At 42.5% G+C, this 287,156-nt stretch overlaps 15 protein-coding genes, 1 long non-coding RNA gene and 19 other non-coding genes across 49 annotated transcripts in view; 18 read left to right on the top strand and 17 right to left on the bottom strand.

The window, feature by feature from the left end:
• The window catches only part of LOC128430611 (semaphorin-4F-like), a 3,715-nt gene extending 3,226 nt beyond the window's left edge, over positions 1–489 (bottom strand). Inside the window, exons 1-3 of the mRNA XM_053416716.1 lie at positions 477–489; positions 337–387; positions 64–194 (exon numbers count right to left, since the gene is read on the bottom strand). Coding sequence (XP_053272691.1) covers positions 64–194; positions 337–387; positions 477–489 — 195 coding nt within the window. The remainder of the gene's footprint in view (positions 1–63; positions 195–336; positions 388–476) is intronic.
• Positions 490–4,507: 4,018 nt separating this feature from the next.
• On the bottom strand, positions 4,508–8,061 carry LOC128430540 (uncharacterized). Its single transcript, XM_053416641.1, has 2 exons — positions 4,848–8,061; positions 4,508–4,558 (listed from the first exon to the last, which is right to left on the bottom strand). Exon 1 carries the CDS (start codon positions 7,961–7,963, stop codon positions 5,243–5,245), a length of 2,721 nt encoding a protein of 906 aa, XP_053272616.1. The 5' UTR covers positions 7,964–8,061; the 3' UTR covers positions 4,508–4,558; positions 4,848–5,242.
• A 4,307-nt stretch (positions 8,062–12,368) lies between these two features.
• On the bottom strand, positions 12,369–12,988 carry LOC128430539 (uncharacterized). The gene is made up of 2 exons (XR_008334034.1): positions 12,709–12,988; positions 12,369–12,419 (listed from the first exon to the last, which is right to left on the bottom strand). It is a non-coding gene; the product is annotated as an uncharacterized LOC128430539 (long non-coding RNA).
• Positions 12,989–13,178: 190 nt separating this feature from the next.
• Positions 13,179–15,435, top strand: LOC128430538 (carbohydrate sulfotransferase 12-like). The gene is made up of 5 exons (XM_053416640.1): positions 13,179–13,522; positions 13,884–14,059; positions 14,151–14,294; positions 14,427–14,704; positions 14,798–15,435. The coding sequence occupies exons 1-5, from the start codon at positions 13,423–13,425 to the stop codon at positions 15,036–15,038; spliced, it is 939 nt and encodes a 312-aa protein (XP_053272615.1). The 5' UTR covers positions 13,179–13,422; the 3' UTR covers positions 15,039–15,435.
• A 3,869-nt stretch (positions 15,436–19,304) lies between these two features.
• LOC128430537 (carbohydrate sulfotransferase 12-like) lies at positions 19,305–21,534 on the top strand. Its single transcript, XM_053416639.1, has 5 exons — positions 19,305–19,626; positions 19,983–20,158; positions 20,250–20,393; positions 20,526–20,803; positions 20,897–21,534. Exons 1-5 carry the CDS (start codon positions 19,527–19,529, stop codon positions 21,135–21,137), a joined length of 939 nt encoding a protein of 312 aa, XP_053272614.1. The 5' UTR covers positions 19,305–19,526; the 3' UTR covers positions 21,138–21,534.
• Positions 21,535–25,444: 3,910 nt separating this feature from the next.
• Positions 25,445–27,674, top strand: LOC128430536 (carbohydrate sulfotransferase 12-like). Its single transcript, XM_053416638.1, has 5 exons — positions 25,445–25,766; positions 26,123–26,298; positions 26,390–26,533; positions 26,666–26,943; positions 27,037–27,674. Exons 1-5 carry the CDS (start codon positions 25,667–25,669, stop codon positions 27,275–27,277), a joined length of 939 nt encoding a protein of 312 aa, XP_053272613.1. The 5' UTR covers positions 25,445–25,666; the 3' UTR covers positions 27,278–27,674.
• Positions 27,675–31,613: 3,939 nt separating this feature from the next.
• LOC128430535 (carbohydrate sulfotransferase 12) lies at positions 31,614–33,801 on the top strand. Its single transcript, XM_053416637.1, has 5 exons — positions 31,614–31,906; positions 32,238–32,413; positions 32,505–32,648; positions 32,781–33,058; positions 33,152–33,801. The coding sequence occupies exons 1-5, from the start codon at positions 31,807–31,809 to the stop codon at positions 33,390–33,392; spliced, it is 939 nt and encodes a 312-aa protein (XP_053272612.1). The 5' UTR covers positions 31,614–31,806; the 3' UTR covers positions 33,393–33,801.
• A 1,169-nt stretch (positions 33,802–34,970) lies between these two features.
• On the bottom strand, positions 34,971–80,321 carry sema4f (sema domain, immunoglobulin domain (Ig), transmembrane domain (TM) and short cytoplasmic domain, (semaphorin) 4F). The gene is made up of 16 exons (XM_053416635.1): positions 79,862–80,321; positions 79,535–79,771; positions 43,528–43,673; positions 42,707–42,766; positions 39,696–39,794; positions 39,313–39,424; positions 39,072–39,191; positions 38,817–38,971; positions 38,559–38,740; positions 38,254–38,386; positions 37,946–38,153; positions 37,691–37,800; positions 37,452–37,603; positions 36,993–37,048; positions 36,663–36,853; positions 34,971–36,539 (listed from the first exon to the last, which is right to left on the bottom strand). Exons 2-16 carry the CDS (start codon positions 79,656–79,658, stop codon positions 35,817–35,819), a joined length of 2,571 nt encoding a protein of 856 aa, XP_053272610.1. The 5' UTR covers positions 79,659–79,771; positions 79,862–80,321; the 3' UTR covers positions 34,971–35,816.
• Positions 80,322–84,535: 4,214 nt separating this feature from the next.
• trnaa-cgc (transfer RNA alanine (anticodon CGC)) lies at positions 84,536–84,607 on the top strand. Its single transcript has one exon. It is a non-coding gene; the product is annotated as a tRNA-Ala (tRNA).
• Positions 84,608–85,179: 572 nt separating this feature from the next.
• trnaa-cgc (transfer RNA alanine (anticodon CGC)) lies at positions 85,180–85,251 on the top strand. Its single transcript has one exon. It is a non-coding gene; the product is annotated as a tRNA-Ala (tRNA).
• Positions 85,252–85,684: 433 nt separating this feature from the next.
• trnaa-cgc (transfer RNA alanine (anticodon CGC)) lies at positions 85,685–85,756 on the top strand. Its single transcript has one exon. It is a non-coding gene; the product is annotated as a tRNA-Ala (tRNA).
• A 4,712-nt stretch (positions 85,757–90,468) lies between these two features.
• trnaa-cgc (transfer RNA alanine (anticodon CGC)) lies at positions 90,469–90,540 on the top strand. The gene has a single exon. It is a non-coding gene; the product is annotated as a tRNA-Ala (tRNA).
• A 303-nt stretch (positions 90,541–90,843) lies between these two features.
• trnaa-cgc (transfer RNA alanine (anticodon CGC)) lies at positions 90,844–90,915 on the top strand. The gene has a single exon. It is a non-coding gene; the product is annotated as a tRNA-Ala (tRNA).
• Positions 90,916–91,743: 828 nt separating this feature from the next.
• trnaa-cgc (transfer RNA alanine (anticodon CGC)) lies at positions 91,744–91,815 on the top strand. Its single transcript has one exon. It is a non-coding gene; the product is annotated as a tRNA-Ala (tRNA).
• Positions 91,816–122,468: 30,653 nt separating this feature from the next.
• m1ap (meiosis 1 associated protein) lies at positions 122,469–154,965 on the top strand. Its single transcript, XM_053416715.1, has 11 exons — positions 122,469–122,732; positions 122,902–123,099; positions 126,312–126,483; positions 149,812–149,967; positions 150,174–150,333; positions 151,325–151,466; positions 152,393–152,456; positions 152,533–152,675; positions 152,884–152,999; positions 153,225–153,306; positions 154,729–154,965. Exons 1-11 carry the CDS (start codon positions 122,469–122,471, stop codon positions 154,963–154,965), a joined length of 1,734 nt encoding a protein of 577 aa, XP_053272690.1.
• trnaa-cgc (transfer RNA alanine (anticodon CGC)) lies at positions 123,938–124,009 on the top strand. The gene has a single exon. It is a non-coding gene; the product is annotated as a tRNA-Ala (tRNA).
• On the bottom strand, positions 128,634–128,705 carry trnaa-ugc (transfer RNA alanine (anticodon UGC)). Its single transcript has one exon. It is a non-coding gene; the product is annotated as a tRNA-Ala (tRNA).
• trnaa-ugc (transfer RNA alanine (anticodon UGC)) lies at positions 128,900–128,971 on the bottom strand. The gene has a single exon. It is a non-coding gene; the product is annotated as a tRNA-Ala (tRNA).
• Positions 129,324–129,395, bottom strand: trnaa-cgc (transfer RNA alanine (anticodon CGC)). Its single transcript has one exon. It is a non-coding gene; the product is annotated as a tRNA-Ala (tRNA).
• Positions 130,323–130,394, bottom strand: trnaa-cgc (transfer RNA alanine (anticodon CGC)). Its single transcript has one exon. It is a non-coding gene; the product is annotated as a tRNA-Ala (tRNA).
• trnaa-cgc (transfer RNA alanine (anticodon CGC)) lies at positions 130,747–130,818 on the bottom strand. Its single transcript has one exon. It is a non-coding gene; the product is annotated as a tRNA-Ala (tRNA).
• On the bottom strand, positions 131,719–131,790 carry trnaa-cgc (transfer RNA alanine (anticodon CGC)). Its single transcript has one exon. It is a non-coding gene; the product is annotated as a tRNA-Ala (tRNA).
• On the bottom strand, positions 133,210–133,281 carry trnaa-cgc (transfer RNA alanine (anticodon CGC)). Its single transcript has one exon. It is a non-coding gene; the product is annotated as a tRNA-Ala (tRNA).
• trnaa-cgc (transfer RNA alanine (anticodon CGC)) lies at positions 133,478–133,549 on the bottom strand. The gene has a single exon. It is a non-coding gene; the product is annotated as a tRNA-Ala (tRNA).
• trnaa-cgc (transfer RNA alanine (anticodon CGC)) lies at positions 135,822–135,893 on the bottom strand. The gene has a single exon. It is a non-coding gene; the product is annotated as a tRNA-Ala (tRNA).
• On the bottom strand, positions 137,633–137,704 carry trnaa-cgc (transfer RNA alanine (anticodon CGC)). Its single transcript has one exon. It is a non-coding gene; the product is annotated as a tRNA-Ala (tRNA).
• Positions 141,767–141,838, top strand: trnaa-cgc (transfer RNA alanine (anticodon CGC)). Its single transcript has one exon. It is a non-coding gene; the product is annotated as a tRNA-Ala (tRNA).
• trnaa-cgc (transfer RNA alanine (anticodon CGC)) lies at positions 142,525–142,596 on the top strand. The gene has a single exon. It is a non-coding gene; the product is annotated as a tRNA-Ala (tRNA).
• Positions 154,966–162,272: 7,307 nt separating the features above from the next.
• On the bottom strand, positions 162,273–174,650 carry dok1b (docking protein 1b). The gene is made up of 5 exons (XM_053416276.1): positions 174,251–174,650; positions 165,845–166,168; positions 164,996–165,095; positions 164,734–164,906; positions 162,273–164,446 (listed from the first exon to the last, which is right to left on the bottom strand). The coding sequence occupies exons 1-5, from the start codon at positions 174,305–174,307 to the stop codon at positions 163,127–163,129; spliced, it is 1,974 nt and encodes a 657-aa protein (XP_053272251.1). The 5' UTR covers positions 174,308–174,650; the 3' UTR covers positions 162,273–163,126.
• nagk (N-acetylglucosamine kinase) lies at positions 174,439–179,526 on the top strand. Its single transcript, XM_053416277.1, has 11 exons — positions 174,439–174,530; positions 176,656–176,807; positions 177,228–177,312; positions 177,409–177,507; positions 177,617–177,758; positions 178,018–178,128; positions 178,219–178,331; positions 178,460–178,547; positions 178,624–178,721; positions 178,833–178,911; positions 179,210–179,526. Exons 1-11 carry the CDS (start codon positions 174,471–174,473, stop codon positions 179,410–179,412), a joined length of 1,230 nt encoding a protein of 409 aa, XP_053272252.1. The 5' UTR covers positions 174,439–174,470; the 3' UTR covers positions 179,413–179,526.
• A 1,669-nt stretch (positions 179,527–181,195) lies between these two features.
• Positions 181,196–194,371, bottom strand: paip2b (poly(A) binding protein interacting protein 2B). 2 transcript variants are annotated; one of them, XM_053416754.1, is made up of 5 exons: positions 194,090–194,371; positions 191,649–191,899; positions 184,502–184,668; positions 183,321–183,500; positions 181,196–183,197 (listed from the first exon to the last, which is right to left on the bottom strand). In XM_053416754.1, the coding sequence occupies exons 2-5, from the start codon at positions 191,653–191,655 to the stop codon at positions 183,141–183,143; spliced, it is 411 nt and encodes a 136-aa protein (XP_053272729.1). In that variant the 5' UTR covers positions 191,656–191,899; positions 194,090–194,371; the 3' UTR covers positions 181,196–183,140. The 2 variants fall into 2 exon arrangements, with proteins under 2 accessions (XP_053272729.1, XP_053272730.1); XM_053416755.1 differs by lacking the exon at positions 191,649–191,899.
• A 5,248-nt stretch (positions 194,372–199,619) lies between these two features.
• hspa12b (heat shock protein 12B) lies at positions 199,620–214,958 on the top strand. Its single transcript, XM_053416752.1, has 14 exons — positions 199,620–200,135; positions 201,705–201,768; positions 202,105–202,187; positions 202,624–202,748; positions 202,841–203,027; positions 203,365–203,469; positions 203,728–203,844; positions 205,491–205,668; positions 209,258–209,344; positions 210,368–210,472; positions 210,553–210,811; positions 210,951–211,054; positions 211,642–211,832; positions 211,908–214,958. Exons 2-14 carry the CDS (start codon positions 201,723–201,725, stop codon positions 212,379–212,381), a joined length of 2,061 nt encoding a protein of 686 aa, XP_053272727.1. The 5' UTR covers positions 199,620–200,135; positions 201,705–201,722; the 3' UTR covers positions 212,382–214,958.
• Positions 214,472–219,500, bottom strand: cct7 (chaperonin containing TCP1, subunit 7 (eta)). The gene is made up of 12 exons (XM_053416753.1): positions 219,428–219,500; positions 217,945–218,028; positions 217,780–217,849; positions 217,583–217,689; positions 217,299–217,477; positions 217,007–217,178; positions 216,690–216,854; positions 216,408–216,596; positions 216,221–216,318; positions 215,983–216,115; positions 215,468–215,674; positions 214,472–215,342 (listed from the first exon to the last, which is right to left on the bottom strand). Exons 1-12 carry the CDS (start codon positions 219,476–219,478, stop codon positions 215,115–215,117), a joined length of 1,683 nt encoding a protein of 560 aa, XP_053272728.1. The 5' UTR covers positions 219,479–219,500; the 3' UTR covers positions 214,472–215,114.
• Positions 219,501–233,784: 14,284 nt separating this feature from the next.
• krcp (kelch repeat-containing protein) lies at positions 233,785–239,850 on the top strand. Its single transcript, XM_053415806.1, has 13 exons — positions 233,785–234,090; positions 234,350–234,511; positions 235,239–235,320; positions 235,738–235,797; positions 235,952–236,186; positions 236,365–236,463; positions 236,839–236,973; positions 237,056–237,243; positions 237,340–237,536; positions 237,628–237,722; positions 237,906–237,960; positions 238,207–238,304; positions 239,012–239,850. The coding sequence occupies exons 1-13, from the start codon at positions 234,029–234,031 to the stop codon at positions 239,236–239,238; spliced, it is 1,695 nt and encodes a 564-aa protein (XP_053271781.1). The 5' UTR covers positions 233,785–234,028; the 3' UTR covers positions 239,239–239,850.
• A 2,382-nt stretch (positions 239,851–242,232) lies between these two features.
• Positions 242,233–286,046, top strand: mark2b (MAP/microtubule affinity-regulating kinase 2b). 14 transcript variants are annotated; one of them, XM_053415804.1, is made up of 21 exons: positions 242,233–243,579; positions 257,939–258,109; positions 259,703–259,756; positions 262,295–262,343; positions 262,524–262,589; positions 262,994–263,064; positions 263,567–263,623; positions 265,440–265,676; positions 266,691–266,810; positions 268,229–268,328; positions 268,467–268,579; positions 269,008–269,082; positions 269,410–269,467; positions 269,836–269,987; positions 270,620–270,714; positions 273,683–273,823; positions 277,325–277,591; positions 280,377–280,403; positions 283,265–283,303; positions 283,987–284,096; positions 284,485–286,046. In XM_053415804.1, exons 1-21 carry the CDS (start codon positions 243,529–243,531, stop codon positions 284,832–284,834), a joined length of 2,403 nt encoding a protein of 800 aa, XP_053271779.1. In that variant the 5' UTR covers positions 242,233–243,528; the 3' UTR covers positions 284,835–286,046. The 14 variants fall into 14 exon arrangements, with proteins under 14 accessions (XP_053271779.1, XP_053271770.1, XP_053271774.1 ...); XM_053415795.1 differs by lacking the exon at positions 273,683–273,823 and having other exon boundaries at positions 268,226–268,328; XM_053415799.1 differs by lacking the exon at positions 273,683–273,823 and having other exon boundaries at positions 268,226–268,355; positions 269,008–269,046.
• The last annotated feature ends 1,110 nt before the right edge of the window (positions 286,047–287,156 follow it).

Here is a 287,156-nt window from a genome sequence, read left to right as displayed (position 1 = left end):
GACGTTGAAGGAGCTATTGTATAAGAGATTGATAGAAAGATATGGGGTAGTAAAGCTCAGTACCTGGCCAGGCCGGGGTGTGGGGACAGGATTCAAGCCCTCACCGGTCTTTGATGATGTCAGACAAGCTGAAAACACACACTGCCGACAGCTCCTCACGTTCCCTGGGGGGAAAAAGTAATACGAGTTAATTTCTCATGTCGTCAAATATAAAAAGGACCAGCATTTAGGGAAAAGCCTATTCCATTTGACTGAGGATTAAAGGAGAAAAATTATTTCTTCTTTCCAAGAGTGTCAAAAAAACATGTGCATGGTTCTGCTTGTTCCACATCTTACCACTGGGGGGGAAGAGTCCGTAGAAGTGCTGCTGGGGTTGCCTGGCATGTGCTGCATGGTGAAAACTCAAGATGTTGCAGAGCTGATCACTGGGTTTGTCCTCACACACCTTTAGCTAATGTAATGCTGCAGTTACACACCATCTAGATTCATCATACATTATGATCAAATCTGGGTAAATAAGAGAAATACATGGAAACATGATTATTAGACTTTTCTGTGTCCCTTCAGTTGAATTTAAGCATTTAACAGTTTGTATACCAGAGCACGACAAGGATATCCGGGAGAAGACAAACACATTTGAGGCATAACCAAATATACATAAGGCTTTTAAGCTAGACCTGCGACAGGTACTCACTCCTTTCTGCTATTCCTGTTTTTAGTTTTGTGTGCCTAGAACTTGTTTCCCTTTGCTGAGTTATCATAAGGGGCATTGTGTATCACTCCTGCTACTGATGAAAGGTCCATGTTTAGTGATATTTACCGAATTATATAGTGGTTATACTGTGGTCTATTAGTGGTTTTAGGTAGACGCAAGAGGCACTTGTTTATTCTGTTCTGTTGGTTATTTGTTGTCCCTAGAAGTTCAAATGCACTAGTCCAATAATATTTGAACCTCAGCATCTGGGGTTCCAAATTTGTAAAATGATACATTATATATATATTGTTGCTGTTATTTTTCAGTCAGTTGAAATAAATCCTGAAGAGAACAATTTTGGGTTGTTTTGTGCCTGTATAGGACTACTATAAAAAGCACCTTGCATTTTTAATGTTGGTGCTTGTACTTTTACTTTTGATACTTAAGTACATTTAAACACCAGATGCTTTTGATACTTAATTTAATATGAGCTACTTTAAGACTTTTACTCAATTCATTTTCTGACGGATGACTTTTACTTTTACCGGAGTCACTTTCTGGTACAAGATATCTGTACTTTTACTCAAGTATGACTTTCAAGTACTTTATACACTACTGCTTTTATGAGTCTAAATGTGTGAGTGTCCGGAAAATGTCCAGGTGAGCTCATGTGGGAATACAGAAGGAAAATGTCTAGAAAATTACGTTTCTAAGTTGCAGAGAAAATCTTAATTCAGCTGAAGGACGGTGCTCATACACATGGGTGTATTCAGGAGATATACAGAGTTGATGACTCAACTGCAGCCTGACTATTGAGTGGCCTACATGTAACCTGCATGTAAAACCTGCATTTCTTGACGTCAGGTTATTGTTCTACATCCTCATTTACCTGCGCTCTGTTGATTTCTCCTCCGTAACAAAACCCTAGTAACACAACACAGCATTGCTTTGATTATCTTATACCACTGTGTGTGTGTGGGTGTTGTGGTGGACTTTTCTTCTAGTGCTCTTCTTTTTTGTATTAAGATTTACTATTTTGGGACTTACAGTGTTTCTATGTGATTAGATTGTCAGTATTTATATTCATTTCTGATTTCAGTCAATTGTGAACCTATTTGTACTGCGCTAGCCTGTATGAACGCTTCAACAGACAATAAAGCTGGATTGATTCATTTATTTTACCTGCAAGTGCATTTTCTTTCTCTCACAGTATTTTATGACCCATTTCTGAGAAGATACTCTTCACTTTAGCTAGCGCTGGAAATGTATATCAAAGTGTGGTATTTCAGAACTCAAATGCAAACCAGTATTGGCTGTCTTTTGTTGTGATTATATCAAATGTCATTGGCTTGCGCTCTCATATCCGCTGCATTAACGCGAAACACATAGAGGATGAGGAATGCAACTGTGTTTTCTCTGCGTCCTCAATGGTCATTGTGTTCCCCATCATCTGGTATGAAGCCAGTCAGCAAATTCAGAGTAAACAAATCCTGCTACCAATACTAAATACAAAAACTCGCATCCAAATGTGTCACACAGCAGACTAAGAAGGAGTACATCCCCCCCCACTCAATTCACCAAAACATGTTCATGGAAAGGGGCGGGATGGTCCAACACACCAATTTGTCTAACCATAGCAGGAATGGCCAAGGTCACGTTCCAAATTGACCTTTGTAAGCATTTCTGCTGTCCACAACATCGCAATGACCATTATTACTTGAATCCCCTACCCTACACTGACTGGTCCTCCTCATTTGCCTACACAAGATATGATTTGAATCCCTCACCTACTACGTCAGCTAGAACGATGCAAAGCAAGATCTCTGTAACAGGAGGGATTAAACAACCACAACATAATGGTGGTGGCTCTTATGTATTACGGAATGTTGATTTCTCTGAAATGAATCTGACTCAACTCCAAACCCAAACAGGATCCACTGGAACATGCTATCAGATATTGGATCAAAACAAACTGTATTTGTCAATGTTCGCCTATGCCTCTGGGACAGATCCAATGGTTCCTTTGGTAGTAGAGCAAGTATTTCCCAATACAACCAAATCACAAGGTAACGACACAACCAAACCTAAAGCCTTAGCCCAAGTTACTCAGGGTAGCGGCATAAATGCGTATCACACTGAAGAATTGAAATATGAGGACACGTTGGGGGCAGAAACTGGATATGGATCCACGAATGCATGGACATCATTGGCTGCGAAAGGGGCTGGTTTTGGGGAGTGTATAGTCTGTGCTGGACCACGTTCCACACTTAAAATGGTGCAACACCTTTCGAACAAACCAACCTAAATGGAACAAATCAAAAACCATTGAATTCTTCAGACATGATATGCCTGCTTGATTTAATGTCCAAACAAAACCCTGCACCCAACTGTGTGATCTATGGTTCACAATGGCTCCCCTAAAATGACACTCCTCCATATTTTGACCCCGAACCCATGCTAACTACACCTGTATCCATCGTTCCTCAGAAAGCACTCCGGGAAGAAGTATGGGAACAATTCCCTCTGACAGGTTTCACACCTCGATTAATATTACAGGTAATGCTTTGGCCTCCACCCTTACCATGGCTAGAGCAGATGTATGGTGGCATTGTGGTGGAAGAAAGGTCGTCGGGTGGCTACCTCCCAATTGTTATGGTACATGTGCACTGGTCTCTTTCCTGTCTCCTGTAACGGTATTCAAGCCTCAGAAGGTGATATAGCAGCTCAAAGGTTGGGTCCGCGTCCAAACGCTCCATTGACCCCATGTCCAATTCCCCAGTCTACATAGATGCGATAGGAATTCCCCGTGGCGTTCCTGGTGAATATAAATTAGCAGAGAATATAGCAGCTGGGTTTGAGAGCATGCCTCTGTTAAGAGCAATCTTCCCGGTCAAACCCATCAAGAATGTCGATCGCATCAACTACATCCATTTCAATGTCCAGCGTTTGTCCAACCTCACACGTGAGGCTGCAGCTGCAATCCATGAACAACTGTCCGCCACATCCCTGATGGCCTTCCAGTATAGGGTGGCTCTTGATCTATTGCCAGCTGTAAAAGGTGGCGTTTGCTCTTTGTTCGGTGGAGAATGTTGCACTTGTATTCCCAACAACACAGCTCCTGATGGGACTTTGTCCAAAGCACTAAATGGTCTAAAAGCCCTATCTGTAGAATTAAAAGAGCACTCAGGAGTGCCATCATAAGATGATTACATGACAGGATATTTCGGCAAATGGTCCAAAATGGTAACAGCCCTTCTAATGTCTGTAGCTGTCTTCATCGCTCTTTTTGGCAGCTGTGGATTTTGTTGCATTCCCTGTGCCCGCGCTCTATGTGTTTGAGTTAATGAAACAGCTGTGGCAAAATGAAATGGTGAACAGGCGGCTATGATGCCTCTCCTCGATGACATGGATTCTGACCATGATGCTGGCAATTACCTGCAACTGTTCCCTCAGGACATGCACAAGGAATATAATCTGCCAGAGTATGACCAGACCATAGCACAGGAGGTAGAATATGACGACGTGGCTGAGGGATATGTCGATGTGTCCAGTGTCGTGTGATTTTTGTTGACTGATATTCCGTGTTTTCATTTCCTATTCTGATTATTTTGTGATGTATAGTCATACGTCAACAGAGGGATTGTTGTGATTATATCCAATGTCATTTGCTTGCATGTTCATGTCCGCTGCATTAACGCACAAACTTACAGGATGAGGAATGATTTTACTCTGCAAAGAGGTTCTGCAGGCCTTAGAGGAAGGCGGTGGACGAACGTTAATGTAGCTCCCAAGTAGTTCACACGAGGCCAGAGGTCTTTGTTAGAAAACGGGGTTTTATTTCCAGGTCGAACCAACCCGTGAGAACTGGGTTTAGAGAGAAAAATAAATGAAAATAAATACAAATTCACAATATGCAAATGTCCGTTTTTACAGCAGCACAACAGGTGTTACATTACACCAAAAAACACTTCACACACACCTCACATACAGCCCGCAGCTCAATATTAACTTGCACATTTACAAACTTAACTTACATAAACATATTCACAACTTTACATAGTATGCAAATCACTATCACGCACAACCATGCAATTGAAAGCAACACAATAAATCGTTCACATTCTTCTTAGATATAAATAAATGATAAACATACCTCGTCCACTGCTTACTACTTGAGGGAATCTTATCTTATTGCTTGTCCTTTATAGTTTTTTCTTCTTCTTCTTATGTGCTTTTACTTTTAACTTTAATTTATAGCTTATTGATTGTGCTGCTTCTTTCGCGCTGTTTGGCTAGGTACGTCGCTTAAAGGTGTGGTGTAGAAAACATATGACGGCGGCAATTAGTTCCGCCCCAGTGCCATTATAACCAGTAGGAACCAAAAACGGGAGGTTAACCAACTAAACAAACTGCCAATGTGCGGCAGTTACACTCCCACCAATCACCTGTGATTACTTAAACATCTTAAGGACATATACTGCATATAAAACATCAAATAAAGTAAATTTGGTCACTAATAAACAGAGTAGGCTTAAAACCCTGTGGTCTTCAGTCTGCTTCCAACAGTGTGACTGTTTTATGAATGGGTCTCTCGAGGTGAACCGGCTTGGAGGTGCGCCTTCCCATTACATCCAGAGTTGAGTCGCCGATGAGCAGCTTGAGCTTCCTTACTCTCTCATCCTTCCCGGGATAGACTTCGATAATCTTAGCTAACTTCCACTGGTTTCTCGGCGTCAGCTCATCCTTTAGTAGAACGATGTCATCAACCTTCGCGTTTCTGCAGTCTTTGACCCACTTCTGTCTGTGCTGGAGATTTAAGAGGTACTCCTTCTTCCATCGTGACCAGAAGTTGTTGGCTAGGAGTTGAACCCGACGCCATCTCTTGCGGATGTAAATATCTTCCTTAACGAACTTTCCAGGAGGAGGGGATATAATCGTAGACTTCATGGTCAGTATGTGGTTCGGTGTCAAAGGCTCTGGACTAGATGAATCATTCAGGTTATCAGTAGTCAGAGGTCGACTATTCACGATCGCCATGACTTCGTATAAGAATGTTCGTAGAGAGGAACAGTCAAGTTGTTTGGCTGACTGTTCTAGAATAGACGTCAAAACACTCCTGATGGTGCGGATTTGTCTTTCCCAGACACCACCCATGTGACTTGAAGCTGGGGTGTTCATGATGAACTCACATCCCAGTTCCTTGAGCTCCTCTTGATCCATCTCTCTCAATGCCTCATCAAACTCACGCCTTGCACCAGCGAAGTTTGTCCCTCTATCACATCTTATCTGCCGTACCATTCCCCGAATAGCGATGAAGGAGCGCAGAGCGTTAATGAAGGCATCGGTGGTCATGCTATCAAGCATCTCTATGTGTACTGCTCTAGAACACATGCAGGTAAGTAATAGCCCGTAACGCTTTAGCTCTTTCCTTCCTTCTTTGATGTGGAATGGTCCAAAGCAGTCCATCCCGCAGTAAGTGAACGGAGGAGTAGTGTCCATCCTATCTTCCGGGAGGTCTGCCATCTTTTGTTGTTCAGTGCCTCTTCTGAACTTCCTGCACTTAGTGCACTTGTAAATATGGGATGACACTGTCTTGCTGCATCCAAGGATCCATATGCCATTCGAGCGGAGCTCGTTCCTAGTCATTCCTCGGCCCTGATGGTGCACTCTCTCGTGATAGTGCTTGACCAACAATGCTGACACATGACTGTCCTTTGTAAGAACTGCTGGATGCTTCACATGTGGATGTAGGGCAGCATGAGTTAAGCGGCCTCCCACTCTGATGATTCCTTTGTTATCCAGGAATGGACTTAGCTTGTTCAACTTGGACTTGCGACCTATCTCCTTGTGATGCTGGAGGCACTGGACTTCTTGAGATAGGGTTGCATGTTGAACCATCTTGATTATGGTCATCTCTGCTTCTCTTCTTTCCTCTAGACTGCTGGCTTCACAGGACTTCGGCTTGAGACCTTTGACCTCCTTTGCACGGCGCTGGAGCCTGGCAATAGCTTTTACCACTCTTAACCAGTCTGAGAACTTGTGTAGGCGATCTAAAAGCGACCTCACCTCCTTTGCCTGAGTATCATGAACCTGGGCCTTCTTGAGCTCTGGGTCACTAATTGAGATATCTCCCACCTTTACATCTCCACTTGGTAGCTCTTTCTGCCACAGAAAGGCTGGGCCTGTGAACCAGTTAGAGGCTACAAGCTGTTCTGCCGTGAGACCTCTTGAGGCGTGATCTGCTGGGTTCTCCTCAGTAGTCACATACCTCCACTGCGCTGACTCTGTGCTTCGCTTGATGCGTTCTACACGGTTTGCTACGAACACATGAAATCTTCTGGCTTCATTACTGATGTATCCAAGTACAACCATAGAATCAGTCCAAAATACTTCTTGTAGGCATTCTACTTCAAGCTCTTTCTTGAGCAGGTCACTGATGCGGACAGCTACCACTGCTGCTGACAGCTCTAGTCTTGGTATGGTCGTGACCTTAGAAGGGGTGACTCTTGACTTTCCCATGACTAAGGTACAGTGGACTTCACCTGATGTACTGACCGCTCTGAGGTATGAGCACTCTCCGTAGCCTGACACACTGGCGTCCGAAAAATGGTGGAGCTCATAGTGCTGGACGTTGAAGCTTGGTGGAGTGTAGCATCTCTGGATCTTCACACCAGCCAGGTTTTTCAGGTCTTTGAGCCAATATTCCCACAAGGGTCGAAGGTCATCAGGCAAGGGGTCATCCCAACTGAGCTTGTCACGACACATCTGCTGCAGTATCTGCTTTCCAACCAGGATGAAGGGTGCCACGAACCCAAGCGGGTCATATACTGAGGCAACCGTGGACAAGACTCCTCTTCGGGTAAATGGATTTTCTTTGACAAGCACTCTGAACTGGAACTGGTCAGAAGACACGCACCACTGAACACCGAGTGCTCTATCCATGTGTTGCTCTCCGAGTGCCATGTCCAAGTCCTTGGCAACTTTAGCACATTCCTCTTTAGGGATTGTGGCTAGGACTTCCTTGCTGGTAGAGATGAACTTATGCAGCCGGAGTTTGCCTGTGCTACATAGTTCTCTTGCCTCTTTCACTAGTTGGATCGCTTGCCTTTCAGATGTTACACTTGCCAACCCATCATCAACATAGAAATTATTCTGGATGAAGCGGATGGTGTCTTCACTGAAGCGTCCACGTCCTTCAGCAGCGAGGTGTTTGAGTCCAAAGTTGGCGCAGCCAGGTGAGGAGGCTGCACCAAACAGGTGGACTTTCATCCGGTAGATGGAGGGTTCTGCTTCGAGATTTCCATTCTCCCACCATAGGAAACGTAGGTAATCTTGATCTTCTGCATTCACGTGGAACTGGTGAAACATGCGCTCAATATTGCACATGATTGCCACAGGACCTCGACGAAACCGACAGAGGACTCCGATCAAGGTGTTTGTCAACTCTGGGCCTGTCAGGAGATGATCATTCAGGCATGTCTCTTTAAATCTTGCAGAGCAGTCAAAGACGTGTGATGGAAATTCATCTTGAGATTTGAAATAATGAAATCAGACTGGAGTTGCCATTGAGTCTTTATAATAGTAATCTCTGCAGAGATACACAACAAGCACGGGTGCTCAGGATGGAACAACTGGCTGCGAAGGTGAAAAAGCCAGGACTTATACAAAGAGGTGTTTCACAAGACAGCATGAGAAAAAGAAGACATGCCAGAATTAATACAAAGAGGAGCTTCATAAAACTTAATATGAAAAAGATATGAAATCCTCCTCAGTGCTCATCTGCTGTGTCCGTCCGCTGTAGCAAACTCCCAGTTTGCCAAGGCCACAGTAGTGAGACACCTGGTCTGTTGAATTTTCCCTCACAGACGACTCGAATTTTCCCAGGCTTTTGCGGATGATACACCCCGTGGTGGGGAATGTACCATGCTGGGGCTTTGCTGATATCTTCTTGTGGGACCTTTTCTGCATCTCCACGGGTTATGGTCTCGTCCATGAAGGTCTTGTAGTCTTGGTAGTACTGCTTGTTTCTCTTCAGCTTCCTTTCTAGGCATCTGAGACGGTGGATAGCACATATCTTGTTATCTGGTAAGTTAGGTCTGTCTTTCTTGAATGGCAGTGGCATTTCGTAATGACCATCCTCCTTGAGCCTGATGCCTTTTTCCATCCTTGACAGGAATCTGAGGTCTTCTTGAGATATGTTGCCGTCCTCTGAAGCTTTTTCCACAAAGTCAGATTCCAGCACCTTGATGACAGCTGAAGGCGAGACAACTTCCTGGACTTGTGTTCTACAGACGTAGTGCACTTCGCTTGTGAGGTTTGAAAAGGATGGATTACCTGGTATCACTTGCTTAAAGATGACCTGGTGACTCACTCCAATCGCGTCTCCATAGTCGAGTGATAGGTTGCCGTAGCCAACTACACTCCAGCCCAAGTCAGTTCTCAGTGCAAATGGCTGATTTTCTTCCCCAGAAACCACTTGTCTTGGGACGAGTGCTTGAGTACAGTTGTAGCCAATTAGCAAGCCTACGTCGCAGCTTTGGTGCGGAGCTATCTCATCTGCGATGTGTTCGAGATGTGGCCATGCTTTCGCCGTCTCTGGTGTGGGAATATGATCTCTGTTTGCAGGTATGAATTCTCTTGTATAGGTCACTGGCAGGGGAATTATCTTGTCCGAATGCATTCCTCTTACTTGCAGACCAGTCAGTTTCCTACAGGACACAACAGTGTTTCTTGAAGCCATTGTTGAGAGTTTTAGCTGAACTGGTTCGTTCTTCGCATGCAGAGCCTTTGCAGTGTCGTCCAGGAGAAAGGTTGTGTCACTCTGTGTATCAAGAAGTGCATACACAAGAACTTCACGATCAGGCTCACTTGAGGCCGACACCCACACTGGGATGATGGTGGATGTATGAGTGCCTTTGACATGCTGGAGGACTCTATTGGATGTTGCTTCAAGTGAGGTTCTTGTTGCCCTATCCTGTGACCGTTCAATTTTGCGTCCATTTGACATGTCTCTTGCTGCATCAGGCATTGTTGACCTCCTTCCTTCCTTGGTGCGATTATCATGGAGGCAAGTCGGGTGTTTTTTCTCACACGTTTTGCAGATCATTCTGTTTTCGCAGTCCTTTGAGCGGTGGCCAGACTTCAGACAGCCAAAGCACAACTTATTTTCTTGCACAAACTTGACCCGGTCAGAGACGGTTTCATCTTTGAATTTATAACACTGGTGAAGACTGTGCCCTATCCTTTCACAGAACACACAGCTTGTGGCGGCAGCCTTTTCGTCTGAATTTGTCGCCAATACCTTTGCTCCAGGACCTCTGTTCCTTGGATCCTTGCTCTTCTCACATTCAACTGGTTTTAGAGCGTGGAGGGATGATATCGGGTTGCAAGCGATTTTTGCTTCACGTGTAACGAACATGACAAACTGACTGAAGCTTGGGTACCTGCGACTATGTTCTTCCTCTTCCATAACCTTCCTATTCCATCTTGAGCTCAGCCAGTCTGGAAGTTTAGCAAGCATTTTCTGATTTTCATTGCAGTCATTGAGTATCTCAAGACCCTCAATCTGAGACATGGCGGCTTCACAGCCACGGAGGAAGTCAGCAAGTTCTCGGAGTTCTGAGCTTCCTTTGGAGCTTATCTTGGGCCATGAATCAAGCTTGTCTCTGAAGGCTTTGGCTATGAGGAATGGATTGCCATATCTCTCTTCTAAGATGGTCCACGCTGCGCAATAGGCGGACTCTGTGCCTAGAAGGAAATTACTCTCTATGGCCCTTTTTGCAACTCCACCCACATACCTTCGCAAGTAATATATCTTCTCGTCACCTGGTATGTTTTTCCGGTCAATAAGTGTCTTAAATGAAACCTTCCAGTCGTTGAATCTGAGTGGATCGCCGTTGAACATTGATGGTTCAGGTATGGGAAGACGACTCGCGCTGATGGAGTCTGCAAACACTTTCACGAGGGCTGCAGTGGTATCTTCTTTGTTCAGAAGTGGCATAGCTTGTGGTTGAGGGTGATGCTTTGACAGGTTACGTTCCTGTTTGACCTCCTTCCTTTCCTCCTTCAAGGGGACATGTTGATGGAGCAGCGGTTCCACTTCTTCATCTGAGCCTTCTGCTCATATACTTGCAGTCGGGCCTTGGCAGCCTTTAGATTCTTTAATGTATCCATTCGCTCTATTTGCCTGCGCTTGGCCTCTAGAACCCTCTTCCTTTCTGATTCTTCGGCTTCAAGAACCCTCTTCCTCTCTGATTCTTCAGCTTCAAGTTTTTCAAGTTCTTCGATATGTCGTTCCTTTTCGAGCAGAACTTGAAATTCGGCTTCATTGGCAGCAGCTTCGGCAGCGGCGTATTGCCTGTGTGAAGAAGACTGACTTGAACGTCTGGATGTGATTTTTGAGCTGCTTCGAGAGCTTTGGGCAGAGAACTTGGAGGACTTGGTGTGTTGAGACTTAATGCTTATATTATCTGAGACTACAGACTTGCTCACAGATCCTGTTTCTTCAACACCTTGTTTATCATCCACTTGACATTCACCCCTTTCAGTTTTTAGATAACCTCTTGCAGTTTTGATTATCTTCTTTGTTACTGCTTCACAGGTGTCTACTCTGCGATGTGTGTCTTGGTCTGGAATTTTGATGTGTCTTAGCTCTTCATAAACATCATTTAGACTATTTGAGGCATTGCTGACCTTGGTAATGTGTTCATGCAGCAGGTTGTTTGAGCATTGACCACTCAGCGTACCTTTGGCGTCCTTAATGATAGTCTTCCACTTCTCGTAGCTCACGCTGAAACGGTGTGCAACCTTTCTTACTTGCTCATCGTGCAGTTCTTGGCCCTTCTCCGTCAATTTACGAACTCTTTGGCCTCTTTGTGGCTCTTGTGAGGTAGTGGGGTTATCAGCTTCAGTGCCTTCGGTCGTTTGTGGTTGTGCTTCTGTGCAGTGCTGCTTCATGTCATCATCACTGACACGTTCTTCGTCACTCTCAGGGGCTAGCTCAAACTCTGACATTTTACTTGGGTTACTTTAGTTTGGTTTAAATCCAAAATTATCTTTAGCTTAGTAATTAACTCAGTAGTAAAGTTGGGTTCAGGGTAGCTTACAATATTTTTTAGGTATTTGTTTACAGCTGTGTTTAACTTAAATCACTCAGAGTGAAAAATAAACACAAAGACATTGCCTCTTTCAAAAGGTAAGCTACAGACATATTAAACACTTGCTAAGTAACAGCAATACACTTTTAAATTCACAGTAATACAGTTGTCTCTTAATTTAGTGTCATTGGTTTAACAGAAATTTTACAGTGTAACCACCAATATACACAATCTCAATGTCAACACAATGTGAGTATCAATGCGCTTCAAATAATCAAATAAAAGGTAGGTAAACATCAACTTGTTATATGAAAATGAAAATAAAGTTTCAGTCTCTTGTGCACTTAAAGTCAATGGTTTAAATAAACTGTACTGAAAAATGCACAAATGATCTCAGTCTCTCAGTGCAAAACACTTAAGTCTTTTATTTGCAGCCATGTTCACGCCGTCCTGGTGGTAAAGGATACACACGCGGCATGGAGATGGCCGCTGCTGTCTGGTTGCGTCTTCCTCGGCTACTCATGCAGAGCAGTCGAGTTCTCACTGTAGCTCCCAAGTAGTTCACACGAGGCCAGAGGTCTTTGTTAGAAAACGGGGTTTTATTTCCAGGTCGAACCAACCCGTGAGAACTGGGTTTAGAGAGAAAAATAAATGAAAATAAATACAAATTCACAATATGCAAATGTCCGTTTTTACAGCAGCACAACAGGTGTTACATTACACCAAAAAACACTTCACACACACCTCACATACAGCCCGCAGCTCAATATTAACTTGCACATTTACAAACTTAACTTACATAAACATATTCACAACTTTACATAGTATGCAAATCACTATCACGCACAACCATGCAATTGAAAGCAACACAATAAATCGTTCACATTCTTCTTAGATATAAATAAATGATAAACATACCTCGTCCACTGCTTACTACTTGAGGGAATCTTATCTTATTGCTTGTCCTTTATAGTTTTTTCTTCTTCTTCTTATGTGCTTTTACTTTTAACTTTAATTTATAGCTTATTGATTGTGCTGCTTCTTTCGCGCTGTTTGGCTAGGTACGTCGCTTAAAGGTGTGGTGTAGGAAACATATGACGGCGGCAATTAGTTCCGCCCCAGTGCCATTATAACCAGTAGGAACCAAAAACGGGAGGTTAACCAACTAAACAAACTGCCAATGTGCGGCAGTTACAGTTAACATGTGGGAAGTGTTAACCTGTTCCTCCATGATTTAATCTTAACATAACAAGCCCATTAATGGGCATACAACAAAGACCAAAAGAGATTGGGGCTCGAGTCTGCATAGCAGCACTTCTCCCATTGGAGGACTCAAACCTTCCCTCCTCTCAGGCTGCACCCAGTTCTGTCTCTATAATGTGTTGAAATTTGTTAATCAGATAAAATATTACAGACGCCGTCTGTTTGATGCGACTCGTGACTCTCCGGTGCTGCTAGAGTGCCGGGGCTGTGCTAAGGGTGCCCATTGCTTTACTTTTCATACCTTTTCATTGTTTCTAAAAAAAAAGGCTTGATTGAACTAAACCGAGACCAGACCTTCAAATATTTAGGATAAACAAACACGCAACGACATTCAAAAGCGTAGACTGACCTACAATAAATCAAGCTGCAATGGCACTATGCAGAGGAATGCTGTGGACCCTTATATTTCTTGGATCGATTTTTCTCATCATGTCCGTTTACGGATGGGACAGGTTCCATCGAAAAAGAGGTAAAATGTATGTTTGTTAGTTTCTCACTGTTCCTGCTGCATCCTGCTCTTGGTTTAAAAATGCATTTTGTTCATTTTTTTCATTGTTTGCATTTAGCTCTCCACTGCCTATATTAGTACATGGGTATTAGTACATGGACTGGTAGATGGTGCACATGTGACCTCAGCTCTGATTACTTTTGGATTATCATGTCGTACATTTCTTTACCTGACTGAGGCTTTCAGCAAGAGAGATATTTGCCCTTTGGTTTTGTTTTGGTCGCACCTATTTTCTCTTTGAGTAAGAATTCAGTGCTAAAGCTATTTTTAGCACTACACACTTTGGATGACTGAATGTATCTTCTGCTTCTTCTTATCACAGCTGAAAGGATACATAACTTACAGGAAGGGAGAAAACAGCAGCTAAAAGAAATCTGTGAAAATGACAAAGAGGCCATTTCTAAGGGGAAACGCAGTCTTGAAGACTTGAGTGACAGTGAGCTGGAGAACCTCGTTGTGGATGACAAGCACGGCATCATCTACTGTTACATTCCAAAGGTGACACGGACATAAACACACAGCACAAAAGTTTGTTTAGGAACATACTTTATAGCTAAATGCCCCACTGGCTGTAAACTCTGTCTCACAGGTTGCATGTACCAACTGGAAGAGGGTGATGTATGTACTGAAACACGGGGAGCCATACCAGGACCCTAGTTCCATATATGATCAGTACGTTCATGGCCTTGGCAACTTACGTCTTTTAAGCAACCACACAAGAATAGAGAGGAAGGTGAGTCCATATGGTGACCTGAGAAGTATGGTTAAACTTACAAACCAAAAGTTTGTTTCGCTATGAGTTGATTCAGTTTCAACACAGTTAGTATGGCAGCGTGTTCATGTGTATTGTATTTGTTAACCACAGGCAAAGCTGAAGCACTACACCAAATTCCTGTTTGTACGGGACCCGTTCGTCCGTCTCATCTCCGCCTTCCGAGACAAATTCGAAGACTCGAAGAACGACTACTACTATAAACCCCTCAGCCAACACATCCAGCGTCTCTACGACCACACGCCTTATCCACCACGCATTACATTTTACAACTTTATTCAATATCTTCTGGACCCACAGACTGAGCAGAATCTGCCCTTTGATCCTCACTGGAGGCAGATGCACCGTCTTTGCCACCCCTGCCTCATACAGTAAGGACATTTTGAATGCTACAAAGATCCTGTCCTCTGCGTTGTTGATGTAAATTTACTTAAAGGTTGATACTGGTTGGTTTTATTTCTCAGGTATGATTTCATTGGCCATCAGGAGACTCTACAGGAGGATGCTGAACAGCTACTGAACACCTTAAAGCTGCAGAACGACATTAAGTTCCCTCCTTCCTATGTCAACATTACAACTCCTGAGTATTTGTCAGGCTGGTTCAGAAAAGTGCCTCTAGTGGAAAGGATGAAGCTGTACAAGCTCTATGAAACTGACTTTAAGCTGTTTGGCTACAGAAAGCCAGATGAATTGCTTGATGGTTGAGAGGAAGTCATGAGAACAGCCAAGAGCAGACAATCGTTTTTTGTATGAAGCGAAAACCAATGAAAGTAACTTAATAAAAGAAGCAAAACAAAAGACTGTTTAATTAAAGAAAAAGAGTTGCAGAGAAAATCTTTCCCAGCTGGAGAAGAACAGAGCTCTCATACCTGGAGTGTATCAGGAGGCCTGACCGCAAACATACAAAGAGAATACATCATAACATAAAGTCCTCTTTATAATATTCCTGTGAGTAACTGATGGTGAAATGTTCGCTCTGCTTGAAGTGAAAACCTCTTTTCTCAGAGTGTCATTCTGTTTCAGACAGGAATCTGAACTAGGCGCACAGAGTACCGTACAGTCTGTGTATCTTCTACTAAAAATAAAGTTGGTTGAAATTAAACACTGAGTGTGAGTGGAGTTAGATTTTCTCTGAACCATGGTTCTCCTTTCCTAACTCGTTTCCTAACTCCTCATGGCTTCTCCCTCAATGCTTTCCTTGACCTTGTGGCGTTTCCCATCAGGGTCAAGCAGCAGTGGTTGAGAAATTAGTTTATTTAGATTTTCCGAACGTTCTCCATGTAGGACAGTTCTCTCTTTGTTACAGCTCTCTGCCACCTCTTAAATACAGGACAAAATGTGTTTATGTAATGTGGGTCTAGACACAGCATTAAAGTCATGAAGTTATTCTGAGAAGTGATGGCCTATTTCGATGGCAAGATAAAAAAAAAAGAAGAATACGAAAGTGTATTGCATTCACTTGAAGAAAAATACTTAACATTATCAAGGCTAACATTTACATTCCTGTTTGAGAACGACACTGAGTCATTCAGTTCAACCTAAAGCACTATTTATGTTTATGTTTTATGTTTATGTCTTTGAGGATGTCACATCTTTGATGGTTAAAATTAATGTAGTCCTATATGCAGTATGGTCCACATTGCCGTGTTGCTAGGTAGAGAGAAGCACGCAGACGGAGACACACAGATGAAGGCATTATCAAAATTTAGGAACGTTGACGTTGAATACCGACTCTTCTGAGCAGAGTGGACAGACAAGTATGTGTCTGTTCCTCCTTCAATGAGCTCAACAAGACCGGTAAGTCTCATTTGCTCTGAGTCTGTTGCTGTTGTCAAAAGCGGCAATTTAAAACTCCATTATCAAACCAAACACAGACACTTTGAAGACTTGTACTGTTGTGATTATATCAAATGTAATTTGCTTGCGCGCTCATATCCGCTGCATTAACGCACACACATACAGGATGTGGAATGAACTTATGTGACCTTTAGTATTGCTCAATAGGGCAGAAGCCTGCGTTATGGACAACTAGACAATTGTCAAACTTCAATCATTGCATAAATGTGTTATGTCAGTTAATGGCAAAAATACAACCTGTACTCTACAAACAGGTTCTGCAGGCCTGAGAGGAAGGCGCACCTGCGAGCACTTCCACTGTTGCAACTTTGTGGTTTTCACTCCACTGGCCGGTGTTCAAACGTTCTTTTCAACACAGGAAACACGCTGCTGAACTTTCACTCCGGGGTTTACATGTAGGTAGTGTTGCCACATCTCAAAGGTTAACCTGTCCCACCACGTTTTAATCTAAACATAACAAGCCCATTAATGGGCATACAACAAAGACCCAAAAAGATTGGGGCTCGAGTCTGCATAGCAGCACTTCTCCCATTAGAGGACTCAAACCTTCCCTGCTCTCAGGCTGCACCCAGTTCTGTTTATATAATGAGTTGAAATTTGTTCCACGCACACCTGAATGCAATGTTCGCTTCATAAATTCAAGTCCACCTGGAAACATTCGTACTGGGATCTGCCTCCAAATCCGCCCTCCACACGCCCACTTTCAACCATGAATAGTCAATGCAAAGCATGGCACGAATATTAAATTTTGCTGCTGACCAATGGGTTTCCACCGTGAGTCCTGACGCAGTCACGTTATCAAGCGATGAGAAGAGGAAGCGAAACTTTCTGACACTGACTTGAGGTGTTTGTTAGTGGGGTGGAGAACAATTTTATGGGACAGCAGTGAAGTCACTAATAAAGAAAACACACTGATACGCTGTGAATAACACAATGTGTGAGATCAGAAATCGCTGAACCCGCGCTTCCTCCTCGTCCTTCCATTCGCGTGCACAAATCACACAGATCCCCGCACCTCTGTCACGGCAGTATTTATTTATTTAGAGCATCGGATCGATTCCATCACATCAGTGCATCTCACCTCCTCTGGGCGATTATTTGGGAAGTTTCTTCATTTCTTGTAAGCGATCTCCAGTGCGATCTGTGCGCTGGGTCACTCTCTCAAAACCTATTAATGACTCAGCTCTGTAACTCCGCTGTTAAATTGAATCTGAACTTAATTTGCTTTAAGTTTTTTTGTATATGTTTAAATTAAAAGGCACGTTTCACCCACATTTCCCCCTCCCGGTTGCACGCCCCACCTTTTCGGGCGCGCCACACAGTTTGACAATCACTGGGCTATATCGCGGAAATTTCACGAGCACTGAGCAGCGACATGGTGCAAGCATTCAATTTAGACAGAGTCTCTCCTCAGGAGAAGGAAAACATTCCGTAACGTTTTAGCTAGACCTCAGATAATATATGTAAAATGACCTATTAATGCCCTATTGGTTTTTGATGCATTTATTCTGAAATGGTTTCTATTATTTTGAAAAGGCACTTCCTGAAAAATATGGAAAATATCGCTACTGGCAGGTGTGCCTCGCTGTTGCATGAAAAGTATTCCCATTTGTTTTTTAATGCACCGGGCTGAGAAAGGCACAAGTTCTTATGGTGTGTTCATATATCACGGCATGTATGGAAAGGAAATGAAGGATTGTGAACCATCAGTGAAAAAGAATCTGACCATCATTCAGCCGGGCACGCTACAATATGAACGTGTTCCCCGTTTAAAGTTATTATTTGTCATTAAGTTGCGTTCAGTTCATCGTTCTCATAAAAATGAACGTGTTCAATGAAAGCGTTCTTTTGAACTCGTTCCTGCACAACACTGGGTACAGACCTGTGATTTCTTTGGTTTAGAGCAGGGGTGTCAAACTCATTTTAGTTATGGGGCCACATACTGCCCACTATGAGCTCAAGTGGGCCAGGCCACGCATGGCGGCGGCGGATACCAACACTAAACCAACGTAACGGTGGGGGTCAGACCTGTCTTGGAACACGGACCTGGAATCTGACGCAAGCATTGAAAGTGAAAGGTTAGAGCCGGCTGAGGTTGGATTCCAGACCCCCGGGGCTCCGTGCACACCACCGCGTACCCCCTGAACCACTTCGGGTACCCCGTACCCCAGTTTTGGAACCAATGGTCTATTGCAGGGGTCACCAACCTTTTGGAAACTGAGAGCTACTTCAAAGATACTGAGTAGTATGAAGGGATACTTGTTTGATACAAACTTCCTGAACAACAAAGATCACCTTTTAATAATAATAATATCATATGTGAAGAGATCACGTCAATGTTAATCATTAATTATTAACAATGATTTCCACAACAAAGATGGTAGGAAACAGATATATTAAAACATGCAACATTTATTTCTGTTAATCTGTTTCAACTTTGCTTAAATTCAACTTAATTGAAGTACTTTTGGTGACATTTATCACTACATTCCTCCATCAGTATGTACTTTTTCAAAAATAGAGAAAAAATGTATTAAATTATAATCACTTTGTTTCAACGATGATAAAGCTCAACCAAAAATAACACATGCTTGTGACTGGGTTGTAATGTTTCTAAGTGTCTTATTAATTTGTTGGGCTGATCTCGTGTGTGTCTCTAAGTGAGTGAGTGGGGGCGGAGCCCCGGGGCCTGTGTGTCTGTGTTTGCTGTCTGGAGACACACACACACATTTTCCACTCCTGTTATTTCATGCTGGCCTGATACGATGATGATTTACGAATAAATCGGCCCGTATGTTTGACACCCCTGGTTAAGAGGATTCAAATGTTTAAAACAAACAGAAAACACAGACAATAGAGAACTCCAATGAACAACAACACTGACCCACAAGGCCTCAGCCGAGTCAAGGCTTGAACTGAAGATTTTGCCAAGCAAATATCCCAGGAGGAGTGAGATTGGGAGTGGCTGCTCGTCATATCCTTATTTCAATGAAAAAGGGTGGCATTGGAATAAGGATATGACTACGCCTCTGCACCATCAAAGAAGAACCAAGTCTCGACTCCCCTTCCTTATTGACCAATCACATTATACCTACTGTTATAAAATATTATAGACGCCGTCTGTTTGATGCCACTCGTGACTCTCCAGTGCTGCTAGAGTGCCGGGGCTGTGCTATGGGTGGCAATTGCTTTAATGTAACTTTTCATACCTTTTCATTGCTTCTAATTTAAATACTTGATTGAACCAAACCAAGACCAGCTCTTCTCATAATCAGGATAAACGAACACGCAACAACATTCATTAGCGTAGACTGACATTCACTATATCCAGCTGCCATGGCACTATCCAGAGGAATGCTGCGGACCCTTATATTTCTTGGATCGATTTTTCTCATCATGTCCGTTTACGGATGGGACAGGTTCTATTTAAAAAGAGGTAAAATGTGGGTTTGTTAGTTTCTCACTGTTCCTGCTGCATCCTGCTCTTGGTTTAAAAATGCATTTTGTTCATTTTAATCATTGTTTGCATTTTGCTCTCCACTGCCTATGAAATGGGTATTAGTACATGGACTGGTAGATGGTGCACATGTGACCTCAGCTCTGATTACTTTTGGATTATCATGTATTACTTTTTTTCACCTGTCTGAGGCTTTCACCAAGAGAGATATTTGCCCTTTGGCTTTGTTTTGGTCGCACCTATTTTCTCTTTGAGCAAGAATTCAATGCTTAAGCTATTTTTAGCACTAAACACTTTGGATGACTGAATGTATCTTCTGCTTCTTCTTATCACAGCTGAAAGGATGCATAACTTACAGGAAGGGAGAAAACAGCAGCTAAAAGAAATCTGTGACAATGACAAAGAGGCCATTTCTAAGGGGAAACGCAATCTTGAAGACTTGAGTGACAGTGAGCTGGAGAACCTCGTTGTGGATGACAAGCACGGCATCATCTACTGTTACATTCCCAAGGTGACACGGACATGAACACACAGCACACAAGATTGTTTAGGAACATACTTTATAGCTAAATGCCCCACTGGCTGTACACTCTGTCTCTCAGGTTGCATGTACCAACTGGAAGAGGGTGATGTATGTACTGAAACACGGGGAGCCATATCAGGACCCTAGTTCCATATATGATCAGTACGTTCATGGCCTTGGCAACTTATGTCTTTTAAGCAGCTACCCAAGAATAGAGAGGAAGGTGAGTCCATATGGTGACCTCAGAAGTATGTTTAAACTTACAAACCAAATGTTTGTCTCGCTATGAGTTGATTCAGTTTCAACACAGTTAGTATGGCAGAGTGTTCATGTGTATTGTATTTGTTAACCACAGGCAAATCTGAAGCACTACACCAAATTCCTGTTTGTACGGGACCCGTTCGTCCGTCTCATCTCCGCCTTCCGAGACAAATTCGAAGACTCGAAGAACGACTACTACTATAACCCCCTCAGCCAACACATCCAGCGTCTCTACGACCACACGCCTTATCCACCACGCATTACATTTTACAACTTTATTCAATATCTTCTGGACCCACAGACTGAGCAGAATCTGCCCTTTGATCCTCACTGGAGGCAGATGCACCGTCTTTGCCACCCCTGCCTCATACAGTAAGGACATTTTGAATGCTACAAAGATCCTGTCCTCTGCGTTGTTGATGTAAATTTACTTAAAGGTTGATACTGGTTGGTTTTATTTCTCAGGTATGATTTCATTGGCCATCAGGAGACTCTACAGGAGGATGCTGAACAGCTACTGAACACCTTAAAGCTGCAGAACGACATTAAGTTCCCTCCTTCCTATGTCAACATTACAACTCCTGAGTATTTGTCAGGCTGGTTCAGAAAAGTGCCTCTAGTGGAAAGGATGAAGCTGTACAAGCTCTATGAAACTGACTTTAAGCTGTTTGGCTACAGAAAGCCAGATGAATTGCTTGATGGTTGAGAGGAAGTCATGAGAACAGCCAAGAGCAGACAATCGTTTTTTGTATGAAGCGAAAACCAATGAAAGTAACTTAATAAAAGAAGCAAAACAAAAGACTGTTTAATTAAAGAAAAAGAGTTGCAGAGAAAATCTTTCCCAGCTGGAGAAGAACAGAGCTCTCATACCTGGAGTGTATTAGGAGGCCTGACCGCAAACATACAAAGAGAATACATCATAACATAAAGTCCTCTTTATAATATTCCTGTGAGTAACTGATGGTGAAATGTTCGCTCTGCTTGAAGTGAAAACCTCTTTTCTCAGAGTGTCATTCTGTTTTAGATAGGAATCTGAACTAGGCGCACAGAGTACCGTACAGTCTGTGTATCTTCTACTAAAAATAAAGTTGGTTGAAATTAAACACTGAGTGTGAGTGGAGTTAGATTTTCTCTGAACCATGGTTCTCCTTTCCTAACTCGTTTCCTAACTCCTCATGGCTTCTCCCTCAATGCTTTCCTTGACCTTGTGGCGTTTCCCATCAGGGTCAAGCAGCAGTGGTTGAGAAATTAGTTTATTTAGATTTTCCGAACGTTCTCCATGTAGGACAGTTCTCTCTTTGTTACAGCTCTCTGCCACCTCTTAAATACAGGACAAAATGTGTTTATGTAATGTGGGTCTAGACACAGCATTAAAGTCATGAAGTTATTCTGAGAAGTGATGGCCTATTTCGATGGCAAGATAAAAAAAAAAGAAGAATACGAAAGTGTATTGCATTCACTTGAAGAAAAATACTTAACATTATCAAGGCTAACATTTACATTCCTGTTTGAGAACGACACTGAGTCATTCAGTTCAACCTAAAGCACTATTTATGTTTATGTTTTATGTTTATGTCTTTGAGGATGTCACATCTTTGATGGTTAAAATTAATGTAGTCCTATATGCAGTATGGTCCACATTGCCGTGTTGCTAGGTAGAGAGAAGCACGCAGACGGAGACACACAGATGAAGGCATTATCAAAATTTAGGAACGTTGACGTTGAATACCGACTCTTCTGAGCAGAGTGGACAGACAAGTATGTGTCTGTTCTTCGTTCAATGAGCTCAACAAGACCGGTAAGTCTCATTTGCTCTGAGTCTGTTGCTGTTGTCAAAAGCGGCAATTTAAAACTCCATTATCAAACCAAACACAGACACTTTGAAGACTTGTACTGTTGTGATTATATCAAATGTAATTTGCTTGCGCGCTCATATCCGCTGCATTAACACACACACATACAGGATGTGGAATGAACTTATGTGACCTTTAGTATTGCTCAATAGGGCAGAAGCCTGCGTTATGGACAACTAGACAATTGTCAAACTTCAATCATTTGCATAAATGTGTTATGTCAGTTAATGGCAAAAATACAACCTGTACTCTACAAACAGGTTCTGCAGGCCTGAGAGGAAGGCGCACCTGCGAGCACTTCCACTGTTGCAACTTTGTGGTTTTCACTCCACTGGCCGGTGTTCAAACGTTCTTTTCAACACAGGAAACACGCTGCTGAACTTTCACTCCGGGGTTTACATGTAGGTAGTGTTGCCACATCTCAAAGGTTAACCTGTCCCACCACGTTTTAATCTAAACATAACAAGCCCATTAATGGGCATACAACAAAGACCCAAAAAGATTGGGGCTCGAGTCTGCATAGCAGCACTTCTCCCATTAGAGGACTCAAACCTTCCCTGCTCTCAGGCTGCACCCAGTTCTGTTTATATAATGAGTTGAAATTTGTTCCACGCACACCTGAACGCAATGTTCGCTTCATAAATTCAAGTCCACCTGGAAACATTCGTACTGGGATCTGCCTCCAAATCCGCCCTCCACACGCCCACTTTCAACCATGAATAGTCAATGCAAAGCATGGCACGAATATTAAATTTTGCTGCTGACCAATGGGTTTCCACCGTGAGTCCTGACGCAGTCACGGCATCAAGCGATGAGAAGAGGAAGCGAAACTTTCTGACACTGACATGAGGTGTTTGTTAGTGGGGTGGAGAACAATTTTATGGGACAGCAGTGAAGTCACTAATAAAGAAAACACACTGATACGCTGTGAATAACACAATGTGTGAGATCAGAAATCGCTGAACCCGCGCTTCCTCCTCGTCCTTCCATTCGCGTGCACAGATCACACAGATCCACGCACCTCTGTCACGGCAGTATTTATTTATTTAGAGCATCGGATCGATTCCATCACATCAGTGCATCTCACCTCCTCTGGGCGATTATTTGGGAAGTTTCTTCATTTCTTGTAAGCGATCTCCAGTGCGATCTGTGCGCTGGGTCACTCTGTGCGCTCTGTGCGCCTGATGGCACAGTCATGACTGCAGTGATAAAACCTATTAATGACTCAGCTCTGTAACTCCGCTGTTAAATTGAATCTGAACTTAATTTGCTTTAAGTTGTTTTGTATATGTTTAAATTAAAAGGCACGTTTCACCCACATTTCCCCCTCCCGGTTGCACGCCCCACCTTTTCGGGCGCGCCACACAGTTTGACAATCACTGGGCTATATCGCGGAAATTTCACGAGCACTGAGCAACGACATGGTGCAAGCATTCAATTTAGACAGAGTCTCTCCTCAGGAGAAGGAAAACATTCCGTAACGTTTTAGCTAGACCTCAGATAATATATGTAAAATGACCTATTAATGCCCTATTGGTTTTTGATGCATTTATTCTGAAATGGTTTCTATTATTTTGAAAAGGCACTTCCTGAAAAATACGGAAAATATCGCTACTGGCAGGTGTGCCTCGCTGTTGCATGAAAAGTATTCCCATTTGTTTTTTAATGCACCGGGCTGAGAAAGGCACAAGTTCTTATGGTGTGTTCATATATCACGGCATGTATGGAAAGGAAATGAAGGATTGTGAACCATCAGTGAAAAAGAATCTGACCCTCATTCAGCCGGGCACGCTACAATATGAACGTGTTCACCGTTTAAAGTTATTATTTGTCATTAAGTTGCGTTCAGTTCATCGTTCTCATAAAAATGAACGTGTTCAATGAAAGCGTTCTTTTGAACTCGTTCCTGCACAACACTGGGTACAGACCTGTGATTTCTTTGGTTTAGAGCAGGGGTGTCAAACTCATTTTAGTTATGGGGCCACATACTGCCCACTATGAGCTCAAGTGGGCCAGGCCACGCATGGCGGCGGCGGATACCAACACTAAACCAACGTAACGGTGGGGGTCCGACCCGTCTTGGAACACGGACCTGGAATCTGACACAAGCATTGAAAGTGAAAGGTTAGAGCCGGCTGAGGTTGGATTCCAGACCCCCGGGGCTCCGTGCACACCACCGCGTACCCCCTGAACCACTTCGCGTACCCCGTACCCCAGTTTGGGAACCAATGGTCTATTGCAGGGGTCACCAACCTTTTGGAAACTGAGAGCTACTTCAAAGATACTGAGTAGTATGAAGGGATACTTGTTTGATACAAACTTCCTGAACAACAAAGATCACCTTTTAATAATAATAATATCATATGTGAAGAGATCACGTCAATGTTAATCATTAATTATTAACAATGATTTCCACAACAAAGATGGTAGGCAACAGATATATTAAAACATGCAACATTTATTTCTGTTAATCTGTTTCAACTTTGCTTAAATTCAACTTAATTGAAGTACTTTTGGTGACATTTATTACTACATTCCTCCATCAGTATGTACTTTTTCAAAAATAGAGAAAAAATGTATTAAATTATAATCACTTTGTTTCAACGATGATAAAGCTCAACCAAAAATAACACATGCTTGTGACTGGGTTGTAATGTTTCTAAGTGTCTTATTAATTTGTTGGGCTGATCTCGTGTGTGTCTCTAAGTGAGTGAGTGGGGGCGGAGCCCCGGGGCCTGTGTGTCTGTGTTTGCTGTCTGGAGACACACACACACATTTTCCGCTCCTGTTATTTCATGCTGGCCTGATACGATGATGATTTACGAATAAATCGGCCCGTATGTTTGACACCCCTGGTTTAGAGGATTCAAATGTTTAAAACAAACAGAAAACACAGACAATAGAGAACTCCAATGAACAACAACACTGACCCACAAGGCCTCAGCCGAGTCAAGGCTTGAACTGAAGATTTTGCCAAGCAAATATCCCAGGAGGAGTGAGATTGGGAGTGGCTGCTCGTCATATCCTTATTTCAATGAAAAAGGGTGGCATTGGAATAAGGATATGACTACGCCTCTGCACCATCAAAGAAGAACCAAGTCTCGACTCCCCTTCCTTATTGACCAATCACATTATACCTACTGTTATAAAATATTATAGACGCCGTCTGTTTGATGCCACTCGTGACTCTCCAGTGCTGCTAGAGTGCCGGGGCTGTGCTATGGGTGGCAATTGCTTTAATGTAACTTTTCATACCTTTTCATTGCTTCTAATTTAAATACTTGATTGAACCAAACCAAGACCAGCTCTTCTCATAATCAGGATAAACGAACACGCAACAACATTCATTAGCGTAGACTGACATTCACTATATCCAGCTGCCATGGCACTATCCAGAGGAATGCTGCGGACCCTTATATTTCTTGGATCGATTTTTCTCATCATGTCCGTTTACGGATGGGACAGGTTCTATTTAAAAAGAGGTAAAATGTGGGTTTGTTAGTTTCTCACTGTTCCTGCTGCATCCTGCTCTTGGTTTAAAAATGCATTTTGTTCATTTTAATCATTGTTTGCATTTTGCTCTCCACTGCCTATGAAATGGGTATTAGTACATGGACTGGTAGATGGTGCACATGTGACCTCAGCTCTGATTACTTTTGGATTATCATGTATTACTTTTTTTCACCTGTCTGAGGCTTTCACCAAGAGAGATATTTGCCCTTTGGCTTTGTTTTGGTCGCACCTATTTTCTCTTTGAGCAAGAATTCAATGCTTAAGCTATTTTTAGCACTAAACACTTTGGATGACTGAATGTATCTTCTGCTTCTTCTTATCACAGCTGAAAGGATGCATAACTTACAGGAAGGGAGAAAACAGCAGCTAAAAGAAATCTGTGACAATGACAAAGAGGCCATTTCTAAGGGGAAACGCAATCTTGAAGACTTGAGTGACAGTGAGCTGGAGAACCTCGTTGTGGATGACAAGCACGGCATCATCTACTGTTACATTCCCAAGGTGACACGGACATGAACACACAGCACACAAGATTGTTTAGGAACATACTTTATAGCTAAATGCCCCACTGGCTGTACACTCTGTCTCTCAGGTTGCATGTACCAACTGGAAGAGGGTGATGTATGTACTGAAACACGGGGAGCCATATCAGGACCCTAGTTCCATATATGATCAGTACGTTCATGGCCTTGGCAACTTACGTCTTTTAAGCAGCTACCCAAGAATAGAGAGGAAGGTGAGTCCATATGGTGACCTCAGAAGTATGTTTAAACTTACAAACCAAATGTTTGTCTCGCTATGAGTTGATTCAGTTTCAACACAGTTAGTATGGCAGAGTGTTCATGTGTATTGTATTTGTTAACCACAGGCAAATCTGAAGCACTACACCAAATTCCTGTTTGTACGGGACCCGTTCGTCCGTCTCATCTCCGCCTTCCGAGACAAATTCGAAGACTCGAAGAACGACTACTACTATAACCCCCTCAGCCAACACATCCAGCGTCTCTACGACCACACGCCTTATCCACCACGCATTACATTTTACAACTTTATTCAATATCTTCTGGACCCACAGACTGAGCAGAATCTGCCCTTTGATCCTCACTGGAGGCAGATGCACCGTCTTTGCCACCCCTGCCTCATACAGTAAGGACATTTTGAATGCTACAAAGATCCTGTCCTCTGCGTTGTTGATGTAAATTTACTTAAAGGTTGATACTGGTTGGTTTTATTTCTCAGGTATGATTTCATTGGCCATCAGGAGACTCTACAGGAGGATGCTGAACAGCTACTGAACACCTTAAAGCTGCAGAACGACATTAAGTTCCCTCCTTCCTATGTCAACATTACAACTCCTGAGTATTTGTCAGGCTGGTTCAGAAAAGTGCCTCTAGTGGAAAGGATGAAGCTGTACAAGCTCTATGAAACTGACTTTAAGCTGTTTGGCTACAGAAAGCCAGATGAATTGCTTGATGGTTGAGAGGAAGTCATGAGAACAGCCAAGAGCAGACAATCGTTTTTTGTATGAAGCGAAAACCAATGAAAGTAACTTAATAAAAGAAGCAAAACAAAAGACTGTTTAATTAAAGAAAAAGAGTTGCAGAGAAAATCTTTCCCAGCTGGAGAAGAACAGAGCTCTCATACCTGGAGTGTATTAGGAGGCCTGACCGCAAACATACAAAGAGAATACATCATAACATAAAGTCCTCTTTATAATATTCCTGTGAGTAACTGATGGTGAAATGTTCGCTCTGCTTGAAGTGAAAACCTCTTTTCTCAGAGTGTCATTCTGTTTTAGATAGGAATCTGAACTAGGCGCACAGAGTACCGTACAGTCTGTGTATCTTCTACTAAAAATAAAGTTGGTTGAAATTAAACACTGAGTGTGAGTGGAGTTAGATTTTCTCTGAACCATGGTTCTCCTTTCCTAACTCGTTTCCTAACTCCTCATGGCTTCTCCCTCAATGCTTTCCTTGACCTTGTGGCGTTTCCCATCAGGGTCAAGCAGCAGTGGTTGAGAAATTAGTTTATTTAGATTTTCCGAACGTTCTCCATGTAGGACAGTTCTCTCTTTGTTACAGCTCTCTGCCACCTCTTAAATACAGGACAAAATGTGTTTATGTAATGTGGGTCTAGACACAGCATTAAAGTCATGAAGTTATTCTGAGAAGTGATGGCCTATTTCGATGGCAAGATAAAAAAAAAAGAAGAATACGAAAGTGTATTGCATTCACTTGAAGAAAAATACTTAACATTATCAAGGCTAACATTTACATTCCTGTTTGAGAACGACACTGAGTCATTCAGTTCAACCTAAAGCACTATTTATGTTTATGTTTTATGTTTATGTCTTTGAGGATGTCACATCTTTGATGGTTAAAATTAATGTAGTCCTATATGCAGTATGGTCCACATTGCCGTGTTGCTAGGTAGAGAGAAGCACGCAGACGGAGACACACAGATGAAGGCATTATCAAAATTTAGGAACGTTGACGTTGAATACCGACTCTTCTGAGCAGAGTGGACAGACAAGTATGTGTCTGTTCTTCGTTCAATGAGCTCAACAAGACCGGTAAGTCTCATTTGCTCTGAGTCTGTTGCTGTTGTCAAAAGCGGCAATTTAAAACTCCATTATCAAACCAAACACAGACACTTTGAAGACTTGTACTGTTGTGATTATATCAAATGTAATTTGCTTGCGCGCTCATATCCGCTGCATTAACACACACACATACAGGATGTGGAATGAACTTATGTGACCTTTAGTATTGCTCAATAGGGCAGAAGCCTGCGTTATGGACAACTAGACAATTGTCAAACTTCAATCATTTGCATAAATGTGTTATGTCAGTTAATGGCAAAAATACAACCTGTACTCTACAAACAGGTTCTGCAGGCCTGAGAGGAAGGCGCACCTGCGAGCACTTCCACTGTTGCAACTTTGTGGTTTTCACTCCACTGGCCGGTGTTCAAACGTTCTTTTCAACACAGGAAACACGCTGCTGAACTTTCACTCCGGGGTTTACATGTAGGTAGTGTTGCCACATCTCAAAGGTTAACCTGTCCCACCACGTTTTAATCTAAACATAACAAGCCCATTAATGGGCATACAACAAAGACCCAAAAAGATTGGGGCTCGAGTCTGCATAGCAGCACTTCTCCCATTAGAGGACTCAAACCTTCCCTGCTCTCAGGCTGCACCCAGTTCTGTTTATATAATGAGTTGAAATTTGTTCCACGCACACCTGAACGCAATGTTCGCTTCATAAATTCAAGTCCACCTGGAAACATTCGTACTGGGATCTGCCTCCAAATCCGCCCTCCACACGCCCACTTTCAACCATGAATAGTCAATGCAAAGCATGGCACGAATATTAAATTTTGCTGCTGACCAATGGGTTTCCACCGTGAGTCCTGACGCAGTCACGGCATCAAGCGATGAGAAGAGGAAGCGAAACTTTCTGACACTGACATGAGGTGTTTGTTAGTGGGGTGGAGAACAATTTTATGGGACAGCAGTGAAGTCACTAATAAAGAAAACACACTGATACGCTGTGAATAACACAATGTGTGAGATCAGAAATCGCTGAACCCGCGCTTCCTCCTCGTCCTTCCATTCGCGTGCACAGATCACACAGATCCACGCACCTCTGTCACGGCAGTATTTATTTATTTAGAGCATCGGATCGATTCCATCACATCAGTGCATCTCACCTCCTCTGGGCGATTATTTGGGAAGTTTCTTCATTTCTTGTAAGCGATCTCCAGTGCGATCTGTGCGCTGGGTCACTCTGTGCGCTCTGTGCGCCTGATGGCACAGTCATGACTGCAGTGATAAAACCTATTAATGACTCAGCTCTGTAACTCCGCTGTTAAATTGAATCTGAACTTAATTTGCTTTAAGTTGTTTTGTATATGTTTAAATTAAAAGGCACGTTTCACCCACATTTCCCCCTCCCGGTTGCACGCCCCACCTTTTCGGGCGCGCCACACAGTTTGACAATCACTGGGCTATATCGCGGAAATTTCACGAGCACTGAGCAACGACATGGTGCAAGCATTCAATTTAGACAGAGTCTCTCCTCAGGAGAAGGAAAACATTCCGTAACGTTTTAGCTAGACCTCAGATAATATATGTAAAATGACCTATTAATGCCCTATTGGTTTTTGATGCATTTATTCTGAAATGGTTTCTATTATTTTGAAAAGGCACTTCCTGAAAAATACGGAAAATATCGCTACTGGCAGGTGTGCCTCGCTGTTGCATGAAAAGTATTCCCATTTGTTTTTTAATGCACCGGGCTGAGAAAGGCACAAGTTCTTATGGTGTGTTCATATATCACGGCATGTATGGAAAGGAAATGAAGGATTGTGAACCATCAGTGAAAAAGAATCTGACCCTCATTCAGCCGGGCACGCTACAATATGAACGTGTTCACCGTTTAAAGTTATTATTTGTCATTAAGTTGCGTTCAGTTCATCGTTCTCATAAAAATGAACGTGTTCAATGAAAGCGTTCTTTTGAACTCGTTCCTGCACAACACTGGGTACAGACCTGTGATTTCTTTGGTTTAGAGCAGGGGTGTCAAACTCATTTTAGTTATGGGGCCACATACTGCCCACTATGAGCTCAAGTGGGCCAGGCCACGCATGGCGGCGGCGGATACCAACACTAAACCAACGTAACGGTGGGGGTCCGACCCGTCTTGGAACACGGACCTGGAATCTGACACAAGCATTGAAAGTGAAAGGTTAGAGCCGGCTGAGGTTGGATTCCAGACCCCCGGGGCTCCGTGCACACCACCGCGTACCCCCTGAACCACTTCGCGTACCCCGTACCCCAGTTTGGGAACCAATGGTCTATTGCAGGGGTCACCAACCTTTTGGAAACTGAGAGCTACTTCAAAGATACTGAGTAGTATGAAGGGATACTTGTTTGATACAAACTTCCTGAACAACAAAGATCACCTTTTAATAATAATAATATCATATGTGAAGAGATCACGTCAATGTTAATCATTAATTATTAACAATGATTTCCACAACAAAGATGGTAGGCAACAGATATATTAAAACATGCAACATTTATTTCTGTTAATCTGTTTCAACTTTGCTTAAATTCAACTTAATTGAAGTACTTTTGGTGACATTTATTACTACATTCCTCCATCAGTATGTACTTTTTCAAAAATAGAGAAAAAATGTATTAAATTATAATCACTTTGTTTCAACGATGATAAAGCTCAACCAAAAATAACACATGCTTGTGACTGGGTTGTAATGTTTCTAAGTGTCTTATTAATTTGTTGGGCTGATCTCGTGTGTGTCTCTAAGTGAGTGAGTGGGGGCGGAGCCCCGGGGCCTGTGTGTCTGTGTTTGCTGTCTGGAGACACACACACACATTTTCCGCTCCTGTTATTTCATGCTGGCCTGATACGATGATGATTTACGAATAAATCGGCCCGTATGTTTGACACCCCTGGTTTAGAGGATTCAAATGTTTAAAACAAACAGAAAACACAGACAATAGAGAACTCCAATGAACAACAACACTGACCCACAAGGCCTCAGCCGAGTCAAGGCTTGAACTGAAGATTTTGCCAAGCAAATATCCCAGGAGGAGTGAGATTGGGAGTGGCTGCTCGTCATATCCTTATTTCAATGAAAAAGGGTGGCATTGGAATAAGGATATGACTACGCCTCTGCACCATCAAAGAAGAACCAAGTCTCGACTCCCCTTCCTTATTGACCAATCACATTATACCTACTGTTATAAAATATTATAGACGCCGTCTGTTTGATGCCACTCGTGACTCTCCAGTGCTGCTAGAGTGCCGGGGCTGTGCTATGGGTGGCAATTGCTTTGCTGTAACTTTTCATACCTTTTCATTGCTTCTAATTTAAATACTTGATTGAACCAAACCAAGACCAGCTCTTCTCATAATCAGGATAAACGAACACGCAACAACATTCATTAGCGTAGACTGACATTCACTATATCCAGCTGCCATGGCACTATGCAGAGGAATGCTGTGGACCCTTATATTTCTTGGATCGATTTTTCTCATCATGTCCGTTTACGGATGGGACAGGTTCTATTTAAAAAGAGGTAAAATGTGGGTTTGTCAGTTTCTCACTGTTCCTGCTGCATCCTGCTCTTGGTTTAAAAATGCATTTTGTTCATTTTAATCATTGTTTGCATTTTGCTCTCCACTGCCTATGAAATGGGTATTAGTACATGGACTGGTAGATGGTGCACATGTGACCTCAGCTCTGATTACTTTTGGATTATCATGTATTACATTTTTTCACCTGTCTGAGGCTTTCACCAAGAGAGATATTTGCCCTTTGGCTTTGTTTTGGCCGCACCTATTTTCTCTTTGAGTTAGCACTAAACACTTTGGATGACTGAATGTATCTTCTGCTTCTTCTTATCACAGCTGAAAGGATGCATAACTTACAGGAAGGGAGAAAACAGCTGCTAAAAGAAATCTGTGACAATGACAAACAGGCCATTTCTAAGGGGAAACGCAATCTTGAAGACTTGAGTGACAGTGAGCTGGAGAACCTCGTTGTGGATGACAAGCACGGCATCATCTACTGTTACATTCCCAAGGTGACACGGACATGAACACACAGCACACAAGATTGTTTAGGAACATACTTTATAGCTAAATGCCCCGCTGGCTGTACACTCTGTCTCTCAGGTTGCATGTACCAACTGGAAGAGGGTGATGTATGTACTGAAACACGGGGAGCCATATCAGGACCCTAGTTCCATATATGATCAGTACGTTCATGGCCTTGGCAACTTATGTCTTTTAAGCAGCTACCCAAGAATAGAGAGGAAGGTGAGTCCATATGGTGACCTCAGAAGTATGTTTAAACTTACAAACCAAATGTTTGTCTCGCTATGAGTTGATTCAGTTTCAACACAGTTAGTATGGCAGAGTGTTCATGTGTATTGTATTTGTTAACCACAGGCAAATCTGAAGCACTACACCAAATTCCTGTTTGTACGGGACCCGTTCGTCCGTCTCATCTCCGCCTTCCGAGACAAATTCGAAGACTCGAAGAACGACTACTACTATAACCCCCTCAGCCAACACATCCAGCGTCTCTACGACCACCCGCCTTATCCACCACGCATTACATTTTACAACTTTATTCAATATCTTCTGGACCCACAGACTGAGCAGAATCTGCCCTTTAATCCTCACTGGAGGCAGATGCACCGTCTTTGCCACCCCTGCCTCATACAGTAAGGACATTTTGAATGCTACAATGATCCTGTCCTCTGCGTTGTTGATGTAAATTTACCTAAAGGTTGATACTGGTTGGTTTTATTTCTCAGGTATGATTTCATTGGCCATCAGGAGACTCTACAGGATGATGCTGAACAGCTACTGAACACCTTAAAGCTGCAGAACGACATTAAGTTCCCTCCTTCCTATGTCAACATTACAACTCCTGAGTATTTGTCAGGCTGGTTCAGAAAAGTGCCTCTAGTGGAAAGGATGAAGCTGTACAAGCTCTATGAAACTGACTTTAAGCTGTTTGGCTACAGAAAGCCAGATGAATTGCTTGATGGTTGAGAGGAAGTCATGAGAACTTCACTCCTCTCTATGAAACCAATAAGCACAAAAACCACAGCAGTTACTGCTCAGCCAAGAGCAGACATTCCTTTTCTGTATGAAGCGACAACCATTCAATAAAAGTAACTTAATAAAAGAAGCAAAACAAAAGACTGTTTAATTAAAGAAAAAGAGTTGCAGAGAAAATCTTTCCCAGCTCGAGAAGAACAGAGCTCTCATACCTGGAGTGTATCAGGAGGTCTGACCGCAAACATACAAAGAGAATACATCATAACATAAAGTCGTCTTTATAATATTCCTGTCAGTAACTGATGGTGAAATGTTCGCTCTGCTTGAAGTGAAAACCTCTTTTCTCACAGTGTCATTCTGTTTTAGATAGGAATCTGAACAGGCGCACAGAGTACCGTACAGTCTGTGTATCTTCTACTGTAAATAAAGTTTGTTGAAAGAAAACACTGATATGTGAGTGGAGTCAGATTTTCTCTGAACCATGGTTCTCCTTTCCTAACTTCTTTCCTAACTTCCCCCTCAATGCTTTCCTTGACCTTGTGACATTTCCCCTCGGAGTCAAGGAGCAGTGGTTGGGAAAGGAGATTATTTTGAACTTTCAGAACGTTCTCCATGTAAGACAGTTCTCTCTTTGTTACAGCTCTCTGCCACCTCTTAAATACAGGACAAAATGTATTTATGTAATGTAGGTCTAGACACAACATTAATGTCATGAAGTGTGACGACCCCTTCCACCCTCACATGGACACTAGGTGTCCCTGTTCTCCCTTTTTCTGAGTTACAGGTGGAGTGGGTGTCAGCAACAATCAGAGCACATCTCGGCCAGGTGTGCTCTGCCCCTTAAAAGGCTGGCCAGATTGGTCGCGCTCTCTCTCTCTTGCGCTACCTACGGGACGAGGTTGGCTCTCCCAGATGCCAGTACCTTTGCTCTTTTTTGTTTTTGAAGATTTGGCTGTTGTTTGTGGTTTGTTCCGTTGAATAAATATTCTAAAAGAGCCACAGTTCACCCGTGTCGTCTCCCTCCTTGCCACAGTCTTGAGCCGGGCTGTGACAGAAGTGATGGCCTATTTCAATGGCAAGATAAAAAAAAATCAACAGAAGAATGAGGAACCGTATTGCATTCACTTGAAAAAACACTCAACATTATCAAGTCCAAATACCGTTCAAGAATGACATTCTTTTACATTTACATTCCTGTTTGAGAACGACACTGAGTCGTTCAGTTCAACCTTTGAGGATGTCGCATCTTTGATGGTTAAAAATAATGTAGGCCTATATGCAAATTCATGTTTGTCCAGAATAGGCATTGTATTTTTGCCAGTTGGTGTTTGATTTTGTATTATTACAAAAGCAACCTTTTGCAATAAAAATTTGTATGTCTCTAATTATCCGGACCCCAGAAGGGGAGGAGGGTTGATGTCTGGACTTTCTGGTGCTTGTGAACTGTATGTGCAATCATTAAAAACTACGCAACTGGTTCACATGAAACTTTGTGGCGGAGTGGGACACAACCAAAAGAAGAAGCCATTCAATTAGGGTGTAGATCCATATGGGAACAGTGATACCAGGTAAACAGCAACTTTTGTGTCTTTATTATAAAACAACAGGACAGAAAAACCCAACACATTTTTATGTTGAAATCCACAGACAAGGTGATTGTGGCTCAGTGTCCATTCTGCAGTTTATTTTCACATCCTTGTTGAAAATCGTTTGCCTTCTGAGTTACGGTACAGGTGAACAGTGACATTTCTGGGCAGCTGTAGACTTTCTTGTTGATGGGTGAACTTGAACCCATCATCCACTTGCCCTCTGTGGCAGTTTAGGCCGGAACAGCCCCGTCATGGTTCTTTAGTCTCTGACATCTATTTGTCTGAAGCCCAGTGTCTGGGCAGTCCACGGCTCAGCAGTCCTTTGGTGACTCTGGCCCCTCGAAAGATTTGAGTGGTGCGTCAGAGAAAGAAATAGAAATACAGAGACAGAGAGAGGTGCCCAAAGATGCAACGTGCACTCTTCTGCGGTGCCATTACGAGAAGAGGACGAGAGTGCGAATGATAACAGACGCTAAGGACAAAGACAATATGGCTTTTGGTCACACACGTGGCCTTTGATTCACTGTGACATCTGAAATGCCCAGTGTCACGCTCACTGTCCTGTCCACAGCTTATATTTACAGTTTTATTTATTTACATCTGATACATTTATTTAGCTGTGACAGTCCATCCCAACACTCGCAGCTCTCTCTATACGTCTCTCATATTCACATATTTTCCTCACGTCTCTGTAGTCTCTCTTCGAGCCACAGCTCCCTTTCAAAGGCATTTGGCAGTAGCCATTTTGCATCCCTCCCAGCAGTACCCAGTTTATTTGGAGGAAGCAAAAATGGTGCAATTATTAATATTTTTTGTTATCACTTTGTCATATTGAGCTTTCCTCACACTGAGCCAGTGGTGCTGGTGATTTAAACATGGGAAAGCTGGCAAGCTCCTCCTCTAGTCCTTTTATTCCTTCCCCTAACCCGTCCCCCAGCCCTTCATCCACCTCGTCCCCCTCCCCTGACTCCCTCTCTACCACCTTAGGCCTCACCCTCTCCCCTATCCTTGCGTCCAACATGTCTGCAGCTAGAATTTCGGAGGCAAGCTTAAGCCCACTGCTACTCGTGTTGCAGTTGGTGTACAAGGCGTTCCCGTGGCCATTGCTTGGGTTGCTGTGGATCAGGGTCCCGCTGTAGCTGTTACCATGGGGACCACCATTCCCCTGGTTGCTGAGGAGGGTGGTTGACGTGGTCGTGGTCGCGGTCCCGTTTCGCTTCTCCGTTAGCCGGAATCCCTCCGACAGCAAGCTGGCGCTGCTCGGGGACTGCGGAGTGGCAGAAGAGCCGAGTAAGTCCTGCCCCTTCCCAGACGACAGCGAATTATCTGGCAGCGGGTGGCCCTGGCGTCCAATGTTGCGTCGCCGGGTCAAGAAGTAGAGGACACACATACCGAACGCTACACCCGCACAGAAGAAAAGGATGTAGACAGCCAGGACGTGACGACCACCGGCTGTGGCTACTGTTCCTCCAGCTTTAGGGCCTTTTAGTGTGAGGTGATAGGCTGCTCTACGACAGGGGGTGTGGTCTCTGCTACCTGGTCTCACCTCCTGGAACCAAGATGAAAAGAGAGAGAGTGTGAATTGACCTGTATGTGGCGTGAAAATGTAAATATAAAGAAGCAACAATTGAAACAAATAAAGAACTTGCGGTTAACATCAGTGCAGTAGTACCTGGCATGTGCAGATGTATTTTCCCAGGCTCTCCTCTGTGACCGTCACCTCCAGGTCAGAGTGATGTTGCCGGGTGTGTCTGTGGAGAGGATGTTCCCAGCTGCAGGGCCTGGGAGTCAGCTGGACGCACGGCAACAGGAGGCGCAGGCCGATGGAAACTTGCAGCTCCCTGGTGGAAGGAGAGCAATGCCCTGGAGGAGAGAGAGCAGAGCCGCGAGACAGCAGAGAGGTGAATAACAGGAGACGGGGGTATATTATACTTGTTCTAAATTGATGCTTAACTTAATTTGCATTGTGTATGATCACCACATGAAAGTGGAATACACGTACCCTCCTTTAAATCACATTTCCTCAAGGCCTCCTCAACTGAATCACCTGGACCAGGCCTGGACACACACACAAAATGTAGTCAAACCTTTGCATCAAATGTTTCAGAAGGAACAGAAGTCTTTCCTTTTCCTTTGCATTTAAAAACACATCCACAAATAATAATAATAATCTATTAATGATGTATCAAGTGTGATATGATTGTCTCTTGTTTTCTGGTATCTACTCAACATCATCATTAGACGTTTTACTTCAGCACTGCTCACTAGCTATCTGTTTTTTTACAAAAAATTACTTTAGTGTTTCCACTATCAAACTAATGTAAAATAATGAACATGCTGATCAGAAATATAGCTACATTTTTACACTTAACTAAGCTTTTCTATATAAATACAGTTGCTGCCTGCCTGTGATTTTCATTCCTGGAAGTCTTCGGTTCTCTGTGTGGAGAGTAGTACTCACTTTGCTGCCGTGCTCCTGCAGGCTGCTTCCTTCTCGCTCCACACACAGCTCAGTCCTCTGGCTCTGGCACACAGCTCACAGTTGGGATACAGAGCGCAGCCTTCAGCCTGGACACGAGCCAGAGACAGAGGGCTGCCCACAAGAGCCTGGCCCTGGAAACACAAGATGAAAGCTGATATGTCCTGGCACTGCAGGTGACTATGTATGTGAAGGGTGTGTACGGATGCATGTAGTTTTACCTTGTGTAGTAATATATTGTTGACAGGTTCATTTGAGGCGAACAGAGGAATCTCCTGCAGAAGGGTGGTGTTCTGGCCCACTACCTCCACCTGGTGGAGCTCCCCACGGTCTGCAACATACACGATCACATGGTGAACTTTTACATCTCATCTTTTAACAAACTATTTGAACACTTTTCTGTGATTAATTCCCAATGTATTAAACATGTCTAGAAAGATGCTGTTAGCGACATGTAGGTCCTTATATCTCCTCACCTGTTCCGAGGTGCAGCACCACTCCTGTTGGCTCTGCTCCTATCTTGGTTACAGCCAGCTTGGTGTATCTTGTCCCCTTGCGGACCAGCAGGGGTGCTGCGCTGACGCTGTTCTCCATCAGAGGGTGGTCCCTCACGAATGTCAGCACCTTGTCTGGGAGTTTTAGGGATGAGTCCAATCCTTCGGCCTTTAATGCGTTATTTAAACACTAAAAAAGATGTGGAGGGGAGAAGATATACATTAAGGACGTTGAAGGAGGCATTGTATAAGAGATTGATAGAAAGATATAGGGTAGTAAAGCTCAGTACCTGGCCGGGCCGGGGTGTGGGGACAGGATTCCAGCCCTCACCGGTCTTCTTCAGCTCTTTAAAGGGGCCATCCATCACTTTGATGATGTCAGACAAGCTGAAAACACACACTGCCGACAGCTCCTCACGTTCCCTGGGGGGGAAAAAGGAATAAGAGTTCATATCTCATGTCATCAAATTAAAAAAGGACCAAAATTTAGGGAAGCCTATTCAATTTGTTACTGAGAGTTAAAGGATTTTTTTTTTTACTTCTTTCCAAGAGTCTCAAAAAACATGTGCACGGTTCTGCTGGTTCCTCATCTTACCACTGGGAGGTGAAGAGTCCGTAGAAGTGCGTGCTGCTGGGGTCGCCTGGTGTGTGCTGCATGGTGAAAACATCGGTCAGGATGTTGTAACGCTGATCACTGGGTTTGTCCTCACACACCAGCTGGGCCTTAAGGAAGGTGGTCCAACGTCGCTGCAGAGTCTTCATCCCTCCCACATCAGACTAACGGAGAAAGAGACGTCAGGTGGGAATATAATCAGAGCAAGTAACGGAAAGATAAATCAAAACCTTGGGTTACCTTGCAGACTCGTGCCACCCTGGGGACCTTGACCTTGGTGTAGAGGTCGTACTCTTTGGCTACCTCAGTGAAGAAGAAGTAGATTTTGTCGTCATCGCCGGTCGGGTTGCTGTGTGCAGACTCCTCTATGAAGGCTGAGCTCACAAACTCTGGGTCTGAAACACACAAACACACATTTGTCTTATTCCTGGGGGAAAGTATGATTACGAATATGCCAAAAGGGTATTTGTGTGAAAGTGTACACGCGTGTCTCACCACTAAGCCAGTTGATGGATTGTTCGGTTCGGATGCGCTCCTGCTCTGTGCCTGTTGCCCTGGAGATGTCAAACAGCGTTCCCAGGAAGTTACTGGTGGCTGCTGTGTATAGGTTACCACCTGGAGACACACAAACAGCAAGAAGCAAGTTTTAACTGGTGCATGTCGAAATGCAATAGTAGGGTAAAAATTAAAACCCTTGGCTGGCAACTGATAACAAACAAGCAGTCGTGGGACTTACCTGCCATAACAGCTGTGTAGTGCTGACTGGGCTCAAAGGGACACTTGCCCTTCCCCGTCTCCATCTTCACTTCTCCATCCTTATTTTTCTCCAGTGTGAAGGAGGGAAGCTCCTTTAGGACGACAGCGAAAGAGAGGGACAAATAAGAGTGTGCGAGTAGATTAACATGAAGAATTATTCACATTATCAATTTTCTAGATAAATTACAGTGAAAAACTAAATATTTCTGAAACTCATATAAAAAGCGATCGTGACTTTTAGTGGTCAAAGTACCTGCTGGAAAATATCACTTTCAGCAAAACATTTAAAAGCTTATATTAGTTGATTGCATGTGTATGTGCAAAAACACACACACACACACACACACATACACACAAACTAACCAGAAAGGCACACTGGGGGTCGAAGGCATAGGTGCCACACACGTAGACGCGTCCCTCTTCCAGAAACTCCAACAGGCGGATGTAGTTATGGCAGTCCACCTGCAGGGGGACACAAAGACCCAGAAATAAGCAAAAGCTTACATCCACATACAACTTTAGAAACTAGAATAAAAACTATGTATAACAACAACAAAAAAAGATTCTTCATTATAAGTGTTATAAAATGTTTCATGACCATATAAAGCTTCAAATCAGCCCCACTGAGATTATGGGGATAAGTCGAAGAAGACTCTGAGAATGGCTGGAGCAGCAATGATTCTGATCGGAAATTGGAGACCCCCACTACTGGTAGAGATACTTAAGACCTCAACTGGTGTCAGCAGATACCCCCCACTTACTAACACACACACACACACACACACACACACACACACACACACACACACACACACACACACACACACACACACACACACACACACACACACACACACACACACACACACACACACACACACACACACACACACACACACACACACATGAAATCTGAAACCTAAATCTACTCCTTTTCATGTATCAATAAAAAAAAAATCACACCTCTGTTCTCCTCACTCACTTTTTTTCAAGTTTTTCTTTACCAACAAATATCATGTCTGCAGCTGTTATGGAAACACAGCCTACCCAGTTGCCATGAAACAATGACACGGGCAACTTTTTCAGTGTGTGTGCGAGTCTCTGCTTGCCATCCTGGATGAGCTCCACGCCTGAGTCACCTCCTCCCCAGGGACCTGATTCTCTCTGCTGCCCAGATCATGTCACCCAAATCAGCACCCACCACTGCCACACACACACATACACACACACACACACACACACACGCACGCCAGCCCTCGCTTCGGTATCAGCTTCATGTGAGACGGCGGACACAGAGCCGGGGAGAAAAGGAAGAACGCTCAGGCTGCTAACAATGGGATCAGCTTGGGGATTAGCTATTTCACTGGCCCATATTAACCTCATTCTTGTTAATAAGTTTCATTCACAATCTGGCATAGGGTGGGTCCAATTGCTCTATTCTATTTGATTCTATTCAATTTTATTCTACTTTCAATTATAACTGGGTCTAATTAGTCTACAAGCTTCTGTGGCTTCATTGCTCACAGTAGAAAGTCAACGAATGCCACAACTGATGCTAAAGAAGAGCCTTATTTAACAGGTAATTAAATTGTGTGTGTGTGTGTGTCTGTGTGTGTAGACAGGACTTTTCCTTTATCTCCTAAGCTACTCCAGGGGTGGAGAATATTCAACCTCAGGGCTGTGTGCATCTCCTGAATAAAAAAAACATCCAGAGATCCAGGAATAAAAAAATAAAAAGACAAAATATTTTTTTTCTGTGATTAGGGAAAAAAATAAATTAGAAACCACATCATTCAGAGTGATCCCTCCTGGCTATCTGACTGTCATATATAGAACTGTCTACAGTTCTTTCAGCCAAAAGACCACCAGGATTTCTATGTTGTTGATTGTATGATCACCCTTCAAACACACAATGTGCCATCTTCTATTGACTCTGTTAAAACTAGTGACCAGTACATATGATAGAACAAATGGTTAATGTCACATGGATGAGCTTCTAGATAATTAATAAGATGTGGTGGTTGGTTAATTGACCTGTGCATGGTAGAATGTTGTGTTGCAGTGAAGCAACACAATTGTATAAACACACACACGCACACAATCCTTAGCTCTTTTCCCCATGGGGTCTAATGGTCGTGACAATGTCAATGTTGGAAAAGGTCTTACACATCTCTCTCGCTCAGCTTCACGCTAGTTTCCTGTTGAGTCTACAGTCGTCCTTCTCTACTCTTGTGCACATGGCTCCTCGTCCTTTTTCGCTGGCTGTCTCTTGTTCTTCCCCTTCCTGTTTCCTCCCCCCCCCCCCCCCTCTACTTCCTAATCCCTCCGACTCACACGTAATCTTGTAATCAGTGTCTCTGCAGAAAAACAGCCCCTCTCTTTCCTGCCTTTATCAATCTTTCACCCCCCCCCCCCCCTCCCCAGCCTTACACTGGACAGCAAAAATCTGCACTAATGATTGTATAATATAGGTCAAAACTCATTGCGCTGCGCTTTAGTTAAAGCACTGACCTTCCACTGGCTTTGTTTATCTCCACATTTGAACTCATTTTTCTGGACTCAAAGCACTTCTGAGAATTAAGAGTAATTCCAGACTGTAAAGTTGGAAGATGACGCTCTAGTTCAGCCTGGCACTGTTCATTAAACTGTTAAAACCAAAGAGTCAGTGCAACATTACTCAACAAATATTTTTTCCATTGCACAGTTGGTTTACTCTGCCTTGTTGTTGTCACAGCAAAATGAGTTGTACAGCTTCAGTGTACAGTATGCTCTATTTAATCAGTTTCCACAGACACTTACTGGACATCTGTGACTTCACATGCACCCTCTCTTACTCTCTCTCGCAAACACACCCCTGATGAGACCTTGGCACTAGTCCCAGAATTTCCTATCCGATGCCTAACAGCAAGGGGCTGCGACACACAGATGCTCACTGAAGCACAAAATATAGGTCCATGAAATCACACATTTCAAATATCTGAGGGTACTCGAACACAATAAATTGTGGAATATTATAAACAAGTGCAGAGAATCTATCTAGGTCCTTATTCAATCCATTTACGTAGGTAATCTTTCAGCAATTATACTAATAAAAATATACATAACAGTCGATGATCTAAAAATGGATCCAAAGTGGCAACACAATCATAAATATTGCAAGGACTCATTATCTTGGCAACCCGGGGTCAAACAATCGTGTCCTGCAGGGACTGAACATACAGTAAATAGTTGTTGTGCTTTCCAGGATTTTCCTGGAAGCTTCCACACAGCATAATTTCACTAGGATTAATTGAAGAGACGGCTACTGTAAATACTGTGAGTCACTGTAAAGTGTGTGTTGGCTGCAGCTTTGCTGTGACAAGTACAACTCTCACCTCCGTCTTTCCTTTTCCCACACAAGATCTCCTCTTCTCCTCCGGCACATCCCACGTAATCTGGATCAAAGAAAAGAAAAGAGAGAATTGGGTCAGCTGCGGTCGCTTCAGCTGACTTATTACAATACTTGCCCAGATACCTAACATAATAGTCAGAAGTCCTTTTTAATGGAACAAAACATTGTTAATTTGATTACACCATAATTTCCAGAGTGTTACATGTGAAATCGTCTCCTGTGAAAAAGGTCTTATAGATTCAGATAAATCAATTCCTGATCGTGACCTAGAGAGTCCGAAGCTCTACCGACACAAGACAAGTCCTTCATATTCGGCCCAGGACCCATTTTTTAATCACACAGCAGACCCCCTCCCAATGTGATGATTCAGGATGCATTGGGGTATGTTCAGACGTGTACTTAGCACAGACCACTCAGGACGGACCTCAATAGCAGGTCTGAATGGGATCATAGTGTGTCCATTTCAGCGTGTCACACTGGGCATTTACCGATACATAAACATTCCCATATCAAAGTGAATCGAAAGAGAAACCATAAATTAACAAACTCATAAGGAGCCAATCTAGACCAAAATCAATCAAAAGTCCAGCGATACTTTGAGCTTTTTCAACTCTGTTTGAATTAAAAGTGGCACCACCTGTTGCCTGAAGCTCCAGCTGTTCCAGAAATCTACTGTGTAGTCAAATATTTCAGTTAAGGGAACACATTTGACAGTATTATGAATTGCTGTAGTTAATTATGACGGAAGCTGGTCATTTCTATCTCCCCCCTCATACAAAACAAACACAAACATTGTCCTCATACTTTGCGTGGTGGTTGGTCCAGTTGATTGGTGTCCACAGACAATATGGCGTCCCGGGCCCCCAGAAACAACAGGCCCGATGAGCGGTCCAGTAGGAAGGTGCTGAAGTTGGCCACGCCCCCAAACGTCTTTGGATCCAGAATGATGTCTGTGGAGCACAACAAGGAAGGTGGAGGGTGTCAATCCCAGGATGCAACATGAGTTCTATAACACGCACTCGCAGAGAGCATGGGAAATAACAAGGATAATAATAGGATAAAAACGTTTACTGCATGTGAGAGCAAATGGTTGACAGGATAAGATAAATCAAACACCACATTCCCAGCAGGAGGTTTCAAGAGATAAAGTCATGAGAGTCGGAGGGATGACAGTAACCCTTGCTTCACCCTGCCCGCTCATACAATCACAGCTACAGATTAACTCCTTTAATCCCTCAATCAATCTCTTTAGCATTTTTTGGTCCAGTTGACTTTTTTCATTCTCTTCCTTTTCTTCACAATCAAACCCTCAACCAACACGGAGCGATTCTCCAGTTTTATCTCTGTTATTTTGAAATGTCCTCCCCCATTTTAAATACCACCCTACATATGAATTCAGAGTCAAGTTCAACGCTGAGTAGAAATACAATAAGATAAATTATGCACAATCGTGATTTATAATAAATGATTCATTACAAGACATCTCCGCTGTATTTGTCTCTGCGATTTTATAACCACACATGAACCAAATCCCAGAAGTGTCTGTGTTGTATTGTGTCTGCTCCCTCAGTCATTCTACCCCCCCCCCCCCCGTCTGTCTGCCGTCATCCACATCAGGACAAACATATGATGTTTGTTTATATATAGATGTGTGTGTGTGTGTGTGTGTGTGTGTGTGTGTGTGTGTGTGTGTGTGTGTGTGTGTTCATGTCCCAGCTGCTGTGTAGAAAGAACACAGCTGTGGACTCAACACAGGCTAAGTGTGTGTGTGTGTGTGTGTGTGTGTGTGTGTGTGTGTGTGTGTGTGTGTGTGAAGGATTTGGCATTTTCTACATATCTCACCTGTACTGACCTTCATGGATCAAAAAGGATATACGTTTTTGTTACATCCCTTTTACACAAAGAACAGAAATTTTCCAGAGACAGTGAAAGTGGAACCGGTAAGTTGCACTTCACCCATCAAACACACACTCAGACAGTCTAAGCCCCAACAATTTATGAATTCATAAGGGGGGGGTAGATTCAATTTAACTAATGTTAATGTTAATTTAACCAACGAGAGAGAAACAGTAAGGAACAATCAATTGTTCGAGCAGTCGGCAACAATTTTGCAGCTTATAACCCAAATGCTTCTTCGTCTAACAGTCGACAGCAGAAAGAAGCAGACGTTTTGTGTACAGCAACAAGATGAAAACACAATTAAACAGTATCTATCTTCTTGAATTACTATAAGTATGTGACACACTGCTCGAATAGCGTTAAAAAGAAAATCTTTGGAGGAAATGGAATTTGCAGACACGTGCCTCTGCTTTGGCAGCTGAAAGATTCAAAACAGTTTGATGTTCCTCTGTTCCTGTTACAGAGGAGGAAGGGACTCAAAGTAAAAAACAAGGATGATCTGATAGATGGCACAGACATGGCGCGGACATGGTTTTCCACTTAGAGCCTGTCAGTGCTGTTCTGTGAAATGTTTTTTTTTTTCTAAAGAGCCGCTGACATCTGCCTGTAACTGAATCACAGACAGTTTCTCTACCTCCCCCCCAGCCTCCACCCAGACTCCCCTCAACCAGTCAGTCGGCGTCTGTTTGCCGTAACATTTCTCATGAATGTCATTTCTCATTCAATAAGAAGCCATCTGCTCAGCTAAAAGCCTCCAGGCGGCCAGATAGCAAGGGGGCTCTGATTTGCTCGCAGAGGGTGTGCACTTCCTGAAAATCAGCCGAAAGTGGTGGTCGGACACACACACACACACACACACACACACACACACACACACACACACACACACACACACACACACACACACACACACACACACACACACACACACACACACACACACACACACACACACACACACACACACACACACACACACACACACACACACACACACACTTTTCTGTCTCCAAACACATCAAAGCTGCTGATATCATCTGTGAAGTGTCTTCATGTTGCCCCAGATTAGAAGTTATTGTCACTCATTTTCCTTGTTTTTACCTTCACAACCTCAAGCTAATGAAATAAACACTTTCCTCCCCAATCTGTCAATCAAGGCAGGTTTAAAAAAGGGGGTAGAGGAGAAGAAACGAGAGGCAATAAAACACATCAGAGACTTTTCCTTTCTCTCTTCTTCTTCTTTTCATACTTTTGTCACTTCCCTTTATCTGCTCTGTCATCCATCCGTCCTTTCATCACCCCCGCAGCCTCACATCCCTTCTTCCAACTGAATTTACAGCCTGTTTCCCTCTCGCTGGACCGACACACACACACGGCAAATCAAACGTAAGCGTTGCTGACACAGGCCAAAGGCAAGGTCGGCAGAGATGTCCTCATAGACTGCTCTCTGCCGCACTGTGTAGGACACGACAACACACACACACACGGACACACACGGACACCACCTGCTGTGCACCCTAATGTAGAGAGGTGGTTCCTAGAGCTACACCATCTGCCCTCCTCACAGTCGCACACACACCTTTGTAACCCCCCACACACACACAACCGAGCACCCTCCTGATTCGTGGCTCAGAAAAAAATCTAGCACGCAATGTTTTCTTAGATTTTCCATCTCCTTTTACCAATTTTCCTTTACAGAGTAGGACTTTATAAATAAATCTTAGTTGGCATGTGTCACTAGGGAGCAGGAGATGCTCTGCAGGTCGTGTCGTTGCCTCCTCACTGACAGCAGGAGCCCGCATCTCACTACGTATCAAATATCACCACCTGCTTGTGTGTCTCTACATGCCCGTTCAGTGTGTATGTGTGTATGTGGAAGTGTGGTGTCGACAGTATTAAAAGGAGACATGTTGCAACAAAGAAGAGCAGCAAGACTTTTATGTTTATAACTTTTAAAAATACACGCACTGTGCTTTAGAATTAGGCAGAGATGATGGTACCATAGCACAATTAGCTGGCAAGTACCATCCACTGTGTAGCTGCTGCCTGGATTAAGTACTTTTTGGTACTCTTGTGTATTTTGAACTAATTCTTTGTTGTAAATGAACCTACATCAATTGATTATTTGGCCACATGGGGGCAGCACAAGAAGTCGTAATCGGAACAATCATAAATTATTGCCTTATAAAATGGCAAATATATTAGAAACATTTACCTATTGACTCGTACCAGCCACTACAGAGACGAATTTCATTTGTTTATTCATCTGACAGGAACAGTCCTCATTAATATGACAAAGTACTGTTGATGAGCCAGAGTTAGCTGTACAAGTTCATTTTCATTTGTTGTCCCATAACAAACCCATAATTAACTCACTACACCTGATAAAAAAAAGCAAATTATCCATGATCAGAATACATTGTAACAACACAAAGCCGGAGATGTGCATGTGAACTAAATCACATAAGATAAAGTGGAATAATTACACATAATCATAAGTTGGTTTGCTTTAAACCACTTCTTGAGTTAGTATTTTTATCTAGTAATTTCTTGTCCATCTAATCAATGTTTACTCTCCTTTAGCTCTGCTTTGCTGTTATACTGACTCCTCTGGAAAATACAGTATTTGCCTTTTTAGCAGTTAAATGCTCCACTGGCTTCACCACAGTCGCAAACTTGAGTCTGTCTGCTCTGAGTCACATGCACCTGGTTCATCAGGGCTTTTTCCACTGAACGCCGCCTGTTGCGTCTAGAAACAAAGCTGACGAGAGTGGCGAGAATGCAGTAAAGTCGCCGACCACAAGAGTCGCTGCAGCGTCGCTCATCACTGTTCGTACAACTCATAATATTACACACAGCAATTAGATCAATTATTAATATAAAATGTTGATCAGAGCAGCTTTACATTGAAATGTTGAGTGTTTATGTGCGAAAGGAGAATAGGTTTAGAGAAAAATGCAGGATTTAAGGAAATACGGGATTACGCTTTCATAATGATTCAGATTATGTGTCTGGAAAACCTGGTGACCTCAGACATGTTGAAATAAAAATCACACCTCGGGTATATTTAAAAAAAATAATACCCAACTGGTAGTATAAATGAATAAGTAGTCCTAAAATACAAAATCCTCTCCCCTGCCATGAATCATTCATCCATTATACATTAAACATGACTGAGAGGCAGCCAGGGAGAGAGACCAGCAGAGGGTGTGTGTGTGTGTGTGTGTGTGTGGTATGTCCATTAAGGGTTTAATAAACTGGATTTTGCTCTGGGCGACCAACCCCCCTCTCTGGCTGCAGGGCATTGTGGGTTTGGACCAACCAGGAAGTGATAAATTATACACCTCACTCCTTCTTCTGTCAATCAAAACTGACGGGATGAGGAGAAAAGACGAGCCACACACATGCTCCTGCCCCCACAGGCTCCTAACACACACACACACACACACACACACACACACACACACACACACACACACACACACACACACACACACACACACACACACACACACACACACACACACACACACACACACACACACACACACACACACACACACACACACACACACACACACACACACACACACACACACACACACACACACACACACACACACACACACACACTTGCACCCCCACAGTGAGGCAGGACACAGCTGCATCATCTGTGCTCTTTGCAGAAACACACATTTATAGCCGTATCATTCACTCAATGCCATTTTCCAGCTGCTGTTTCCTCTAAATTGTTCGGCAGCAGTTATTGGCAGACGTACTCCACAGGTTAAAGGAATAAACCAGCTTTAAGCATATTGTCCCATCAGACAGCGTGGCCATTATCCAGCTCCTGCGCTTCACGCTGACACTTCAGCTTTCAACTTTTTCAAAATTGAAACGCTGTAAGTGTTTTGTTTTTTTAAATTAGAATAAAAATCCCCACAAATAATGGTGGGGCCTGATATTTTTTGGACACATTTGCAGTTGACGAGGATGAATTCCAGTCATGTGAGGACTGCAGGAGACAGCACGTGTAGGAAATAGTACAACGTACACTGTAAGATCAGAGTTTGAGTTGTCTTCTAGACAGTAGACAGAGCAGCGGCGGAACATAAAATTTAAATTAGCAACACATTTTACATGAAAGCACCAGAGTCACAGCTCGATTCTAAACAATAAGCTCACAAACAATCTGACAAACAAACCGTAAAGAACAACTAGGTCACTCCTAAGTCACAAGTGTATAGGTAAACACATCAGCGAGACCTTGTAGCAAGGTCCCTCTAACAGCCTATAGCTTTTCTTTTTAGTTCAATATATCAGAGCCACAGTCGAGCTCTGTCTGTGTAACAGTTTGTAAAGAGTCTTTTATGGCAGCTTTAATAAAATGCAAAACCAATCTAACCCCTGAATAGAGCCTCTGAATGAAAAACCAGAAAATATCAGAAGATAGTGTCAGTGTGGGACTGAGCCGATTTCACACAGTACTGAGAAACCACATGATTTTTTTTTAAAGGACCTTTACAGGCGAATTAAACATTTATGGTTGTGATTAAGAGCATTTAAGGTGGCTTTAAATTGATGTTGTTAAAGTGAAAACATTTAAGGACCTCACAGAGCATGTGCAGAGATGATGGGATCGGTTTTATTTTATGTACAAATCGAACGGCAGTGGCATCACAAACAACCGTACAATATGAAACCCAAATACGACGGACCCTTTGTGGGTTCCAGGTTGGTATTTAGTCCCTTTGACAGGTGCTTACACTTTCTATTTCATATTACTGCAATCATAAATATTGGTTATTCATTATTAAAGAGTTTTTGCGACCATAGCGATCTATAAGCATTAATAAATAATTATTTAAGACCCCATTTATACATATTTAAGATATTAAAAACACTGCTTGAAATAATAATTTGTGCCCAAATCAATATTTCATAAAAGTTTACTTTCTTCATTGAAAGTTTCCTAAAATTGAATCCCTCATTCAGAGTCTGTTATTATCCTTATATCAAACGTTTAACCACCGGACTTAAGTTGTCACCAACTTCTCTGACTTCCAGCTGGGTTTGGTCATGTTGGCTACTAGATTTTTTGCGCTGCACGTGCCTGTAATTGAGTAAAACATCTGTCCCGGGCTGGGAAACAAATATTTTCCATACAAATATATGTTACACCCCTACTGTTAGGGAATAAGCTCAAACATTCATGTGAAGGAACAAGCAGAAGAAGTCATTTCTGAGTGCAGTCGGGCTTTAAGCATAAATAAAGCCATTAGTTACAATTCATAAAGCCTGTATAAGGACATCTTGTCCGAGGGAGAAGCCGTCCTCAGAGGTGAAGACATCAAAACACCAAATGACCCCGACACACAGTGTTGGCCTCTCCTTTAAGGTTCTGCTTCACTGGGAGCACCAACTCACACAGAGAGTTAAAGTCCTGAGGGAAGAGGGGGATTATCAGGCATCAAGAACAAAGGTTGATAAAGAAGGAGAGGGTGAGACTGGAGGAGATGCAGGAGGAGGGAAATATACAAGCACAGAGTGAAAGGATAGAGGGGAGAAGGGAGGAGGAGGAGGTCCAAGGTTGCAGTGGCTGATTGCCCACTTCTACACTTAATGCTCTGCTACTCTTCATCTTCTACTGCCTCTTTATGATTCCGTGTCTCCTCTTGCTGGCGTGTTTATTTTTGGACGAATTTAGCCAATTAAATGATGATGACGAAATACAAATTCCTTTGTGTGAACCCACATAGCTATACCTTAAATTCTCTCGCTCCCCTCTCCCAGTTTCCAGACTCCCACTACCCCCCCTCTCTCTCTGGCTCTGGTTGATAAGCAGTAGCACTACTAATCAGGCTTGCCCTAAATTCGCCCATGCCCTGCAGGATTATCATGTGCAAGAGTGTGAGTGTGTGTGTGTTTAGAAGCCGGGTGCCTCCAGCATTCACCAGCCCTTACATAGGAGGTGTGTGTACATAGAGCCCAGTGTGTGTATTTGTGTGTGTGTGTGCGTGTGTGAGAGAAAGAGTTTCTGTATGAATGAGTCATTGAGTCAACACGACCTGTTATTTTTATCTTACAGTACTGTACTGCTGGAAACAATAAACCTAGTTGCATAATATCCTACACAATCATGTATTTTTAATATAAATGAATATCAGGTCTTTCGGGTGTTTCTTGTATGAAGGATCATGGATGTACAATGACTAAAGTCATATCATCGACTCTGTATAAAGAAGGTCGACACGTGTCCACTTCCTCCTACTATCCAGAAAAGATGCCAAATTATCCTGGATAAGAAAGCCGCCATCTTGCAAATTTGGAGCCAGAGTTCGGCCCGCTGATACACAGGCTCAACCAATCATGAGTTAGTCTCGGCTGTCAATCGTGACATTTAACATTTGGCTTTCATGGCATAAAACCAAAGATTGAAACCTAACTTACTGGAAACATGAAAACCTGAACATGCATCAGTGTGATTAGAACGAATCACAGAAATGAATAAAAATCATCTCTGAGGATAATAATTTGTGTAATTTGACTTTTTAATTTACATCACATTAGAAAAATCTACCTCTATAATTTAGTCCATGTCCCCTCCGCCTACATAATTAAGGACTTATACTGCAGCCAGCCTCCAGGTCGAGACGCTTTGGAATTACTTTTAAGGAGCTGTCAATTCGTCCATCTTTATATAAAGTCAATGAATCATACATGTTGAGTACATCCACACAGTGTTGATACTATCGATTCAATTAATATGTGGTTAAAGAAGTTTGATAAAAGACTGACTCTGTGTTTAGGTTCTGGCTGCTTCACTAAGACTAAACAGTGAGAGAATCTGAGTCTCGAAGCAGGAGCAGCCACAACATCTGTCACACTAGGACCTCTGTTCTGAACGTTTGTCTTTCTATTTTGTCTTGTTATCTCTCAAATTTAGTCAAAATATGGCCCAACAGCCCTAGAATGGACATGATTTACGAGCGGTCCAACCAAACTGAAATATTGTACAGGCAAAACTCTCTGATCCCTTTAATTATCCATCATATCTTACTTTTTACGCGTTGAACTTTTCTCACTGTTGTGGCCTTAAGCTTTTGCAAACACAAGATTTATTACTGTATATTTCCTGTATTCTGGTGCAAACAGTGTTGGTAATAAAGTAATGCTTGATTGGATGACCACAGATAAAACACCCCATATCGTCGGTGCAAGTGCAAGCTATCGCTGTCAGCTCCAGGGCTGCCCTGCTACAGCTGAGCCTGACATTTGACCTCCCTGTGGAGGGATAAAGAGAAAAGAGAATCTCCCCACAGGGATCTCTCACGCAGGAAGTGTTCAAAGTGCTGAGAGGGTAAGAGGGCGTGCTCGACTACAGACGTCAGAGCTTTTAATGAGCTCCATCAAACTCAGTTTTACAGTATTGGAGAGAGTTTTTATCTTGTATAATAACCAGATTGTGTTACGTTTTCACATGTGTAATATTGTTGCTACGGATGGGTATAGAGTTGACAGCAGGGGATGGAAAGAAACAGAGACAAATGCATAGAAACAGCATGAGAGAGGGGTAACTGGGAAAATCCACATGATGTGAGATTAACCCACTTGTGCTGACGCCACAGGAGCAAAAACAGAAATCCATACCCTCACACACATGCTTTTCACCTTATGTGATTCGCGGTTGTCTGCTCTGGGCCACAGCAAACTGTGGCACAGGATACAGGCTGGTTTACCACAGTTTCATATGAGCTCGTGAGCATGTATGGAGAGAAGGTATCCGCTGCACAGAAGACCACACAGAGACCCTACACATTTCTCATTAAAGCAGCACAAAACACACAGCTCTATACAGCTAACACACTCAGGGCTGTTCCCACATGCAACAGCTGGTCAGTGTCACATGCGTGTCACTGACGACTTCCTCTGTCACAAGCCAAAGGTCAGAGTTTGCATGCTGCTCCAGATCAATAGGAGCAACATGCATCACCATGCACACAGTCATGCTGTGGTTCTGTGTGTTCAATCCAACTATCTTATCTCTCTGAAATGCAAAAAACATATCAATCTGTTGGTTTTTAGCCAAAAGGCTCAGAGTCGATGTTTGAAACTGGTCACACAACAGGTATTATCATAAAACCCAATGAGATACAATCGGTGACCAGTCAGTCCTGTGACTGACTGGTAAAACGATGACAAAGAAGGTTACTGTATATGTGTGTGTGTGTGTGTGTGTGTGTGTGTGTGTGTGTGTGTGTGTGTCACAATGTCCCCTGATTGGCCTCCACTGTGGACACAATGGTTTAATAATTAACAAAAGCCAATTTCCTGTCCGTTGCTGACGATGACAGTGTTGAGGCAGCCACACAGATGTTTTACTTCCACTCCCTATCTCACATTTTCACTTCCTGTTGCACTCCTACACACACAGACACACACACATACACATAAGTCATCATAAGAAATGACAAAGGAGACAAAATACTAAAATGCAGGACAAAAAAAAAAATGAAGTCAATGTTTTAAATTTGGGGATTTGGCCCCGAGATTAAGTTTTAGCAGAAAGCTAGGAGCTTGTTCATTAAGGGAGCAGATATTATGAGAGCCTAATGGGGGCGACAGTGAAAATCAATAATAGATACATCAATTAGCTGCCTGCTGGACTAGATGGCAGAGATGAGAGGAGAAGGGAGGGGGAGGAGATCTAAACAACAATCCATCATTATCTCTCCTTTTCTGTCTTTTCTTCTGACGTTCAACCTCTTCCACCCCCTCACTCCACTTCTGTCCTATTCTTGATGTCATCCTTTGTGCTTTGAGGCAGGAAGCAGAGGTCAAAGGTCATGTCATTAATAGTAATTTGAGTGTGTCTCAGACAGCAGAAAAGAGGAAAGGAGTTGGGTTTGGAGGTCTCAAGGGCAATTGGGAAGAGCTCAACATCAGGACTGGTGATGGATGGCTAAAAGTTTTAGGATAAGTTAGTTGTTGATCTTAATAAACAGAGAGTGGGAAGGAAGGAAAACATGGAACAATTTAAAAGAAAAGGAAAAAAAAACATTGGTCCTGCACGTGTGTCATGAAAGAAACCAAAAAGGTCTACCTCCCATCTGGTTATAAAATGTCTTCCATTCACAAAGCCAGCTGGGGAGGCCACAGACACACACAAATACACAACCCTGTAATCACACAAACGCACAGCTACATGCTTTCATGAACGTCTGCCACCATTTGTTTCCATCCCTTTCACATCATCTAGAAACTCCGCCTTATTACCATCCAAGAACAGTTATCAACCACCAGGTAAAGTACATCAATACTGAGGTTGGACTCACATGATATGTTTCATTGTAGCCGCCATTAACACCCATTAGTGTTCATGATGTCAGGGCTGGGTCGCTTCTCAAAAACAGAACAGAGTAACCAGTGTATTGAACTGTGTTTGGCCACTGACGTAAATAACAGATCAAAGCTTTCAACATTTAACCACGAGAAGGGATGTGTGTTTGTGAGGAGGGTGTGTGTGTATCAAACGGATTGTTGGGACCATTATTCTGGCCTTCGGAAAACTCCAGAGGCAAGCTGCCTTGATTTCATACATTTGTCTCGAAAGTGTGTGTGCTGCTACTGGAATTGTCGCTCAGAGCTAGACAAGCTAATGGGTAGGTTGTGTGCATGTGTTTTTACGATGTCTGTGTGTGAATTTCCAGGGAGACGCACTTCAGACAAAATTTAGTGGTAAATTTAAACTATAAAGCCTCCATTACTGCCTTCTGATCAAGTGCATGAGTCAGTGTTCTAGTCTGAATGACATAATTGAGGCTGAACAACCCTCAAAGGTCTATTAACACTCTATAATATTTCTTCTTATTATCCAGCAGATCATCTAAATCTTTCTCATTCCCTCTCTCTCTTTTTAGTCTGGCCTTGCTCCAGGTAGAGCACTCGGTGCTCCTCATATAGACCCAGGAGCCTCTTCTGGCTCTTTGTGTCCCAGTGAGGCTCACCCCAAGTGGGGATAGAAGCTCTCAGCGCCTCCCTCCTCACCCTCCTCACCCTGGTTCTCCTGCTCCTCTTCAGTTTCATTCATTGTACAGAACAATGAACGCACTGTCAGCGAGACACAAGTGACTCTCACGTTACCAAAATAAAAGTCTCCTCCTGCACCACAGAGTTCGGGCTCAGCCTCACCGGTGCCCGTCGCAGCTAAAATCATACAAGCACACACTTCAACCCGAGGCAGGCAGTATATTTACATTAAAGGTTCCGCTCCAGCAGTTCTCACCAGACACTGACACAAACATGACACCCTCTTTGACCTGTGACCCCTCTCTCCACGCAGTCTGATTCTTTCACACACTTCCAGCGCCACATGAGCTGATAACACTTTGGAAGCAGGAGTGTGTGTGTGTGTCTGTGTGTGTGTCTGTGTGTGTGTGTGTGTGTGTGTGTGTGTGTGTGTGTGTGTGTGTGTGTGTGTGTGTGTGTGTGTGTGTGTGTGTGTGTGTGTGTGTGTGTGTGTGTGTGTGTGTGTGTGTGGTGTAGTTGAGGAGGGATGATTCTCTTGCAGCTGCAGAAACTGGTCTTACCTAACAACATGATGAAAACATGGAGAAATTCCCAAACATATCAGAAGGAAAAACAGAAAGAAAGGGAATGAGAGGAGGAGGGGGAGCGATACAGAGATGCTTCCTGAAATGAAAACAAAATTCCAAACCTTCCTCTTCACATTAGTCTCGGCTCGTCTTTTTCCACTTCTATCTTTTCCCCTGCCATCCCTCTTTCCCTCCATACTTGGCGGCTTTGTCAATGTCAGCTGGATCACAGTTGGTTTTGATGCACCTTCAAATTGCATTTGTTAGTAGCTCACTACCTCCCTCTGCACGTGCTTGTGTGTGCGTGTGCAGATTACTTTTGGAAGCTATTTAGCATAATGCCAAATTACAGAAGAGGAACCCCATGGGGTGGAGAGGGGTGGAGGGAACGAGAGGAAGAGAGGCACTGGGGAATCAGAGTAAATAAGCGTTAACGTGAAGAGGGAGAGAAAGAGCGGGAGAGGTAGGCATTCATTTTGGAGATGCAGGGAGTTGAGTCACTGTAGTGACGACAAAACTACAAAACCACTGGAAAAGTATTTTAACTGATCGGGTATTTCTTTTTTTGGTACCGATATGAAAGGCATACTGCAAAGTTTTTATGGGTTAGGGTTAGGATTGAGACCATTTAAACTATCATTACGTGCTTCCATTATTTTAGGTATCGTTTTAGATAAAATGCTGTCATTAATATATGTGGAGCATCAACGTTTAATACTTTAAAGTAAACATCATTAAAATGCTATCTACAGTTATTTAAAAGACAGTGTTACATTATTGGTGCATCTTCTATTGAAATGCTAATTAAAAAAAAAAAAGGTGGTTATACAAATTGGCCAAATAACAGTTTTTATAATAACTTACAAAATCTAGACAATATATGCTTTAACAACTTGCTGCCTGTGTTAATGGATGACTAGATTAGCTGTTTTGAATCATGACAGCCCATTAGACCTGATTCTAGCAGAGTGTGGACACCCGATGTGACATGTCAGACTGGTGTCCAGAGGCACAAACAGGAAGAACAAATAAATAAGTGTGCTGCTAGCCTGTATATGTTTAAGCTCACTGACCAGAGAGAGGAGAGAGAGATGAAAAGTGCAAGGAGGGCAGATTCAGCATCGTAGACAAGCCAAGGCCTTTTTCTCCCTCTTATTGGCAGAGCTGCAGTGGTTCAGTGTGTGTGTGTGTGTGTCTAAGGTGATATATGGCAGTAAAGGTTGACGGGTTAAGTGCTCTGCTCATGTGAAATGGGTGCCAAGGGTCCCTGTGTGTCTGCAGAGCTGATAGCTTTATCTATCCCCAGGCAACTCTCAGCACCAGGAGCCCAAACCGAAGGACCAGATGGAGCCGTGCGCACACCGTCCATCAGTGCTGCAGCCACCAGTCTAATATATCTGGACAAGTTGACTTTACACACTAAAATCCTTTCTTAGAAAATAAGGATGCTACAGGAAACCCATGTTTAGTAATGAAATGTAAATGCTCAGCTGTATCTTGTGTAGCCTGGATGAATAATGAGTTTGCATTCCCAAGTGTCAGCTTTCCAGGAAACAGTCACTGCTCGCAAGTCATCTGGACATCCTGTGCCCTTTAGGATTTTTGTCTATTTCAGTTTTTCACGAGACCAAAGCTTAAAAATCTTTGACCTGTGACACGTAAATCATCCTCTACAGCAAAAAATAAAATCACATATTAAAAACTCATCAGCAAAGAGACATTTGGAGATTTAAGATATCCGTGAGAGACAGAGAGAGAAAAGCTAAATAAAACATGCTTCCATGTCAAAGAAGAAAACAGACGTTGCATGAGAATCACTTGGTGTACGCCACGTGAAGTTATGAATCTCTGACCCCTCATCTTTGTCTGCCCTTGGGTTTGTCAACAATGACATATGAGCCACACCTCTTGCACACACACACACACGCACACAGACACACAATCATGCATGAACAAAACATTTGTTGAAGACATGAGGGTGTGTGTCTGCGTGTGTGATTATATGTCAAACAATAGATCAGCAGAGTCACAAGGGATGAACGCCCTCGAACTGCGTAAATCGCACACTGTCTGCTTCACTTATTCACTATCTGCTGCGTTCAAAGGAATCAGTGCTGCGATAGACCTGGAGCGTCAGTCTGTGATGTGGTTCAACAGCATCTGAACTCAGATCAGGTGCCTCCCTCACGTCTCTGAAAGCTTTGGACGTCACATTTAAGTCTAGACCTCCACACCGACTAATTGCATTGTACTTCTCTAGTCTAGTTATTGAAGACTCACACTGCTTTAGGCTACAAGCCACCTTCACCCATTCACACACAGCTTTCAGGGGTAATTTAGGGTTCAGACACTTTGGAGAGACTGCATCTACCTAAACAACTGCCTCAGTCGACAAAACAAATGTTTTAGCACTGCATCATAGATAAACTCCGTCCATAGCAACATACCTCAAAGTGCTTATCACATGACTATTCATGCACACTAGGCTTGTGGGTGCCCAAAAGACAAGGGTCGTGTGATAGCACCGCGAGGAATCAGGAAGTGAACGCGGGCATCGCCATCATCATTTCTGCTCATCCAGACAAAAACGCAACCACAAAAATGTCAAACGTCAGCAGCAGCGTTTTCTAAACGTCTGACTTTTGAGGGGCTTGAAAACCATCCTGTCCATTTTCACCTGGTGTAAATGTAGCAAAAGTTATTTGTTTAAGAATTAAAACATAGAAGTGTGGATGTACCCAGAGGACAGCCTTACCAACTGCAGAAACATTATTTCGTGGACAAAATAACTCAACTTGAAGTAACTGCAGACTGTAGATGTTTCCCGCAGACACATGTTTAGAGTGAGCACATCAGCATGATCCTTATCAGACCTCAGAAACAATATCAGTGTGAATGTGTGAGTGTTTCCGGTTTAAGAAGATGGCATGTGACAGCAATGATTACCCTTGACGGGCCTTTACCGTCTAAAGAAGGAGAAGTAATCTTAGACAGGTGGGAAAGACTTATTCTTACATAATACACACACACAAACTCTCACACACACACACACACACAAACACACGCACCACAAACACATAGATCAACACACATTTTAAATGAAGAGCTTGCGAGCCTTGAAGTAGTGAAAACTATAAACAAACACCAAGCACACAGGACACAGCCCATGTTAAATAAATGATCTGCATTATTTCCATGTGGCTGAAGCTCCTGTGCTGATTCACTGCACCGTCATTAAGCAAACGCACACGCACACGCACACACACCGCTAAGTTCCACTGACACGTTAAACATGAAGCATTTCCTTAGCGCAAATCCCTGATGTTAAAGGCAGTTGGAGCAGTTTGACGCAGAGGGGGACGGAGGGAGTTAGAAGGTTAGGCAGACAGTTTATGTGAAACCTTTAAAGTGATGCGGGATGAGGGGTGACTCAAAGTTAAGCTGACTTGCAGCCACCGCGAAGCTTCAGCAACCGTGACATTCACTGGAAATGTTGCCACACCTGCTTCTTACCCCCTCACATAACAGGAAACAAGCGGTGGGTTCAATTTACATGCAACTGTTTTTGTGCTGCGACTCTCACGCACATTTTTTGAGTCTCATGCATTGTGAATTCCACCAAACGCAGGTCATGTCATGTTTCCTGCTCTTGATACTTGTCGCTCGTATCGATTCGATGTAGCCCTGAAACTGCCTCCAGCCTCCTAATGTTCTGTTTTCATTGGTTTAGTGTGTCACTGTCACAAACCCACTCATTCCCATCGCAAAAAGGCACACACCTCAAAATAACTCACATGTTATAAAAACCATGATACTCCTAAGAAGAAAATGGCAAAAATCTTATTGGATAATCAAATCCAGCATTTACTATATCTTTAATTTACTATGCAAATCCTGTAAAAACTTCTCTGCTTGTGATAAGTTTAAGATAATATAGTGATGTCATATGTGGCTTAGGAAAATCTGGACTTGGAGATGACAGATTTATATTAGACTGTATAGACAAAGCCTGGAGAGATAGTTTTTTTTTCCTTGCAACTTAAATTGTAATCTTTTAAATCTAAAGTGACAAACATATGCATTTGTTATTTGCACCAAAGGCTTCATCAACAGTCGTGTACCGACAGTATATGGGTAAACGATGAACTGGAGACTGAAGATACAACATACATGTTCGGTAATCCCATTAATCAATAGATTGACATTATCTCTCTCACCCTCAAATAATTAATGCCTGACCAATAATCAATACTTTCCACTCCCGCATGTGCTGGTTGAAGAGCATGACGGCTCTTTCATTTATTGCCTGTGTGCACTGCACATGCTCAGTGAGAACTGTTTCCAAAAGTCACTTAGCTTTTTGTCTCCGACACCCTTTTAGGACATTCTGCTTTAGTCTGTTCTGCTATGAGAGATACTGATGTCACACACACACACACACACACACACACACACACACACACACACACACACACACACACACACACACACACACACACACACACACACACACACACACACACACACACACACACACACACACACACACACACACACACACACACACACACACACACACACACACACACACACACACTACGCAATATAAATCCTACATTCGCCTGCGGGGTCCAGATAATGTAGGTTTGACATTTAAAAAAATATCACTTGTAGAGAGGAAGCGAGAAAGGGACAAACGATCAGATGTACCGTTCTGACATGCACTTACACACGGATGTGTTTGATGGATGGTGGGTTTCACTTGTGAAGCTGGAATTAACCATAAGCACCTACCTTCCCCCATACTCACAAGCATTATACAATCCAATGGTTGCATGCTTATGTCTTCCTCTTGATTATAATATCACTGTAGACATCTCACCATTTTATTTTTTTCACAATTATTCTGCTGCACTCCAACTTGTGTGTAATGCACATTTAAAGAGCTTGAAAATGTTTCTCTTTGCTGTAAATAAGTGAACATGCGATTCAGAGATGTTGACTGTTGTGAGCGGATATGATGTTTACGTTTGTTTTGATTTTCTCACCAATGCACCCAACATTTTCAACAGCTGAATGAGTTTTTTCTGGATGTGCCTGGTTGTGGAAATTTGAGAGATGTGCTCAAAGGTAGGTACAATATGTAACTTAGGCCGCTGGTGGTATCGCTATCAAAACAAAGATAGAAAACTGCAGAGTAGCTAACTGGCTAACCGGATACCAACAGAATCCAAGAGGTCACTGTACCCAATGATCAAAAAACATAACCCTCTTAAAATCCACATTGTGAGGTATTTAAAGTTGAATGTTTGATATTTTGCAGCAAGTTTATACTACGCTAAAGTTCCTCTGTTGCTGTATGCATCTGAATCTAACCGGATAGCTGATACGTATATAACCAAAGGTTCATCCACACCAAAATGTGTATCGATCACATATCTTATAGAGTGTGTAGATAGTGTAGATGATGTAGATGATGCTGACTGTGCACAACAGCAGAGTTTATTTTAATGGACTTCAATTAATGTTAATCGAATCCTGACCTGTACAGATTGAGGAGAGCCTCAACACGGCAACACACAAACAGGAATACACACTTGACACAACAGAGTCATTAATCATGTCAGAGCGGCTGACCCCATCCATTTATCTACCACTCACCCTGACACACACACACACAGTGAGCAACACACACATACACACAAAATGACAAATTGCTGACATAGGTACAATATTCCCCCGTGTGGGAAGATGAGATTCTAACTTCATGAGTCCGGCTCCCTAACCCGTCTCCCTCTCCTCTTATTCTACCTCTCTCTAGGGGTCGCACATACACTTGTGTATTGTTGAGAATGTGTCTGTGTACACGCCTGTGTGAATCTTCATGGGCTGAGGTCTTAGGGGCATTTCCCACGATGCCCTGCAGCTCCAGCTCCGCTGTGACGTCACCGTCACTCTAGGCGACGAGGGGAAGTAAAGAGGCGGGGCTTTTCCTTCCTGACCCCATCTCCAATACAATGGAACCACACACACACACACACTTGGTAGTACAGGAAAACCTCTCAGATAGATTTATGCAAAATCTGGGTGTAGGGTAATATGTGTGTATGTGTGTGTGTGTGTGTGTGTGTGTGTGTGTGTGTGTGTCCTCTGTGCTTTATGAACTTCACTCTTTCATGTTGTGAGGGAAAAAAGAACTTACAAAGGTGGCTAGGTGTTAAGCTTTGGATCATTTCCATGTGCAACAGGAAGTAGAACTGAATCTAAGGTAGCAGTGTGGCTACAGAAACATGTCAGACAGCAGAAGTGTTTAGTTCTGCTTCAGGTTATTAACCACGATGATGCAATAAATTCCTCGGAAAGACAGACCGGGAGTTCCAGTTAACTGCCCCTCTCAGATTCTAAGAAATTGAGTAAGGTGGCTCGATTGTGCCCACGCCGAACACTGAAAACACAAAAGCTATTTATCCTGTTCTTGGAAGATGCTGACTGTTACAGTTTACAAGACTAAATGAGGTCCTCTTGTGATGAGGACAGCTCTCAAAGATCTGCTAGTGATGAGAAGAACAGAGAAAACAAATGAGCTGCTGATAATACAAATAAAATGAAAAGGCTGAGGGGTTGCATTGCAAAATCAGATTTTTAAACATACTAAATGGAAACATATAAATGGATTAGGTCAAAAACTGCATTGACACAGTAGTTTCCTGTACACACGGATATATATAACATTTTAACTGGGATGAAGAGTCTCATAAACTACACTTGCCTTCAGGCTGTTATGGAGTACCCATGTCTCCAGGCACTATTCGCTGGACCTGCTCTATACAACCTTAGTGATTACAGTGTGTGTGTGTGTGTGCCTGTGTGTGTGCAAGTGTTTGTGAGTGCGTGAGCATGACTAAAATTGGGTCAGCATGTTGGTGGGGGGTGGGGTGTCAATCATCACTGACAACCTGCCAGCTTCTCGCCATTTCAAGAAACCAGATAAGGAAGAGGGAGAAAGAAGTAGACAGACAGTTTAAGGTTGTGGTGATTCCTCTATGCCAAAGTGTAAACTGAAGGTCAGTTATTGTATGACTAAGACCTTTGTTTAAAAAGAAATATATAAAACTTGTGAACTCGTGCTCACACCTTTAAAGTCAGTCAGTCTATAAGATCAGTGATTAAGGGCATTTACAGATCTGAAAGTCCGAACAAAGATTCATGTCTTTGTTACTTTTTTTTTTTATTCTGGTCGGTTTTGGCTTCATATCGTAATTAAAGGAGCTAATTTAAGACTTTTGTATGACATGTACTTTCTGTCGTCATCTCCTATGTGAGCGTCTACTTATACTTGGTTATTTGGTTGGTAGAAGTCCTTCCGAATGGAGAAAATGAATGAACCGTCAAAACTACTTAGGTGTGAAAGCTTCCTTATAATCCACATATTAGATTGATGTTTTTGTTTATAGCTTTTCTTATTTCTAGTTGCATTCATGGTTGGAGGAAAGCAAGATGTTTAACACTGGATTTTGTTCTCATTTCTGTTCGGGAGAATAGTGTGATGGGTCCTAAAAAGGTGACCTATCGTTCTGTCTCTGCTATCTCCAAAGGAAAGTCCACCCTTGAATGTTGTGTCCATCATAAATATAAAGTCTTACTTTATAATGTACTGCACTACTTCAACCTGCTTTCCCTGCTGTCATTACGGTGCCAAAGATCATCCTGTTGGCTCTCTGACTGGTCGGATTTGTGTTAACGCTCTGCACAAGCGGCAGTGAGTCAGCACGGTGCGGCATCACAACGTGAGCTTGAAGATTCACGATCCCCTCGGTTGTCGTCTGCGGCAGAAGTACACAGCCCATAACTTCCGACGTCTGAAAGGAGCTCACTTAGCTGCAGCTGGCAGGAAAAAATAGAAGCAGGAGTTGGGACTTTATAAAGTATTGAAAGGATGAGACTCATTACATCCTCCCTTCGCCCGAGGAGACGCTGTGCTGGCCTGGAACAAAAGCTCCGGAGAGTCGCTGTGCCGTTACGTAATCGCCACTAAAGACCAGTCATTCATGTGTGAGGACAGTGTGTGTCGGGGTTGGGCAACAGAAGCACACAACAAGATGTGCACATACTTTAGAACACACACAGAGAGCAGTGTAGTGATATTGACATCGACAGCACCAGCTATACTGACGTCTAATTGATGTTGACCTTCCGAATAGAGTCAGAGGATATCTCTTGTGCGTTTAATTTCAGTCATGTCACAGCGAATAAAAATAAATTCCTCCCTCCTATCGCCTCTTTTGGTTCTGTCATATCCGATAAAGAAAGGTTGTTTCTTCAACTTAAACCTCCATCTCTCTTCTTTCCGCCCTCCCTCTCTGTGACTTTCCCCTCAGCCACCTCTCTCTTCTAACAGGGCCGGCTCCATCCACTGTGGGAGCCAGCAGGGGTGGTCGCTCTCATCTAATAAGCCCCTGTCACACAGATTAATGCCCGCTGATGACAAATCTCCCCCCCGGATCGGGTCGAACCAACTGTCGGCTTGATTAAACCCAAAGGGAGAGACAACGAGAGAGGGTGAAAGAAAAAAGAAAAACTCCTCTCTGTCAGGTTGTCATTGGCCAACGGGACATGACAGCTCTTTTGACTTCCTGCCCTTGTTTCTCATCTTGCTCCTCTTGTCCCATCCACTTTCATTTTCCTCAAGTTAAGACCAAACTGTTTTTTCGCCTGTCTAATTCCTGATCCCTCCATCCATGGACACAAGGGTCAGTCCACCTGCATTTTTTGGGTATACTTATATACACCATGCATCTAAGATAAAAGCCTCACCTGAGCATCAACAGTGAGGGCTCGTTTATGCTCAATGTTAGATATATGGAAAACAGAAATGACTGGGGGGGGGGGGGGGGGGGGGGCGTGTAATTAATAGTTCAGACAACCGAAAGACACGAGGAAGAGATGGCGGAATGTTTTTGAAAGATAGACTTTGTAAGCTGGAGAGAAACTACAGGCGTCTTAATGATGACAAACCTTTTCTTAAGAGGTACATCATCATGAGCTTCTCCACTGTCGCCATGTTCCTCATTTTCAGACGGTCTCAACTCTGCCCTCCCTTTTTGTACATAGAGGCAGAATCAATGAGCCTTAAGACGGCATCAACTATTTTAATCTTCTTTGCCCCCTGCCTCCATAATCACAAAAACACCTCAAATCCTCTTGTTTGCTACAGGGGCTCCAAGCATTCAAAATCCCTGTCCAGCACCCAGACAGCCATCTGGTGGCTCTGGATTGTATTTATGTTTGTGCAGAACACCTTCTTATATAACACACAATGGCATACCAACACACAACTTCTCGCACGTGCAAAATGATGATTGATGACAAACAAGATCAGTAGTATTCCAGCAGCATAGGCCAGCCTGTCTAAGTCTATTTATTTACACATGCAGACACACACACACACTCACATGCAAGTGTTTTCACCTGTTTGTGCACACATACCTGGTGGGAGGGGCTTAACAACAAAAGATGGTGAACAGAAGTGAAAAAGAGGCTTGATTTCCCAGAGAGAAAGTTTTATTCAGTATATGTCTTGTGCCTGCCAGCTTTGTGTGTGTGTGTGTGTGTGTGTGTGTGTGTGTGTGTGTGTGTGTGTGTGTGTGTGAATTTGGTCAGTCTATCCCAGTGCAAAGGAAGATTGATGACCCTTAGCTCATTCCTGGCAAATGCCAAGATCTCCCTATGTGTGTGTGTGTGTTTGTGTGTGTTTGACCTAACAAGGAAGGCTTTGTTCATATAATGGCTTGTAACTGAACCCTAACCAGCTGATCAGCTTCCGTATGTGTGCGTGGTTAACCGGAAAATAACCTTTGAACAATTATTTCTATGTTTTATTAACTATTAAAATTGTTACATTCGTTATTAAAAGCAGTGGAATACTTTTATAGCATAGAAATACTGGATTGAATGCTCTTGTAAGGATGTGTCCTAGAATCCACTTTCAGTTAAGCATGTATAAAAATAAATGGTTCATTGCCGACAGTTTCCTCTCTCGTCTACCAAGTTATTTTCATAACATTAGCAGTGGGTGTTGTTTGACATCATTATCAGTGGTTGATAGCTGTGAGGCCAATACAACAGCACTGAATGCTTCACAATGGTCAAGTTGGCCTGGTGACAAGCCATCAGCACACACACACACACACACACACACACACACACACACACACACACACACACACACACACACACACACACACACACACACACACACACACACACACACACACACACACACACACACACACACACACACACACACACACACACACACATACATACATACATACACATACACACATACACACATACACACATACACACACACACACACACACACACACACACACACACAGACAGACACACACCCATACAGACATGTACAGATAAGCAAAGGCCCAAAGACAAAAATACTGAGGAAAAACAGTGTGTGCAAACCATCACACTTTATGCATGAACACCAAACGTCGCACAATGGTCAGTTTGAAATCTGTAGTGTGGGATTCTGGCTCATTCATGTGTCCCTCAAAAAAGAAGCCCTTCACACCCTGATTGGATGCAAATACTCATCATACAGTGTGTATGGCTCTTGTGGAGGCATACACACACTTCAGCACACAACTGAAGCTTGCCTAAAATAACAGCTGGTAAAAAAAAAGGTTAGGAGTGAATAATTGACTGGTCCATTAACTCTCTCTCACAGTCCCCCCATTCCCTGTTTCTCTTAGTCCATAACGCATTCTGTATTCAGCTCAGTATCTGTTGCAACTAACATCGCTTTTTTAGAACCAGAGCCTTCGGTCAGGAAGTCACACAAATAAGCAATTAAAATGGAGAACTTGGTCTTTTTTTTAAATTTTTTATCAACTTGTCAAACGACCGTTTCCAATGAACCGGACCATCTTTTGCACCTCCAGCACAAAACCAGCATCTGCTTGAGATGGTAACGAAAACAATTGGAAGCATACTAAATTGTGGTTGGTGTTAGATTTTTAAACAGAGCTGACAACTGCTCTGTCTCTTGCTGCGAGTCTCTCAGGGCGTCTGTTTGAACTGCAGCAGTGATGACATGCAAACTCACTGCCTATTCATAATGCAAACCAGTCGGGCCGACTAAACCAAACAAACCTACAGTGGGATGTTCAACGTGACCTGGGGAGCGTGCATGTACACTAATGAAAGAGAAGCAGTCAAAAACAAGACCAGTCTGTCAACAACCCAAGGAACATGAAGCTGGAATTTAACTGTACAAGATTACATGACAGCTCCCAAAATAGAAGCCAAATCATCTTGATCGCCACCTGGTGGTCGGCTGCAGCAGAGTTCATAAATCCTGTCTCCTCCATGTAAGTGGAGCCACATCGTCCAGCTTTCTGGACGATGGGTAAGAACTGTCCCAAGCAAACTGATCTCATTTACTGTCCCTAAATCATTTCAAAGACGAGCTTTGGTTTGCTCTAAATACTGAACCTGAGAACGGTTAAATCTGTAAATCTCTGTGCACCGACTGAACTTCTAATTTCAGCGGGTGAATCTTTAACACAACCTTCAGCTGGCATGTTACCTTCACCTCTCTAGCTCGTACCACTATATTGTGTCCGCTGACATTTATAGAGGTTATTAATGGAGCTGAGCCTTCAATGCTAAAAGGCCGCACCCCCACTTTTCCCCTTCAGCTGACATCACTGCAACTAAAAAAAGACGTGTTTATAATATAAGAATACATACAAAAATGTGCATGGTTGGACACAGAGCGTTGTATATGAAACAACACACATAAGCCTGTATGCTATTAAGTACACGCAGGCCTAATGTAAACAGTATTAATGCACCCAAATGATGGGAAAACATGGTGGAACCACATGTGGGCATATTTTTGCCATGGTGCTGTTACTTGGCACTGAATATGAGGGAAAAAGGATGATACTGAGAAGAACCTTTTTTCCAGCAGCATCACACATTATCCTATAAAGACTTTCACCAGCTCAACAGAAAAGAAAATATCTGTCTCTTATTCTTTGTTGTGGGTTCAACTTGTTTACTCTTATAAGCATATAACGCACTTAACTGTAGAATATATATGTTCTTTTCCACAATATCCCTCAGTAAAGCTGCTTTTCAGATTTTTTTTTTTTATTTTAGCTTCCACGTTTGCGCTCCCTGTTTTAATATGGCATGAGCAAGACTTCTGCAGCGTGGAAAACTGGTTGTGCAAAAGCCTCGTTATACAATACAGGAGACAGTGCTGCTCATTACTTGGTGTTAAGAAGGGTGTTTGCACAAGTAGGTACAGAAGAGCTCCCTGTGTTCGTATAATAAGCCACTAATACAGTTAATCTTTCATCAACTCTGAACTGTTGAGGCACATAACACAATCAGAGACGTTACAAACCTAATAGTTTTACCTACTGTGTGTGTTTTCTGACATGTGTGTAGCTGGGTCAACTAACTGCTGTAGACTTCCTATTCTCTCTCAGACACACACACACTTCCGCTGCACATAAACGCCTCCACACACAGACACACACACAGCCAATAATTTCCACACAAAGCTGGATGTGTGCATGTGGGAGACTGGGTGTATTATGACTCAGACAATCATAATCAGTATATTAACACGCCATTAGTTTCATAAAGTAGCTAACAACCAAATGCACATTATCACCAATGTACAAACACACGCGCACACACGTCTCATCACAAAAGTAATTCCCATTAGGTTCCAAACTACAAGCTTATTAGCAGATGTCACTAAATTCCCTCTTAAGCACGCACACACATATATACACACACACATAGTTTGACCTAACCCATATGTTTGAGGGGGTTAAGTCTTCATCACCTCTTAGTGGCTTTAATGCCTTAAGGCCTTTCATTCAGTTCCCTGTTTGTGCTGGCTCTACACCATAACACAGGCCCATTAACAGATTGCTGTCCATTCAGCTCTCGATCAGTTCTATTGAGTGATGAAGACCTCCATTTACTAAATTTACACTGGTGAAGGCTTTTGTTAAAGCCTGGATAAAGCTCCACATTTAAATCAGTGCAGAAGAAAAGAGAAGAACTAGCTTTTAATACAGTAGTCCGACAGTTATGTAATACAAAAAGGTGATAAATAGTAAACTCCACATGTTATTTTCCTTTTCATCCAATAAAGATCATGTAAAATGGCTAGTAGTAGTAGTATTAAGTTGCATTAATTGATTATCACAACAGACCGTATGTCTGATTTGCATTTAAGGCACTACTTAATTTCACCCCAGATTGTGTACTTTAAAATACCAAACTAATTATCAATCAGTTTACCTCTTGATTTAAACCTGGGCTTTATGCTTGTTAGCACTGACATGACTGATCCACCAGAGTTAACATCATTTATCATTCTGATAATAATTGTCTTTTTCTTTCACAGTGAGGAAATGTGAAATAAGATAGGATCTTACATAACTGTGCAGTCACATGTCCAACATGCTGATATGTATTAGCCACATTTTCTCAGTGCCTTATAGGTATCAGGCAGCAGGATATTAATCTAATCTGCACTGCTGGGATTTCACTGTGTCCCATGTGGACAAGGGCGGCATTATATAAAAGCACTTAAGCTGATGAGATCGGCCAAGATGCAGACCGCTGTGATGTCATGGTGCCATCTGACTGCTCACTCTGTGGTATGATGTCATAGGCTATGGTTAATTATAACTTTTAATCACAAATGGATCTGTGGCCCACTGTTTCACATTGTGTCTGATTTCACAGATCGTAAAAGGTAAACTGTATTAAAACGTTTTTAGTCTGCAGATACATCGCCACTATGACCGGGGCGGTGAACTATATGCATCATTTATTTTGTGGACTTATCATACACAATGTTTTATGTAATTATCTATCTAGAGTGACTGTGTGAGCTTTGTTCTCCACTCTCTTCTATTCAAAACAAAGGTTCAGTTATTGTATTCCTACCGAGATGCCACCATCTACATCTATGAGGCTGCTGTGTAGGGTTTGTTGTTCTGACATGCTCTCTAGATCAGTGTGATAATGGCTTTTCCTGCCTCACACACACAGACACACACACACACATTTTAGGGGGCCTGTCTTCCATTGTAATGTTAAGCTAAAAGATGAAAGTATGGTGTCAGTCTGGCTCTAAAGACCATCTCTCTCGCTTTCTGTATTCCCCCTGGACACACACACACACACACACACACACACACACACACACACACATGCATAAAGTACAAATACAGGCTCAGCAGACACCTCAATTATGATAATGTGGATCAGCATTAATGTATCCTTACAGGGTGGCTGGCTTTCTGCAGTGTGTGTGTGTGTGTGTGTGTGTGTGTGTGTGTGTGTGTGTCTCAGAGAGCGGGGAGAGGAGGGGCAGCTACTGTATCTCATTTAACACAGGTTACTCCCTGCAGGAGAGCAAAATGCTATAGATGAAGTAAGACAAAGAGAGAGACAGGCTGAGAAAAGGAGACTGACACAAACAAATGAGGGTAAAGAAAGTGAGTAGTCGGGAGCTTGATTTCAAAAAGCACACAAGCCTCAGGGAGATGAACCTCGACTGTGTTTCCCCGTCTGTGTTTATCTGTGTGCAGACAGCTTCAACAGGCCAGATGGCTTGGAATTTGTGGAGAAGAAACTCAGATTATACAGTGCAAACAATGTGGAACATTCGAATGACATCAGAGTTCACGGAGGAAAAAACATTAAAACAGTGCACCAGGACCTCACCCGTTTGTGTTGGAGGTTTGACCAGGCGCGGCTCATTCACTTTAGATGGGGTGACTTCATGTGGTGCCGAACTACATAGTGGCTCTATTGCGCCGTATGGTGTGGGGGCGTATGGCAGAAGTTGACCAGAGCTCAACTTTTCACGCAGCAACGGAGACCTGGTGTGTGTTCATCTGGTTGTGAGTGTGATTTTATTTCCTATGCACTTGTTTAGAGCTGCATTGACAGCTAGGATGGCACGTTAGCTTGAAAGGCAGCTATGTTGTATTTCCCAAGCATGAAAACTGTGATCATTGTCGTTATGTGATAGAGTCAGCACCAAGCAACATGCACGGCCACCGTCAAGTGCTTGTGTGCAAGTCAACTGAATGGGCCCAATGACACTAACTAATCAACTATTCAGAAAAAGGTGCATTTTTTGAACCTACACACAACCTTGAATAGAAAGTGTAAGCTCCAAACTGTAGTGCGCACCAATCTCACCCACAGTAGTGTTGATGTCCTCTGTGTGTAGTAAGAGAAGAAGTTGAAGTCAACGGGACTCAGTTGAGGAAACAACTGCTGCTCTTACAAAGGTGTCTCCCCTCTCTCATCTCTCTGCTGCAGCTCTTTCATCGCAACCCTCCTGTTTCTTCCTCCTCCTTCTCCTCACGTCTTCCTTAAGCCTCCCTCCTTCCCTCCATCCTGCCTCCTTCTTCCCGCTCCTCCTACTCTCCCAGACTCCCTCCCTCCCTCCCTCCCTCCCTCCCTCCCTGTAATTACCGCCTCAGACTCCAATTAAAAGAAACCACAATAAAGAGAGCAGAGGAGAGAGACCAAGGGGCGGCAAGGGAAGGAGAGAGGGGACGGCAAGAGAGGGAGAGGGAGACACAGAGGGGGGATTTTAATGAGAGGTTTGCACACACACACACACACATACATACACAGATATACGCAGACACACACACACACCAAAATTAGTAGAATACTGTACAAGCAGGTAATGTTTTGATAACTCGAGCTTATTACATAAACTTTTAAAAAGACATTGTGTATAAAGTGTTTGGATGTGTGTGTTGGTTTCTACACCTGTGAGTGTGGGTATATTATATGTAATTGTCTAGATGTGCATAGTTGTGTGTGTGTGTGTGTGCTTGAGGGGGGTTCTGACAGTTTTTTCCTTTGTGTTAACACTAGTCTGTTTCCTGCCATTAAGGTTCCTAATGCTGCTCTGCTTTCCTCAACAGCACCAGCACACACACACACGCCAAGCCGGGAAAAAAAATGAGACAGAAGATCAATATGCCAAAAGAGGAAGATAAAATAAACAAAAGAGAAGAGCTGGAGATCAACAAGTCCTGGAGACATCAAAGAGAGAGACAGCATAAGTCAATATGTGCTTAAAAACTGACCAACAAACGCACAACCACACACAATACCAAAGAAACTATCTGCAGAGGAAGATTCAATCAATAAACACAAAGTAGAAACAGCAGGGAAGCCCTTACTGTCAAGCATCTTACTGAGTGTGTGTATGTGTGTGTGTGTGTGTGTGTGTGTCTGTGTGTGTGTGTCGGTGTGTGCGTGTGCGTGTGTAAGCACAAGGAAGAAATGGACCTCATGGTTATGTGCCAAACAAGACTGCCAAAAGACACAAACACACACTCAGACACACACACAAACACAAAAAGAGTGAGGGAGAAGGAGTGCAGAGAGGTGGCTTGATTTACTAGGCTGCCAAAGTGAGAATGGGCACAATACACTGAGAGGAAATAGATATCAGAGTCCAATACACAAACACACACACAGTCCCAGACACGCACAGTAGTCTCAGGCTGGCTCAAAAGTTTATCCTTTTTTAGTAGATCTATAAATCAGCTTAACTTTGCAGACAATGTGTGTGTGAGCGCTTCAAATGGGAGTTTCAGTTCTGACTTTATGGCCAGGTGTGTTACCATGTGGTGCACACACACAGACACACACACTCAGCTCCATTGAACTGTAAATGAACTAACTACCAGCGTGTTTCTATTTTCACGGGAAACCGGTTTGAACCGAAGAGCGTTGTGTTTGAGTTCCGGTTCCACCTGATGGTCCAGTTCTGATGAAAGTTGAAATTTTACACTGACTGAGTGAGTGTAATTACCTCTGTGTCCCATACATTTACAGTCTTACCACCTGACTATTACGTCTGTAAATATATAAAGGCTGGAGGAGAACTCATATAGTTAAATAAACAAAGCTAGTTGTATTAGATTGTGCCTACCTGGGCTTCAAAGGGCTCGTTTTACATATCCTTTATCCTTTAAGGCTGTGGTAATTTAATCAATAACTAAATAAATGTGGAATTTGTATTATTTAAAAACAACATTTGTATACTGAGCGTCTGGTTTTGTGTAGAGGTGCAGCATCCCAAACAGGAGCCTGGAGCTTTTTGGAAACTGCCTTGGAAAGCAACCTAGTGCAGTTTCCCACTTTCACAACCATCAGAGGATGCGATCCATTTTTTGGAAACTACATGTATGAGAGTTAAGATGGAGAAGAGACAAAAGGTTGATGTCAGCGCCATTGCAGAAAAACGTGTTAATAGTTGAGCATTCGATTTCACTTATAACATTATTTTATAAATAGCGTGATATAAAGTGCTGGTGGGCCACACACACACTGAACAGCTATTTGTGCAGCAGCGGTGGTTTCAGGGTTCTGCAGACTGAGTCCTGCAGACGGTCTATGCTCGCGCCAGCTCCATTACTGCAGGTCACTTTTGAAAGAAAGCAGCAGAAAGAAAGCAGTATTACCAATGGCCAAGCTAACAGCCCATGAGACGTGAATCGGCACTGCACTAGTGTTAATAAAGCAGAATTTAATTCTGCAATTTTTCCCCATACTAAGAGTTAATCAATTTAAATTTAAGTAAATCATAGAATATTTACTGTTTTTGAAAATGTTAAGTAGCATGAGCTTTGACCCAGTCCCTGTAGGTGAAATGCTTTGGGAGGGTTTAAATTAGAGCACAGAAATATTCGGACTGTAAGAAAGCAGTTAAGCTGAAACTTTGCGAGACGTTTCCTGTGCACTCAAACTCAGCAGTCTGCACACGGTGGCTTCTTCCAGCTTCCAACTGTCACTGAGGGTGAAAAAATGCCAACAGGCACAACTCTGGAACAAGCTGACTGCTCGCAGTGCAGCAAAGGTTGTGTGTGTGTGTGTGCTTTCATCACATAATGTCCACAGTCCACCTTTTAACACAACCTCTTGTGACACAAACAGCAAGAAAACAACACATGTCCATAGCTTTGGATGTAATTGTAGCTCCTGCAGGCAGAGACTCGACTGAAATGTGGAAACCAGTCACCAATCAGTGCGTTTCCTCCCCCACCCATACTGCTTCCTTCACCTTACTGCTGACACAGGTCATGTAACAAGAAAACACACACACACACATGCACAGACACACCCAAACTCAAATTATCAGCCTTAGATGTACACAAAGGCCCTCATGATCTCAATTGCTTCCATTATTGATTAAATCCATAATTCTTTTTGGTGTTAGGAATGTAGTAAAAACACAAATAGATGGAACATGCCTTCACATTCAAGTGTTTCCATTAATGAATGCACCCTATGACCTGAAAAATCACACACACACACATCTGACACTGACTGACAGCTACAATCGATTGATGACTTCTGTTGATTCCAGACTTCCAATCAGTCTCAGTAAACCTCCACATACTCTCGGAGGAGCGTCTCATTGTGACCCCAGTCTGGTGTGTGTCCTTGTCTTTGTGTGTGCATTAGGGCAGAAGATGCTCCCAGCCTTAGTGGATGCTGTCTGCACCTTTATGTGAACAGGGTGACCTTGTGCGGGACCTCTGACCTCGTCTTTAACCCGTCCCGCCCATCGCCTCCTGTCTGTCTCTGTGGGTTTGTCCTGAATTAGACGGATCAATGATGCTCTCTTTCTTATTTCATCAATGACTATTAGTTTCTGTCTCACTTTTCGAATCTTATCAGATGGGTTTTAAATGTTCTCTTGACCTTGTTTTGTTCCTTTTCATCTCATCCTCTCCTCTTCTGCTTTTCACCCCTATTTTCTTGGGTCACAGCATTAAATTCCAACCTCCTCTCCGTCCATTTTCCGTCACCTTCAGTTGGTGAACGATAAAATCAATCCTGATTAATGTGAGTAATGGTGGCCCCAGACACCAGTCAGCAGTATTGAACAGCGAGGCCTCTGAGGGAGGACTCCTCAATCTCATTCACCACATGAAGTAATACTTTAATTTCATAAAGCCGCTGGGACTGTCCAGGTTTGATTAAAACACAATTCAAAAAAAGCATCACTTTCTCTTGGAATCAAATAGAGCAAAAGTTGAAAAAAAGAAAATTCGACGGCTTAAGTGTATCCCGTGTGTTAAAAAGCTGAAAATGGTTCTCAGCACATTATAATTGGTTTCAACTTGCTTTAAATCAGATGGGATTTTCACGCAACAGAGGGCTACGGAGGAAGGAGGTGAGGGCCGAGAAGCGGGGGGTGCATGCCAATGAGTTTGTGATATGCTTGAGGTGTACAATGCAGTCTCTGGCTCTAAAACTCTCTGATGGTAATACACACAAATTGCCCTGTGTGCTAAACCCCCACCCCTGAATACTCAAACTGCCTCAACGTCATGACGCAGCACATTTCACCAGATTTTTATGAACGAGGGAGTGAGAACAAGACTGGAAGGAGGGAGGGAGGGAGGGAGGAATGAATGAAGACGGAGGAGAATTCTAGCAGCCCACCCACGCTATGAGTCTACCCCCGTCATTGACCTTCAAGTGTCTTGCATTATAAACCATCCAGCGCTGTCATTCTAGGCGGGAATAGATGAGGTGGAATAAGAAATGCCAAATTAGCGCAGAGAGAAAAAGCCACCAAGACACAAAGTCATGAAATCCTCCTGGGAACGCAACACAGGGCAACTGCTTGCGTTGACTGTGTGTGTGTGTGGGTGTGTGTGTGTGAGTGTGTGACCTTTGACGTCTGACTCGATTTGACCTTAACTGTGACAAGCTCCAGCCACAGGAGTGCCTGTGTGGGCCAACCATTCACAAACAACGTGGGACACTGCACGAACAACTATGTACGTACGCATTGCTAATGTAATGCTCAGAACCGTGGGCAATGACGGAACTTCACAGAGGGAGCATTATGAGTGGAAGCGTGTGAGATGCTGATGAACTCTGCTGACGAACGCCTGAAGGAGTGTGAGAATATTTTCTGTAGGTTGATGATGACGGCTGGGAATGTACTCCTCTTATTCTTCTTTTTTTTCAATTCTTCTCCCTCCTATCTGTTTTCAAAGTTCCGCCTTTTGTAGGAAAATATTTCACTCATTTTGACCTCAGTTGAAAATATCTCTTAAAACATGAAGCTGATTTCAGACATAAACTCGGGAGATTGTCTGGACAATTGAGTCTAACTTTCTCCAGAGTTAAAACAATGAGGTGGGAGATTCTCCTGATTCAGCAACACAGAAACTTCCTGCGCAGAAACTCCAGAGAAAGTCCGGAGCCTGGCCCCTCTGGAGAATGTCAGGAGATTATCTGGAGTTCAGTGCAAGTCTGAAGGCAATGTTTCTAAAATGAAAAGTGAGTCAGTCATGATAGCAACAAAGACAACAAAAAAGTGGTAGTTTGGAGAGAACACAAAGAGCTAAAGCAGATAAAGAAGCGGGTTAAAGGCAGAGATGTAAGACAGACAGAAGAAATGGAAAGAGATGCTAAATTTTGACTCAGAGACTACCAACCACAAATGTCATGATGGAAACTTTGTAACCAGATGTGGTATTTCTGTGTAGGTGAGAGAGATATGCTATAGATATGAGGGCGGCTTTTCAAATGACGCAGCTTACCATCATGCGCTCAAGCCCCAGCCCGCAAAGACCTGGGGGTTATCGGGCTAAACTAAAAGAAGCCCTGAAAGCATTTCTGATGCCTCTTCATTCCCATGGTACCACTCAATTCCAGCAGGCCCTCTCATCCACACTTAGGAGCTGGAGAGGGATGAGGGGCTGGAAGAGGAATAACAAAGAACAAGATAGAATAGGACGCAGGGAAGAGAGAGAAGAAAAAGGCTCTTCTCTTGTCTTTGCAGTACCACTTCATATTCCCTGGTGGGAGACAACAATGCAGCCTCAACCCAAACACATAATCTACTGAAGTCCACATGTGTTCTCACAGGCAAAGCTCTGTTAAGACAGTTGGTGGTTACACTCTTCCTGGTCTAATCCCCGGGTATTTCTCTGATATGGAAACACTGCAGCGATGAGAACATTTCGACTCAACCTCTCATCCAAACAAGATACCCATGATGGCATACATGATTCCAGCCATGAAACTGATCAGCAGGGATGAGCAACAAATTCATGACGAGCACAGAGCAGAGTCTCTGGCCCCACTCCCCATTCAAAAGTATGTAGGGACATAACTTTTTTCCAGGCTGCTTTGATCATCTTTGTTACACGGGACTCCCGCCCACACACACACACACACATTTGCCAAGTACAAATGTTTGCATGAAAACAGTATCTACAATAGAGGAATCAAACCTCCATCATTGAGAGCTTCTGGAGGGAGAGATGTTTGAATAGAGATTCTGCAAAGCTCCTGTTGACTGCAAACAAAGAAAAAGTATAGTTTTGGTTGCGCATGCAGGTGCTACAGCATGGAGAGACACTGGGTGGCCTCGGGCGAAACGTAGCGCTTATGAATCTGCATAGTTTCCAGCTAACCAAGCTAATCAAATTAGACCTAGCCCTTCTTTCCCTCACCATAAATGGACCCCGAGCCACACAGCCGGTGCACCACTGGGAGCCGGGCCCACCTCCCATGTGGGCCGACACCCTAATGAGTTTCATGTGAGGGGCATTAAAACAGCTGCTGGAGCGATCAGTGGAACTGACTGGAGCTGGCAGAGAGGCCGCGCTCTGATCCCGTCACACACACAGAAATACAAAACATGTCAAGTTTTGTTTTGTTTCATGAACACACAGGAATTCAAAATAGAAATTACAGCAACCGTGTATATTTTGAACATAAATATGATGCTTTCTTTAATTTTCTTAAATGTCTAAATATAATGGTGTACTTTATGAATTTGTTTTGATGCTTTAAGGTTCATATTATTGGTAGAAGCACAATTATGACACCCCGCAGGGTTGCTCGTGACTTATTCGAATTTAAAATCCCACACTCTGATGGTAACATCATTAGGCAGCGTGCAATTTCAGCCGAGCAGTTTTATGACTTCTCCCCAAACACTTAACCACAGAGCTGGAACAATTCCGCGACAGTCTAATTAGCCACTAGTTATTATGTGCACATCTTAACAGAACAACATTTTCACATGTGAGAGTGAGAAACAATAAACAAGAAATTTCTCTTAACTTCATATATTTCACGGAGCAAAATATGTTTTGTTGGAGAACTACATGTCTTACCTAAATTTAACATGTTTTTTAAAGTACAGGTGCAACCGTATCTGACTGAGCATGATCTGGCCTATTGGTAATGCAAGCTGTAAAGACAGGTTATCACCAAACTCAACGGGATTCACCCTCTGGTCACAATCGATGTCAGAGTTTCTGGGGTCGAGGGAGCAGAAGTGCCTTCCACACTCGGTGCTGAGAGCCACTCGGATGTGGCTGTACTTACAAACCAAGCTTGACACAAACAAACACACACACACACACACACACACAAATCACATTACCAGTTGCTCATAACAACTCCAGTGTTACACCTAGGAGATCGTCACACAGACGCATGCACACCCATGGACACACACACACACACACACACACCCTGCAGGAACTTTTAGGTGAACTGGTATTCAATGTTGTTTGTGATTTGAGTCATGCGTGTCTCTGGCTTAACAATGACGCCACGTGAAATTCAAAATATTGATGCATTTCTTCTTCTCCAATTGTTAAAGGAAAATTAATGAAACCGCTGCTAAGTGGGGCATCATATCTGGATGTGTGCGTCTCCGTCTCCGTCTCATTGCTGTTTGTTTGAACTCGCTCCAACTGTATTTATCATGGGGCCAGCGTGCCACAGGCCACAGTTGCGTAAGGACACTCAGAGACAGTGGATCCGACCCAACAAAACACTGCATTCATCCAGTAAAGCAACGGCAAACAGGGACCATCTCGAGTCAGTGCTGCGATGAAAGTCAGTCAGAGAAATGCGAAGGATTACAGCACAATAAGTTCTGCTGTACAGTGCAGCGGTGGAGCAAAGCCCGTTAATACAGTCAGGTGACTGGAGTGCAGGCTAATGGTCAATGGACAAAGTGACGCAACCTCTAAATCTTTCTGCCTCGCTGCATCTGGGTGTAAACACCATCACATGGTGGAGTAGAGGGGAAAAAACAGTAGGGCACAAAATGCTGAAATAGGGATGAAAAAAGAAAAGCGTGGAGGAAGAAATAGGGGTCAAATGATATTATAGATGGTTATTATCCAGCAAACAAAGCGATTCACAGACACACTCACACCGGCTGCAGTCCAATCTCCAAATGATCAACACATAGCTCTGTGTGAATATTGCCTCATAAGCTTCTTATTATTTTGTTGTGATGGATGTCTCCTCTCATTCTATGCTTTCCATTTGAACTGTCAGTCAGTTTGAAGAAAACAAGGCGGCTTGCAAGTCTGTGCTTCTGACCCTGGTGGCCACAAAGAGGGGGCTTGTTTCAGAGCCCAGCTCCTCTTCCATTCCCTCGGACTTATGCCCGTCCAAAAATATGTGTCTGGTCCCCTTCATCATTTTTCCACTTAACATTTTTGCGTATGGCTGATGCACAAAGCTGCTTTTCACTACGATTGAATTTTGTGATGTATTTAAAGTCCCTGTTCTATCTAAGCCCATGTGTCCACTCTGCTGAAGTGTCCTGGAGCAAGAGGCTGATTACAGAGCTGCTGATCCTGACCTCTGCCTTCCCCCAGATCAGAGCAAATGAAAAGATATATTTCCCCACACGCATCAATCCCTCCAGAGAGAAACGCATTTCACAGAACTGTCCCTTTAATTTTGAACACTGCTACGTGTCTGGATGAACCAGCAGCCCGGTGTTTGTGCCCGGGTCTGTGCACTTGTTGTTGGCGTTTAGGTAGAACAAGTCTGGCACCTGCTTGCTTCGCCAACACCACCATCTATCAAGCTGCAATAAAAGGCAGAGGGCAGCCCTGTGAACCTGCGCTCTGAGTGCGTAGACCTGCAGATTTGGGGTTTGTGCAAAATACATGCAAAAGCTTATTACGCATTATTTTGTGCACACTCTGACGGGTGTGCATGCGGTTAAATAATCTTAGACAACATGCAAAGTCCACTAAAGGTGCAGGTGTTACTCCACTAGGATTATAGATGATATTTGACACACTTGCAAAAAATTTAAAATTCAAATAACACACTCAGCCTCACCACTGTCATACACTATCTCTCTCACACACACACGCACACACACTCACGTATCGCTGCACTGAGTTTTTGTTTGCCCTCACCTTGCAGGTTGTAGTCGCCTTCCAGTCCGCTCAGGGTCGCAGCCCAGGAGGCTCCGGAGAGCAAGCACAGCACCGAGAGCATGATCAGCATCGCCCCGTCACTAGTCACCCTGATTCGGCCCATGTCCCGGTCCGGACGGGGAAGCTGGAGATGCCTTCCGATCTGATTCCAACACCAAAGTCCCAGTCTGGTGAGTCTCAGCTACTGTGCATCCTGATCCTTGGCTCCACGGGTTTCTCCAAGAAGATAGAAGCGAATAAGTTGCAGTGGCTGTTTCTAAATGCAGTAAATGCTTGTTGAATATCTTTAATCTGTTTCTCAGTTACTCTTTTTCCTGGAGCTGCAGCCTGCACAAAGCTCACACTGACGCGCATGCATCCGCTCCGCGCAGCTGAGGCTCGTATTATCCTCTACGGAAAGGCGACCTGCCGAACAGCAGGAGGTTCATTATTACAGCGAGATTCTCGGTGTATTCAGCACAAACTGTGAGTCAAAGTCTTGGAAGAGTGGAGTCCTCTGGTGCACGAATAAACGTCCCGGTGTCCTGGGTTAGAATAAGCCCGGCTCTCCACGCTCTGTGCCCCGGTGTCGCTGACTCTGTCCCGCTGGTATCAACGAACGTCCGCCCGCTTATACCACTTTAAAACCCTCAAGGAAAATATACAATAAAGCGAAATAAGTATTACAAAAAAAAAAATCACGTTTAAATCCGCGTAAAAACACAAACAGGGAGCGCGCGCTGCTGCACGGCCGCTCGGTGATACGGAGGTTGACGGATGTGGGAGCGCGAGCGCAGACCGAGTGAAAGACAAGCGTCTCGCGCGGCCCCGCCTTCCGGAAAACAAGCAGCGCGAGAGGAAAGGGGATGGCAACAGGTAAACGGATGACGTCACGAAGGGACAGGTGCATTTAAAGCACACGGTGATGTTTTCTATCTGGCGTGGTTCTTTACAATATCTTTGTATTTCATGTGTGGTAATGATCGGCAGTGTGGTCCTTTAGGTTTAAATGTGTGATTATATCCTGTAAAAGTTCCTATTGTGCTGTACAATGAGATAAACACATTAGGTGGTTAAATAAATGAATTAAAAAAACAATATTCATCTGCCATTGTATTCTGAGTAGGCCTGAGCATTAACTCTGAAATGTTTAACCTAATGTTCCCCAAGTGACTACATGATCATCATTTATTATATAGTGTTGCAGAAATGGTGAGATCGTTCACTGTGATAGATGGATGGCATGACTGCTTCTCAAACGGGGCATTTTCGGCTAAATTGGTGGATGAGATATGGAGCAGACAAAAAATTCAAAGTACACAAAATATACATTTTTGGCGTTTTCTGTCATTTTAGGTAGTTTTAATTAGTAATTTGATGCTACAAAAACAGTGAGATGTGTCATGATTTGACAGCTGAGACTGATTCATGATTGGTCGAGTGCATGTTTCAATAGGATCGCACTCCCACCACTCTATCCCCCAATCACTACAGCGCAGACTCTGGGTCCAAAAATGCATAATGGCGGTGTTAGTATTCAGGATATTTTAGCTTAATTTCTGGAGTTGTTGTCCATCTTTACATGCAATCTACAGATGAGACCAAATCAGTAACTACATTGTTCATCGATTTTATTGTTGAACTCACTATCATAGCCTTGTTTATTTCCCTTCCATTGACAATGCAGGAACATACAGTATCCATTGTATATCCGTGTCACATAATTAAACAATTTTCATTCAAAATAGCCTGCTTATAGTTTTACTTTTGATCCGTGTTCTCTCTTTCCCCCTTTTTACTCTGTGTTATGGCGCTCTTAATCCATCTGTAAGTCATCTCACATAGTGGTTTTGGGGGTTGGGGTAGGTGGTGTGTGGGGCTGATGGGTAGAAGGGGGGTGGGCTTCCAAAGTAAAGATGATTAAACAGTAGATGTGAGGTCAACGGTCTCCAGGCCTTAACCACACTAATAACTCACAGAGAGCTTGTTTTCTGCCATGTGCTGTTCATTTGTCCTGACAATTTCTTCTTCAGTGCCTCAAAAATATAAATAAACACAATCACATCTGCAAGTGAAGACGCACTGTTATCTAAAAAAGCCAGTTAGAAATTGCTCCATCCTGTTTTGCAACTTTGGTGGGGGTTTTCACAGCCGCACAGCAGCATCATAAAAGATGAAGGAAAAATGGACACCCTCTTCCCCACTTCCTCCCTCTCTTTCTCCCGGGAGCAGAGCGGCATGGCTGGCAGCGCTAACCGGCCAATTTCACGGGGCGGGGGTGCAGACATGTACCCCAACCCGTGGACAAAAAGGAGGGGTCACAGAGGAGCTGGGATTAAAGGATTTGGTAGATGAAGAGGGGGAAGGAGTAGGACGGGGGTCAGAGGTGAGGGAGCGATGATAAAGAAAAAGCCAAACAGAGCCAAGAAGTGAGTGGCGCCCTCTCTAATCGAGCCCGATTAAGCTCACACTGTGCGTGCCTCATCTTTACGAGGCCAATGACTTTTGAATGATGAAACATCACTCATATTCACAATAGACGTCTTCATTCGTTTGTGATGGCTGAGGCAGTTGGAGCTGCCGGTGCTTTGGCAAAACTCCACCCTGCCTTCACCCATGACTTCTGGGAGGCGAGCACATTCATCAGTGTCAGGGTGGAGGTTCAGATCCACATCTGGGTCAAGCATTGTTTAGACCAACTGAAGTCCATGTGGGATAAAACTAAAGAGTGTTGACATTAACTTCTGGACAGGTGAAGCAAATACAAAAAAGGAGGATTTTCTAATCCAGACAACAATGCAAAGAAGAATACGGGCACTGGGGGAAGTCTACCAAATCATTTTCCTTCCAGATATCTGTGAACAAGGGTTCGAGATGCACGGACACGTTCAAATTGATGGAAGCCTTCAAACCACTCCACACACAGACACACAAACACACACACACACAAAAAACACACCCACACACACACACACTGGATGAAATTGAAGCACAACATTTACATAAATTGGCTGTTCAGACTGGCATAGATTAACCACGAGCACCAACCAGCGAGGAGCATGGCCTGAAAGGGATTGCCATGGCTGCTTATCTGTCACCACACATTAATATTCAGACCCTGATGTAAGGAGGCTGCAATCCGTGACCCTGCACTCCTTCGGTTTATGTTTGGTTGCAGTGTGCGTGCCTGTTTATGCATCGTCACAACTCTGTGAGTGTACAGTTTATGTGCACACGCTTGCATGTACAGTATGTTTGTACACATTTTTGTGTGGCAGACAAACCAAAGTCTGGGTTAGGCCAAAAGGTTTTGCAAGTGAGTCCAATAGTTGGAGAACATTGAAGGTGAGGGGGATTTTAATAGGTCGAGGACGACGACAGAAAAGAAAACCAGACAGAGGAAAGAGCTGGGGAGAGACTGACAAGCCATCTACTCCAGCAAATGTAATTATATGGCTTGGAATCGAGTGGGTTGCTCCTTGATCAGCTCTAAGACACACACAAACACACACACACACACACACACACACACACAGGGATGAGACATTGACCTTGTTTTTGGACATCAGAGCAGACGCAGGAGGACTTTGTCCAGAAATATGAAAATATAATTTTTTCTGCAGTCTGTCTTTGTATTAAATTAAGCAAATCTGTGACTGATCAATTTGCTTGGGAGGCAATTAACGCTGTCATGCTTTTTAATTCAGTTCCAGTGTGTGTGTGTGTGTGTGTGTGTGTGTGTGTGTGTGTGTGTGTGTGTGTGTGTGTGTGTTTGTGTGTGTCAGAGAGGAGGGGGTCACAAATGGATGGGAGATTGGGAGCAGTGGGTCCACGCATAAAAACACTAATTTAGTTAACAGCTCTCATTTCCCTAATTACACCCAAGATGTAGTATACCCTCCATCTTTTGTGTCTCTGCCTCTCTCTGCCCCCATGTCCCTTATATTTTCCATCATGCCTTCCACCTCCCATGATGCATCTGCCCACATTTTCTGCTCCCTCTGACTGTCTGTCTAAATTTATCAATAAAGCTGTCAACCTGAAGGTCAGAATAAAAACATGTAGCAGAAAGATGAAACTTCATTCCGAAGGAGAATTTGTGAAGGAGCCTCTAGAACCGCATAAATTCTTCCCTATTGATATTCACGGTTTTGTTTTTGTCTGACCCACGAGGCAGACCAAACTGCAAGGCAGGTATAGATGATGGTGAATTGAATTAACAAAACTAAAAACTGCATCAAAACCTGCGGCCGCGGGGGAGAGTAAACAGGGACCGGGCGAAACGGCTCCGTGTTGTGCATTTCGGGAAGGATAAACACGTCACTTTCTGCGTACATCACACAGCATTGGACCACTCCCACTAATCACGCATTACGGTCCACGCCATCAATTGTAGAACACAGTGAAAATGTTATGTTAATCGAGTTAAAGTTGTAAAACGAGGCTTACCTCCTTTTGGCAGTAGGTGATGCTATCACTATCATTACATACAGACTAATAGATCTGTTCAGGTCAAAAACACTCTTGTTTTTCTTCAGATCGTATAAATCTTTAACCTTTGCAACAATCCAAGGGATTAAAGGTATGACCACTGACACTGTGACATTAAAGCAAGGGATTCTTTGCTTAATGAATCCTTTAAAGTGTTTTTTTATATAAACTCTGGGTGGGGTTAAATAGTAAGTCACAAACAAGTGTTATTCTTTTGGCTTAACCCTGAGCACAAAGGACAAATGCACAAAATGGTTAAAAAATGGCCCATAGAAGATGAGTCTTCATGATGCATGATTGGCTGGAAAGAAGATAGAAACAGATCACGATCACCACAAGCGTAAAAACAAATGCAGGATCCATATTTTCCTAAACTGATTATTGTCCTGCATAAATAGAGACACACTGGGTCAGAAACTTCAAACTAAAACAGGATATGATTAGCTCAATGTCCATAACTCATTTTAGAAAATACTTGATTTCTTAAAATCTAAACCAATTTATATAGGAGGGGATGTAGCTCAGTGGTAGAGCGCATGCTTCGCATGTACGAGGTCCTGGGTTCAATCCCCAGCATCTCCACAATTACTCTACAATGGCCATAGAATAATGAACTTTATGGATCTCTACTACTTATTTGCAATGGACTGGTGCCACAAACATATCATATACGATAATTTCATTTCTGTTACTCAACACTCATATGCATTAACAGAAAAACGATGTAGATATGTGGGCCAAACACTGCGGTTTGAACTGCTGCCACAATCTGATTAAATAGCCTTGATTCTTTCCCTTATTCAACACTAGTAGCTAAAACCTAACTTGCAGGCATTGAGAGTTCATACTTGACAGACAACGGTTGTTATGTCTTGTCTCCAAGATTTATACCACCTTCATCCCCTCCTGTGCTCTGATTGTAGTTGGGGGAAGATTTGATGTGTCAGCAAGCCACTGGAAACCTCCTCTCTCATCAACACAGTGTCTCAGTCCATAAACCTGCTGTTTTTCATTATCACAATAGGATGCATGATTATTTGCATTGTACTGCTGTAACATGATTGAAAGACCCTTAATAATTTTCTCAATTGCTTAGAAAGTGACCCCTTACATTGTAAAAGTGTCTTCTTTATAAATTCGTACAATCTATCAGAGGGGATGTAGCTCAGTGGTAGAGCGCATGCTTCGCATGTATGAGGTCCTGGGTTCAATCCCCAGCATCTCCAATTGTTTTGCACATCAGGGATCAGGTGGAACTTGATCCTTATGGGGCAACAAAAGATTATCAAGAGCACATTTGAGCACATTTCAGATTTGTCTACACATGTAGAAATCTTGCAAACTGATGTATCCTTGCATCTGATAGGCTGAGAATTACGTTGACTTTTCAAGAGTACCTTAGGTAAAAGCAGAGTTGCAGACTTGCACCACCTCCAAGCTGGACATATTCTGTAAGGGTCTCGACTACTTATTAACTTTGGACTGTTGCCAAAAACTTATCACTTCTGTTACTTAGCATTTACTGATTAAGCATTAAGATGCGGGTACAGGGGATGTAGCTCTTAATAATTTACTCAATTGCCTAGAAAGTGACCCTAACATTGTAAATGTGTTTTCTTTATAAATTCGTAGTAGCTACTGCACTCAAACTCAATCAGAGGGGATGTAGCTCAGTGGTAGAGCGCATGCTTCGCATGTATGAGGTCCTGGGTTCAATCCCCAGCATCTCCATTATTCTCAAAGGATCCAACAGAATTATTTGTCATGAGGGCAACATGCACAGTTAAATTACAGTTTATATAAATTACATTAGCAGCGTTGCCCTACCTGCTGGTGAATTCAAAATAACTGGATATAAATCATTCTTAATTCATCTTAATTTACAACGATATTGGCAAACCTCATTGTTTTTTCAGGCCCAACTGTCTGCCTGGAACTAATTTTTTCAAGGCTGTGGTTAAATTTTTACAAAATGCAAGAATTGTGTTACATTTTTGCTAATTTCCTGTGTCCATCTCGCTCTTCACATTTGTCTCTGCAAAACCTTGAGCGAGAGAGAGACAAGAGGGGAAGAAAAACAGGACATGAGAATCCGAAATCATATCTCTATTTATTTTCAAGGCTAATCTCTAAAACGCAGCGATCGCTAGAAACCCTTCAGGCTGGATTGCAGTTACTATATGTCAAATGCATGTCATATTGGATGTATCGTAATAAAGGCAACCAAAAATAAAACCTCATATCAGCCCTCTATCATCTTTAAATTCTTGGCTTAAAAATTCTCCCAGCATTCCAGAATAAGAGCGTAAATCCATCTTTTCCATTGTGACATGAACACAACATGACTTCCAAGGAACATATAAAGATGTTGTGCGGCAGCTGCGCCTTCGCTGAGGTGTTACAACACAATGCCTGGCAGGGGAAACAAAGTCACCTCGCATCATCGCATACAACACGTTGTGCCTGTTTTCAGTGTTTAGGTCTGATAATCACACAAACATTAACCCATGATACCACAGGCATTTGTTTTTCATGCAGCCATTGGAGAAAACAGTGTGTACCATCCACCCCTGCTCTGTGAATTAAATATGTTCAAAGGATGCTAAACAATCAATTATTTACATGTCACACACACCAGAAAACACAAACATGAATGCACACAGACTCTCACACACACACACACACACACACACACACAACATATCCTATTAAAAAGCCTAGTCTAATTAAAGGGATCATTTCAGCTATAATTAGCCTGCACGTCTGTGTCATAACCGTTCTTTAATATAATCGCTAGCTTCATCCCTCTCAGGATCACAAAGTACTTTAGTAAGACATGCTTACTCGTTGCTATTTGTCAAGGGCTGATCACTTCGATTGAGTACGGCTAAATCTAATCATATAATGCAGTAATTTCCGGCCAGATGTACCTGTACCTCATCGATGGGTTACTTCTGCAGTTGTAGGGAGAACATCCATCTTCTACAACTTGAAGTAGCTGCTGCAGGACGCAACAAAATGTGAAGCTTTTAAATGTTTTTTATTTGAAATATGCTTCATAAGATGGTGTCAAAGTCGTTTCATGTCAAAGACTCTCATAAACAGCCTGGCAGCAGTGCAGAGACCAATCAGAGTTGGCTAAAGTGGTCAATTAGACTTAAACTACTTAAGTTCAAATCTATGAAAACAATTGTATCATAGTCATTTACACTCAAGAGAACATTTGGAGATGAACCAGAGGCTCTGGGGGACGGATCGTCAGCAGATACACTCACGAACCTAAAGGATGAACACTCATCATGTTGTGACGGTGTTAAATCAAATGTTCCAGGATCAGTATCCTTATGGCAAAGAAAGGTAAACTGTTATTACCAAGTGTTGCTCTAACCTAATTCCTTATGCGCGACATCCTGGTAAACTGATTCCACAGCAGATGGTGCTATCAATTATTGAGCCTGTGAAGACAACCCTGCCCTCAATCAGATTAAGTAGATTATGCCATCATCAACTCCCTTATGATCCAGACTTCATAGATCAACATACATCATCAAGATGCATTCCCCCAACATGACCTCCATCCATCCATCCATCCTCTGGGTGAATTTGTGTCTGTTAAGGTATGTAATTTTCAAATCTCACCAAAATACTCTACACTCTGAGTGATATTCGACTACATACCACTATGGGAGTCCCTGCCAGCGTATTCAGCGCTCCACCCAACCCTATGTAAATGTCCCCTTAATCCTTTTAACCCACCCCAACAGTGTGGAGAAGCTAAGGGAGCAGGAGAGAGCCCAGGGCGAGAACGACATTGTACGCTTCCACCCTGCTGAGATCCAATTGAAGAAACAAGTGCTCGGTACAAAGTGAATCTCCTCGGCTCCCTGTGACATTAATACATGACTAGTCTTTAAAAGATGACTGTGATCCAGGGCGTATAAATCAAAGAAATATTATCCTGACTAAGGGGGCGCAGCGGAAGAGGAGGCTAATTTTAACAACAGTTTATATTTAAACTGAGATTTACTGCTCCCAGGGTGAGTCATCTAATCTACAGGTGCAGCAACCGACAAATTTAGTCAGTCTGATTTCACTGCTGTTTAATTGACTTCAAATGAATTAGACTAGTGCAGTGATTGTTCTAAACCTGGCTGTTTGGAATGGGCTGTTTGCTTGTCCTGTGTTGATGCTGCCGAGCAACTTCACAATTATTCCTTTTCAATTGTGAGTCTTCCTCAAACAGTTCTACAATATTCTTTTTTTATAAACAGTCTGGTGCAGAGTGAAGTGAGAAAAATATGTGTTTATCCTTTCTGGTATATCTGCAACAAAGTGTTTTTCTTCAAATTAAACTGAATTTGCTTTGCAAGATCTCAACTTTTCAAAAGAAAAGCTCTACAATTCATCTTGTTACAAAGCACTACAGCGGTAAAATGAACAGTGTGCTTTTGCTTTGAAGAGAACGGCTGAGGTGGAAGTGATTCTAAGAATGCTGGTGCCATGACAGAGATCAGAAACCACGAGACACATGAATTTCGATGTCAGTCCAATATGGTTCAAATTCAACTATTCAAATTATCAGAATGAGCTGGTGGGCCACATATGACCGATGGCTGGCAAGTTTTGGCACGCTGCCGACAGCTGCTGTAGTTTATCCGAGGAAGTTAGGGAAGACGTGTAAATCAGTCCTAGAATTGGTGAATAGATTTAAGCTAATTACATTCATTGTCTTTTTAGGATAGAGCACAGCTAAGGCCCAGTGTAACATACATACAGTATATGGGTCACCTGATCATGCTGTTTTGCTCCCAGCTTCAGTTAATCAACAGATCTCCAGCTTTCAATGTTTTTATCCACATGGTTCCACATACCTGCTTTTTAGTGTTAATAAAGCTTTTTGACAACAGCATTTACCTCATCATCCAACCACAGATAATTCAGATTGGTGTGTGTGTGTGTATGTTTTTTCGTGTGTGACAGATGTTAGTGTGGGTCAGTGGATGATAATATGCAACAATATGTTTACTTATAGATTTGCAGCATGTGAGGCGATTGGGGTCATTGTTTCTTAAGAGTCTGAACAGGACGAGGATAAGACAGCTGGTCTTGACAACATGTTTTGATTCTCATCCAGTGAGAAAAAGAGTCTTGATTGAAGAGAAGTGGAGTGATGCTCTGAACGTTATCAGCAGTTGCATGTTTTACAGTAGGCTAAATATAAATGTGCATTTCAGGGAGAAATGACATTGAAGTGACAATGACGGTGGCAGATTTTAGTGTTGATTTTTGACGCTTGTTCCCAGCGCTGGAGATAAACTGCTGTGGGTAGCTGATAGCACAGAGATTAAAACCCCTCACAGTATATGTCACCACAGCTTCTGACTCTGGCTGCAGTTGCCTCTGTTGGCTTTATCACTGCGCTGCAATGTGGGCCCGAGCAGATGTGGAACGTTCCCATTTCAGAGGCAGTGTTCAAGGTCTTTTCGTGTCAAAGCATTTCTTGTTTGAGGGGGAAGAAAAGCTTTGGCAGTACACGAGTCGGCTGTCGAAGTGAAGTCCAGCTCCAGGACTGTTAAACACAGATTTTCTCCCATTGACTAGGGTTTACATTCTCCACTTCATTTACACCCACAAATAACTCAAAAGCTACATGTCAGCTCTTCTTTTATTGCCAATTAAAAATGGTTGAAATGGTTGACAGGGTATGCGTTGATGTTCACACTTGAACAAATTTGTTTTTGTATCAAATGTGTCTGCCTCAAAAAGACAAAAAGACAATTTAAGCCTTGCAACTCATTTATACGAAAAACTAAGAAAATAAGTTCTCTCAAAACACTTGTAACACTGGATAAACACTGGTATCCACATGGTCTCAAACAAAAGGAGTGGGGGCTGAACACACTCAGCTCTTACATAACCGCCCCTTCTATACTTCTCCCCTGTGAACAGACAGGTGAATCTCTCCACCTCACAATGACCTCACAGAATAAGCACTGAAGCGTTCAAGCATGAGATTCTTTAATAGACAGACTATGTTAGATCACACTGGAATAATTACTTAAGCAGTCAGTGTTGAAAAGATAAGAGATAATGGTTATATGCAGGATGCAGATCATTTCATTCAGCCGATTCAGTGGTTTACAAATTATACACAATGAATCACTGAGGAAATAATTCACTGTGTTAATGTGTGGCTGTCTGCAGCTGTGTGAGTGGTGTCTAATACTGTAAATATATAAATCTACGGTTATTTTTTGAAAAAATATATATTTAAAAAAAAAATTTTTGACAATAAGACAGAATGCAGACAGGTCTTACATGTAAAAAAGCAGAACCTTAAAGCAGGATGTGTGTCTGTGCACAACAAAACTGAAATTTCACAAGGAGCAAGATCAGCAGTGTGAGCCTGTGTTATTTTAATGATCCTTGCTGCCATAGACAGAGGGGATGTAGCTCAGTGGTAGAGCGCATGCTTCGCATGTATGAGGTCCTGGGTTCAATCCCCAGCATCTCCAATTGTATTGCACACTGCAGGGATGAGGTGGTAGGTTGATCCTTATGGGGCCAACTAAAGAGTCTGAAGAGCAGATTTGTCTATGTACAAATCTTGCAAATCCATGGATCTGATAGGCTGAGACTTGCATTAACTTTTCATCAGTACACTAGGTAAAAGCAGAGTTGCAGCCTTGCTCCACCTCCAAGCTGGACATATTCTGTAATTGTCTCCACTACTAATTAACTTTGGACTGGTGCCACAAACTAATCATCATTTCTGATGCTTAGAATCTGTGCTGATTAAGCATTAGCATACAAGTACAGGGGATGTAGCTCAGTGGTAGAGCGCATGCTTCGCATGTATGACGTCCTGGGTTCAATCCCCAGCATCTCCATTACTCATTTGCTGATGAGTCTGATGCTGCATAATGTTCCATGTTGTTGTGATTGACATCCTTCACATTGCAGCTGTTGAATTCTCAATCTACCAAATCATAAAGATGTACACTAAAATTCACAATGTACATTGTCATGTTCATGAAATCATTGTGAGAAGACTTTTGCTTTGTGACATAGAGGAAGTTGTCATTAGAAGATAGTAAACAGTACAGCAACAATACTCAGACTGCTGTGGCATTCAACTCATGACTGAATAATATTTAAGGAGAATAAATTTGCAAAGAAAAGATTCTCCACACCCTGAGTAGCAGCCTGGACTGTCTTCTGCTATTGTAGGACCATCCACCTCAAGGTTAGACATATTCAATCTGCTCACCACAGATCATTATCATGGCCTTTCTGTCAGCTGCAACCAGTCGTACAATGATCCTCTGACCTCTCTCTTCTCTCCTTAGAGTTGCTCCTCACATTCTGAGTGAACCTACAATTATGCCACAGTCAAAGTCAATGAGATTTGAATTCAATTGACTGATTGCATAACTGCACTAATAAGTCAAGGCACGAGTTAAGTGTACAATGAATGCAGTGACAGATAGATTAAGTAGATGTTCAAGGCTGTTTTTTGTAAACCCCAAAATTTTTTAAAGCATTTGCATTCTCCTCCACATTAACTAAACCTGAAAGAACAGAAATAATGGATTTCAGCAGCTTTAAAAGAAGACAACCCTGACATAGTGTCTTTAAAATCAAGATGAAGAATATCCATACGACGGCTATTCCCCATGTTAAGGTTTCGTTCAAAATGAAAAGAGCAGCTTTTCAGAGGGGATGTAGCTCAGTGGTAGAGCGCATGCTTCGCTTGTATGAGGGCCTGGGTTCAATTCCCAGGATCTCCAAATCTTATTTACAATGAAGAAAAGCACTCATTTATTCAACTTAGTTCTATGCTCACCTTACCATCACATTTCCAGTGGTTTTTTCACTTAAATCCTTGCATTTCTTTATAGAGAAAATGAATGAAAAGGAATGGGAGTCTTTCTTCAGAAGGCAAACATCCACATACATTTTAGGCTCTGATAGCCTTCAACATGTTAAGATTAACACTATCACAGTTTTTTGGGGGGGATGTTATAATCATCATGTCCTTTTATCACAAGACATGTGCTTATCTCCATCATTCGCCCTTTTCTTTTTTCGACACCAGGCCACTCCTTAAGCAAACAGAAAACAGGAGGGTGAGATGAAGGAGGTTAAGAGAAGGAAGGGTTGAGAAAGCAGGGAGCATGGAGTGGGGGTGGAATAAGAAGTAGACATAAAGAGAAGGGGGTAAATTGGTTCTTGGCAAGCAGGCAGATAGAGATGGGAAATGCTTGGATGGAGGACTAATGAAATGTTGGTCTGAGAACACATCATGTCAATTAATAAAGGGCATGCTTCAATAATCAGCACATGAATATGGATTAATAATTTCATCAGGAGGGAAAACAGGTTTGCGGAGGGATGGCTGAAGCCAGCTGGGCGTCTGCTCACAGAACAGCAGTGCCTTCATTTTAAGGTTTCACAACTGGGGATAGAGGCAAGGAAATCAGTGGGAATTAAAAGGGGGAGAGAAGGAGTGACAGGAGGACAGGAGGGAGGAGGACGAGAGTGGCGTTTTTCCCTCCCAAGCATCTGCTAACTGATTAGCAAGAGCGGAGACGAGATGAGTGGAGAGGACTGTGTGAGCATTTTTTAAAAGAAGTGGTAAAGTGGGTAGAGAGCAAATAAATCATAGGTTCTTTAATACTGTATGAGATTAGAGGATAAATTATGGAACCTTGAGTCTCTTTTAAGTAAAAAGAGTTCATCCCTTATGAGGAGAGGGATTAAGAACCCTGGTTAACATCTCTCCTTCGACTGGATGTACATCAGAGGGAGAAGCATTTGCTGTGTGGTCCAAAATTCAGCTTATCATATAGTTTGTATTGTATATATATTATAAGCGGGGTATATATAGATATATAACAGCAGTTGATAAGATGCAGGCAGGTACAGCGTACATGGAACGTCACACATGGCTGCCATAGTTGGGGAATGCTTGACTAAAACTTCCCGGAGCCACTGATGTTTGCGATACAATTGCCTCTCCTGCATTGTGTGTCAGTTCATCTCCAGTGAGAGTGAGAATGAAAAGACAACGTCACAAAAATGTCCTTTTCTTTTGTTTTTCTTCTGAGTGGGTGAACAGGTAGATTCTCAGGGGGTAAATTGAATCTGACAGACTTGTTTGCTGGTGTTCCCCCTTGGGCAAAAACAAGTGGAGGCCGATCGGTTAGGGAGAAAGCTGGGGGGGGGGGGGAACGTTCTAAAAAATCACCCGTAAATGTCAGAAAATATTACATCACTTTAGCCACTCATTCTCTCTTTTGAACATCTCCATCACATAAACTATCGTAGGTGAAAGAACTGTGAAGTAGTCACTCTGGAACAAAGTCATCGGTGCTTTTACACAGGCAACTTTCACCATGTACTGGAAAGCACTTGACTGTCTAAATTATCCTTGAGAGTATTGAGTTGAAAAGTCCTAAATCCAAAATGTTGCACTACTTCAATTCAAAAGCAGCCATAAATTAAATATATCAATAACAATAACTTGGTATCATAAAAGCAAACAAACTGAAATGATTTGTTCATATACGAGTGGGCCTAAAATATAAAAAACAATTGAACAATTAAACACTCTGTAGTAACTGATAGAATGCAGAGATGGTTTGATGGGATAAACTAATCAAATCAGTATCTAATCTATTTCCCCAAATAATTTCCATTTACAGCTAGAGTTAATGATTTCTTGTCACCATGTCATTCATTTTTCTACTCCTATTATATTATTGTATCTATATGTGTAAATTGGCAGCTAATTTGCTCCTGGGCACCACTCATTCAGTCTACCTTTCATCAATACACTCTTCTTTATCCCAGCTTCCCTTCCTGTTCATGTCCTCATCCCTTCCTCCATCTCTCCTCCAAACACTCCCGAGCTCCTTTGAGCTCCCTCCACTCCCCGAAGACAGACAGATAGGCAAGAAGGCTTTGGGGGGGGGGGGATGGGGTGATGGTGGTGCGAATGGGGGGGATGGAGGAGAGGGTGTAAAGAATAGTGTTCCCAGAATGTCAACACCCACACATGTGCTCATCAACCTACATACATGCATCTCCACACACACACACACACACACACACACACACACACACACACACACACACACGCACACACACAGAGACACACACACACACACACAGTGGAGAACAAGCACTATAACCAGCCCTACCTCCTGGCACACACACCAGCTCTCACACGCAACGGCTGCCAGTCTTTTCACCCAGACCCCCACCCTGAGGACCCTCTGTGGTTTAATCTGTGTAATTATATTTGCATAAGGCTGTCCTGTTTCAGCTAACACACACACACACACACACACACATACACCCCTGACAAGTTTTAATAGGCAGGATAATTGAATATGGTCCCTCACTAGTGCCCTGAAGGCTCTTTCTGTATATTTTGAGGAGGATCACAGCTCCATATGTTTACTTAGACAAATGGGAGTGCAGTGCACTCACTCAGCTGTTAATCAGATTTCAAACTGTAATAGATGTGAATGGAGCAAATAGGGTCATCCGTATAGATGACTGGGAGAGGTAAGAGCTTGTGTGGCATTAAGTGAAACACGGGAATCACCTTGTATCATATGAGCCAAGTCACAAAGTTGTTGCTGTGCCTTTTTTCCATGAATGAAACAAAACTGCTTTAAATTATGATAATATAAATGAACAGAATAACAGGGGGAAGGCTTGAAAAAGACATTTTCCCAAGAGTAATTTCTTCTCAACTAATCGATACCAGGTTACAGCTTCTTATGTGAGACTGAATTTATGCTCCTTGTCCAGAATGACCAGCATCGGGAGCAACATAATTATTAGAAATGCTCAGCCCCGTGAGTAAGCTACATACGTACCTACGACGTGGCTCTAATGCAGAGCCATGTAGCAGCCTTTAACCTAAACCCAATTTTCATGTCTTTGGACCATGGAGGGGAGCTTGACTAACTGGAGAAAAAAAACACACAGACACGGAGAGAGAATATGCAATGTCCACACAGAACCAGGTTTCGAACCAAGAACCTGACCTGTGCGGCGACAGCGCAAATGTTTCTCATGTCACGAGGGGGACCAGAACCACAGATTGGGGAACTTGGCTCCAGATGCTCATAACACAGTGAACTCTTTCAGTGTTACGGATCTTACTGGCTCAAAGGCAATAATGCACATTCAAATCATGTTAGCATCATTCCTCACACATCACTGGTGTCCATGGCACACTACTGGTGCATCTACTCAGCTTTCTAATGGAGTAATATGGGGCCAGTAATATATAGAAGCTAGAAAGGTTTCATTTCATTCGGTGAAATACCTCAAAAACATCTAGAAATTTGTCTTTAAAATGATAAAATTTTCTAACATCAAAATGATGAAACACTTTGTTAACAATGATGTTATCAAACAGAATGATTGAATGATGATAAAACCAATTTTTCTGAGCCTCAGTTATTTTAAAATTATCTGAATTTGCGAGACACCACCGGTGGCCATGGTGCTGCCACAGCTGCAGTTTTACATTATACACTGCACTGTTGCATTTTTTAGGCTTTTCTTTTTCTTTCTTTCTTTTGTGCCTGTTAACCACATCTCCCTTCCCCCTCTCTCTCTCACTCGCTTTCTCTCTCTCTTTCATTTATGAACTCGCCTCACCTACGCGATCCATCCCTCTCCCCACCTCCCCCTCCACCTCCTCATTTTTCCGCACAAACCAAACCCTTCGCCTAAAACTGAAATCAGATTTTCCTTCTCTCTCTCTCTCTCTCTGTGGAAGAGGGTCTCTGGGTCTTTTGTTCATCCACCCGCTGATGTGGCCTCCTCGCGTTGCCATGGCAACCGGGTGTACACATACTGTTGCTCCAGGAGAGAAAGCGAGATGGAGAGGAGAATGGGATGTAGAGGGATGAGAGAGGGACGTGGAGGTTGAGAGGGATGATATTGAGTCCGAATCAGCGGGTAAGGACATAGAACACAAGAAGAATAAAAAAGTGTCTGAAAGATGAAACAAAAAGAAAAAAAGAGGAAGAGACGACAAAGAGATATAGAAATGAATGAAAGTCTTACTGTTAACACAGCAGTATTCTATCCAGTTCAGTGTATTCTCCTGAATGAAATGACTCTCTGACACCGACGCCAAAACATATCTATAAACGTCTCTATAAAAAAAATTGCCAGGAGATAATTTAATTTATTTCAGATGCACAGAAGTCTGCATATAGGACTCATAACTGACTCATAATTATAAGCTGAACAGACAGACAAAATTGCATTATTATATTATTGTTCTCTCTTATTCTTATATTGCCTGTTTTCCAGTGGATTTCACTTTAAAATAAAAAAGGAAGATGAAACACCATTAAAAAAATAGGACAAAATAGATGGGATGGGAAGACCTTAAAAGACTTTGAATCAGGGATGAGAGAGTAAAAGCTGATCAAAAAAATGGATGGAGAAACAGAAACGAGACACAATAAATTTCAGCATCTTCGACTGTTTGCTATATTAGAGGCCCTGTAGGAATCCAAACCCTGCAGACAAGCAACCATCTGCCATCCTGGCTCCGTTCCAATGCTGCTCTGTGGAGCCAAGATGGCGACCAAGCACACACATTCATGTAAATTATGTCTGAAACTCTCTGATTTATCATATACCAACAAATACTGCATATCTGTAAAGGTTTTGGCTGTAAAGGTTTTTATAGATGGAGACAGAAATTAAATGAATAATAAAATACTGGCATATGTGAACAGAGAAGGACTAATTATATATTTGAAAAGATTAAATTTAAATGTATATACTGCAAATCTGAATTTACAGAATATCTGCCAAATAGGAAGAACTGGGAAACTTTTCTAATCTATTTTGATCATTGCACCTAAATGCAACGGCAAAATTAAAACTACGTTCTAACGAATAGTCTATAGCTCCTTTTTAATTACTAAACTAAGCTGTTGGTGTAATACTGCAGTGTGATACTTTACTTTAGATGTCACTGTCAGTGATGCCGGGCCTTGCAGCCACTTTGTCACCATTTTGCTGACACTTCTGTGGTTCTTTTCACCAAATGTGAGATGTTGTTGTACTGTAGCTGTAAGAAATTACTGATTCCATAAACTCAGTTACTCAACGAGGGGCTAAACATGGAGAACACGCCTTATGATTGTGCTCAGAGCAATAAAGTCTGAACAATATTGCATGGTGCTGCATTCGGCTCCACTGCTGGAATACCAGGAATATAAAATATGATTTTTAAAAAAGCTTTAAATAGGAAGAATGTAGATACATTAGTGGTATATTGAATTTTCCTAACATCAGCACAAGCCAAAGCATCTCATTCTCCCCCTAATAGCTGGTTGCAGTATGGGTCATAAACCTTGCCTCGTCCATGTTAGTGGATGGGACATGGACCAAACTAACACCTAAAAATAGAATTAACTCAAAGATGGTCAATTTCTGACTTCCAGACTATGCCTATTGTCGATTACGGAACAATTTGACTGTCATAAAGTCGCACAACCCACCGGAGGACACTGCGAGACCGTAGATTCCCAGCTGGCCCCACAAGCATCGGAGACGGTGGAGGGAGAGAAAGCAGAAGCAAGGATAAGGGTCTGGCCTACTTGGCAACCAAACAAACCTCCGCTACAAAGCATTTCTGTCACAAATGCCAGATCCATCCCGCATGAAATGGACACATTCAGGCTTCAAGACCATATTGTAAAAGCAGAGTGAAAAGTGCAGACCACTCATCATTTATCTATCCCTTTGCAAAACCCAAGTTACAAAGTTCTTTGGGGAGAAATTGTCAAAGAGGAAGATTAAAGAGCAGCTCATATTTGGGAATCAACTAAAGTATGAGATGTTTTCTGTCCAGCAAACTTTTTACCCAATGACGAATGAGGACACGAGGTGAGCGTTAGCACTAGTGACGTTTCTGTGCAGCTGCAACATGAGCTGGTGCCCACTGACTGGAGTCACTGGTTGTCTGTATGCGTATCGGGTGACCTGCTTATATGTCGACCGATTGGCTGAGCTTAAAGCTGATAAAGGAATGATGATGAAGAGAGGTTGGAGGGAGAGAGATAGACGAGCGATCAGTGTCAAAGTGATTAACTATGGCAAGTGCACATACATTCACACTCACACACACACACACACACACACACACACACACACACACACACACACACACACAAAAACGGGAAAGGGATCATGACATGACGCTCTGATCTCAAGCTAATGCTGGATGCAGACTCACTGGCATCAATCCATCTAACACAGACACACACACACACACACACACACACACACACACACACACACTGGCAGTTCTCCATTATATTAATCGCAATTCCCTCGCATGCATAAACATACCCACTTGCTCAGAGGACACCAGAATATAATGCCACTAAAAATGAAACTGTACCCAAAATAATTCTCTGGGATCACGTCCTTTATAGCTTCATTTTCCGAAGAAGATACGGTTTGACTGCTGCTGAAATTCATTGTTTGAAAAGCTGGGGGATGAACTGCATAGCTGAAAAAGCTGAAGGATGAGGGAGTATACGAACAAGTACGGTAGATAGAGACAATGGGAGAGTTACAAGTAGAAGGACGGAAGGACAAAAGGAAAAAAGGAATGAATACCAATTTGCTGGAGTGCACTGAGAATATTTGTATTCTTATTTTACGTTTTTGTTTAGTTATATTTTTAAGAATATATATAATTTTTTTTATACAAACTACATATTTAGTTATGGTTGTGAAAGATAATGGCGACAATGGCTTCAGAGCTGTTAAAGTGATGGAGAAATTCCTTCATGGAAACTATAGCACTATAGTTTGTAAATACATTTTTACAAAGGTCAAAATATTAGAATAAAATATTTTAAAGAATTAATGATATACAAAACATGCTATTATTCAGCTCTTCTATACAGTATTATATACAGTACTGTATAAATTACAGTATAATATCTTGCTGTCGGAGGGATTATATGAGACCCATGTTCAGTGTCTATATAATTACAGATTACATGTGATTACACAACACACACAGAGCCATGTGTGGCTGTATAATCCGAGCATCATTCCTTTGACATGTGGTGGAAGTCAGCATATTTCAGTTGTTTGTCTTAACACTGACACTGACACAGATTAATACAGAGCACTTAATCACCTTAACAAAGTGTGTGTGTGTGTGTGTGTGTGTGTGTGTGTGTGTGTGTGTGTGTGTGTGTGTGTTTGTGTGTGCGTGCGTGTGTGCGTGTGTGTGTGTGGTGTAAAGCTGTAGTCAATTCATAAGCAAAAATAAATTAAGAAAGGTCAGTCTCGGGTCAAATGCTGTATGTTTGCTGTGCATCTGTGTGTGTGTGTGTGTGTGTGTGTGTGTGTGTGTGTGTTGGCATGCATGCACAAGTGTACGTGTGATTAAGAGAGGGAGATACAGCACTGCAGATTACACACGAGATGACAGTGTGCAAACATATAATATCTGTCCATGTCTCAGCTGGTGTCATGTGGGAGAAAGCTGAGGGGGGGGTTGGACGCCTCAGAGGGGGTTGTCACATTCAATGAAGATGCTGTCAATAACATGTGTGTTTGTGTGTGTGTGTGTGTGTGTGTGTGTGTGTGTGTGTGTTTGTGTGTGTGCGTGATGAAGTAAGGGGTCTATAATCTGTAGGATTAGAGACTGAGATTAAAATCAGCAGCAGATGAATGTATGTGTGTGAGGTCATGTGCTTTTATTAATGATATCCAAGATGACATGTGAGGATTCGTTGGTATACAGAGAGTCTTTAGTGATGAGAAACGCAAAGAGACTGAACCGTAATAGGGACATTAGGGGATTTTCATTTTCACTTAGAGCAGAGGAAGTCTAAAAAATTATTTTAAATAAATTATCAAATATGTGGCTGCGATCCCTCATGACCCATGAGGAACAAGGGGAGCAGATAATGGATGTACGGATGGATATTATAAAATATTTGAGTGGTTCCCCTTGGATTCACTGAAATTTGTTGAAAGCACAAACTTGTTGTAAATGGAGCTTTTCAGATGCAGACCATCTGTTCAGTCGGAGCTATGTGTTAATGAAGTTGGATTAATTTGCATAATCACAAATACGACAACATTAATGAATGTCCGAATCTCTTTCACTCATCTCGCACATGCCACTTGGGAGTCAGTGCCGACAATTATTTCACGGGGAGTGTTAGTCGTAACCCAAATTCACACGCTTTTACAATAAACCATTCTTTGTTTGCATTTCTTTCACAAGAAGAAAAAGCAGATTAGAATTTAACCATTTTTATACAGGTAAAAATGAGAAAGTAATTTTCTCTTACAAATTTCTTCATGTCAGCCTTTGCCAAACACAGCCACGGACACACAAGCTTGGACACACACAGTGCCTCTATTCTTCTATTTTGACCTTTAAATACACTGTCATTTTTTTTTTACATATATTTGTTGAGACAAACAAAACCTGAAATGCCTACAGGCTCCTGTTCACAATGTCACAATCAATGCTTTCTGGCATTTCAGTTTTAGGGGTTGGGAGGGGGGCTGATTGTGTGTGTACAAGTGTGCAGGAGTGTGCACGTGCATTTTATTGTGTACCGATTTTTTCCAAACTGCAGCTCTGACTAGCACCTGCTTTCTTAAAATACACTTTTCAAAGCAGCATACGCGGTCACACAGCGGCCTCGCTGTCACATTTTTATTTTACACCTGTAATTTAGACAGGGAGGATTCTTAGCATAATTATTTCTATCCTTGTAAAAAATGTGAATTATACAGCTAAAGGTAATGTGTATAAAACCATTTTATCACGCTGAAGAGCCATCCAATAATCAAGGCTACATCTAATCTAGCTATCCCAAATCATGAAGGGCAGTGGCTGCAAATAGTGAAAGTATACAGTAGCATTTAAACGACTGAAACTGTAGAAATACAGATTAATATTACAAATCATTAAAATATATTTATAGAATCCTCAATAACTGCTGTACCTTTGCTGTCAACCGGGTACAAAGGAGGTTAATTGTTGACACATAAAAATTGTGCATACACGACCTATTGGAAAATTGAACAGGAATTTTAACGAGTCAATACAGAGTAAAGCACTCCAGAGCGACACAGTCAGGATCAACAATAGGTTGCTCTACAGCGTCCTGTGGATAGAATGCATCTGAACGAGCGTCTTGAGTGTGGACGAACTGTCCTGTCAAAACACATCAACACACATTTTTCCTCTCAGCGGCTTCTGTCTGTAGTTTGTGTGCACACTGACAACCTGTTGATTCATTCACTTGTTTGCCTCAAACCCGAAATGTGGAAACACAATTGCCCCTAATAACGGCAGCATGATGAATGTCTGTCTGCAGCACTACAAAGACCACTTCAATCAGGAGACAACAACGTCACCATCCCCTCTGCCATTGTGGGATCAGGCCTGCAGTTTGTTGACAGTGACAGTGATTGTTGATTGTTGAAGTGTCAGACCAATAAAGGAGATGACGAGGATGACGACAGCGTCCTCCAGATGTGATCGTCTGTGTCCTATGCATCTGTTAATTCAGCGTGGGTTCCCGAACAGGAAGTCAAGGATCTGTCTGATTGGCCTTTTCTGGTATTGTCACATGAAGACATAGCTGCACGACTCAGTTGTCCCATTTCAAAGACTCCTTCAAACATGGCAGACTTATATATCATTTGTAGACTCTTTTTATTCCTCCTTCTATTGCCCAAGAACATAAAGTAATGAATAACTGTGTAATTTAGTCTATTTATTTAAAGATTAATGATTAATTCGTACAATTTACCCAGACCATGAAAATGTATTAAAATACCAAAGTTAAGCATATATTTAAAATCGAAGGTTGAGAGATTTTCCAGGACAGGAAACCTTACCTTGGAATATGTAAAAAATCGGGTTTCTACATCACAAACCTGCCCGCCCTTTGTCGGTAACAGTCCTTTTGTCCTCAGAGTCACGGTCGGGTGACCAGTAGAAAGGTTGGGATATGCTCTGGGGTTGAGTGCACCGATTAGACAGAGGTCATAGTCGCGTTGCTCACATTGCATTGCCTCCCTTGTTGTTTTCATGTGTCCTGCAGCGTTACTGGCTCCTATTTTCTTTTCCTAGTGATGATGTATAAATGTAAACTGGGCTCTACAGTATTGGGTCCAAATATGAATCCATCTGGTTGGACTGACCCTGGTTTTTAAGGGCATTAGGTTCCCTGTACATATGCAGCTGATTCAGGTGCTTTTTGAGGACAACACAACACCGCCATTTTGGCTTAAATGAGGAACTGAATTTCTCATATTTCCTGTAATTTATTACATTGAAGTATTGTTTATGTTGTTTGCACTTTACCTTTGTAACTACACAATATATCTGTAGTATTTTGATGTTCCATTATCCAATAGATCTAACAACATCCATCGATCCAATAACAGTTGAAGGCTTGTTGTAGATCGACAATACACTCTGTGTCTGCACTCAGATAAATCTGTACGCTCAATATGTTGGTCAGCCTTTAAAATAAATATTATAGCTAGCCACCTAAGATATGATTTGATTGGTCAAACATTAAAACAAAATTGTAAACAAAAAAAAGTAAAGCCTAATAATGTAATTACAATCTGGGCTCAGAAAATGTTTTACTAATGATTGAAGGAGAAAAGTAAGGGTGAAGCAAATATGTAAACTGTCCGGGTACAGTGTTCCAAGACTTAATCTGTTTACAATGTGAAACACCACCTAATGCTGGTAAGAATGCACAAAGCCATGTAAAGGCTCAAACTTCATCCAAACAACATCACACACATAACAAGTGGCTCTAACGTATCAGTGCATCTGACACAAACAAGGACATTTCAACTAATGTCCTCTGTCTAGACAGTTGTACAATCACATCAAAACACATTGACACAATGATTCACTGCAGCATTAAAGCCAGAACGTCTCATAACAATGGGATTAACGGCATTAATGGCCCTGTTCAAAAACAACCCTTACATCCCTTTCTTTAATCCTCTTCCTCGATTTCCCCAAAACACTTCGCAAATAATCATCTTAAGTGATAAGACTGGGGCTTCTCATTCAAGTTCACTATCAAAGACTGTGATTCATGTTCCTTTCAATAAAAACATACTTCAGTAATTATGGTACATGATTATAGGAGTTACAAATTAGACGTGCGATTTGGCAAGCCAGCTCCATTTCATCTGCGCTTGATCTTCTACAACAAAGGTTTCACTGTTCTTACATCAGTCGGCCAGAACTGTGACACGTTGATCATACTTTTTTCAATTGAATCAAACAATGGCATGTGATCCATCGGAAGCTATGACCTTTTGTTTGAACATTAAAAAGTCTCCCTCTAATCCTGCTCTCCGTCCCAATTGTATCTGTCGTTGCGCTCAAATTGGATCAATGGGGTTTGGTTTAATTCACAGACAGTTCGGTCAATATCTGTAACTAATGCTAATTTAGATGTAAATAAAACCCTTCTAATAACACAGGCACAGTCAAGGTCAGGTGAGGACAAAGGGCAGTTGCCCTTGAAACAGGGCAATGGAGAGCCAACAAGGAAACGACAGGACAAGTAAGTGGTGCTTAACATGTTGAATACAGTTTAATTATTAATTTAGTGTAGTAGACTGTTAATTAAAAAAAAAAAACAGGACACACACACGTAAATATATCCTCTTGGGACATGAGTGACAGCCGTGACGGAAATTTCACTTTGGAAAGCAAACATGGTCCTTCTCTTTAAATTAACATTGGGGGAGGTGGGAAATTATATTCACTGTAATTCAATTAGTAGATTCAAGCTTAACCATAGTGAACTTATTGGAAGTGGTGTGCAATAGACATGAGCTGTGTCTAAATTCAGTTGCCCCCTCCTTCAGGGGCTGCATTTGAAAACCGATTGCATTAGAGATGCATGACAAGACTGTCACATTTTGAAGGCTGCTTCAAATACAGGCCAATAAATACGCCCTTGCATCGCGGAGCAATGAAGGCTCCAACGGGTGGATCGTTCTCAGGTCAACATATCCCAGGATTCATTGTGTGCTAGTGCAGTACTCGAACAAACACCTTTTATTTTCATTTTCATTTTGGTGTCATTGTGTTTCCATTTATCAGATTCCGTACAAAAGCCAAACTTTACAACATCCGCACTGGATTAAAGTCACTGACCAACACAATGACTGTTAAAATCACCCCCACCTCCCTTAGACAAATACATCCAGTGTGAATGAGGCTTAAGTGGCACTTGTGCATAATAGGCACCTAATTTGCTATTTTTTGCACTTTTCTATGGACGTCCTACCAACAGAAGAAACGTTGCATAAAATTTACCCAAAGAACTGCGACAGTAAATAAGACTGTATGTCTCCCTGCAGCAGGACACAGACCTGTTGGCTGCATTGGACATTTCTTATTGGTCCTGTCGATCTCAAATACAACACATTGCCCATGAAGTGATTTACATTCTAAATGCTCTGCCAGCCAATCACCCACGAGCCATTTGCCCAAGTACCCCCCGCTCTAGGAGGATAGATGTTGGTACCACAGGGACCTTTGTGGTCACATTAATGGATTAGCTGGCAGGACAACAGCTAAGACTCACCACATTGCATTTTGGAATAAATCACTTCAATCCATTTAACAACAGTGATGTCTGAGGTGACTGATTGTGAGTGTGTGTGTGTGTGTATGTGTGTGTCTGTGCGGGAGGAGTTGGAGCGGGGGTGTCAAGGCTCCAGCCGCCACTCGTGACCTTAAAACACGAGTTTAATCCCAAAGGAGGAGGCCCTGGTGTCCCGACGCTGCACCCTCCGACACACCACACACACAAGCAGACACACAGCTGGCCAGTCATGAGACACACTCCCTATGGTGTGGGAACAAGCCTTCTAGACAGGAGAAGGCTAAGGAGGGAGTGGGTATCTCTAACTTTGTGTATTTGTGTATTTGTGATTTTCCTGTGTGTGTGCCTCTGTTGCTTGCTCAGGCACCTGCAAGTGTTTGATCGCATGCAATTTCTTGTTGTGTGTAAGTGTGTGTGTCTGTGTGTGTGTGTGTGTGTCTGTGCGGGTGTGTGCATGTGTGTGTGTGTTCATTTCAAAGGGGAGCTCAGAGGACAGCCGCTAACAATGATATCACTTCGTCCTCTATAAATCTCTCTCTACCTCCCACAGGGCGAAGAGTGGTGGGAGCGACGGGAAGAAAGCGGGAGTGTCAGGAATGAAAGAGAAGGCTGTGTGAGCCTGGTGGCTGATGAGTGTGCGAGGGAGAAGAAGGGAGGGAAGAAGGGAACAAGGAGATGAAGAAAGGCATGCTGTTGTTGGCACAGCGCACGCAAGTAAATCAGGGGTTGGAGAGGACAGAAGAAAGACTTTATCAGACGAGAGAAATCAGAGGAGGCAGAGGCTTCCTGTTATCTGTGCTCACCGGGGATCTGAGTGTTTTTCTTTTCTCTTAGTTTCCTATGTCATTCTTTGATTCTTCAGTATCAGATACATGTCAGTGTTGGTCATTGTGTTTTTAAATTCCTACTGCGACACTAGCTGGAGGTTATGGGATAAAAAAGAAGGCACATAAGTGGGTTGTTAGATGATTAAATTAAAAAGAAAGCCTAGTAGGCTGATGTACGAAAATAAACCAAAATGAATCCCCACACTTGCACGTCAGGGTTTGTGTTATTTTCTATAAACCATTACCATAATATTTGGCTAATTTCAGAGCTCTGCTAATACATTTTTATGCTCAAAATGATCAAAGATCCGAAGTCTAAATTTGAATAGATTTGCTCGAAGAGGAAAACCGTTTGCCATATTAATTTTGTGCATATATCAGTGCTTGTTTCTGCCGCCCACAAGCTACCAGTGATCGCAAACTCAAACACTTAAAATCTCCACTCAGTAGTTTTCAGTTTTAAACAACCACATCTTATCGATTGAGGCGAGAATTTTGTAGCAGTCTTTTTACAGCACTTTTGGAAGTGGAATTAACACAAACGATGACATGGGCTCGATTTGGAAAAAGGTTGTTTTGAAAGCCATTGTAGAACCGTGTCAGTAAGAATCTGTTCCGACCTCAGGTTCAGAGCTACACTCACCAAAATGCTTCCTGAGATCCGAGCACTCAAATCCTTGAAGGTGGTCAGGGACACATGTCAATTCTTTTGGCTGTTTGAACGCAAATGTGTCTTAGGCCACATACTGTATGAAAGACCACCTACTCAGAATAAAATCGTATTCCCTACACACATCTGACACACATACACGCACACGCACACACACACACACACAAACATATTGACAGTGGAGTCATCTGTAAACTCAGACTGGGGAAAAACAACATGAAGTGGTGTCAGCTGTCTTCACTTGTGATCAGATCTCTCAGGATGGATGTTAGAACCAGATCTGAACAAGGCCATAGAGGACGCCTCTGCAGCACTACAGAGAAGAAATGTCTTGGAATGTCTTATTTATTACCGACAGTGGAGACACTAGATCAGAACAGACTCCGATGTGTTGTTTTAAAATGCATTGAACAAGTAGTTTAGGGTTAGTTTGGATGACCTGTTGCTTTCCTTTACTCTCTCTAACACTTCTCTCTTACACTTTGAAAAGCTGGACATCTTTCTTGTTCTGGAATCAGCCGAAAGACCCTTGAGCAAGTTGCACAGCCCTGACAGTGTGTTAAAGTCAAGAGACGTGTGAATGTCTAGTTATTCCTCCTTCCCCCTTCCTCCCACAGGACATGAAGCTCCCCAGGAAACAGAACAAAATAAATTCTCTGTGAACGGACCACGCTCTCTCATGTCTTTATTTTTTTCTCCTCTCCTTTTCTTGCTCTTGGTCTTTCATGTACAGATCAGAGAAGCGTGCCACTTATCACAGGAGTCTTGAGAGGCTTTCCTATAAAAGCTGGCATTATAAGCCTGATTTAACAGGGCACTCACACAAAGGCCCCTCTATCGCTCTGTCTATCCTGTCTATAGGACGGCCCCCCCACCCCTCTTCCTTCTTCAGACTTTCTCCAAACACACGCACACCACACACACACAAACACACACACACAAACTCACACACACACACACACACACACACATAAATGCACACTGGCCTTCCTCAGCTCTTGTCCTTTCACAATGGGATTAGTGGTATGATTCCTCCACTCATTTTAGGTTGGCACACCACCAATCCACTTATGACACTCTGCAGGATACTGAAAAGAGTTAAGAGGAGGGGAGGAAAAGCAGGAGAGGAGAGGACAGGAATGAAAGATGAAAGTAAGTACGGACAGAGGCAGAATGGAATTAGACGAGACGGAGGGAGGGAGGAAACTGAGGAAGTGGAGATGGATATGAGCTAGGGGAGGGGAGGTAGAGGTCACAGACGATTAATATTGCTCTAAAATGAGTAACTACTGTTCGGAGGACAAAATGTAACTCAGCCGGGAGAAGAATGAGGGGAGGACAGCAAGAGGAACCAAAGAAAGGCAAGAAAGAGAACATGAAAGAGAATTGGCAGACTTCGTGCCAGAGGTGAGGCAATCACTGTACAACTCTAACAAGAATATACACACATACACACAAACACACACATACACACGAGGGGACTTGTTGCCAGGGTGACAAGAGGCAGCAGAGGCCCCGCCCTCCCCCGCCGCGTTTCACACAGTGATGTCATCGGTTGCCGCTGGCATCGGGCAGGCCCTTGGCCAATAGGACAAAGGCACCGGAGGGCGCAGCTTGTCCTCCTCTGCATTTTCTTTTCTTTTCACGTTCTCTCTCTTTCTCTTTCTACTTTCATCAGGTGCCCTCTTACTCGCCCTCTTAATTTCTCCCCCACCCCTCCCTCTCTCTTTTTGACCCATTCAACTCAACAGCAGGCAGCCGCTGAAGTTGAGGCTTTGGGTCTTTCACCACTGATGAAGAGTGGAGCTGATTATTGAAGCTGGAAGATTATTTCACACCGGGAGAGGCCACAGCTATTCATCCAGACCAGTAAAAGGAAAGGCTTTGGATTCAAGTTTGTATCGGTGGTCCACTTCCTGTCAGAGCATCTTTCATTTTTCAAAGAGTGGTTCATTGAAACCGGATTAATAGTCTCACAGGCCTGAGTTCACCAAAGGTAAAGAGTCATTTTACTGAATAGCAACCAATCATTGAAATGAGAAAAGATGGGACCACATGACAGCTCCAAAAGAGTGAAGCCAAAGTGTCTCGATCGCCACCTGCCAGATTCTGACTCCGAATGAACAAAAGATGGTAGAGCTTGTGTCAAGAATGATCTGGCTGCATTTCTGGATACAGGGACATGACAAAATGACTTGTGATGCTCCTGTAGCAATGCTAGAGTTACAAAAAACTAAACATGCAAATATGCAAGATGCATTTAGAATACTTTGCCATTCATTAGAGCCACAAGTGGTTTTCATTCATTTCCATACAAAACAAAAATCTATGAGCACTGCTCTGTGAAGGCCTTTGAGTTTTTTATTTCATGAAGTTTGCTATAAATAGTTTTTTAGGTAAGAAATATAATACACTGCCTTATATATCATATAACTGGATATGTCTCTCAAATTTACGCGTTACATTAATTTACCCTGAGAGAAACGCACTTACAACATGAGTTTCTTTGACTACTATATTCAGAGGTGCTTTTTATGTGCTCTCCCGGCTCTGCAGGGATGAAAGCCCTTTTCTCACCACCTTCACAACTGAGAGTTACTCGCTATCACGCTGTTAAATTCCTCTCTTTTCAAAGGACTTTTCCCTTTTACGAGCTGATCTCGCTAAAAGAAGTAAATAATACACCCATGTACTATTTCTGCACCTTACAAAGACTGAGTGACTTTTATTTTTTGTAGCAGTTTAGTGGTTTTTCTGCTCATTATTTTTTGATGCACAAATTAGAGGGAAAGTGGATTTCAACGGAAATTAACTCATGTGGAAACCTCATTACCTAAAGTGCCCCTTCCATTTTATGTTATCTTTGGTGTTTTGATGCAATGTGTGTGCTCATATAATCCAGATTTATTTGAATAACCTTCCTTTCTTCTCAGCCTTATGACCGTTTGTTCTCACTTTATAACGTCCAACCATAATTCAAGTGTGTACTTGCTTGTTGTCATCTCATATCATAGTGTGTGGTTAAAGTGTGATTGTTGTTGTGCTTTATTATCCCATAGCCAAAGCCCACAAGGACTCTTCAGTGGATAAGAACTTTCTTCAGACACGGACACAAAATTCGATAAGAAACCACCATGTAGGGTGACCGTTCATTCTGCGTTTTGTGTGTGTGTGTGTGTGTGTACCAGGTCACTGAATGGAGCCAGCGGGGCGAGACTGATTATTAATTATTGCCCTGGATATTTGTAGCAACTGGAGAGAGGATGAGATAATAAAGGGTGCAGAGAGGGCAGTCAAAGGTCTGTAAATGACACAAACATGCACACTTTCAACAAAATACTACAAACAGTGTAAAGGTTTTAATAAAAACTGGTGACTGACATCAAAATGAGTTAATGAAATGAAATTCTGAATTGCATGAATTAAGGCTGGACGATATGGCCAAAAATTATGTCAAGTTAAAAAAAAATATTTGAGTTTATACCAATAATTAAAGACTGAGTTTTGTTTCCGAGTGAAGTTTGTGGTTTTAAACTTGTCTTTACAGACAGAGAATGACAAACACTTAAACAGTGGAACGTTTTACAAATCTAAGTTAAATAAAACATGTGTTATACCTCCTGTCTGTGCACAATGCCGAAGCGAAATATTGATATACAGTGCAACTTTGTTAAATTGCTATTGGGATCATATAGATTTCTTGCCCAGCCCTGAGCTGAATTCATACTGAGCCTTCCATGTGACAGCAGATTAGAGAGCAGCTTGGGCCTGATAAGAAGCTGGTAGACCAAGCAGAGACCCTTACAGGACCTTCTTCCTTTTAGAAAGTTAACAAATGATGGTGTGAAGCTGGATTCATTCTCCTTGTTTGCTGCTGGTGTGGGAAATCTCCAAACTGACACCAGACCAAGGACAACCTCAAGATACAAGGCACATCCTGTGAGGAGCTGTTTTGTTACTGTTATGAAGTGACCTATTTTGGCGTGCTGTTTTTTTGTTTGTAGCCTTGACGTGCTGCTGAAAAGATTAAGGGACACAACTGTGTGGCTTAATATCAGCACACGGTGTTCCCTTTTTTATAAACTGTTGTACTTTGAACAAGCTGTATACTTGAAGCAGCAATATGGACGTTACAAATGACATCTCAGAGTGGCATGAAGATATGATTTGCAAGAAAGCATGAAAGATAAAAGAAGTCAGTACATTCTTTCTCAGACTGAGGAAACCACAAAGGCAAAGGAAACAAATAGGCCTTTTTGTTTTTTTTCTGGTTTTTGGCCTAATGGATCAATCTTTGATTTCACATTCAATTAAACTGGCGTACGCTCAACCACATAGGCTATAAGTGGTATATTATTTTTGGTGAAGATAATTCTGTCCATAGAGAGTATAGAGCTTTAAAGCTAGACTGGGGATGAATGAGTGTCAAGAACATTTGCAAGAGAACATGTTAATGTGAACCTCCAGCTTGAAATCAGTTAATCAGTTAACCTCTTGTTTACAATTCAAGTTAAACCGATATGATTATGTTATTTATTTCACAATCACCTCTTTTAAAGGTTGAACCTCTGCTGGGAGATCATTGCAATCAAGGAAAACTGGTAAACGTAAGTGGATATTTTGTATTTGCCATTCCCTCAAATCATTGCACCCTGATGAAGCCTTGCTGATAAAGTGTGTCAGATAGCATTACTGATTAGAGCTTCATACAGGAAATCTGCACGCTAATCTGAGCTATCTCTCTCTTCCCTGACTGTATGAGTTTATGGTTGATGACATGCTCGACTGCTTAGCTGAGATTAAAACATAATAATCCGAAATGCATCGACAGAAAAAATATAGTAGAGTGCTTGATTTTCAAGTTTTTTTTTACTCGGCCATGTCAAACTAACCAACAGCCAACTATATTATAAAGCGCTTTAAACATGGGTCACATGAGCGCTTTTTAAGAAGAACACAAACTATGTCTCTACTTGGTGGAAGGGGAACACTGTCGATACGAAAACAACATCATATGACAGAGGTAATGTTACGCAGCTGCCGTGATATTTCAAGCACAGCAGGAAAAAGAGTTCACTGGTCACCAGTAACACCCAGCGCATGATATTCACAAGTTGTGAGACCTATCTGAGTTCAGCCTCGGGCCTTGGTTCAACAACTGTGTATTCACTCAAACAAAAACACAACCTCAACCACTTTGAAAGAGCCGTCACATGGTCCCCTCTGCTCCGATTGTTGCTGGTTAGTGGGTTTAAGTTTACCCACACATTACAGAAGTGTGTGATTAAGGATGGCATGGGCCTTAATTGCATGCAAACCAATTTGCAGCTCCTGAGCAGTAGAGGAGGTTAAGCCAGGTCACAGGGAAGAGGTCAGATTCAGTCTAAAGCTGTTTACGGACATTAAATCCAGAAAATTTGCAGGAAATTGTTTAAGGACATTTTCCAGAGTTTGTCTAATACATCTGAAGAACATGGCAGGAAATTGGCAGAGTCAGATGCATTCGTCATGAATTATATCTGTCATTAACACTCCCCATTCAGTAGCTGTGAATTTGGACCTTTTCCTGCTTCAGCCTCCTTTGGGCTCAATCTGATATTTTCTGGACATTTTACCAGGGGGCTGCCAGGGAAATGTTCCACAAAATGTCTGGATTAGCCTTCTCGGACATTTAGATTCTCACATACAGCCCCTGCAGAATATTTAAGGGAAGTGCCCGATGTTCAGTGCATGTTTGAAAGCAGCTTAAAGGACAAAGCTGGAATGTGCCAGACGCTGATTCTTGAAAAATGTCCCCCCCACACACACACACACAAATTTTCCGTGTTCTCGTTATTAAGACAAAGTGCCACCCTAGTTCTTCATTAATGACTGGAACAACTTCATGTCCAATCAAGTGATTTAATCCACTCTTCTTCTTTTGTTGGTTTCTATGGCAACAGGCCTATTGAACCTCTTGACAATTGATTAACAGCGAGTCTGCGACATAATGTACTCCATTATTATATACTCCACTGTTAATCATGAGGAAAAGGAGCACTAGCATATTAATAAACACAAAGAAACATATGTTAATGTATTCAATGTTCTGCCGTCACTTCATCCCAGTTTAATGTGCAGCAGTATCCTGGATATGATAAGCTTTTTGTCATTTTAATACATTATATTTAGTTACATTTATTCTTAAATTAATGTCTTTAATTACTGAATTAAATTCTCACGCTGACATTACATCCACTACGTCTGTCGAAAACGTTTTGTAAGTATCACCCTCTAAAGGTGTCCCCATCAACCTCTGTGCTAATTGGAGTGGAGTATGAGTGGATTCATTGGAATGCAGTCGGCATTGTGGGAAACCAACCAAGTAAGACAAAAATAAAAGCCCAAATTGTTGATGGGAATGAAGAATACATCAGTAGAATCACTCCTTATCTCGCCACACTCACTCGCCATATTTTCCGTCTTAGCGGGGTTATTAAAACTGGCTAATTTGCATCAATGCCAGAGACTATGGTACTCAGCTCTGTCTATTTTCAGACGGCTAAGCTCTTAGCCTAGTTTTTCTTTGTGGATTGAGAGGTTTTTTAGCCCGAGGCAATTAGGCAAATTCACTTGCCCTGTCAGTGAACGTATTGAGTGCAATCCTGCCATGAGAAATTAACCACTGGCCAGATTTTCTACCTTCCGTGGCTCCAATCAACACATGGTTTTTCTTCATCCTTTTACTTCCCTCCCTTTTTTCCTCTTGTCACGAAATGACAGAAAGAGTGATTAACTGCTGAAATCTGCCAGTTGGCCCCCGCACACACACACACACATATGCATACATGCAAAGTGATGCACACAGAAACTCAAATTCATCTTTCCTGTGAGGGCCAAGTAAATGGTGCCGTGTGGAGAGCCCAATTTCCATGACAACAGGCCTGAGGATTAGGGTGAAAAACTGTCATTCCAGAGCAATTGTCAGAGCACCTTGATTCAGAAGAGCACTTAAGAATGAAGGGGAAGGAGCCGGCACAGGACGGGGGTAGAAATAGAGGAATTTGGGTCGCTTGGCAGGATCAAGGGAGAAACGAAGGAATGGGTAATGATCCTGCTGAAGATCCCTTTACCCCCACATCCCTGCTCATTGTAAGCCACTATGGATAGGGGGGTAAAATACCTAATATGTAAATGTGTAGTCGTGCGGTATGACGCCACGGAGATAAAAACGAGATGGAAGTGTGAGAAGAGAAGAAAAGGGATGGGGATGCAAAGGAAGAAAGGGAATGGAGCAGGAGGGAAATTCGATGATTACAAAATGTGAAGCATCAAAACCATCCAACAGCTTCAGCTCTTAATCTTCACAAGACGGTAGAAGTAATAAGATGTACTTTGTACTATGATGACGCATTTCTATGCATTTCACATATCACATGTTGAATTTCAACGAGTGCTGCAAAATTTGTTTTTCCTCACTCTGGCAGAAGGTTAAGGGCCTCTATGAATATGCAAATAGTGTTAAGGTTTAATTGCTGGAAATAAATGTCTTCTATATTCTATATGTCTTGGATTAAGAGGTAACTCTGAGACAATTTCCCCCTTCAGAAACAACATGTGGATCTAACTGAACATGACTTAAGCATGTGGCGGTTACATGACGGATGGAGAGAAAACACAGCGCCTTGCCACCAAACATAACAGGACCATGAATAATCCTCAGCTGCAAAACTACTTTGACGGCTGCTTCAAAGTCCTGAAAAAGACCGGAGGCAGGTTAAAGAAACAGCTTAACATTTAAAGTTCTCGTCTTATATATGTTATTTAGATTTCACCCCATCTTTCTATGCGAGAGTAACAGACTTCCACAGTTACAAACACAGCCACCAAGCAAAATGTTGCATGTCTTTGAGCTTAAGCAGCTTGTCAGTCTCTCTATTTTCTCAAGGTACGCTTCATATATTTTGGCACCACTCCTCAAAAGCCATATTCGCGGCGGTTTGACCGGTTATCTTAACCGGATCCATATGCTTCCCTCCTGCTTAGAACTGATTCCTTTCATTACGCACAAATCTTCAAACCGTCTGCAAATCTCACAGACAGAGGTCTCCTCATTCATCACAGTCTCCTCCGTGTTGATTGGCTTGGAACAACGTTTGCAAGCGTGGATGCTGCCTCCCTCCAATTAGCCGTTTCTGATGTCGGCATCCACTCACTCAAAAACATCTGCTCTTTTTAAGTGGATCTAATGACTTGACGATTTTTATCCTGCTGACAAGGCTCGTTGACTGTCAGCGTCCTGAAAAATTAAGCATGAGGTTAAAGTAATATATACCGAAGGCATGTAAAAAATCCCATCTATTAGCAAAACAGAGGGGGTATGAACGTTTTGCTCCCATGAGAAATGCACTGATCATTTACAATCCATGTACAGTGCAGTATATCAATTCCTTGGCACACAGAAGGCGAAATGCAAAAAATGACATGCATGCACATGACATGAATCTTTAAAATATGATCAACAGGAGAACAAATAGTCATGAATATTTTCATGAGGACCACCCGTGGGATACAACAGTCTATATATAAATAAACAGGCACAAGACAGCGACCGAGTCAATGTACAGCATGGAGGATGAGAGCGAGCTGTGAGAGACCCACAGAGGGAGAGCGGTGACATCGTTACCATGATGTACTCATCTCCACTGTCAACCCCTCACCTCTTACACATAAGTGAGAGAGAGAGAGAGAGAGAGAGAGAGAGAGAGAGAGAGAGAGAGAGAGAGAGAGAGAGAGAGAGAGAGAGAGAGAGAGAGAGAGAGAGAGAGAGACAGCAATGGCTGTGTGGTTATACAGCACTTAACACATGCACATGTCATGTACGCCCTCCAAATTGCCCTGGATAGAAAATGTATAGTGAGAGCTGCCGATCTTCTGCTGTAAACATCATGTGATACAGGCTTTAGGATATGTACTAGATATGACACTCATATCCCACTATAAATCCATAGGTGCTAAAAAACTTGGAAAGGGAAACGAAGAAGACAAATTGCACCATGTAGCGGTCATTAGCGTGAGACCTCCACAGCTGGCACCGCCTATAGACTATGCTGCTGCTTGTTCCCCATCTGAGTCATGGGAACTGAGAACTACAACAGCGTGCATTGTTGGGGGAGTCACATGACACATGGACAGATCCGATGGGACCATGCTGTGCTGTGACTGCCAGTGCACAGAGCTATACCGTTACTGTCTATACTGTCCCTCAGCAGAGATGAGCAGGATGTGCTTTCTGACATCTCACACATATCACCCACATGGTACAAAGAAGACCAGTGATGCCCTGTCTACATCAACGACCAAAGAGTACGCCATTGTTTGAGGGCACTGTGACACCATGAGAAGGGACAACTGATTGCACATTACCAGAAGAAGAGATATCTGTTGCCAAAAGTTTAAGATCAAGGCCTCTAATCCATAAAAACGCAACATTTTTATGAAATGTCTTTATGGGCCACTTATGCTCACTAGCCTTGTAAATATTTCCCATTCCTACGTAGTTTTTTTAGAAACCCATATAGCCTCTTATTTCTATTTGGACTTAAATATTTGGGCTATAAAGACACTGCATCACCAACCTGCTGATACCACGGTGATATAACAAGTGCTACTAATGAGATCATAAGACTACCAGGAGACAAGCTGACCAGAATAACGTCATCTTTCTCAGAGCATTAGCCCCAGAGACGATGAAGATGAAAGATGAAAGATGAGTCACCCGAGTTTCTGAGGACTCTCTCTGTAGTTTTCCTCCTGAGAACATCGGTCCCATACATGTGGTGCATTAGAAACACTGACTTATTGATGAGGCTGCAGTCACAGGATCATCAGGAGCTTCTGTTGTTTGGCAGACAATCTAGGTCCTCTGCCTTTTTCTCATGCAGCTGAAAGCAAAGGCCCTTGCGGTGAGCTCAGAGTAGGAGTGGGCGGTACAGCGGTGTCATAGCCATCATTGGTGTGATGGTGCACGTCGACATGGATTGCACAATAACTTCACCACAGTGATAAATCAACATCCTGACTGAGGTTCAGCTGCTGTCTGAATAATTACCTTATAAGGTCATTTTGTAGCGAAATTAAAAAGTAATCGCTATATCGGCCACTGCTTTCACGGTGTGAGGTGAAAAAAGGGAGGGGCCCAACTGAAGAGCTGAAGCTAGGTGAGTTTACATTCAAACATAGCCACTTAAGAGTACTGAGTATTGGTAAATCAATGAAGAGACTATATGGGAAACAAATCATGAAGAAAGGTCGGGCAAGAGGATGTTATACGAGATGAGTGGAGTGTCGCAACAAGACAAGGAGACTGAGGTGACCACAGGGGAAGAAACTCATATTCCAAAAAAGGAGATAGGAGTTATTTAAACAGATTTGGTTTCAAATCATCCAGCGTGGTGCAAACTACCATATTAAAGAGGCTTTGTAGCCACATTTATATATGAAGAAGCAAAACCAGCAGGGGGACAACCAACGCCAATGAAGCACGCTTAAGCCTCGTTTTCGTAAGAGATGGAAAGTCATCACTATTTTTTTACTTGAAATATTGAGACCATTAATACAGTTTGTTGAAGCACGTACAGTTCATTTCAAGATCATAGGTCCCTGTTTGATAATGATACATCCTATACTCAAAATATAAACCATAAATTGACATAAAAGGGCAGGACAGGCTGCTCCTCCAAAACCTTGCTAAAAGTAATATTGTGATATAACACCTTCCAAAAAGTAAAAATGACAATTTTAGGTCATACTTCCTCCCCTGAGCTCAAAGCTTAGCTAATGCAACAGTGTAAAACCAACCTTTGGAGGGCGTGGTGTCATTGTGCTGCAGACTCCTGACTCCATGACAGACCAGAACCAGCTTCAACTCTCCATCCATCATCTCATTAGAGGGGGAAGTGTCCCCCGGCCTTCGCTAACAAATTAGATTGCATATTGATATGTAATGGATAATCACATTTAGCGGTGCCTGAATGGTATTAGTTACAAACTAAATGTAGGAGGTGGAGACCTGCAGAGTTAATTGCTCTGACAGTGAAGAGAAAGGAAGAAGGAAAGGAGGGAAGGAAGGAAGGAGGAAAGAAAGACAGAACGAAAGAAGGAAACAATCAATAAAGAAAGAAAGAAACAATTGAGAAAGAAAGAAAGAAACAATTGAGAAACAATTTGAACACTTAACAAATTAACTTACACTTTAATGTCTCACCAGGCTGTGGATCTTCTAATTCACCCTCCCTGTCAAGAAAGTAGGTATAAACATTCAGCGTTAATGACGACAACTTCCACTCTTTACCTTTTAGAACAATTCTCCTTTGTTGCCAGAGATGCTAACCTTAGCATCGCTAATTTGCTAGTACCCTGTGTTTTTCTGACGAGTCTGACCTTTGACCTGACAGCGCCATAACAGGAAAGCCAAACTGTCTTGATCGCCATCTGGTGGTTGGGATGTAGTATATGTCATAAATCCGGACTCTTGCAACAGGTAAAACTACTTCCAACAACAATTTAAATAAAAATGCACAAACATTAAGTGAGACGATGAAAAAGTAAATTTATTCAAAAAATGTAATAAATCAAATGAAAATGTGAATTAAATCTAGCTAAGTGATATGGCTGAAAAACTATGACTGACAAATATTCATGTGATATAAGGGCTTTTCCAGTTTTTAACGGTTTAAAAAAACTAAATAGTGTAACAATTCTTTCTGATTTCTGCATGTTAGCAGATGGCACATGGACCATACAAATTACACTAATGTAGTGTAGGTTCACACACACACACACACACACACACATGATGTATGTATTATACAATTTAAATTGTTTTCCAAGTCGATTTATTAGAAACACTTAAAAGTACAGATTATAAGTCATAATCCCCCCCCCCCCCACACACACACACACACAAACTTCTGATAGCAAAAATTTCCCTAAGACACGTTGTTGTACCTTGACCCAGTTAGACAGGATCGGCCCTGAAATAGGGCTCACGTGGATGAAAGAACAACATGATCTGTCCCTGTTTGTGCTCCTGAGCTAAAGCAGATTTTAAATGACTGATTGAACATTTTCATATTTTTAATGCGAGGCCCTCAGGCTTCACATCTGTCACAGGATGTTTAGCTTTGAACATTTATAAAAAGAGTTCCCTATGGAGAGTACAATGATGATTTCAGTTTTTTTTTTCTCTCATCATATGAAACAGTTAACCCAGAACAAACCGTTCTTGTCAATGGAGCAGATCACTCGTGTGTTTGCCAGGAGTTAGGCAAGAAGGTCGATACCACTTTCATCTGTACAGCAAACTATTGAATTGTCAAAGAGACAATAATGTATTTTTGTTGAGCTTAAATATCATTACGGCAGGATTACTCAACCTTAAGAGATACAGTATGAGTGGGTGTCACAAAACCTTTATAAAAATTCCAGTTATGTGCTTCCATGTGCCTGCCAGGATGCACCAAGGAGATTTTCCAATTTCATGCTGCTGTTCCCATCTTGGGAAACTGAACTGAGACTTCTCAAGGCAGCAAACAACTTAACACTGATTTAACCTCAATCACACAGTGAATAACACTAAACCCAAAAGTAAACGTCAAAATGGTACAAGAAGTGAAAAAGCAACTAGTGTGTGAAATAAGGACTGGACGAACTTTTCCCCAATCCTCCCCTCAGCAAATCAAAAAGGCATAGCGGATTAGTGCGCTGTCGCAAAGCCCCTATTGACCTAGAAGTATGTGCGGTTATCACAACTAAATTAAGAAGCATGTGTGTATTTCATTATGTGTGTGCATGCATTTGTCTCTGTGTGTGTGTGTGTTTGTGTGTGTGTGTGTGTGTGTGTGTGTGTGTGTGTGTGTGTGTGTGTGTGTGTGTGTGTGTGTGTGTGCAAAAGAGTGATTAAGCTGCAGGCATATCGGAACACCTAATCCCCTTCCATGGGCCTTCATATTGGTGACTGAACATTCAACATCAGTCTCAGTGTAAGAACCCCATAGTGAAATCCACGCATCCAAGTGTTCATCATAAATACAGTATATACATTGCAGATGTAACAGATATAATTAGAGCGTCGCAGTCTGACAGGCAGGTGTGAAGGTAGTGGAGTGTAAGGTGTGCGTGTACATGTCTGACTAATAGTGTAAACTGGGAGGGAGGAGACAAATTGAGGGCGACTGGGATGGAGGAGCCAAATGAGAGGTGATAGGGTTGAGAACTGCCAGTGCCTTCAAGAAGCCACTGTCCAACAGCAACATTAAGCACATCTGAGCTCACACGCACACACACACACAAACACACACACACACACACTTTTAAATCAGGACTGGTCAAATTGATCTGGGAAAGGCAACGCCTAGTACAGAGAGTTGGCAGAAGTTATATTATCCTGTCTCAAATACACACACACACACGCACACAACACACACCTCATCGTATCTCCCTTAAGCAGATGTACATGTTACGATTTTTTCATCTCAATCTCATGCACACCAAAAAAGTACTAGTGTGTGCGTGCGTTTGTGTGTGTGTACATGTGGAGTTACGCGACTGCTCATCAATCACCTCTTATTTCACAACCCAGCGCCAAAGCCTCTTACACAGACCACAGCACTTAACAAAAAACGTATCCTACACCAAACACACACACACTCATACACTCTCACACAAACACACACACACACACACACACACACACACACAAACACACACACACACACACACACACACACACACACACACACACACACACCCACACACACACACACTCACTCACACACATCAAAACTTTAATACTGTATTTTCCCCATCTCCCCAATCTCTACTTTATCTTCGTGGCTATGACGGTCTCTCTCTTACTAGATCCCATGCTCTATCTCTCTCCCTTACACACACACACACACACACACAGTCCCTGCACTTCGCCTGTCATTCATCTTGTTCTTGATTCATCTACAAATGCAGACCAGAATGAAACACATGAAGCGAGGGCAGTCTTTGTGCAGGGGGTTACTTTACATTGTGTGTTTTTATGTGTTTATTTCTCTCTTTGCAGATATGGCAGGCGCTCCAGGCTCTGTAGCTTTCCAACATATGTGCGAAAGTGGTGGTAATCTGGTCAGTCTACAATAAACTAAGGTTTATACTACAGTGAAATGTGTATATTATGTATAACTCTGCATTTTATATATTTATTATATTGCCCTTTTGTACTTTTATTAATTATTATTATAATAATACATATACTATTATTATTAAATTATATTATATATATTATATATTAAGTGATCAATAATTTGTTTGAAAATAAACGATGAGGAAAAATAACAGTAAGGTTTCTGCATGGTAAGTTTTTAAAGGTTGGTGACACATCTTTCCAATAGACAATCTTTGGCTGTAACCCTGCTGTGTTTACAGGTTAGCTGTAGCCTGCTAGCTAGGAAACTGTTAGCTTACAGTTGATTAACCAGTTACAGGAAGTTAAAAGTTTGTCGTTTTTCTTCCTAAGTATATATACTTTCAGAAATATTCTGTATCTACTGCTTATACATCAATTATCCAGCCAAGACCAACCGAAGAGGAGGAGCATAAACCTAGCTAAGGTAACAGTTAGCTAAATGTAATTTAAGCTAGCAAAAGTCCGCTAAAAGTGATAATGAAAGAGCTAGCAGTCATCTGAATAATAGTTTATCATATTTTTTGCCCCCTTGAGCTGATGTGTGATCTGGATGGTGAGGAGGATAAAATTAGGCTATTAAAGGGGGAGCTGAGTCAGAGGTGGATGAGAGGGGTATAACATCAAACGACAAACACACATTTTCACACAATATGCCTTTTATGTTGGATCTAACTGGTAAAATGGCCCTTTTCTGTGAAGATCAATACAGTGGGTCTTAGATCCTGGACAATAATAAGTCCTCTGAGCTCAGCTTTTGATAGAAAAGGATGTTTATTGGGTGAATTTTACTTTACAAAAGCAACTCAAGCTTTCAGGTGGTTTTCGTGAGACTTGATACCTTGGTCAATGTGTAGTTGCACACATCAGCAGGCCAGTATGTTCATGTGTGCATGTGTTCAAAGCCTGTGACAGACAAATGATATGAAGCCAACTCAGTGGCAGATTCATGGCGACATAATGAAGGAAGGCTGAAATATTCCCTCCACCTTTAAATTGATTCATTACTCAAATCAGAAAAAGAGAATGTGCAAAAGACTGTACGCCTTTAGAAATGCTGCACCCAGACCTCGAACACAGGCTCCTCAGAGGTTTCTGCTTGTGTTTGTGCTATTTCCAGTTTAGTCCCAAAGCTTGTTCCTCGCTGGGATAGCAATAAATATATACTGCACACAAACTTAAGTTGAGGTATTGTATTTCAATTAATGTGGTGTTTTCATCTTGTATATATTTTGTCTAAGAAATGTTCCAAATCCCTATTGTGCTCTATTTATAGTGACATAAAGAGTATATAAAATCAGAAAGTCTGCAATGTGTGAAGCAGAGATCAGTGACTGTTTTGCATTTCTGGTTTAAAAATGACTCAAACTATTAATTTATTATCAATCTGACAATTTATTTCAGTCTAATCTGCATATTTGTTATAATGATCTGTAAAGTGTTGATCAAAGAGTCGCCCATAACCTGTTTCAAGGTCTGTTGCCTCGTTTCCCGTTTGAGCAATTTCGTTCCATGTCTACTCTCGTTCCACTCAGGTGTGGAATGATCAGTGACTAACAGTTCAGATAGTGTCACAACAGGGGGTCCTTGATGTTGCTAAATACAGGGTTTCCCCACAGTAATGATGATGCTAGAGAGCGGACACAAGAAGGCAGATTCATGCAGATACACGTAATAACAGGGTTTCACACGGAATGATTTCCTCGGAAACATGAGGGGTTTTCCCTTCCGCATCAATAAGCCCACATCCTCGGTGCTGCATGACTGACTGTTGACTTTGGACAGCTACACACACGTTTTTCCATCTGATGACGCATTTCAAGAAGTTAAAAGGAAAAAAGATGGTTTTCCCTGATAACTATGGATAAGGTTAATGGTTTAACAATTAAAAAATTAACAATTCTAATTGCTGTGTCTGTCATTATATTTGTGCTCTTAGGTAAACGCTTCCTCTCTGGAGTGAACCCTTATTTTGGATATTCCCATTATATCTCCCTCTAGTTTCTTTGTCATCGAGTGTTTCTTTTCACAGATGTCCATGGACAACAGAAAGAGGCCGGCAGGTTCCTCCAACTCTGGGAGCTTTGCTTTCTGGTCCTCCTCATTCCGAAGGCAACCAGCCAGGGTCCTGATTGTTGAAGCACTGCCGCCCTGGTGGTCCGAGACATCTACGGTGCTCTGCAATGCTCTGGATAACTTCTTCTCCCTCGCCTGTAATCTGGACGGACCCTGCCGGATACCGCTACTCAGCCTGTACGCCATCAGCAGGCAGCAGGAATGTCTCCTGCCATTTGTGGTAAGACTGATAAAGGTACAAGTAGAGAGGTGGGGAACACTCTATCTCCTTTCTATTATTGCTGTCCTTTGCACCCTCTCTCGCCCCTCTTCCCTTTGTTGAATTCTGTCACCCACGTTATCGCCCACTTTTATCCCTCTTCTCTCTTCCCGTCCCTCTCTATTTTTAGCAGGTCCGTGGTAATTTGGCCAGGCTGCATTCCTGTGTGGAGGAGCTGAGGTCTATTCCAGGTGAGGGCTGCATCAGGGGAGCAGCCAGAGGAGGTGAGCTGCTGCGACAGGCTGTGCTGGACAGTCTGCAGCAGTTTAAACAGTACATCAGACACACCAGTAATGGAAACCAGCCCAGCCACAGCACATCTGTGGAGGTGAGTATAGACGGACCTTGTTCATGCACAACAAGAAAACATGTCTTTTTGATTTGAACTAAAATCATCGTAAAATTAAATCTGTCTTTATCCTTCGGAGGCTGCATTTGAAGACGCAGCGGCATGACAAGGTGGTCCCATTCAGACGCTCCTTAAAATGCAGCTGACATGTTTTCTTTCATCCCTGAGAAACCAATGATCCTACGCATGGATCCTTCCCGGCCCAACTTAGCCCAGGATTCATTGCGCTCCATTTTTCAAAGAGATAATGGAGCTGGCCGCCTCAAAGGGTTCTCAGGGAACAGCCGCATTTCATCTGTTTCATCCGTATCCTCAAGCTTTCAGGAGACGTGCACAGTACAGTACATTAAGGATAGACAGAAGTCTCCATCTGCTTCCATATACGTATCTAACGTAGAGCATAAATGAGCCTTAAGTGGATTTGTAGACTAGAAGCACTTCCCTGAAACATCGGTGAGTTTAGAAACTATGATTGATGATGATTTTAGCAACAGTTACTGGGGGACGGAACCATGGATCTCATGAAAGCAAAGCATATTTACTCTACCACTGAACTATAAACCCGTAAGCCTTCCTGAAACAGGGGAGACATGTTTATCTCAAGGATAGAACAACTGTATATGCCTGCCCTGAATACAAACTTAGATAACCATGACACACAGTACAGTTATCACTTTGACTAAAGAGAAAGGGAGCAATTGTCATTTTAACTTAGTTTTGTAATCAAGGTATTCTGTGGGCAGTGAGTTTTATGTACTACTGAAAACTATGTCATCTGATTCTGTTATGTCCTGGATGAAAGACTGCTAAACTCAAAGGGGATGTAGCTCAGTGGTAGAGCGCATGCTTCGCATGTATGAGGTCCTGGGTTTAATCCCCAGCATCTCCAAGTATATCTTAAATCTGTCAGACTTCCACACCTTACCAAAAACTAATTATTAGACTGATTAATTTCCTTTAATATACTGCACTCCAAGTACCAGGACACACACACACACACACGGCTAGAATAAATAGTCTGGTGTTAAATAAGACATATTTGCTGCGTTCTCTCCCTCCCACCAAACATTCCCACCCAGCCTCTTACACACACATGGACACGATTAATTTCCTCTAAATATCTGGTTTCTGTCTCCATACGAGGGAACATCTCTTCGGCTGCAGACTAGCTTAGACTGAATACATCTCTTTTGGTATTCAAGCTTCATGCTAATGTATTGAAGTGAAGAGGCTCCATTTGTACTTATATATAGCTCTCTTCAGGCCCAATTCATTGTATTTAGCAGCAGCAAGCAGCATATTGAATTATGAATCCCATTAGCCTGTTTTTAAAAGCTTTAACAGTCCATTTTAGTGGCTGAGAACTCTTCACATCTAACCTCACACTGTCCAATTAAGCCCAGCTCATTGAAATGCAGCAAATGAGCTCCACTCATTCGAGTCTTCTCTCTAGAAAAAGTTGAAAAACTCACACCAGAGACACTTCTCAGTTCATTCCTACAAGAATATCCAATCAGCTTTCATGTAAAAGTGGCAAATTGAGTGTAAAATTGTCATATATACAGTCCTGTACAATGACATTCTTTCTTTGCCTTCCGCTCTGAATACTGTGTTTTTTAATAAATATAAAAGTAAGACAAATATAAACAATATAAATTTGTACTATAAAGCATTACGTACATTCATTATGTGGATCGGATTGTTGACATCAATAAGAGATCATAACAACCACTTAGATGCAGCAGATTTCATAAAAGTATTCATGTAATGTTACTCACAGCCAGCTTGAGGCCACTTCTCCTCTTCCAGGCCCATGAGATGTAAATAGATTTTTGATTCAGCAAATTGCAGTTAACGGGAAGCGGGATAGTAGCTGCCATTACTGAAAACATCTCATTTGTTACAGTATATGTAACTGTTGGGGAGACAGCAAAAAAATGAGCCGCTCACTGGCCGCCTTGTTAAATTTGAACAATGCGTCGTCTGGATACAAGGCTCTGGGGTTGTTGACGAGGATTTCTCAAATCCAGCCAGCTTTACTGGGGAGCTCTGGACAGATGATTACACTAAGAGCCACTGTTTCCGACAGCAGCAGATATGAATAGCACTATTAGAAGGCAGAGAGAGACACTAAGCAGAGACATGGCACTGTGCACTCCTGTCTGGGGAGCTGCTGATGAAATTATACAATACACATTTTCATTCATGGGCTCATGTCCTCCACGATGATGTGCGTCAGACCGCAGCAACAGATTCAACTTTGGGCAGGAAGCAGAGAACATAACGCATCAATAACCACATAATCAATATTTACTGCTGCTGTTAATTTCATTTATCTGCTTATCTTTTTCCATCCAAACTAATTTCATCTGTTTGCTTCCTCAGATATAGCCAGTGCTCATTTACAGATTTTGCTGTTTGCATTAATGTACTGCAGAAACATACGTTATCAGAAAATTAATCCATTAGTAAAACATCAAAAACGTTTCCAGCAGTTTTCCTGTCGTGAGTTAATAATAGCTCAGATACAGAAAAGGTTACAGTTACAGATTATACAGCAAGATGGTATTAAATATGTTTTGTATGTTAGTGTAGAGTTGTGTCATTATATCATATGAATAAGCTGATTTTCTGACAGAGAGGGTAATTCTGACATAATGTTTTTAATTTAGTAACTATAAATTGACTTAAGGGCTGCAAGTTAGATCATATTCTGAAGCATTTGGACCAAATACCTGCGGGCAGACCTGAAACCTAGCTCAGGGTGGGTTTTCTCTATTTTTGGGGAGTCAGTAAAGACTTGGGGGACACATTTTCATATTTAACTTAGCCCGTTTAATGTCTCAATTCTTAACATAAATACAGTCAGACCCAAAGAGTGCTTTGTTGTGGGGATTACTTTGCCTGTACTCTAACATGTAACTTTCATCTTTCATAATGCCAACTGGAACAATTTAAACACAGCCTTTTGGGGAAAATAGGAGTGGGGAGGAACTGCATTGTGGCCTTATAATAACCCAATTAAAAGTACTAGAGGTTGTTAAGTGAGGTTGTTCACGAGCAACTTCTGGCTAAATTGCTGCTAAAATGTCCTTGACGCATACATTTAGTAGAACTTTTTTGTTTTCAATTAATTCCGTCTGGATCCTTTTTATTCCATGGTTTTCAATATCTTCTTACTTTATTCCCAGGTTACCGTGGTGACCAGCCAGCCAGGGCAGGGAATCGTCTGCCAGTGTGCGAAGGGGCTGAAAGACGCTGACCTGGGGTCACTCAAGCGACTTCTGGTCGTGCAAGTCTACAGTGGAGGAGACTGGGGACAGGAAGCTCCCTCACCTGATGTCACGTACACTGAGAGTGAAGGTAGGTGGAATACACACGCACTGACACATGACTGGATCACACAGAGAATTAGTGCACTTCAATGCAAGGTTGGGACATAAACACACTCACAGTGCTATCAATGCGTTGGAGGATTAACACACAACGCATTCAACTTGAAGGTGTACCATCTATTTCAGACTTCATTCCACATACTTATCCTGCATGCTCTATTATGATTGATTCTTTCTTTATTTTTGTGTTATGCACACAGTACCTAACCCTCATGTGTTTATAAGACACTAAAAGTACAGATGGAGCGATCCATCAACATGTTATGTATAATCTTTGTGATAAATGAAGTCTCAATTCATAAGTGGTAAGTTGGTAGAGAGATCTGTGAGGACTGGAGGGAAATAAAGAGGGGAAAAGGGAAAAAATAACAAGACAAACAAACAGGGAGTAGAGGGAGTAAACAGATTAAAGAAAAAATTGTTTTAGAAAGAAGGGTGTGGTAAACACAAGCGGCGTAGTTTTTCATTGCGAAACTTTGGATGCAGCATCTGGAATGTATTTATTCCAGAGTGATATAAAGCTTCTGTATCAGTGGAGAAACTGCTGCAACTTAGTGCTTGAGATATGGGAAATGATGATACTAACGATGCTGAGAGTCTGAGCTCACCTGACACAATTATGTCACTTATGTAATTCAGCCTGTTTACTGCCATAACCCAACCCCCCCCCCCCCCCCCGCCCCTCCCCCCGCTTTTATTTTTACATCATATCTAAGGTGAAATGTTCTTCTGATTCTGCCAATCTAAGGAAAGAGCAGTGAGTATGCTCTGTAGTGCATGTGTGAATTTTGTTTAATGGTAAGCGTATGTGTATATTTGGTCTGCGGTAGATCTACAGGAATCACTCCGTACGTGTCCCTGCAGTAGCAACTAAAGCACATATAGTTTAATCAATCAATATAAGTGGTGTTTCTGTCTCTCTCTCTCTCTCTCTCTCTCCAGTATCCACAAAAACATCTACAAAGAAATGTTTGGAATGGAGCCGTGGAGACATGGTTCTGTAGTAACCACAGTTGAATGACAGAGAGGCTGACGCCCTTTTAGCTTATGTGATGCCAGTGGGACTGGATCACTGCAGTCCTCCACAGTGTTCTTCCCTCAAGTGTTTACAGCAAGAGTATTAGAAACACGATCATATGACAGTGGTGTCACCGCTAGGGGTTCGATGACACCAGTGATGTCCCACATGAAACTGTTTTATTAAAAGTTCTTTCCACAGTTGCAACCATAACATCTCCATATACAGTGTTATGAGTTACAGTGTTTTGTGGCTTAAAGCCCAGATCCTCTCGAGAAATGATGGATGTCTGTTTATTGTAAAGACAAAACAGGTATTTCCTCTTAATTGTGGGGCCACGGACTCCTGAATGTACTTTCTGTGATATTTTACTCTGTGGCGTTGTTAACAGTAAAGCCTCAAACACTTTGGATGAGGGCCTGTGTAGAATTGGCCAGAACAGAAAAAGGAATGGGATCAGAGCTGCATCCAAGAGCTACACTGACCTCAGAGTTTATCTGGCTGAAAACTAAAGCAGGCTTAAATCAACGATAAGAAGTTTAACCGTCTAGCCAGCATGAGTTGTACTCAGATGCACTGGATGTTCAAAAGTAGTTTACGCACAGCTACCTACATGCAAACCCCGGAGTGAAAGTTCAACAGGGTGTTTCCTGTGTTGAAAAGAAGCGTTTGAACACCTGTCAGTGGAGTGAAAACCATAAGGGAGGGTGCAGGGACTTTCAGAATTGATGGTGTACAGTTTGACTTTTTGAATGCCAAGAATGGAAGAATGACCCACTTGGCAATTTGTAAGGCAAATTTGTAACTAATATATCAAACATAGTTCACAAAACTCAGGAAGCAGTGCAGATTCTGGGAATCTGGACGCGTTGTGGAATCTTAATCGTGTCCGTGTGTGTGTAAGAAGCTGGGTGGGAATGTTTGGTGGGAGGGAGAGAACACAGCAAATATGTCTTATTTAACACCAGACTATTTATTCTAGCTGTGTGTATGTGTCTCAGTCCTTGGAGTGCAGTATATTACAGGAAGTGGGTTCAAATTAATCAGCCAATAATTACTTTTTGTTAAGGTGTGAAAGTCTGACAGATTTAAGACATAATTGGAGATGCTGGGGATTGATCCCAGGACCTCATACATGCAAAGCATGCGCTCTCCCACTGAGCTACATCCCTTTCAAGTTCAACAGTCTTTCATCCAGGACATAACAGAAACAGATGACATCGTTTTCAGTAGTACATAAAACTCACTGCCCACAGAATACCTTGATTACAAAACTAAGTTAAAATGACAATTGCTCCTTTTCTCTCTAGTCAAAGTTATTATTTATTCACAGTTTGGCTACAGTGAGTCAGGGAAATGCATAAATTGGAGATGCTGGGGATTAAACCCAGGACCTCACACATGCAAAGCATGCGCTCTACCACTGAGCTACATCCCCTTCTATAGTAATGGAACATTATGCCAAATCGATATTTTTTACAAAGAATCACCTTGATTACCAAAAATAATATTTTTAAATTGACTCCACCTCTTCTCTCCAAATGCACGTGCTTATTATCACAAGTTTCTGTTTCTATGCTAGTTTAGCTCAAAGGAAAACATAATTCTCACAGACTCCATTGCTCCTTCAGGAGGTTAACATTAGTTTTACTACAGTGAGTATGCAAGATTGGAGAAGCATTTAGACTATAAGAGGCAATACTTGCATATCTGTGTCCAAGCATTTAGTTAGTGTTACTTGATTTAATTCACAGTTCCACTACCATCAGTCAGCAAAGTGTAAGAAAGACTGGAGATGCTGGGGATTGAACCCAGGACCACACACATGCGAAGCATGCGCTCTACCACTGAGCTACATCCCCTTCTATAGTAATGGAACATTATGCCAAATCGATATTTTTTACAAAGAATCACCTTGATTACCAAAAATAATATTTTTAAATTGACTCCACCTCTTCTCTCCAAATGCACGTGCTTATTATCACAAGTTTCTGTTTCTATGCTAGTTTAGCTCAAAGGAAAACATAATTCTCAAAGAGTCCATTGCTCCTTCAGGAGGTTAACATTAGTTCTACTACAGTGAGTATGCAAGATTGGAGAAGCATTTAGACTATAAAGCCTGAAACATGCTTCTGCGACTGCGTCTGCGTCTTTTCACGCCGCTGTGGCGCAAGACTCGTTGTCATTCATGCTTCCCCAACCGTTGCGCGTCTTACAAAGCAATTCCGCGCCTGAACACTAGGCGGAGTAATGCTTTATGTCGAAGACGACCTGAGAGACGCCTTCTTTCTTCTTCATCGATTGTTTATTTACATAGCTACTGCGGCTCCTTGTAGCCATTTTCAGGCAGACAAATACGCCAGTCAGTGACGGGTTATACAAGTGGACATACTTTCGGATCTCTTCTGCCAAACGCTCTTCTATTTGGTCCATATTCATTCTTCTAAATCTCCCGTTGTTTCTGCCTGTATTATGGGGCATGAAACCGGAAATGCAGCTCCAGAAGGGATGTAGAGCAGACCAATCACAGCCTTGCGGGCTGAGTGAGCTTGCGGAGCTTTGCCGTAAATTTTAGAAAAGGGGGTCGACACCCGTCAGCACGTAAGGAGGGATACATAAGCACGTAAGGGACCCGGAAGGGCTCTTGCGCTTACGGGCCCGTGAAAATGCAGAAGCATGTTTCTGGCTTAAGAGGCAATACTTGCATATCTGTGTCCAAGCATTTAGTTAGTGTTACTTGATTTAATTCACAGTTCCACTACCATCAGTCAGCAAAGTGTAAGAAAGACTGGAGATGCTGGGGATTGAACCCAGGACCACACACATGCGAAGCATGCGCTCTACCACTGAGCTACATCCCCTTCTATATTAATGGAACATTATGCCAAATCGATATTTTTTACAAAGAATCACCTTGATTACCAAAAATAATATTTTTAAATTGACTCCACCTCTTCTCTCCAAATGCACGTGCTTATTATCACAAGTTTCTGTTTCTATGCTAGTTTAGCTCAAAGGAAAACATAATTCTCAAAGAGTCCATTGCTCCTTCAGGAGGTTAACATTAGTTCTACTACAGTGAGTATGCAAGATTGGAGAAGCATTTAGACTATAAGAGGCAATACTTGCATATCTGTGTCCAAGCATTTAGTCAGTGTTACTTCATTAAATTCACAGTTCCACTACCATCAGTCAGCAAAGTGTAAGAAAGACTGGAGATGCTGGGGATTGAACCCAGGACCACACACATGCGAAGCATGCGCTCTACCACTGAGCTACATCCCCTTCTATAGTAATGGAACATTATGCCAAATCGATATTTTTTACAAAGAATCACCTTGATTACCAAAAATAATATTTTTATATTGACTCCACCTCTTCTCTCCAAATGCACATGCTTATTATCACAAGTTTCTGTTTCTATGCTAGTTTAGCTCAAAGGAAAACATAATTCTCACAGAGTCCATTGCTCCTTCAGGAGGTTAACATTAGTTCTACTACAGTGAGTATGCAAGATTGGAGAAGCATTTAGACTATAAAGCCTGAAACATGCTTCTGCGACTGCGTCTGCGTCTTTTCACGCCGCTGTGGCGCAAGACTCGTTGTCATTCATGCTTCCCCAACCGTTGCGCGTCTTACAAAGCAATTCCGCGCCTGAACACTAGGCGGAGTAATGCTTTTTGTCGAAGACGACCTGAGAGACGCCTTCTTTCTTCTTCATCGATTGTTTATTTACATAGCTACTGCGGCTCCTTGTAGCCATTTTCAGGCGGACAAATACGCCAGTCAGTGACGGGTTATACAAGTGGACATACTTTCGGATCTCTTCTGCCAAACGCTCTTCTATTTGGTCCATATTCATTCTTCTAAATCTCCCGTTGTTTCTGCCTGTATTATGGGGCATGAAACCGGAAATGCAGCTCCAGAAGGGATGTAGAGCAGACCAATCACAGCCTTGCGGGCTGAGTGAGCTTGCGGAGCTTTGCCGTAAATTTTAGAAAAGGGGGTCGACACCCGTCAGCACGTAAGGAGGGATACATAAGCACGTAAGGGACCCGGAAGATGCAGAAGCATGTTTCTGGCTTAAGAGGCAATACTTGCATATCTGTGTCCAAGCATTTAGTTAGTGTTACTTGATTTAATTCACAGTTCCACTACCATCAGTCAGCAAAGTGTAAGAAAGACTGGAGATGCTGGGGATTGAACCCAGGACCGCACACATGCGAAGCATGCGCTCTACCACTGAGCTACATCCCCTTCTATATTAATGGAACATTATGCCAAATCGATATTTTTTACAAAGAATCACCTTGATTACCAAAAATAATATTTTTAAATTGACTCCACCTCTTCTCTCCAAATGCACGTGCTTATTATCACAAGTTTCTGTTTCTATGCTAGTTTAGCTCAAAGGAAAACATAATTCTCACAGAGTCCATTGCTCCTTCAGGAGGTTAACATTAGTTCTACTACAGTGAGAATGCAAGATTGGAGAAGCATTTAGACTATAAGAGGCAATACTTGCATATCTGTGTCCAAGCATTTAGTTAGTGTTACTTCATTTAATTCACAGTTCCACTACCATCAGATATTATCCCATCTTCATACGTGTACAGCACACCCTAACAAATACAAACGGTTAAAGTTTCCGAGGTTTGACTATACAAAGAATCACCTTGATTACAATTTTTTTTTTCTAAACATTAGGTTATTCTCACACTGGGAATCTGGAAGCGTTGTGGAATCTTACTCGTGTCCGTGTGTGTGTGAGAGGATGGGTGGGAATGTTTGGTGGGAGGAAGAGAACGCAGCAAATATATCTTATTTAACACCAGACTATTTATTCTAGCCGTGTGCGTGTGCGTGTGCGTGTGCGTGTGTGTGTTTGTGTGTGTGTGTGTGTGTGTCTCAGTCCTCGGAGTGCAGTATATTAAAGGAAGTGGGTGGGGTATCCATTTTTTTACAGAAATTGGAGCAAAAGTCATAACTGATTTTTTTGCATTACACATTTTACTGTGGCGGGACACTATGAGGGCTGTGGGTTTGTGTGTGTGCTCTCTTGTTGCTCTTGTATGTCTATCTTTGTGATGATTGCAGACATTATTGCAAAGTGTGGATATTTTGGTTGGTTCTCAATTCTGCAGTGATTGTTCCAGGTTTGATTTTAGTGGAAAAACTAGGTTTAGGATGAAGATGAGGTTTGAGATTCAGCAGTTGTTGGTGAAGGTTGTAGGAGACTTGTGTCAATGAGGGTCCTCACAACAAATATAAAAGTACAAATGTATTTGTGCAGTTGAGCAGCGGGGAGGAAAGAAATGGGTCCCAGAGCAAGAGCGACGATGAGGAGCAGTGTGAGACCGAGATGGAGATTTTGGCACCAGTGGTTTTGGTTTTTCTCCTCACAGCTTAAAGAGACAAGTCAATCTAAATGCAACTGGCCCTCAGGGATCGCATCCGACAAAAATTAGTTATTTCTATTGTTTGAGTGATGAGAGAGAAATTTTCGAGCCGTCACTGAAATATGATCTCATCCTGTAACTTTGTTCAATATTCTCACGGATTGGAAGTGAAGGGTAGGTTAAGGTTAAACCTTGTGGGGGCCTGAAACCAATTATTTAAATTGAATCAGTCTAATAATTAGTTTCTTTTAAGATGTGAGAGTTTGAAAGATATGATTGGAGATGCTGGGGATTGAACCCAGGACCTCATACATGCGAAGCATGCGCTCTACCACTGAGCTACATCCCCTTTGAGTTTAGAAGACTTTCATCCAGGAACCAACGCAAACAGATGACATATCTTTTAGTACATAAAATTACTCTCTAGATAAAATTATTCCTGCACATTTCTTATTTAGTTCTGACGTCGATTTCATTTCCTGATGTACATACATGTCAGGGTACATTTCCAGTTCGGCTACAGTGAGTCAGGGAAATGCATAAATTGGAGATGCTGGGGATTGAACCCAGGACCTCATACATGCGAAGCATGCGCTCTACCACTGAGCTACATCCCCTTTGATAATGTCAGAATATTATCCCATTTTAGACGTTCACAGCACACCTAACTCATACAGATGATTAAACATTCGGAGGTTTGACTCTACAAAATATATTAAGAGAATATTTTTTATTCTCACACGTTCCTGCTTCTTCACTTCTAGCTCGGAGGGAAACATTATTCTCACAGACTCACTGCATTGCTCCTTCAGGAGGTTAGAGTTAGCTCTAACCAGTCAGATGGATGTCTCACCTCTAATGCTTGGAAAATTAGGAATTGAAAAATGCCATTAAACTCAAAACATAAACTTGCATATCTTTGACTGGCAAAAAACTACAATGCTTAATCAATCACTGTCATCCATTATTTTATGTAAGTAATTACTATCTTATAATAGGCTTTATGTTACAGTAATGTTTACCTTTATCAATTATATATATTATATATTTATCATTTGGTTAATAGCTTAAAATACATTTTCTCGTCTTTGCAGTTAACCACTATTATATGTTGCACAGACATTACTAGTTGAGCTGCCTCATGGGAGCACTTAATATGTTGCTGATGTATCAAAACATTTCAAATAATCTTACATCTTAGTGTTGGTTCAAACATTGTGACACAGTGATACTAGACACTGATGCTGGGGATCTGCCAGCTGAAATTAAGGAACTGGGAATGTGATGGATGACTTGGATCCATCGGACATTTTACAGGCCAAAAGGAAGTTCCTGCCAGTCTTAGCAGTAATACTTTCCTCCCTCCAGACTGGAGAAATGTGAATATGTCCAGCTCGCTGAGCCTCTCCATCTGCGGCTGCTGCTGTGTGTTTGTGACGTGAATAGACAGAGTGTGTATCTCTGGGTCCATATTGAGGTTATGGTGTGCATGTGCCTGTGCAATCTGTTGCACAAAGGAAAGCTCATTTATCAGCGTCCAATCATGCCTCATTTCCAATCATTATTTAAAGTCTTTTTACCCTGAGTTTTTTTCTAAGCATCCATCACAAACATTTGGCGTCACACAGACTAGGTAAATATATTGAATAAAAAATATGATTGTGGCAGAGTCGTCTCACACAAGTGCAAAAACGGTAAAAATGAATGTGAGAGTGCCAACACAATGGCAAAGCCACAACACAAATACTGTAAAGGTGCTTGGACTGCACAAAAAATATGAAGTAGCTATGCATGATTCGACATCCGTTGTTGCTCATGACCGTTGGGCTGATATTTCTGTTGTGTAACTTTTGCATTCGTGTTGTAACTCTTGAATTTTTGTTTAGTGTTATTGCACTTGTCTCGACCAACATAAAGTATCGACCAGGCAACTTATATTTACCTTCAAGACAGAATTATCAGTTTCAATTTGAAGAAACATCTCATTTGGTTCTATTACAAAATCATTGCGTGCTCACCCACACGATGACTCTGATGACCCCCCACTGAGACAAACAAGCTATGCACACGCAGACACTCACAGATAGTAGTACTCTATCGCAGATAGCTAGAGCAGCTGGCATGACTGATCACTTCTGTTTGTCTGTCTCTTATGAACACCTGGGCCTTGTCGTTTCTCTGAGCCTGTTTAATCCCAAACAATATGACAATGAGAAGGAAGAGATTTTCATTTCCAACCAAAGAGCTTCCCAGAACTCTGATCAATCCTTCTCTATTACATCTACCTCTATGTTGTTGTTATTTGAGGTAATAATGTGGTGGAAATATTTTTTGCCTACTTACGTACCAACCTTATCCATGACAGCTCCCCAGAAATGGTTAGTACAGTACACATCAAATACGTTTTTCTCAAAGAGGGTTTCTGTCATTTTAAGTAGTTCCTATTACACATGTATTTTTGACATAATTCCTGTCTAGTGAGAGGAAGTGGAGACACATCATCCATCTGTATGCTATATATGACCTTATTCTTTGACCCATATAGATATAGATTTCGATCAATCGCTGAATATTTAGAATAGACAGCTTTTAAATATACATTCAATGTAACACTTTGTTACCTGTGGTTGTCTCTCTCCAAAGCTTCTGAAATAGATTCAGCTTCAGTGTCCTATAGTAAAAGTGATTACAATTACAACTTCAAAGTGCCATCATGCAATATGGCAGTGTTGTATTTGCTAGTAGTAGTATCACTTGTGACTGTGGTTTGATTGCAAAAAGTCGGATATTTGTTTAGTCACAGTAGATCTAAAGGCTCCGTGCTGATCATAGCAGGTGTTTTCTATTTCTCCTCTCAAACAATTTAAAGAGGACAATTATTAAAAGATATGGAGATGCTGGGGATTGATCACAGGACCTCATACATGCGAAGCATGTGCTCTCCCACTGAGCTACATCCCCTTCCCTTCTTAAAAGCTTTGTCTAGTCTCTTACAATTAAATTCTAAACTGGCTAAAATACACTGAACTGTAAACTATACAAACTCTATGAAGACAATGTTTTGACTTTCAGACCTTCATCATCCCTTTCCTCATATATTATTCATCCTGATTAAGGCTTCAAGATGAAGCTTCATGTTCGTAAGGTTCGTTCAAGTGATGGACAGTGTTCGGGATTCTTTGGTCTTCTTCTCAAGTCAAGAGATTTTGAATATTTGCGCATGTCACTTATGATGTAAAAGACCTAGAGAGGGAAGTGTCACAAGCTTCTACCCACAGCCACCCTTACTATTATTTATTTTCAGTTGTTTTAAATCTTTATGCATATATCTGTGCGTGTGTATTTGTGTGTTTCTTCTTTTGTCAGAAACATATAATAAAGTGCGCTGTTCTATAAATCCCTGTGGCGTGTGCTTCTCAGAAAGCACTTTCTTATCATAGCATATATATCCCAAATTCATCACATCACTTCTCAGCTTGGATGAGGTGTTTATTTTATTTGTATACCTAGTTTGCAAGTGTCTATCAAAGTGACAATGCAGTTGATCCCTCCACATATATTTAGGTACTAAATCCTACTTTGAAGAGACAGTGTTTATTCTGCTTGTGATATTTCTTTTGGCGGTTGTGTATTATTCCTACATTGATTTATTCTCCATCCATCCACCCATCTGTCTCACATCAATAAGCTCCTGCATTGCTTCGGTTAAGCTCTGAGCTCGGAGGTAAACATTTTTCTCACACACACACACAGTCAGCCCGGGAGACCTTATTTGTGAGCATTGAACCACATTCTTTTATGTATCTTTCTAACAAAGTTGTTTTATTTGCAATAGTCAATAAATACTGAAGATACCTCAGTGCATAACAAAGTTTGGAGATGCTGGGGATTAATCTCAGGACAAGGAGAGTGGGTGAGGTCACCTGCAGCTGATATAGTGTTCGCATTAACCTAAATGGCCTTTTGGTTGCCAGACTGCTTCTCTCTTCCTTATTAATCAGTGGAATCTGGCCTGATAGGTGCTGTAATTTGGCTCCAGGAGAGTGTTTCTCCAAAGGGTGAGACAAACCAATCAGACACAGTTGCAAAGATGCAAAGGAAAATACAGTGATAAATTTGACAGTGAAACTGCGCCTTTTGGTAATTATTCAGTGGGACAAATCAAGCAAATAATCGCCTTTCAGTTTTTGTAAACGTTTAAGACAAAGGTTAATTCCATATAAATGTAATAGTATTAGTTGGAGATGCTGGAGATTGAACCAAGGACACCATTCATGTGAAGCACACACTCACACTGAGCTAAATCCCATAGAATTAATCATAATATTATACCGATTGTAGATGTTCAGCCCACACATCTATACAGCTGAAATACCTTTTAGCAGTTGCCATAATGAGGTCAGACTATGATCAATAACAAATCAACTTGAGTGCAAAAAGTAATATTTTAAATTAAGTCAGCCTCAAACATCTTTCTTTCTCTCCTTATTTCCTCACACACACACATTGTGAGAAACCTTCCCTGCCCGGTTTAGTTCTAATCATTGTGAGCATTGTGGTGGATTCACCTACTGTTGCAAGCGTTTGGACTATAAGAGGCAACACTCGTATACAGTATCTGTTTCCAAGAACTTTAAGTTAGAGTTACTTGATTTCGATCAAAGTTCCACTACCATCAGTGAGCGAAGTGTAAGAAAGACTGGAGATGCTGGGGATTGAACCCAGGACCTCATACATGCGAAGCATGCGCTCTACCACTGAGCTACATCCCCTTCTGTTAGCTCCTAGAGAACTTAAAGATCACCCTATCAGAAGGATATCTCATCTCTGATAAAGTGCTGTAGGATTCTGCAAATCAGTAAATGCAGTATTTGCCAATTTAATTTAAACTAAAGTAGACAAAAGTACTTTTGTGAATGTAATAGAGGATGACGGTGATGCAGGTGCTCACACAAATGTAATCCCTTTCATTAGTATATTGTGAATGAATGTCTTGGTAATGTAACATAACAAATATTCAAACTTCATAAAATCCCTTTACTGGTTTAAAAAATTAGCAAATTGCTGCAATTTTTGTTTTGTATCTGGGATCTCTGATCTACGGGTGTAGACGCAGACTGACTCATGGGTTGGACTGAGATTTCATCAGTGATTCAGTGATATGTCATTCCATGTGCATATATCTGTTTTTGCAGGTTGGGATCTGAGTAGAAACATGTCACAGACGAGTGACTCAACTGTTTTTCTTTCTGCACCTTTTCTCCACTGTGTGTGTGTGGAGGGGTTGAAGTGGTAGGGGGGGTTCCCATATAATCTTCACTCCTCTTTTAATCATACCTGGCTTCACAGGAGCTGCTGCGCTCCATCAAAGCAGAACGGAGAGATGAAAGGACTTTCTCTCCTTTCCATCTCTTCTCTCTGCACTTCTTTAATTACTTCTTTTCTTTCTCCTCGCCCTCACTCTTCCTCTTTTCCTATGTGTTTGCTCTGTTTTTTCTCTCTCTCGCTCCTCCCTGGTATTTCGCCGGCTTCCAGTGAAGTATCCCATTTCCTCTCTGCTTTTATCTCACTGTATCTCTTTTGCATTATCATAGATATATGATGTATTAACCTAGATTTATTCTCTTCCTCTGCCCTAATCACTTTGGGTTTTTCTAGAAGTGTCTGCTTACAATAAAACCAGGCTCTGTGAATGGAGGGCTGCAAAGAAATTTGTATCTGTTTTTGTAGCCAAATTCTCAAAAACATGCACATTAAACATGAAATTAAGTATTTTTAATAGCCTTAAACCGAGTTGTGGTATATCAGCATATAAATTATACAAAGATGAAGTAAACATGACTAAACAATACCTTCTGTGTACACTGAAGGAAGCCTGTTTTCACAATAGATCATGTCACAACTGAATATCTACATGATGCCAAGACTGTGGGTGTTCTTCATTGTGTAATCATATTAACCGTTACACTGCCTGCGGTGTGTACCGTGTATCATCTGTGTGACTGCCACCCTGAACACATCATGCTCTTTTCCTTTCCGCGTTGTCATTCTCCTCATTTGCCTCCTCCGGAAACCTTAAGCCATTCCCACACCCCACACGGCCACAGTTGGATCAGCAACATCTCACAAAAACCCGTTTTGAATCGCAGGAATTATGACTCTCAAAATGTTTCACCAGTTGAGAGGAGGATTATAATCCATTGGCCTACAGCCCAGAATTTTAAAAGGGTAAACCAAGTCTTCAACCAGAGGGCTTAGAATGAGACTCCTTTCACGTATTGCATTACAATAACAATGTGAAGCTTCCATCGCTCCCCAGAGGCATCTTCTCGACTCAGTTGTCCTCCTCTTTACAAAGATTTAAGACGAACAGAGCAAAGACCGTGCAGTTGTTTTTTTTAAGCACAAATGCTTGCAAATGTGTTTGTGTTAACTGTGGTCATCTGGACGGTGAAGGGCACTGGAGTGTCATTACAACTTACTTGACCCCAACTGAGACAAAAGCCTTAAAAAAGGATTTATATACGTAATACGCCCGGGTCTCCAAATAGCATTTCAATGCAGAATATAATTTTATTTATCGAGAACTGCAGGAATAGACTGTGGTGCTTAGACCCTTGCAGGAAGTAGAACACGATGGAAGCAGTCCAATATATTAAGTGCTAAAGATCTAAAGGAGACTCTCTGTAGGGGGCGAGTTGCTGGTGGTGATGATGAGGAATAGTCTAGAGGAGGAAAGCTTCTGATTGGCCGGTTTGGAGGGAGATGGGCGAGTTTTCAGAGTTGATGTGGTGCAGGGGTAAAGGTGAAGAGGCTTTTAGGGTAAGAGGTGAAACTTCAAGAGAGACAAGCAGATCCAGTTGCCTTTGTTCACATTTACAACCTCTGAAGATACCATGACCTAGAAAGATGAATGAGATTCTTCACAAATACTGTCTGGTTTTATTTTATTGTTTGTATAGATTCAGAAGTTCGAAAGTCCCCCCAGTTTTTCCCATCTATTGTCTACACCACTTATCCTTTGAGGGTTGTCATAACAAATTGAATTGAGTGAGCTCCTGGAAGTACTTAAAGGTTTATTGTAATTATTGTTGGTATTTGTGATTTCCTCTGCAGTGCATTGGTCGTGTGCAGCTAACTCCAGTGTGAACTCAATTCCCATAGGATGCTAATAAACACCACTCCTACATTTTTGTGTAATTAGTTCTGTGTAAAAAAACATTTTCCCCTCTCCCCCAGACTTTTCCTCCTAAGCTACGATTTCAACCACACACCTGCAGCTGCTCAACACGGGGTCACCCTCTCCCACTCAGTCTCTTCCTCTGTCTCTTAAAGCCAGTTGATTTTCCGTTACAGTCAGCTAGTTCAGTTTGGCGTGTGGTTATACTAAACGTTGTTAGGAGGAAACCCCACCCAGACCTGTAGACACACACAACCACAGCTGCTTTAAAATGTTCATACAGAGAGGAGGAACACTGCACACGCATAAACACACACACACACACACACACACACACACACACACACACACAAACACACACACACACACACACACACACAGGGACATGGATGAGGACGGTGAGACAATATTTGCTCCCGGTGTCATCCTTAAATTGTGAATAAATATTGTTTAACATGACTGACGGAGTAGAAGCATGAAAATGAGGACTGGTTTGTTTTCCATATTGCTACCCACACGCGGTGCCAAGGTCGGGCTGTTCACACCTCTGTGTGACGTTAGCAGAGCAGCAGGTGATCGGACAGATGGAGACTGGCATCACTCTTCACACCAGGATATAAGCTATTAGTCCCACACTGTATTTTCCTGCTTCGTGAGCACAACCTTACTAGTCTTTAACCCTGCACTTCATTTCAGTCTTCTCCATGCAAATCTAATACATCTGTAACAGGGTGGGGTCTCCTACCTTTTCATGTGGTTGCATCTTGCAGGAAGAGAGGTATCGTGATCCCTCCTTCTTGCAGGTTTGTTGTCATCATCTTGTTAAGAACAACAGATGGTTGGTGAAGAGAAAAGCAAGGGGGTTGGACAGAGGAAGAAAATAAAGGAAACCTTGAAACTCCTCTGAGTAGTTCACAGCTATTAAACACCCCTGACTACCTGCCTCTGTCTGCTGCCATATCAATCATACCCCTCTGCCACCTTCATCACCTCTCTCTCCAAAGGGAAAAGTTGGAGGTGGAAAATTGTATCTGAAATTGCAGGCATTTTGGCACATGGCATTGTAGCAGTCTCCTCGATCATAGAAATCGAGGAGGGGGACATCGTAAGGGGAATTGCACAAAATGTCTGTGGACCAAGATAATCAGCCGTTCCCTGGGTCCCCTCTCTGCTGTTGGCCTGCTTAACCCACCCTGTTGCAATATCCCTGAACACACTTTCTACATATAAACAGTATAGAAATGTGCTAAATTATTATTGTTTTTTTTATCAGTGCTTTTACTTAAAAAAGAAACAAGTTGCCACGTTTGTTTTATCAGCACTACATTAATTAAACTCAACCTCCCAATTTATAATTTTATTATTGCCTCAGGATTTTTCTCTCACATCTTGGCTTTTAAGGTGCTTATGTAAAACATGGCCGTTCTTCCCATCTCTGCTGAGAGGTCTGTTATTTACTATCACGTTTGCAGTTTTGTGAGCATCTGCATCATCGTCATACTCTTTTATGTTCACAAAAGTATACTTTAGTTTGAATTAAATTGGCAATTGGCAATTACTGCATTTACTGATTTGCAGAATACCACAGCACTTTATCAGAGGTGACATATCCTTCTGATAGTTTATTCTTGAAGTTCTCTAGGAGAGGACAGAAGGGGATGTAGCTCAGTGGTAGAGCGCGTGCTTCGCATGTATGAGGTCCTGGGTTCAATCCCCAGCATCTCCAGTCTTTCTTACACTTTGCTCACTGACAGTAGCAGAACTGTTTACCAAATGAAGTAACACTAACTAAAGTTGGACACAGATACTGAAATTGCAGGAAAGACAAAAAGCAGAATCTGAACATGGTCAGAGAGGGGCATCGTAAGAGGAATTGCACAAAATGTCTGTCAACAAAGATAATCAGCCGTTCCCTGGGTCCCCTCTCAGCTGTTGGCCTGCTTAACCCACCCTGTTGCAATATCCCTGAACACACTTTCTACATATAAACAGTATAGAAATGTGCTAAATTATTATTGTTTTTTTTATCAGTGCTTTTACTTAAAAAAGAAACAAGTTGCCACTTTTGTTTTATCAGCACTACATTAATTAAACTCAACCTCCCAATTTATAATTTTAATTTGCCTCAGGATTTTTCTCTCACATCATGGCTTTTAAGGTGCTTATGTAAAACATGACCGTTCTTCCCATCTCTGCTGAGAGGTCTGTTATTTACTATCACGTTTGCAGTTTTGTGAGCATCTGCATCCTCGTCATACTCTTTTACATTCACAAAAGTACTTTTGTATACTTTAGTTTAAATTAAATTGGCAATTACTGCATTTACTGATTTGCAGAATCCCACAGCACTTTATCAGAGGTGACATATCCTTCTGATAGTTTATTGTTGAAGATCTCTAGTAGAGGACAGAAGGGGATGTAGCTCAGTGGTAGAGCGCGTGCTTCGCATGTATGAGGTCCTGGGTTCAATCCCCAGCATCTCCATTCTTTCTTACACTTTGCTCACTGACGGTAGTGGAACTGTGAACGAAATAAAGTAACACTAACTAAAGTTCTTGGACACAGATACTGAAATTGCAGGAAGGCCCAGAGGTAAAATAGCAGAATCTGAACATGGCATTGTAGCAGTCTCATAGACATCGAGGAGGTGGGCATCGTAAGGGGAATTGCAAAAGTGTCTGGCGACCAAGATAATCAGCCCCTTCCCTCTGTGGGCCTGCTTTGCCCTCCCTGTTGCAGTATCCCTGAACACACTCACTACATTATAAAAATGTGCTAAATTATTATAGTTTTTTTTATCACTGCTTTTCCTACAAAAAGAAACAAGTTGCCACGTTTGTTTTATCAGCACTACTTTAATTAAACTCAACCTCCCAATTTATAATTTTAATTTGCCTTAGGTTTTCTCTCACATCTTGGCTTTTAAGGTGCTTATGTAAAACATGGCCGTTCTTCCCATCTCTGCTGAGAGGTCTGTTATTTACTATCACGTTTGCAGTCAAAGCCCTGCTCTCATCTCTTTTTTACTCTCCCTTTTATCAGTCAGTTCTACCACCGGTTTTCTTTCTACTTGTCTTTTACTAAAGGGGCATTTCCACACCAGTAGGTCTGGGCCAAGGTTTTTTATATTGTAAACATTTGATCTGGTTAGGTTTGGTTTCACATCACACTATTTGGAGCCGACTGATGTCTTTTGTATGACATAAGTCCTGTTGTCATCACCCATATATACGTGGGCTGCATCTAACTGCAATTGACATTGATTGGTTTGTAGATGGGTGTGCATCAGACATTGACTTGTCCATTTGGTGGTGGTTAGTAGTCTGATCGAGAAAGTGATTGAACCGCTTCATTTGATTAATTTCCTAGTCACTGTTATGTTATTATGGTATTACTACCAGTATCACCAGCTTCAGGTTCCGCTTGTCTGGACCACGGTTCGAGGCGCCTTTCACACCTGTTATGGTGGTCATGGTAGTCTGGTTAGGGGACATTTTATGACACTAAAACCAAAAGTGTGTGAGAGTCACTATGAGAGTGAACTATTATTGAATCCTTGAAAGTAGATTTTTGGGATTGCATCATTGCAACTGTGATAAACTGTTGCCATTGCCTTTAAGTATATATCCTTCCGATGTCTTTTCGTTACCCTCTCTTCTGCTCTGAACCTCCTTGAGCACAGTCTGCAGAGCTCCTCTCATCTTCTGTCCTCTTGTCCTGTTTCAAGTGCTTCAAAAGGAGTCATTCAGCTGCCACCCTCTCTGAGCCGCCGTGTCTGTTTCCATATGCCATCCACCCCTGTTTCCACATTCTGCTTGAAAACAAGCAGTTGATCTCCGGCTGTCGCTTTGCTCTCGATACGCTGGCAATGCTCATTATAATATGATTTATGTGAATTAACGTGGCGGCAACTCCTCTTCTCAAACATCACAGGTATAATTTTTTTTATAATTGTCGCAACAGATTTGTGGTAGCTTATGGAAACGTCGTATAAGCACCACAAATTGAAGGCAATTCCTCCAAGGGAACATGGAGGAATTTGTTACTCCATTTTCAATCCAATCTCATTTTGCACACGTACAGAATTAAATCGGCTGCCATTGAAGATGCCCCCTTTTTTGACCTTCTCGTAACCATTTGTCACTCCTCTATTCCTGCTCTCTCTTTCTGTTCGTCCTTTATAGTAATTACAGCCAGATAACTGTGCGGTCGTCCTCTTGTCCTTTTCAAAAGTGTCCGTCTGCTTTGATTGTCTCCATGATCGCACGCCCCTAACACAAGTGACTGCGAGGCAATTAGGTCACACAGCCGCTGGTGTGATGAGTGCCTGTGTTTCAGACCAGATGATCAATGTCCTACTTGTCCCAGTCCAAAACTACATCAATGAGCTATTCATCATTATTGCTCACACAGACACACTCACTGACAAGGACAGAGTGTGTGTCGACTGTGTGGCTCTCTGTAAGTGAGATATGGATGTCAGAGGGGAATTCCACATGCAGACATTCATCTGTGCTAACTTCATGTTTATGCACACTCTGTGAAGTTTGTCCCAGGGCCATGCATTAGGTTCATATCACATTATTGCCTCATCTGTGTATTCAATTGATCCATCGGTGCCAAGTAGCAGAATTGTTGTTTGTGTAACATAAGCTGAGTTAGTTGGTGAATTAATGGGAGTCATTTTTCGATAATATATTTGTCAGACAAAGGGTTACTGCATAGGAAAGATGAGTGTATACCCTGCTTAAAGGATGATTCAACTTTATCTATTACTGGGGTCTTGTTTTTGTTGCTAGAAGTATTTGGTGAAATATTGGAATACGGGTTAAGAATAAATCAGCAGAACAATGCCACCTTAATCAGTAGAACTGATTGAAACTTACAGAAATACAATCCAAGTTGGGAAAAACTTGAATTGCACTTTAATGAAGGACCTCAAACTCTGTAATCTCCCACTGTTTTGAAGTGTCACTCTGAAAGAAGCTCATTTACTTTAAGATTTAATGCATTTTTTTTTTTTTGTCATCTGACCTGATTAGAAATGTTATGTAAGGAAAATGAATGAAAAATTCACATTTATACATTTAATAATAACATTCTTAGAAATAAATGAATATGCTTTAAAAAAGAACAGAACTTGAATAGAATAATCATAACTCAACAAATTAACTACAACAGAACAAAGAGCTCCAAGCTATTGACAAACTCCAGATCAGTCCTCCATTAGTGGGATCTTTCCAGAATTGAGCGATGTAATGGTCAGAGGCTTTTACAAGGATTTCCACCATTACGCAGCACTCTTTCCATTATCTGCATCTGGTCAAGCTGATCCATATCGAAGTGAATGAGTGAACAGGATGGTAGTGCAGTGCTCCACTTCCTGCTCTAGTCATGCATTAGCTAACAGTGTCACTGGTTTCCCCAGCCACGCTAATGTTACACTGGTCGATGGACAGGAGGAGGATGTACTTGTCCTATTGCAAGTAAAAGGAAATATTACTGGGTGTGGTCCTGCAGGGTCGGTCAGAGAGAGTGGAGGCTCAGAAAAATAAATAAGATGGATGGATAATAAGAGAAAGACCAGAGAGCAGGATGGATTTGTATCTTTGCAGTGTAATTTGTACATATTAATATAATCCCAGTCATCTACTTACAATACAAAGAGGGTCTTAGCGATCAGAGAAAGAAACAAACAGGTCCCTTGATATCATGTCGGCAGTCGTAGCCAATTACGTTGGTTCCCCCCAAAGACTGTATATAAAGATGGATGATGTATCTCAACTTACTCCTTGTTTACGATGCAGTAAGCCCCCAGGGGGCGATCAAGACGCTTGTCAATCTTTATATACTGTCCTTGGTTCCCCTTTTATATTTCTTGCATTTCTTCAAAACTTATTAAAGTTTTAGACACAACTTAGTTACCTTGTTCCAATTTGTTATTATCTTGTGGCCATGAATTATGTTTTTTTTCCCAAAGGACACCAGGGGGCTTGGTAATTTGAATGCAAGCCATGTGAATTGTTCAAAATTAACAGCCCGACCCTCCTGACAAAGCTGTTAACTAACCCACCTCCTCTGAACGACATCACATCAGTCATTTATTTAACAAAAAGAACACATGCCTCTCCAGGGAAATTATAGCTCAAGTGAAGTCATTACATTTCCCTCTAATCAAATTGTGTTTCAAGGGTATTTGTGTGTGTGTAGGTGAATCACAAGTGTCTTTGCCCTTTGGCAAATCTCAACAGAACTGCAGCACCACTAGGGTTTCAAATTAAAGCAAAAATATTGACATGATGTGTCTCAATTGAGCATCAATATGGAGTTATTTGGATGGGAAAAAATGTCAGGTCATACGAATGGAGCCAGATGAGAGAAGCCAATGTAAAATTAAGAGGGCAAGACATTAGCAGCTATTCTCTATATGACTGTATGTGTGTTACCAGAAATGTGATGACTCGGTTCCTGCAGTTACCGTTAATTTCAACAGATAGATTGTAGAAGCTACAGTTGAACCCAATAGCAACAAGGGTGTTGTCCTTCTTGTTGCAAAACTTCTCTTTAAATCTGATGACTTAGTAGAATCGGAAGTTGAAGATTTTACCCTGCAAAATAAATGCATACCTCCTGTTATGATACCACATTTAAATTAAATAGATCCAGATTTCATACTCGTTCAAACAAATTGCTTTCATTGCAGGGCCCTTGCATTTTGATGTCTAGTTTGATGACATTATTCCTGAAATTTCAACTTTCACTCTCAAAATCTCCACTTTATTCCAAAAAGAAATTTCCAAAATTTGTCCTAAAAAAACATCTTCCACATCCGGCAGTGGTTGAAGAGCCATTCACATATATTCATGTGTTTTCACTGAGATATTTAACCTGTAATCCTCATGTTTGACTCCACCAGGAGCTTATGTCATTGTAAATTTACAACACTTGCACCAAACACACTTAATGAGATTCCACTGTGCTTCCTTACCTCAGCATGGGTGTCACACTTTATCTTCTCTCGTACACACGTGCACACACACACACACACACACACACACACACACACATATGCAGGACATGTTAATGAGATTCAGGCGAGCTGTTAAACTTTTAGATGAGAGGGTTGAGTTACATGGTCTGCCTCATAATTTAATAGATTCTTAATCTTCGAACACAGACAGGGCACATAGAACAGTAACAGCTGGGAAGTGGGGGATGCTAAAGCTTAATTGATTTCGGGTTTTTTTTGTATATCTTGCGTACCTACAGTAAACACACACTTCATGAACTCAGCAAAGATCGAGACGGAGGGACGGGAGGATTTAGCAAGGTAAACAAATCCTTCATGAACGCAGATAAGGCTGCTGGAGGGAGACGGACAGCAACATTACCTCAGTTCCCGTCAGGGTTAACTGCTCTCACCTATGTCCCACTCGGCTGGTAACATATTACTCTGTGGAATATACATATATTCACACTCACACACAGTCATGACTGTCTGGGTGGTTTTATGCTGATGTGAGAAGCTTTCTTTCCTTTTTTTCTGGAAGTGTTTATCTCTTACAAACACACACACACACACATACACACACACATACACACACACACACACACACACACACGCACACACTTCTTCTTTCTTAAGGAGGACTTAAATTGTCACAATATATAGCTTCAATTGAAACTAAATGCCTAATCCAAATCTAAATTTAAAAGCAAATACATACACACACACACACACATACACACACAGAGATAGGATTTAATTGCCTACTCTTCATCCCCATGTCTGTTAGCCCTGACAAGGTCAGTGTTTATGCTGGAAAAAAAATCTAACGAAATAATAAATGTATACAAATACATACACACACACACACGCACACACACACACACATACACACTTTTTACTAATTACAAGTAACTCCAACAATGTGATCCATCACCCCTAACCCGCCCCTCCCATCCGTCTCCTCATCCATCTCATCTTATCATCCCCTTCTCCTCTGTGCTCTCCGTCCTATCTGTAATTTATACTTTCTTTCCCTCTTTGCTCTAACAACTTCCATAATTCTTCCCTCCCTCCCTCCCTCTATCACTCGCTCTGTTTCCTGCTTTCTCTATTCCTATTCCCCAGACAGACATTATTGGAGCGAGTGGGTATCGATTTGCCACAACCCTTTTTCCTCTATCTCCGACCATCTCCAGTATCTTTCCCATCACCATTTCCTGAACACATACTCCCTCCTACTCTTTCAACCGTACATTCTGCCTCTCTCTTTCTAATTACTTTTGGGTTAGTAGGATTTGTATCCTCCTTGTTCTCGATCCACTAGTTTTCTCTGCAGTCATTTAGCATTTTCCTGCAGGATCATAACTGTTCTGATGCCAGCAAACAGAAGAATACATGTCTTATTATAGTTCTGATCCTAAGAATCAAAGATATCCTACTAGTTGTTTAATCCAAAGATCACTTAGAGCGAGAGCAGTGCGGCATGTGTCGCAGTTGAAAGCAAAGCATCTTGACTTTACAGCTTTTTTTGACACCTTAAAGGGGAACTTGTAAAGCAAAAGTGCCATTACTTCCCTCTTTGTTACCCTCTTAATCTACTGTCTCTCTCTCTCAGCCTTCATCCTTCATCCAGCAAGGATCAGACCATAAAACATCCTTCAGCAAACATAATTCTTTCCCCTAAGATCAAGTTCTTATTTCCAGATGAAGCACTCTTTGAATATATTTTGCCCGTAATCAAAAACTTCAGTTCTGCATCTCCCTCTGACAGATGAAAAAAAGCATTGACATATTTTATTGTAGGAATTTAGAGTTTTTTCTAGTTCCTGACTGGGATATTTGAAATATTCTTCCATCCCATTATTCCCCCTTTCTCTCTGCCTCTCCCCCGTGTGTACCTCCCCTTACTCGCTACAGTGCCTCCTGCTAATCTCCTCTCCCTTTGGTCCCATTAGTTATCTCCTGATGGGTCATTAACTATTAAACACCAGATAGAGGGGAAAGGAGGAGAGGACTGCTCGGTATGGTTTGTGTCTCGTTTGCAATAATAAATGGACACAGAGGGAGAGCAGGAGAGGAGGTGGGTGGGGCAGGTCCATATAGGGTCGTCTCTGTTTGTAATGACAAGTAGAAATCAGTAGGAAAATGAGGAGGAGAGCAGGAACAGTTCAGTCTGTCCTCTGAGATAACGCAAATAAAAGACGACGGAGATATATATCAATTTACAAAAATAAACAAAAGCAGAGGAATTATCAGGCTGTGTCTTGTGTCTTCATCCAAACTGCACTCCTGCTTTTTCCCCTTCAGCAAATCAAAGCCTTCTCATCCAGACGAGCTTTACAAGGTCTTTGGATGATCGCGAGACACCTAAAGCCTCAGATGTCATCAAGTTCAGAGTTCTTCAGTCACTGAGGCTAAACTGTTTAGAATTTATTACATGCTGCCTCCATCTAGTGGTCACAGAGGGTAATGGTTTAAAAGTTCATTTTCCCCAGGAATGTCCTTAAGAAACAATTAGAGAAGATGTTCAACTTTAGCTAAATTATTTAAAGAAACATTTCAAACTTTGAAACCTTTAAATAACGTGTTGTTGTCTGTGGTCCTTGCTAGTGAATTAATAATGAGAGATGAAACTTCTTCTTTTTTTTAAGTCTACCTGCATATATATGTGTCCACTTGTCTGTCTGTAGAGTGTCTGATGTTGGGGACGGAGATCGAGCTGCAGCGAGTGGAAAACAGCGTGTTCGCCGTGGAGAGTGTGTTGAAGTCATGGCTTCAAGAGCAGGGAGGTGACAGAGAGCACCTCCACCTCCTGCTGCCGAGCCCCACGGACAGTCCCATCCCAGGTTAGAAACAACGCTCACACACACACACACACACACACATCCATTTGTGCATTATGCAATGAAATTATATAGTTTACTAATACACTGTTTGAATAGGAGGTGACCAATTTTGTTTATATCCAAACTAGTGCTAACACCGAGATTGTGTGACCCGTTGTTTTTCTGCATATTATATCCTGCACTTATGGCATTTGTCCCCTGCATAGTGTGTGTGAAGTGTGACATGCAGGAGCGTCTGATCAGCCCCGCACTCATCCCTCTGACACCCAACCTGGGAGTAAAAACTGAGAGCGTCCGGGACTTCCTGTCTGTTGCCAAGGGCTCAGCCAATCAGAGCTCACCACCACAGAGACTGAAAGTAATCAAGTAAGATATCAGGCAGCAACTGACCACAGATCTCAGACCTATCCCGTTCAGTAGGAGCCAATCATAAGCTCTACCACTAACATCGGTTATGATAAAGGATACTCAGGGACCTGATGACAAAAGCCTGGTTAGCCTTAGTTACCAGCCTCGACTTAGGAACCATTAGCAAGTGATGGTTAGAGGATCTTAGATTACGGCTTGGAGCATAGGAGTTTAGTAGCTCTATCAATCAATTAAATCAGTGGGAGCACCCAGGGTGAAAAATATCAAACTGTATTTATTCCAGTATATTCACATGAAGTCCTGAATATTTGTATCAGTGCATGGAACCATAGCTGCAACTCTATGCAGCCTATACATTAGAAGGCAATAACTATAATCACAATCTAATAAAATTGTAATGTCTAAAAGCCTGTGAGATTCTTGTTTAGCTGAACTAAATAAGTCGGAATAACAAATTAAAAGTTTGTAATTTATCATTTTCATGTGTCATTACACAAATTATACATACAGCAGATGACACTTGATATTTAAGAACTCAATAACTGGGTTATCAGTAGCAGATGAGTGATGTTCAAAGACAAATAATACACACACACAAAGCATCCCATACACATGTGAGAGCTGTACTGTGTTGTGTCTACACACACTGTCTCACCGCGCCAAAACCAGCTTAACAGTTTCTTTCTTTTCCCTGATTTGCATTGGTTTTACATTTCCAGGAGATGCTGTGAGATGTTTTGTGTGACTGAGTATTTGTTTTGCATACAGGTCAATATCAGAGTTGTTTTTGTGTGTGTATGTGTGTTTTCTTTCCATACTAACAATGGTTTGCAGCAGTGACATTCAAATGATGCTTCACACTTTACCTGATCAGGGATGATGTCATCCTGTTCCTCTGCTATATGCTGCTGAAACACATCTCGTAGACACACCAGTCCTTCCTCTTGTAGGCTGACCAAAGTGCTGTGTGTGTGTGAGTGTGTTACAGGGTTCTGCGTGCAGAGGGAGTGTGTGAGAGTGTGTTGTACGGCCTGCCATTAGTGATCCGTCCCACCACCTGCTGGCAGCTGGACTGGGAAGAAATGGAGGCCAACCACAACTTGTTCCACGCTCTCTGCCACACACTCAGGGTGTGTGACTCACAAATTGGACATTGACAGAAAGCCTCAAAAAGAACTTGTGAAACATCTGACAGAAAGAAAACTTATGCAGCTCATATGGCTGTCTAAGCTGGGACCACACTGTTTCTGTTACAGCTGCATATATTAACATCTAGGACTGTTTTGACAATTCCAGGATGTTTTATCTGACACTGCCAATCTATGTGTGTGTTTATGCATCACATAAACCAGGTTGTAGGTTTAAGACTAGATTGGTGTTAGTCATATTTGTTCAGTGGGGTGTAGATTACAGGAACTTGAGGAGCAAACATCAGGCAGGGCAGGTAGGTGCAGATCTCGGGAAGCAAAACATTGTGAAACACCAGGGAACACAGCAGAAACGAAAGGAGCACAGACTAAATACACACGGTAGAAAGGGTCCGGGATAATAGGGCACAGGTGAAACACATTAGACTAAAACAGGGAGTAAAACCAGCAAAAGCAAACATGGCAAATTGAAACTTCAAAGTAAAACAGGAAGTAACAGAAAACTCAAAAATCCCGAAACACTTTTGAAATCTAAATAAAGCTAATCAGGAATGACACTCAGAAGATGGCATAAGACCATAAGGCCCAACAGTCCCCTTATGAAACCACAAATTCAGTAGTATCAGACAACATGGAAGATTTTTTTCATTAAGATCTATGAATCAATGAAAATGATAAAAACAATGATGAAATGATGAAAACACGATGTTAAAGAAGGTTAAACAAATTCCTGGATTCGCTTCCTTACCCAGATCCCTGCCAAAATGTGGTCTCCATTGGATCATGCCCCATCCCCCCACACAATTTCATTCAAATCGGTACAGTTGTTTTTTGCTTAGTCTTGCTAAAACAAAACCAACCTACAAACATACATTTTGTGACATTATCTAAGTTGCCTTTTTTTGCAGAGTCGTGACTTATTCCTGCTGCTGCAGGTGGAGCCTGTCCAAAGGTTGACAGCCCAAAGCTCAGGTCAGTGTGTGTTTGTGTGTGTTTGTGTGTGTTTGTGTGTGTGTATGCACTCATCTGTATGTTTGTGTGTATACAGGTGTGTTTTCTCACTATGTCCTCCAGCCGTCTCCGTCTCTCACCCTCCTTCTGAAGCCTGTGGCCTCCAGAGAGTTGCTGCTGCCCTGCCATCAGCCTATCTCAACTCAGGACCCTGCACCTGATGTCATGCAGACAGTTCAGGTTAGGGTTCGAACTTTGTTCGTTATACACATGGTACATACACAGACAGAAGCATTTATGAAGGAGAAATCCTATAGATACATTTAAATCACAAATGAGTGCACTGATTTCAGGAACCACAAAACTATAAACTTCATAACAGTCTTGACATTCTGATGTGCTGCTTTGGTTGTTACCTGATTGTTTCTGTCTCTGTTCTGTGTGTCAGAGTTGTCTCTCTCAGCTGGACGAGGAGTTTGTGTTCAACCCCCTCTCTCTGAGAAGTAACCTCTACCAGCATCTGAAGAGCAGAGGCCTGCTCTCACAGCCACGCTACCCATACAGGTCTGCACCAGAGACACGTTTATAAAACATGTAAATAAAAATTGACGAAGACTGCAGGTGAAGCAGAGATACCTGAAACCTGTGGTTTCTAAAAAGACCAGCAGAGGGTCTGTTTCTATAGGAATCTGTGGAAATGATTCAACGTTTTCATACTGAATCTTAATCCCTAGTTTCATGACATCATGATGTTTATTTGATCCTGACAATGATGATCGATGATTCCAGGCTCCAGCCACCAGCTGTCCTCAGAGACCAGTCTCAACCAGCAGAGGGCGCTAGGGCCACAGCCGGCAGACCGCCTCAACAGGTAAACAACACAGTTTTATGACAGTGTAAAGGTCATGAAGGGCCACTCTCATATAAACACAACCATTATCACATGATTAAAGACCAACGTTTTAGCTGAAAAGAGCACATATATTTGTATGAACCTCTTTCATGCCTTATACATTGATTTACTATCGAGATTTCCTCCTCATTTGTCACTTTCTGGTCCGGTGGATGGCAGCACTCTCTAGATACAGTGAAACTCTCAATGTAATTACACACACACACACAAGTACAAACTTGATCTTCTTGTAAATGATTATTTTCTCTGATGAAGGAAAGTGCTGATGCAAACTGCTGAAGTCGGCCTCAGGAGAAAAAGCGGTGCAATGTTTTTTAGTCTGTCTGTCTGTAGCATTACATCAAATCTACTGGACAGATTACCATGAATCTTCAATGAAAGATGCAGTGTGGGTCAGGGAGGAACCTATTATATTTCCCCCCCAAGCTTTATTAAATGTAAGGGAACTGTTGGGGCTTGGTGTAGGTATGCACTCTTTTTTTTCTGGTGAAATATTGGATTATTTTAAGTAAAGTATAAGTAAAGTATAATTCATATTAGGTCTCAAGTGGGACAAAAATGATTAAATACCTCAGAAATTGACTTTGGTACATCCCACAACCGATAATAACAAAACCTTTCATAGCTGTCAATGAGGATGATTGTGAAATATCAATGGTTGGAGTAAAACTCTCATTGTGTCAAATAATAACTATTTGAAGAGAGTATTTATTTGAAACAAATAATACATTATTCTCCTTATAGATTATATAGTTTATATTTATACATTATTGTTTTTATAGCTTGGCATTAAGACATACATCTGACCTATCACTACTGTGGTACTTTGAGATTTAGACCCTATTTGCATTGAATGCATCTCTTAGAATTCAACTCCTGTAAATATGTCAGTGAGTATTTTTAATATAAATCATCATCATGTTAGTTAAGCAGATTGTCTCAGTTTGTCCTTCCATGTTATTTCCTTCACATTAACTGGAACCTACTGCGACCTGAGAGCATGTAGCTGTTGGTGACATGAGTCATCCGGCTCGATAAGGCTATCAGGACAACATGCAAATTGTTCACGACAACAGAGAAACAATGTCTTCTCTGTTCTGCAGAAGGAAAGCAATTGTTTGATTTTATCTACATGTGTGTGGTGACATGTAGCTGCATGTCTGGGATTGTTTATACAAACACTCTGTTAATGTCCTTCTCCTTTTTTCTTTATCTCTCTTTGGTTCCACCTTATATGAAACCTCCACCTCTTATCTCACTACTTCTTTACTCCTCTCTCCTGCAGTACTCAATTAATTATCCTATTTATCTTGTGATTTCAGAACTTTAAGGTATTATTGTGAATATGAAATCTGAAGGGTGTGCATTGTCTCCCTTCAGCCACAAAACCAGAGTCGCCAACTGGGATCAAACAGCAGGGTCAGGGCCACCGTGGCTCCTATGCCTTCATCCTCCCTCCACACGTCCTCCTCCCTCTCCTCTTCCTCAGCCCTGGGGCCTCCGTCTGCGAAGGCCTCCCGTCTGGCGCTGACGCTCCTCAGCAGCAGCAGCGGTAGAAGGGGGGGCCCTGCTCCATCTCAACAGGAGGAAGACAATGATGACTCCATGATAATATAGGGAGAGCAACCGGAGGGTGAGTGGGCCGAGGGAGCAATACAATGACAGGGGAGAGAGAGAGAGAGAGAGGCAGTGAATAACATTCTTTACAAGGCATTTGACATAGAAACAGTTTGAAAAGCCAACATGTCAAATCAAAGGGCTTTCGAGTGAGAAACAGTGTGGCTCACAGTCACACACACACACACACACACACACACACACACACACACACACACACACACACACACACACACACACACACACACACACACACACACACACACACACACACACACACACACACACACACACACACACACACACACAAATACGCACACTGAGGCTTGTTACACTCACATCTAGTTATGTTATATGTGTGGTAAGAATAAATAGAGACGAAAAGGAGTTGCGAAAAAAATAACCCAAAGTGCAACAAAGCATGAGTGCGTTCGCATTGTGCAAATTACTTTGGCTTTAAAGGTTTTGCAAGCCGCATGATTGCTCACGAACTTTATGATGGTGTCCGATTAGCCAACTGCCGTGTGTGGGCGTGTGTGTGTGGGTGTGCATGTGAGAAAGGAAAGTTTCAAGTCACTGCCATCTTTAGATTGCTGTGGCTGACCAACTTTAAAAAAAAACACACGTTAAAAACAATGAAAATGCAGGAGAGAAAATTAACAGAAGGGAAACAGCGGGACAATAGAAGATGGAGGGAACAGACTAATAAAGAAATTCCCCAAAAATGACAAAAGAGGCGTGGTGTGGGGATATGAGAGGGATTAAAAGCTGATGTAAGCACCGTCTGCATGTTGCAGCACAGCCGCCAACACGCAGTAAAACACAAAAACTCAAAACACAAAGAAACCAGTGACAGAAATACAGCTGAGGGCGCACTAAAGCAGACCCACAGCAGCTTTGATACTATAGCGACGTATAGACAAACACATATGCACATTCAGTTTTTCCATTTGGCCCTTAAGTCCCAGCGTGAACACAGCTTCAGTGTTTTAATGGGAGAGAGAGGAGAGCAGCAGACAGAGGGGCCTCTCTGCTCGCCTTCACCCCCACAGCACGCTCTCTCTCTGGGGCTTGAAAGGCGGCGAGGTGGGGGGTTGGATGGAAGGAGAACAGAGAAAACTGATTTTAAACATGGTAACTTTGCTATGAAGAATTTCCAGTGCAAGTTTGTGTTTGTGTGTGTGTGTGTGTGTGTGTGTGTGTGTGTGTGTGTGTGTGTGTGCAGGGGTTAACTCGAGTGCATGCATTGACATCACTGGTTGAATTCTGAGCAACATTGATTGTTCATGCTGATTCGTAGATTGTGGTCGTTGCAAAAAGCCATCATCCCTTTTAATAATTTATTACTCGTCAAAGAGCAGTGTCATCCACACACACACACACACGTATGCATAGACTTAATCAGTCTCCCGCCATTCCACCCCCTCATTGAACCTTATAACATTAGGGTCCATGACTTCATGACGTGGTGATGTCGCTGGACTTCCGCATTCACCGAATTACAACCACAACGATGCTTTTGTCTCCGAGGAGAATTCATCTGCACGTCCCAAACTACCCGCTGACATTTTACCCGCTTCTCTCTCTCCCTCCTTTCCTTCCTCGCTCAGTTCTTTCATTTTGGTCATCACCAGCTCAAGTTGAGTGTTTGAATTCCATACGTTTGTTCGAAACAGAACCGCAGCCGCTTCACCCTCTCCCCGTGTCCAGAGTTCCTCCGTTTGACCTGAACACACCCCTCATTAAATATCACAACTGTGAGACATTAATGGGACATGATCTACGGCAACAAAAGTCTGATGTTTGTGTTTAGCAAATTCATTCAGAGGGTTCTTTTAGGGGTTTTGCTGAGTTTTCAAACCCATTTGAGCTTTTCTTTTCTTGTTCTTTACATCTTTATCTCATAGTAGCTCGGTCATGTTCCTGTTCAGCTTTAATGTCGTCGTGGTTTTAATCTAGTTCACTGTTTGATCTTTAAAAGAAAAGAACATGGATTGATTTGTTCTCTCTGTAAATTCATACCAGTTGGCTAAACTGTGATTCAGCTGTTGTTTGATCTTTTAGTAAGTTCTACATATTTATATATATATATTTATTTATTTATTTATGTATGTACTAAGGTTCTCTCAGAGTTGTATTTTAACAGTTTATGAACTGTGCGTTAATAAAAGCTGCTTCCAAACATAGCTCATCTATTCACCTTCTGCCTGCAGGTTGGAAACTGTCACAGACGTACAGGGCTACGAAAACCACATGGATATAAATATACAACAGAGTGTATTTATTGATAGACAACACTCTTATCTTTGCAGTCGTCACAGCAACACAAAGGGCAGACAATCAAATGAACCCATCTGTTCTGAGTCAGGTTGACCAAGTGCTTTAGGGCAACATTAAAGAAACCATGTCAAACTTGAAGGTCACTCAGCACAGCACATACCTTACCAAGGCAGAAATTCAATGCAACAGCACCAAGTGCAACACTCATAAACATGCCTGATTATGTTCGTCAAGATCCATGAATTATTTTCTGTAAAATCAGTAAGTAAATTAACCCATTTCCATAAAACTATGTTACCTTCTATATAACTAGGTTATTACCCAATTTCTTTAACATGGTGGATAGGATGTTGGCCTTTGTGGATGTAGGCGCTCTGCAAGCAGCGTTTGAGTTTATCAGACCTACCAACCATTAAAAAGTTAAAAATTAAACTGTGTATTCGGTGAGAGGATTATTATGAAAGCTATTTTAATATAAGTGCTATGAACTGTGTCACTGTTCCACACGCCACCCTTCATAGCATTTCATCCAATAGTGTCAATAAACTAAAGTAAAATTGTTATTTTTAATAAATCAATAATCATCAGAGAATCAAAGATGAGTTCAAATGAGCTGTTCCTGGTGCTGGTACTGGATGAGACGCATCTTTTTTTGTCAGTGTTACTTTCGGAAAAGAACACACAAAAGAATACGAAACTAGTGCCAGTCATCACATACCACCACACAGGAGACAGTTTGTCTCTTGAGTTCAGATTCATTGTTTCCTGAGGGTGTAGAAATGACCTTTCCCTGCGCCGTATTGTCTCATTTTGCAGACGGTGAACTCGCGTCAGCTGTTTCTCTGAAGCAGTTTTCAAACACTATTCTTGCAGTTTCACAAAGTGTTTTTCATTTTCCGTCCTGACCTTAAAAAAAGGAGATCTTTTGTGGTCTGCTGCCTGTCTAAAAACTGCAGTAATATCTCGTCTATGTCTCATCAGCTTCTGTATCTGAGTCGGGATAATATTAGTACTGTGACTTCCTGCTTGGTTCGCACTGTTCCATTTCCTTCTTTGCAGAAACAAACCCTCCGCCAGACTCTAACTGTCTCATAAACTATAATACACTGTCTCTTTCCTGCGATTGTCGTCACTGGACGGACAGGCACAGCGGGACGGGGCCGGGACGCGAAGCAGCACAGGAGTCACAGTTCATCCACAAGTTACGGGCAGAGAATACTCAACTCTCTCACAAGCCGCTGTGAGTAAGAACAGAAAGAGGAAGTGCATCTCGGGGAGGAGGAAGTGAGGAGGTGAAGTCAGGAGGCTGCAGGGACGTGAATTATCATCCCGCCGACAGAACTCCGAAAAGGTCTCGACTCCCACGCAGGCCCTAATGTCTGGATGTCTGATTTGCTTGTTAACATGTCTCTGCCGCAGACTGGTGAATCACCTCATCTGCTCCAGAGGTTAAGCATGAACTCAGTTTTGTGTTTTGTCATTGTCCCTAAAACATTTACGAGCCACCGAACCACGCTGGAAACAATTAACACTTTATACACACACATTCCTCTGCATCGGCATCCCCTCTATTCAGAAACTGAGCGAGAGTCTGTCACTTCCTTCAGGTGCAGCACCGAGAGCAGAGAATGAGTGAATGAAACTCTCTCTTTCAGACGCACCAGTGAATGGGTTTGTCTGCGTGGAGCTAAAAATAAACAGCTGGTGGTCGGCTGGGTTTCAGGTGAAGGCAGAGCACAGACGAGTCGTCACATCTAATCAGACTGTCACATCAGGTGTCTTATACTTCATGTTACCAACAGATTCAGGAAACGCCGAGCCCCAGCGCCTCCTTTTATTTGACACAGTGCAGCTGACAGGTGTGAATCTGAAAGAGGACGGGGTCGCGACCTGTCGGCAGAGGAAACACTTTTTTCCGCTTCTTTCAACCTTGCAGCTCGTCTGTATTAACAAGCTTAGGGACGCAACATATTGAGCTATATGTTCATATGTAGATTAGCACAAAGTTGTTAGGTTTCACTCAGCACATTGTTTTGGTGTCAGAGGCCACAACTTGGTTTCTCACCACACCCCTCCATCTCCCAGCAGTGGCCAGTCAAGTGCCCCCCCCCCCCCCCCCCACAAAAAAATAATACTGCTGGTCTACAAGTGCATTCACAACATTTGAGTGTGTGTGTGTGTGTGTGTGAGCAACTCCGCCTCTGACATATCTCGGATCTCAGCACAGATTAAGTGCAGTCCCCCTAGTTTCTTATGAAGGGGATTTTCAAAGCTCCGCAAGATTCATAAAGCTCTGCGACAAGCTTTTTTTCTTTTTTTTGTTGCTGAAGTTAAAACATTGTCGCAGCATGTAAAAACAACCCCGCACCCACAAGAAGCACCTGTTTGTTTGTGTGATGTCAAGTTTCAGTGCTTCTTGGTGTCGGACTGATCCAGTTCCAGTCTGACATGACCTTTAAAAAAGAAAGTCAGCGACCGAGCAACAGACCCTGAAAAAGTCACAAGATGTTGAGCAGACAACAGGAAGACTGACCCTGGCCTATTAATAGTGAATGGTTGTGTGTGTGTTAGTGTGTGTGTCAGTGTATTCTCTATCTCCTTTTTCAAAATGAATCAACTCGTCTCTGCACCATAACACCGAAGGACTTTCCACTGACTGAATTCTCCCAAGCTCCCAGAGGTGGATCTGAAACTATGAAGTGAGATATGCTTTTTCAGTATGAGGCCACAGATACTAACACCGAGCACACACACACGCAATCACAAAGGCATGCACAAAAGGTGATATGGCTGCAGTGCTGCGAGATGGAGAAACATTTTCACACATAGACTTATCTATAGCTGTCTCTGTCACACAGACACACACACACACAAACACACACCAGGCAGTTGGTTGAACTGCTTCTGCAGATGTGTTAAAGGTCAAAGCAGATGAGGAGACAAATGAGAGGAAGGGAGCAGAGGTGACAGAAAGTGAACTGTTTGTTTTTGTGAAGTTCTATTTAAATTTGATTCAAGTGAGAAAAACAAATCAACTACTCATTATGATATAACACTCTCCAGTGAAGCCAGGATACTTTCTGTGGGTGTTTGTGTTCAGACTCATCATAGCTACACAGAAGAAACTCTGAATGACATTACAGCCTTTAAAAAAGGTATAAAGTCTAACATCTTGGGAAATAGCCTTCCTACTTCCTCCCTGAGTCAAAGGTGAAGTCTGATACCACTCTCGTTAAATACAACGCCACAACCAGAAGTCATCCTAGCTGGGGCTTTAAGCAGAGGCTTGTCGTTAATGTGAGGCGGCCAGGCCACCACAGGAAGTCAGCGCATCTGAAGCCCATAAATAGTAGAAACACCTTTAAAACTTAAAAAAAGCTATGCGTGAATCTACTGAAATGGACTTAACATTAAGCACAAAACTCCAATCATTATTTACAATATTAAACTAGAATGGTCCCTTTATGAAACCACATTTAATTTCCCTAAACATGCCTGATCTATTCTCTGAGAAATCAACGACCATATTGTCCCGTTCCTCTCTGTACGAATGAAACGTTTACTTCCTGTGGCAGAGCATATCGCAGAGTGCCAGTTCAAGTTTGGTGAACTTTGACCCGCGATATTTACTTTGCATCTGAGTATTAAAGGCCGTGCCCTTTAAGAGGTTAAAAGAAAAATGTGCTGGATCCGCACCAAAGTTTAATAGATTATCCTTCCACCAAATCTCGTAAAAATCAGTTGAGTATTTTTTGCGTCAATGTGATAACAAACGCATACGGTATCACTATTATAGTTTTGTTTCATCATAACAACCAGTCTGACAGAGCTGAAGTATTACGGTTACACAACTGTTCTGGTCTCACTCTCCTCTCTGTCCAACCAGCTCTCCTGGCTGCCCCATTTCTCCCCGGTAAATGGACGTGTTATTTCTCTCCACTGTCGCTTTGGGAACTGTTTGCTTTTTTCTAGAATAACAGAAAGTCTCCACCAAATGCCTTGAGATAAAATATGTTGTTATTCGACCCAAATTGAGAAGTGTCTGCCATTGAAAACTCCGCAACTATCAAGGCTTCGCTTCACACACACACGCACACGCACACACACACACACAAGGAAGTGCTATATAAAGGCGAGAACATTGACAGCATGAAAAGAGTACCATCATGCACTGTGTGTGTGTGTGTGTGTGTGTGTGTGTTTTGTGTGTGTTTTGTGCGTGTGTGTGCCCTTTCCTCCACCGGGCCTTTTCAATGAGTTCACCCTGAGTTTAATGAGAAAGGCAGAAGTTCTGTTTTTTTCTTCCCCCTCCTCTGCACGTCACTTCGTTTTTAGAGAAGTTTCCTGTCCAGAACATTCTCCAGCAGCAGGTGGGGGGATAAAGGCCTCAACAAAAAAAGAGAGGGACAAATAGGGATGAAGGGCAGTGGTGGTGGTGAAGGGAACAGTTTGTACCGGTTTGTAAGCCAACCAGACGCAGACAGGTTCCTGCAGCCAGCTTTCATCACGTCAGCCTCTTTTTCATCTGCTCTCTTCTCATTTACATCACTTTATTTTCCCTGTCCCCGTCCTCAGCTCCGGATAACCACCAACACATTAGCCCTTTTCTCTGCTGCGTATTTTCCCCTCCCTCTTCCCATTTTTCACTGGCCTCCTCCAACACCACCTCCGCGGTTGAAATGCACGGCGTGTCCGACACAAACCGGCCGCCATTAACTGTCGCCACGGCAACCCAACAACAGAATTGACGCAGGGAGGAAAAGAAAGGAGGCGAGAAAGACAGGAAAAGTAAGAAAGGACGTCTTTGTCTCCTTTTTTTCGAGGTTCGACATTAACGGTGCGATTAAGTGGTTGGAAACCGCCTGAAACAACAAAAACAGAGCGTGGCGGGGGGGGGGGGGGGGGGGGGGGGGGGTCAGACTGTTTCACTGTCCCACTCGCTCCAGAACAGAAAAGTCTTTTCAAGGACAAGATAACATAAATCACACAGGGGAAGTGGTGATGCTGCATTTAGGGGAGTTTGTTGCTTTATGTTTTCTGAGACATTTTTATTTTTTAGTAATATTTACAGACAGCACAGCTGTTTCTGACACATACACACAAGTACAGACACATAACAGGGGGTTGGTTTGTTAGTCCGTACAGAGAAACATCACATTATTTTATCTTGTGCAACAAGTAGCCAATTTAAATCAATAAACCCTTTATGAACCATGTACGTCAACATAGGGTCCAAAAGTCCCACTTTTCATGCCTCCTCCAAAACAGGGACAGCAAAGTTTTTCCAACGAGTGGATCCTAAGATGCAACGTCACATATTAGTGATCCGGGGTGAAAATGTTCTGCATCTTTATTTTGGTGGGAATTAAGATAAGTCATCAGTCCAGAGAACCCAAAAGTTCAAAGTCCCAGCCGCCCAAAAAAAGAAAGCTCCAATCCGGTCAAAGATCAAGTCCTTGTTGTCACATTGTCTCAAACTGTGGAGAAGCAGGAAAGCAACAGTTTCCCAGTCACTGCAACAAGCTGCTCTCTCAGCTTGTTGCAGTGAAGCCTGTAGGCCGAGCTCCTTTTGGCAAATCCATACGGTTTCTGTTTGTACGACCGCACTGTGGCTTCGTACACCAATTATGGGTTTGCCATGCAAACACTCACTCTCCCTCTTTCTTAAACACACACACACACAGGGTGGCCCGACAACAGTTGCATAAAATACCATCATAATGTGGTTTTCTCATCGTTGTGAGCTACTCCACAGCAAATGGATCCATGAATCCAGTGCAAAGATGGTAGAAGTGAGAAAATGTGCTTGGTTCTCATCTTCTTCTTCGTCTCTCTCATTTAAAAGGATAAAAATGTTCAGTCCACGTTTGGAATAAAGATGTTAAATATTTCCCAAGTTGTCATAGATAACGTCAGGTGATCTCAGCGGCGCCTGCTGGTTCTGGCTACACCAGGAGCTCACAGGCGTCTGTTTCGACACTTCGCTGAACAGCTCGTTCCCTCCTCCTCCTCCTCCCCCCCAAATGTTGTTGTTGTTCATATTTCCGCCATGTTTCCCAGGGGGCAGGGGCACTGGCTCCTTCCGACCGAACATTTCCTTTGCAGGTTTGGGAGCAGTGACCGGTTTTCGCCCCCTCAAAGCTGCAGAAGGAGGCGCTGTGCCACGGCTCGGGCCCAGTTGCGGCAGAGAGTGTCCTGATGCGGCCGCCACCACTTCCTGTCTTTTCTGGCAGTAAGGCTCCAAACGGGCCTCGCTGTAGATACTCATGTCTAAACTAGCGGGTGCACTCACGCTTCCTTTGGCGCAGCCCTCTGGTTCGTCGTATATGTGCTCCGAGGGAGGAGCGGGAGGTGACGCAGCGCCCTCTGCGTGGCCTCCAGGGGGCCGCCTGTTACTGTTCACCCCTCTTCCTGTGCCTCTTCCTCCCCCTGCCGCCCCGTTCAGACTCAGAGCACTTGTTTTGTGGAGCAACTCCAGGCTGATCTGGTCGTACACGTGTGAGAACAGGTCCGGTGGCTTCCTGTGGTGATGATCCCCTTGGGTGCCACCTGCCGAGGCCTCATCTCCCACAGGTCGGAGTCGCGGGCTGGGCACTGGAGGGGTGGATGCGTTGCTGGTCTGGTTCTGCCCCTTGATGCTGTCCACCGGGTCCGAGTAGAGGCACTCAGCACTGTACAGAGGCAGACGGACTGAGTCCGCTGGCTCAGAATAAAGTCCAGCATGTTCATCTGCTGAGGAAAGACCTTTTCCTGCCGCATGCCCTCTATGAGTCCGTGGAGGGGCCCCTTCTCCCCCCAACATGGCTGGTGGTTCTGGTAAACTCCTCCCTTTTAGTGCTGCTGCTGCTCCACCTCTCCCCGCTCCGCTTCCTCCTCCATCTCCCACCTCTCTCTTCCCCAGCACGCCATCCGCCGACCCTGGCTTGCTGCCGCCCGAATCGCCGTCGGCCTCCCGGCTGCTGCTGCTGCTGCTGTCACAGCTTCCCGTCACGCTGGCAGCGGTGCGTATGTGCTGCAGTGACGAGGAGCAGTCGGGGTCGAGGCTCAAGGGGCCGCTAAGGTGGGGGTCCTCCGTCAGAGCCTTCTGCGACTGGATGGCCTGGTTCACCAGCGTGAAGATCTCGTTGCCCTGCTTGGTTTCGAAGGTGAAGTTGCCCGGGCCCGAGTCGCAGCGCCGACCCGCCTCGAATGAGAACATCACCTATGGAGTTAGGAACAGATTACAGAGTTGAATGTGTGTCCAAGTTCACGTGACTGAATAAATGTCTACGAAGGCGTTTTGAAATGCCGAAACAGCCGCAGCCTAAATAGCTCAATATCTCTGACATCAAAACTCTGACCTAATGCGCACACACAGTTACTCAAAGTGTCTTGTGCACTTCCTAATAACCAATCGTCACAGCCCCAAACTAAATTTAAACGCAACAAGCTTCCTCAGCCTGCTTGTCAGGTGTGGTCAGAGATCGATCACTTCTCATCAGCACCCACCCGGTCTCTCCCGTATCTCCTCAGCAGCTTGTAGGGCCACACCAGGACGTTCCTCTTGGTCATCGGCTCCTTCAAGATCAAGACGTCGCTTTCGGCTTTCAGCCAGTAGTTGCCCGCTAGGCCGCTGCGCTCCGACGCCTCGGTTCGCTGAGTGCTCACCCAGAACTCGTTCACTGCGAGGAGAAGATGGGGGATATGTATGACGCATATGTTGATTAAAAACGTTTTTCTTTTGATGACATTAGCCTTTTTTTATCCTCACCTTCCTCTCTGGAGTAGTAGATAAGGTTTTCAGACATCTGCATGTCCTGGGCTCCTCCATTAGAGTCTGCGACCGTGCTGCCGCTGCTTCCGCTGCCTCCCTGTGGACCAAACACAGAGGCCGCTATCAGGCATGCACTGAACCCCCGGACATTCTGCAGAGTGTGTGAGCGCAAAAACTCTGGATATTGTCCCGAATGAGCTCATGTGAGACAACAGCAGGAGATTCTCCGGAGGATTCACCGTGAGCAAGTAGTCGTGTTGGTGACGTTTCTCTCAGGCAACAGGCGCGTTTGCTCTTGAGATTACAGAGTGAAAGAAACTGGGAGCTTTCCAGTATAAACACTATAAGGACAGAGAAAGACCGATATAAGAGAAAGGGAAAGAGAATGAAGAGTTAGAGTTAGTGTGTGCAACAGTGAGTGAAGCGGATGGACTCTTCCTCCAGGAAACTCCCTCTGGTTTCCTTTCTGCAGAGACAGTATGTTGTGTTCATGTGTATGTGCGTGTTAGCTTGCTCAATAGTTGTGGCCTGCGAGGACCCTCCGGGGCCTTGTGGGAACATTTGGCAGACTGACGCAAACATTGTTGAAAACTGAATTTAAAGCAGCAGTTCTCTCTGACCAAATTCGGAATATTGTGTTACTTTGTTTGAATTCACGAATTAAGACAATGAGAGCACAAAAAGAATTTCAACACGCGGAGAAACCTCACACATCCACCCCTGTCTTAGTCACTGAGTGCAAACACTGTTGAAAGCAAACACACAATGGCATCAATCAACCTGCTTTGTGTGACACACACATCCACATACCTGCAAGATAAAGGAGGGGGAAAAGAGTAGAGATACCTGAAATGCGATGTCACACATGGTATTCATCCATTCCATGGCGGCGTTCTTCTCTGCGGCGAACACGTGCGTCTTGTCGTTGGTTTCCACGCAGAACGCCGCCATGTTCTCTTTGGGGCAGCTCTCCGTCAGCGCCGGCAGGATGGAGATGCACTCGGACAAGCGGATGATCTTCTTGTCCAGCTTCCTGGTTTTCTCATTGGACCCGCTCCCCGAGCCTCCGCCGGACCCGCCCCCAGCGCCTGTGGCCGAGTCGTAGAACTCGAGGCGGGCGATGCCGTTTTGGCTGGCGGGGTATAGGACCAACCAGTTCTTCTTCCATTTCTAAGGAGAAGAGGAGAGAAAGTTAATAGTATTCTTTTCATATCAACACAGCCTCATTATTTCAAATTGCAGTTGGCTAAGAAAAGCTCTGATAAATCCAGAAATACCTATACATCACAAAAACCAACATAACACTAAAGAAAAGGAAAAATTGAGAGAGCATCACATGTCTCCTTCGAACTAAAACTGAAAGTAGACAAACCGGGTAGAGGATGAGAGGAAAACGAGGAGGTTGAAAGCACAAACTGAAATTGTCTGTCTGAGAAGGGAAACGGGTTTTACATGTGGTTTGTTCAGGTAGCAATGAAGGAGAAGTCAAATGCGGAGTTGGCCACAACGTATCAAAGATGGATGAGTAGAGAAAAGAAAATGTTAACGTCCACAGACAGAAGAATTGAGTCAAGTAAACTGTTCCTGAGTCTGCTGACTGGGGCCTTCATGTGGGAGGCGTGTGGTGATAAATCCACTGAAGCTTGACTCAGATCTATTCCACACACCGTTGTTTCCCCTGCATTAAATCACCAGCAGCGAATCACAGTTAAGAGCGTTAGTCATCACTGCTCAGAGAGAAAAGAACCATTCACCCTCCAAACAAGATGATGACAATCTGGACCAAAGAGCACAAAGAACCACATAATGACACTGCTCTGTGCTATTACAAGGATATTATATTGCCTTTGTCAAATCAGATACGACTCATACTGTTATTTTGGGGTGTTGAGCGCGTTTCAATCTTTAATTTTGAAGTAACCAGCAGGCCATGAGGCTTCTTGCCCACACTCTTCAGCATATCTGCTTGTTGTTCTTGGTTGTTTACTTACCTCTGAAAAATGTGCAGTACCCTAATGTATCTAGTGTTGTATTTGATACTTTTCCTTTTATTTATTGACATCTACTTGATTTTATTTAAATTTACTTTATCTAATTTCCTTTCTCGCTTCATGTTTTCTAGAACATTGCCATGATTGCTGTGTGGCTCGAGATTGTGTGAATGAAGAACCATTTTAGTAAATACACCCGCTTCGATAAATATCAGACTATAACAGCTGGTATGACTATTTTTCCTTGATTTCATGAGGTTATATAACATTTTACACCACTTCCAACCAAAGAATGCCCTGACCCGAGGTCCCTAACAGGTTAAAAACAAGACCTGACTGGTTGCAGACGAGGTGACGGGGACAACAGGGAGGAGGAAGAGCCAACAATGATCTCTTCCTCCCTGGGGAACAAACAGGGACACGACCAAACAACATGATACACAATACTGAACAATAAGACGCACAGCGAAGGTGTTTCAGACTCCGGATGTTCAGTGTCAAAAGTGGACATGGTGGCACAATGTGTGATATTGCGCGAACACAACAGAAAGCAGTTTGCGTAAGGAGAAACTGCACTAGAAAAGTCCCCATCATCCCTCGTACCCTCTAGATGTGTGAGTTTGTGTGTGTGTGTGTGTGTGTGTTTCCCCCTACATTCAAAGAGCTGAGCTTGTGACAGGAAGGTCAGCATTTTGAAATTCATTCAGCCAGCAGGGGAAATCCAGCGAACGAAGAAGAAACACGACAACTACAGGTCCTGAAATGATCCCTGCTCAGTGAGCTTTCACTTTGTTTACAGACTGAACAAAAGAACATCAAGCGATATGTCTGAAAAATGAACATGACCAGCAAGCAGCTCACAGATCCGTGTGTATCCGGTGTAACAGCAACTAGCTACAGCCCGACACACATTGAGGACATTTATATACTATTGATATTTGTTGCCTGTTGGTATAGAAGCCAATTGACTTATTAGTTGGCCAAAAAATATCAACCTTCCACAGAAATATCAGCTTAAGCCTTTTATGATTTTGCTGATATAAAAACTTTTAATTTAGAGAATAAACAATGCAGAGAAGATGTGCATCCATCTTTACGGTATGTTTTCTCTATTTTATTTCTATATATTTGGTTGTATTTGTGTTTTCATTTATTTATTTTAAAGCTTAGGGTTAAACTGTAAAACATCAAGACTCGGTTGTTACTGTACGTTCTATCCCAACTGAAAACCTTTATTCTGAGATAATCGGGAATACAGTGTTGCTCCACCTGAGGCCCGAGGTCCCAAACTGGGTCCACAGCCAGGACATCATCTATTATAAATATAAATAAAACACACACACCCAGATATACTGTTCACCAGCTAAACTGGACGCCGCCGTATAGTCGTCATGTTCTTACAGCAAACATTGCCAATGGTGGACATAGTTTTGTTAGTTACATTTTCGTTTGAAAGGCCGTTAAGAAAGCTGTTAGCTGTAACAGAAGTGGAAACATTACGTAAAAATACTCACGGAAACAAGAGGCGTGTGAGTCAGTTTAAAGGTCTAATTGTGGTATTTGATAGATGCTCCTGATGTAACAGCAGCAACACGCCCCTTCATGTCTTAATAAGCTGTAAAGGCCGCGTCATGTGAAAACCAGCTTCATCGGTTTCTACATCTCAAACCCAACAACTGCCAGAAAGGACAGGAAACGCGTGGGAATTTATTTTTCTCTGGGATTCGCTTCACTTCCTTCTTCTGCACCCAGGTGCTTCTCACTTTGTGTGTGTGTGTGTGAGTATGTCTGTGTTTGTGTGTGTGGGGATCTGTTTGTATTGTTTTCATTATTCCCTCGGCCCGTTGTAGACCATCTGTTGCAGCACTCACTTCCTGCATGTAAAACTGCTGTTCCATATAAGGCAACAAGCCGTTATCATCCACAAATACACCGAGTGGAAATTATGCAAAAGAGAGATGACAGACGGAGGGAGGGAGACTTCCTCACTGATGACCTGCCTGCTCACCAGAACACAACAGAATTAGATCGGATACAAGTGCGTGTGTGTGTGTGTGTGTGTGTGTGTGTGTGTGTTTCACTCCCGAAAACAACCCACTGGCTTCAGTGTCATGGTGACACACACACATTTCCAAATAGAAATTATTAAAGAAACCACAAGCCTCAAAGACTACAAGTTGTTCTATTTAAGCAGCGACTGATTTTCCATTGTTCATCTCTTCTGTCATGTAGAAAGGAGCCTTGCTTTGTTAAAACTAAAATAAGCTCGGCGTGATCATTTGTTTATGGATTTACATCACATTTCATTTTGCCTGTACAAACCACAGTGTTATTTTTCAGAAACTTGTTAATACTATGTCACCTATTTCAGAATAAGATTCAAACTAAGGGAAGGTCACACATTCCTTTCATTATGAGCAACAATTTGCAAATGTAAATAAAGTGATCTGAGAGGAATCTAGGCTGTGGGACTTTGACTGATCACGGAGCAGTTCAGAGATAGAGGGGGCGCTCCCATTGGCTGCTCGCCTCCTCGGTGAAATAAAAACTGTGGAAAATCCTACAGGAAAGGTCACTATTCCAGCTTCGGAAACAACTGAAAAAAGCAATCAAAAATATGTAGAGAGTGTATTATCGATAAAAATAAGAGACACATTTTCTAGCGATCCCACCTACTACAGGGTTAAATCATTCAAATGTTTGCTTTGATTTGGATTCATGTCCGAAGACCCTGAGATTTAATTCTTTAAAGGTTGTTGAAGAGACATCCTGATGCTAGTTAACTTATCGGCACAGCCAGGATCCCACCGGCCACAGAGAGACCTCAGAGACACGTGAAGGAAAAAAAGTTATCAAATTTGTTGTGATCAAATGATTAATCAACTGACGGATCCCTTTAGCTTCACCTGCAAACAGAGGCCTAGAAAACTTAGAAATGTCAAAAATCATTTTAAAGAAGGTATGTTCTTCTTTAGCTGTAGTTTCACATCTATACAGAGCAGTCAACACGGGCTGTTCTGTATATGGCCAAGTAGGGCTAAGCACTCAAAGCTTTTGCTAAACATGATACACAAAGAGTCACCACTGTCTGACACCAACTGTATGTAACGGAGGAAGTCTGTGACGAGGCCGTGGCACAACACTGCAGCTTTTCTCATGAATAAAACTAGATTTGTTCATCCTGAAAACTATTTGAGCACAATATTATCGTTTCATTCAGGATGAAATGCGCTTTTTGAAGTGGAAACCAGGTTTGATTATACTCACAGGAAACAATAAGCAGTGTGGGAAACTGAATACAATCTAAGCAATAATCAACACTATTGAAATGTTGCAATGACCCGACTTAGAGGAGAAGGACCCACCCTGCAGGGAGATCAAAGAGATTGTCTTGTGAAAATATAAATTTAGTCATCGCCCGATTTGACGATAAAAGCAGAAAATCGGCCTTTTGTTTTTGGCAGCGTCCATTCAACAGTTAATATCTTTGTCTTTGTTTCACTGGAATGACATCACCAACAACACGGAAACCATACGCGTGAATTCAGGCCACAGTGACAAGATCTGTACACTGAGATATCAGGGTTATTGTTTGCCGATATTCGCCGATATAAAGACTTTTATATTTACAGAGTCAGCATTGGGGGGAAAATGGGCATTTAGGTTTCTCCCTTGAAGGAATTAGAGTATAGATGATGGATGTATGTTTGGTTGTATTTGTGTTTTCCTTCTGTTTGTGGTTTTTCATAATTACGTATGTGTGTGGTATAACTGTTAGACTTCTTTATCAGAAGGGTTTCACAATGACATCTTGAAAACAATTGCCAATTTGGTCATTATTGATGGATCAAGACAATTTCAAATACATATATTTCAGCTGAAACTATCTGTATCTGCAATTTTGACTCCCTCATATCTGCATTGGCCCGGTCCGTCTCTAAAACAGATCACATATTAATTCAACTACTAGTGGATTATAGTGATAGAGAAGGACATCTGGTGCTGAGTTACATTATGGAATGTGATATGGAATCAAATGAGGGGATAAACGCCAATGAAATGTGGCAGTGGAAAGAAAACTACACCGGTAAAAGGGTGAGTAAGATCTCGGTAATTCTGGTTCCTGCACAAACTTAATCCTTCTTTCCCATGCATGACCAAATTACAAAACCACAACACTCAACCTTAAAATACATCTGCTGCAGAGTGTACACGGACAATTACACACGTTCCTCCGTCGGGTTGCTTTTTACTAGAAAATAAGTGGTCTCTTTAAAAAGTATGATTAAGTGTCTGATGCCACCCAGTCCTATTAATCCATGCGAATTATAACTTCAGACATGAAACTCTGATGTATGAATGTAGCCGCCTCAGGGTGTGTAATACCACTTTATCCCTGGCACTCCCAGTCTGTTGAGGTGGCGGAGAGCCCCGAGCTGTTGTCTGTAGTGCTGCTGCAGAGCCATTCACATCAGAATGGGGCCAAAGGATTCTCCCAACTGCAGCACAGGGGACGTGAACCCGTGTGGAGGGCAAGCAGATGCACGCACAGACAAAAAACTTTCCCAGCACTAAATCTCCCGCCGCTCCGGTGCACACGTTTCAGCCAAGACATGAAATCAAATGGAAAATTGAGAAAAATAGAATTACATCAGCAGTAAATGTAGGAGTGTTATCCTACAGTATAAACTCTGTACAAACCACCGTGTTGTGTTCACGTTCATCTCTGTTGCACTTCACAGAGCAGCCCAGCCCGTTCACCTTGTTCACGTGTGCTTCTGATTGGCCGACACCCTCGTGCTCGTGTGCGTGTGTGTGTGTGTGTGAGAAATAGTTCAGAAGAAGCAGCAAATATGTTGCTGCCTGTGAGAGGAGTCTGAAACACAGCGATGAACATGCTTCTCATTTTTTCACGTCTCAAAGTTTCAGTTCAACTATTTTTGTACGGGAAGTTGAGTTCACTTGTCACCAGGAGCTCTGATGGTGAAACAACAACCCAGGTGACATCATCAGGGTTGTCGGTCAGAAAGTGTGCGCTCGACGTGTTGAGTTTGGTAGAAGTGGACATGCAGGGGGGAGGGATGGTTTGACTGGAAAGGCTCCACTTCACCACACTCGAGACAGCGGCAGTCAGGACGTCTCAGCCTCCTCTGCATTGAGTTAATCTAATGTTTTTATCTAATTCCATGTTTGAATCATAGAATAACAAATATTGATTATTTCTACTGAAAATATTGGTGAAATTAACAAATAACTTTAAAAAAAACTATCATTCTAATGTGCCCACGATGTCATCTTTCAAATTCATACTTTGTCTGAACCAACTAAAATAAAAAATAAAACTAAAAGGTTCACTTTAAACTGATAGAGATGCAGCACATGTGTACATAGAGACATCCTGTGCTTCTTTAATAGATTATTGAGAACAACACTCTTTTCATTAGAGCCCTATCGGTATGGATTTTGGGGAGCGGAGGCCAGAATGGAGCGATCCGGTTCAGGCAGCCAGCTCGAGCTGTGCTGCTCCGAATCATGTGACGTAGCTCATGTGACATACCTCACTCTCCCAATCCTCTCTAATATACACTCCCAGGCGAGCTATTAACGCAGAGGAAGACGTCCCATAACTCCCTTTGCTTGCCCCCCCCCGCTGCTGCGAACTGCTGCCAGTGGCTTCAACCCCGTCACCGGCCTAGCATCCACCTGTAGGCTGGGACGGGGGGGGGGTTACAAGTATATACTCATCACTCCCATCATATCTATGTAATCATATCTGGGAGAGTGATTAAGCTGGAGCCAGGCGGCAAACTGTTGCTCTACTGTTGAATAAACATTTGAATGATGTCACTGACCAAAACATTTCAGAGACAGATGTATCGGCCGATTTGAATGTATTAAAAAAAATAAGCAGCAATTCCCAAGATGTCATTATCAAACTCCTTTGACAAATAAATGTAATTGAGGCTTGCTGGTTGACAGCTAAAGGCCATTACTTGACATGACATGAGAGAGCAGTCAGAAAGAGAATCCCTCCCTCTTGAGTCACATTTTCCGAGTGTGCACACAGGACCGGGGCCTATATATGTGTGAGCGTGTACGTCCACGAGCAGCATTGCATAATCCACCATAGCAGCGGTTTCAACACTGATAGAACACCTCGAGCTTCCTGTTCTGTTCACTTCTCCTCTCAGGCGTTCTTTTATCATCTGTGCATCTGCAGAATTAGAGGTTGAGTTTGCCCATTTTCTATCGCAACCACTTCAAGCTGTGTTTTTGCAGGGCCGCTTTGTGGAGCGGTGATTTCAGGGCAGGAAACGGGGCCAGAGTGTTTTTTGTTGGTCCGCGTCATATGACCAGATGGAGAGAGACGGAGAGACAAAGACCCTCTTTACCAATCTGAAAGAGCAAGTGAGTTCTTATCCGGCGGTGGAGCTCTGACACCAAAAGGCAGGGTTGCAGTGAGGCCATGAACTGAGACAAACACTCCGATGCACCCGCACCCACACACACACACACACACACACACACACACACACACACACACACACACACACACAAGTGTTATCACTGTCCTTTTAGCCGTATCCAGTCCAAGGACTTGATCTATATGAAGGTTGTGTTTGCAGAGGTGTGAACTTCCCTGTTCTACAAATCTCGATGGCTTGATTTTGAAAAGTGCATTAAAAGCTCTATCGAACCTTTGTGTATTTTGACATTTACTGACATTTAGTACAGTGCACCAGGGTTTTATCAACACACACACACACACAGATATTAAAATACAGATGCACAGTAGCTTCACTCCAAACCACCCTATTAAAACCAGTCCAGATCAGATCAGTGACACTTCAGCAACTTCCTCTCTGCACAGTGACTGGGCTGTAATTGCACCAGTGTGTACTCAGCCTGTTTATTTACTGCCACGCCAAATGCTCCTTTACTGGTTTACAACTGGGATCAACATGTTTTTTTGTGACTTCCTATCATTTCTAAACCTAGATTATGAATAATAATGATACATGATACTAATAATATTCACAAAGTGACATAAAGTATGTTTAAAGAGTATTTCATCTTGTTTTTAGCTTCCTGAAAGGAACTTCCTCATAATTAGCTGCTTTATTTATTGCTGGTCAGTGTCTAGTCGTTTCATTGTTATTTAACATCCTCAACACGCTCATTATTTCAGTGAAAACTCTATTAATCAACAAATGAGACAAACAACGATGCCACAACAGAACCATCAAAATTAAAGTTTTACCTTGCCAAACTTCTGGTGCTGCACATAGAGTTGTCCCTCCTTAACGTGGGTGTCCATGCCCACTCCCAGTCCAGAGGCTGCTCTCCCTCCAGAAACCACAGCTTGGACTTGAACTTGCTGCAGGACCAAACTTTTCGGCTGTCGGGTGGTTTTGATTCTCACTTCCCGTTTCTCTCACGTCCGCTCCCTCCAGCTGGTAAAGTGCAGGTTCCGGGTGGTCATGGTGGAACGTGGAGCGGATCCTCACAGGGTCAAGGTGGTCCACGGAGACCAGTTTGAGGTGAGGTCTTCGATGTTGTCGCCGGGTCTCTCTCTCGCTCTCTCTCTCTCTCTCGCACTCTCTGTGCTGCCTCTCTCTCTCCTCCTGCACGGCTCTACCGGAACATCAGTCTCCAGATGTTGCACTGAGGCATCCGCTTACAGCCTTCACAATAAAACAAATACTAACTACTCTGTCAGGTAGAAAATAGCAACACTAACAATTTATTTTAATATGTAGATAATTATCCCACAGGATCAACAGAACTGAGCTGTGTCCTGATTTATCTGATCTCAAGTACAACTATTTATTTGTGGTAACTTTATGTAGCACAAATGTATTTATTTAACAATCTGCACTTTGTAACTGTTAGATCAACTTGAAAACGTATATTATTATTAGTAGTAGTAGTAGTAGTAGTAGTAGTAGTAGTAGTAGTATTTGTTGGTAACCTGAGATATTTATTAATATGTTCACACATATTTGGGGGTTATAATGTATGCATGTATATAAACTATGTAAGAATATAATACAGCACAATCACAAAGTGAATGCAAGAGATAAGGGATGGAATAAAGCGGTTAAAAACTTTTATAAACATGCATTAAAGAAAAAATTTAAGTTGTAAATGAATTATGTCGCTTAGTGAACACTTTTATTGTGAAAGGCTGACATCTGTTACTATAGGGAGCATGCTTAACTTGACATACTCCTGCAGGAGGAGTGAGTGGCGCGTGCTGAGCTTCTCTTCCTCCTCCTCACTCTTGTGTAACTTCAGCTCTGACTCACGCGCACACACATGCACACGCAAACACAATCACACACACACACACATTCACACACTCACACACTTTCTAACACTAATACATAAACCATGATGTAAAATAAACTGTATGCACTGAACCACAGGTGATGATTATATTATATATGATGATAATAAACTGCTGTAGTTTACAGCAGGACTGTAAACCTCATAGAAACCTGCTGTGATTCCCTATACCTACAGTAAGTACTTTAACATATATGAACCACAGACATATGTCAGTTGCCAGATACTGAAAGTTCTCTTTAAGCAGCCTGTGTTTGCAAGACCAGCCGGCCTCTATATTAATGTGTTGCAGATGCCTCCTGCTGGCTCGCAGTGTCACCTAATGTTGTTGTCCCTGTTTCAGGCCCATGAGCACATGGTGTTTCATCTTGGTCAGTATTGTTCTTGACAGTCACAGTGGATTTTTAGACCGTGAGTCAGGGCATTAAATTGGTTTTTAACTAACCAGGGTTCCTCCAGTAGAGAACAAATGTCTGTACATGTCCTGTCGTTCACTTTTTGTCCCACATACAAACCTCAGTAACTCACAGTCAGTGGTGGAAAGAAGAAAGTACAAGTACTCAAGTACTGTGCATGAGGAGATAACACATTTAAGGTTATGTGCACTTGGGTTTTGACATTTTTGACTTCTCTGGTACATTTTATCTACAGCTACTGGTCACTGTTACCCTTAAGATTTTATTTTCACCACATGAAATAAGCCAATGAAAGACAACATAGTGTTGTTTTTAAGTTTTACACATTTTGATTTGAGACCCCTTCCACTGATGCATTAACAATCTAATAAATGCACAGTAATATTATCATTCATATTTTGAATTCAACTTGTTCATAATACTTCTTTACTAAATATAAACAAGTAGTTATAGATTTAGTATCTAGCAGCTCTTAACTTTAACCATGCCAGAGAGTTGCGTAGTATTGCAGTATTTCATGTGATGCAGTATATTAACCATCTATAACAGGATAAGAGTGGGTGGCAGAGGGCTGCTGAGTATTTGCATGGTTTTATTTTAAATGTAAGTAGTGTTTTTTTTAGCTTTTGTAACATTGCTGGCTTAAATAGGATGTTTTGAAATAGTTGTTAAATTGTATTTGATTTAAATATGCGTTGACCTTCTGGGTCTCTTCCTGACCCACTGGGATACAGTAGAGTAAATAAAGTATATATATTTGACTACAGTATATGTAATCACCACTCCTACTTATAATAATAACAACATTAATAATACATGATTATACATAATTGATTTTACTTATAAAAAAAGTCCCATTATTTACTGTAGGTCAAATATTTATTTCTATTATTTATAACAGCTGTTGAAAAAAGCAGACACTGCTGCCATCTACTGGTCAATAATCTGCACTACAGGTGAGAGTTCAGCTGCTTGCTCTCGCGATACCTGCTCACTCGAACAGGACATAAACAGGAACCGGGACATGGCGTCAGTGTTCGGAGGAGTGGAGGGGTGAGAAAGTCTTTAAATACTAAAAACCTTGACATTGGTTGAAGTTGTCAGTTAAAGTGAGTGTTTCCTGTTTCCTGCTGTAGTTTTGCTCGCCTGTCCCGTGTAGGAAAGTAGCGCAGCCGCCTGTAGTGAACCACTTTCATTCTCCCCTCTGACTGAAGTCTCGTGATCACTTCCAGTTTGAATGTTGCTGTCTGTTTTTGTGTGTATGCATTTACATTAAAATGAGCATATCTCAATATTCTTGTTTTTTTTTGTCCTTGATCTGAGTCTGTGCTCGCTCCTCTGTGAGTTTATATCTTGGAACATGTAGGCTACATCTGTTTTTTGCCCTAATGGCTTCTTGTGTTGTGGCCTTGATGGTTATTTATGTGTGTGTCTCACCACACCTGTCCCCTGTCCTCTGTCCTCTGTCTCCAGTGGAGGGACTGCCTCGAAGGCGGTTCTGGTGTCAGGAGATGGGAGGATCCTTGCAGAGACAGAGGGGCCGTCCACCAACCACTGGGTGAGCAGGGACTTTATTTTAATACATTTTTTATTGTGTAGGCTACAAATCCTGAATTCATACATATGTTTTCTGTGTGTGTGTGTGTTTGCACAGTTGGTGGGGGTGGACAAATGTATTGAAGCCATCAACGACATGGTGCAGAGAGCCAAGGTGGAGGCCGGACTGGATCCAAACACGCCACTGGGCTCACTGGTCAGTCACACTGACCTCATACTAACGCATGTAAACTTTGACTGAGCTGTAGTGAAAGTACCTTATACAGAAATGTGTGTGTCTTTGTGTGTGTGTGTGTGTTTGTCAGGGAATGTCTCTGAGCGGAGGGGAGCAGAAGGACGCCATCGACAAACTGATCGCTCTCATGAAGGAACGTTTCCCCGGTCTCAGCCAGAACTACTTCATCACCACTGACGCCATCGGGGCCATGGCAACCGCTAGCGATTGTGGTAATTTTAAAAGTTGGCTTCATTAACACTGTGTTAAATATTCATCTCTAATGTGGATTTTGATGCTCAACTATTTTACAATGTGAAATCCATGACCTGAAAGGGTTTTAACAATGCAAAGGTTGACACTTTACCCTCTTCAGGTGTGGCTCTATATAAGAGATAACGTTTATACTGGATGTTCTCTAACTTTATGGCTCGGTGACATCTAGTCGTTCCCGTCATGTCCGCTCAGCTCAGAGTCTTTCTCTCTCTGTAGGAGGTGTCGTGCTGATATCAGGCACCGGCTCCAACTGCAAGCTGGTGAATCCCGATGGCTCGCAGATCGGCTGCGGAGGCTGGGGTCACATGATGGGAGATGAAGGATCGGGTAACCGCGGCGACACGAGAAACATTAAAAAACGCACAAACTGCATGCCTTTAAAACTGGTCTGGGTTAATATAACTCTCTGTCTCTCAGCGTTCTGGATCGCTCACTTGGCGGTGAAGACGGTGTTCGATGCCCGAGACCACCTGGTCGCTCCTCCTCATGACATCACCCACGTCAGAAAAGCCATGGAGGAATATTTCCAGGTCAGACTGCAGCGACAAATCAGTCACTTCCCAGCTGCTGCTCACTGCTGCAGGGAAGAGCTGACCTTTAACCTTTAACCTCTAAACCGACTGGGCGTGTGTAGTAACTTGAACTGAATTCATCCCAGGTGACAGATCTGATGGACTTGCTGCCGCACCTCTACAGGAACTTCCAGAAGTCCCACTTTGCTGGTTTCTGCAAGAAGCTGTCTGAGGGTAATTGGTGCCATCACTTCCTGCTCAGTCTAAAACAACAAGTTGGGTCAAATAAAAATGGTGTTTTGCGTTCAAGGTGCGGAGGCCGGGGACGCTCTGTGTCAGCACGTGTTCACTCAGGCCGGGAGAGTCCTGGGAAAACATGTGGAAGCCGTGTTGCCTGCAGCACAAGAGGTAACATCCTCACACACACAACAACAACAACAACAGCTCCGAGGTGTGTTTTCACTCATTCGCCATAAACGCTGACTCCACGTGTTTCACTACATCTTGGTCTCCTGACAGCCTCTGTTGAGGGGAGACCACGGCCTGCCCATCCTGTGCGTCGGCTCGGTGTGGAAGAGCTGGGAGCTTCTGAAGCCAGGTCAGTGTCGCTGGGTCTCAATCCAGGGGCTGCAACAGCAGTAAGGGGAACGACAAGCTGCTGACGCAAATATTGGAAATTTTCCATATACCAGACTGTCACAGTTTTGCCTTTGTGGACCATGTAGTGTCCTAGTTGGTGCTGACCTACCATACTAGCAGTATAAAGCTAAATCCAGGACCAGATGAACAGACACCAGGATCAGCTGCCTCTCTATTGGTTCATTTTTGCCGGACCTTAATTTGCATTGATGTGATTCGATGCTACTCTCTGCTACTTCCTGTTTCTCTCTGACCAGGGTTCACAGAGGTCCTCGATGAACTCGCCTCATCCGACCACTTCAAGGGCCGTTTCCATGGATACAGCCTCCTGAGCCTGCGGCAGTCCTCGGCGCTCGGCGGCGCCAGTCTTGGAGCTCAGAGTTTAGGCGACGCCCTGACCATGGACTACGCAGCCAATGCCGACGTTTTCTACCGACACACCTTCAGCAGCAGCCAATGAGAGAGCAGTGGAGGATAATTGACCGTCCTGTTTGTAATAGTTAGCATCATCGCTCATAATGCCAGTAATAATTACAATAATGACTTTTGAACATGGTGTATCTCACTGAAAGATACAATATCCCAGATTGTGCTGCTTCATTCCAAATCTCTGCTCATTTGTCTACATTTGACATGTATAATAAAATACACCGTTGATTGGCCAGAAAAAAAATTCAGGGTTGTATATCATATCTGAAGATAATTCAAGTTTCATTCAAAAGAAATCAGCACTTTGTTCGATGTTTTGCAGGTTTTCTGTACTTGTTTTTCACCACTAGATGGTGCTGTTTCCCTGCCTTTCTACTTGGTCCCACACGTGCTGAGATATAGCTGAATATGTCTTTATTCACAGCGCAATCATTTACAATTTTTTTCTTATTGATTTTCAGATTTATAATAAATTTGATATCTTCTTCTGTTGACGTGTCCGACTGATTCACAGAATCACATTTTTTAAACATATTTTAAGGGCATTTCTTAAGCACTGTACTAAAACTCGAGGTACTCACTGTGTACATAGATATATGCATTTGAGGTATTTAATCTCTTGCACGTTATGATTTTATTTGTTGATAAAATCAGTGAATCTTGAAAGTAAAATCTTTTTTTTAAATTCAGATCTTACATCTGATTTATGGCTTTTCAACATTTACTAATTGATTCTAGTCAAAAATCTATTATAATCCAAGAAAATGTCCCCACATTGAGAAGACTTTCTGGGAGGATTTGCAGTCGAGTATAAAAGCGACAGGATGAGATGTTCTTGATAAACCCTCACGTTAAAATCTCTGGAAGCCCCCTCCCTGAAATTGGCAGACAGCAGATATTTTTATTCAGAGGGATCAGCACTGCTCTCATCCACTTCCTCTTGTTCTGAAGGTCCTCCTGTGACCTCTGCTCTTCTACCATAGAAAGCACCTGCTGCTCTACAGCACTAAGGACGAGGGGGACACAGCCTTGTGAGAGAAACCTCTACTGTAACCTTTGATAATATAAACTCTTACGTTGCAGGTCAATCAATCTATTAAAACATGAAAACCATGCCATCCCAAAATGATTGGAAAGGAACATTAAGGTATCTTGATAAGATAGGTAATCATGAGTGAAGACTGAGGTCAGACTCCCCGTCCTGACATTTGTCATTAAGGCCTCATGCAGCTCAGATTCTGTGGTAACAGACAGTGCCCATGTCTTCAAATGTCAGGCAAATAATCCTTAATTTGTTAATCGTGTAGTCCGACATTGTGGCACCATCCTGAACTCAAAAACAACTTTAATAAACATAGATTTAAGAATAACATAGCTTTGAAATCAGGGTCAGTTGTAAGAAAGAAAACATTTGAGCTAAATAGACCAAAGTACTGATTTTACAGTAAAAACACTACATAAACTTTTCTACCCGAGTAAAAGTACATTGTAAAAGACAACTGGCTTTAAATGTACTTAAGTATACAAAGTAAAAGTACCAGACAAGAGTAGCCCAATTCCTACTGCAGCAGTCCACTACATTATGTCTGTACATTTAACACGTTGCGCCTAATGAGGAAAAGGAGAATTCCCTCATTAGTAATTAATTCTGACACAAAAAAAAGTGTAACTTCTTATTCTACAGTAAATTACTTGAACATGCATTAAGACTTTAACCTTCTATATAATAAATGTTGAATTTACAGGTCAAACATTACGGTCTGGGTTCACCACGCTTTTCATCCGAATGTGACAAAACACACGACACTGAGCCGTTTGTCTTTAACATCTTTATTCATCTTTTTTCATTATTTTTATTTGTATTGAAATTCATACTCTGTCTTCTGGACCTCTTTTTTTTTTTTTTCTTCCTTAAACGGCATCTGTCATCTAACTCGAACAAAAATCACCAAAAATGATTTCCATGTTGTACAATCCACCTGGCGGACATTCCTATTGGCTTCACCAGGGTGCCATTCGACAACTGTGGTCCAACACTGTGAGGAAGTTCCCCTTTTTAACCGCGTGTTCGCCGTCTCTGCTGCGCGGCTTCAACGAGACACTCGAGCGCTCGATTCTCTGCGAGCTGCAGGGATGGACACACTGAAACGCTTTCACCTTTCAGAGGCTAAACGCCAGTGTACGAGTGTGTGCGCTGAACCCCAGGAGACATTAATGTCGCCGTTTATACCACAAAGTAATAGCGGTATAAAGACGACTGATGTTCAAATCACAACATCACCCCTTGTGACAATGCTGCCTCCAAATTTTGGCAGAGAAGACGAACACTTAACTCAATAATTAATGATTACTGTAAATGGTTTTCCTGAAATTCATAATCTCTTACTATTCCAGTGGTTAAATAGATGAACTTCCTCAAAAAACAGTCAACCTGCAAAGAGAAGATGAGCAAAGAGGCCATGCCGTCGGCCACGCGTCCCATACTGCTTTATTCTGATTGGCTTGTGAGCAATACTGCCTCCTAACGTTTTCCTCATACAAATAGGACTGAATGGACACCGCAGGTTACTGTACCCAGTAGAGACACAAAACACCTCGTCCTCTAAAACATGAAGGAAAAACAACAAAAAAAAAGAAGAAAAGAGGAGGAGAGGCTGTTTGAAAACCTGATTTTGGAGATGCACACTTGATCTGACGCTGGACAAACCAAGTTGTTCTGGCAGAAAGAGGCAGTGGCTGTGTTCCAGACCAAACACTCCCCTGTAACAAGGTTGCTCAATACATGTCGTGAATCCAAACGGAACCAAAGACTGAAACGACGAACATAGAAACGACTTAACTGAATTTCTTTTAATGTTCAAAAAGCCCTGACCATCCCTCTATATCGACATGATCCTTGCTAAGCTCGACTTGATGCATAAATGGGGAACTCACATCTCTGTTCTTATAAACTGGACAAAAGAGAAACATGGACTTCCACATAAATTGGGAAAAATAATAATTCATCCATGAGTACACGTGTCCATGTCTTTTCTGGTCACACAAAGTGCACAGGGAGGGCGGGGGGGGTCTGTATTTGGTTTGGAACGGAGCCGCTGCGGATACAAATAATGACCCGCATCTCTCGATGCACAAGGGCTGTGATGTCACAGGGAGCTTATGACATCTTGGGAGCAAATGTTTTGGCGGGTTTGCTTGACCGCGATGACTCTGCAGAGCAGCAGCGGACGCCCATCAAGTCCCCTGAAGTGTGAGTCGTTCTCTAAGCTCACTGTCATGGAAACCCTCGACGAACGAGGGCGTGAATGAATTTTTTAGATGTTCTGGATTCGTTTTAAGTTTTACCCCGGCATCTATCCTTGGTAGCTGCCTCGGTTCAAAAGGGGACTTAGATGAGCTCGGCGGACTCTGCGAAACATCGGCGGTGTCATCTGAAATGGGATGAGCTGGAACCCGCAGTGGGGCTGTTCTGTTATTACAACCCTCCCCCACCCCTGTTCCCAATGTCCCTCAGTTTACAAGAAACAAACAGGAAATAAAAAGATTAAAGAAACAAAGAAAATAGAGAAAAAAAAATAAGAAATCCCCCCACCCCCCAACTGGGCCTGCCAGCACCCCACTGACTTCAAGTGTGTGCATGTGTGTGTGTCTGTGTAAGAATCAGTGTGTCCACGATTGTGGCCTCCAGAGTCTCTGAGAACATGTGAGGACTGGTGTGTGTTTGTGTGTGTGGAGGCTCCATGGGGGTGAGGGGGACTCCTAGTATTTCTTCCCCGGAACAAACTCCTTCGCTTCAGGATTCAAGATGCTCTTCCTCTGCAAGAAAATAAAGAAAAGGAGAGTAAGAAAACACTCCTCTTAACTGTTAATGATTAAATCTAAAGTGTGCTAAGGTTAAAAATATAAAACAATCAGAAACTAAACACATCTGTGACTCACCGCCACTTCCTCCAGGTTGTGGTGATCGCTGACTGACAGGCTGTTGAGCTGCTGCTGCAGCTGCCCCATCCCCTGGTTGTTGAGGTCACGCGACGGGATGAACCAATCCTGGTCCTCCTCCTCAAGCATTTCCTGGAAGCAGCGCTCCAAGAATTCTTGCTCCAACAGCTCCTCCTCCACCTGGGGAGAGGGGAAACACAAGTGAGCGGCGAAATCAAGGGGCAGAGAAGACCAAGAGGAAGAAAAACAAGGAGAGGGTGGTTCTCTAGAGTGAATTTGCATAAAAAGCATACAGGAGGTTTCGTGAAAGGCATGAGTCATCGATCTGAGTGAGAGAAAAAGACTTGAGGTGGAGATAAGAGGGAGCCGAAAAGGGCATAAGAGATTGATGAGGATGGATTTGAAAACTCAGACACCCCTCTACCCACATAACACTAATCATGTGACTCAAGAGATTAAGGTTGGGTCCGAATAACATCCAATACATGAGGAAGAAAAATGTCTGTATGACATGAGGTCGAGGGAACAAAGAAGCAGGAGTGAGGGAGTGTTTGTGTGTTTTATCAGCCATTAGCTACTCTGAGATTCATGGGAAACAGGAAAATGAGTGGATGGGAGGATGATAATGGAGGGTAACGGGAAGCAGAGAGATAAAATGCCAGATTTTTATGGAAAGCATGAAAGAGGTTTACAGAAGAACCATGACAAGCAAGACAGGGCAACATGGCAGACGGGGAGAAGAGGTAAACTGGAAGGTCAAGTGAAGGACATTCAAGTTTAAAGGGCATCACAGACTTAACCAGAGAGCAAACATTAACACTACAAGGTCTCTCCACAGGAGAAACCCCAGACTGGTCTTCATATGACGTTCAATCACAAAACACACTCGAGAGGAGACACTGAATCATAATGATCCTCCTGCACTGGAATTCTGATTTCCAGCAGGTTGGAGATCCAACCTGTCAAAAACCTCTCTAATCATGTTTTTTAAGACCAATAGCAGAGAGACTGAATTGAACACCAATCAGGGGCTTTTATTGGTGACTTGCAAATCGGGCTAAATATCATGCTCTGTGAATTAAAGTTTAACCAACAGCATGATCAAAAATCCTTTCCTGCTCTAGCAAGTGTCCGTGATGCGTTTAATGTCCCATAACGACATGTTTAATGAGCACACACACCTGTCTGTTATACTCCTCTTCATTCTCCATCCACATGTACTCGGCGAACGGGTTGGCGTCGCTTCCCTCTCCTGCATGCCCATTGGCCACCGGCTCCTTTCCCTCCTTGCCTGGAGCACCGCCTCCCGGTGTCTTGGCCACCTCTGGACCGCTCATCTCAGCCGGCTCTGCAAGAGAACGCAGTTACACAAAGGTTAATAAAAACTGGAAATTAGAAAAACTCAAAATTAGGAAAAGAAATTCTAATTAAAAGACACGTTTTCTTCTTTCCTTAGAAGACATTACATTGGCTCATCTACTATTACTCTGACTTACATTTATATTTTCTCATCTAAATCAAGGCTATGAGGTTTCAGCCCTGGCTGTGACAATTTTGCTACAGCTTGAAAACTGCAAAAACAAACTCCAAATAACACCTAGGGGCTGAGTAAGACTGAAAACGACACAAATATCTGGGACTGATACTGCTCATAGGTGTCTCCAAAAATAACATACAATACACTTATAAGTAATGTTCTTACTGAACATTTTGAAATTAGTCCAAAGGCGAGAGTTTCTAGGTTTTGTTTATACTGCAGGAAAAAGAGTGTTTGAAGACACACACCGAGTTGTGTGGACAGACAACATGAAGACCTGCAGCACCACTTACAGACAAGCAACCCTATGACCCTATTAGTACAATACAAAAATGGTAGGAAACGTGGGAGGTAAAAACAAGACAGTAAATCAGGGTACACACAATTGAGAAAATATAAGCAAGTATTTTTCTTTATGTTAAACACACATTTCACTGACCCTTTTTTGATGTCAAATAAAATGACAAATCAGTGGCCTCTCAGCCAATCACTCTGCTCAACAGCTGGGCCAATCACAGATGCTTCCGAAATATTGCAACAAATACAAAAACTTGAAGTAGAAACTTCTCCACCAGAACGTACTTATATTCTTATAAATTCTCATCATTCTTTAGGCAAACATGCAAAATAATCTGAATAAAATAAAAATATATAATATATAAAGTGTCTTTAGATTCTGAACCTTTTATATACAAGACATCATCCAGGTCTTTATCTAATTGTTGATTTCTGCCTTTTTAATAATTTAATTTCATAAATTGAGCAGCTCGCTGATTACTTAGGAAAAAAAAGAGCCTTAGATCGATATTTGCACAAATACAACAATAGTATGTTGCAACACTATTGTATCCCAACATACAAATAAAACATGTACTCAATGAAAGGTGACATGACGGAACGTTTTTTTTAAGAACCAACTTGTGCAATTTATAGGCTGCAGGTGCAACACACACGAAAACCAGTTGGGAATGAAACTGTAGTTTAGTGCAGATGTTTGACTGACACTGTGCTACAGACACGAAGGTAGTCTTTCTAGAGCTGATCATGACAGTTCAGGGCTCCAGAGTGCGAACAAAGGTCTGTGAAATTGAACAAATGTCTTCAGTCGCACCGGTGCTCCTTACAATAAGCTGGTCTGTCTATTTTAGCGAGTCGCGTCACTTCCTCATCTCCCACACAGGCCCTTGGCTGGCCCCGCCCCCACTCTCACTCACCCAGTGCGATACAGACAGTGAAACAAAGGTGAGAGGTGGTGAACAAGTGGGTATATGAATAATAGTGGTGACAAAGTGTGAATACAGAGTTTCCATGACGTAGTGCTAATGATAAATGACGGTTGTACCGTGTCTGGATGTCCTCCCTCCACTCTCCTGCTGACTTGTGCTACCTTTACACTTTAACCAGACACACAATACCCACTAAATCACAACCATCCCATCCTGTTTACTGAGCTGGTGACATTCTGTGCCATATAATGTTTATTTTTTCCAGAGCAATTTTTGTTTACAGAGCCAGGGATAATTTGTTTTATTTAGGATATTTTTAATTCACATTCAAATGTCAGACTGAATATTCTTAAGAATTAAGTTTCATCGCTCTTTGACTTGTATGATTATGCTATTATATTCTATCAGTTGTATAAAATGGTTTCAAAATGACAATCATTTATTGCAATAATTTCTGGGACAAAATATTGTCCATCAAAATGTGTTATTGTGAAAGACCTACATTGATTTGTGACACAGGTTAGAGGCTTCCTTGCACAGTTTACAGCTTTAGTTCTGAGAATTTCTTCCAAGCAGATGTAATATTGAACAATGAAATATTCTGGACAGAATTGATATCGAAACAAAAATCTAAACCTTGTGATTCTAATTGATTTGGGAAATCAGTGGTGATACCCAGCCCTTAACAAATTACCAATATATAAGGGGACTTTCAAGAAAGGGTATAGCGGGTGTGTTATTGCAGTGCCAAAAGGTACTCCAAACATTTTTGAATGCATCTTAAGACACCATGAAAGAGTTAAGGCCGGCGCATGCTTCTGCGTTTTCAGGGGCCTGCAAGCGCAAGAGCCCTTCCGGGCCCCTTATGTATCCCTTCTTAAGTGCATCACCCAATTTTTCCCAACTATACGGCAAAGCTCTGCGAGCCTCACGCAGCCCGCAAGGCTGTGATTGGTCTGCCAACTACATCCTTTCGCATTTCCAGTTTCATGCCTCATAATACCGGCAGAAACAACGGAAGATTTAGAAGAACAATTATGGACCAAATAGAAGAGCGTTTGGCAGAAGAGATCAGAAAGTATGACCACTTGTATAACCAGTAACTGACTTGCGGATTTGTCTGCCAGAAAAAGACTATGAGGAGCCGCAGTGGCTGTTAATAAACAGTCGACGACGACGACTGCCACACTCAAAGAAGGTGTCTCTAAGGCCGTCTTCAACAAAGAACGTTACTCCGCCTAGTGTTCTGGCGGTGAATTGCTTTGTAATAAGCGCAACGCTTGGAGAAGCATGTATGACGAGTCCTTCGACACAACTACGTGAAAAGCCGCAGACGCAGTTGCAGACGCAGTTGCAGAAGCATGCGCCGGCCTTTAGGCGCATCAGTGCAACCCATGTAAAAGTTAGTCTGGAGCCTGCAGTTGGGAAGAGTAACTTTGAGATCGATCATGTTTCTCTGCACATTGCATCTCCCCCTTTCTGCTCGAATGACTTAATCGTCCAAATTGCAGCCTCATTTTCATGCATCTAACTTCCTTCTTATCGCTCCTTTCACTGGATGGATAAACAAAGCCTGTCTCAAGGTTAGAATAACACAAGCTAAAAAAAAAAACACTGCTTGTGCTCATTTTTGCACAAATACAACAAACGATAAACTCGTAAACGACTGATGATCCATCACGATGATGCAACTCTCCTCAACAACCAAAACCGAAGTTGCCCATGTCTAAATACTTTATTTCTTCTCTTGAGCTTTCCATGTGAATTTATGAACTGCTGCTGAAGATTGACACAATCTCATAACTGAACATTGACACCTGCTCTCAATATACTGTACATCCTAAATGTTTTACTTGGCCTTTTTGCCATTTGTGTTAACACTCTAGATGTATGTCTTCCACACCACGAGGAATTCCAATAACAAAGCAACACAATACAACTAGTTTATCTGATGTGGACTATCCTGCGCAGCAACAATGCTGCGTATCCAGACCTGCAGCTTCACTAACACAAGACTGAGTGTCAACAACATGACAGTCCACCAACCACAGAAACAGGGTGAATGCACAGTAGGAAAATCCTACTCATACAAATCTACATCCTTCGGATAATGAGGGAGTCCTGCATCTCTTGTAGAGTTTGGTGGTTAGTGGCTGAAAAGTTTGGGAACCCCTGAGCTACAGACTAAGGGATCATGGTTATCCTTTACTTTGAGTATTTGAACACCACAAAAGAAATTCTCAGCGAGTGCCTACATATGCAGTTTCTGTGAAGTCATTTGTGGGATTTTAATATCTCAAATGTTTACAACCTAAGCCAAGTAAGTCAACAACTGTACTTTAATTGAGTCTCAAATAAAATCTCCCCACTATATTGCGCTAAATAAACAGTGATCCAAACGTTAACTGAGCGACGTACATTTTTCTGTTCCTCTCCAGCCATTCTCTGGCTCTGCAATTAACGTAAAATAATGACAGTGTATAATTTCATTAGGTGGGAGACATACGCTTAGGCTTTCTGCTGCAAATAGAATATAGTTTTTATTTTATATCATGCATGAGCCCTCACTGCCCACAGGATATCAGCTCTCAGAGGGTTAACTGTGCTTATATACAGAAATACAATACTTTCATAATGAAGTAGCACACTAAATTGTGTAAAAGGGGTAATAAGTTTGTCCATCAGTGTTTCTGTGGCACAGACACAGAACTACCTCTACAATGAGATATGACCATTATGACATAATCCTTAGACTGCCAGCCAGCTCTAACAGACTTGTCATGACTCAACTGCAGCCTTGCTGTGGATACAGAGGGGGGAGGGAAAGGGAGGGAAAAAAAGAAAGATCTAAAACGGGCTGTGAACACAGCTCCAGGGTCAGCCTCATGCACACACGTATTTGTGTTTGACTTGCAAGGAACGATTTAGAGTCCCCAAACCCGGTGGATCTTCACCCGCGCCGTTACCTGATGTCCAAAGTCAGAACATTCTGTTACTTTGACGCCTGCAGCTTCCATCTTGGTCGCTGTGATCCAACACATGAAGACAGAGTGTGACCTGAGGCAGAGTGTCGTTCGGTGGATGCAGCGCAAATAAACATGGATAATCGAAGTATGTTAGCAGACTAAGAAGAGGTGTGTCTATACGCGTTAGCAATGATAACGCAGCCTAATTATTCAGCGCAGAGATTTGCAGAAGACGTCAGCTTTAAAAAAGGCAAACAGAGAGCGAAAGGTTTAAAGACAATGTTTTGCGGGAAAATACACAGGGGCCCAGATTTAATTATGCACCGTCTGAACAAGGTGCAAGTCCCAAGTGTTTAAGGCATTAGTGCAAGTGTGTGCTAGTTTCATTGCGTTTTAACAAGAACTTTGCTCAAGTTTGCTGGAAAAAGATCCACAGCAATTATATTTGGCATTTAATTTAATGATAAAATTCTGTTTTCTGGTTTTTAAAATTGTGAGGATTCTGATGCTTTTCTCTTATTTTTAAGTTGTGAATGGCAGATATCACTAATAAGAGCATTCCAGAGTTCAATAAAGAACAAATAGGAAAAATTAAGCTGCATCACTTTGAGAATTATCACTGGAACACTAGCCCGAAAATCAATTTCCAACTGCTGCAATTGCTCAGTGGCGCTAACATTTCTCTGCTATCCTCAGACGACACAGTGGCACATGGTGAACTGGTATAAAGAATAGTAAAGACAGTCAGCACTGTGCCATTATGTACCGCACAAAGCACTTAACATGTACACGTTGCATAACCGTGTGTTGGTCACCATGTAATATTTAGTTAGCAAAGCCTAGCTTGGCCCATCCAGCAAGCAGAGTGCGATATGATCATATCTAATGAGAATCATGGGTAAACAGTGGAAAAGTAAAGGGCTGTTCTACAGCGGTGCAACACAGAAAGTGGTTTAAACTTACAAAACCTGTTTTGCAATTGGCAAACGTATTCTATGTTGTGACCTGAAAACACATGCACTGAAATTGAGCTTTTTGGAATTTTGATGTTTAGTTTATTTGTTTCTGATAAATAATGGACTGAATGCAAAAGTTATAAGCAACATTTAGACAAGTGATTGAAAGTTGATGCCGGTTACGATTCATGCCCTGTATACTGCACTAGTACATTGCATATCTTTGGGTTTTGAGCTGGCGATTGGACAACATATTACACAGATTTCTCAAAGAGACAATTCAATAAGAAAAATGGAAAATTACAATTTAATATTGTTGAGTTATTACTCCAAATCACCTCATTCAGTCCAGTTGTAAACTGGTTTCATAAGCAGCGGAGATCCAAATAAACCAGATGTGAAAATGTTGTTTACGTCCGTTGACAACTTTGATTTAATGTATCTTTATCTTTAGAGAAAGCCTGGGATAATTTGTGTCGCAAAGAAAGGTAAAACCCAATCATCTGAGTAAATTATAAAATCAATGAAATTAAATTTATCTAATTTAACTATATGTCCTGCTTTACTGTATCAGTACATTTCATATTTTAGGTTGAGTTTTTGATTTGAAAAACCTGATATAACCATGGGCTTTGACATTTTACAATTTTCCATAAGACATCTCAAAGAAAAGTACTACCAAATACTACATTGACAATGGAAATGTTTCAGTTGCGAAACTAAAACAAATACTTTATATAGGTTATATTTACCATTTCTGATTCACACCAGTTGCAAAGTGTTGATTAAGCAGCTGAAATTAAAGGGGACAACAACAAACAGGCTACGATGCTTAAAGGAAATACAAGAGTTTAGAAATATCAAAATATTCAACTTTACACATGTGGAAATTAGGGAAACCCCGATTCGTCGTGTACCTAAGGGTGAGTAAAAAAACTAAAATCTCAAAACACACGTTAAATGAGCGACAGATCAGTGAGAATCACAGAAAGGTCTGTGCAGCTCCATCCCCTGTGAAGACAAGATGCTGGGAACAAACCGCTTCATAAACACATTATGTAACTCAACAGTTAGTGTCCTGTGTGTAATGGGAGCGTCGTCGTGGCTCACCCCGGCTAACATCCCGCCGCAGCTAACGGGGCTAATCCAGGTGTCCGCGGCCTACCTGGGAAATTGGCGGAATGGATTGGACTGGTTTAGCCGAGGTAGTGCTAAGCGGCTAGCACATAGGTAGCTGTCAGCGTACGGGCCTAAGGTGAATGCTAATCCAGCAACAACAAAGGGTAGAGGGCTGGGTGAGCGAAAACAGCTATTTTCAACAAAGTGGTAACGAGGAGAAGCGTGGAAACGTCTCGAAAACCAACGCAACACGTTGATGTGTCGGTACGGTGAGGTACTACGACAAGGAACCCGCGCACCGAGGTCAAACTCGGCTCCCGTTCGGATGCTAGAGGCCAAACAAAGTCGGCTACTCCGCTACGAGCTAGCGCGCTGCTAAAGCTAAGAGCTAATGCTAAAGCATGGCAGCATCACGGAGGCAGGTCAACAACACAAGCCTCCGCTGCGGGGATTACAGCAGCCCGCCCGCCACGCCACACGACACACAACCGCGTGGCGTCGAGCTCCCCAGCGCCCCGTGTTACCTGGCATCGTGATCCCGGTGTTCCCCTCGAAGTGTGACGTTATCTGAAGTTGTCGCAACTACACCGCGAAGAGTGCGTTCGTCGTTTCTCTCCGTGCGGCCGCTGCTCCGTGCTTCTGCTGCTGCTGCGACGTAGCTCCACTCAGCTAAATCCCGTTAGCCACCTCTGCTAACGTTACAGGGGGGTCACGTGAGCCGCTGCTGCATCCAGGGGCTTTAAGGAGCGTGGGGATTTTTCTTTCCACGTTTGGTCTGAGCCAGCGTGAAAAATAAGAATGGGTCATTATTTATTCTTTAAACGGCTATTTACATATTGTTCGTGTATAAAAGTGAGAAAAATAACCAGTTATAAAGACAGGATCATGTCGATGTGATAGAAAAGCAAAATGTGGAATGTAGAAATGGTTCTTAATAAGAAAGAGATTAAAAATATATATATATAATCATTTTAAAACCTTTTATAAGATGTTGCTCTTTTACCCAAGTTGAGCGCATATATTAACGAGTTGCATTTCTTTTTAATCTTTCATAAGAACTCTTCGGCAATTTGAAGTTGAAAATTGTCTAAAGCTTGTTTTTATTGTTCATGAACTTTAGAACGGATAAATTTATGTTTCTTCCTGAACGCGTGTGTAAGCATTTACTTAGACTTATAAGTACACCGCATTTAAATAACGCAACAATAAGTTCTCAAGTGTCATAAGTACACATCCTACAACTACGCAGTCAAAACCTCACATTGCAAATAGGTTATGAAGTTCAGGGTATGATTGTAGTGCAATCTTATCGTTATCACATAATTGTGTTGTTATTAATCTATGTTTCTAAATGAAATTGCTTAAAACCAACTCAATTTAAAAGAAGAATGAGAATTCGATATTCAAGCTTTTGTTTTATAGATGCCTCAATTTCAGAATTTGGTATTGCGCAATCCATAACGCTAGAATACAGTTCTCTTCTTACCATGGCATATCCTCATCTATACTGATACTGACAAATATACATAATCATATTGTGTTATTGATTTCAACTATATCAACCAGCCTTAGTTCAGATCTTTTGAAATCATCTGACATATTCATAAGATGCTGATGTCTATTTTCAGGATGACCAGCATCCACACTGATACATATTAATGCGTAGTTGTGCAGGTAAACAGTGCACATGATAAGCAAGCCAGGAGATTTTGGTGTTTAGAAAAATTGATCAAATGTGGTTGGTGTGTTATTTTGTTCTTACCCTCTCCCATTCAATCAACAACAAATATCACAGCAGAAATAAACACCATTGGGCTTGGTGTGTCTCCACCAGAAATAGATATTGTGTTCCTTTCTCCTCTAGATTGAAGTTCCAGTGGTTAATGTCGTTAGTTATGCTAACTGAGTGACTGACTACAACTGACACTATGGTCGCGTAGCAGCAAGTGAGGCATGATCCTATGGTGCTTTTACCTGCAACAACTCCTTAGAAAAATGTATTGTACTTTTCTGGAGCAAACAAAGAATGTCCAACACTTTTAATTTGCAGCTTCACATTGAAAAAAAGGAGAAATGTGAATACCTTCAAGTCAGGAGTTTAAACATAATGCGATAAGGTCAAGAACTTATGTGACTGATCATTCGGTCATGACATGAGAGTAAAACATGTGGAGGACCTGCTGCAACTGTTTCTGCTTCTGTTAATTACCAAAGACATTAAAGAGGCCACACTTAATTTGACAATTTCCCCTATAAAGCAACGCGTGAAAAAAGCCAAGGGGTCACAAGCTGACATGTGATCGTTAAAGGGACATAAATCCAAAAGTTCGGAAAACCAGTGATCCAGGCCAATAAAAGAATTGACCAATCGAGTACGTGCTACACGTCACAGTAACGCTGAGGTTCGGGGGCTCAGAGTGGGTACGTGAACGCAGCACGAGAGCAAACACCCCCCTCTCGCTCTTGCAGTTCGCTCTCCTCCAAAAACACAAATGCCTGCGTGGCTTTGGAAATACACGCGTTTCTGTCACTCGACTACAAATCATCAAAAATGTCTTTGTCGATTAGCTTCGATGTGGGGGACTGACAAGCTGTAGTGATAAACAACGGGTTATCAAATGATTCACTGTGTCCACAACACTTACATATACATAACTGATCTGAGGAAAGAGTGGAGACGTTCATGAACCCGACAGTGCTCCCGTATTGTAGTATACAAAGTGTAGTTATAGCTCTTTTTTGCAGTTTGAAACTCAGGGTTTAAGTGGTGCTGATGATAGGCAACGTGAAATGTAAACAAGTTGTCAAAAACACACAGTAGCCCAAGTTTATTTGTGTATATCCAAACATTATCGACGGTTAGTTTCTCTTGTGTTTTTTTCCTCCCTGCTCTTTCTTCCCGTTTCTTAATGATTGATTATTATCTCGCCCCCACCCCACCCGTTCATAATAACAACAGACTCACCACACAACTTCAAGTGCCAGTAGTGGGGGAATCCACAAACAAGCTGTCGGTACTGGGGTCGAAAAGCTGTTCTTTTCCGGTCCCGGATGTGTCAGGCAAAAGCGCAGATAATATAATGTTCCTGTTTTCTCCACTGAGGTAAATAAACAGTTGTCTCCTAAGTTATTTTTCTCCTGTTATTGGCTTAAAAAACGGATAAATCCAGTGTTTGTCTGCCGAAACGTTGAGACTGGACAACATAAGCGTCGTGGTCGCGTTTGTCCAGCTATAGCATTCACTCATTGGCTGGAGCATCGATCTGTCAACGGCCCCTCGGGATGCTATTGGCCCGGACGACCTTATGCCCCGCCCCACCTCCCCATTCACGTAAGTCAACAAAATTTATCCCGTTATTTTTTTTTTAGAGCCTCTTTGTTCAGATCAATACGAACAGCCAATATTTGACAGCGTGGGGCCGTGTTCACTATGACTTTCCTTAACTTCAACAGTTGTAGTTTCATGTATTTATTTTGTATACAGCTGTTTGGGTTTGATTCAAAGTAAATTTAAGATTTGAATGGTGTGAAAGTAAACAGTGGCGTGCACATAGTTGTCATCAAAAGGATTAAGTGGCATTATACTCCGGTCACATCTGTTTTATGTAAGACAGATGTTTCTATAAGTCTGGAAATGCCACCAGTATAATGTATTATATTAGATTTGTAAACTGCCAGGAATGTAGTATCCTAATTAGCTATAAAACACAACGTATTTAGAAGCGTATTTGATTGGTCTTACTGCAGAAAATTAAGTTTGAATATGTTATTGATGCGGCATCGCATGACACCATACAAGTGAAAAGCAAGCATTATCATTTGCATTCCCAATTTTACAAAGTGGAAATCAGTGCCCATCTTAGTAGATCACATTAGATCCTGTGTGGCAGTGCGGCAGTGCATGCCATTCACTCGTGCATAGTAAGGATCAAAGTTCAGATCAGATCCAAAGTAAGATCAGCGACACGCCATTGATTTTGGATGTGTAATAGCTTTATTATCATATATGTAAGGAAGACATAACTGAGCTGTTCGGCCCTCATAGACAGACATAATGCACCTTGAACAGAATCATTTGCTACTAATATCTTCTGGGTTAATCACTTTTACAGTGTTCAGGCTTTTATATCCCTCGAGAAAATAGAGCAAAGCAGTTTACGAGAAAGAATTAATCTATTGGTGGAGCACAAGGGACAATCTGAAAGCTGCTTTTGATGCGAATAAAGAATTGTCGATGGAGAACAGAATGAATGAAGAGAAGAAGAAACTTTCAATCCAAAATGGCACTGCGGAATATAGGAAACTGGAAACTGAATTTATTGAAGACTTCTTTTCTGAGGCTAAATTGCAGCGGCCTCTAACCTCAGTCATCTTCTGCGCTCTGCACCCTGCTCATCTTCACTGAAGTGACATGGACAGTGCTTGAGTATAGCTTTCGCCTGCATTCACCCAGCCATCATCTCTCAAGGTCCTCGTGCCTTTCAGAAAACCAGAAAGGATGAGACGCTTTCAGCCAGCTGTTTAAGATGGCACAATAAGAGGGTGCATCACCATAAAAAGACAGCAGAGGGCAACTGTAGCTCACAGTGTGTGCACCAGCAGAGTCGTGGCTATTGTGCTGTGAATGTGGATCTAAGTTCTGTAACTAAAGCCAAGGATTAGCCTGATCCCAACCCTATAGATACTAATGTCTGTTGTGGTATAGACCAAATAAAGTACTCTACAATAGAGGAGCAATGCAGTATACTCACTGACTGTAATGCATATTCTTGTGTGTATATGTTGCATTAAACCACGTTTTTTGTGAACACAGAAGTGAACAGTCGCCATAAATCATCCCTGTAACAGATTTCCAACATGCTAAATGATTTTCTGCTACGTCCCACCTGCGTGCAAGATGCATGGAAGTGCATATGTACTGAGCATGAGATGACGAGCGGCAGATGTTTCTCAGAGAGTCAGGTCAGATGTATGTCTGCAGATGATTTATCCATGGTGACCTGTGATACCTCTCCTCTGGAAACTCATACAAGGCGGCAGGAATGGCTCGTTTCATTGTGATTACACGTCTAAACGTACACATCTAAACTTACACATCTAAACAGAAGCCAAAATATGTTTCATAAACTCTGCGGTGAGACTTCAAATGGAGTTTCTTCTCAGTTCACATGTCAGAGGCCGTTATCATCAATCTCCACTTGATAACAACGTCAAGTGCCCACAGTAGACGGCCCACTCCCACATATAGAGCCACGAGAGTGCACTGTGATATACTGCGTTCACGCAATCATTTCCACAGTCACTCTCCAGCTACAGACATAAAGAAGTGCTCCTCTTCAACTCTTTTCAACCACTTCCCTTCTCCACCCTGCTGTTACATTACACCTTCCTCCCTCCCTCCTCTTCTCTCTCTGTCACTCTCTCCCCCTATGCTTTAAATTTCACAATCCGTCTCTGCCGCTGAATCGTAAATCATAAATTCCCTTCCTCTTTCTCCTCTTGCCCCCCCCCCCCTTTCTGTTCAGTACACAATAGTCAACACTTCATTTCAGGGGGATGTGACATTAGTGTTTGTGTGTTTTCCTTCGAATAAACATCTCATGGGGACCCAAGTCCCGCCCCAACAAACTTTACAGTACAGTTTTGCCTTTCACTCATTCACACACACACTTTGGCTCATGCAATCGGGGAGTTTGGGATTGAACCAATGGTTTTGGTTAGGCAGAAGTGCAAAGTCAATTCAAATTCCTAATAAGGATAGCTGCACACAAACCTATGTGTGTCTGTGTATGTGTTTCTTCTACCCCAGCCTTTCCTGTGGCCCTGGATCCCCACCCCAGGCTACACGAGTGAATTTGTCCGATATAACACACACACTCTCACCCACACACACGTGCACATGAATATGCCAACACTGAGGGACACTCTCATATGCACAGGAACAGGAAGTGGCGAGTTAACATACACATACGCACTCAAAGGTACAATGTTGCCTTTATTATTTTCTGCACAAACTCCTGCACGGTCCAAGTGCTCATAGTCCTTGGTCGTGTTAACAGTCACAGTTGAGGTGCTGTCAACGCTCAGCAAGAAGCGGAATATATCCTGGCTACACGTTTGTTCCAGAGACGTTTAAGAAAACAACATGTCACACGGTACATGCAGACATTTCAACCTTTAATGGTTCCCACTTGTGTGGGTTTTTTTTCACATTGTGGCCCTCACATGTTCAGACTCTGGGCCTCTTGTTTGCTTGAAAAATGGTGGAAATAAAAGTCACGCAATATTTGTACAAGGAGATTTATTGCAGGAGCAGTTGTATAACTGTTACTAAACTAATGCAGTAGAAGTCTGAATAGTTGTGACCATTATTGACTCTGATTTGCAGAAAATGAAATGTGCACGACATCTATCAGTTCTTGACATGCACAAAGGATGATAAATCTCATGCTGGACACATCATGCTTGGTTGACTCAAGATTCATTTAATTGCTTTTTGTTTTTAAGAACAGCTTTTGGACATCTCACCCTTGCTTTGTCTACGGATCAAGACCGATAGAGCTTGAGTCTTCAACTGCTCTCCAAAAAATGTGTGAAGGAAATTTGAGCAAACATGGATGAAAGGCTCCATGTTTTTAGCTCCATGACCAAGTACCGAATACAATGTGACGTGGTCAAAAGCTTCAGAATGGTGCAGACCTTGAGCTGAGATAGTTCTGTTCTTCAAAACTCATTCTTCACATAAATATGACTCCACAACAGCTGGTCATTGGTATATTAATGGTTACCCTGAGGTAAAGCTATAAACAAGATCATCATCAGTGACAGAGTAGCACGTGATGCTTCTAGCATCAGGTTTTCTCTCAGGCTGCAGCTATTTAGAGGAGCTGGAGGAAGAACAGTGACTCCTGCACCATGTGTGTGTGTGTGTGCACGTGTGTGTGTGTGTGTGCATGTGTGGGTTTCCGTTGCTCGAGGTCCGAGAGATAATGTGGAATTCATGAGAGGAATGCAGCCCAGGGGTTCCTTCCTGTCACCTGACTCCATCACTTCCTTCATCAGGCTTCCTGCGTCTGGACCTCTGAGGAGGAGGGCGAGGTTGCGTCTCTGTAGCGGTGCTGGTCATGGGTCATTATTCGGTCTATCTGAGGTGACAGAGAAAAAGACACCGATAGCGGCCAGTGCAAGCAGGGTGTCAAATCCAAAAGGTAAAACGTGCAGGAGAGAATAGAAGGAGGAATTGCTCGTAAAAGAGGGAAGATGGACGGAGGTACGAGAACAATAAACGAGTCAATAAAGAGAAAGAAAGAGGGAGAGTGAAAAAAGACAGAGAGGTGATAGCAGGATCCATATGGGGCCTCTTGGTTTTGGGGCAGCAAGGGGAGACATGCCATGTATTGGCTTCCAGACACACACACACACACACACACACAGACACACACATACACACACACACACACACACACACACACACACACACACACACACACACACACACACACACACACACACGTAGACACACACTAATTTGATTTGGAAATCTGACAGGACAAGGAGACTGAGTGTATGTGGACGTGTGTGTATATACCAGGGGCCCTTTTTCTATATACTCAAGAGGTCTGACTTCCTTTGCCCATTGGGATCGGGGCCAGTTAGCTTGCATGCATGTGTGTGTGTGTGTGTTCGTGTGTGTGTGTGTTACCTGCACTGGGGGTTAATGTATGCTTTCAATCACTGCTCTAGTGGGGGAGAAATCAGATCCCTGCAGTGTTGATGCCAACTCCAAGATCCACACACACCAATGGACACACTCGGAACATAAGAAATCACTTTTCAGGAGAGAGCGCAGCAAACGCAATTATCTACGCTTTAAGGTCTAATATGATTCTCATTAAGGCAATATAGAATGACATTTTAGTAAAAACACATATTTGCTTTCTGGCCAAGACCTCCAAGCCTGAGTTGCTGACGCATTGTATCTTGTTTTAAAGGCTAGATGAAGCCAGGCTAGTTTACCCCCCCCCCCCCCCTCCCCGTTTCCAGTCTTCATATCAAGTGGTCGCATATGAGCGTCACATCCTTCCTCTCGTCGAACTCCCGGCAAGACAGAGAATCAATATATTTCGGACATGTTAAACTCCTTTAAACTATAAACGGACCCATGTGGAGCGAGTCACCTGTCGTCTTCCCCTCTGTGTGATCATATCTGTGTCAGTTTGACCCAAACACCTGGTGGTTTCCTGCCTTTGTCTTCAAAGTTGGAAAGTCATGCATTAATCTTGTGCAACGGTTTAAAGGGCAGCGTGAAATAACCCTCAGACAAAGACAGAGATGAAGCTTTTGAAAAAGAGAGGACAAGATGAAAGGATAAGCAGTGGAGGAAGATAGGAAGAGCCAATTAAACAGAGGAAGGATAGATATGCAGGGAGGGGGAGGGAGGGAGGGGAAAGAGGGGGCAAGATGACTTAAACGGGACACACTCAAGATTACTCCACCCTCATGCACACAGCAATATCCCAGTGAGGTAAATCCCCAGCATCCCCCCCATACGCTGCCACAGCCCTCCCTCTAATGCAACTGGTGTGTGTGTGTATGTGTCACCACTTTTCTCTGACATTCCTGTGCGGAGCGCAGAGACGGTGCGCTTGGCTGCAGGGAGGCAGAGCTCCACATCGAGCTCCATTAGCAAAAACAAGGACTTTTACCCAGAAAAACCAGAGGGACATTATTTCCTCCCTCTGGGCTACAGCTCGGCTCTTCTCATCGTGTTCATCCCTCTGGTTCTGAACATCCAACTTTGGGAGATCTGCCTGCAAGTGAGCTGAGACGTCTCACATTTTCAACAAGGGAGGGTTTCTACAAAAGCATCCTTTTGTACCCCTACCACTCTATCTTTTCCTCTTCATCTCTTCCCTGGATCCGGATTCCAAACTTCAGACTGCAAGAGTTTGAGACACACTTTTCGAGAAGCATACAAAAAAGGGCATAGTGTTGCAACTGCTTCCAAAGAGGTGAGTTAACATTAAAAGAAGGAAATGCACGTAAAAGTAAAGCTTTGTATTGGATGTTGCTTGCTCTTTATATAGTGTCACTTGTATTGCCTGCAGTCTTTTGAATTGTCCTTTTGTAATATTTTGCGTAAAAAGTTCAGAGACAAAAGTGCAACAGTTAATCTCATGTGCACAAAACTTCTCCACATACTTGAAAGTGACAGGGCTCCATTGTTAATGGTGCGTAAAAGTGGAGTGTGTTGCACAGTCTGTGCCTAATGAAAACATCTCAGGGGAGTTTGAGCTGCTTGTTCGGCTGATCCCTCGCAAAACTCCGGTCGTGCGCCTGAGAGAGGGAGACAAAGGTAGGGACTGCAGGGTGATGGGGGGGGTTTCTTTGAACGAAGGGTTGAAAGACATGAGGGGGATGAGAGAGTAAAAGCAGGGAGAAGGAGAGAGAAAAAAGAATGTGAAGGAGATGTGGAGTTTCATCTTCTGGTTTTATCATCAAAGTGCAAGGAGGGCGGCTGGAAACATGCACAAGCAAACGATGTATTCAGATGTTTTAGGCATATGCTTGAATGAACACACTCATATGTTTTGCGTGCATGTACGGAAGACAAGGATGTCAAACTAACTTATGGTATCTCTCTGTCTCTCTCGCTCACACACACACACACACACACAAACACACACACAATCACATTTAAACAAACACATCCTTGTTTCATTGCACTCATCCGTTCAGTTTGCTTTTGGCTCAGATCACAGACTCTGTGATCCAATGATTCCCGGCGCTGCAATTCACTACACACACACACACACACACACACAAACATGCACAGTTGTGTCTACATGAGGACATTACATTGATTTCCTGGAGACGATAACCTTTACTTATTTGACTTCTTACCTAAACTTGACCAGATTTCCAAAAACGTCTTGTATACATTTATGTAAGTGGCTCTTACTTTTTGCTGTGTGTGTTATATATCAGTACTGTACAAGTTAATATAAATATTTAAAAAATTAACTTCCCATTGCAAACCACCAGTGACCTACAGTTACTGTTGCTGTTGTTGGGGTGTGTCTCATTCACTTCCCCTGCTCTGCTGATTAATGTCTGTTCGCTGACTGGTATGCTATGTTTATTTTCTGCCATTGTATTCGAGTAAAATTGGAAAATATGCATAACATCCATTACCAATGGAATGAAATTGCAACAATTAATTTGTATCCAAATGATTGATATACGGCTTACTTAGTATTTTATTAACTCCTCTACTTGCTCGGATATCACATTCTCCATGTCACTTCTGTATATGTGCCATATAATCTTATTGTTATTGGTTACAACTCATTAGAATGAACGTCTCGAAGATCAAATTTAGGTGAAGGACTCTATTGGATATAAAATAATAATATTGATGTTTTCACTAGTGTATTTCATCTAAATTGTACAATTGTTTTTCCCAACCTAGAATTCTCCCTTTATATTTAAACACTCACTATATTTACATCGACAGCGCCATGAAGTAGGGTTTACTGTATCAGTTATCTTATTTGCATTATGTTGGTGTTTCTCTGCAGACCCTGGCTCCTGTAAAGATGGCTGACGTGGTGCAGCCAGACACAAACAGCCTGCAGATCCCGGGTGAGACAAACACTGTACATATGCACACACACACACACACACACACACACACACACACACACACACTAAATGAATTCGGCATCCTGGTTAAAATGGCTCACTCCTCGTTCGTTATCTTTGGGTGAACACGCTGACCTTCCCGTGTCCCTCTCCCACTTAAAAATGCTCACATCAGATTCCAGTCACATTCCACTCATTCCAGTTCATCACAAATATTTAATCACACATCTGGAGCACCTCAGGTCAAGTGTGTTTAATCTCCACTGTGAAAAATAAGGTGTTGTCTGCATGTGTACAGGCTAGTATCAGTATTAATGGTTCTCAATTCATTTCTAGGTGATGATTTATCGGCCCCTTCGTCGCCTGCCACGGCCAGAATGGACTGCAGCATCACACCCCTGACGCCCTCACCCTCACCAGTAACTACACACACACACACACACACACACACACACACACACATTCGCCACAGATACACACCCTTTCCTCTTCCTCCTTTTTTTTCTTAATATAGAGCTCTTAAACATGACTTGTAAACCGACATCCACTTCAACTTGTTATTAGTGGTTTATAATAGCACTTACACTCACAGTTTAGAGTGAAGTGTAGACTTGAAACCAGTGCTCCGTGAAGGCTACAGTCTGCGGGAAAGAAATACATGCACACTCACACGGTGCGAAAATAGGAAAAGGAAAAATTTGTTCCATTAAAAAAAAGGATATTTAGCTCCATGGCCGCGCTTTTGAACTTCTTTTTCTTTCTTTCAAGATTCTGCTTTTGTCTTAAGAGGCTGCATATGGACCTTTTTTTTTATGTGAATATTACAATTCTTCTATCTGCTTCTTCTTCTCTCAGAGGGTGGAGGTCAGACCCAGGATGGCCTGCCCGTTCTCCGTTGTTGTGGCGATCGATTTCGGGACGACCTCCAGCGGCTATGCATTCAGCTTCACAAAGGATTCAGACGCCATACACATGATGAAGTAAGAGTCTGTGGGCATTTTCGTAGTTTCTATTCTCTTCTACTGTGCTTTCTTTTCTCAACTGTTTTTTCCCCCCCTTCCAATCTGTGCAGGCGCTGGGAGGGCGGCGACCCCGGGGTAGCCAATCAGAAGAGCCCGACGTGTTTGCTGCTGACTCCTGATTTGCGGTTCCACAGTTTTGGGTTCGCGGCGCGGGACTTCTACCACGACCTGGATCCAGAAGAGGCCCGGCACTGGCTCTACTTCGATAAATTTAAAATGAAGATCCACAGCACAAGTGTAAGACAAAGAAAAGTGAAGGGAAAAATAAAATAGGAGAATAAAAGTGACAAAAAGCTTTTAATTTGCATTTACATATTATAAAACAAAGATATAAAAAAGTAACTTAACCAACTTAGCCATGTTAAAACAGCTGTTTTGCCGCCTGGATAAAAAAGTATCTTGTACTTGTAACCACACATAACAGTGAGTACACTTTTACATCACAGCAGCAAAATCAGAAGTAAAAAACATTAAAAAAATATGGTTTATCTGCTGTTAAGTTTTTCTCTAAGTATCAGGGAGTGGATGTCTTCTTGCCGCAGTGCTGCAGCAATTGTGTCTGTGTTTGATGCAGGACCTCACCATGGAGACAGAGCTGGATGCGGTCAGCGGACGCAAGGTCCGGGCCATCGAGGTGTTCGCTCACGCCCTGCGCTTCTTCAGGGAACATGCTCTGAAGGTCAGTTTAAAGCTCGGCTCAATGAGTACAAAGTCTCCATCGTGTACAGTTTGTATACAGTATGTGTATGCTGACATATTTGCTTCATAAAACAGGGTTTTGAGAGGATTTTAAACCAGCCAATGAAACGTCTTGTATTTTAATCGATATACACAGTAAATGGAAGTTGGATTAAATCAAGAATCTGTTTGGCTCTAGTTTCTTTGCTTTGACGTTTTACTAGAAACACATGTTTCCGTTGGTGTGTGTTTGTTGTAGGAGGTGAAGGACCAGTCTTCATCAGTGCTGGAGGGAGAGGACATCAGATGGGTGATCACGGTCCCCGCGGTGTGGAGACAACCTGCCAAACAGTTCATGAGAGAGGCTGCATACCTGGTACCAAAAAACACACACACACACACACGCACACACACACACTTACAGATACTGTACATAGATAAAGGCAATTACAACTGGCATGAAAGAATCTATATTTCCCTATGTTTGATAAAGAAAGAAAGAAAGAAAGAGGAAGAATGACAGGGATTTGGAAAGAAAGGTAGTGTATCAAGCACAAGATAAAGGTTGTCTGATTTATGTTCCCATGGAAGATCCTTTACTACACACACACACACACACACATACATACACACTAACAAACTCAAACACACATCCCTCCTTGATGTCCTGCACATATTACATTGACTTGTAGGAAGTGTGTGTACATACACAGGAATGCAGGGGGTCCTATCATAAGACACATCGATGAGAATGGGCCGACGTGTGTGTCTGTGATTGTGAGTCCAACTGTGCAGTGTGTATGTAACCGTTCATGGGAAAGACTGGACACAACCTTTGACTCTTAATGTCGTGCTTTCCTTATTCTCTTTCGCTGCACGTAACCGTTATCAGCCGTCTGCCATTCACTCACAATGGTGCGTGCGTTAATAGTGTAATGCATACATACTTTCACATGCACACTAGATATGTATGCACACACACACACGCCCTGAGCTGGCTCCTGGCTTGATGCCGTCGTGGGTGTGTGTACTTCCTGCTGCTGATGTCATCAGGAGGCGAACAATGAGGGAGACCGGCGTACAAACACAGGAAGCTGAGTCCAGACCCCCGCCCTGCACACACACACACACACACACACACACACACACACACACACACACACACACACACACACACATACAAACACACCGTTCCAGCCATTCAAATTTACTCCCTATACAATAAAAAATAAAAAACTCATGTACCTCCTCTCCTCTCCTCTCCTCTCCTCTCCTCTCCTCTCCTCTCCTCTCCTCTCCTGTCCCTTCTCCACCTTTCACCCTGTGTTTATGCTCCTCCATATGTTTATGTTGTACAGCTGTCCTTCGGCTTGTGTGTGTTTTACTCCAGGAGTCATCTTCTGTCCTCTTGTTTTTACTTTCTATATAACTTTTAGCGACCGTTTCTTATGTTTTATGCTGTTCTATATACAGATTTTCATTAAGCTTTACACCTGTCATGCAGTGGTTACCAGTAAGGCCTCGCGGCAAGTTGGTTGCAGGTACGGATCCCAGTTTGCCCAGAGACCTCCTGCTTGGAGTTTGAAGATTGGGGTTTAATAAATTGGGGACTCCAAATTGTCCGTAGGTTGTTTCTCTCTGTATGGTGGTGCTGCAATATGCTGGCGACCTTTCCAGGGTGAACCCCCACTCCCGCCGGCTGCAATTGGCTTCAGCTCCACCTGCAACCCTCGGAGGATAAATGGTATAGATAAGGGATGGATGGATTCCAGTCAGTCAAACAGTACAGACAAAGCAGAGACGGCTTCAGCTTCTCTTCCCATTGTTTTGTGTCTTCTCATGACTGAGCTGCATCTCGTGAGTTGTGACTTTGAGGAACCAGGGAGCAGTTGCGACTAAACAATAACTACAAACACTGCAAGAAGCATGATGGAGGCATTTCCCAATATGTCTGACTCGTTTCTCTCTTGTTCAGTTCTCTCAGTTTCTCTCTCGGTGTCTCTCTTGTCCCCCCCCCCACAGGCCGGCCTGTTGTCCCCCGACTGTCCGGTGCAGCTCCTCATCGCTCTGGAACCGGAGGCTGCTTCCATTTACTGCCGCAAGCTCCGCCTCCACCAGGTGCTTGACCTCAGCCTGCAGCCAATCATGAACGGCCTCGACATGGACGGGTCGCGGGCCTTTGACTCCAGCTTCAGACAAGGTAGAGAAGAGAGTGTGTGTGTGTGTGTGTGTGCGTGAGTATGTGTGCGTGAGTGTGTGTGTGTGTGTGTGTGTGTGTGTGTGTGTGTGTGTGTGTGTGTGTGTGTGTGTGTGTGTGTGCGTGTGTGCGTGCGTGTGTGCGTGTGTGTCTTCTTGTGTACTTTGTCATTAGCATAAGCATGAAACCACAGCGTGTTCCTGGAAATGTTGTTGTTTGGTTTAACTTGTGGGTTGTGGTTTGTGCTTGTGTGCTTGTGCTTGTGCTTGGGCCTGTGCTTGTGTGTGTGTGTATGCGTGTGCGTGTGTGTGTGTGCAGAGTTGTACACAGATGACTTTGGACAGGCCAAATGTGTCATGTTGAGCAGACCATAAAAATACTAAAGAATTAGGAGGGGGGGCGGGGGTGGAAACATGAACAGTGGGAGAAAGAGGAGGAGAGCGGTTTTGAAACAGACCCTTGAATTCACATGAAGGAGAAACATTCTGCAAAAACCAGTAACGAGCCTCTGAGGTTTATTATTTACCAGGGAAACTATTCAATTAACTTAATACTGTAGGGGAAGAAACTTTGACTCTGACTTCATCAGATACAATTATACCTTTTAATGTATCACTATTTCTGTATCATGGCAGTACGGGCATGTATTTTCTACAACATGCCATATGTTTTTTTTACTGTAGAAACAACTTGGCTGTAAAAACATTAAAATAATGACATATTTTCCCTATATACACTTTTCGATGGGAACGCCTGAGCAAAGGTGGTGTTTTTCACATTTAGCAGATACGGAACAACGCTAGAAATGCATTTGCAGACCTCTACTGTGGCCCAAACCCTTAAATCCAATCAAGTTGCATCAAACTACACACACTTATCGAGACCGTTGAATTATTCCTTGGTAAATCTCAAGCCCCTTTTCAACTGTTCCAAAAAACCTACTAACATCTGGCTTTTGTCTGCCATGGATACAATCGCCACTCACTCCTGGGTCGAGTCTTTCTGCAGGACACTCACCCAGGTCGAAAATATCGAGGTGAGAGAGGACCTCGGTTTTCAATGCACTCGTAATACTGCAGAGGTGTTGAGGAGGCAACTCATTGCTGACGCTGGCTAGAGTCAGAAACCAAAAGTTGTTAATAATTATGCTAAAGACAATGAACATTTCCCTAGAACTGCAAAGTCTGATGATAACTCTCTGTGGGTTAAAGATACTTTTCAAATGGAAAAGTCATAACAAGACTTTGAGCCACCCTTTCATCTTACAGCTCTGTGGTTCAAAAAAGTGAGTGCGAGTCTTTTTTAACAACAAAAGCTTCAAAAGAAAGGTTCAGACATCTTGTCGTGAGTGTTCACTGAAGCTGCAGAGAAACAATTCAGCTGCCGGAAAGTGCAGCAGAGGTACAAAGAGGGACTGGAAGCTGGGAGAGAAGGAGACCGATGCATAATTCAGTGGTGAACATGCCGTCCAAAAATCCCCTGCACGGAACCACTTATACATATGCAGCCAGTCCCACACACACACACACACACACACACATTCATACGCACACTCACAAAGACATGCACATGCAAAGAGACCCACACTGAACACAGGATATTGTAATTGGAACAAGGTGCAGTGAGACTATGATCTCACCCCCTCCTGGCCTGTCATTCTCTCTCTCCTCCACTCTCTTTCATTGTTTTTTCTTTTCCCTCCATCTCTCTCTCTCTCTCTCTCTCTCTCTTTCTTTATTACCCCAACTTTTCTTTTCTTTTCTTTTGCCCCGTTGTTCTTCAATCAAGGAGAATGCAAACACACATAAAGACATTAACACACACACGTGCAGCCTCGCGCAGGCAGACACACTCTCGCAGACATGTCTCACACACTTGGCATCACCGTCATGGTTTTTACTATCTTTAGCTGTTTCTTCCACCTCATTTCTCCTCCAAAGATAGCATTGGGGAGTCATTAAGAGAATCACACACTGACACACACACACACACTTTCTCTCTTTTCGGTTGTTTCATGTAAATGGTTTCCAGACTTTTGTTCCATTCATCAACCCTGCACACACACACGCACACACACACACACACACACACACACAAATGAAATCAAAGCATGTACGATTGTGATGTTCTTTGTTCAGCTTTATTTACATTGAACACACATGCACGCACACACACACACACATTACCTCTTACATCATGAAGGGTTTATGGGTTACTGTTTCAGTCTTTGCAGTCAATCTTTTCTTCCGTTCTTTCGTTCATTCTCATGGGGTTTGAGGGAATGCAGCAAACGCCATTATTACCTACACTACACAAACACTTCACTCCACACTGTGAAACCCACAAACACACACGTCAACATCAGGACCGCGGCTTCGCTCGCAGCCTTATCCAAATAGAGAAGTTGTGTTTTTTATTTCCTCCCTTCTCCTCTCGCGTCTTTGATCTATGATTACTCCACACAACAGAACCATTATGTCTCGCTTTGTGCTTTCACTTGCATGCACGGAGGCGTTTCTATGCATCTGCTCTGTCAAACAGGCTGTCCGGTTATTCTGCGTCTCTTTCACATGTGTTTGAGTGTGTTCTGCTTTCGATTGGCCTCTGTCCACATGATCTGTCCACATGATCTTCATTAGGTAGAAAATGAAGATGTTTCTCTTTTTGTCTGTGTTGAATATTGGTTAAAAACAAGCTTCTGGGGGCGCCCTTAGCTCAGTTGGTAGGGCGTCCCCCCCATGGGCCTCGGCCAGCAGCGGACCCGGGTTCGATTCCAGCCCGCGGTCGTTCTCTGCATGTCACTCCCCTCTCTGCCCCATTTCAACTCTGTCTCTACACTATCAATTAAGCATAAAAATGCCAAAAAAAAATCTTTAAAAAAAAAAAAAAAAAAAAAAAAAAAGCTTCAGTGTCTGACACTACAATGTTTATACAGAAAACCAAAGAATGTAATGGGAAAAGTATAAGCAGATAAATGTTGCTGTAAAGCCACTGGATTCACTTTCTTTCCAGAAGATCTCAATCTCATGTTTGAGCATTAAAGCTCCAACGGCTGATTTTCTGGACCACTAGGGGGCGGCACAAACAAGCTTGTCCTCAAGTGGCGACTTTACCCTTTAAATTTTACATTTAACACCATAAACTGTGCATAAAGATGGACGACGTGTCGCCACTTCCTCCTGTTGTAAAATGTTTAGCTGAGATGTTGTGGGTGTTGTCAACTTGTGCTTTTGACAAGATTTGGAACCAGTCTGTGTGCAAGTATTCATGGAGTGGAGCTGCAGTATTGAGGTCCCCAGTTGTCAGTCAGTCTCAGCTGTCAATCATGACATAATATAACTTCATAAATAAGTAGGAAGCACATTTCAAAGTTACCTACAATGTGTTACTCATTAGTTTTTGACAGAAAAAATCACTGTTGATAATAATGTCTGGTTATTAAATGTTTATCCTTCTTATCAACAGCTTCAATGAATAGCTTCTCAAGTGTTATTATTTTGTGTGCGTGTGTGTGTGCGTGTGTGTGTGTGTGTGTGTGTGTGTGTGTGTGTGTGTGTGTGTGTGTGTTTGTGTGTGTGTGCGTGCGTTACAGCGAGGGAGCAGCTGAGGCGATCCAGACACAGCAGGACCTTCCTGGTGGAGAGCGGAACCGGAGAGCTTTGGTCAGAGCTGCAGACTGGTAAGGCCGTGTGTGTGTGTGTGTCTGTGTGTGTGTGTGTATATTAGACAAAACGACCCCACATGCCGGGGGTACTTACTGATGATTTTGACCTTTAACCCCAGTAGGCTGACTACGACCAGCAGACACAATACTCTCATATTTCTACTGACCCTCATCCTCCTGTGCATTGCCTCCTCTCTCTAATCCAGTCATTGTGTTCTTACTGAGGTCAGGATGGCTTCTAATTTTATGAAATAGCATTCATAATAAAAATTTGCAAATAAACTATAACAATTATTTATTAAACATAATAAAACAACTTAAATATAATGAATGGCAAAGTTATTTTTAAAGGTCCTCTAAAGCTAATGGAAAAAAGCTCTTGTTGGTCCAGACATCATGAGAAGGAAGTCATGCTCCTGTGAACGTATCTAAAAATCTGCACACAACCAAATACAGCTGTCTAGTTTACTGGATTCACAAATTCCCTTTTTTTTTTCACTTTAACCAAGGCAATCCAAGGAACGGTGTGTCCCTGCTGACTTTTTCTGCTCCCTTTCCTGTCCCCACACACACACACACACACACACACACACACACACACACACACACAGGAAGAACCAAACCCAACTCTCTGCCTCTCCTCTGTAAATAAACCGAAGGAATCCAAATCCTGTTTTATTCCTCCTTCGCTCTTCTATTTTCTTCTCTCATCCAACCCTGATGTTTTTTCTTTTTTTCCTTCTCGCTTTTTCTCGCATACGAAGAATTGAAACCCTCTTGTGTTCCGGGTGTGGTCGGCCGTACCAGGGTAAAGCAGCCCGCCCTCACTGCTGATCGTATCACACCAACACACACACTCAGAGGGAGCACAGCAATCATACATGCCTGAAGGTTGTTTATGTCCACTGGAGGGAAAACACACACACTGGAAGCATTCCACAAACATGAAGCAACTTCTGTGGATTAAAACTGATGATCCAAATCAAGAAGAACAGAGTTTCTGAAATAAATCAGTGTGTTTGTGTTGTCTGTCTGTAGGCGACAGGTACATTGTTGCAGACTGCGGAGGAGGAACAGTCGACCTGACCGTGCACCAGATCGAGCAGCCACAGGGCACACTCAAAGAGCTCTACAAGGCCTCAGGTAACCTTTCTATGCAATCTACTAAAACACAACAACCACCGCACTTCCAGCAGTTTCCAATGCTCTCCTCTCTCTCCCAGGTGGTCCATACGGGTCTGTCGGCGTGGACCTGGCCTTCGAGGCCATGCTGTGCCAGATCTTTGGTGAGGACTTCATCCAGAGCTTCAAGGCCAAGCGTCCGGCCGCCTGGGTGGACCTCACCATTGCATTCGAGGCGAGGAAGCGGACGGCGGCGCCGGGCAGGGCCAACGCCCTCAACATCTCGCTGCCCTTTTCTTTCATCGATTACTACAAGAGGCACAGAGGGCAGAGTGTGGAGGCCGCGCTGAGGAAGAGCAAGTGAGTGTCTGTGTGTGTGTGTGTGTGTGTGAGTGTTTGAGATAGAGTGTGTTCGGAGTCCAGGTGAGAGGAATCTTCCAACAGTTCAAACACTGGAGTGATTTTGTGCATTTGTCTTTCTCTTCTGTGTGTGTGTCAGTATGAACATAGTGAAGTGGTCGTCCCAGGGGATGCTGCGATTGACGCAGGAGGCCATGAATGAGCTCTTCCAGCCCACAATTGTCAACATTGTAAAGCACATTGGTGAGAAACACACTGACAAACAATTAAAGAAGATGACCACAGAAACGGATGTGTGACATGTTTATCCCACTTAAAGCTTCACTTATGATGATGAAGATATCGAGAATGATGAGCGAGAATGAACCATGGACTTGTTTGTAAAAATGGCCAAAGATCATAGGTCGGCAAAGGGAAGCTAATGAAGAAGTGCCTGTCTTCTCTGACCAGCAGAGGGCGACTTCACTGGTTTCTATATTGGTCCATGAGAAAAAGGTCTACCAATCGCCAAGCTTGAGACTTGGCAGCTCGCGGACCAATGGGTGACGTCACAATGGGTCGCCGTTTAGAATGTACCTAGTAACAGCTGTGGGCCATAAACCAAAACAGTGAACGCAAAGAAAAAAGAATACAGTGAGGAGAACTGCACAGTCGGACAATCGTTAGGGTTAAAGGGGATAATGTTATCTTATGTGGATTCCCCAAGAAACATCCAAAATCATTGTACAGATTATGCACCACAACTCTTGCTTTTCATTCACTTACACAATCAACAGCCAATGAAGTGGTCTTATTTTGAAGATATTCCTCCTGCCCTGTACCTCTGACAGAGGAGCTGATGGTGAAGCCGGAGGTACACGGCGTGCGTTTCCTCTTCCTCGTTGGAGGTTTCGCCGAGTCACCTATGCTGCAGAAGGCAATCCAGAAGGCTTTTGGACGGACGTGCCGCATCATCATCCCCCATGACGTCGGCCTGACCATACTGAAGGGCGCCGTGCTCTTTGGGCTGGATCCCACTGTGGTGAGAGCTCCGGAAAAACCTGTTAATGTGGAAGTAGCTCTGTAAACACACGTTCTAACAACCTCTCTATCCCAGGTCCGAGTGCGTCGATGCCCCTTGACCTACGGCGTCGGTGTGTTGAACCGGTTTGTGGAGGGCCGCCACCCTCGAGACAAACTCCTCATCAAGGACGGCCGCGAGTGGTGCACCGACATCTTCGACCGCTTCGTCTGCCTCGACCAGTCGGTGGCCCTGGGCGAGGTCGTGCGGCGCAGCTACACGCCCGCTCGCCTGGGCCAACGCAAGATCATCATCAACATCTACTGCAGCGCTGTGGACGACATCACGTACATCTCGGACCCCGGCGTCAGGAAATGTGGCACCATCACTTTAGACCTACCGGAGCCGTTGCCGCTGCCGGGCGCAGTGGGGGGAGCAGGGGGAGGAGGCCAGGAGAGGAGGGAGATCACAGCGACCATGCAGTTTGGGGACACGGAGATCAAAGTGACCGCCGCTGACGTCATGTCGAACCGCTCCGTGCGGGCCTCCATAGACTTCCTGTCTAACTGAGGAGGAGCAGGAAGTGGAGAAAAGGAAGTAGCTGATATCAAGGATGATAATTTTAGAAAAAGCGGTACTTTGGGAGTGGGCCCCGGACACTGTGGGAGGGTCAAGGACCTTTGGATTCGCACTAGAAGCTCATGACATTTAGGCTTTTCATTTAACCACTAGAGCAGAAAAAACATCATGAACTTATAAAGAATGAATATTGAACTCAACAGTGACGTGCTCTCTAAAAAACGAAATGTCTGCCCTCTGGCTTCAGGTGGAGTGAGACGAACAGGTGAGGTACTGTAAGATTGTCCAACCTGCGTGAGAACTTCAGCCTCTGTGGACGTTTATTAATCAGTTGCCTGGAGGAACTCAACCGAAGGAATAAACTACCTGGAGTGACACTCACTCATATACGTATTAAATAAACGTTGACGTAAACTGCCTTTTCTCTCATACACTAAATAATACCTCATCCTATTCCTATACTAAAATATATGAGATTTTGATTCCACTACCTGAGCTGCAGCTTTGTCTCTTTGGCGCGATTGTGCACCACCTAGTGGTGAAAATATTGAATTACAAGTTGAAAATATTGGAAAACTGAAATTGTCAGAAGTCATGTAGAAGGTAGGATGTGTCTCTAACAGGGTATTAAAAATAAATATTACATTAGCAATTTCACATGCATGTCTGACAGATGTTACCCTGTATGTGTGAGGCTGAACATACTGTACTTTGGTCACTGAAGGGTGATCGATCAAGCTGCAAACACAACACAGACACACATTTTTTGTGGTTGAAGCCTTGTGCAGAAGTTAAGTATAAAAAGGATAATGTCATCAATCCACATTCAATACCACACATTGTTAGAGTCAATAATATTGAATACTAATTATAAAGGTAAAACTGGAATATCACATTGACATGACTAGCTTTGTCCCTTTGCCACGACACATGAAACCAAGCACGGGGGCCTCGCATTTATCTACAGCATCTGAGATCCTCCATTATGGAATTCACAACCTGTCCAAGTGTGACGGCCGGATTCTGTAGCTTCTTTTAAATCCCTTTTATTTAGTTATATATAAAACAATGTAATTGTTCTTTTTTCTCTGGTCAGTTTTATCCTCTTTTCTTATGTCGGCCTGGTGTTCTTTATTCTTTGTAGGGCACTTTGTAATGTTTTAAAAAGGTGTTATAAAATAAAGTTTATCATTTTTGATTATGAGCATCAGAGATAGCAAAGGACCCGATGGTCATCGTGGCTGATCCCCAACTCTGATGTGCCTTTACAGCTGTGAGGTGTGTCTTTCCAAATGATGTCCAACCAGCTGAATGTAGCACTGGAGGACTCAGCTACATTTCAACTTTCATAGTCTGAACACTTGTCAGTGATATTTCAGTTCATCCCTTTTTTTTATATAAATTATTTTTGCTGCAACAAATTCAATTAATATTTTTGGTGAATGCATTGTACTGTGTGCACATCCCGATCATGTTTATAAGTTGCCTCTTCATACACCTCAAGAATCTGAATTAGCAGGGGGAGTAAAGATCGCTGCTCTTACTGCACTTAGCAAATTCAGTTCCAGTGCAGATATTGGTTAATGCAGCTGTAAGTGGAAGAACTATATGGATGGTTTGGTCGGTTTGTATTTTTCAGATCTGAAGACATCAGCTTGTCAAGTCTAAGTCAGAAAATAACCTCTCTATGTATGCTTTAATAAACTGTATCCATGGTTATGAATAAAGTCAAACAAAACTTATGAACCACTAATTCCAAAAAATGCAATGATTTTCTCAGGATAATCCATAGAATATTCTGCTGTAGCGCCTTCTGAGCCCCATTAAATAGCACAAAATGGTACATTTTTACGCTTTAACTAGTTTGCATCTCCCTACTCCACATGCCTGACCACCGAAACTTTGCTCTGTGCAGAAAGAGTAGTAAACATTATGATTTATGATTGAGATATAAAACTGATCCGACGCACCGAGCCAGTGAGAGAACAGAGGAGACATTGTTGTTAAATAGATCAAATAAAAATAATGTGACCTTTTCTGCTTCTTTCCTTCGACAATGACCAATCACTTTTGCAGACAAGTTTGATTTCAGCTGTGAATTTATTGATAAGAATGGTCCAATAAATAGATTCCCACAGCGCATACAATGAATGGTTCAGAACTGTACTACATCAGTGCTCAATTTTCATGTTCCACAGTTTGTCACGTAACAGAAAATAACAAACCAGATTAGAAGTGACAGAATGGCTCCTTCAGGTCAAAGAGGAAGAGCCGACCTCGAAGGGACAGGAGTGTGTTTGTTTCAAAACCAATGGGGGGGATTGATATTATTCTCGTATTTCACAATAATTTCCCAGTAACATGGCCACAGGTGGAAGCAGACAGTGCGTTAAATGTATAACAGCTAGTCAAAGCTTGGCAAAAAAAAAAAAAATCTACAGATGGACACAAGAGACGTCGGCCATCTTGGACCCAGCCAAAGAATCTGTCATGAAATTTAAGGATGAACTTCTCTCTCTCCCCCTTTGGGTTTGTTTCACTACACCTGCCATTCGCAAACGTGTACGACTGGTTTCAAAACCTCATCTTATCTAGAATTCAAATAAAAATTCAGGTCAAACCATTGAGACACATTTAACACAATCTTAGTTTAAATGTACCTCAACCGTTCCCCTGCATTTAGATTTTAATGCCAGTTTCAAATGGGGTTTTCTTCCTGCTGCCTTAGTGAGCATGGGGTCTACCACGACCTCTGCCCCTGCCGCCGCCTGGAGGTCCATCCATAGAGCTGCGGGGGTTCTTGATCGTCTCATCAACCGACAGGATGAGGCAGGCGGCCTCAGACGCTGCTGTCAGAGCGTTGATCCGCACGATGGACGGCTCCCAGACACAGGCCACAAAGTTGTCTGCTATGTCCTCGTTGTTGATGTCCACGCCGTACCACATGCCACCCTAACACGATAGAAAGAAAGGTGAAGCATTAAATACAATATCTGAAAGCACACTTTAAATGCTTCTGACAAGTGCTTTTTCCTCAGTGTCGTGCAAGAGGAGGGGAGCGTGTTTTTCCATCCTACCTGTGCGTGTTTGGCACGCAGTTTGTTCAGGATGTTGGTGGCGTCAAAGCCGGCGTTGTCACACAGCTGCCTGGGGATGATCTCCAGGGCCTTGGCGTACGCGCCGATCAACAGCTGCTGTTTTCCAGGGATGGTCCTGGAATAATCCCGCAGGTACTTTGACAACTCCATCTCAATGGCTCCTCCACCCGCAACAACGGAGTCGTTCTGGAAACGGGTTGTATACAGTCAGTTTATTGCTATCAGTGTGCAGAGTTGCCAACAAATTTAAGTGGATTCTTGATCACTAAAGTTCTTCACTAAAAGCAATAAAAGAGTCAAATGTAACAAAAAGGGTAGAGCAGTGACTTCTAAACATGCATGTTTGGAATGGGCTGTTGAATTTGCCAGTGGTTGCAGATTTCTTTCTGAAAGTTGGTGCAAATGGCTTTTCAGACTGTATAAATAACACAAGTCATTCAGGTGAGTTCAACAGTAATACAGTGCTGTGTATAACTCTCCACACATCAACTGACCTTGATGGCTCTGCGTACGATCATGATGGCATCGTGCAGAGATCTCTCTGTCTCCTCTGTGAACTGTTCCGCTCCGCCCCTCAGGATGATGGTGCAAGTCTTCGCCTTCGGGCATCCTTTGAAGATGTTATACCTGTGGACACAGACAGGATAGGTGTGAGCTGTGGGGATATGAGTTGTCATTTGAAGTTGCTTTGTAAAGAAAAAAAAAAGACAAAACTGCACTGGTCCTTCTTACCTCTCTCCTCCAATCTGGACCTCCTCAAAGATGTCACACTGTCCCAGGACGTCGTCCGTCATGCTGCTTACTGAGGTCTGAATGGAGCCGCCGCATGCCTGGAGGTCACATTACACACAGTCAGTCAGGAATTATTCAAACTACTTATCACATCAACATCAGAATTATATCTATATTGAAGTCCTACCATCATGGTCCTCTTCAGATCCTCCTCCTGCACTCTGCCAGCACAGAACAGGTCTCTGTCAGCAAAGTACTGAGTGGCCACATCACCGATCGGCAACTTTGACAAAACCACCTTGGCTCCTGACAGATGGATCTTCTCCAGTTTGTCGTACAGGATGTTCCACTCTGCATCCACAATTGCCTGGTAGTCCTGCACAAATAGGAGACGCGAGAAACCATAGAATAAAACACAGCCTTTTAAGTAGTTGTTTGACGTACTTATGTGGTGTCGTCAACTTCATACCTGCACATTCTTCACACGGACTTCGGCGTTCTCCTTCTCTGCCTTCAGCTCCAGCTCCACATTGAGCAAAGCGATCTTGGGATTCTCGTAGTTTTTGGGCTGCATCTCAAACCCAGCATAGGAAAATGTCTTCTTGAAAGCAACCCCATCCACCAAATGGGAATCCTGTACACGAGTATAGAGAGTAAAGTTAGAGAGTCCCAGACAGAGGGAGGAAGAGGAAACTGCATTCTGATTTACAGCTTATTTTTTTTATTTAAGCATTATTTCAAATCTCATCGTGACATAGCTTCAAGTGCTGAACTTAAGACACTAACCGCGAGACCTCCTCCCTGGACCTTCTTGATGCCAATCATCTTGAGAGACAGCAGCACATCCAGAGACATGACGGCGTCCACCACCATCTTGGAGAAGAAGTCCTTCTGACCAGCAATGAGCTTGGAGTTCATGGCTGTGGCTGCACACTTCTCCAACAAATGCCTCTGCTCTCTGAGAGGAAACAAGGAAAATGACAACTCAAGGATACAATGTCAAAATTGTATTCCTAATAAGATACATCAAATTTCAAGTAATACATGGCAGCCATGTGAATACAAACGAAGCACTCACTGCTTATCGTCTTTCTTCACAGGGACAGCGATCTCCTTGATCTTGTTAACAGCGAGGTTGGTGGCGGTGCGGAACGCTCTGATAATGGTCTGAGGGTGGAGGCCCTCCTCCACGTACGGCTTCAACTGCTTCAGGAACTCAGCAGCCAGGAGAGTGACGGAGGTGGTGCCGTCTCCTACCTGAGGGTGGTAGAAAAGGAGACGAAGATGTGTCAGTTGGAAAATTTTATTCATAAAACGTTCTACTTGTACACACTACTTTAAACACATATGCACATGTCTCACCTCAGCGTCCTGGGAGCGGGCAATGTCTACCAGGGTCTTGGCAGCAGGATGAACCACATCCAGCAGTTTCAGGATGGTGGCACCATCGTTAGAGATAGTGGCCTTTCCTGGAAAACAAAGCATTCAAACATTAGGTACAAGGAACTGTAACCCAATGACTCCTGTAATCCATTCCTTATTCAATCTTCTCTCCCCACCTCTGCCATCAACCATCAGTTTGTCCATCCCTCTGGGCCCCAGGGTGGTCCTGACAGCCTCAGAAATGACCTGAAGTCAATGGAAAACAAAGTTTAACACATGCTGCAGATAGAAATGCAGATGTATATCCACACAATCATTGAGAGCAGAGCTCGTTTCCTGACCTGGCAGGCATTGATGTTACTGATGAGCTGAGGAATGCCCTGAGAAGAGTCTGTCCCCTCCTTCAGCAGGATAACAGGTGTGGGCTGCAGGGGGACAAATCATTTACAGTTAAATGTCAAAGAAACTGATGAGATCAAGGAAGCTAAACCGACAGTTATTGAATATCATCAAAAATAACAATATAACGAATACTATGAAAAAACGATTTCAGAGCCAATGTTTGCTTTATCATCAGAATGAACGAGCTATGTAGTTTCCTAACAGTACACTTTTTGATACCATTTCAAATTCAATTTAAGATCTAACTTGGGATGGAAAAACACCAGAAATTAATATACTTGACTCAGCAAAGTTTGCTTCTCGTCACTGGTACTTCATTCTCAAGCTACTCATTATTCAACTTCTCCATGTTCAACAAGGAAGGAACACTGCAGCACGTGACAGAATTAATCATTATCAATAGAATCATTTCATATTAATGTTCACAATAGTGATGTTTTAATGAAAATTAATGTAATATTACTAGTTAAATTATCCAATGCAACACTTAGCCAATAACTAACAACTAACTTAGGAAGTGTAGATCTAGAAAGCATTGAAAAACGCTTCATTTAAGTAAAATACTTTCAATAAATGTTGCCATATTATAATAGATGTTGGTGTCCCACAAAGCAGAATTGGATTGCACATCACTACACATATTTAGGCATCAGAAGGTAAAGATACACAAGATGAGGATGGTACCATTGCTGCATGGGTGTGGTGCTTTTGTTTCCCACTGTCAATCCCTGAGTTTACAGTTTTCTAACATTAATATTCCCTGAGGCAGCTTCTCTTCAAAAGACTTATATTACACATGGCTACTTTAACATGACTGATGACAAAGACAGCTTTAGTGTTGACAAGGCCTTTGTCTGCCTCTCAGCATCATCCCACATTCGGCCATGAGATGATGCTTCTCCAGTCAAAACAGAGAAGCTGGAACCACCACAGCAACACGTTCAAGTTTCATAATTGATCATATTAAACAATAAAACAAAGGTTTTCCAATGCAGCACTTCAAACAATAGTCTGTTAACATCACAGCTAACTCGCTCGCTAGCTAATGCTGCTCCAATAGCAGGATCTACAAGCTTATGGTATTAAAAAGTATATTAATAGGTTATTGGAGTACTTATTCGCACATAAACCGACTTAACGCACTTTCTTTAAAACGCACTTGCTGCAGACATGTTAGCTGGCATGGCGGCTAGCATCGTCTACGCCCATTGACACCGGGTAATCCTGAGATGCTAACGCAGTCATGCTAGCTGTTAAATACGAAAATAAAGAGTTTTCACTAAAAAATAACCGGGTCCCGAGGCTGCTAACGGGTAATCGGATAAACAGAGAGTGGTTCTGGAGCGGATGCTTGGAAACAAGGCGCACGATGGACGCGGATGGTGAAGTTTTAGCCTGGAGCATGGATGCTAACTCACTCACCATCATCTTTGCAGTTCCTTCGAGAAGCTTTCCACCGACACCGCGGCCCATAATGCATTTCGGGAGAGACGGGCGCTGAGGGCTGCGTTCAAGAACAACAACGCGCTGCGAAGTTTAGGCATCGATCTAAATCTTCAAATTTTCATGAAAATAAAAGAACGGAGTTAAATGTGATGCAGCTGCCATTGTGCAGCCTGATTTTGTTGTTGAAGAAGTATGATATGACAATAATAGTTGTTTTTTTATTTCATCATATAAATCTTTTCTTCAAAACGAAAGTATTTGCCATGACACCATTTTTCTCAATTTAACTTTTATTTTTCAATTACTTATGTTACACTTGTACATTTTATGTAGGCCATACTAATGTCTTTATTTTATAATAATGTCTCTATCTACAACAATGTCTATCTATTCAGTTAATGCTGAACACGTCAAAGTTACTAAAGACTCACACGCACACATTATATTGCTATATTGTCAGATAGTTAACTGGATTTTTGTGATCATGATATCATTGTTAGTTAAAGATAATCTTTTGCTGTTTATTTTATTAAGAAGTCAGATATTGTGATGTTTCATTAAAACCATTGAAGCCTGAAAAAGATGCACAAAATATTCTATTTGTTTAATGACTGGTTTAGAGTCATTAAACTATTCTAAAACTATAAAGTAATCATTGTTGTTCGGTTGTTTGTTTGAAGCAATATGACATAACAGTGGTGTCATGCTAATGCTTTACTGTATGGAAAATTTTCATCAGCACACAAGCACAGACATGCACAGATGTTATGTGACATGTTTTTCATGTCGCTGACCACTAACATGTCAAATCGAGTCTTTGCATAATGTGCTGGAAACCGAACACACAGTACATTTAGAAAACACACAAGTCATAAATCATAGTCATAAATGGACAAAGATCCTTACTGTCTATTTGTAGAAGATGAGATGAAAGGTTTTATTCAACTACATATATTTTTTGTTAAATTATACAATTATTTAGTATTTGGTGTTCTCACTAAATTTTTTTTTCCATCCAGTATAAATAATTGGAAATATGTTTCATTAAACATTGAGTTTAAAATGCTTGTTGAAATGTAACCGAGCTTATGTTCAATCAGAAAAAAGATTTGACTTTTATGTAAACAATAAATGTTATTTATATTGCACCTTTCCAAACATAGTTACAAGGTGCTTTTTCAAGTTAAGAATGAAAAGTATTGAAGGCAAAAAATCAAACTAGGAAACAGTCCAAAGCAATTTGAAGACCAAACAGTACTTAAGAATAAATACAAAAAGATTACAGATTTAGATCATTTAAATGATTTAAACATTTAACCCACTATTACAACCCAGCCCCTTTTCCAATTGCAATTAAGTGGTATCTTAATTAATTAAGTCCTAATTGGAGACTCTAAATTGAGAATGTGGGTGTGACTGGTTGTCTCAGAATTTCGACCATGTGATTCGCTGGCGACCAGTCTAGGTTGTACTTTGCCTCTCTGGTATTGGCTCAAGCTCCCCTTTTTATCTATTAACCATTAGTAACACATATTGAATATCTGTATCCAACAGATTTACAATATGTTTAGACCACAAACAATCTTTTATCTCTTGATTGCATAAAACTGATATACGAGTGCAGGTCAAGAATGCAAACATTTTGATGTTGTAATTTCGGTTCTGTGACCTTCATAGGACCTTCTGTGTTTTCTGGACTGTGTTTCAGGTGAGTCGTGATTTCATGAACGGCAGCCTGCCCAGTCTGTGCAGGTAGAGCAGCGGCTGCAGGTAACTACAGCTAACTGCAGCAGCCAGAGCCATGGCCTGAAACTGACATTTGAGGATACGAGCTGGAACTACTTCGTACAGAGGCAGGCAGACGACGAAGGGGAGGTAGTTCAGCATGAGGACAGCCTGGATGGTGACGACAGTGGTATAGGCCTTCTTCTTCTGGGAATTCATGTCTCCTTTCCCACTCGGATGGCTTTTTCTCCCAACTTCCCTCGTCTTTACTTCTTTCTCTCTACTCTTTTCTTGTTTTTCGGCATTTCTCTTCTCTGCCCCTTTGTTGCCCTCTGCCATCTCTCTGTCCCCCGGAGGAGGCCTCATCAGGGTTCGGAGAATGCACACGCTGCAGAAGGTGCCTATGACCAGAACAGGGAGGAACCCCACGCAAACTGCTTTGCCGGAGGGCTCAAGAAGAATAGCTGAAGCCATCAGGATGAAAATACACCACGAGGCGCCCAAACACCCCCACCTGTAGTTGGCTGCTTTGAACCTGGAAGACAAGTGGAGGAGAGCAAATTGATTTGTTCTCTCAAAGTTGAAGGTTTAGTCTCTCAAAACTCCTGTCAAGTCTCATGTGCTCACCTACCTCTGTCGGTAGGTAAGTAGGGAAAGATGGGGATAGGTAAGGAGGTATGGAGGTAGGTGGGGGTAAGAAGGGATGGGGTAAGGAGAGGCAGGTTAGGATGCATGGAGGTATGGAGCGGTGGAGGTAAAGAAGGATGGAGGCAGGTGAGGAGGGATGGAGGTAAGGAAAGAAGGAGGCAAGGAGGGATTGAAGGTAAGGATGGAGGGCGGTAAGGAGGAATGGAGGTAAGGAGGGAGGAAGGTAAGGAGAGTGGGAGGCATTTAATGTGTTTGTGGATTTACCGTAGATAGACGAGGGGTCGCACCACGGCTATGTACCTCTCCACGCCCACCATACAGAGGAGCATCGGCTTCATGCCCAGCACCATGGAGGTCATCACGGGGTTCATGTAAGACACATAATAACTCCTCCACAGGAAGTGATTGATTAAAAACACAGGCACAACCAGGTGGTAGGAACACTGGGCGAAGGCCAGGTTTAGGGGGAAGAAGTCTGCCGACAGGACACTGGATCCCTTTGACCTTTAGATTCAAAATCAATAATAATCACAGCAGAATGACACATTTAATAAACATAACAACAGAGCACATCTATCTTTCTATCTATCTATCTATCTATCTATCCTGAATCCGGCCATTTAATTGAGGCTGCATTATGAGATACAGTTGCGGTTGGCTACCTGAAACTACAATGTGCATAATCACCTTTTCCTGAGGATGTGACAGATGAGCCAGAGGTTCGACGGGATGCCGACAAGAAATTCAAAGACGTGGGTGGTGAGGAGGATGAGGAACCCCGCCGAAGCTCCTCCTGATTCATCGTGATGAGGGTCGCACTCCTCCCAGTAATACACTGAAGGTGATGAGGAGGAGTTCAGAGTGGAGTCGGTCATACTGCAGGCGAAGAGCGAAGGCTGGGGGAAGAGATGAGAGACAAGTGAATGAAAAGAAAGAGATCAGCTGCTGTTATGAAATCTACTTCAGATTATATATAACCTGTACGATTTTGAAAACTTTACATAATTCCTTCATTTCTTAACAACAGTATAATATGCTCATATATGCTGAAAATGTATCCCTAAATCATGAATCTGCAGTAAAGCAGCTGTAACGAACCTGTCAGTTGTTGGTGTCCTGAGAGATTGTTTGGAAATGAGGCTACCCTCAGAAACACTTAGCATGACAGGCGTTGTATAGATTTGCATGGAAATCAGCAGCATGTATGTGGGGATCAGACTGGACAGTGACAGATGTGTCCTCTGGTGTTCAAGTCAAAGTGACAGCGGCAGAATATCTGCACACACAGCTGTTTCTGACACTGTCACTTGAACACCAGGTCACTTACACTGACAAGTAAATAAAATAGACATAGATCTTTTTTATTTATCTATTTACTGCTGTTATTGTTGATCAATTGGTATGTCTGCACAGACATGGAGGACCCCCCTCACATTTCACTACATACTTTGCCTTGAATCTCTGTGCCTGTGACGACTAAAGATTCCATCTTCCATCTTTAAATTCGTCTTAAAGCAGTTCACCTAATTGTTGTTTGTTGTTTACAATAAATGCAGACTGACCGCATTGTAATATGTGTATTATTATTATTGTTACTATTATTATTATTCCTTGTATGGCAACATTCTACAACAAGTGAAACTGATTTATACAACAGGTATCTGAAATAAAAAATGAATGAAACTGACCCAATTGAAGAAAACATGGTAAAATAGTAAAATATATTGTTTTCTAACCTCATATCAAAGTGACAACAGGTGTTCTTGGACGCAGCTTCTGTGACGTCACGCAGTGCCGCTGTGGGCAGGCCTCTGATTGGTTTAAAACGTCCTCCAGCACCTCGACTCCCCCGGCACTTATGCCAGGATCCTGTTTGTGGACTTTAGCTCCGCATTCAACACCATCGCCCCAGCTCTTCTCCGTGAAAAGTTGACCTAGCTGAGCGTGCCTGAGCCCACCTGCAGGTGGATCACTGACTTCCTGACTGACAGGAAGCAGCGCGTGAGGCTGGGCAAGCTTGTCTCTGAGCCCCGGGCAATCAGCACTGGAGCCATACAAGGTTGTGTGCTCTCTCCTCTACTTTTCCCCCTCTACAACAAAAACTGCACCTCCAGCCACCCCTCTGTCAAACTCCTGAAGTTTGCCGACGACACAACCCTATTTGGATTAATCTCCAATGGGGACGAGGCCGCCTACCGAGAGGAAGTTGAAAGCCTGGCTTCCTCGTGCAGCCAGAACTACCTGGAGCTGAATGTTTAAAAACTGTAGCGATGGTAGCAGACTTCAGGAGGAGCCCAGCCCAAACTGCCCCCCTCACCCTGTGCGACTCCCCAGTTAAAACAGTGGAGTCTTTCAGATTCCTGGGGACTATAATTGCACAGGACCTGAGATGGGCGGAGAACATCACCTCCACCATCAAGACGTTCCAGCAGAGGATGTTCTTCCTGCGGCAACTGAAAAAATTCAACATGCCGCAGGAAAGTGATGGTTGAGTTCTACACAGCCATCATTGAGTCCTTCCTCACCTCATCAATTACCGTCTGGTTCGCTGCCTCCACTGCCAAGGACAAGGGCAGACTGCAGCGGATCATTCGGTCAGCTGAGAAGGTCATCAGCTGTGACCTGCCGGCTCTCATAGACCTGTTCCACTCCAGGACCAGTAAGAGAGCAGGCAAGATCATTGCTGATCCTTCCCATCCCAGTCACCACCTTTTTCAGAGACTTCAATCCGGAAAAAGGTTCCGGGCTATCAGGACTAAAACCTCACGCCACCTGAACAGTTTTTTTCCCTCACAAACAAATCCCCCTGCATCACACTGTATATATTGTCTTACTGTATATATTGTTGTTTTGCTTTTATGTACAATGCACCAACCACACCACAGCAATTTCCAATATGTGGAAATATACGTGACAATAAAAATAATTCTGAATCTGATGTTACAGCCTACAGTTCAGTCGATGTATATATCATTTTAAGCCGTGCAGGCGGAGCTACCGTTTGTTCGCCGCGCGCAGACTAAACCTGCAGGGACAGTCTGAGCAGCAAAACGAGCTACACACACACACATCATTGTTTGATAAATATAATCTTTTGCTTTTTATTTTATTAAGCAGTCAGATATTGTGATGTTTCATTTCGAGCGTTGAAGCCTGAAAAAGATGCACAAAAAATATTCTATTTGTTTAACGACTGGTTTAGAGTCATTAAACTATTCTAAAACTATAAAGTAATCATTGTTGTTCGGTTGTTTGTTTGAAGCAATATGGCATAACAGTGGTGTCATGCTAATGCTTTACTGTATGGAAAATTGTTCATTAGCACACAAGCACAGACACGCACAGATGTTATGTGACATGTTTTTCATGTTTCTGACCACTAGCATGTCAAATCGAGTCTTTGCATAATGTGCTGGAAACCGAACACACAGTACATTTAGAAAACACACAAGTCATAAATCATAGCCATAAATGGACAAAGATCCTTATTTTCTATTTGTAGAAGATGAGATGAAAGGTTTTATTCAACTACACATATTTTTTGATAAATCATACAATTATTTATTATTTGGTGTTCTTATTTAATTGTTTTTTTTCCTCCAGTATAAATAATTGGAAATATATTTCATTAAACATTGAGTTTAAAATGCTTGTTGAAATGTAACCGAGCTTATGTTCAATCAGAAAAAAGATTTGGCTTTTATGTAAACAATAAATGTTATTTATATTGCACCTTTCGAAACATAGTTACAAGGTGCTTTGCAAGTTAAGAATGAAAAGTATTGAAGGCAAAAAATCAAACTAGGAAACAGTCCAAAGCAATTTGAAGACCAAACAGTACTTAAGAATAAATACAAAAAGATTACAGATTTAGATCATTTAAATGATTTAAACATTTAACCCACTATTACAACCCAGCCCCTTTTCCAATTGCAATTAAGTGGTATCTTAATTAATTAAGTCCTAATTGGAGACTCTAAATTGAGAATGTGGGTGTGACTGGTTGTCTCAGAATTTCGACCATGTGATTCGCTGGCGACCAGACTAGGTTGTACTATGCCTCTCTGGTATTGGCTCAAGCTCCCCTTTTTGTCTATTAACCATAAGTAACACATATTGAATATCTGTATCCAACAGATTTACAATATGTTTAGACCACAAACAATCTTTTATCTCTTGATTGCATAAAACTGATATACGAGTGCAGGTCAAGAATGCAAACATTTTGATGTTGTAATTTCGGTTCTGTGACCTTCATAGGACCTTCTGTGTTTTCTGGACTGTGACTCAGGCGAGTCGTGATTTCATGAAGGGCAGCCTGCCCAGTCTGTGCAGGTAGAGCAGCGGCTGCAGGTAACTACAGCTGGCTGCAGCAGCCATAGCCATGGTCTGGAACTGACATTTGAGGATACGAGCTGGAACTACTTCGTACAGAGGCAGGCAGACGACGAAGGGGAGGTAGTTCAGCATGAGGACAGCCTGGATGGTGATGACAGTAGTGAAGGCCTTCTTCTTCTGGGAATTCATGTCTCCTTTCCCACTCGGATGGCTTTTTCTCCCAACTTCCCTCGTCTTTACTTCTTTCTCTCTACTCTTTTCTTGTTTTTCGGCATTTCTCTTCTCTGCCCCTTTGTTGCCCTCTGCCATCTCTCTGTCCCCCGGAGGAGGCCTCATCAGGGTTCGGAGAATGCACACGCTGCAGAAGGTGCATATGACCAGAACAGGGAGGAACCCCACGCAAACTGCTTTGCCGGAGGGCTCAAGAAGAATAGCTGAAGCCATCAGGATGAAAATACACCACGAGGCGCCCAAACACCCCCACCTGTAGTTGGCTGCTTTGAACCTGGAAGACAAGTGGAGGAGAGCAAATTTATTTGTTCTCTCAAAGTTGAAGGTTTAGTCTCTCAAAACTCCTGTCAAGTCTCATGTGCTCACCTACCTCTGTCGGTAGGTAAGTAGGGAAAGATGGGGATAGGTAAGGAGGTATGGAGGTAGGTGGGGGTAAGAAGGGATGGGGTAAGGAGAGGCAGGTTAGGATGCATGGAGGTATGGAGCGGTGGAGGTAAAGAAGGATGGAGGCAGGTGAGGAGGGATGGAGGTAAGGAAAGAAGGAGGCAAGGAGGGATTGAAGGTAAGGATGGAGGGCGGTAAGGAGGAATGGAGGTAAGGAGGGAGGAAGGTAAGGAGAGTGGGAGGCATTTAATGTGTGTGTGGATTTACCGTAGATAGACGAGGGGTCGCACCACGGCCATGTACCTCTCCACGCCCACCATACAGAGGAGCATCGGCTTCATGCCCAGCACCATGGAGGTCATCACGGGGTTCATGTAAGACACATAATAACTCCTCCACAGGAAGTGATTGATTAAGAACACAGGCACAACCAGGTGGTAGGAACACTGGGCGAAGGCCAGGTTGAGGGGGAAGAAGTCTGCCGGCAGGACACTGCACCCCTTTGACCTTTAGATTCAAAATCAATAATAATCCCAGCAGAATGACGCATTTAATAAACATAACAACAGAGCACATCTTTCGATCTATCTATCTATCTATCTATCTATCTATCTATCTATCTATCTATCGGCCATTTAATTGAGGCTGCATTATGAGATACAGTTGCTGTTGGCTACCTGAAACTACAATGTGCATAATCACCTTTTCCTGAGGATGTGACAGATGAGCCAGAGGTTCGACGGGATGCCGACAAGAAATTCAAAGACGTCGGTGGTGAGGAGGATGAGGAACCCCGCCGAAGCTCCTCCTGATTCATCGTGATAAGGGTCGCACTCCTCCCAGTAATACCATGAAGGGGATGAGGAGGAGTTCAGAGTGGAGTCGGTCATACTACAGGCGAAGAGCGAAGGCTGGGGGAAGAGATGAGAGACAAAAGAATGAAGAGAAAGAGGGTTTCTCAGCTGCTGTTATGAAATCTCTTCAGATTACATATAACCTGCAAGATTTTGAAAACTTTACATAATTCCTTCATTTCTTAACAGCAGTATAATATGCTCATATATGCTGAAAATGTATCCCTAAATCAGGAATCTGCAGTAAAGCAGCTGTAACGAACCTGTCAGTTGTTGATGTCCTGAGAGATTGTTTGGAAATGAGGCTACCCTCAGAAACACTTAGCATGACAGGCGTTGTATAGATTTGCATGGAAATCAGCAGCATGTATGTGGGGATCAGACTGGACAGTGACAGATGTGTCCTCTGGTGTTCAAGTCAAAGTGACAGCGGCAGAATATCTGCACACACAGCTGTTTCTGACACTGTCACTTGAACACCAGGTCACTTACACTGACAAGTAAATAAAATAGACATAGATCTTATTTATTTATCTATTTACTGCTGTTATTGTTGATCAATTGGTATGTCTGCACAGACACGGAGGACCCCCCTCACATTTCACTACATACTTTGCCTTGAATCTCTGTGCCTGTGACGACTAAAGATTCCATCTTCCATCTTTAAATTCGTCTTAAAGCAGTTCACCTAATTGTTGTTTGTTGTTTACAATAAATGTAGACTGACTTCATTGTCAAAACGTATATTATTATTATTATTATTATTATTCCTTGTGTGGCAACCTTTTAGAACAAGTGAAACTGATTTATACAGCAGGTATCTGAAATAAAAAATGAATGAAAATGACCCAATTGAAGAAAACATGGTAAAATAGTAAAATATATTGTTTTCTAACCTCATATCAAAGTGACAACAGGTGTTCTTGGACGCAGCTTCTGTGACGTCACGCAGTGCCGCTGTGGGCAGGCCTCTGATTGGTTTAAAACGTCCTCCAGCACCTCGACTCCCCCGACACTTATGCCAGGATCCTGTTTGTGGACTTTAGCTCCGAATTCAACACCATCTCCCCAGCTCTTCTCCGTGAAAAGTTGACCTAGCTGAGCGTGCCTGAGCCCACCTGCAGGTGGATCACTGACTTCCTGACTGACAGGAAGCAGCGCGTGAGGCTGGGCAAGCTTGTCTCTGAGCCCCGGGCAATCAGCACTGGAGCCACACAAGGTTGTGTGCTCTCTCCTCTACTTTTCCCCCTCTACACCAACAACTGCACCTCCAGCCACCCCTCTGTCAAACTCCTGAAGTTTGCCGATGACACAACCCTATTTGGATTAATCTCCAATGGGGACGAGGCCGCCTACAGAGAGGAAGTTGAAAGCCTGGCTTCCTCATGCAGCCAGAGCTACCTGGAGCTGAATGTTTAAAAACTGTAGAGATGGTAGCAGACTTCAGGAGGAGCCCAGCCCAAACTGCCCCCCTCACCCTGTGCGACTCCCCAGTTAAAACAGTGGAGTCTTTCAGATTCCTGGGGACTATAATTGCACAGGACCTGAGATGGGCGGAGAACATCACCTCCACCATCAAGAAGGGCCAGCAGAGGATGTTCTTCCTGCGGCAACTGAAAAAATTCAACATGCCGCAGGAAAGTGATGGTTGAGTTCTAAACAGCCATCATTGAGTCCTTCCTCACCTCATCAATTACCGTCTGGTTCGCTGCCTCCACTGCCAAGGACAAGGGCAGACTGCAGCGGATCATTCGGTCAGCTGAGAAAGTCATCAGCTGTGACCTGCCGGCTCTCATAGACCTGTTCCACTCCAGGACCAGTAAGAGAGCAGGCAAGATCATTGCTGATCCTTCCCATCCCAGTCACCACCTTTTTCAGAGACTTCAATCGGGAAAAAGGTTCCGGGCTATCAGGACTAAAACCTCACGCCACCTGAACAGTTTTTTTCCCTCACAAACAAATCCCCCTGCATCACACTGTATATATTGTCTTACTGTATATATTGTTGTTTTGCTTTTATGTACAATGCACCAACCACACCACAGCAATTTCCAATATGTGGAAATATACGTGACAATAAAAATAATTCTGAATCTGATGTTACAGCCTACAGTTCAGTCGATGTATATATCATTTTAAGCCGTGCAGGCGGAGCTACCGTTTGTTCGCCGCGCGCAGACTAAACCTGCAGGGACAGTCTGAGCAGCAAAACGAGCTACACACACACACATCATTGTTTGATAAATATAATCTTTTGCTTTTTATTTTATTAAGCAGTCAGATATTGTGATGTTTCATTTCGAGCGTTGAAGCCTGAAAAAGATGCACAAAAAATATTCTATTTGTTTAACGACTGGTTTAGAGTCATTAAACTATTCTAAAACTATAAAGTAATCATTGTTGTTCGGTTGTTTGTTTGAAGCAATATGGCATAACAGTGGTGTCATGCTAATGCTTTACTGTATGGAAAATTGTTCATTAGCACACAAGCACAGACACGCACAGATGTTATGTGACATGTTTTTCATGTTTCTGACCACTAGCATGTCAAATCGAGTCTTTGCATAATGTGCTGGAAACCGAACACACAGTACATTTAGAAAACACACAAGTCATAAATCATAGCCATAAATGGACAAAGATCCTTATTTTCTATTTGTAGAAGATGAGATGAAAGGTTTTATTCAACTACACATATTTTTTGATAAATCATACAATTATTTATTATTTGGTGTTCTTATTTAATTGTTTTTTTTCCTCCAGTATAAATAATTGGAAATATATTTCATTAAACATTGAGTTTAAAATGCTTGTTGAAATGTAACCGAGCTTATGTTCAATCAGAAAAAAGATTTGGCTTTTATGTAAACAATAAATGTTATTTATATTGCACCTTTCGAAACATAGTTACAAGGTGCTTTGCAAGTTAAGAATGAAAAGTATTGAAGGCAAAAAATCAAACTAGGAAACAGTCCAAAGCAATTTGAAGACCAAACAGTACTTAAGAATAAATACAAAAAGATTACAGATTTAGATCATTTAAATGATTTAAACATTTAACCCACTATTACAACCCAGCCCCTTTTCCAATTGCAATTAAGTGGTATCTTAATTAATTAAGTCCTAATTGGAGACTCTAAATTGAGAATGTGGGTGTGACTGGTTGTCTCAGAATTTCGACCATGTGATTCGCTGGCGACCAGACTAGGTTGTACTATGCCTCTCTGGTATTGGCTCAAGCTCCCCTTTTTGTCTATTAACCATAAGTAACACATATTGAATATCTGTATCCAACAGATTTACAATATGTTTAGACCACAAACAATCTTTTATCTCTTGATTGCATAAAACTGATATACGAGTGCAGGTCAAGAATGCAAACATTTTGATGTTGTAATTTCGGTTCTGTGACCTTCATAGGACCTTCTGTGTTTCCTGGCCTGTGTCTCAGGCGAGTCGTGATTTCATGAACGGCAGCCTGCCCAGTCTGTGCAGGTAGAGCAGCGGCTGCAGGTAACTACAGCTGGCTGCAGCAGCCAGAGCCATGGCCTGATACTGACATTTGAGGACACGAGCTGGAACTACTTCGTACAGAGGCAGGCAGACGACGTAGGGGAGGTAGTTCAGCATGAGGACAGCCTGGATGGTGACGACAGTGGTGAAGGCCTTCTTCTTCTGGGAATTCATGTCTCCTTTCCCACTCGGATCGCTTTTTCTCCCAACTTCCCTCGCCTTTACTTCTTTCTCTCTACTCTTTTCTTGTTTTTCGGCATTTCTCTTCTCTGCCCCTTTGTTGCCCTCTGCCATTTCTCTGTCCCCCGGAGGAGGCCTCTTCAGAGTTCGGAGAATGCACACGCTGCAGAAGGTGCCTATAACCAGAACAGGGAGGAACCCCACGCAAACTGCTTTGCCGGAGGGCTCAAGAAGAATAGCTGAAGCCATCAGGATGAAAATACACCACGAGGCGCCCAAACACCCCCACCTGTAGTTGGCTGCTTTGAACCTGGAAGACAAGTGGAGGAGAGCAAATTGATTTGTTCTCTCAAACTTGAAGGTTTAGTCTCTCAAACCTCCTGTCAAGTCTCATGTGCTCACCTACCTCTGTCGGTAGGTAAGTAGGGAAAGATGGGGATAGGTAAGGAGGTATGGAGGTAGGTGGGGGGTGAGAAGGGATGGGGTAAGGAGAGGGAGGTAAGGATGTATGGAGTTATGGAGCAGTGGAGGAAAAGAAGGATGGAGGCAGGTAAGGAGGGATGGAGATAAGGAGAGTGAGAGGCAAGGAGGGGTTGAAGAATTGAGGAGGTAGGGAAAGTTGTAGGGAGGTAAGGGGGAATGGATCTGGGGTGTAAGGGAGGCTGATAGTTAGACCGACAGACAGATTAGATCCTGAAAGAAATTCAGATTCAGGCCCCAGTCTGCAGCTCTGGTTTGTGCTGCACAGTAACAGGAGGGTCTACTCTTCTCCTTGTTTAAGGACATTTAATGTGTGTGTGTTTTTTACCGTAGATAGTCGAGGGGTCGCACCACAGCCATGTACCTCTCCACGCACACCATACAGAGGAGCGCCGGCTTCAAGCCCAGCACCATGGAGTTCATCACGGGGATCCAAAAAGACACGCTCCTCCACAGGAAGTGATTGATTAAGAAAACAGGCATGACCAGGTGGAAGGAAAACTGGGCGAAGGCCAGGTTGAGGGGGAAGAAGTCTGCCGGCAGGACACTGCACCCCTTTGACCTTTAGATTCAAAATCAATAATAATCCCAGCAGAATGACGCATTTAATAAACATAACAACAGAGCACATCTTTCGATCTATCTATCTATCTATCTATCTATCTATCTATCTATCTATCTATCGGCCATTTAATTGAGGCTGCATTATGAGATACAGTTGCTGTTGGTTACATGAAACTACAATGTGCATAATCACCTTTTCCTGAGGATGTGACAGATGAGCCAGAAGTTCGACGGGGCGCCGACAATAAATTCAAAGACGTAGGTGGTGAGGAGGATGAGGAACCCTGCCGAAGCTCCTCCTGATTCATCGTGATGAGGGTCGCACTCCTCCCAGTAATACACTGAAGTTGATGAGGAGGAGTTCAGACTGGAGTCGGTCATACTGCAGGCGAAGAGCGAAGGCTGGGGGAAGAGATGAGAGACAAAAGAATGAAAAGAAAGACATCAGCTGCTGTTATGAAATCTACTTCAGATTATATATAACCTGCAAGATTTTGAAAACTTTACATAATTCCTTCGTTTCTTAACAACAGTATTATATGCTGAAAATGTATCCCTAAATCAGGAATCTGCAGTAAAGCAGCTGTAACGAACCTGTCAGTTGTTGGTGTCCTGAGAGATTGTTTGGAAATGAGGCTGCCCTCAGAAACACTTAGCATGACAGGCGTTGTATAGATTTGCATGGAAATCAGCAGCATGTATGTGGGGATCAGACTGGACAGTGACAGATGTGTCCTCTGGTGTTCAAGTCAAAGTGACAGCGGCAGAATATCTGCACACACAGCTGTTTCTGACACTCTCACTTGAACACCAGGTCACTTACACTGACAAGTAAGTAAAATAGACATAGATCTTATTTATTTATCTATTTACTGCTTTTATTGTTGATCAATTGGTATGTCTGCACAGACACGGAGGACCCCCCTCACATTTCACTACATATTTTGCCTTGAATCTCTGTGCCTGTGACGACTAAAGATTCCATCTTTACATCTTTAAATTCGTCTTAAAGCAGTTTACCTAATTGTTGTTTGTTGTTTACAATAAATGTAGACTGACTTCATTGTCAAAACGTATATTATTATTATTATTATTATTATTATTATTATTATTCCTTGTGTGGCAACCTTTAAGAACAAGTGAAACTGATTTATACAGCAGGTATCTGAAAAAAAAATGAATAAAAATGACCCAATTGAAGAAAACATGGTAAAATAGTAAAATATATTGTTTTCTAACCTCATATCAAAGTGACAACAGGTGTTCTTGGACGCAGTTTATGTGACGTCACGCAGTGCCGCTGTGGGCAGGCCTCTGATTGGTTTAAAACATGACTGTTACAGCCCGCAGTTCACTCGATGTATATATCAGTACAAGCCGTGCGGGTGGAGCTACCGTTTGTTCGCCGTTCGCCGCTTATTCGACAGCGCAGACTCCACCTGCAGGAACAGTCTGAGCGTCAAAACGAGCGTACACTGCTCGTCACCCGGGACTCGCGCGGAGTTTAGAAAGTGTACACACGGCGGTGGCGGGAGACGTTTCCACGGAGCAGGACAGAGAGGAAATTGCGGGTTTTTATCGTTAAAACAGCGGCAGAATAAAGCGGAGGAGTAAAAGACGCTTTAACAGGAGGAGCTGCTGCTAGAGGGAGACGTAGAAGATGGACGAATTCGGAGTTTACGCGGTTTTCGGAGTGAACGGTCCGCCTCAAAGGCTGCTGAGGTAACGACTTTAGCTTCTAAAAATTAAGCTAGCTGCTCTACTTGGTTCCGCAGACGCATTGTTAGATAGCATTAGCTTTGTTAAATAACCTGTTGTTTCTCATTTGCTATTCTCTTTAAATTAGCCGTATTTATAGTGGGGTAGCTTCTCCTTTAGTATCGCATAGCACGTGCCATTAAATAAGTTTACATGTCAAGCCGCGTTTATGCCATAATGAGTGACCAATAATCTGCTGTTGATTTTCTCTTCTGTGTGTCAGTGCCAGTGGGTCGTGCAGGGTGTGCGCTGCAGTTCCGCCAAGTGTCCATCAGGTGGTGCTGTTCAGCAGCGGGCCCTGGGGGGAGAGGGTGGGCGTGAACGTGGAGCTGAACGACGCAGATCGTTTCCCCATCACCATGGGTAAACTGACCCCTTACAACAGGTAGAGCTCACACCCCCCCTTCCTTGGTTGATAGCACTGTATAAACCTCTGAAGTTACCGAAATTACTGTATATTTTTTGCAAAGATTGATTAACACGCTAGACGGATAGATAGATACTTTATTGACATGTAGGCCCTCAGCAGGACACAAAACAGTCAAACCCATGAGCATAAGAATAATTAAAGGTCAAAATGAGTCAAGAATAAGGTCACTGCAGTGAGATGAAAGTCCAGGCACCAGAACTACTACAAATTAAAAAAAGGTTACTAGAGCGAATAAAAACATCAGCTACAAAGAAGGCAACAGTTAAGCATCTAATTACCTTTTGACAGATGATTTTATGACCATCCTTTAAGCTGTGTATTGTATACATTTACAAATGGTTTATTAATTTTCACATATTTAATTTGACTTTTCCATTTATTTGTCTGTCATGTTTCGAAGTTACCCCACTGTCTGATCGTTTGTTTGACTGCATGGATCTTTTGCTTTTTACTTGTCAAGTTGTGTGTCATCTACGATTTGGTCAATAAAGAGTTCTATAAAAGATAGAACAGGTAGGGAGACTTGAAACTGTCTTTTACACCCTGACTGTGACCATGACACTTTATTTCTGTAATAAGAGATGAATGTGCCATACGCCTTCTATGTGCTGCCCAATGGAGCTAATGAATATTCAGATTCATTAGTGACCTTTAAGTGATCTCTGTATCTGATCTGCTCCAGGTGTCTGTCGTGGGAGCAGAGGGAAGAGGAGACATGGACAGACAGCGTCACCCTGAACATCTCTCTGGAGGGAGGAAACTTGGTAAATATCTCGGCCAAGGCCCAACGGTCCCTTTGATATAAATAAATAACCCATAGCTAAGATCAAGTTATGTTCCTCAGCTAGATATTGGTGTTGGTTACTGGTTTCTGGCGCTATTTGTTTCCATGCAGCAGCTGAAATAAAGCCCACACCCCTATTTAAATTCAGTAGATTTGTTTGGATCTGCATAAACTTACCCACACTCATCAATATCATCCGCTTAATTATGTCGGAAATATAAGATTCACACTATCACCCACAATGTTACAGAAAGTGAAAAACAATTCTTGGATCATTCCAGCCCATAGCCAAGCCATGGGAAACTTTAAATACTAAACTGTAGAAGTCTATTTAAGGCTTATTTCATTGACAGATGCACAGGTTAATGTACATGTTTTGTACATTTATTTTTCTCAGACAAAAGCAGACTGGTCAGAACCAGAACTCATCCTGGCTGTGAAAGAATACACACCAAAGGTAAGATGATAAAGACCTGCAGTTATTTAAGGGGAATTAAGCCATTCAGCCACATATCATTTCCCTCAACACCATCCCAGAATGGCGCAGAACTTCATCATATCTCAAACACACCCAGATAGCTGTTAAGTGACTGAATACTGTTCTGTCTCAGGAAACCACAGCTCCCCTCGCAGCCCGAGAGCTCAACGGCAAACGGAAAAGAGGATGCATGGCAGAGGAAGACAGCAATAAGAGTAAGGTGGTGGAGAGGGTACAGGAGGAGGAGAATGTGTGTCCAAACGGTGCCACGGAGAAGACGACACCGGTACGAAAAGCCAGAGGGCAGAGCAAAGGGGGGCAGAAGCTGTTCAGCTGTGGAGGAGAAGTAGCAAAGACGAAGGTGGCAGGTGGGTACATGAGGTGACAGATGTGTGGAAAAGAATGTGACCATAAATATATATATATATATGTGTGTCTGTGTATGTTTTGCTAGAAACAGTAAACAGTTTCTAATGATAATTAGTCCTAAAGCCACCCCAGTGTGGAGGAGTGAATCATTTCTTTTATCAACTCTCCTGTCTGCAGCGAATGTAGCGGGAGAGGCGCAGGGGATTGTGGGTAGGACGCCTCCTCAGAGCGCAGCCAGGACGAAGAGTAGGCAGGCCAAGACTCCCACACAGACTGGTGAGTTTAATATTACACTCCATTTCATCTTTGCTTTTTTGTCATATTTGTTCACTCTTTAGTCCCTCAGTCGGTAATTTTTAAGCACATCGCCCACTCGAGTTCACAGATTGATGTTTTCAGCTCGTCTCTCTCTGGGGGTGAAAAGTATAAAGTACACAGACTTGGATGTGTGACCATACACAGGCCACGGCCCATCCAGTGGTTGTAACTAACTGGGTAGAATAAAGAGGAATAGATTCAACATTTGTGCCTATTTGCTTTCTTGCTTACAGTTAGATGAGAAGCCCGAGGGCACATCACACATAATGAGAATGTAGCTTTGTATTGGAGACTTTTAACGCTTGAAATGACAAATCTCTGGTTCTTGTGCAGCCGCCGTGCTAGTGGCCCCGTCAGGCAGATGGGGCCAGACTCTGTGTCCCATCGACACTCAGACAGCAATCCTGATTGGAGGACAGGGAGCCAGGATGCAGTTCTGCAAAGATCCCATGTGGAAGCTCTGCACAGGTCAGTTTCTTCAGAACTCCTGTTGAAGGATAATCAAGTTTCCCGTCCATCCTTGTCACATTCTATACTCTCTGTCCCACAGAGGACTTGTCCTGGGTGGCAGCAGAGACTCTGGCCGAGGGTCCGACCCCTGAGGCCCGGAGTGGCCACACAGCTGTCTACGACCCCGACTCAAAGCGGATCTTTGTGTTTGGAGGCTCTAAAAACAAGAAATGGTTTAACGATGTTCACATCCTGGACACCCAGAGCTGGAAGTGGACTATGGTCGAGGTGAGTGTGTGTTGACCTAGATTTGATTGATTCGTATATTGATAACATTAATTCCTCCTCTCGTTCTTCACCATCTCTTCCTCTCCTCTCCTTCAGGCTCAGGGTAAGGTTCCCCCTCTGGCCTACCACAGCTGCAGTATGTTTCGGGGTGAACTCTTTGTGCTGGGCGGGGTGTTTCCTTGTCCAAACCCGGAGCCCGACGGCTGCAGTGACTCCCTGTACATCTTTGATCCCAACCTCTCCATCTGGTACCAGCCCATAGTGACAGGCGACAAACCCTCCCCTCGCTCAGGGTAAGATTTGTGGATCCACATATCATTGCAGCATTTTTGGCTGACTTTCTTCGTTTCAATCACACATTTTCTTTATTGTTTTTCCTGTCAGACACTCTGCGTGTGTTATGCAGGAGAGGAAGATCTATGTGTTTGGTGGATGGGACACTCCTGTGTGCTACAATGACATGTATATGTTGGACCTTGGTAAGACACACACACCCATATGCACACATACAAGTTCATAAAGGAGACTCCTAGTTTCATGCACATCTGATGTATCCATCCACACATACAAAAAAGGAGCATGCATTGGGACACGGGTGTAAATATAGTGTGTAAAATCAGTGTGAGCATGATTAAATTAAATATCTTGTTGTGTTTTCTAAGGTCTGATGGAGTTTTCTAAGGTGAAAACAACTGGAAAAGCCCCTTCTCCTCGCAGGTATACAACCTAACACACAAACATTGTACATCTAGTTGTAGCTAGGCCCGGGTATTGAACACCGTTATGTGTTCAATTGCTAAATAATCAGATTTCTCTTAAATATTCAGAAAATAATGTATTAATTGAAGTTTTGGTATCGTTTCTAAAAAGTATTAGATCTGCACTACTTTAAAACAATACCAAGTCCTTGATGCAGCACTTTTTGTTACTTAGAATTAACTTGTGTGTGTGTGTGTGTTCCAGCTGGCATGGCAGTGCTGTGCTTTCAGACACAAAGTTTCTGATCCACGGAGGATACAACGGAAACAACGCTCTCAGTGACACCTTCATCTTCGATATAGGTGAGCTGCATCCCACAGTTACTCCCACACACGCAGGTTCCAGGAAGACTGCTCTGAGACTTTTTGTCGTCTGAAGCTTGTCAAAGGAAAATCTGAAAATTATAGTTCCAGATTCTGATTTGTTCAAATCGATTATTGGATGTAAACAAGGCGCTGGTTAAGTAGTAACACCACAACTAGCAAGAGCTCAAGGTGGCTGCAGTGACAGCCTGGGAGAACATCACCACTCAAGATACAAAGTGTGTCTGTTGGTCAAAGACTTCTGGGAGTCATTGACTGAAAAAGGATTTAACAAACTCATAATAAATATGATTTTGACATGTATATCTGTCCAGTTACCTTTGAACCTTTAAATTTGCATTGTGTGTTTTTAAAGGGCTTTATCTTGCTATGTTCATTTCTACATTGACCTACTCAAATTAAAGCTGAGACTAATATCCATTTTTCAACCCTGTTGTTGGTTGGTTTGTATGATTGTAAGCAAGATTACCCCAAAAAAACTAAGGCACAGATTATTACCACAAATCTCGGTGGAACTTGCGTATGTTGAACTATTCCTTTAAACACTGGGTCTATTATGCATCAATATTGTGGCATATAGGAAGGTGTCATGTAAACAAGTATTACTACAAAAAACTCATACCAATGACTCCCCCTGTGACACGATGACTTTTACTTTAATGGAGCGGTGGTGTTTTGTGTTTCAGACACCAACAGCTGGACAGAGGTGACGCTCCCTCAAATGTCCGTCCCCAGGGCGGGGCACTCCCTCATCACCATGGATACAGCCAGCCGCTTCTCAGAGGAGGACAAAGACATGGACGTGGGCATCGTCGGCAGAACTCTGCTGGTGTTTGGAGGCGGAGACAACGAGGGCCACTTCTTCTCCGACCTGTCGACCGTTGCCGTGGAGGAACTGCTTGGTGCTGTTTAAAGAGAGCAAGTCAGGGGTGAATCCTGGCTCCCTGACTGGATGTGAAGCTATTTCAACAACCCCCCCCTCCCCCCAACTACCCTTTATAATTTATATTCCCATTGTTGGTCTTTTTCTTCTTTTGTTGAATGATCCCTTTCTTCTGTCCGTTTTTAAAGAGGATTTAGTGTTGGGCATTTCTTTTAATACAGATCTCAAAAGATACTGTGTTTCAATATAAATACTTACAAAAATTACTCATTTAATGAGAAACATGATTAAGACATTTTCTACCTTTTTTAAAAACTAAATTTAAAGAGTGATATTTTTATGATAGGAACATTGATCTTTGTTTAAACTTAACCTGTTTCAGATCAAGGATTGTTTCCCCATTTGTTTGTACATAGTTAAGGCTTCTTGAGTTCTTCAGGTAAAATAAATGTATATTTTATTTTCTTATTTTTCTTTTTTTCACGAGACTTTCACTTGTCCCCATCATTTGGAATATGTTGCCTCCGCAATGCTGCAAGTTCATAAACTGTATTTTATTATTTTCACCATCATCGAGCTGTTGCGTGTGATTTAATAACTATCACCACTCGTTTATCGTAATAAAACGTTGAATTTCTACAATGTCACTTTCATGCATCCTGTTATTCTGGACATTAACATCCCTAAAAAGAAAATGAGTGGAGAGAAGGTTAAACCTACTTACACTTAGTACATAACAAACATAGTACAAACTGTGAGAAACAGTACCTAACCAATAAGATGAGGTTTGACACTTTAAACACAAAGACGTGTTATTAACATCCCTGTTGACCCAGTGACACAACACAAACAGGAGCTAATGTCAGACATTTCCATTAAAGATCAGTTGAGCTTGAGGGGGATTACCTTTGTAAACACTGGATACCTACTAATGGCGTCATGAACGTGGCCATTTTTTAACTTGAGTATTTTTATCGGATTATTCAGTACAGACCGCCTTGTGTTTGATGCTAGGACATTTACACAGGTCAGTAAATTCATACCTTCTGTGTATACAAGTTTTCTTAGCTCGTCCCGGCTCTCGGGACTAAATAGGCCATTGACATTGTGTTCACCTACACTGTGACAGAGGCCTTTTCTATCAGCTGCTGTATTTCACCAAAACAATCAAGAATCAAAATCAGAAAATAAGTAATTATTTTATTTTGTTTCTATGGGGTTGGTAAGGAGGGAGGGTGGTAAGTAAGGTGTTAAAGAGGAAGGAAGGAAGGTAGGTGGGTAAGCAAGGAGGGAAGAGGGAGAGAGGGAGGTAGGTAAGGAGTTCAAGAGGGTGGAAAGAAACAAAGGGGTATGTAAGGAGGGAGGGTGGTAGGTAAGGAGTTAGCAGGAACAAGATAGGGAGGGAGGGGAGGTAGCTGGAGGGATAGATAGATGGATAGGCATCCAGCAGATGGCGACACTTCAGCACATTTCATACACTGGTTCACATGTACACTTATGATATTTTTAATACATTTTCCCAAATAAAAAGTGCAGTTGAGTGCACAGTGTGTGTGACGTGCGTTCTCCTGTGATCCACCATAAAACTGGACCGGCTCCAACACACTGAGTGAAGGGAAAGAGGCTGATAGATAAGTCCTGATAAAGTCTCTCATAGAAGAATGATCGTGACCACACTGTTACCGACAGAGGTGTTTGTGTCCTGTTATGCTGCATGTGGAGCACACTCCCTCCATCATCAGGGGGAAGTTTTTCCCTTGATTCATCGGGAAATCCTGCCAGTTGGATTCTCTCCCACTCTCCGACTAACGAGTCTCTCGTACCCCTTCATTTCCTGATTTCTTTTTTTTCCCTCTTTTTTATTTTTCTCTCCCCCAACATCCTTGCATTGTGTAAACGGTGAATATCTGGTATTGTGAGCGGTCTCTGCAGACCTCCTGACTGACAAGAGTTCAGACATCCCCACTTCCAGCAGAAGCAGCAGCAGCCATATTTTCTTTGTCAGCCCATGGCTGTTGCTAAGTAACTTGAAAATGTCTATGCCAGCTGTCAGCATCTCACAGTCACACGTATGGATAGCATGGGTACCTATTTACAAGTGATGCTTTATCATTACAGCTATGGTGTCAAAACATAATTCAGCATCCATTTTAACGAGCCCCTCTGAAAGAACACAGCTCTGGCGTCCCCTGGGATGTTGGCTCTCTCCACCTGTTGGCCCCTGGAATCACTATTCACCATTCGTTCAACTACCAACAGCAATTCCACACAAGTATATATTTCAATGGGCATGTTGGCATTGGGTTAGTTACATGTAACATCAGTCAAATTTCCTCATCTTTTTAAATTATTATTAGAAGCATCAATTAAGTTATTTTTGCACCCAAGGGTAACATTCTGGCAACAGGGTCTTTGAATTTCACATTGTGCTAGAAAAAGGAACAATAATACGAGGGGCTTCACAACTGAAAACAAATTATTAAAACACAGAAGGAAGTACATAAATAGTTATGATTAATAATAGAGATATAAGCCCAACAATAGCCTAGGAACATGCATTCTGAAGAAAAGCATTTTTTTACCTAATGGTTGATTTATTAGGGCCCTCTGTACAAACGGTGGCCCCATGATGGCCCCGATTTAGTAGAATTCTAGATCTGCCACTGGAAAGACCCCTCTGTAAGACAGGGCAACAAGTTGTAGTACTTAATAATGACCCAGATGACATTGTACTTTGATTGTATAATAAAAAGCGTGTGCAAGTGAATTCAGAGGCTGTTGAGGGCGCCTGAGGGTTTACCTTCAGGAGTCTCAGGGGTCCCATAGCAATATGTTTTAGTTGAGGGTGAGTCATGTGGGAATTATGCGCAGACCAATGAAATCCAGGCGATTGACGGTGTGAACACCGAAACCTCTGGTGACGCTGCACCTGCCAAACCTGGAAGTCACCTCGGGGCTCGGAGAAAACAGTCGAGTGGAGCCGAATACGGACGAACCCTCCCTCTCTCCCTCCTCCTTCAGTCGTGGTGCAAGCAGCCATGTTGCCGCGAGCTTGTTCCGGTATCAGGGCAGGATCGTGCGCATAGTCTGCATTCGGGCGCAGCTCCTCGCCTCTCTCCCCCTGTCGCCCGTGGCAGGCACACACACACACACACCTCCAACCAAGAAGACCCCCCGTCTACAGATCATGGATTTTACAACCTGATGATCCTCCTTTCAGTCGCCTGATCGTGGGGAATAACAGCAGCAGTCCGCGGTTACCGACAGGACGAGCTGGTGTATCGCCACACTGCAGTGCAGCAGCGGCGAGCGACCTTATTCCAATCACGCCACAGGAGGAAGAGCGCCGGTGATTTCCGTGGATTTTGAGTTTCGTGGGCAGCTCTGTGGCGAGTCACCGCCGCCGCGTCCGCCGGAGGATAAGCTAACTAGCTAGCTCCGCCTCGGAAGAAACACAGAATTAGCTAGCTACATGGGCTAATATCGGCCAAGCAGTTAGCTAGCGCAACACATTAATTCGTGTTTCTCCTCTGCCATGTGACCACTCTACACAGCGCTGCTTTTATTTTTTTGCCCGGATACCCTAAACTTGGATATCGAACTGGGAACATTTCCACTTGTTTCGTGTGACTTGGGAAGGTCGAGACCTCGCCGGGAATAACTTTGGCCTGAAAGTTTGTGGAGCCCAGATCTGAAAGGAAACATCTCAGCCGCTAAAAAAAGACAAATATAGACGTCGAGACTGCGTCTATGAAAACGACGTTGGATTTACGTTTGCTGTAGACTTTGGCGACAGCCCCAACTTCCTCAGACGTTAGTTAGCAGCCATACTTAGCATTTTAGCAGCCTAATTGAACCTTGTCTTGTGCAGTGCAACCGTTGCCCAACTTTTCTTCAAGCTAGCCCAAGTAGCTAGCTGCCGAAAACGTCACAGCATCAGGTTGTTGGCTCGCTAGCCACCGTCGACGCTGTCAAATGCTAAGTGGAAACTGAATGTTTTCACACCGGGGCCGAAGCTGAAAAGAAGACACTTGCTCTCCCTTTTCCCCGTTTTGTGCTTGTTGACAAACATGGGACGTGCAGTTGCTGCTAGCTAGTTTCTAGCTAGTTGGCTAACTCGGCTAGCCGCTGATGTGGGATCCAACTTGTTGATTCACGGGTGAATTGTCGTGCTGCTAGCTGGCTAGCACTGGACATCTTTTCGGAATTTACCTCCACCACCAGCTACCCACGTTTTAAATGCACAATAGACACTGAAGAATCGATCTTGTGTCACTGGTCCCTTTCCTCCTTTTTTGGCAACCCCCAAGTCTTTCAAAAATGTCAACAAGGGCACCACTGGTGCAAGTGATTGAAAATTCAACCGGGCAGGTAAGATCTCCGTTCAAGATCACTCTCCCAAACAATGTTAAAGTTGATATTGTCCCATCAACACACCCGAATGGGACATTCTCATCTGCTTTCGATGGAGGCCTTGTTTGGCGTCTCTTTGCCTTTTCTCTGTCTCCGTTGTCTTTGCCACACAGCAGTGATTCACCAGCTTGCCTACGCACTCACACTGGGTTTCCCACTCCTTGCAGTATATGAGATCAAATTTAGGCTCTTGTTTAGTCTGTGTGTTGGGGCATGTCCTCGCGCTTGACTTATCATCGATGAGACCTGTTGCATTAGGGTCAACCCTGTCAGCCAGTTCCAGGTGATTGGAGACAGTGGAGAAGCCTGGCACCTACATATTTGCCTGAAGCATCATTAACTTACAAAAAAACTGTGTGACGTGGGCATAATGTACCTTTAACCTTAAAAACATTGATAATCCATTGTTAAAAGACAAGCTGGAGACCTTACAATTCATGTAATATATTTTAGTATTTAATTGCATGGTTATATAGTGCAGGCATGGACTTGTGGTGGGGCTCTCCTGAAAGAGAAAGTTGATATATTGTGTTTGTGCTGGACTGTCTTGGCATAGGAACCATAAAACAAGAAAAGTTATTTTTGCTAAGAAGTAGTATTGCTGGATATGTGATCATAGAAAACGGGCGTCCAAAGTTCAAGATGCTAATGCAAACTTATGGTGTAGTGATCCAGAGCACTACAGCAGATGTTGACTTAAAAGTATAGGTTTTATTACAATCGACATCCTGATGGTAGGTTGGAATGTGTCTTTCATATGGGTCCATTTGGGGTATTAACAGCAAGCAACACACAACCTCCTTTGCCCTAGAACTACTGAACTTAAGTAAGAGTCTTTGTTTCATGTTTCCACTCAGTTGGGTACTGAAATGCTTTGGTAGCATGTTTTAAGCTTAAAAGAAACCCCTTGGAAATCATTAAGTGAAGGCTGAAACAAAGCCTCTTCTTTTAAGAATACAGAATCTGTCTCAACCTTGTCGACAGTTTCATCTAGAGATGATGATGATGAAAAATTTGTTAGTAACTCTGGTTTTCAAATGGTGATTGAAAAATACAAAACAATAAAAAGAGAGGGTAGTGGAAGGATTTTTTTTATTTTTTGTACCTGTCATAGGAGCTGCACACCTGTCAAACAGTTTTATACGTGGAACATTGAGTTTCAGATGTGTAAAGGGCAGCTGTAAAACCAAACAGACTTCAGATCTGCCTTCACCTGCCAATAGGAAAACGTCTTGATGTCTGAGACTCAAAGGTTCAAAGATTTTGTCTACTGTTGTTTTTTCTGCAAAGGCTGACAGAAGTTGTGTGTTGAAACTGATCTCACTGCATGCAAGTCTGTGTTTGTCCCACGAAGTGGATCACTGCTTCCATTAGAGTGTACAGAATAGGCAAATCTGGCCAGACTGGTACGTAAGTAGGTAGATGCAAGCAAATGAATCTACACACAGTGACGCATACATATTCTGACATGGTTACACCCTTATCTGAAACAGACAAACAATATTGTGTGTTTTTGTAACTGTCACACACACACATTTCAAGTGGTGTTTTAAGGGTTTATTTCCATAGTTTGTGTGTTTGAGACATATTGGTATAATACTCACTCATACAAACACAGGTGGACCTGGCTTTACTTTGGCCACAGCAGCAACACACTTAGTTACAGTCGTACATATCTGGTGGTGTACTTGTAGTGTGCAGCATTTTGAGATTAGCCACATGAAAATGGAAGTGAGATTTTCTGTCACAGTTATACATGCAGGCTCATTAGAGTATAAACCAAAGTGCAGGGTAGTAATCATTAATAACCTTCAAACTGAACTTCCTTGTTGGCCCTCTATGTGCACCCTTTAGGAACGTGCTCTACCAACACAGCTTCATGTGTGTTTTTTTTGCTGTAGTGCTGTTGTTGGCCTGTGTGGGCCTTTCCTCGTCCCACAGCATCCAGAGAGGATTTAGGGGTGAAATAAAGAAGTTTGGGTTCATGGCGAGTCCTTAAGTGGGTTTGTAGGCAAAAGGTTATGGATAGATACGTCCGCACAAACGCAGTCTGTTTTAAAGGCCATGTATAGAAAGCTTTTGGTGTCGGGTCTCAAGATACAGGACAAAATGGCACCGGGCATGAGGATGGACGGAGGGTTGTGGAAAGGCCTCTGTTCCTGTCAGAGAGGGTGTTTATTTTGATCTGATTAGCCAGTGTGGCATTTGGGAGGGAGAAGCTGTTGTATAATATTTGATGTCAAGTTAGCCTAATGCTAACTTCTAATGATTTACTTGACTTAACAAAGCCTCGTTTACACATGACTAGCAAACTAAGTTGTATGTGAATGGGTATAAATGGTTTGTACTGGCCAAGACAGCCTACCATTCTGGTATCCTAATTAGTTGCGGGGTACGTATGTGAAATGGCAGATGCATTGAGTGACTAGGATCTGACATGCTGTCATGTTACACAAGGTTTGGTAATGGCTGTTACCTCAATGAACCTATTTGAATCAGGCACACTATTGGTGTGAAACTAGTATAAGTCACTAGCCTGTACATAATCTAGTGCTAAATATGTCAGAAATTATATTATTTAAAATTATTGCAGCAGATTTATTCGAATGCCGTTTTGGAATACTTAATATCTTCTGCAGTTTGTAATCTGTGTACTTCCCCCAGTCACAATCATTTTATTGTCTAATTTCCTGTTTTACAATGTCCCTGCTCTTATTGGTTTATAGCCACGTTCTCTAAGACAAACTAGTGCAGTTTGAAAGCTGGAGTGCCTCTTCAATTGTTACTTCAATTTCATTGTTTCCGTTGTTTCTCACTAACTGAGCAAGCAGGATTCTAAGGTGTGAGGGATTTAACTATTAATTTCTGCAGGTGAGACATTCCCTCACTGCAGAGGTCATGCAGAGCAAAACAATTTAACTACATTTAGGAATTTATTTATGTTTACACTGACCAAATGTTTATTTATGCAGGGCCCTACATCGCTAAAGGAATTAAATCAAGGATCCAGGATATAAAGCACAAATCACAAGATTTTGTTTATCAAGGCATTAAAGTTAATCGTATCCACCTAAGTTTATCTTCAACAGCACAATCGGCCAGAGTCTTTCAGTTAGGGCAAGGAAAAGTTCTCCAAAATGTTAATCTAAACCTAGTAAGGAAGTTAGATTCCAAGTATACACCGACTGCCACCTACTGAGCACTGTCCTGTTTGTGTTCTACTTTATCAAGCAGGAAAGGTGGAGATGAGTTTTGTGGGATTCCTGTGGAATTACGCATCTATTACTCCTTATTGTAGGGCCCTCAATTACAAATAGTTAATTCATAAAAATGTGGGATAGGTTAACCTATGAACCAATGAAAGGTGATTTATGACTTCTTATTTCATTTTTACACTTTATTCCTGTGTTTCCCTCAATTTCTCCCATTTTTGGAAATCGCTCGGCATAGCCTAATCCCTTGTTCTTTGACTTTTTTAACCGGCATCAGGATTGAAACACAGATGGTTATTGCTAAAGAGCCCATCTAACGAAAAAAAGCAACTATAAACAAAGCCAACACCGAACACGGTTTGGATATTTTCACCTGACACCTTGGGAGTGTGAACGTCTGGCAGAGAATCTCCCAGCTAAATTCTGAGCTGGAAATGTAATACAGATGAGTGGATGTGTGAATGCACTGTCACAGGTATTCTGGCGAAGACGTGTTAAGAAAAAATTATTGTGCCGATGTTCACCTTTTGCCTGTCCTTCATTCATGCTCCCCTTTGTATGAGTCATCGTGTAAGCAATCTATAGCTACGCACGTGCGTGTGCACACGTACACGTTGCTGTTACGCCCAGGAAACCATAAATTATGCCTCTCTCCTTACCAGACCAGTCACTAGGCAGATGAACAGAAAGACAAAGCTAGCCAGGGCCCTAGCAACAGAGAACCTGCCACACACACACACACACACACACACTCACTACAAGTCCCCTCTGTTTTCCCTCACACACTCAGACTTGCAGTTAGCTGTTCAATGGATTTTAATTACATTTTGATTTAGCATGCCATTTATACCTGGTGTTTCAGGGGACACATAAATATAGGACAAGCAGGTGCTACCTCGTTGTTTAACCAACAATGCGGTGAAGTTCAGTGCTTTGTGTGTGTGTGTTGGATTGTCTGAGGGTGCAGGGCAGAACAGGCCTTTCCAGTTGAGCTGAGTGGTAGGTGTGGCAGCTAACTGTAGACCTGCGATTTGAAGGAGTTGACGTCATTCAGGTGAAGGAGGGTTGATTTGTCTCACTGCTTCAATGTAATTTCGCCTTTCTGTTTAGTTGTCTGATTTCAGTCCACTTTCAATACTTTGATTTCTTCCTATGATCCAATGAGGATGCCTTAATATCTATGGAAAGGTCAATAAATACATTTGAGAACCGATCAAATATGCAGGAATAGGTCAACTTCAAACCAAAAGTATTTTGTTATTTTTTATTCTTAAACAAAAAAGCTGGCTATTGAGAAAATACCAAACAGAGTCAAAACATTATATTGGTTAATGTCTAAAATCAAGACAAAACGGAATCAAAATACAAAATTGGTTAATGTCTAAAATCTAAGTAATTGTTTTAAGACAGGTGGCAAACATTCAAATGGCCATTGTTTGTACACTTAGTGTTGCGCCCAAGTTGTAGTAACCTGCTGCCTACCATTCAAGACATATTTCCCAAGGCCAAGACCATCTGTGTCAGAGCTGCTTTGTTGTAGTGATTCTAAGAATACAACTTGATTCACCTACTTCACAATCTCTAAAACAAATCAAGCGTAAAATGCCTGTAGACACCCGACCTGATTCTGAGGCCTTGTTCTCGCTCACTTTACTGCTCTCTTATCCTGCAGGATTAGCTGCATGTATTGGTGGAAACGCTCTGATCACTCCTGAGTCACACTGATTCAGAAATTCAATCACAGTGGCAGAATTAGGTTATTTAAGGTTCAAGTCATGTTGTGTAAGATGGGAATAAACAAGCCAGCATGAACAGGATAAGAACTCACCACCTTTAGTGATCTAATCCTCTAACACACTTTAAAAATAATATTTTCCAATTTATATTTTCGAGATTTGTGTTTTTTGACCTAGTTTTTTAGATTTAGATGTGGTTAAATGGTCCGACAAATGCACATTGCCGTTAATTTACCCTAAACTCTACTATTCCCGGGTTCCCACAGGAAATTGTTTAGCTGAGGTGGAACGCCACTTTGTTATGTATCATGTTGTGATCAGTTAAGTGAGTAAATAACACAAGCTCTAGCCCCAAATCACTAGATATCTGGTATGTGCAATACAAAATATCCCCTTATGACATTGGTTGAGAGTCAGAGTAGTAAGTCAACTATATGGCTGACATGTAATTAACATAGTATATATGTCTTTGGATTATGGGATGAAATCTACGCAGGCACAAGAGAGAACCTTCAAACATAAATATAGGGCTCAGCTGGTCGAACCCAGAGCCTTTTTGCTGCAACTTGACCGCGATCGCTGCTGCACCACTGTGCCGCCTCCAGTAAAAACAACAGAGTGAAAACATTATTCATTGTACTTCAGTATTCAGTAATATCAGTTGAGTAAATCACTGGTATTTTGCATCCACAGAGGTAGTTAGTATTACCTGAATGGGTGATCATTGTTGCACCACTGTTCAGGTCACAGAATGTGATGTAACATAACACTGGTGGTAGACAGGGGCCGAGCAGTCGTCTTCTCAAATGATAAAAAATGCCACTAGTTGAAAAATATTTAAACAAAGGACTTGTTGTTCATCATGTTACTCCTCGCAAAGAATACATTTTGGAGTTCTTTCATTGACTGAAACATTTAAGTGAGTCTGCCTGTTTGTTTACCTCAATATCACACATTTATATTTCCTTTTTTTGCTGATGCCTATAGTGGCAGAGAGTCAAAACAGACTAACTACATGGAGAATGTGAATGAAAGATTTGATAAGGACAAATCCTGGCATTTTACCAACGTGAAACCAGATCCAAAATGGAACCCATCCCTGCTCGCACTCACTGAGCATAGCAGCAGAACAAATGCAAGGAGGCACTGTGCAATGTGTCCAAACTGTGACAGCAACAGAGCAAACAAGAATTAATTTGACACACTTGCATACAGACTAACACACACACGTACACATACCTTGGGAGTCTGGGTAATCCAGTTCAAGGGAACACACACGACACGACATTCACAGCAAACTGTGACCCACTGTGACACCATCTCGCTAAAGTAAGGGGCCTCTCACAGATTTACTTGTGTGTGAAGTGGACTCTTTGCTTAGCTAGTATGCATATGCTAGCTCCGCAGCATACTAGATATTTTCCTATAGAGGTTTAGAAGAGGTGAGAAAGGAGCATGTAAGCAGGAAGTTTACCAAGTTTTGATTTGAAACATTCCGGAGGTCACAAATTTTACCTGACGGAATATGCGAAGTAAAGCTATAGGCATCAAAAGGCGATGTAATGTTGAGCAGTGCAAGAAATGGTTTGACAGATAAAGTAACCACATATAGGCTGAATTTAAATCTTTCAATTCATTATAATTTCCTTATTTGGTCTGTCTTGCTTTTTGTAAAACTGGAAACTGAACAGAGTCTGTATTTGTACATTTTATTCCCATCCTTTGCCAAATATTCCCGCAAAATGCAGTACACCATAGTCCTTTTAAACTAGCTTTCCATGATGGGTTCAATCGGAGGAACTGTCAAACAGGTGCAGTAGCATTTCTTCCTGACATTTGACAGCTTTTTAACTCGTGTCCTTTTTAATTTCCCCTCATTAGAGTCATTTTTTTTAATTAGCTCTCCTCAGGTTAGATTTAAATGTTAGAGTTATGATAAAGAAAGCAATGTCTGACATTTGAAACGAAGACGACTTAAAAGACACAACTGCAAATGTCTTCAGATATGCCTCTGTGTGGTAAAATCACGACTGTATGCTCCCGTTTAAGGACGACAAACTGTCTTTGTCACGTATTCTTTTCTGGAATTTCGTTTCGGCATTAGAGCGGATTATAAATAGAAACATAAACATATGAATAGCAGGGTTGGAACAAAAGTGATGGGAGGAAGGAGAGAGCAAGAGAAAATGAAGGAAAGATTAAAGAAATACGAACCAATATTGAGAGAGGGCTGGATTCAGCAAGCGACAAATCTCCATGGCAACACCGCCATCACGACCTAGAGTTGGGAGGTGTGTGTCCTCCCACCCACAAATTTCCGTATAATGCAACAGCTTTTGCATGTGGTTGTGTTATTTATCCAATAAAGACCCCATTTGTGCTGAGCTTGTTGTTCCACATGGAGCTTTGATAGATAAAGAGAAATTAAAGGAAGAGTTTGGATTGAGATGGTGGACTTAATCTTTAAATCTTATTTAAATAGGGCTGAATTTATGCATTTTTCTGTTTTTGTGTTACACAATCAGTTTTTCCCATTTTGAAACAAAACATTGATTCAGCTGTTGTCAAGGATATTGGTGATGAGCAGTTTGATTAGGCACATAACAAAGCTGACGATGTGTGTTTATTTTAAATCCTCATTACCTCCTTTTTAACTCACGTTAAGCCAATTTGGACAGGATTAATTAACAAATGAGTTAAACTTAGACAAGTGTGAAAGAGAATCATGATCTTGACAACACTCGTCCTTACGGCTAATTACTACAGGTGGTTCATTTATAGAACGCCAGGTTATGTCATATTATATGTAGGCAACTTATAGCAACAATTGGAAGCTGACATCACACAGCAGCTCCTGTAATGATCTCACAGGATCAACCTGACCTTACTATTTCCTTCGCAAGTACCGGACACCATAAGGATTACCTGTTACTTCAAATGGTTTCTTCTTCATTGGGTTAACCAAACTCTCTCCATTCCTCTGCCATTACCCTCTAGAGAATCTGAACCGATCTCATTGAATTCGGTAACAACTCTATGTTAAAAAGCATCTTAAAATGCAAAGTGTTTATCTGGAAGTGAACGGAGGACAAATCAAAATGAGTTTTTGGGGCATAATGATTCTGTTTGAGCTGTGTCATAATAACTCAGACTCCTGTTGAGGAATAAAAGTTGATGTGAATTAGTGTTAAAGTTCCACCTTAGGTCAGCTGAGTGTAACATTTGCCTGACTGAAGTTACACCTTTGGTCGGCCAGCTGAGTGTTGGGAGTTTCCCATTTGGCAGTTGCTCTTTCAAAATAAATAGCCTTTCCTATTACATCATCAGGACAAAGTTAACGGGCAGTGTTACTAAGTACACTTCTCTCATGATTTACTGACTTCCTCAATGTCACACATTGACCATATACATCCAACCATGTATCCATTTCTAAATTCCCATGAATATTGTAATAATTATCATCTTTATCTGGACCAGTGGCATTGCTAATTATTCTTGAACTACTCTAATTTAGAATGATTTAGACTATGAATGATTATTTTAATATCCTGGAGGCTTTGACACCACATCCTCTGCAATTTTCTTCTTCGTCAATTCTCATCACTTTCACGCTTGTAGCATCCAAAAACAAATGTATTACTCTTTGAAGAACATAGGTTCTGCTGATATATACTAAAAATAAACCAACTAGATTTATATTTATTTAATCTGTGTACACAATGTAACACTAACTATTGCTGCCACAACCCTACTGCACATAGTCTGTAAATCTGACAAAATGCTCTCTAGCAGTGTGCAGGTTTTCGAGCTTGAATACTCGATTTACAGCTTCATTTTTATTTGGTTGACACACCTAAAGGCACAGCTTTCTGTCTTCCGCCACTACTTTTAGTTTCAATCTAAATTGCTGAACTTCAGTGCACTGCGTTGCAATCTGCTCTCCTCACCTCAGTGTTCAGTCAAGCCCTGTCTCTGAGTCTGCATTTACAAATGGAGGTCGACTTTGGACAGGAAGGGACAGAGTAGTTAATTATTTCAAATGAGAGGGAACGGCTTGATTACATTTTATTGTTAACAGCAGGTTGTTATGTGGTATTTTCAAAAAGCGATCTGCACAAACAACTTCAAATAATAGTCTGCTTTCTGTTGGTTGTAAAGGTTAGCAGAAAAGTGGCATATTATTATATTGTTGAACTGGATTAATAACAGGTGTGTGCAATTACACTTATTTCAGCACTTATACCAAATACAAAAAAATGGTTTGACATATTTTACTCAACACATATTCACTTTTTTGGGTTGCTCTCTTCCTTCTTTGTCTCCTTCAGAAAACATGATCTCAGTTTCTCTAAAAAGGCCCAGTCAATTAAACAATCATAGACAAATGTGACTTTTGATCAAGACTGCAGACTAAAGCCTGAAACATGCCTCTGCGTTTTCACGGGCCCGTAAGCGCAAGAGCCCTTCCGGGTCCCTTACGTGCTTATGTATCCCTCCTTACGTGCTGACGGGTGTCGACCCCCTTTTCTAAAATTTACGGCAAAGCTCCGCAAGCTCACTCAGCCCGCAAGGCTGTGATTGGTCTGCTCTAGATCCCTTCTGGAGCTGCATTTCCGGTTTCATGCCCCATAATACAGGCAGAAACAACGGGAGATTTAGAAGAATGAATATGGACCAAATAGAAGAGCGTTTGGCAGAAGAGATCCGAAAGTATGTCCACTTGTATAACCCGTCACTGACTGGCGTATTTGTCCGCCTGAAAAAGGCTACAAGGAGCCGCAGTAGCTATGTAAATAAACAATCGATGAAGAAGAAAGAAGGCGTCTCTCAGGTCGTCTTCGACAAAAAGCATTACTCCGCCTAGTGTTCTGGCGCGGAATTGCTTTGTAAGACGCGCAACGGTTGGGGAAGCATGAATGACAACGAGTCTTGCGCCACAGCGGCGTGAAAAGACGCAGTCGCAGAAGCATGTTTCAGGCTTAAGGCAATGTGAGATTAATTAATATGTTAAGAAAACAGCTTGAAAACCTAATCAGAGTTGCTGCTGGTAACTGGCGCTGCTGTAAACGGGGAAAGACTGAAGAGTGTATATTTTTATACGTCGTAAAGATTATTTGTTTAAGCCGAGCCTAGTTTAACGGAGTGTTTTCACTTCACCTCTCCTTTTATTACCCCTGTTTTTTCCTCCCTGCTGCTGATGACGTTTTTGCCTGTGTTTGCCTATCTTCAGTTTGGGTTCAGCTGTCTCTTGATAGTATTGTGTAGCACTCACTTCATGTCCGACCCTCCGTTCGGGTTACTTTGTGAACTGTGCTGTGTTGAATTCCATCTAGTTGTATCCGAGTGGCTTCCTCCCAGAACTCAGATTAGTAAAGGTCAGTGATAATGAGGGCCGAGTCAAAACACAACCAGTACTGCACTGGATTAACATTATTGTGTGTGTGTGTGGTGGGGGGGTCATGTGCACATGCTTGTGTTTGCAGTGTGGCAGTAAATGGCTCTCAGCTGCAAACATCATGTCAGTAAGTTTTCACTTTGTGTGTGTGTTTTGGGAGGGGGTCTGAATTGTTAGTCCGGATATAAACACTATGCTAATGGTCTCTCCACACGGTAGGCAACAGGCTTGATGCACGGTAACTGATGGCAGCCTGGTTGACAGAGAATTGTGTTTTTGCTCTGTTGCGCTTGTGAATTATGGCTGTTGTCGAAACTGTCGGAAAGAGCATGGTCGCAAAAATCTAATATATACAGCAGTCAAATTCAAAATGTAATTAAACATCATTAAATGAAGTGAAATCAGAAGATTACATGCCATCTTTCTGAAATCTGTTTACCGAGATAGAAAAGTAAGGAGCGAATGGTAGTCATATAATTACCTCTGCCAAGGAGGTTGTGTTTGCATCTGCGTTGGCTTGTTTGTTAGCAGGATTAGGCAAAAACTACTAGACGTATGACCATGAAACTTGCTGGAAGGATATGGGTCAGGGAAATCCCATTTAATCTTGGTGCGGATCCAGGAACATTGCGTGACAGGGCGTTTTATCTTGATGAAAAAATAAGGCAAGTTAGAGGACTGATATTTGCATGTGTGCAATTTGGTGCACATCCACATAAAAATCTGAGTCTTGTGAAATGATATTCACTAGACATGTGAGAAATGTTAATTTAGACCTCTGTTAAGTGCCCACTACGAAAAACCTTTTTTCTATCCGTCTTACTGACATCTCCCAAATGCGTCACCTGAACCCGATGCTCAACACTGATGTGATTGGTTGCATTCATGTGTATTTCGCATCAGATCAGTTGTGAATGTCATTAACAAATACAGTTTCACTGAGAACCTGTTTAACTGAGCTAGATCTCTATTGGAGCACCAAGTTAGTAAGTCCTCTGCTAAACTGTGCGCTGGCATGTCTCATTTGGCATTCATGATTTACAAGTAGCATCGGAGCGTAATGTGAGAACAAAACAATGATGTCACTTATTGTCCTCCAACACTTCTATAATTATAACTGAGGGGAGGGGTGTGTGTGTGTGTGTGTGTGTGTGTGTGTGTGTGTGTGTGTGTGTGTGTGTGTGTGTGTGTGTGTGTGTGTGTGTGTGTGTGTGTGTGTGTGTGTGTGTGTGTGTGTGTGTGTGTGTGTGTGTGTGTGTGTGTGTGTGTGTGTGTGTGTGTGTGTGTGTGGCTTGCTAAGCCTGCAGCTGCCCAAAAATGAAGGAAGAATCAGAAGACAAAAATAGTCTGACATGAAAGAGGATAGGAGAGAAGGTAGACCAAAGCGCTGAGGACTGTGAAAGATCTCAGAGGTCTCGCACATGAATTTGAACTCGCTGTGCTTTGTGCAGGGTTCCCCCAAATAATGTCCAAGCAGACTACTAATTAAGTAGTCTAATGACTCCTGGGTGGTTGACCCATTAAAGCAAGTACTTAACGAAAGACTGAAAAGTTTGTCCGCTCCACTGACCTTCATATCAGTTCTTGTACATTTAGCTAGAGCTGGTTAATAATGTTATATTGCTACATCCATGCTATGTTAAAGTGTGAGATGTCCTTTAGTTTAAAAATAACCAACACACGGTCTAAATTGTCATCCAGACTTTAAAGAGTGTGCCACCTTAACAGATAAATATTGCCACTCCTGTTATTATCTAATACATTATTGAAGCCCTCGTAATTACAAACTTCCCAGGAAGTTTTCACTTGTTGAGTCTTGTATGTTTATTTCAAATAGCGCAGCATTGTCCTTGATGGGAACCACTGTGTCGTTGAGTGTGCAGATGCAGTCTCTTCTCCAGATATCTGTAAAACTAGCACTTTTGGATGCATTTCCCCGCTTATGTTTTTTAAAGAAGCTTTTGTTGTAGTCTGTTTTTATTTAGTTAAGTTAGCATTGTTAGCACCAGGCCATCTATGTGTATTCATGGCACAAGACATTTAATTTCTCAGGAGGAATCTAGAGAGTAATCGGGTGTAGGGCTCAAGGAAGTTTCACATTTAAGCTCCTTGAATGTGTACATTTTACTTGTACATTGTCTCAGACACCTGTTAAACTACAAGAAAGCAGAATATGATGCCGTATCACTTTCCAGAAGACCTTGGGAGACACAAATGTTTTGTTAAGGGCAAAATCTGACCTCCAGGCTCTATTTTGGACAACATTACTCCAATGAGCTCAAAGCAAACGCTCAGTGAGTGACAGAGGAGGACAGATCACCATAGATCTCAGTGAGGACCACCTAACTGTTCCAGAAATCGGCTTTGTCCAGTCAGACAGGGTCTCATTGTGTCAAACTGTCTCTCTCTCCCACATGATCCAAAAATAAAAATAATTTGCTTCCCCCTCGCACAAGGCCACATAAGGTCCTTCCCCTCTCCTCTGGGTTTAATGTAACTGTCATTTGCTTTTAATCCCAGATCCCCCCCCACCCCCTCGTATTCAGGCTTAATCTGCCCTATTATACTTTATATGCAGGTCTGCACTGTCAGCATAAAGTTGTTGGGGGTGGGGGGGTTTAAATGCAGACATTACTTCATACCATCTGGGCCAAGAAACCCAAGGAAGTAATCATGGAAATCCTTGTTTCCCATGACCCAAGATGTGGTTACGGAGGGAGGAAGATTTTGATAAAAAAAATAGTTTATTGCAGGTAAATTGTGAGACAGCAAGCTTATTACTTGTTCAAGCCTGAGGTAGATAATTCAACAGCTGAAAAGACTAGTCTGTTGGACATAACAGGAGAGAGAGATGATTTATGTGAACCTCCTCAATCTGCAACAACAGTGTGAATTTCAGTGAAGCATTACTCTCTCTCTCTCATTGGTGTCAAATCTCTGAGATGTGTGTGTGTAATTTCTTCTTCTGCATATGTTGGCATATGTGATTGTGCACCCACACCTTTGTGTGGATGAGTGTGCATTCTTATATCTTTGCAGTGCTGTTTGTGCCGCAGTTAGTCTGTGTGTGTGTTTGCGTCTCGTCACCCTGGAGCCAGTCGTCCTCTCCTCTGACCCTGATCCCTGTCACCTGTCTGCTCAGATCACACACACACACACACGCGCACGCACACACACGCACAGCCACACTCACAATTGCTGTGACCCTTTCCTGGAGCTGAAACCCAATCGCAGTTGCCAGCCGTCCAAAACTTGCCAGCGCAGCAAGGTTTTGTTTTCTTTTTGTGGGTGTGTATATAGCTCCAAAGACCTACTGTCTGCTGTAAGATGAACTGAAGCAGAGTGATTGTTAAAAATAACTTTTATACATTACTGGCCTTGGCCGGAATCATGCGAAGGACCAAGCCAGTGATGTACGTTCAGCGGGGCTCCAGTATAGTGACATAAATACAGTGGAGGAAGCAGGGGTAACTTGGGACATGCATTTTGGGAAAAATGCCATTTAAAATTTACAATGAACTTTTTGACCATTCCTAAAATACCCCCACACATGCACACACAGAATGAGAGAAAAAACTGTTTGTTTGTTTGGGCCATTATTACCTGTAATGTCCTATCTGAATGCACAGTTATTCTCGAAAATATTAGTTGTTCTATCATTTATTTTTAGTATATGTATATTTGCATTTTATGTTTGGGTGGGGACCCAAAATCCAAAAGCACAAAAGTTTTGTGCTGTTGCCGCTGTAATTAATGTGCAAATCAGTATCAGTAATTCATTTCAATGCTTTTGTGCATTATTATATAAGTAAAACTTCTAACTGTCCACCAGAACCTACTTGAAAACACCTTTGAAATGGTTTAGTGCGGAATATAAGATGAAAGCCGCTACATTGTCACAGTCACGTTCTAATACATTCTGCCTTCAAGTCATCCTCTGCTTACAGTGTTTTCTGCCTTTTTGCTTTGTCCAGGAGACCAAGCCGTCATCTGGCCGCACCAGCATGCCGCGATGTCGGAACTCCGTCGCCACAACCACATCAGATGACCAGCCGCACATCGGTAACTATCGGTTACTGAAAACCATCGGCAAAGGCAACTTTGCCAAGGTCAAGCTGGCGCGACACGTCCTCACCGGAAAAGAGGTAGGCATTCACGATTGGAAAGCTTTTATCTCACTCTTGGTTCCACTTCCAGCGTCACTCCGACCTTCTGAACGTTGTAGACTTTTATTTTTAGCCACTTAGGTCACATTCTGGACAAAGGCTTTTCTATAGGCTTGTTGCTAGGCTAATAAAGCAGTTTTTACGCAAGAAGAAATATTTAAACCCTAATAAATTATACAAAAAACAAACCGCTTAGATTGTTCTGATTAAGACATGGTGACAAACTGTCACTGAGATTTTGTTAGCAAGTCTGGTTTAAGTGGCATTTGATGCCGTTTTTTAGGAAGTGACTGGTTAATCACCAAAAACTACTTTGGAAAGAAAAGGAGCTTCATATTTTTAACTAGCCCTGAGTAGAAAAACAATATACATGTTTAGCGGATGTCTAAATGTTAATCTTCCTTCCTGCTTACTGAGAGCAGGGAAGGGTTCACGCTGTGATACACAGTAGGTCTGGTCTGATCTGAGGCTCGCATGGCTTTGGAGACGGTACATCTGCTGCAGGAGATTAGATCACCATTGTCCGCCTGAATAGAGAAGCCTAAATGTCTCTGGCTTACTGTGAATTCCAGATGTGATGTAACGTAGCACTCTGTCCCTTTAAGAGCGAAGCAGCGTCCGCTGTGAGCCCATGCCGGGCTCTGTCTGAGGCCCTGTCAAGCCAACTCTCGGCCTGTGTGGCCAGAGCAAGGGGTAGGCGGGCTCTGTCAATGTGTGACAGCCCTGTGCCTGACACCCTGATAACACTCCATGTGACTTGCTGGCACACACACACACACACACACACACACACAAACACACACTCAAAGAAAACAAGGGAGAGTCAGAGGGCATGAAAGAGTCAGACAGACAAGTACAACCAGAAAGAGGAGTGGAAGAAAGGAGTTAGTTGATAGCGAAAGACAGAAATGGGAGAGCGAGAAGTAGACCTCTCTCTTCCTGTGTCCTTTTTGAGAGATTCTTTGTTTCCTTGCCTGCTCTCATTAAAACTTCTTTTCTCACATAATATGTCTCCCAGCTTGCTCTTTGCATTATAATGTTTCTATCTCTTTATGTTTATGATGTTGTTTTCCACATTGGATAATGAACTATATACCTTGATATTATAAGGGTAAAACCCTTCTTCAGCTCCATTTATTACTCAATGCTGCAAGATTGCATTGTACTGTTTTCACGTGTTTACAGGTTTTTGCTTCTTCTTTGGGACCTTTCCTGTATAAACACCATTCTTATTGGAATTTCTTAATGTGGACCAAAGCCTGGTCAAAAACTCATTTCTGAGCTCCTGGGTTAGGGTTAGGGGTTGAGGTGTGATTTAAAGTGAGGTGAAGGTCAGGGTTGGAATTGGTTATGTTTGAGGATACGGGTTTGGCCGTTGAAGTGTGGAATGGGAGTTCTAACAAGGATAGCTGCGCAAACTTAAAACAATGCTGGTCAGGTTTTCCGGGAGTGTGTTTTTGTGTCTGGGGTTGTGCAGGTTTGTGTTAGGGGGATGTGACAAACCCACTAACTCAGTGTATTGAATGAATAATAGTGTAATAATAGATGAATGTGTTCTTGTTTTGCTTGTAGGTGGCTGTAAAGATCATTGATAAGACACAGCTCAACTCCTCCAGTTTGCAGAAGGTGGGTCACTCTAACTCTCGCACACGCACTTACACACACGGGCAACGGAATGAAATCCAGAACTCAGTCCCTCTCATCCCTTTTTTGCAGAAGTCATTTTCACTCTTCCTGCCCATGTGTCTTTCTCTTTCTCTCTCTCTATTCGTCCCTCTCTGTTTCTGAAGTGGTTTAGTTTTCAGAGAGAGGTTTAATTACAGGAAACAAGCTGCAATTACTTCCTTTGATCGTGGCAGGGTGGAGTCTGTCCACTTACACGCACAACTCTAACCATGTACGCTTGCACACTAAACACACACACACACACACACACACACACGCGCATGCACACACATACACACACACACCAAGTGTCTAGCAGCCAGAGACACAAGATATAGAATACACACTTGTGTGCAAAATCACTCGAAAGCATTTAATGTTTTGATGTAGCAAAAGTTTAAAGTATTTAGAGAGTGACACCTTTTAGACTCAAATTTGAAATTTAAATAAAGGATGACATGTGACAGCAAGTCTGAGCTTCAATTTGAAGAGGTATACGTCATTATAGAAAGAACTGTGTGGGCGATATGGCTCTTTTATCACATTACAAGCAAGCTGCATTCCACTTGCAGAAGACCAGGCTAAAGGCATAGACACAACATGCAGGAACTGGAGGTTCGATGGCCTGGGAGAGAATCACCAGGAAAGATCCAAAGAGTCTATTGATGTCTGTGGGTGAAAAGATTTCAGGCTGGCAATGTCCGCAAAGATTTTTACCCAAATATTAAATATAAAGATGTTGTTTGACCTCAACTGTAACTGTTGAACTACCTTTGAACCCCTACAATTTGTGTGCAATGTGTAAAACAAGTTATATCCCCCACTAACGTTATTCTACTAAAATTAAAGCTGAAACTTTCATCAAGCATCTTTTATTTTATATTCAACTGCATAAAAAAAGTTGTGTAACTCTCCAAATACTTGCATACAACAGTCAGACTCCCTCGCATAGATTGTAAGGTAGCACTCGAATGCAAATCCATGTGGACTAGCCAATTATAGATTTTGCAGGCATTGAAGTTTTCTGTCAATTGGATTTTAGAAAAGCTGCATGAGATTAGTGTTGATCTAAAGCGGTGGGGGGGGGGGGGGTGTGTGACACATTGAGCGAGCCTGGTGGCTGTGATGTAAAACATAGACTATCTGCAAGGTAAACAGATGGATCATGACCCAAACACAAATATTCATGTAGGCTCAGGGCGCGTTGCTACACTGAGCTGCCTATATTCACTGAGAAATCAACGGAAAAGTTAATCTCACAATGCTTTAATGGGTTCTCTTCTGACCTTAAGTTTCAACCAAATTTGGCATAATTCAGTTTTCCATCCGACAGACCAAAAATCAAACTCAGACGATAACTTAACCTTTGGTGGCGGTTATTACCTTCATTTACAACAGAGTCACCTCAAAGACATTGCAAACACACAAACAGGCAATGTTGTCAAAATAACAGGCCTATATCATATGTGGAAGATGTTGGCTTTTTATTCATCAAAACCCTGAGCTAGCTTCATGTTAGCAAACAGAACTTGTTCAGCCAATCTTTACCAGTCGAAAGGACTTATTTCGTGTTTGTTATGTATTTGTTATGGGTTATTTAAGGGCAGTAAGAAAACCAGTCCCCAGTTTTTAAAGCCAGATTTAGTAACAGTCGTGCATTTAAAGAGCTTTACACATAGGTACTATAGCTGACTTTAGGATAAGCATATATTCAGCTTTAGGGCTCTGATTTACATTGTTAAATATTGCAATCTGTGTGTTGCTTTTTTGATTGCTTTGCAACACTAACAGCTCCAGCCTAGCAAGTTTGCGACTGTCTGTCTGTCTACAGTGTGACTTCCAGGTTATTTGCCTCCAAAACATCCAGGAAGCACAGTGTGAATTTATCTGCTGACTCATAGTAAATTAATTCCTAATGAGTATAAAGCTTCTCCTCGTGTCTTTACCTTAGGAACAGACCATATTGCGTTGAGGTAGACCTCAGTCTAATAAGTAGTTTTTTATGAGCGCTTCTGCCTGTTTCTCATATTGTTAACAGTTTACAAGAAGCACAATGCAAATCAAACTTTTCATTTGTCCGTTGAACTCTGGGTTCCTTAAATAGGTTTTGGCAGCCCTGGTTTCAAACCGGTGTTGCCTGAATCGCTGCTGTTGCGTAACCACAAGCCTTGTTTTGTTTTTGCCTTCCTTCGAGTAATTTGACTCGCATGTTCATAAACAGGAGATGAATGTCTGTGTTTTCAGTGTTGTTTTACACTACAAATATTGACTGGAGTCTTTGCAATGACACTGCAATATTAAACTAAAACAGCTATTTTTCAATCTCAGAATCTTTTTTCCTTTTCCCTCCATGTCCATTTGTGCACATACACTGACACTAAATATCTTTGACACTATTTGCTCAGGAACATGTCGAGTATAAATGTAACTCACAACCCCACCACCTGACGTCTGAAAGTGTATTTTACACAACACTTTGTGTGGCTTGCTTTCTAACAGCTCTTCCGGGAGGTGAGGATCATGAAGATGTTGAATCACCCCAACATAGGTGAGTCACACAGACACGTGAGCTGTTCACTCTGTCATCACTCACTAAGAACCAGACTTTAACTGTTCTCCATTCGTAATCCTTTTTCTATTTTCATTCCTCTTTCTTCTCCCCTCACCCTCCAATTCACTCATCCCTCTCCATTCAATTCTCCTTCCTTCTTTCTTTCTCCAACTCCAGTCAAGCTCTTTGAGGTCATCGAGACAGAGAAGACACTGTACCTGGTAATGGAGTATGCTAGTGGAGGTAAGTGCGTGCCACTGTGAAATCATTCCCCCTGAGGCTCTGCTCTCTGGATGTTATCTTATGCTTCCCATCAAACAAAAAATGCTACCTCTCTTTAATGTCTTTCAGAAGTTATTTGTCCAAAGGGTTGTTTTCAGAAATCGCAATATCCTCTTATGTATTTACCCTGCTTGTGTGCCCTTTTTTTTTAAGCTTATGTTCTCAAATGAAATTGAAAACCATTTTATGTCTTAAATATCAGTCCGTAACTTAGAAATTACTTAAAATAATGATTATGTGTGCTCCCTGTTTTTAAAGCACAGTACTCCTCAGATCAGCGTCCCATTGAACCAATACTATTAAAGAGACTAGTGTCGTTTTTTCAACACTAAAACTTGTCTCTTGCTCTTTCTCTCGTCTCCCAGGAGAAGTCTTTGATTACTTGGTGGCCCACGGCAGGATGAAGGAGAAAGAAGCCCGTGCCAAATTCAGACAGGTGTGAGCTGGGGGGAAATTTTCGCTACTCTTGTGTGCAATATCATAGATAAATTATGCTAATATGTTTAATTTGGGAAAAGGTTTGATTGAGATTTAAAGTGAATCGTCAGTGTGGAGTCTTTCTGTATTTGTGGAATAGTGGCAGGTGGGATGGGAGCAGAAGGAATACAGCCTTACACACTACTTACTACTTATAATTTATGGTTAAAACTATGTATTTTACTTTATTTTTATGAAACTATAATAATTCATCTTAATTGTTTAAATTAAGCCCAAAAAGACATGTATTTTAACATATCTTATGCTTCAATGATATAATTTCTTTTACCATTAACACGAGGGACTGCTTTAATTCGTCGTTCCTACTAAATCCATATGAATGTGTCCTGATGAAATCCTAATGAGGAACGTTCACTGATTCAACCTTGCCATTTTGTCATCTTTTCTCTCCCCCTATGACTCCCTCTTTTTCTCTCTCTCACTCACTTCTCACTCTGCAGATTGTGTCAGCAGTGCAGTATTGCCATCAGAAGTGTATAGTACACAGAGACCTCAAGGTGAGAGAAAACACACGCGCACAAACGCACATTCAGGAATTACATTGAGCGTTGAAGCGCAAGCCTGCTCTCTCTCTGAGTCTCTATTCACAAAGATGTCATTCTCTTTCAAGTACAATGACTTATACTTGTACCCATTCATCTCCTCACACACACACACACACACACACACACACACACACACACACACACACACACACACACACACACACACACACACACACACACACACACACATACACAGTAGACAGCTGTACGTCTTTGGTAGTCTCCTGTTTTCTCCTTGTGTCGCTATTTTACTCCCAGTCTTTGATTCACAGTATGGTCGCCAATAAAGAAAAGCAACCGAACACACACACTCTCTTATCTATTATTATTTCCGGGTCATTTGGGTTCTTAGCATTATGCAGTTGTAAATCCTCTTATTGTGTCAGCAGGCAGAATAAGAGGACAACACATTATCATGATTACTGTAACAATGATCAAGCAGGAACCTTTCATCCCTAAGTCCCACTCATGGTTATTTTTGACTTTTTAATAGACTTTTCTTTTGGATCAAGAAACATTTTCTGCACTTTAAGCAGGTGTTGATGGTTAATAACGGTTGTCATTTACCCCCCAAAAAAGGGGGGCAGCCTGGGGAAAAAAAAGAGGTTTCTGGAGTACAGACAGTTCTCATTATTATAATGCGTGCCATCCTGCACATTATCCTAATCACTCTTGATCTGGGGGGTTACGATGTGAAATCCAGGACAGGCTTAACTCTACTGGGCCTGACACTGCGAGAGGCAAATTTTGATGAGACTGCCTTTTTAGCAAGAGACAAATTATTCTCTCTGGGTCCAGAGATGTAAAAGAAAGAAGTCCAGATAAATCCTGCTCTACTTAAGTTTCTTCTGAAAAACACATTATCACAGTTAAATGTTATTGTTTGACCAATTAAAAATAGGAATGAGCTGGGACGGCGTATAACTCACCTGGTAGAGCTGCCGCCACATATCGAGGCTTCATGTCTCTGCAGCAGCATGGGTTCAATTCCAGCTTGCGGCCATTTGCTGCGTGTCACCCCCAGTCTCTTCTGCCCCCCTCTCACTTCCAACTCTGTCCTGTCAAATAAAGGCCTAAAATTCCCCCCAACTTTAAAAAATGTTAATGAGCTATAGATAAAAATATGCCAACAATGAAATGACAAGCCAGTTTTTGTTTATTTAATAGGTCAGAGCTTACAGATGATGTCAGTGATGTATTAAACACACACAGAAGCTGCAGAGTATTCAGAGCAAGTGAAAAGGAGAGTGCACCTGTTGCTAGGCAACCCCCGCCTCCTTGCTCACTGGCTCACTTTAGACTCAGGAATACACACATAGCACACTAACAGAAATAAACTGTGCTAGCTCACTTTGCCCATTGTGTGCTACTTGCAGGCCCCAAGCCATTACTCCTAAAACCTCTTCTCTCTCCAAAGACCCAGTTTTTCCCCCAGAGAAAGATGTTTTTCAGATATAGTGTCTTTAATGAGTCACAGTGTGTATTTATTGCTCTGCATGTCTATTTGTCAAACTCGTTTGCTACAAAGTTATTGTTCCTCTGACCAAGTGTAAAAATATCACAGTAATGCAATACACAAAGTATTTATTTTGCTTCTTGGCACATGTACTATTTAGGAAAAAATAAATCCCAGCACATTGATTATCATTCATTTTCTCCTGTATCTTTTTCTCCCACCACATCCTCCTGCACTCTACATCATAATTATGTCTTTATTTTCGTCTCATTTTTCTTTCTCTCACACTCTCATCTGTCTGTCTGTCTGCAGGCGGAGAACCTGCTGCTGGATGCAGACATGAACATCAAGATAGCGGACTTTGGCTTCAGTAATGAGTTTACTCTGGGGAACAAGTTGGACACATTCTGTGGCTCCCCGCCCTACGCTGCCCCGGAGCTCTTCCAGGGCAAGAAATATGACGGGCCAGAGGTGGACGTCTGGAGCCTGGGGGTCATCCTCTACACACTGGTCAGCGGATCGCTGCCCTTTGATGGCCAGAACCTCAAGGTCAGGGAAAGGAGAGCGAGTGCTTGTGTGTGTGTTAATGTTACATAAGTGGATGTCTGTATTCTGTTGGTGGTTGCAGTATTTGTCATGCTGGTTTCTGTTCCTCTACAGAAAGCAGAAACTGAACTCAAGAATGAGTGAACTTGTACTTTTTAAATGGATTTTGCTGGTTTATTTTAGACCGAAAAGAAGATTCAATACTCTCTGAGAACTGTACTTATTCTCACCACCTATCACACTGTGCATGCAGTCAGTACCCACATGACTCATTCTTGAAGTGCAGACACATTTTGGGTGGGCGATATGACATTGAATGTGATGCTATTGATATTAACATGCCTGCAAAACACATCCATGTTCATTAAATATGCCTTTGCACTACCTCTCGCTGTGCACACTTTAGTTTGACACCTACATTTCTAGGTTTACTAATTATTTAACAAACAACTTCACTGTCTTCTGTTTTTTTTAATCCCTTGTGGTTGATGCTATAATAAAATATATTCTTTTTCTTTTTGTGATGCACTCGGAAAAATGTGAAGTGATTACGTCAGCGTTTAATGACTTCATTTAATTAATTTGATTTTTTAATTTCAGTATTTGTTTTTCTGAATATTCAGTGCCTGGCAGTCTAAGCTCCTTGAAAGCCTAGTAGTATTTACCAGAAAATACATGAATATATATTTCCCCATAACGTCAAACATTACGTTTGAATTTAGCTTATTTCGATGCTGTCCAGCTTTTGGTTAAGTGAATGAAGTGCTTGTTTAACAAAACTATTCATCTTTTGTGGGTGTAACCGCATCTAATGTTGTAATTTAGCTAATTCAAGCCAAAACAGATGGAGTTATAGTGAGAGAGATGTAAGGAGCTGCATACAGATGAGATGTTGATTTAAAACGCATCCAAAAATGAACAATATTTGCACAAACGCACAACACAATCAGGATAACCAATCAAATCCTCAGTCTTTCCTCCTCCAAAACCTAAAGTTGTGCCCTTTTCCATCTACAGGAATTGAGAGAGCGTGTCCTGCGGGGCAAATACAGGATTCCCTTCTACATGTCGACTGACTGCGAAAACTTACTTAAGAAGTTCCTCATCCTCAACCCGTCGAAACGAGGCAGCCTCGAGGTACATGCCTGTATTGACACACGCATTCACAAATCATAAGACACTGTTGGATTGCATTGGTGGAAGCATGTAGATTAAAGTGAAGCTGGGTTGTTAAAAAATCTATTTCTGCCAGGTTATTTCCCTTTTATTTAATTCTCACGTTGAACAAAAATGTCCTTACATTTGTATTGATAAAACATGGACACTGGAAAAAACGAGCCTAAATTATCTGTATTTAAAGAGAGTGCTATACTCTATACCTGGACTTGCCTTACCAGCTATATGTGACTTTGTTACTGAAGTGTAAAGTTCTTTTTAAAACCATAGTAAATACTTGTGAGTTAAGAATTAATGACTTGCTGAATTTGGTTTCGCTAAAGGTGGATGAATGGAAACTGCTTTAGATGGAAGATTTTATGATTCTTTTGTTTTTGCTTGACCTGTTAAATGTAGAAGAAGCACTGTAAAGTTAACTCGTCCCAGAAATCAGTCATGTGTCTGTTTCATTTACACCTGCTTTAGAGTTTGAGTGTTTTAGATCAAGCAGCTCACTGACTGAGGGTGATTGAATTTACACCTGCGTAAATCTCCATTAAGCAATCTGTGAAACATTATGTCCTTATATGTCCTGTTGCCTGTGGCTACAATTTTTAACTGACACAATCTGTTTGAATTATGTACGTGATCATCATCCATTTTTTTTGTGTCCAAGGGTGTGCCTGAAAACAAGACGAGTCATCTGTAGGAGCTCATCTCTTTATTCAAAGCTCAGTGAAGCTCAACTCAGGAAGCAGAACCCTGTACTGGAAAATCTATTGTTTAAGAGAGGCTGTTACAATTAAGTGTTCATTCCTCAAAGCAGATATTATTTTTTGAATGGAGACAGTACTACGACGGAGTGTTGCATTATGGGTTGTTTGTAGTCTTAATGTTGCTGGGTTAGTGAGTGTTTTCAAGTCTGTCTATTGTGAGACTTTCAGAGTTACTCATCCTCATGTGTTAGGTAAGTCCAGTTTAACCTGCAGGAGTTTCTTAAGGCTGGTGGAACATGTTTTGCTGCCAAAGAGGAAATTGTCAAAACAACTTCCTGGTGTCTTCCAACAACTTTAGTAAAGGGGAAAAAGACATAGAAATATCTGCCATACAGCCTAGAATTATGTCCATGTTGAGCGAAACCTAAGCCCAAAGAAATCCAGGGAAAACCCTGTGGAATTTAATGCACATCTGAATGTTACAAAGGAACATTTATTTCTATATTGAAAATAAATACCTGAGCCCGTGAGAAAATCCCTACTGAATACAATGGTAATGGTGTACCCTCCTTGTTTGCCATCCACTCCTCCCTTAATCTTTCCTCCCTCCTCTGCTTTTTCCCCTTCATCCTCCTTGACGTCTTATGTCTCCCTCTATCTGTCTGTTTGACTTGCTCCCAGCAGCAAATAATGAGGGACCGATGGATGAATGTTGGTCACGAGGAGGAAGAACTCAAACCCTACATTGAGCCCCAGCCAGATTATAAGGACCCCAGGAGGACAGGTAGGCACAGAGACACACAGAAAAAAGGTAAATGCATTCCTTTATACATATGTTTTTTTTTCACTCACCCACAACGTGACATGTGTCCTTCGGAGAACAGTGGAGTAATCATGGTCTGCTTTTTCTGTGTGCGTATAGAGATCATGCTGCAAATGGGATTCTCTCAAGAGGAGATCCAGGACTCGCTGTTGAACCAGAAGTATAATGATGTAATGGCTACATACCTACTACTGGATTATAGGAACTCTGAGGTATACTGATTCTCTTACACTCAATCTATGTATCATTGAGACTTTGGACACTGAATAAAAACACAATCTAAGATCTGTTGAAACGACCACCTAAACGAGTGAGCTGACAGATTTGCCATCTTTTATAAAAACGTTGATATGTCAGCCTCTGAAGCAGATACCGACCTGAAATAAAAACATTTCCTTCTTAGTCAACTGTTTCCCTTAACTTCTTCATTGACGTTGGTTGGTTTTTTAAGTGAGCAACAAAGCCAGCAAACTTGCCGAGAACTCATCTACTTGTCTGAAACGCTACTTTCAAAACCTCTTGCAGGCTAGAAGCGCTAACGGGCACTATTTTTAGTCCTTGGTAATGGCTTTATCCACACCAGAGCATCTCTGCATTCATCTGCTCCTGACACCCATTTGTCTTGTTTTCTCTTCCTCAGCTGGATGAAAGTGGCATCAAGCCTCGACCAGGAAGTGATGTAAGAAACATTAACGACCCCTCCCCACCTCACAAGGTACAATGAGAACACATAAAGATATCTGCTAACATGTAACGAGGTCTCCCGACTCCAGGCAGTGACGCGTGATCACAACATAAGCAACCTCTGAATCTACTTTGATGTTATCCTCTTTTTAGGGTTTGTGATTGTAGACCGACACATAGTATCAGTGAGCATCAGCAACCGCTGTCTCCATGCATGCTTTAAGTATTTGCATTAATGGTTGAACAGCTCTATGGCTGAGAGAAAAGTGGCTGGAAACATCCCAATCCCAATATGTGTGTGTGTAAACAATCTGTGACATAAAGAATGACACAGTGACCCGTGTTCTTCTTGTCTAAGGTACAACGCAGTGTGTCATCCAACCAGAAGCCTCAGAACCGCAGAACCACTGACCAGGGTGAGATCTGTTTGTGTCTCTTGAGATTGGGGGGAGCCGGTGGAGCAACTTCCATTTTTTTGAAAATACCTCTTCACAGTTAACTGTAGACATATAAAAAGAGGGGAAGAAGGAGAGGGAACTGAAAGGAGGTGGAGCAAGGAGGGTTGAATCTATTTGGAACAGAGAATGAAGTAAGAAAGGAGGAGTGGAGAGGGGACAATGTGTTTTTTTAAGAGGTCTGGCAGAGCAGATTTAATGAAAGGAAGCCACGAAAGAAGGTGAGACTGATTAATAATAGTGGTGTCAGGATTTTGACAGATGATTGGCAGAAAGCTTCAAGTGACGGCCTTTCTGATGCACTCCCTCTTTCCCTTTCTTTTTCATAGGCTCCACCTACTCTAAGAGGGGGGGTCAAGCAGACAACCGGACTGCAGCTGAAGAATCTGGGAGGAAGGGTTCGTCGGGCAGCTCCACCACCAAGGTTCCGGCCAGCCCTCTCGTCTCCACTGACCGCAAGAAGAGCGCCACGCCCTCCACCGTGAGAACTTTCTTCCAATCACACGCATACATGACATTTTCAACACTGAGAAGTTTGTGTTGAAAAATCACTTATATTTAAGGATTTAGAATGGATGTTTTGTGGCTTCCCGTCCCGTGTTGACTTACACAGACGTCTTTCCTTGAGGATCCTGATCACGTCTTGTCCTCGGACTATATGGCCATCTACTTGTTTGACATTTCTCCCACACCCTTGTTAGTTTTGTCGCAACTATAAGGGTGGGACAACAGTTATTGTTTTTTAATATTATTTTCTGCTCCACCCAACCTCAACATGGTCAAAGCTTTTTATCAGTCAGGGCCATGAAAAACAACCGGGCAGGTGTGCATGGGTTTTAGATGACAACTCCCAAATGGGTTTTGTAATCGTTTGATTGTGCAGGTAATTTTGAGCAGCTGCAGAAAAATGAATTAATTGAAGTCAATACTCTTAAGGCATAATTTGGTGAGGAATTAATAAGGTTTAAGTAATTAAAGTCATTGCTGGTTCGAGGCTGTTCCAGGAATAACTGGTCACCTTTAATGTCATCCTCCCGCCACTGCACTGACCCTGGGTTGAAATTATTCCTATATCTTTAACCCTCTTCTCCTTTTCTCCCTCTCTTCCTACAGAATAGCATCCTGTCCACCGGTACCAGTCGCAGCCGGAACTCTCCTCTGACAGAGCGAGCCACGCTGAGCCAGGGTATCCAGAACGGCAAGGACAGGTACACATAATGGCGCCCAATCACAAAAGCAACACGTTTTCAAACAGACAAGGACAAGCACACCCACGTGCTGTCATCCTCACATACACTCTTTGTCGTTAGTCACTTGCAACCCAACTAGTTGCTTCGAGGCACACTGCTTCATCACCAGCACACACTTAATACAAACACACTCATTATGGTCTGTGAATGAAGCAGTGCCACAGCTGTCTCAGCGACTGAATCCCAGACCTTTGCTGGTGCTCTCCAAAGCGCTGCCAGCTGGCTCAGGGAGCCCCAAGGCCCAGGGCGGGGTGAGCCCTCCTGGATGAGGAAATCAGGCTCTCTTGGGTATTTAGGCCAAACCTCCAGTAGATTACAGATTACCCGAGATGGTCTGATGGAGGCCTGCCAGTCAGAGCAGAGCAGGGTTCGCTGGACACACACACACACACACACACACACACACACACACACACACACACACACACACACACACATTCTCACGTGCAAAGGATGACACACAGTGGCCTTAACTCATTCTTCAAACTAACTTTTCTTTCTATTTTCTTCTTTTAAAAAAGTTATATTTTTATCGAAAAAGAGTAGAATTTGTGCTCAATTCTTATTTATTTCCTCACTGAATTGGTCCTGCACAGTTCTTTTTTTATCCTCATTTTATCCTTCCTTGTTAAACTTTTTCTTCCAACTCTCCTTTCTTCCTCAACCACAATAAACCTTTAGGCCACAATGGAGTTGCTTGATTGTGAACTTTCTATCTTCACATTAAGGCAATAAAAAACACTTTCACATGTTTATTTTATTTAAACTAAATCCGAGGCGTAAGATTTCTCGCTCTGGAGCCCGTGTACATAAACCACCCTCATATCACTCATGCATTAACCAGCCATATGCTTTGTGTGTTTTTATTTTATTTTAAGCATTAAACATTAAGCTGAACCATAATTCATACAATGATCCAGTGGTCATTGTCATTACTGCTTAATTCTCAAATGACCCCTCGTTCCCACAATAGTGTCCATCCCAAACAAATTTTTGAAAGGATCCATATTCATTTGACACATTTCTTGAACACTTTATGGCACTGGAGTGGTCATTTGAGACAGCATTGCTTCTTTTTTTTTATACTGTTGGTCTGTTAGCCATAGTGGACCCTGCTAACGTAGTGTTTGTCATCCGCTTTGATTAGTTACTTTATTTGATCATCATTAATGCTTTGAAGTTTGGGCTACTATTCTTGTTAAACCCCCTCCCCATTCCAAACCCTGCCCTTTTTCTTTCTCTCCTTTTCTAATTTTCCTCATCTGTTCTTTTATCTGGGTCTGAGCTCTTGTCCCTCTGGATCTCAAGTCACTTGCATTTCCTTGGCATCTCCTTTCTTTTCCTGTTTTCCCCACCTTCCTTTTTCTTTTGTGTCTTTATATTAATCTCTCCTCTCTCTCTCTGCTCTCTTTCTAAGGAGATTAGGAAGACTTGTGATGGAATATTAACTCTTAGTGGTACTCCTTGTACTTGGCTCTTAATAAGCTTACACATACACAAAAATATCTACACACACATACTGAGGCTCTACACATACAAACTCATTGACACACACAGGCTTAAACATACATGTCACACATGCTCAAATGGTTGCCACACACTGGGTTGTCGAGTGAATGCGGTTATTTTTCCATCACCAGCCGGACTAATCCCTGTCAGAAAGAGTGTGTGTTTTCCTCTCTGCTATGTGTTTGTTTTCTTTGTAATTAGTAGCTGTTTGGTTGACCTCTATAAATGTCCCTCTCTCTCTCTCTCATTCCTCTGCTCTCTCTTCAAGCTATCTCTCTCTGTTCCTCTGTCGTACCACTCTCCTCCGTCTCTTACTGTTTGTTTCTCTGTGTGGAAAAAAAAAAAGTCAAATCCGAGCCGCCAGCAATGTGCAGAGCTTTGTAGCCTGTAGCAACACTTTGCTGATTAATAAAGGGTTCAGGAAATAGCCTTTGTTGTTTTGGCTTGATTTAGTTTTAGAGTCGCATGCACCATGAAAATGACAGGAAGTTTCGAAAAGGAGTCGTCAGGCACTTGACAGGCAGAAGTCGCAAGACAGTTTAACCTATAAAACCACAAGCTTGGAGGTCAGAGTTATTGTCTCATCTAAGGACAGTGAAACAGCTTCATGTCCTGTCCAACATCTGCTTGTCCAAATTGACTTAGTGACAGTTATGTAGATTTAAACTATAAACATTTATTATGGGCTGCAGATTACATAACTGTGGATTGATATGCAATAACTATTACGAGGGGACACAAAAGTTAAAAAAAAATATCTGATCAGAAGGGTTTTTTGGTTGGGGTTTATTTTACTTGGCACCCTTTCAAGATAAACTCTAGTATTTTTTTTTGATGTATGCCTGTACCAGAGGTATGTTAACCCGTCAATATATTTATATATTTAAAGGGGTGCCTTTTATTATTTTTGCTGAACAAAATGTGGCATTTTGATCTGGCTTTATCCACAGGATGTCTGTTTTTTTTTTTCAATCTCTTGCCAAGTTGGTCTTTTGTGTGAGGCAGATATTACATGCATAGATGGTTTCTTTTTGTCAAACCATGATGGAGCAACGTACAAAAAAGACAAACTTTTCCTCATCGTTCGTGTCATCTTGTTCTACGTGTTTTCTGTTTGTCTTGAGTGTATACTTCCTCCATTCTCTCTCCTGTGCTCTCTGTTCCCCCACCCCACCCTTAGTGTGTGTTCATTAAGTGCTGCTTCTAACCATGCTCCACCTCACCTCTCCGCCCACCCACAAACAAACCCCGCCCATGTTGTGTTTGCCTATGTGTGTATGGTGGTATGTATGTTTGACTTAATGTTTGTATGGTGTGTGTCTCCTGTGTCACTCACGTGTGTTGGTGTGTGTGCATATACGTGCGTTTGTGTCGGGCGGGGCATTCCCATTCCTCCCCACTCCTCCTCCCTCCCCAGCCTAAACACTCCGGGCTCCCGCGCCTCCACTGCCTCAGCCGCTGCCGTCCTATCCTCCTCCTCCTCGCGTCCCCGCCACGGCAAGTCCTTGTCCTCCTCCAATCATCCATGCCCCTCTGACCTGCATGCACCACGGCCCAGGCAAGTCTCTTACTCACTCTTTTTCGCACACACACATGCACACTCACAGCTCCCGCAGCCCCGCTCAGCACGAACCACTTAACTCAGCACAGATCATCATCCTTCCCATAGTGGACAATGAGGCAGAAGAAGAGCTGAAGAAGGGAAGTAATTTGGTTGTCTCTAAAGCCTCCATCCCCTGCTGCTTCATTAAAGGGAGGGCACCAACTTTTTTTTATATTTTATTTTTAATAAAAAACCAACTCTTTGATTGCATTTAAATCACACAGCAACAGATCCTGGCACACATTGGAGAACCGTTCGCCAATATTTGTCCCCCTGAAATTGCGAATTTCCCACACTCACACACTTGTTTTTTGCATTTAAATTATTCTTTTAACAGAGAATACTTTTTTCCGGCTCTCTACAGTAAGCCAAACCAGGAAGCAAAGTTAGCATTAGTTCAGCAGCAAAGACAGTACACAACACTATCTTATCTGAGGCGCAGTGAGTTACAGTTCAGTCAATTTCTCGAACAAAGAAATGCCGTACTGAGTTACTTAGCAACAGACAAGTCAACAGCAAAGCTCAGAAAACTGTGCAAGCTCAACTTGTTTGACGTCGCCCGTTCCTCGGCCAGTCAGTCCTGCTCAAGCCTCACACTCAACCAGCGGACCTGCACAATCAAGACTGCACAATAAGAGCCTGAGAACTAGATGAGCTGGTTTTTTGTCAGTGTAGACAGACCACAAATTCAAGAGGAGGCGTTGGTGGACCAGCAGACATTAGGACTCCAGCCAGAGAGGTTTCCTTTGCTATATATAATCTTGATTATTGACTGACTCTTTAATGGGGTGTGCTGCTTATGTAACTTCCCAGTCAAAGGAACAAATCAGTAATACATTTAACAAAGTGGCATTTCATAGAAACTTTGAGATGGATAAAATTGCTATATGCTTTCATCTTGAGCATTTTCTTGAATTTAAAGCACAACCCTAAGATTTTGAGCACATATATCAGCATGAATAATTTACTGTTCATGTTTTATTATTAAAGAAAATATCTTTAGGAATCTTAGCATATAAGCCACCAGGCCATCAGGGGCACGATATGAACAGTTTTGCTGTTTTTCCGTGGCTGGGTGAATAAAATGTCCCTCCTATGTTAAGAAGAGCTATGAATTTGCGGGGGGAAAACCCTGTCTTCATTTATTAAGCTGTGACAACTCTGAGTGGAGTTAACTAACAGATTATCTTGTTGGTCATCTGTTTGGATAATGTGTGTGTCGGTGTGTTGCATTGTTAGCTTGCTCACTTGCTTGACGGAATCTCTTTGAAGGGCTACTTTGATATTTTCAGTCCTATTTTTTTTTTCTCCTGCCAGCCAACTGTCACAATACAGGGGTTCTTTGGATATGCTCCTCAGCTCTCCCTCTACGTGATATACTGTCTGAAGCTGAGCTGATCTGCCACTTGGTCACACAGAGACCCCCACAACCTTTTTTGACAGCTAATACAACAACCCACAAATGTCAGGTTCAAATTCCAGCAGAGCGAATGTCAAAGTGGCCCTCTGGCTGTGTGTTGAAGTCTCGTTCTGTTGCATGCGTCGGCTCAGCAGTGAGCTTGGGCTGTTCAGAACAACACTTAGACTGTACCCCCGAGTGAGGATTTGGGCAGCTTTTCTCAGAACACAGTCTGTGTCCTCAAGTCCCACTCATTCCTGTTTTATCCAGCTGTCCCCAGATACCCTTCTCAAATTCACTTCTCATGGATTTACATTTTAAAGCGCCAGTGTTCAAGTGCTGTCATAGAGATTGTATATAAAGATGAACGTCATGTTTGAACTTCCTACTGGAATATTCAGGATTAGACTGCTGCAATTATGTGCATCTATCATTTGGAGTTAGAGGCTGCGCATTATCGATGGATCAGAGATGGAGCCAAGGTATACACATGCTTCAGCAATTTTGAGGATTGGGTACCGAAATCCGTTCCTACATGGAATTGTGGCTGTATTTCATATGAAAGGATTCAGACACCGAGAACTATACCGCAGCCAGCCACCAGGTGGTTATCCAAATTATTTGGCCTCCTTTTTGGGGACCTGGCAAGTTGTCCGTCTTCATATACGCTCTAAGTTATTCTGTTCACAGGCACCTGGTAAAGGCACATTTGTATAAAGTAGAGGTGCAATCTATCAAAGGCAAATCAAGTGTGCTGAGCATGAAAATGAGCCGTCATCTAACACACATTAGCATCCACCTCATAAAACATGGTATAACAAGCCTGCTTCAGAAACGTGCAGTCCATCACTGCTATTCACCTTAAACTAGAAATGAATTATTTGTATGAATACACTTAACTCATAGTTATCTATCTGCCTGCTTAAATTTAGTATGAACAGCTTCATCCTGCGATGATGATGTTGACCACCCTCAGGGTAAATACATTCTGCAGCTTTTGTGTTGCCATGCATGTCCTGTAGTCCTCTGCAAACCCTCTACAGTGAATAGCTGGGAAACCTGTGTTGTTGCGATTGCCATCTGGTAATTTTTATAAGCGAAAGCAAAATTTGAGCTGAATATAATGTGTGTATGTGTAAGATAAAGATATAGATCTCTTCAACAAAAGGTAAAGAGGATTAAATGGATAGTTCACAGAAAAATGGAAATTCACTCATTATCTACTCATCAATATGCCGATGGAGGAGCGGGTGAAGTGTTTGAGTCCACAAAACCCTTTTGGAATGTTTCAGGGCTAAACAGTGTCATTTAGGTTAAATGTGGTGTTGGACGACACCACACGGGCAGCATGGAGGCCTGTTATGTTTTTTCTGTTTTATTACGTCTGAGGAAGAGGTCACAATTGACTTCATTGTTTACGCCTGAGACTCCAGAAATGTTTTGTTTTTGTTGTTTAGATAATGAGGGAATTTTCATTTTTCTCATTATCTTTTTAAGTGTGTCTTTTCGTGTGTGTCACTGACCTGATGTGACCCTAATTATTGATTTAGCACATTTTAGGGATTTTCTGTTAAACATGATGGTGAGCAGGTGTTGAACAGACACAGTAGACACACCTTACCCAGAGGTAAGTAGCACTGAAGAAGTAATTTTCTTCTCTCTGTCTAACAGTGTTCTTCTCCTTCACCCCTTCCCTTCTTTTATGCCTTTCTTTCTACTTCTCTCCTCTTGCATCATCTCCTACACCTCACTATGTTCCTTCCCTTTTCATTCTACCCTCCCCACCCCTCCTCTTTCATACTGTCTGTCTTTCTTTCTTTCTTTTCTCTCGTCTTCGGTCACACCGATTTCTTATTAATTTGCACCTCCTCTTCTATGCCTCTCTCTTTCCAACACACCGTCATCCCTCCAATCTTTTTTCACACCTTTCCTCCTCTCCGCATCCACCTCACGGCTCTTCCACACGCTCCCCCCTATCAACTTTGCTTCATCATCACCCCCCTCCCTCCTGCCATATTCCTCCCTCCTCTCTCTTTTTCCCCAATTCTCCTACATAGTGCTCCAGCTCAGCGGGCGCCCGGTGCCTCCCCGTCTGCCCATAACATCAGCAGCGCTGCTGTGTCGGACCGCACCAACTTCTCCAGGGGGGTAGGCATCCGCAGCACGTTCCATGCCGGCCAGCAGCGGGGTGCCCGGGACCAGCAGGGCTCCGCTTACCCAGGCGGGCCTGCATCCCCTTCGCTGTCACACGGCAACAGCCAGGCACGGAGGCAACATGGTGCCACTGGGATTTTCAGCAAGTTCACATCCAAGTTTGTACGCAGGTGAGTGGCAGAAACATAGGCACAAGCATGGGAGAATGGGATGGGTGAATAGTTCAGATTAAACTTTGTGGTTACACAATATGCACAGAGAAAGGAAGTAAGTAAAGGGGAAATGATGGCAGAAGAAGATTTTTTGTAAATTGAAAACAGTTGTTTGCGGCTGTTCTATTTATTATCCAGCTGCTTTGTAGCGTAAGTACAGTTTGAGTATTGAGGTTTCACTTCGGGGCAGAAAATGACTAGGTTAACATTACAAGTCGTTTCACTTCCTCTCAGGAATGTTGTTCTGTATATCCGTGTCATCGCAGTATTTCTGTACGGGGGGGCTGATCCAGTCTCATCCCTAACACTTAAGTCGTGCTGATCTGTAACAGCAGGGAGTAGAAAAGGGAGAGCAAGGGAACAGCTGTGTGATCTCTATAATTTTGTCTGGAGCTGCGGCAATGTGAGGAGTAATTTTGGTTTTGGTTTCATGTCTGGCCCGGTTCTCATCTTGCTCCTCTGGTGCAGGTTGCAGCAGTTACTGCTCTCATAACAACCAAGTCTTTACAGTGACTAATGATACTAGATAATTTTGCAAGGTTTATATATCTATATAGATAGATAGATAGATAAATATATGTTTTTCACAGTAGGACACACCCAAGTGTTCACATTAGCCATGACTGTGCTCTATTCAACAGTGCCAGTCGCTAGCCATTACTCAAACAGGAGGAAGCAGTGCATTCTGGGGGAGTGTTTTTAGCTGCAGATGAATTGGTGCTTTAGTGAGAATTTTCAGCTGCAGAATGTAATGGACGTATGTGGTATATACGACAAGATAAACCACAGTAACCGTGTAAAAAAGGAACATGTCACCCAGAGCAAATATATGGCTCATTGATGCGTTTTTAATATTTTATGGACAACAATGGAGATCTGAGGAATGAGACGTACAACATAAATAAAAATGTATGTGCAGTCCCAGTCACCGATGCTACAGAGGGCTGGTTGCCTGTTTATTTAAAGTCTAATAATATTGAACCCAACAAATTCGACACATCACTTCCTTGAGCCCTTAACAATACATGTGTCAAGTGTGAGGCTGATAAGATGAGCGGTAAACGTGATATGCGTTCCACACACAGATAGAGATTTCTGGAATAAGTAGATAGATAAAACTATAAATCATCACTTGCCTTATCCTTTAAATAACATTGCACTCCTACTAAAGTATAATTTATAACAGATGAGATAAGGTTTCAGCGGATTCGAAGTGGGGAATTATGTCATTTAACAAGGCCAAAGAAAATGTTTCATTCATTTAGTCAATAATTAGCAGTGATTGACTTGACTCAGAATGAGAAATATATGGAGGAGAGGAGCAGTGAGGAGTATGAGTCGGAATGAAGGAGGGGTGGAAGTGACAGGAAGTGAGGGTTCAAAGGTGGCAGGAAGGAACTAAGTCCCAGTGATCAATGAAAGGATGATAGAGTGAGAGAGTAGTTAAGTTTGAGGGTCACGTCTACACTCCTGCGTCACCAACCAGCGCCGGAGGAACTCGTGTGGTAACGTGAGCCAGAATAAGGACGTTGTTTTTTATTTTTGAATTGATGATGAAGCTCGATTTAAAAAAAGAAAACGGACAGGAGCCGAGCATGATCAATGCCTGCATGCATGCGTGGGTGTTGGTGTTGAGTTTGTACGCGCGCCTGTGTGTTTGTGTGTGTGTGTGTGGAAGAGGCGGAGGTACAAGCACAGCCACTCTCCAGGCCTCCCACTCAGAGATACTGTAGCTCTGTGGCGGCAGTATCCATGGTTACACCGGAGATATCACTTTTCCCTCAACTATAAATACCGCTAGTGGGGACACCTTGACACATGCATGCGCACACAAACACACTAACGGATACACACACACACACATACACACTCAATTTGGCATGCTGGTCTTAGAGGTGGTGGAGACAGAGAGATTGTGTTGCATCTGTACAGTTTGACCAAACACACACACACACACACACACACACACACACACACACACACACACACACACACACACACACACACACACACACACACACACGTATCCGCCGAAGCTGTGCGTTTTATTAACATATCATATAACCTCCCTGCTGCACTTTTTCCCTCGGTCTGGAGAGTGATGGTTCTATGCACTGCAACTACATGTCGTGTGTTTGCGAAACTGTGTGTGTGTGTGTAGAAGTAGATTATGTTTCTTAAAGTGCGTTAAGGATTAAGTTGTTGCTTAAATCTGTGCTTTCTCATTTGAAATGTGTCTTTGTCTGTGTAGACAGTGCTGGGTCTCTGTCTTTCTTTTTTTGTGTCTTTTTTTTTAATCACGTTTAAACTTTCTCCCTCACAAACACTTCTTTTCAGGATCTGTGTGGAGGAGCGCTTGATTTCATGTTGGGAGTGAAGGGGGTGATCTGTGTTCAGACGGGTGGGAGTGGGCTCATAATGGAATTTTCCCACAGAGCCAATTAAATCCCCCTAGGATGTTCTGCTGTGCTTTTAATAATATTCACACATTCACACTAATAATCGAAACACATGGAGTCTGGTTGACTCCAACAACACTGACTCTTTCTTTTTTGTGTTGTTTATTTTTAATGTTGCTTGCTGTTTCAATCCCAACGGAGCCTGGTTGATGTTGGGCTTTAATTTAAAAGTTTCAGAGGTCAGCTTGTCTTTTTGCAGGAACGTCACAAATATATAAATAAGTTTTTATACATACATTGTTTTTTTTTTCTCTTTCTTTCTTTATCCCTCTTTGTTTTTGTAGAAATCTCTCGTTCAGGTTTCCGAGAAGGTAGGCAACATCCCAAACGTTAAATATAACCCCTTGATATATACGTATTTTCTCCTCATATATATTTTACATATATATTTATATATTTCCTCCCCTTTTGGTGTTTTGTGCAGCTTTTTTGTTGAAACCTTCCTTTTTTTTGCCTTGAGCCTCATCTTTTCTCCTATTTTTTCTGTGGTTGGCCCTATTTTTTTTTTGAGCCCTCTGGTTTTGAGTGCCGTGTTTTGGCCTATTTTTATTTTATTGTTATTATTATTATTTACTAACTAACCCTCTCACCCACTCATGCATTGAACTCACTCTCTCCATCATCACGCAGCACAATAATACCTCTTCGTCCTCGTCCCTCCATCGTCCCTCCATCCTCTTCCTCATCACTCAATCACCCCCATTTTTTTTAGCAGGTAGAGTGTGTGTGTATCCATCCCCCCTGTAGCGCCCCAGATTCAGGTCGAGTTGTAATTGTGCTATAGATCAAACTTGTCCCTTCCTGCTCTTAACCCTTTGCTTTTCCTAGATTCACATGCAGGTAATATCCTTCTGTTCAGCCCAATAGAGAGCTGTGTCCAAACCTTTAAAAATTGTTCAGGTAATAATCAAATAACAATTGTTATCCCTCTCACCAGACTCCTATAAATATTTTTTAATTTCTTAAAGAAGCTCATGGATAGGAGAGGTGTTTTGCCTTGCAAACAGATATTCCTGCTAACATCTACCCAAACCATCCCCCATCTCACCTTTCTGCTCTCGTCATCAGTCTGGTAACAACAAAGACAATTACCTCGGCCGAAAAGACAGAAGTTGTTACTTTTATATTTTTTTACATTGTGAAATATCCCCCTGGGAAGGCAGCCTTTAGTGTCAAAATAATAATACGTCCCTGAGTGTTGTTGGTATTTATGGATGGGTGGAAATAGAGAGGAGGAGAGGACCCAGGAGGGACGGGGCTGCAGTGTTTCTCAGGCTACACTTTTTTTTTTTCTGGAGGCTGCACTCGTTTCTTTCTCTCTTCCGTTTCTTTTGTTGCTCCGTTTCTCACTGTGGCACTGGCTCTCTAACAACAACAACAGCAGCAGCAACAGAACTGGATGGCTTTGACCTATTCTTGCTGGAAAAGATCTTAACGCTGCGAACACACACACATATATTTGCACTGACACACCCCACATTTGCATAAACACACACACAGTCACTTCCATGTAGGTATTTGCACTGGATGCAAATGTTAAACACTCGTTGACACATTTTACCCATATCATGTACAAGCTGAACACACATTTCTTAACTTTGTGTCACAAACAAACAAACACACACACACAAACACACACTGTGTGCTAGCTTATTTTTACCAGCAGGTGGAGCAATTTCCTTATTAATCTGGACCATTGCTCCACCGGGTGGTTAGAAGATGTAAAATGATTACATCTGTTCTGTTACCTTCAGTATTTGTATCCAAGTAGGAATAATTAATTGATAGTTGATTTATAAATATGGGACCAATATATTATTGTGCTGTTATTATAAGAAGAGATTCTAGTTACACATTTTTATTAAACGCAGTGGATCTAATAGTCTTTTTCCCTTGGAAATCAGTGCCATTTTGAATCCCTTCACATTTAGCCTATTCACCACTGGGCATGCAAAATTACACACATTATTTGCCGTATTTTTTTGTTTTGTTTATCTAAGCGTTTTCATCATTTGTTTCCACTTCTCCATTTGTCATTTCCCATGTGCTGTTTTTAACCATGTTTCTGTTGCAGGAGGTATTTTCATAATGTTTTGTTTTGTTTTGTTTTTTAATGGGGCACAACAGAAATGATACATTTCTTCCTCAACATAATGAATTTAGGACCATGACCTGTTTAAATTTGTCCTTTGTGTGTTTGTCACTTTCACTTCACTGTCTGCATGTGTCCTGCTGTTGTCTTTGTGTGTCTTTGTTGTTGTTTGCTTGTCTCCCTGCACTTTGTCTGTGTGCGTCATGTCTGCTGGGATGAGAGAGAATATTTGTGTCTGTGTTACGTGTGCGTTTTACAGGTCAAGTATTGTCAAAATAATGTTGGTTAGGTCTTCAGGGAGTGTGTGTTTGTGTGTTATAAACAGTGTGTCCACTGTTCCTAATATAGTTATTAACAAAGTGCTTTAGCCACAGGACCCGCCCTCACCATGCCGACCATTCTGTTCCAAACCATTCCATCCCAGTTCAAAATGTTCCATTTCACATTTTGTTGAAAACGTCCCATTTTTGTTAGAATTCATCCCATTCTATTCCAAGCCATTCCATTCTGTTGTAGCACTTCATTTCTGCTCTAAGAAGAATCCTCTCTCGTTCTTTTCCAAACTCATATTTGTAACTGCACCAAACTGGTTCCATTTCAGTTAAGGTTTTTTTTTTTCTCCATTGAGTCCATTCACACTCGGCTCAGTTCCATCCATCACCTTCTTCTGAACCGTCCTGGAGCTGGTGGTCCACGTTCTCCACATAAACTAGTTCTTAGAGATTATTTGCTCTAAACATTTACACCCATAACTGGCAGCTGTAGCTGTTGCATAGATGAGGTCGACGGCCATTCATCTCTGATGTATACATATGCATGGCATCAGGGCCACAGCAATGCATTGTGGGCTGTGACATCCTCAGGTGACTCTCCTGCCTGTGATATAGCTGGCATAGAATTGGACACTTGGCATCAAGGTTGTTGTTTTTTCAAGTGGGGGGGTTTGGAACGTGGAGTCTGGCATGGCGAGCAGCGGGCGCCGTGTGCAGCCAGCTGATTTGTACTCTGTCAACACGATGTTGGCCTGTGGGCCTTCAAAAAAAAAAACAGACGACTAAACTTGTGTTGATTTTTCTCGAGGAGTCCGTATGAGGGAGAGGGTCGGGATGAGGGGAGCAGGTGAGATACAGAACAGCTCGAAAAAACCCAAACCCCCCCCCCAGGCTCCCCCCCTACCACTGCCTGCCAATCAGTAGCCTGGAGCCAATCAGTAGATGATCTTTTGAGCTTGTTGTGAATGGCTGGGAGAGTGGGGGGGAGGGGGGGCGGCAAGCTGGGGTGTCCTCTATAATCAGTTGGTGATGGTGGTAACTGCTTAACCAATCAGGGGACATTAGCAGTGAATGGGAGCATCCCGGAAACTTGGTGTGGAGGTTGATCTGCATGGTGAATAAATACCTTCTGACCTTCTGGTGGAGAGATTGTGTGCGTGTGTGTGTGTGTGTGTGTGTGGGAAAATCAGAGTCCAAGTACCCAAATGTGTGTTTGTGTGCACATGAAATATCTCACAAACACACACACACTCAAGACGTAAACACACACACACACATCTTTGTGGTCTGAGAGACACAAACACACACAGGGGTACTTTAATTGTTTTGCTTTTTGTCTTCATTCATTTACACCTCATCATCTTTCAATCCTTCCTCTCCGCCCCCCCTCTTTTTGTCTTGACTTTTAAAACAATAATTCTCACACTTTTCCTCCTCCTCTCTTTGCTCATGTCTTCTTCCCTCTTTTCTCTCTTCCTACACTCCTCTCCCACCTCCCTTTTTGATCCACCCGCCCATCCCTTCATCCAGGTCCATGCTGAGCAGCACGGTGGACAAGTCGGAAAAGACGTCCGGTGGCGTTCTCTCTCCCTCCACCAACAACGACGAGAACAACTCCTCGCCAGGATCAGGTAACACTGGTGCGTAGAGATTCGTCTGACACTATAAACAAAGGAGAGTGATACTGAACGTCTTGAGTGTTGTTTAAATCATTTTGTCTGTTACGGCTTCGTTCAGTGTTTCGGTCACGACCTGAGAACTTTTCCAAGTTCTATTCTACGTTCTTCCTGTTTTTTCCCACACACTTTGTAATCTTCCTCAGTCCTTCCTCTCCTCTTTCCCCTCGTCTCTCTTGCATCATGTTTCCTGTTTCTTGTCTCTTGTCACAAATGTTCCCCTTTAACTTGTCATCTATTCCTGGTCTTAATCACCACTTGTGAATTACTCTACAATTATCTCTCCTTCCCTCCATCCATTCTGCCTCTTGATTGCTCATCTTTTACCCCCTCTCCTCCTCCTCCCCCGCAGGTGGCACCGGCACCCCTCCGGCCATCGGCACCCAGAAGGACCCGGCCAAGCCCCGCGCGTTGCGCTTCACCTGGTCCATGAAGACCACTTCCTCAATGGAGCCCATGGAGATGATGCGCGAGATCCGCAAGGTGCTGGACTCCAACAGCTGCGAGTACGAGCTGCGCGAGCGCTACATGCTGCTGTGCGTCTCGGGCAACCCGGCCCGCGACGACTTCGTCCAGTGGGAGATGGAGGTGTGCAAGCTGCCGCGGCTCTCCCTCAACGGCGTGCGCTTCAAGCGGATCTCGGGCACGTCCATCGCCTTCAAGAACATTGCCTCAAAGATCGCCAACGAGCTCAAACTGTGAGCGCGGCGGAGCAGCGAGGGGAGATTAAAGGGTGGAGGTGGGAGGGTGGAGGATGGCGAGGATGAAGGCGGTGCTGTAGGTGCGTTAGGGGGCGCTGCGGAAGTCAGGGCGTAAGCTAAAGGGTGGGATCACTTTAAAAACAACACGATTGTCATGGAGACAGGTCTGACGTAGGGCTATTGGTTCTCTGAGACTAGAAAACAGTTTTTATTTTCTAGAAGTTTTTGTTCCTCACGTTCTCAAGGCCCTGCGACCAGGAACTCTGAGCTGATGACCTCTGAGTCGTGAAGTACTTACAGACCGAGGTCTTCTCTCTCCCTGCTGTTTTCTTTTTGTTTTTTTTGTTCAGTTTTGGTCACGTTCTACTTAGACGTTCCACTCTTCTTCTGCATGTTCGATCTGCTCAGTTTTTTTCTAAAGGAGTCACACTTAGACCGCTCCTGTCACTTCTTCCTGCTATTTATTCCGTTTCTCTGCACGGTTCTGCCGGGTTGGCGGGGGGGACGGGTTGGTTGGAGGACAGACGGAGACGAGCGGAGGAACGCTGAGGGAAACCTCTCTACTCTCTCTCTGGATCTCGCAGTGATCGACGGAGAGTTTGGAGCCTTGTTGTGTTGGAAAACTCAAAAAGGAGTTTCTGATTGAATTTGTGGTGATGTCGTCCAAAACCTAACAGACTCCAACTGAGCCAGGACTGAAGCCCAATAGCGCGCACACACACACACACACACACACACACACACACACACACACACACACACACACACACACAACACAAACCTACAGATGGATATCAGATGGACAAACTCTGCTGTTGTCGGCTAACAGACACTCTCCAACTCCTCCCTTCTCACACACACACACACACACACACACACACACACACTCACTCACAGCTCTTCACCTTCACTCTCTCCCTCTAACTAAAACTGAACTCGGCACAAACACATCCATTTTTCACCTCATCACTTCCTGTCTCTTCCTCATTTCCTCATTTGCTTTGTTTATTTCTCCGCCACCATCGAGTCAGAGGAGGCCAGTTCGACTTATTTGTCACCATCTATAGCGCGGGGCTGCGACTTTTAACACCCCGTACCCTTTTTTTTAAGTTTAAATTAGTTTCTTCTTATTTTATGGCTTTTAAAAAGAGTTGTGCACTGGAAAAGGGGGCGTATCGGCACCGGGGGAGGGAAGGACACTTTGTTGGGGGGGGGGGGGGGGGGGGGGGGGGGGGGGGTCATTGATGGATTTTACGTTGCCTTTCTTTGAAGAATTAAGAGTTGGGGTTTTGTTTTCGTTGCATACGTCAGCACATAAACGTTGGAATGATGATGAATCTGTTTGTTCTTCTTCTTTTTTTTTGTTGGTATCACATTGGTTGGCATCACGCCTTCATATCCAGAATGTCAACCCTGAGCCAACACATTTCTTGTCCCTCCCCCCTTTTCTTTTTGTTTTTCCTCCCCACCCCGACATCACCCTCCTCTCAGCTACACATATTCCCAAAGAGCACACACACAAACAAAAAGGCGCCATCGGAGTATGTAACAAAGCAGAACGCGTGTGTGTGTGAGTTTAATTATCACTGGAAAGAAAGAAGAAGAAGAAGAAGAAAAAGAGAAAAAAAACTAAAAGAAACTACAACAAATGGTGAATTATTTTTTTCTTCAACTTTTAATTTGATAATATATTTTTGTGTCGTTTAAATTTTGGGGGTTTGTACAGATTAAGATTTCTTTGGGGGGGAGGGTGGGCTGGTTGTGTCAGATCATATCATTGCTGCCTTTTCGGTGTAATGTACCTTTAACATGCACACACAGACACACACACACACACACAGCTCGTAATGTATGGGAATAAACACAAAGCGCAGAAGTTATTGATGTATTTAACGACGGCGATGATGTTGATGATGAAGGTGGTGACGACTACTGCTCGCTCATTTATATTTCCTTCATTTCGGCCATTTTTTTATTTAATTTGAAAGTTGTCCCTTTTTTTTTTTAAGTGTTGTCGATGTTTCTCACATTGAAGCACACACATTCGCTCAAAAACAACCCATACAAACCAATAGAAGTCACTTCTTCCACAATAGTATGTCGGAGCAGAACAAAACACACACGTGAGCGGGGGTTCGAGAAGGGGGACAAGGCTGCGTCCCGCCAGCTGGTCGCACCTAACTTAACACTTTTCTTTCTTTCTTTCTATCACAATGACACACTGTCGTTTATTTTTTGTTTTTCTTTCAGTTTTTAATACGTCAAATTTTTCTTTTTAAAAAGTTGATCATTGTATTAAGGTGCTGGGTATTGGATTCTAATT

The sequence above is a fragment of the Pleuronectes platessa genome, chromosome 23 (genome assembly GCF_947347685.1).
Source record: "Pleuronectes platessa chromosome 23, fPlePla1.1, whole genome shotgun sequence".
In the NCBI taxonomy this organism is placed as follows: Eukaryota; Metazoa; Chordata; class Actinopteri; order Pleuronectiformes; family Pleuronectidae; genus Pleuronectes; species Pleuronectes platessa.
This window is presented reverse-complemented; position numbering and strand designations above follow the sequence as displayed.

Excerpts from the sequence above, each read along its gene's own strand:
- paip2b (XM_053416754.1), bottom strand. Across the intron at positions 183,501-184,501 it reads AAGAGGAGTATAACAGACAG|GTGGAGGAGGAGCTGTTGGA; the intron begins GTGTGTGTGCTC and ends CCCTCTCCCCAG. Across the intron at positions 183,198-183,320 it reads ACAACCTGGAGGAAGTGGCG|AGGAAGAGCATCTTGAATCC; the intron begins GTGAGTCACAGA and ends ATTTTCTTGCAG.
- LOC128430538 (XM_053416640.1), top strand. The coding sequence starts at position 13,423 with ATGGCACTATGCAGAGGAATGCTGTGGACCCTTATATTTCTTGGATCG. Across the intron at positions 14,060-14,150 it reads TCTACTGTTACATTCCAAAG|GTTGCATGTACCAACTGGAA; the intron begins GTGACACGGACA and ends TCTGTCTCACAG. Across the intron at positions 14,705-14,797 it reads TGCCACCCCTGCCTCATACA|GTATGATTTCATTGGCCATC; the intron begins GTAAGGACATTT and ends TTTATTTCTCAG.
- sema4f (XM_053416635.1), bottom strand. The coding sequence starts at position 79,658 with ATGGGCCGAATCAGGGTGACTAGTGACGGGGCGATGCTGATCATGCTC. Across the intron at positions 38,741-38,816 it reads GGGTGGCACGAGTCTGCAAG|TCTGATGTGGGAGGGATGAA; the intron begins GTAACCCAAGGT and ends TTTCTCCGTTAG. Across the intron at positions 36,854-36,992 it reads GAAATGTGATTTAAAGGAGG|GGCATTGCTCTCCTTCCACC; the intron begins GTACGTGTATTC and ends TCTCTCCTCCAG.
- LOC128430537 (XM_053416639.1), top strand. The coding sequence starts at position 19,527 with ATGGCACTATCCAGAGGAATGCTGCGGACCCTTATATTTCTTGGATCG. Across the intron at positions 19,627-19,982 it reads CAGGTTCTATTTAAAAAGAG|CTGAAAGGATGCATAACTTA; the intron begins GTAAAATGTGGG and ends TTCTTATCACAG. Across the intron at positions 20,804-20,896 it reads TGCCACCCCTGCCTCATACA|GTATGATTTCATTGGCCATC; the intron begins GTAAGGACATTT and ends TTTATTTCTCAG.
- LOC128430536 (XM_053416638.1), top strand. The coding sequence starts at position 25,667 with ATGGCACTATCCAGAGGAATGCTGCGGACCCTTATATTTCTTGGATCG. Across the intron at positions 26,299-26,389 it reads TCTACTGTTACATTCCCAAG|GTTGCATGTACCAACTGGAA; the intron begins GTGACACGGACA and ends TCTGTCTCTCAG. Across the intron at positions 26,534-26,665 it reads ACCCAAGAATAGAGAGGAAG|GCAAATCTGAAGCACTACAC; the intron begins GTGAGTCCATAT and ends TGTTAACCACAG.
- LOC128430540 (XM_053416641.1), bottom strand. The coding sequence starts at position 7,963 with ATGAAAGTCCACCTGTTTGGTGCAGCCTCCTCACCTGGCTGCGCCAAC.
- m1ap (XM_053416715.1), top strand. The coding sequence starts at position 122,469 with ATGTCCATGGACAACAGAAAGAGGCCGGCAGGTTCCTCCAACTCTGGG. Across the intron at positions 126,484-149,811 it reads CACGTACACTGAGAGTGAAG|AGTGTCTGATGTTGGGGACG; the intron begins GTAGGTGGAATA and ends GTCTGTCTGTAG. Across the intron at positions 149,968-150,173 it reads CACGGACAGTCCCATCCCAG|TGTGTGTGAAGTGTGACATG; the intron begins GTTAGAAACAAC and ends TCCCCTGCATAG.
- dok1b (XM_053416276.1), bottom strand. The coding sequence starts at position 174,307 with ATGGACACCCACGTTAAGGAGGGACAACTCTATGTGCAGCACCAGAAG. Across the intron at positions 166,169-174,250 it reads AGCACCAGAAGTTTGGCAAG|AAATGGAAGAAGAACTGGTT; the intron begins GTAAAACTTTAA and ends TCTTCTCCTTAG. Across the intron at positions 164,907-164,995 it reads CTACTACTCCAGAGAGGAAG|TGAACGAGTTCTGGGTGAGC; the intron begins GTGAGGATAAAA and ends TTCTCCTCGCAG.
- mark2b (XM_053415804.1), top strand. The coding sequence starts at position 243,529 with ATGTCAACAAGGGCACCACTGGTGCAAGTGATTGAAAATTCAACCGGG. Across the intron at positions 265,677-266,690 it reads TTGATGGCCAGAACCTCAAG|GAATTGAGAGAGCGTGTCCT; the intron begins GTCAGGGAAAGG and ends TTCCATCTACAG. Across the intron at positions 284,097-284,484 it reads GCCAGGATCAGGTAACACTG|GTGGCACCGGCACCCCTCCG; the intron begins GTGCGTAGAGAT and ends CCTCCCCCGCAG.
- nagk (XM_053416277.1), top strand. The coding sequence starts at position 174,471 with ATGGTGGAACGTGGAGCGGATCCTCACAGGGTCAAGGTGGTCCACGGA. Across the intron at positions 177,759-178,017 it reads GGCAACCGCTAGCGATTGTG|GAGGTGTCGTGCTGATATCA; the intron begins GTAATTTTAAAA and ends CTCTCTCTGTAG. Across the intron at positions 178,912-179,209 it reads CTGGGAGCTTCTGAAGCCAG|GGTTCACAGAGGTCCTCGAT; the intron begins GTCAGTGTCGCT and ends CTCTCTGACCAG.
- hspa12b (XM_053416752.1), top strand. The coding sequence starts at position 201,723 with ATGGCTGACGTGGTGCAGCCAGACACAAACAGCCTGCAGATCCCGG. Across the intron at positions 202,188-202,623 it reads TGACGCCCTCACCCTCACCA|AGGGTGGAGGTCAGACCCAG; the intron begins GTAACTACACAC and ends TTCTTCTCTCAG. Across the intron at positions 211,055-211,641 it reads CAACATTGTAAAGCACATTG|AGGAGCTGATGGTGAAGCCG; the intron begins GTGAGAAACACA and ends TACCTCTGACAG.
- krcp (XM_053415806.1), top strand. The coding sequence starts at position 234,029 with ATGGACGAATTCGGAGTTTACGCGGTTTTCGGAGTGAACGGTCCGCCT. Across the intron at positions 234,512-235,238 it reads AAACTGACCCCTTACAACAG|GTGTCTGTCGTGGGAGCAGA; the intron begins GTAGAGCTCACA and ends GATCTGCTCCAG. Across the intron at positions 235,798-235,951 it reads TGAAAGAATACACACCAAAG|GAAACCACAGCTCCCCTCGC; the intron begins GTAAGATGATAA and ends GTTCTGTCTCAG.
- cct7 (XM_053416753.1), bottom strand. The coding sequence starts at position 219,478 with ATGGGCCGCGGTGTCGGTGGAAAGCTTCTCGAAGGAACTGCAAAGATG. Across the intron at positions 217,850-217,944 it reads GTAACATCAATGCCTGCCAG|GTCATTTCTGAGGCTGTCAG; the intron begins GTCAGGAAACGA and ends CATTGACTTCAG. Across the intron at positions 216,319-216,407 it reads ATCTGAAGAGGACCATGATG|GCATGCGGCGGCTCCATTCA; the intron begins GTAGGACTTCAA and ends TGTGACCTCCAG.
- LOC128430535 (XM_053416637.1), top strand. The coding sequence starts at position 31,807 with ATGGCACTATGCAGAGGAATGCTGTGGACCCTTATATTTCTTGGATCG. Across the intron at positions 32,414-32,504 it reads TCTACTGTTACATTCCCAAG|GTTGCATGTACCAACTGGAA; the intron begins GTGACACGGACA and ends TCTGTCTCTCAG. Across the intron at positions 32,649-32,780 it reads ACCCAAGAATAGAGAGGAAG|GCAAATCTGAAGCACTACAC; the intron begins GTGAGTCCATAT and ends TGTTAACCACAG.